The sequence below is a fragment of the Salmo salar genome, chromosome ssa20 (genome assembly GCF_905237065.1).
Source record: "Salmo salar chromosome ssa20, Ssal_v3.1, whole genome shotgun sequence".
NCBI lineage: Eukaryota > Metazoa > Chordata > Actinopteri > Salmoniformes > Salmonidae > Salmo > Salmo salar.
The window spans coordinates 15,591,686-15,880,043 of NC_059461.1; the positions used below are offsets into that span (position 1 = coordinate 15,591,686).

General features: G+C 42.6%; 6 protein-coding genes, 1 long non-coding RNA gene and 1 pseudogene across 14 annotated transcripts; 6 read left to right on the forward strand and 2 right to left on the reverse strand.

Annotated features, from left to right (window-relative positions):
* Positions 1-13,646: 13,646 nt before the first annotated feature.
* On the forward strand, positions 13,647-36,536 carry LOC106580076 (calphotin). Of its 2 annotated transcripts, XM_014160690.2 has the most exons (11): positions 13,647-13,885; positions 16,381-16,851; positions 25,255-25,302; positions 25,400-25,654; positions 25,921-25,962; positions 26,265-26,363; positions 33,520-33,624; positions 33,742-33,846; positions 34,449-34,619; positions 34,747-34,819; positions 34,927-36,536. In XM_014160690.2, the coding sequence occupies exons 1-10, from the start codon at positions 13,841-13,843 to the stop codon at positions 34,807-34,809; spliced, it is 1,404 nt and encodes a 467-aa protein (XP_014016165.1). In that variant the 5' UTR covers positions 13,647-13,840; the 3' UTR covers positions 34,810-34,819; positions 34,927-36,536. The 2 variants fall into 2 exon arrangements, with proteins under 2 accessions (XP_014016165.1, XP_014016166.1); XM_014160691.2 differs by lacking the exon at positions 16,381-16,851 and having other exon boundaries at positions 13,674-13,885.
* A 3,299-nt stretch (positions 36,537-39,835) lies between these two features.
* Positions 39,836-51,302, reverse strand: LOC106580073 (osteoclast-stimulating factor 1). The gene is made up of 10 exons (XM_014160689.2): positions 51,122-51,302; positions 43,534-43,580; positions 43,386-43,436; positions 43,086-43,149; positions 42,778-42,831; positions 42,437-42,544; positions 42,232-42,281; positions 41,826-41,904; positions 41,407-41,505; positions 39,836-40,945 (listed from the first exon to the last, which is right to left on the reverse strand). Exons 1-10 carry the CDS (start codon positions 51,153-51,155, stop codon positions 40,887-40,889), a joined length of 645 nt encoding a protein of 214 aa, XP_014016164.1. The 5' UTR covers positions 51,156-51,302; the 3' UTR covers positions 39,836-40,886.
* On the forward strand, positions 45,192-85,616 carry LOC106580074 (nicotinamide riboside kinase 1). The gene is made up of 11 exons (XR_006760863.1): positions 45,192-45,644; positions 51,647-51,938; positions 79,402-79,492; positions 80,287-80,335; positions 80,559-80,718; positions 80,856-80,927; positions 81,064-81,170; positions 81,342-81,425; positions 81,599-82,051; positions 84,311-84,479; positions 85,210-85,616. It is a non-coding gene; the product is annotated as a nicotinamide riboside kinase 1 (long non-coding RNA).
* On the forward strand, positions 85,218-87,429 carry LOC106580072 (hibernation-specific plasma protein HP-55). Its single transcript, XM_014160688.2, has 4 exons — positions 85,218-85,920; positions 86,218-86,485; positions 86,609-86,756; positions 87,001-87,429. The coding sequence occupies exons 1-4, from the start codon at positions 85,218-85,220 to the stop codon at positions 87,196-87,198; spliced, it is 1,317 nt and encodes a 438-aa protein (XP_014016163.2). The 3' UTR covers positions 87,199-87,429.
* Positions 87,430-91,787: 4,358 nt separating this feature from the next.
* carnmt1 (carnosine N-methyltransferase 1) lies at positions 91,788-104,055 on the forward strand. 2 transcript variants are annotated; one of them, XM_014160687.2, is made up of 8 exons: positions 91,788-92,121; positions 93,732-93,927; positions 94,416-94,582; positions 94,693-94,833; positions 99,393-99,571; positions 99,934-100,047; positions 102,416-102,519; positions 102,816-104,055. In XM_014160687.2, the coding sequence occupies exons 1-8, from the start codon at positions 91,973-91,975 to the stop codon at positions 102,876-102,878; spliced, it is 1,113 nt and encodes a 370-aa protein (XP_014016162.1). In that variant the 5' UTR covers positions 91,788-91,972; the 3' UTR covers positions 102,879-104,055. The 2 variants fall into 2 exon arrangements, with proteins under 2 accessions (XP_014016162.1, XP_014016161.1); XM_014160686.2 differs by having other exon boundaries at positions 91,790-92,121; positions 102,693-104,055.
* Positions 104,056-117,289: 13,234 nt separating this feature from the next.
* LOC106580069 (transient receptor potential cation channel subfamily M member 7) lies at positions 117,290-206,546 on the forward strand. 6 transcript variants are annotated; one of them, XM_045702993.1, is made up of 38 exons: positions 117,290-117,327; positions 151,019-151,098; positions 151,889-152,078; positions 152,256-152,469; positions 152,643-152,767; positions 153,385-153,556; positions 153,829-154,003; positions 157,662-157,785; positions 158,032-158,104; positions 162,505-162,605; positions 162,703-162,837; positions 163,373-163,426; positions 163,568-163,708; positions 165,252-165,386; positions 165,707-165,978; positions 166,164-166,392; positions 166,832-166,990; positions 167,237-167,392; positions 167,651-167,779; positions 178,904-179,155; positions 182,824-182,998; positions 183,157-183,271; positions 183,427-183,623; positions 183,890-184,022; positions 184,123-185,123; positions 185,888-185,988; positions 186,220-186,322; positions 186,737-186,783; positions 188,674-188,729; positions 189,153-189,178; positions 189,384-189,404; positions 203,276-203,341; positions 203,609-203,898; positions 204,247-204,329; positions 204,889-205,094; positions 205,309-205,378; positions 205,503-205,612; positions 206,381-206,546. In XM_045702993.1, the coding sequence occupies exons 1-38, from the start codon at positions 117,307-117,309 to the stop codon at positions 206,461-206,463; spliced, it is 5,820 nt and encodes a 1,939-aa protein (XP_045558949.1). In that variant the 5' UTR covers positions 117,290-117,306; the 3' UTR covers positions 206,464-206,546. The 6 variants fall into 6 exon arrangements, with proteins under 6 accessions (XP_045558949.1, XP_045558952.1, XP_045558950.1 ...); XM_045702996.1 differs by having other exon boundaries at positions 117,307-117,327; positions 205,309-205,360; XM_045702994.1 differs by having other exon boundaries at positions 117,307-117,327; positions 203,612-203,898.
* A 1,160-nt stretch (positions 206,547-207,706) lies between these two features.
* Positions 207,707-221,287, reverse strand: rorb (RAR-related orphan receptor B). Its single transcript, XM_045702999.1, is given in 11 exon segments — positions 207,707-211,248; positions 211,250-211,351; positions 211,797-211,909; positions 212,253-212,363; positions 212,503-212,610; positions 212,763-212,895; positions 213,832-213,953; positions 214,654-215,082; positions 215,596-215,737; positions 215,934-216,019; positions 221,191-221,287. Coding segments are annotated over 11 exon segments (1,449 nt in total). The 5' UTR covers positions 221,231-221,287; the 3' UTR covers positions 207,707-211,185.
* A 59,715-nt stretch (positions 221,288-281,002) lies between these two features.
* Positions 281,003-288,358, forward strand: part of LOC106580230 (uncharacterized) — a 14,838-nt pseudogene continuing 7,482 nt past the window's right edge.

A 288,358-nucleotide genomic window follows, 5' to 3' on the forward strand; every position in this document is an offset into this window, starting at 1 on the left:
ACTAAAAAGAAGGAAACACAGATAATGAAAGACAAACAGAGACAGAACAAGTTGGGGGAAAGAAGGGAGGAAGGGAAGAGAGAGCAAATATACACGTGTGTCTTCATGCTTGCTGTTGACTGATGACTGGACACAGCAGTTGCTGCTCCCTTTAGGGGGGGATTGAGCGATGGGCCAACTGAAGTACTGCTGTATGCTCATCACTCGCTCCGCTCCATAATATGAATTCCTAGAGGAGCCACTCAGATTAATGTCGAACATGCTCAGCCGTGTGAGTCAGGGTGGCACTATCTTTGTCCATGCAGCCCAAGGGAACAGAGGGGCATTATTATCACTGACGTGGTAGGTTTATGGTGGGTGGTCAGTGAGCAGGGGTTGGGGTCAGGGGTCACCATCACTGTGGCGAGAGACTAAGGAGGGGGTTTGACAGAGAATGAGGTGTGGGGTATTTACAGGTGGTAGGGATGGTGAGCTGGGAGCCATGGTTTCGGTGGTTAGGTTTGGTTGACAGATCACATTCTTCAGGTCCCTTGTGCTGCTAAGCAGGGGGTGGTGGGTGGAAGTGGCGCATGTTAGTAGAAATCAGGACAGGAATACAGAGAAGACATGCGAACTATCTACACTCTCACCACACACACACACACACACACACACACACACACACACACACACACACACACACACACACACACACACACACACACACACACACACACACACACACACACACACACGTGCAAAGGCTTTTCTCACTCCTTGTATTTACCAAAAAGCTCTTCTCACACTCCATACCTGCCCCCCCCCCCTCCATTGTCCATCATGTGTCCTACTGAGCAGTCAGCTCTCCACAGTGTTCCTTGATATGGTTACTCCTGTTAATCTATGTTGCATTTCACATTCTAGACTTCCTCCCGTCCATTGCATATGTGGACCTATAGGTAGTATTCATACCCCTTGACTTATTCAACATTTTGTTGTGTTACTTCCTGAATTAAAAATTGATTCAATATATTTTTTTCCTCTCACCCATCTACACACAATATCCCATAATGACAGTCAAAACATGTTTTTAGACATTTTTGCTAATTTATTGAAAATGAAATACAGAAATATATAATTTACATAAGTATAAGTCAATATATGTTAGAATCATCTTTGGCAGCTGTCACGGGTGTCGTAGGGATTGGACCAAAATGCAGTGGGAATGTGTATGCTCATTTTCTCTTTTATTTAAGAAACGAAACAAAAACACACAAACAAAAATAACAACGAAACCAGTCCTGTGAGGCACACAGCTAAACAAGGACCAACTACCCACAAATCCCATAGAAAAAACACCCCTCTTAAATAGGACCTTCAATCAGAAGCAACGAGGAGCAGCTGCTTCCAATTGAAGGTCAACCCAATAAACACCACATAGAAATAGACATACTAGAACTAACATAGAAATAGACTAACAAGAACATAGCCCAAACCCCGAAACACTCTAAACAAACACCCCCTGCCACGCCCTGACCAAACTACAATAACAAACAACCTCTTTTACTGGTCAGGACGTGACAGCAGCGATTACAGCTGTGAGCTTTTCTGGGTAAGTTTCTAAGATCTTTGTACACCTGGATTGTACAATATTTGCTCATTATTATAAAACAATTCTTCAAGTTTTGTCAAGTTGGTTGTTGATCATTGTTAGACAGCCATTTTCAAGTCTTGCCATAGATTTTCAAGCCGATTTAAGTTAAAACTGTAACTAGGCCACTGAGGAACATTAATTGTCTTGGTAAGCAACTCCAGTGTATATTTGGCTTTGTGTTTTAGGTTATTGTCCTGCTGAAAGGTGAATTTACATTTGAGTAATTTAGCAGACGCTCTAATCCAGAGCAAGTTACAGGAGCAATTTGGGTTAAGGGCCTTTCTCAAGGGCACATCGACAGATTTTTCACCGAGTCGGCTCGGGGATTCAATCGAGCGACCTTTCGGTTACTGACCCAACACTCTTAACCGCTAGGCTACCCATCTTCCAGTGTCTGTTGGAAAGCAGACTGAACCAGGTTTTCCTCTAGGATTTTGCCTGTGCTTAACTCTATTCCATTTCTTTTTATCCTAAAAAGCTCCCTAGTCCTTGACGATGACAAGCATTCCCATAACATGATGCAGCCTCCACCATGCTTGAAAATATGAACAGTGGTACTCAGTGATATGTTGTGTTGGATTTTACCCAAATCTAACGCTTTGTGTTCAGGACATACATTAATTTTTTTCAAGATCTTTTTGAGGGGGGTAGATCAGCTTTAATATTGCAGATAGATTGCAGCTTCCATCAATGTAATTGTCTGCATCATTTCCAATCCCCCATATTTTTTGGTAAATATATATTGTAATATTTAACACATTCGAAAGTCTCTCAGCCTATCACACAATGTTATGCAAATGAGTTGCTGTATGTGAGGATGCGAGAGGCATGCTGAGAGAGAGTTTTTAGGAAGGCTTTGTGAGCGGCTGGTCAGTGCTGGGGTGCACTGTCTGTTCATCCAAATAAAATACAACTTGATTACTCCATGGAAAATCCGTGTCCTAGACTGTTTATGCTAGTCAAAAAACAACGTGCAAGTTTCGGTGCCCTTACGGTTTGTTACAATATATATATACTACTTTTCAAAAGTTTGGGGTCACTTTCAAATGTCCTTGTTTCTGAAAGGAAAGGACATTTTTTGTCCATTAAAATAACATCAAATTGATCAGAAATACAGTGTAGACATTGTTAATGTTGTAAATTACTATTGTAGCTGGAAGCGGCAGATTTTTTTATGGAATATCTACATAGGCGTACAGAGGCCCATTATCAGCAACCATCACTCCTGTTTACCAATGGCACGTTGTGTTAGCTAATCCAAGTGTATCATTTTAAAAGGCTAATTGATCATTAGAAAACCCTTTTGCAATTATGTTAGAACAGCTGAAAACTTCTGCTGTTTAAGGAAGCAATAAAACTGGCCTTCTTTAGACTAGTTGAGTAGCTGGAGCATCAGCATTTGTGGGTTCGATTACAGGCTCAAAATGGCCAGATATAAAGAACTTTCTTCTGAAACTTGTCAGTCTATTCTTGTTCTGAGAATTGAATGCTATTCCATGCAAGAAATTGCCAAAAAACTGAAGATCTCATACAACACTGTGTACTACTCCCTTCACAGAACAGCGCAAACTGGCTCTAACCAGAATAGAAAGAGGAGTGGGAGGCCCCCATAAACTTGGATTAGCTAACACCACGTGCCATTGGAACACAGGAGTAATAGTTGCTGATAATGGGCCTCTGTATGCCTATGTAGATATTCCATAAGAAATAGTCATCTACAATAGTCATTTACAACATTACCAATGTCTACACTGTATTTCTGATCAATTCAATGTTATTTTAATGAAAAAAAAGTGCTATTCTTTCAAAAACAAGGACATTTCTAAGTGGCCCCAAACTTTTGAACGGTAGTGTATATACTGTGCCTTCTGAAAATATTCAGACCCGTTGACTTTTTCCACATTTTGTTACTTTACAGCCTTATTCTAAAATGGATCAAATGTATATATGTCCTAATCTACACATAATACCCCATAATGACAGAGCAAAAACAGGTTTTTAGAAATGTTTGCAAATGTACATAAGTATTCAGACCCTTTGCTATGAGACTCGAAATTGAGATCAGGTGCATCCTGTTTCCATTTATCATCCTTGAGCTGTTTCTACAACTTGGAGTACACCTGTGGTAAATTCAATTGATTGGACATGATTTGGAAAGGCACACAACTGTCTATATAAAGTCCCACAGTTGACAGCGCATGTCAGAACTAAAAACCAAGCCATGAGGTCGAAGGAATTGTCTATAGAGCTCGGAGACAGGATTTGGTTGAGACACAAATCTGGGGAAGGTTACCAAAACATTTCTGCAGCATTGAAGGTCCCCAAGAACACAGTGGCCTCCATCATTCTTAAATGGAAGAGGTTTGGAACCACCAAGACTCTTACTAGAGCTGGCCACCTGGCCAAACTGAGCAATCAGGGAAGAAGGGCTTTGGTCAGGGAGGTGAACAAGATCCTGATGGTCACTCTGACAGAGCTCCAGAGTTCCTCTGTGGAGATGGGAAACCTTCCAGAACGACAACCATCTCTGCAGCACTCCACCAATCAGGCCTTTATGGTAGAGTGGCCAGACAGAAGTCACTCCTCAGTAAAAGGCACGGCAGCCTGCTTAGAGTTTGCCAAAAGGCACCTAAAGGACTCTCAGACCATGAGAAACAAGATTCTCTGGTCTGATGAAACCAAGATTGAACTCTTTGGCCTGAATGCCAAGAGTCAACTTCTGTAGGAAACCTGGCACCATCCCTATGGTGAAGCATGGAGGTTGCAGCATCATGCTATGAGGGTGTTTTTCAGCAGCAGGGACTGGGAGACTAGTCAGGATCGAGGGAAGATGAACGGAGCAAAGTACAGAGAGATCCTTGATGAAAATCTTCTCCAGAGCACTCAGGACCTCAGACTGGGGCGAAGGTTCACCTTCCAACAGGACAACAACCCTAAGCACACAGCCAAGACACCACAGGAGTGGCTTCGGGACAAATCTCTGAATGTCCTTGAGTGGCCCAGCCAGAGCCTGGACTTGAACCCGATCTAACATCGCTGGAGAGACAATTGAATCAATTTTAGAATAAGGCTGTAACGTAACAAAATGTGGAAAAAGTCAAGGGGTCTGAATACTTTCCGAATGCACTGTATATGGATTTTGCATATTGCTATTGATATGTTTAAGAATCGTATATTCATATTACATATTATAACTCCCTTATGGACTCAGGAGAGAAGAAGGTCGAGAGACATGCGTCCTTCAAAACATGACTCTGCCAAGCCACACTGCTTCTTGACACAGTGCTCGCTTAACCCGGAAGCCAGCCGCACCAATGTGTCAGAGGAAACACCGTACAACTGGCGGATGTGTCAGCGTGCATGTACCCGGCCCTTCCACAGGAGTCGCTAGAGCGCGAAGGGGACAAGGACCTCCCGGTCGTGGCTGGTTGCAAAACACCTCATTCTTTATATTGTAGAACACTTAGAGCATTGGGGGCTTCTCGGAGGAGGAAGGGGACGACCATCTTCCTCAGTGAATTTCAGAAAAATACTTTTTTAATAAAACTACACTACACCAAATAATTTATTAAAACACACTGTTTTGCAGTGAAGGTCAACAGGAGCCTCAACACCACTCTGTAAGGTAGCACAATGGTGTAGCCGGAGGACAGCTAGATTCCGTCCTCCTCTGGGTATATTTACTTCAATACAAAACCTAGGAGGCTTGTGGTTCTCAACTCCCTTTCATAGACTTGCATAGTAATTATGACAAGTTCCGGAGGACATCCTCCAACCTATCCGAGCTCTTGCAGCATGAACTGACATGTTGTCCACCGAATCAAAGGATTAGCACTGAAAGCATAAGCTACAGCTAGCTAGCACTGCATAAAATGTGGTGAGTAGTTGACTCAGAGAATAGTTGAAAAACAACTACATTTCTTCAAAAGTGAAGGAGAAGCAAGAGAGCTAGCTATATTTCATTGTATTGTTTTTCCACTTTCACTTAGCTAGCGAATGCAGATTGCTAGTTTAGCCTACTCAAACACCCAGCGAAAACAGAGAGGGATACTATGTTAGCTAGCTGGCTATGGCTATCCAACACTGGAACTCTTTTAAGTCAAGGTTTAGCTTTTGGTGTTATTCATTTATTACCACTGGGCCCGCCAGTGTAAGTACTAAACTGCTTGCTGACTGTACACTGTACTCTGTGATTATAGCGGGTTTACTAACGCGTTAGTTCTAGTAGATATGTTGACTATGACGTTATCTAATATGGCGACAATGGTGTGTGCTGTGTGTAGCTGTTTCGATATGAAGATTTGGCTTGGAATTTTTTTTTTCTCGCATTGTCTCAGACAGCTGAGGTGTTGAAGTCCACAAGTGAAGGGAAAAGGTGAGAGGAGAAGAGCGCGTAGAATTATATAACGATTAAAGGGATCATGCTGTTTGTATGTGGTTGCTATGAAAGTGAACTGTGTTTGCGTGTGATCAGGGGTGTATTCATTCCGTCAATTCTGTTGAAAAACGTTTTCTTAAACGAAAGCAAACGGAATGAAACATGGATAAACATACCTGAATTTGTACAATAGAAACTCTCTTTGGAACTGTTGGACTAATGATAACACCCTAGATCAGCTACAGTGGGGGAAACAAGTATTTGATCCCCTGCTGATTTTGTACGTTTGCCCACTTACAAAGAAATGATCAGTCTATAATTTTAGAGTGTGCAAAGCGTTATTGAATATGTCAATGTCTATCTTTCTTGATTACTCAAAGTTCTCTCGAACTGTGCACCTATGTTGTATACTTTAAATTATAGGCTAGGTTGTAACAACCTCATGATGGGTATAGGGAAAATTTGAGTATCATGTAGTAGCCTAAATCTATCGATGTTACATTGAGCTGGGTGAATGAAATATGAATGACATTGTCATGGCCGTTGTAAGGATTGGACCAAAATGCAGCAGGGATGTGAATGCTCATTTTCTTCTTTATTAAATAAATGAACACTGAACAAAAAGAACGATGAAAACAGTCCTGTCAGGCACACAGCTAAACAAGAAACAACTACCCACAAAACCCATAGAAAAACACCCCTACTAAATAGGACCTTCAATTAAAAGTAAAGAGGAACAGCTGCCTCCAATTGAAGGTCAAAACAATAAACTAAAAATAGAAATAGAATAACTAGAAAATAGAACGTAGAAATACAAAACATAGAACACTACCCAAAACTCCCGACAACACAAAACAAACACACCCCTGCCACGTCCTGACCAACCTACAATAACAAATAACCCCTTATACTGGTCAGGACGTGACAGTACCCCCCCCAAAAGGTGCAGACCCCGGATGCACCTAAACATAAAAAACACAAAAATAAACCCAAACTAAAGGGAGGGAAGGGAGGGTGGCCACCATCACCAACGGTTCTTGTGCTACACCCCCCCTCCCCAATCCTCCTACTACGGAGGTGGCTCAGGCTCCGGCCTTAGTCCCCAACCTAACCTGTCCACCCCCGCTGAAGGCTCGGGGCTAAGGCGCGTCGCTGGAGACCTCGGGTTGATGCGCATCCCTGGAGACCTCGGACTGGCGGGCGACTCTGGGAGCTCCGGACTGTAGGCCGTCTCTCTCAGTTCCGGACTGTAGGACGTCGCCGGAAGCACTGGACGGGGAACTGTCGCCGGAAGCTCTGGACGGGGTACTGTCGCCGGAAGCTCTGGACGGGGAACTGTCGCCGGAAGCTCTGGACGGGGAACTGTCGCCGGAAGCTCTGGACGGGGAACTGTCGCCGGAAGCTCTGGACGGGGACTGCGCACTGAAAGCCTGATGCGTGGGGCTGGCTTTGGAGACGCCAGACTATTTACACGCACCACAGGGCTAGTGCGAGGAGCGGGAGCAGGACGTACTGGACTGGGCTGACGCACTGGAGGCCTGGTGCGTGGTGCTGGCTTTGGAGACGCCAGACTAGGGACACGCACCTTGAGGCTAGTACGAGGAGCAGGAACTGGATACACCGGGCCATGAACCAGCACTGGAGGTCTGGAGTGCACAGCTTGCACCACCCGGCCTGGCTGGGTAGTCACAGTAGACCTACACGGGCGGAGTGCTGGCACAGGGCGAACAGGGCTGTGCAGAGGCCTGATGGCTGCCGTGCGTAGAGCAGGCGCAGGGTAGCCTGGGCCCAGGTAACGCACCGGTGGCCAGATGCGTTGCGCAGGCATACTCTTACCAGGCTGCACGCCCACTCTAGCACCGCACTTGCGAGGGGCTGGGATCGCTCGCACCGGACTGTGCGTGCGCATGGGCGAGATTGTGCGCACCTCCGCATAGACCAGCGCTCTCCTGATCCGCTGCTCCCCATAAAGAGCACGGGAAGTTGGCTTAGGGCTCTTGCCTGACCTAGCCACACCCGCGTGTGCCCGCGCAAAAAAATTGTTTGGGGCTGCCTCTCACACTGTCCAATCGGCGCGTATAATGCCTCATAACGGCGCCGCTCCGCCTTGGCTGCCTCCAGCTCCTCCTTAGGGCGACGGTATTCCCCAGCCTGGTGCCATGGTCCAGCCCCGTCCAGAATTTCCTCCCATGTCCACGATTCCAGATAGCTCCTCTCCTGGTGCTGCTCCTTCCTCCGCTGCTTGGTCCGTTGTTGGTGGGTAGTTCTGTCACGGCCGTCGTAAGGATTGGACCAAAATGCAGCGGGGATGTGAATGCTCATTTTCTTCTTTATTAAATAAATGAACACTGAACAAAAAGAACGAAGAAAACAGTCCTGTCAGGCACACAGCTAAACAAGAAACAACTACCCACAAAACCCATAGAAAAACACCCCTACTAAATAGGACCTTCAGTTAGAGGCAACGAGGATAAACTGCCTCTAATTGAAGGTCAAAACAATAAACTAAACATAGAAATGGAATAACTAGAAAATAGAACATAGAAATACAAAACATAGAACACTACCCAAAAACCCCGACAACACAAAACAAACACACCCCTGCCACGTCCTGACCAACCTACAATAACAAATAACCCCTTATACTGGTCAGGACGTGACAGACATTCATCCAATTTGCTGTAATAGAAATATCTTAAATGGCACCGACCGCCTCTGACTTAGAGGGTAGTCACAATTATGAATTCAACCCTTTCCAAATCTGGTTCTGAGTCACGTAGCGCTACTGTAACAGAGTAGGTCCTGTACTTGCCCCAACTAGGGAATGAACCTGCAACCTACTGTACAACATCACCGACTCCTGAGAATATGAATATGATAAATACGTCATAGATTTTAGAACTGTTCAGTGGCAATAGTAGCATGTAAATCTTGGTGTGGCAAAATCACTACACAACACTAAATAATACATGAATTGCACTATAATGATGACAAACTGTGCCCACAAACTCTTAGGGCCTACATAAAGCTGCCCCAACAGCAGAGCTTTCTTTTCAGCACCATGGAGTGAATCCTTACCACTGCTGCACCTGGCTATCAGCGGAGCCTTGTCTGGCAGCGAAACTGTTCATTCAGCCTCATTTACTTCTTTTAAAAAAATATATAGCTGAGATGCTTAACTTGCTTAAACAAATGTGGTTACTACTGTCAATTGAGATGTACAAACTATGGCATAAGGGGACGATGAGCGGATAAAAGTCAAGCCGTAATTTTGATTAAGACATTAATGAGCGAGCTAGGACGGATGTAGTCATAAGTATTTGTTCAGCACTTTTGAAATGAACAGCGACAGAATTAGAAACATGGGCCATTCTTACAGTATTCTCCTCGTACACCAAGTCAGAACCGTAGGATAAATAAAGGGAGCATATAAGCAGACAATGAAAGTTCTTACAATATTTGATGATTACATTTATCTAAAACCGGCCTTAGGCTACATGTGAATCACCAAGTCAGAACAGTAGGCTAAGTTATGAGGGGGAAAGGGACCAAATGATTAGGGTGAGACACATGGGCTACTAACAAACAGCTTACTACACAACATACACTTATTATTACTTTCTTAGCTACAGTATACATATCTCTTTGGCATATTGCATCATTTATGCAGCAGCATAAAATACATTTTTGGACTCACCTTGTTGTGATGTGCTCACTTGAACAGGAAGGTGGCGCGGCGGTCCTTGTCATCAAACTTTATCATCAAATTCTGTCATTCTATGGATTTATGGTGCTTTCAAGATAACTTGGAACTTAGAAAAAAAACAGGGTCAACTCATGATGTCAGTGATCTTCAGGTCGGAGCTCAAGAAAGAGGCCCGAGTTCCCAACTTGGAATTCCGAATTGGATGACCGTTCAAAACACATTTTCCCAGTCGGGGCTAGGTTTTTTCAGAGTTCCCAGTTGTCTTGAACTCACTGAAGTGTGTTCCATGTGACTGTTTATCCTTTTAAGCTTGGAAAAGAGACCCTTAAATCCAGACTTGGACCACACACCCACTCCACTGAATAGTAGGCTAGTGATTGCTTTGCAACGCCTGCAGTTAGCCACTGATTCCTTCCAAACCACTCATTGTTGAATTTGCAATTTTCAACTTGTTGTGTAATGTTTATGTTCAATGGCCGATGAGCACCGACACGTTTTATCTATAATTTCTCTTCATATGACAAGGATTGAAAAGGTTGTGCCAGTAGATTGTCGTCTTGATTCATGATGATGACTGCTAGCTAAGTTTTTGAAAGTATGATGTTGACATGATCAGTCTAACCAAAGCTACAGTAGATATAACGTGATTTGACATCATTTTATCTGGGGCCAATGCCCTTGAGCCTTCTTGGATGGGCACTTCTGATGTAACTCTATGGCAGCACCCAAGGGGCTTGAATTTTCGAGCTCTCCACGTAGATTTTGCGGTGACGTAGTGTCCCCATGAGTAACAGAACACTGAGCCAATCACTGCGCAACTAGAGGACATTACCAACTCCTACGATCAGTATTTTCCCGCTGGCAGCCCCATCCCCTCAGAAAGCACTGAGCTAGGCTGAATCACCTGTATTTTGGAGCTGTCTTACTCTAAAAAGCAAAAAATGTAATCAATAACAAAGTGGTCACCCAGACTCTGTTTCGGTGAAAAGCTGAGGGATGGGCCTGGAGGAATGTAAGCACTTTCAAATTCATTGACAAGGACTGACCATCCATGATATCAAAATGATAGTTTTTTATCATGTTTTGAGGCTATACAGTGTTTGTTTACATGTAGGCTATATTGTTCACAAACATTGGGATAGCCTAAAAAACAACTCATATTTTGGGTTCGAATGGGGTACGACAGTTCAACTAAATCGTGAGGCATTAATAAATTGTAATCTTCAAGAATCAATGGGTACATATCATTTAATTTATAAATAAAAAAATGTATGTAGCAATTAAGGATTCAAGTTTTAATCTCCCCCTTTCTGGGCCATGCCAAAGGGAAACCCACATTTCAGAGGTCCCAGTCTGACCATGTAGTTACATCGAAATTCCAAATTAGGCTATAATTGTGCCATTGGTGCGCAATGTCGTTACATTTTATCATAGTTTTAAGAGCGGCATTGTACTTTGTGTTAATCTGATTTCACTTCGTTCACTCCGTGAGAAACAACCATGGGCAAGTAACTAAGAATTGAACCAGTCTTATGTCAACAAAGAGATAAAGAATGATTGTAAAACTTCTTCTGTTTCTTGTCAAGTAGGGACCTAAATGGGGTCATAGACTAGATGTAACATAGTAAATGAAAGTCCATGACACTCAAATGAGTATGATATGTTACGTTTGGTATTGTTACATAAGACATAAGGTTACTTAAGGCAAAAACGAAAAGAGGATGGTTGGTCGGTGCAGATGAGTGGGCGTATGAAGTGAACGTCTATAAACCCAAAAGGTTGCGTGTTCAAACCTCATCATTGATAACTTAATCAGTTTAGCTAATTAGCAACTACGTACTACTTTTTAGCTACTTTGCAACTACTTAGCATGTAAGCTAACCCTTCCCCAACCTTAACCCCTAACATAGCTAACCTTAGCCGCCTAGGTAACATTAGCGTTAGCCACAACAAATTGGAATTTGTAATATATCATACCTATTGTAAATTTGTAACATATCATACGAAATGGATGATGGACATTAGGGGTGTGCTGACATGGCCATTGACAGTTGATAATCGGATCGGATGATACTCGTGATCAGAAAAACCTGAATTGTTTTAATATACCTAAATAGATGTTCGCAAAATACCTCCCTGCACATTCTCTCTGCAAAAGAAACGGCAGATTCAGAGCAGCAGGATCAACGCACAGCCCGCTTTTCTCTTTACAGTGAGGCAAACTAGCCAGTTGAGTAATTTAGACCATGCAAAACCTTGCACATGACTGGTTGACATGAGAAAGGTGCGTGCTGGCACCGGAAAATATGTTTAAAAAAAAAATTCATAATCGTATCCATAAAATTGCCCATATCCGTTACGATACTAGTTTTGTCTGACTAGTCGGCACACCCCTAATGGACATCCACAAATGAATACATACCGTACCAAACATAACATTAGTCCAGGTTGGATAATGCCCTTTTGGTGTAAGAGCTGTTTGAGAAGACCACCCGAAATGTCAGCCTGTTTTGGTGGGATGGAGTTTTGGCCTGCCAGGTGAAATGAGTTAATAGACCATTGTAACCTTTATTTAACTAGGCAAGTCAGTTAAGAACAAATTCTTATTTACAATGACGGCCTACCTTGGCCAAACCCGGACAATGCTGGTCCAATTGTGCGCTGCCCTATGGGAGTTCCATTTAAGTTCCAAACCTCTCTGCTATTAACAGCTAATTTTCAGTTTTCCCTTCAGTCCTTGCAAAATGTTTGCTTGAGAAATTGCTCACTGCTAAGAATACTTTTTTGTTTGTTTCTGACCATTTTAATTAGGAAAAAAAATCACAGTTAAGGTACTTAATTTTTAATCGGAAATGATTTGATATTGAGATATTGGACCTTTAAAAACATAAGTTGTAGATTCATATTATTACATTGTATTGTGTTACACACAATACAATTATTGCACAGATCCCTTTTTTGTTTTTTATCTGGCCGCGGACCCCCTGCAGTACCTCTTCCACAGACCACACTTTGACAACCCCTGGGCTAGGGCACACAACTAGGCTACTCTATCGTATTAAAGTGGGTCTGCTCAGTGCTCACTAACCCACACAAAGAGCCTGACAGACTGACATGCGACACGCCTCCATGTATCCAACTTGTGTAATGTGCTGTCTGCTGAATACAGTACATTATTGCAAGGCCTGGACGAGATTCCCTAAAAACACGCCACTTCGATACAGCTACGAATTTTTCGTAGCAGGTTAGGGGAATTGGGTTAAGGTTATGAAAATGGTTAGGGTTAGCTTGCGAAAATGCTCTCCTAAACTGCTACGAAAGGTCACTTCTATCGAAGTGATGTGTTTTTAGGGAGACCCTCCTAGGCTATATTTGCTCAGATTATTTAAATCTATTTTCAGCGCATATGAAGATCATAAACTCAACAGACATGAGGAGTAGGCTAGTTTATACATGTTCTAAATGGAGACGCATAAATGGGACAAGCACGAAGTGAGGAGATCAAGGCAGTCAAACCAAGCGTGAGCGACCGCACATTTTCAAACAGAATCGACACATTCGAGCTTGAAAAATGGGTCTGGATAGGCTACGTTTTCGGAAGCCGTCCAAAACGACGGAGGTCAGTCTAGATGGATACAGTTTTAGATTTTGGTGGGTTTATAGCTAACCCTAACTCTTTTCCAAACTTTAACCTTATTATCCTAACTTGCTACATTAATTATCCATACCTGCTGCGTATATTCTCCCAAACTTACTACGAAAAGTACATTTTGACAAAAGCTGTAAGACTTCTAGACAAAACCGTTACATAACATCAGAAAACAACGCCAGTTTGCGGGCAAGGCAAGCCTACTAGATGCTATCAACCAAGGGGCGCACACACCCCTCTATCGTCAACGCCCCCTCCACAATCCTCCTCCCCGATAGGTTCAGGCAGAGATAAAAAAAAACAACAACAACGAGGGCTTTAAAAAGATCCACAATGTTCCGTCCATCAGTAACATCTGGTCATCAGACTGGTGCTACTGTTACAGTCTCCGCTTTTCCGACGCACACTTTCTCCGGGGAGGACAGATATCAAAGTTCTTAATTCTTTCTTGTAGCTTCAACCAAAAACACGAAAATGCCCAGCAAAAGAAAGAAGAACAAGCGCCGCATGAGAAGGGTGGTAAGTGCGCACACCAGGGTTCCTTCAGTTCCTCCATATTATAGCTGATTATGATTTGATGATTATTTTATTTTTTTGTAATCCGTGCTACACGTGTTCCCCTCCACTCCGGTAGTCGAAGTGCATGGAACAGTTCATCCATTGAAATTCACCAAACATTAAACAATATATCACTGGATGAATGATCCTGACTCCTGACCATGATCGAGCAAACCTCTTTTTAAGCAAACGAAATAGTTTTTCACATTCTAAATTACTGATCGTTTTTTTTTTAAGACTAGTTCAAGCATGCGAAGAAACCACTGCCAATATGTCCTAATCATTTCCAACCCATCAGCCTAGTCTCATAGACGAGACGTAACGTAGTAAACGAAAATCAGGGCCAATCAAATTAGTATGATATGTTGTGTTTGGTTAGGTTACATAAGACTGAAGGTTACTTATGGCTGTCTGAGTTGGTTGGTTGTCGGAGTGCATGGGTGGGTGTATAACACGAACATCTAGCAATCCAAAGGTTTCTTAGCATGTTGGCTAACTCTAACTCCTAACCCTAAACATTAGCCGTCTAGTAGTCACCTACCTAAGCCACAACAAATTGCAATTCGTAACATATCATACAAATTGTAATTTGTAACATCATACGAAATGAATGATGGACATCTACAAATTAATACCATACCAAACGTAACAAACAAATTTAAACCCCCTAATTTTTGTTTACTTTGTTACGTCTAACCCTGAGTTCAGGTTGCACAATCCATATATCCCAATCCACCCAGTTACATGATGGGCACCATGCTTTAGATGTAGCTCGTCTGGCTACATGACCAGCACCCTGCTTGTCGAACTGTTTTATTTAGTCTACTCCTGGCTCTGTAACGTTCCAGGCACGGTGCGCCTAGTTGGCAATGTGTGATTAAGGGCCATGCATAATGTTTGATCTCGCTGTGTACTTGGCCAAGTAGGTTATCAACTTTTTTGTACTTTTTACCCCTTTTTCTCCCCAATTTTGTGATATTCAATTGGTAGTTACAGTCTTGTCCCATTGCGGCAACTCCTGTGTGGACTCGGGAGAGGCGAATGTCGAGAGCCATGCGTCCTCCAAAACACAACCCCGCCAAGCCACACTGCTTCTTGACAGGAGTTTCATGTATCCTCCATTTTAGAACGTGCTCCTCCTCATTTACACCATGATAATGTAACGCAGCAACAGGACAGTTCTCTGTAACCCTTCTCACAATGTATTCTTCCTTTCACATCAACTAACTTGAATGTGTATTCTACAACTCACAACATTTAAATTCCCTTTCTGTGACTTTCCATTGTAATGTCATCCAGAGCTCTGTCATAGCTCAGCAATAAGCCAGTAGGCCTAACATTGTACATGCACTACACTAGCGATCCCTTGCAAATACTTCTCAGTATGGTGAGAAACAAGTTCTCCTAAACACTCTTCCCCCTAGTTTTCTGGCAAGACTCCACTCAAACCAAGCCTGTATTTGGTAATGAATCATAGGCATGCCCCTCCACCAGACTGCTTTTTTAGGGCCTGTGCAGTCTTAAGAAACCTTTCGCAGAAGCCCAAATAAAAACATATCCCAAATCTGTTAGCCTTATCACTTCTGCACGCTCTAGATATCTACGGAGGTGCATGGAAGGGAGGTCTCTCTTGGTGATTGACACTCCGAGCACTAACTGGGGCTCATGTTCTGCTTAGTGACTTTCTTAACATGTGCTTTTTTTTGCTCCTCTGTCCTTTCAAAACAGTTTTCTAGTTTATTTCCAAAGGATGATGATGCCTAGTAAATGTCCCTAAGATTAGTCCTGTTGATGACGGGCTCAAAAAACCTCTAAATCGTATCATTACAAAAGGGGCAGTGAGGGGTTGTTCTGACAGACAGACCAAAGGCAGAGCTGTTTTTGTATGCACACTCACTGGGCTTATGCACTTGGTGGGCTGTGTAAACTCTGCTGGCTGGCCGGTCGTCTCTTGCAGCTAACGAGGCGTAGGGTATGATTGTAACCGGATTATAATGCGATTAGTTTACTGTCTGCTATGCGGGGCCCCATCCGGAGCCCTGAGCCCTGCTGACTCGCAGGTTTCGGTCCCGCCTGACTTGACCTGTCAGAATCACTCCGATTCAGCTAATTTACTGCCATTATCTAACTAGTTTGCCCCCCCCCCCCATGCCCCATTGATCGGTGCCATAGCTCAAAGGTTTAGTCCTCTGTCCTCTCTGTGAAAACATGTTGATCCTAATTTGGCATCCCTGGTATTTCATCGAATAGAATACCCCCCCCCCATCAAACCCAAACTAGATGAGGAATTCAATAACTAACAGCCCTCTGGCTGGATTACCTTCAGCAGCCTCTCCCCATGTTTTTTTTCTCTCCATCTTTCAATGTTTAATCAAAGTGGAGTGATTCAAGGTAAAGTTAATCTGACACCCTTCTCTCTCTCTGTCTTTCGCTCGCTCGCTCTGTGTGTTGAGCAGCAGGCCCAGAAGAAAGTCCTTGAGGAGCAGCATGTTGCTGGCACTGGCAAAGGGACCCCAGGAGTGGCTGCTGTGGCGGCCCCCCCTGTTAAATTCAAAGAAGTGGCAAAGTGTCCAAAGCTTGTCCCCATACAGACTCAAGTAGTAAACGTCCCCGTTGTAGCGCCGCTGGCCCCAGTCGAGGTACCGGAGCCTAAACCTATGGTGGCGGCGTTAGAGGCTGAAGTGGTGGCAGCAGAGGTTGAAGTTGAGGCGCCAGTCGAAGCTCCAGTAGAGGCTGAAGAAGCCACATTGGAGGTCGAAGCCCCAATTGAAACCCCAGATGTGGTCGACGGCCCAGTTGAAGCCCCAGAAGAAGTCCCAGTTGTAGAAGTCCCAGCAGAAACTCCAGTGGGGCCACCTACAGAAGAAACTGCAGCAGCGCAGGAGGTTGACGAAAGCTTCATTCCAAAGACGGAGCTAGTAATGGAGGTAAAGGCCCTCTCCCATTTTGAATTTGTTTGCGGACGGAGAGTATATGGGGTCAGGTGCAGTTTCTGGCGTGTTGGGAAGGGACTGAGAGGGGGCAGTAAGAGAACAGTGTGTTCTATTTAAGAGGCTGTACATGTACACAGAGAGTGGGCAGGGCCTCTGTTGCAGTCACTATATATTGCCGGGTACATTAACATGGTCTACAGTGTAAATTATTTGTCTGTTTTAAAACTGATTTCACTTGTGTTTTTCAGAACAGTGTGGTGAGAGTATTTTGATAAAATGAGATTGATTACATTTCTCTAGAGCTGTACAGATGTAGAATCTTAATTTGAGCCAGTTTGCTACAGCAGGAAAATAATCCTGCAACAAGAGGATATTTGAATTATTATGTAGATTATAATTAATGGACATTTTTGTAGGGGTTGATCTATTTTTCATACAGGAAAATTAAGTAGAAATTACAAACGTGTTTAACATTTCCTGTAACAAGGTGATCAAATTAAGATCCTACATCTGTATTAAGGTTTTGTGATGAATCATCTTAGTTAACGAAGGATAAAGCTACTTGCGACCCGCAATAAACACCAAATCATGTGTACTTGCGGGTCGCAAGTAGCTTTATCCTTCGGTGTGGAAGTTTCAATCTTCTGAAAGTTAAATGTTGGTAGTGTGTCATCGTAATAGTTTAGTTTATGCAGCTGTTTGTGTCTTGTTCAGTGTCCTGTGTTGGAAACTTGTACAGTGCTTGTTGGCATTTGTTCAGCTGCTATAGTGCCTCTAAAGTGCCTCCCTCGCTGTAGCTAAGCTATGACCACATATGGCATGTGTGTACTGACATGTGCTCACATGTATGTGAATGTGTGGAGTGTGGGATGAGGGGGTGGTTATACACGATGATTGGCTCTTGGTCAAAATGCCTCTTTTCCCCAGCCCTATGCTGCTGCACATGCCGTGGACATGCCAGATGCTCCTTAGACCTATACTCACAAGCTTTCATTAAAGTACTAGGCGCATCCACATGTATAGTGGATGTGTTATACACACTCAGTATCAGGATAGTTTTATTGAGTTGATGAGATTGCAAATCCTTAGACTCTTAACACAGGAGCGCTGAGATGCGTGTGCGCACACACACAGACACACACACACACACACACAGGTGTTGGTAGACAAAGAGTGGACAGTTGGTGGCTCTGGTCAGTCGGCCGTGGTGTCTTCACCATGGGCCTCATATTCAGCTGGCTGCGGGGGCCAAGAGGCCACCCCACTACTGGACGTCGCCGTAGAGATCTGGGTGAGGCCCCCCGATGGATAGCGTGGTCAGGTTATCCTGCAGTGAGGGGACGGGACATCGGATGCAGAACATTTTGTACCAGGCAGTGTTCTCTCTTTGCTCCTGTAGCTCCCTCCTCCTTTCCCGCTCTTCCCCTCTTGTGTGTTTGTGTTTGCTTATCGTGCCCCTGTGGAGGAGCACTTTCTGCCTGGCACATGTTTTCACTGATGGAGTGGCCAGTGGATGCACATGAGTAGATCATGCCGTGTTGTCACTGGTTGATGCCGTAGGGGTGGGAGGAGACAGAATCTTAGGTGGAACGGGAGTTTTTGGGAGGGGTACTGCCGATGGAGAGGACTTGAGTGTTTAAACACAAGGAGTGTGGGGGCATGGAAGTCTTGGTGCCTTCTTGCTGCCTGGCAGATGGATTGATCACCTGGTGCCTCTGCACGTGAGGCAGACGAATTTGAATTGAAGAAGGCAGTCCATAAGTGCAGACAAAGGATATCAAGAAACTCTGGAGGATTCTGTATGGAGGAATGGTCTAAAATCCCTCTCAATGTGTTCTCCAACTCATAAAACATTGTAGAAAAAGGCTCAGTGCTGTTATCCTCGCAAGGTGAGGTATTCAAAACGTGTCATTTTGGACACCTACCGTTTTGAGAAAAAAATGATATTACTTGTTTAAACAAAATCTCTTTCTCTGAGCAATTGTATTAGTATGAAATAATATACATTTCCATAAAAAAGTGCATACAATATAGCTCAGTATTTTAATTATACTGAACAAAAATATTAACGCAACATGCAACAATTTCAAAGATTTTACTAAGTTACAGCTATTGTTACAATATTGTATGCACTGTTTTTTGTTGTTGTTGTAAACTGTCATGGTCAAAACATATTGATACAACAGTAGCTAAGATGGGGAGAAGTCTGTCCATAATAAAGCGCTGCTCTTCATTCTTAACACTATCAACAAGGCAGGTCCTACAGGCGCTGGTTTTGTCACACCTGGACTACTGTCCAGTAGTGTGGTCATGTACCACAAAGAGGGACTTGGGAAAATTGTAGTTGGCTCAGATCAGGGCAGCACGGCTGGCCCTTAAAAGTACAGAGAGAGCTAACATTAATGACATGCATGTCAATCTCATGGCTCAAAGTGGAAGAGAGATTGATATCATTACTTGTTTTCGTAAGAGGTGTTGACAAGCTGAAGGTACCGAGCTGTCTGTTTAAAATACTAGCAAACAGCTCGGACACCCACGCATACCCCACAAGACATGCCACCAGAGGTCTCTTCACAGTCCCCAAGTCCAGAACAGGCGGACAGTACTACATAGAGACATGACTACATGGAACTCTATTCCACATCAGGTAACTGATGCAAGCAGTAGAATCAGATTTAAAATGCAGGTAAAAATACACCTTATGGAACAGCGGGGACTGTGAAGTAACGCAAACATAGACACATGCATACACACATGATAACATACGCGCTATACACACACGTACACATGGATTTTGTGTTGTAGATATGTGGTAGTGGAGTATGGGCCTGGGGGCACACACTTAGTGTGTTGTGAATTCTGTAATGAATGTCTTATAATGTTGTATAACTGCCTTAATTCTGCCAGACCCCAGGAAGAGTAGCTTCTGCCTTGGTAGCAGCTAAAGGGGATCCTTAATAAATACAAATACAGTTCATATAAGGAAATCAGTCAATAAATGCATTAGGCCCTAATCTATGGATTTCACATGACTTGGCAGGGGTGCAGCCATGGGTGGGCCTTGTAGAGCATAGGCCGACCCACTTGGCAGCCAGGTCTACCCACTGGGGTGCCAGGTCCAGCCAATTAGAATGGGTTTTTCCCCACAAAGGGCTTTATTACAGACAGACCCCCCCCCGGATGTACTGCCAATTTCTCAAAAACAGCGTTGGAGGCAGCTTATGATAAAGAAATGAACATTAAATTCTCTGCCAACAGCTCTGGTGGACATTCCTTCAGTCAGCATGCCAATTACACGCTCCCTTAAAACTAGAGACATCCATGGCATTCTGTGTGATAAAACTGCACATTTTAAATTGTCCCCAGCATCAGGTGCACCTGTGTAATGATCATGCTGTGTAATCAGTTTCTTGATTTGCCACACCTGTCAGGTGGATGGATTATCTTGGAAAATGATTTCAGACCCGCCGTATCTCTCTTCCCATCTCCCACATGTGGAAGCATTTAACATATGGGAAAGCCTCTTCAGAATAGAACCGGCTATCTCTCCCACGTGTGTTGAATCATTTCTCTGTTTAGTTCCTCTCCATTGGTATTGGGTTGTCATTTAGCTCTGTCAGCATTTCTGTAGTGATTTCTAGTTTTTTACCTTGATGTTATATTGTTCCCTAGCAAATTTCTACAGTAAAAACAGGAACTTGGCTTCTAGGAAGGAGGGGGAAGGGAATGTGTATTACAAACATTATGTACATAATATTCTCTGAAAGGGTTAAACTAATCTGTCAGAAAGGGCTGCACTTGGATCAGTTTAGTACATTTTGTTCCTAGAGTATTTATGGGGCCTGCGAGACGAGCTGCGATCCGACCATTTTGGTACACAGCTAGGGTTATGAGGGGGCTGCTGTGGCTGTAGCTGTGTGAATATAGGCTGCTGTTGCGGAGTAAATGGAAGACCTGTAGCCCATAGCCCCTCCCTCCCCCTACACAGCTGTAGCTGAGCTACAGTGCATTCTGAAAGTATTCAGACCCCTTGACTTTTTCCACATTTTGTTACATTACAGCCTTGTTCTAAAATTGATTAAATAAAAACGTTTCCTCATAAATTTACACACAATACCCCATCATGACAAAGCAAAACAGGTTTTCATACATTTTTGCAAATGTATTAAAAATAAAAAAACGATACCTTTTTTTACATGAGTATTCAGAGCTTAGGTGCATCCTGTTTCCACACCCTTGAGATGTTTCTACAACTTGATTTGGAGTTCACCTGTGGTAAACTCAATTGATTGGACATGATTTGGAAAGGCACTCACCTGTCTATATAAGGTCCCACAGTTGACAGTGCATGTCAGAGCAGAAACCAAGCCATGAGGTCGAAGGAAATGTCCGTAGAGCTCCGAGACAGGATTGTGTTGAGGCCCAGATCTGGGGAAGGGTACCCCCAAAAAATTCTGTAGCATTGAAGGTCCCCAAGAACAGAGTGGCCTCCATCATTCTTAAATGGAAGAAGTTTTGAGCCACCAAGACTCTTCCTAGAGCTGGCCACTCGGCCAAACTGAGCAATCAGGAGAGAAGGGCTTTGGTCAGGGAGGTGACCAAGAACCCGATGGTCACTGACAGAGCTCTGACAAGTCTCTGAATGTCCTTGAGTGGCCCAGCCAGAGCCTGGACATGAACCTGATTGAACATCTCTGGAGAGACCTGAAAATCGCTGTGCAGCGATGCTCACCATCCAACCTCATGGAGCGTGAGAGGAATGGGAGAAACTCCCTAAATACAGGTGAGCCAAGCTTGTAGCATCATACCCAAGAAGACTCAAGCTATCCTACCAACTTTTTCTACCTGGAAAGATGGAATTACTAGCTCGCTCTCATTTAGCTCAACCCACTACCGTGCTGCAGCTAGACCGACCGTCCTAGCTTCACAGCTTATCAGTCGAGAGCCACGCTTTTAGTCATCGCAAGAGCTAGCTTCCTTTGGATAACTTTGTGCTAACTAGGTAGGTTGCTAGCCCAAGTGGTGAATGCTAGCTAAATTTCACTTTGTTCTCTGATTATTTTTTTGAGCCATTGTACCTGTTAGCTCAGCCCAAGGGGTACCGAGCAAGGCCCAGGCCCTGGCTCCAGCACCAGTACATCCGTGCTCATGCAGGGCATGTGTCATCTGCCTGGGTCTTGAACACGAGGATGCAGCATTCGAGGATGCCCGGTCATGCATCCATTGTGGGGATTTTGCTGCAAACGCCCTCTGTCGGAGAGTGCGCAGAGCAACCCAATGTGATTCCTCTCCCACAGTGCCTTCGAGCGGGGAGAGTACCATGCAGACCCAGCCCTTATGGGCTGACACCATGGATGGCTATCCAGAGGACCTTCACCTACTTTTCCTCATCATCAACGAATACAATGACATGACGATCTCCTCCAGATGGAGGACGAAGAGGCACACGCTGTTACTTCTAGGCCCTCTTCTGCTCTTAGTGGGGCATCGATGGCGGATGACAGATATTCGCTCATTGATATCTGCAAACGGGCAGCGACCAGACTCGGTATTCAGTGGCCCGAACTCGTGTTGAGTGGCAGCGCAGAGAGTAACTGGTACAATGGGAGGAAGCTCTCCTTTCGCACCATCCCTGGCAAGCAACTCCTCTCAGCCATCCCAGCTTCCGTGGCAGAAGCCAAACACAATTAGAACAGACTCTTGACCGGCAAGATCCAAACCAGACTTTTTGCCAGCATGAATGTTCCGTCAACCCCAGTGCCTCACCACTAACAGACACTTCTCTAATTGGTAAGATGGACCGCTTCTCCGCGTCCATCTACCAAAAGGTATAGTTGTCTGCCACACGTTCTGTACTGGCATTGAACATTACATCCCTACTGCTGGCTTTACAGGCCGATTTGATGTTAGCTTGAAGATTATGCATTTCTATTGGTAAGCCTAACCCAGACCTTTGGGATGAGATCTGTTTCGTCACAGACCTCAACCGCCGAGCCTCCAGGGGCACCATTCAAGGCTGTGGCCACGCCATGAGACTTACAGTGGTAGAAGAGAGAGCTTTGTGGCTCAAATTGTCCAGCCTGTCGGGAAAAACAGAAAGCAGATTATCTTGACGCTCCTGTCAAGCAGAGGGAACTGTTTGGGCCGGCTGTCTCCGCCATGCGGCAGAAGTTGTAACGCCCTGGCCATAGAGAGGGGTTTTTTGTTCTTTATTTTGGTTAGGCCAGGGTGTTACATTGGGTGGGCGTTCTATGTTCTGTTTCTATGTGTTTGTATTTCTTTGTTTTGGGCCGTGTGTGTCTCCCAAATCAGGCACAGCTGATGTTCGTTGCTGTTGATTGGGAGTCACACATAAGTGCATGTTTTTCCATTGGGGTTTTGTGGGTAATGTTCTTGTTACAGTGTTTGCACCTGACAGGACTGTGTTGGCTGTCAGTTTATTGTTTTTTGTAATTGTATAGGGTTCCGTTTCATTAAATATATCATGAACACTAACTCCGCTGCATTTTGGTCCACTCTCTCTAAAGACAGCCGTTACAGAAGTGCAAACTTTGAAAGGAGAAGGGAAAAGCCTTCAACTTTTGCCTGCCCCGTAGACCCGGGAATCGACTAATTGTCAGTCGCCACCAACACTGTCCCTTAGTTCCAGTGTGTCAACACTCCCCTTTTCAATAAAAAAGTATGCTGTATCCAGGCATCATGCCAAGGACACAGAGAAAAAATACAATAAAAAGGAGACTTGCTCCATCACCACCAGAGGGTGCTCCGGCACCACTGGGGAGCGAGAGTCTACTGACCTGTGGGCTACTCGTCACCAGAGCAGGAAACTCAGTGAATGCTCAGTCCAGCCCTGGGTCTAGTCCACGGTTATGAAGGGGTACAGACTGCAGTTCGCTCAGAACTTTTGAATCAGTAGCGACTGGCAACTCGGCACGCATACTTGAGGAAATCTCCTCTATTACGCAAAGGGGCTATCAGGGCCATACTAGCGGCAGAGAGCCACCTCTGCTTCTACTTCTGGTACTTCCTGGTTCCCTGCAACACTGCTGCGTTCTTCACATTCAACAGTTTCCCATGTGTATTAAGAATGGTCCACCACCGAAATGACATCCAGCCAACTTGACACAACTGTGGGAAGCATTGAAGTCAACGAGGGCCAGCATCACTGTGGAACGCTTTTGACACCTAGAGTCCATGCCCTGACAAATTGCGGATGTTCTGAGGGCAAAAGGGGGAGCGGGTTGAAACTCAATATTAGGAAGGTGTCCTTTAATGTTTTGTACACTCAGTGTATGTTCAACGTGCTGTCTCGCTCGATTCGTTGAGGTGACTGGTTCACCTCAGTCGACCTGCAGAATGCTTATTTTCACATAAGCATGCTGCCAGCACACAACGTTTAGGTTTTCTTTTCAAGGCATAGCCTATGAATAGGCTAGATCATTCAGCAAGTGTTTAAGAGCCAGCCCTCACACCCCTGAGAAACCTGCTATGCTCCCCATCCCGGGTGCAGGGGTTCGAGACACGATTTCCCTTGTAACCCGCCTCTCAGAGCTAGGGTTCAAGATCAATCAGAAAAATTGTTGTTTGGCGCCAACACAGAGAATAGAATACATATGCATAATGCTGGATTCTCTCTCTTATCAGGCAAAGAGTCATTCCGACAGTGCCTTTCCCTGTTTGCCTCCGAGTGCTGGGGTTGATGGCCTCCATTTCAGTAGTACATCTTGGTCTACTGAGAATGAAACTTCCAGCGCTGGGGGTTTGTGCAAGTCTGTGTACACGGCATCACTTCAATCGTCAGATAAAGGTGACCTGTGCATGTCTCTCGGCTCTCTGCCACTGAAAGAGCTCCTCGATCTTCATTCTTGGCACTCCCCTAAGGGTAGTTGATCGTAACCGAGTGCTCCCTGTGAGGACCAACTCATCATGCATGGGCTGGGGCGCAGTTCACGAGGGGAATGCAATAAACAGTGTGGACCCCACAACTCCGGATTGCTCACATAAATGACCTTGAATTGCTGACTGAAACTTTGTTCTTGAACTTTGTTCTCTTCTCTCTGCCTGACATGGAGAGAAGAGGGGGGGGGTGGCAGCTTGTCTTGCGTGTTTGCACCTCTAGTGTGTTTTCCAAGGGAAGGTTTATGATCTCTGAAATGTATGTGTTTTTCAAAACCTTGCCCATTTTTAGACATGGGTTGAAAAAACAACAATTGGGCACCACCCACCCACCATTGTTTCTAAAATAAACTGCCATCATGGGGTTGTCAGAACTCAAGTCTGAGTTGCTTAATCCTAGACTCGAAATGAACATTATGTCCCAAACCTAATATATGTTTACTTATAGTAGTCAATGAATATGTATATTAATAACTAATTCTTTCTCTCTACCACTTGCAGGCCGCATCCATCCCTGAGGCTCCCGTGTCAGCTCCTGACGAATTTGAGGTAAACCTAATACTGAGTGTATATCTTCCATAGTTCCGTTGCATGGTATTTTTTTTGTGTGTTTGGCGTCTTTGACCGTGTTCTACTGCATGTTTAGACACATGACGAGCCGCTGGTGAAGGCCGAAGTGGAGGCTGAAATAGTTGCCAAGGTCCAAGCGGAGGTCGAAGCAGTAGTCGAGCCAGAATCCGGGCCCGTGGTCGAGGCCGTAGCTGCCCCAGTAGTGGAAACTGAAGAGGTGGTGATCGACACAGAGGACAGTCCTGACGTTGAAGCTGAGGTCATTCCTATGGTCAACGCAGATGCCATTCTGGAAGAAGTTGAAGTAGAGGAGGCCCCAGTCGTCACAGAGGTGCTACATCATGCTAACGTGCTACATCGCTAACGACCCTTCTCTGCTCTCACGCCTCTGCCTTTCCTGAAAAAGCTCAACTCAAGTCCTTTGTTCTTTTGCGTGATGTTGTCTTGTGTGGTGGTGCATGTAGTGCGTGATCATGTGTGATTTGCTCTGTTCCTTACCCTTCCTCTTTCTCTTAAACAGCGTTCAGAAAAAGCATTTGATATTGTTTTTCTGTTTGATTGGATGAGTCTTTAATGAGTCATTTCTCCTCGTTCCAGGATGAGCCTGTCACGACAGAGGCACCTGAAGGGGTTCCAGTTGTAAGCAGACATTTCTCACTACCTTTATTATTGTGGAACTTCTTAAACATGGGAAATATTGAGATGCTGCTAGATCCATTTCCTAAGCGTTCGTATCAGCTTATTGCAGCCTGGGCTTTTGAGCTAGTGATTGCTCCTATTAGTAAGGCTCTACCTAGTGGACAGCTGGAACACTTCACAAATGTTACACTTCAGTGTTTGCTCAACTTGTCGTGCCTGTATTGACCAATGATCGATTTTTACGTGTCGCCTAATTTTTGCTTTGGAATCAAACTGACTTGTCCCCAACCTTTCTCATCCAGGAAACAGAAATGATCCCAGAAACGCTGTCGGAGCCCGTGGTAGCCCCAGTTGATGAAGCCCCCGTAGCCGACGTCGCTCCCTCAGAGCCCCTTGTAGAGGTAAGGCTGACCAACGCATGACATTAAGCCTGCTCAGTCCTAGGGGTGTGAACGTTAAACAAAATTGGGACGTTAACGTTAAGAAAAAATACCTAACCGAAAAAGGTAGCTTCCACAAAATTGTAATCACAGAGCAGTTATCACTAAATTATCATCATAAAGGGAAAATTGCATAATAAACAAAAACCTAATGCAACAATGATGTAACGTTAGTCGAAGATATGCATATTTTAAATTATTTGCCATGGATATAAAGCACTTTGCTCGTCATCGTTAAGTTTGAAAAATGGCAGAGAAAGGCAAGCAACAGCAACGAACAGCCTGCTCTGCACGCTGTCGTACACATTGATCCAGAGCATTCCAAACATGCTCAATGTGTGACATGTCTGAATCAGTGGAGGCTCCTCAGAGGAGAAAGGGGAGGACCATCCTCATGGTTTTCAGAAAATTAAAAATGCTAAAACATTTTAAGTTATACTTTTTAGATAACTATACTAAACATAATCATGTCACCAAATAATTGATTAAAATATACTATTTTGCAATGAAGGTCTACAGTAGCCTCAACACCGTTCTCTAGTGTAGCACTATGGTGTAGCCGAAGGACAGCTAGCTTTTGTTCTCCTCTGCGTACATTGGCTCCTGGACTCTGTCCACGCATTTCAAGGCTACGTTGAAACAATGACTGGTAAATGATCCAAGACCAGCTCAGTTAATCCCTACCATTGTGACAATGAGTCATCATAATGCTGCATCAAATGTACATGATCTTAGGGGCATTGGCAAACAATGTAAGTAATTTATGTACCCCGAATTGCACTGAATACATCTGTTTATCCTACAGCTATTGTAAGCAGTAATCATGAGCCTATAAACCAGAGTAGCACTGAGGCGGTGTGCAATAGTAGGAAGACCACTTTATGCAGCTCACCCTGCACTATCAGCTCCAATGTAAATAACATGAGTAAGTCTAGCTCTGATAAGCTTCCCAGTAAAGCATTAAAAACAATCAAGCAACCCAGAAAAGTGCTAAAAAATAGCCTATATTAACATATGTAGCCTAAGAAACAAGGTTCATGAAGTCAATAACTTGCTTGTAACAGATTACATTCATATTCTGACTATCTCTGAAACTCACTTAGATACAGTGGTAGCAATACATGGTTATACCATCTACCGAAAAGACAGCTATGCCAACGGAGGCGGTGTTGCGGCCTATATTCAGAACCACATTCCTGTAAACCTTAGACAATCTAATGTTAAATACTGTTGAAGTAATATGGCTACAGGTTCATCTGCCTCACCTAAAGCCCATTCTTGTGGGAAGCTGCTGTAGACCAAGTGCTAACAGTCAGTATCTGGATAATATGTATGAAATGCTTGATAAGGTATGTGATATCAACAGAGAAGTATATTTTCTGGGTGATATAAATATTGACTGGCTATCACTGGCTATTCCTGAGCTGCCCACTCAGGAAAAAACTTCAAACTGTAACCAGTGCCTGCAACCTGGATCAGGTTGTCAGTCAACCTACCAGGGTAGTTACAAACTGCACAGGAATTAAATCATCAACATGTATTGATCACATCTTTACTAATGCTGCAGATATTTGCTTTAAAGCAGTATCCAAAGGATGTAGTGATCACAATATAATAGCCATATCTAGGAAAACCAAAGTTCCAAAGGCTGGGCCTAATATAGTGTTTAAGAGGTCGTACAATAAGTTTTGTAGTGATTCATATTTTGTTGATGTAAAGAATATTTGCTGGTCTGTGGTGTGTAATGAGGAGCAACCAGACGCTGCACTTGACGCATTTGTGAAACTACTTATTCCAGTTACTAATAAGCACGCACCCATTAAGAAAATGACTAAAAACTGTTAAATCCCCTTGGATTGATGATGAATCGAAAAATTGTATGGTTGAGAGGGATGAGGCAAAATGTATGGCAATTAAGTCTGGCAGCCCAACTGATTGGCAAAGTACTGCAAATTAAGAAATCATGTGACTAAACTAAAGAAAATAAACCCACACTATGAAACAAAGAAGTTATACACAGAATGATAATAAAGCTTTGGGGCACCTTAAATTTTGGGTAAAAAAGCCAACTCGGCTCCTTCATTCATTGAATCAGATGGCTCATTCATCACAAAGCCCACTGATATTGCAAACTACTTTAATTACTTTTTCATTGGCAAGATAAGCAAACTTAGGGATGACATGCCAGCAACAAACGCTGACATTACACATCCAAGTATATCGGACCAAATTATGAAAGACAAGAATTGTACTTTTGAATTCTGTAAAGTCAGTGTGGAAGAGGTGAAAAAATGTATTGTTGTCTATCAACAATGACAAGCCACCGGGGTCTGACAATCTGGATGGAAAATTACTGAGGATAATACGATATTGCCAGTCCTATTTGCCACATCTTCAATTTAAGCCTACTAGAGAGCGTGTTCCCTCAGGCCTGGAGGGAAGCTAAAGTCATTCCGCTACCCAAGAAAAGTAAAGCCTCCTTTACTGGCTCAAATAGCTGACCAATCAGCCTGTTATCAACCCTTTGTAAATGTCACGCTTGTCGTTAGAAATGGCGGACCAAAACGCAGCAGGTATGTGTATAATCATCTTCTTTATTTAACGGAAAAGAAGGAAAAAAAACAAACAAACACGTATACAAAAAATAAGCAAAACGATGAACGACAAAATGACAGCCTTGAAGGCAACACAGCAATCCAAAGACAATCTCCCACAATTAGACAAACAAACACACCCAACTAATATAGGACTTCCAATCAAAGGCAACACCACACAGCTGCCTTCAATTGGAAGTCCACCCCAATTAACCAAACATAGACATACAACTAACTAGATAACACATAGAAATACATAAACACAGACCATAAACCAAAACCCCGGAAATACTAAATCAAACACCCTATTTTCCAAAACACCACCCCGAACCACATAAAACAAATACCCTCTGCCACGTCCTGACCAAACTACAATACCAATTAACCTTATACTGGCCAGGACGTGACAGTAAACTTCTGGGAAAAATGGTGTTTGACCAGATACAATGCTATTTCACAGTAAACAAATTGACAACAGAATTTCAGCATGCTTGTAGGAAAGGACACTCAACAAGCACAGCACTTACACAAATGGCTGATGATTGGCTGAGAGAAATTGATGATAAAATGATTGTGGAGGCAGTCTTGTTAGACTTCAGTGCAGTTTGACATTATCGATCATAGTCTGCTGCTGGAAAAACATATGTGTTATGGCTAGACAGCCCCTGCTATAATGTGAATAAAGAGTTACTTATCTAACAGAACACAGAGGGTGTTCTTTAATGGAAGTCTCTCAAATATAATCCAGTTAGAGTCAGGAATTCCCCAGGGTAGCTGTTTAGGCCCTTTGCTTTTTTACATTTTTACTAATGACGTGCCACTGACTTTGAGTAAGGCCAGAGTGTCTAAGTATGCGGATGACTCAACACTATACACGTCAGCTACTACAGCAACTGAAATGACTGCAACACTCAACAAAGAGCTGCAGTTAGTTTCAGAGTGGGTGGCAAGGAATAAGTTAACCCTAAATATTTCTAAAACTTAAAGCATTGTATTTGGAACAAAACACTCGCTAAACCCTAAACCTCAACTAAATCTTATAATAAATCATGTGGAAATTGAGCAAGTTGCGATGACTAAACTGCTTGGAGTAACCCTAGATTGTAAACTGTCATGGTCAAAACACATTTATACAGTAGTAGCTAAGATGGGGAGAAGTCTGTCTATAATAAAGGGACGCTCTGCCTTCTTAACAACACTATCAACAAGGCCGGTCCTACAGGCCCTAGTTTTGTCGCACCTTGACTACTGTTCAGTTGTGTGGTCAGGGGCTACAAAAAAGGACTTAGGAAAATTGCAATTGGCTCAGAACATGGCAGCACGGCTGGCCCTTGATGTACACAGAGAGCTAATATTAATAATATGCATGTCAATCTCTCCTGGCTGAAAGTGGAGGAGAGATTGACTTCCTCACTACCTTTTATTTATGAGAGGTATTGACGTGTTGAATGCACCGAGCTGTCTGTCTAAACTCCTGGCACACAGCTCAGACACCCATGCATACCCCACAAGACATGCCACAAGAGGTCTCTTCAGTCCTCAAGTCCAGAACAGACTATGGGAGGCACACAGTACTACATAGAGCCATGACTACATGGAACTCTATTCCACATCAAGTAACTGACACAAGCAGTAAAATTATATTTAAAAAACTGATTAAAAAACACCTTATGGAACAGCGGGGACTGTGAAGCAACACAAACATAGTCAGACAAACACACACACACGATAACATACGTACTATACATACACATGGATTTAGTACTGTAGATATGTGGTGGAGTAGGGGCCTGAGGGCACACAGTGTGTTGTGAAATCTGTGAATGTATTGTAATGTTTTTAAAATTGTATAAACTGCCTTAATTTTTCTGGACCCCAGGAAGAGTAGCTGCTGCTTTGGCATCCATAATAAATACAAATACAAAACCTAGGAGCCTCATGGTTCTCACCCCCTTCCTTGGACTTACACAGTAATTAGGACAACTTCTGGAGGACGTCCTCCAACCTATCAGAGCTCTTGCAGTATGAACTGACATGTTGTCCACCCAATCAAAGGATCAGAGAATTAATCTAGTACTGAAAGCATAAGATACAGCTAGCTAGCACTGCAGTACATCAAATATGGTGAGTAGTTTACTCAAAGAGAGACAATAGTTGAACAGTTTTGAACAAATACATTCCTTCCAAAATGAAGGCGGGAGAGGGAGAGAGGGTCATTCTTTTTCAGTTTCATTTACTTAGCTAGCAAATGCAGCTATCTCGTTTAGCCTTCTCAAACACCCTGCTCAAACCGTCATAGCCAGCTAGCATAGCACCCCTCTATCTAACACAACACTGGAACTCTTCCAAGTCAAGGTACCTTTTGGTTTTACTAATTTATTGACCTAAACTGGTTACTGACTGTACACTGTAACGTTACTGCTTGATTGTAGCATGTTTACTAACACGTTAGTTCTATTAGCTATGTTGACTATGACAAGACTTTAGCTAATATGGTGACAACGATGTAGGCTGTGTGTAGCAGTTATGATATGGTTTTGCTTGGAAAGGTTTTTTCGCCTGGTCACATACAGCTGATGTATTGTGCATTAACATCCACAAGCGACAAAGGGAAAAGGTGAGAGGAGGAGAATGCATAGATGCAAGAAGGAACACAACGTGGCTGTTATGAAAGTGAACTGTGTTTACGTGTGATCAGGGGTGTATTCATTCCACCAATTCTGTTGAAAAAAGTTTCTTAAAAGGAAAAAAATGGGGATAAACATACCTGAATGTTTACTAGAAACTCTCGTTTGCAACTGTTGGACTAATGATTACACCCTATATCAGCTTGATGCAGGCAAGAATGTGCAAGGCGGTATTGAATGTGTCACTGTCTGTCCATGTGTTACCTCCAAAATGTTCTCTCGACCTGTGTGCACCTACGTTGGAAACTTTCATTCATAGGCTAGGTTGTGGCAACCTCATGATGTGTGAAGGTGAGCATTTTAGTATCATATATTAGCCTAAACCTATCGATGTTACATTTAACTGGATGAATGACATGAATGACAGTCGTCCAATATGCTGTATTAGAATTAATGCCATGCTCATGAAAGAAAAAGAAAAAATCATCCTCCCTCATCTTAAAGGGCACTGACCGCCACTGGTCTGGACATGCAGGCCATGGAAGTTCTGGGACATTTTGAGCTTCCAGGAATTGTGTACAGATCCTTGCGACATGGGGCTGTGCATTATCATGCTGAAACATGAGGTGATGGCGTCGGATTAATGGCATGACAATGGGCCTCAGGATCTTGTCACAGTATCTCTGTGCATTCAAATTGCCATCGATAAAATACAATTGTATTTGTTGTCCATATCTTATGTCTGCCCATACCATAACCTCACCACAACCAATGTTGACATCAGCAAACCGCTCTCCCACACAACGCCATACACACCATCTGCCCGGTACAGTTGAAACCAAGATTAATCTGTGAAGAGCACACTTCTCCAGCGTGCCAGTGGCCATCAAAGGTGAGCATTTGCCCACAGAATTCGGTTACAATGCCGAACTGCACGTAGAGCACGTAGATGAGCTTCCCTGAAATCGTTTGATAATTTGTGCAGAAAGTCTTCGGCTGTGCAAACCCACAGTTTCATCAGCTGTCTGGGAGGCTAGTCTCAGACGATCCCGCAGGTGAAGAAGCCGGATGTGGAGGTCCTGGGCTGGTGTGGTTACATGTTATCTGTGGTTGTGAGGCCGGTTGGGCGTACTGCCAAATTCTCTAAAACAAAGTTGGAGGCGGCTTATGGTAGATAAATTATCATTTTAATTCTCTGACAACAGCTCTGGTGGATATTCCTGCAGTCAGCATACCAATTTCACACTCCCTCAACTTGAGACATCTGTGGCATTGTGTTGTGTGACAAAACTGTGCATTTTAGAGTGACCTTTTATTGTCCCTAGCACAAGGTACACCTGTGCAATGATAATGCTGTTTAATCAGCTTCTTGATATGCCACACCTGTCAGGTGGATGGATTATCTTGGCACAGGAGAAATGCTCACTAACAGGAATGTAAACAAATTTGTGCACGAAATAAGCTTTTTGTGCATATGGAACATTTCTGTGATCTTTTATTTCAGCCGATGAAACATGTATACATGCTCATTTTGGCCAAAACGCTTGCAGACTCGAGTGGTTTACTATCGAACACAACAAATGGCCACTCGACAAAAGGTTTAGGGGCCAGGTGTTCGGATTGAGATTCAGTTTATGACTGCGATAGAACGTCATTGCCCCCTAGCGGTCATACGCAATAGGTCCACCATACGCAATAGGACCATATTCTGCATTGTGAATTCACATGGATTTTATGAAATTTGTACGGAAAGCTGATAAATGGCAGTTTAAACACTAAGATCTTTTCCCCCATTTGTCACATCCCTACTCAGTCCCTTTACTTTTCTCAGTAAGAAAGGAGAAATGGAAGTTAAGTTAGAATTTGAACATTGTGTAACAGTCCTACGCTTTCCAGGCCCCAGTAGACCCTGTCATCGATACAGTGGCCGACAACTTTATCATCACAGAATCTGTCCCCACTGTGGAGGCAGCCATGGCTGAGCCCGCCATTGAGGAGCAGGTGAGACACGGGCTCCAAATCATACCTACTCTTAACACATACACACAAGGATGTCGTTTTGGCACACCTTTAATCACCTGCTGACGTCAAGTCTGACTGCGTGTCATCTCTGTTCAGGTGCCCGCAGTCCCAACAGATGCACTTGAGGCCCTATCGGAGTCGCTGAACAACGTCCCCCAAGTATCTGAGCCCGCCCCTGTCACAGCTGATGAAGTCATCAACGTGAGTCTTCCTACTTTTCTCTATGCAGAGACTGAGGTGCCCAATGCCAGATGTAGTTTTGGTAGAGCAGACATGAGACACACATGCTTACTCCTGTAACCCCGTTGTCTGGTTGGTCTCTGGAGGCAGTGTGGGGAGGAAGAGGTGATAAAGATGGGGGAGAGAGGGACGACACACTTCCACCCGATTACCGGCCCTCTCCGGAGGACCTGCTGGTCAGAGTTAAACTATAATAACCTACAAGCTTTTCATCTACTCAGACTAATTTATAATAATGACTCAAACCAACTCTTTACACAATCACCTTGGTATATTAAGCACTAACATATGATCAAGTACTTTGGTGTAGGCTATCCTCTCATTTGAATGCTCTCGCACATTTTGAAATGTACCCATCCAGGAGTTCTTGCTTCCTCGTGAGTTTCTCTCGCCCATCTTTGGATCAATCCTCCCTCCTTGTGGTCTTCCTTTTTACATTCTGTTCATTTCCTGGGCTGTGGGCTCCTCCAGCTCCTTTTATTGCATCAGGCATGTCATTTAGTGGGTGGGACTACTGATTTTAGTTGTGCGCTCAACATTGACTGGGTGTGTTGCCTTTGCAGGCTAAAGAGGAAATTGAAGCCCAGATGGAAATCGAAGCCAAAAAGGACGCTACTGATGAGAATACTGCCCTGGATGTCCTCTCTGGACATTTCTCAGCCCCCCAGCCTGTCATCTCAGAACTGCAGTGTCACACGCAGCTCGCCTCTGCGCCCGTAGAGCTCGCCCCCGTGGTAAGAGCATATAGTGACACTACTGTATCCAACCTCTCCCAATCAATTACGATCTGTCTTTACACGTATTGTAAACCAACCACCCCCTTTCTTACATTCCCATCTAAACCCCTCCCTTGTTCTTTAGGATATCCCAGCAGAGGCAGCATTGAATGGACATATTGCAACTGAGGTGGCCATTGAGGGATAGATCTCTGCAGGTGAGGACTTGTTGTTTAATCTCCCGAAACGCTTCGTTTGAATGCACGCACTTGCGTCAGATCTAAATTGGCGTTAACATTCTGTTATTGTTTCTGTCTCCCCATAGATTTCCTCAGTCAGTATGGAGGACTGAAGAGAGCCTCACGGGGAGCCGACCAGCAAATTTTACTTTTCAATATTTAGAGCTTAAAGGGACCGCCGGGAAATTAAGCGGACATCCAACACTCAGTGCCTTTCCTGCTTAGGTTCTCACCAAAAGAAAATCAAACAAACACATTTTAATGCGGCATGAAGGCGGGGGAATAAGAGTCTTTGGAACAGAATGTGACTATTTGGAATTAACAAATTATGGCTTCTTTCATAGATTTTCTGTATCCTAATGCGTGTATTGTGGATTTGCATCGATTGTAAATGGCATACATTGTATATGGATACTGTAGAGTTAATGAATGTGGCAATGACTTGTCTTCACATTTGGACCATGTTTGTATGGATGGGAGGGGTATTTCCTTGTACATGTGTTCTATATGCTGACTACACCGGGCACGAGCGTGCATGCTGATTTTGTCAATCCACACCAGATGCGATCAGGACATGCAGGTTGAAATATCAAAATGAACTCGGAACCAACTATATTAATTTGGGGACAGGTTGAAACACATGAAATATTCATGGACATTTAGCTAGCTAGCTCGCTGTTGCAAACTAATTTGTCCTGGGATATAAATATTGGGTTGTTACTTTACCTGAAATGCACAAGGTTCTTTTTTTCCTGGATCTTTGTAGATTTTTGACCCATTTTGAGTCACACAAAATTGTGTATCCTCTACTCTGACAATTAATCCACAGGTAAAAGTGGAAACCTAGTTAGTTTCTAGTAATCTCTCCTTCTTCAGTCTTCTTCTGTGGATTTTATATGGCGGTTGGCAACCAACTTTAAGGTGCATTACCACTATCAACTGGACTAGAGTGTGGACCTCAGTTCAGCTTTCAATCACCCACGTGGGTCTATACTCCTAAAAATCAACGAGGAGTTGGGAGATGCAGGACTTACAGCGTGTCATGCATCAAAAATAAAACCAAGTTCTATTTTAGGGCCTGGCTACGCAGACGCTTGCGAGCAGTTTGGATGATTGAATAACATACCCATCCTCTTCACTGTGTACTGGCGACGTGTCTACAGTCCTGTTGGAGAAAGTCTGCCCTGGGCAATGAGAAAGGGTGTGAAGTTTTCCAGGCCCTCTGGCCAGATTATCTTAAAGACATCCTGTGGCGATTTTCTAACTTTTACTGTTGAAAAGTAGAAATACAGTAAAGTACACACAATAAAGGGTAAAAAAATAGAGGAACAAAAGAGGAAAGCCCCCCCCCCTACTTATGCTACGTTATGACTTACCTGGACCAGCTATTGAGATGTGCCTTTTAAGCCTTTTAAGTAAATCAGGTGTTAAATGAGGTGAAAAGGAGACGGGAGTGCCGCTTTAACGTTCAATTAACTACACTCAAATCTGGCCACTGAAAATGGGGGCTTGTAGATGGTGTTTGTTTTTTTACATTTTATTTTCTAATTCTGTTTTGTGTAGACCATTCGATGTGGTACAACCGCAGTTTGCGTTCACGGTTCCGTGCTCTGGAAGATACCATGAGGAGTTATGTAATGAATGTGCTGGGTTGGATTTCATTCACCTTTTTGAATAAAGATGTTACTCACCGTGATCCAGTTGTTGGCCTGTTTTATTCTACATTAAATTTAGTAATCAGATGTATACTGAACAAAAATATTAACACAACATGCAACAATTTTACTGAGTTAGTCAATTGAAATAAATTAATTAGGCCCTAATCTATTGATTTCCCATGACCTAGGCCCAGCCAATCAGAATGAGCTTTTCCCCACAAAAGTGCTTTGATACAGACAGAAATACTCGTCAGTTTCATCAGCTGTCCGGGTGGCTGGTCTCAGCGGGATGTGGAGGTCCTGGGATTGCGTGGTTAAACGTGGTTGTGAGGCCGGTTGGACGACATTGGAGGTGGCTTACGGTAGAGAAATTAACATTTACATTTTCTGGAAACAGCTCTGGTGGACATTCCTGCAGTCAGCATGACAATTGCACGTTCCCTCAAAACTTGAGACATCTGGCATTGTGTTGTGTGATAAAACTACACATTTTAGAGTGGCCTTATATTGTCCCCAGCACCAGGTGCACCTGTGTAATGATCATACGGTTTAATCAGCTTCTTGATATGCCACACCTGTCAGGTGGACGTATTATCTTGGCAAAGGAGAAACTCTCACTAACAGGAATGTAAGCAAATTTGTACACACAATTTGAGAGAAATAAGCTTTTTGTATGTATGGAAAATATCTGGGATCTTTAATTTGAGCTCATGAAACCAACACTTTACATGTTGGGTTTTATATTTTTGTTCAGTGTAAATGTTCAGCTTGAATTCTACATTGGCATAACGTTTGAAACTTGCACTACCAGACAAGCTTTCAGACAGTTGAAGCAAGCACAATCAATTATTTTAAACTACATTTTGTGGCATGTAATACAGAGTTCTCATTAGCTCATAATCCCTTTTCAATATTTTAATTTAATAATACCACACAAATGTATTGATTTAATAGTTGGAAAGAGTTAACGTTACATGCCAAGGCACAACATAAGGGTAGCAGCAAAGGGACATTATTACAACCAGTTCTGTCGGTGTAACCTACCTATGAAAAACACCATGCTCTAGTTATATGCGTCTAGGATGTTCATTAAGGAGACTTGTAGCATTTGACAAGTTGAGTCATTTCCAAATCTATTTGAAAGATCTCCCCAGATCCAAAGATGTCTGCTACTTTAGCAAGTGTATCATGAGTAAAATAAAACATGTATATATAAATAAAGCTAGAATCCGCACTTGCTACATCTATTTTTTGACTTATAAATGAATTATATATATATACCCATTGATTCTTGAATATCTAAATTACAATACTATAAACCTCTAACTGTGGGGTAGCTCTCAAACTCTACATGGCATTCTGCCTTCTCGCTACAGTTCTCAGCCGTTGGTTTTGCCCACGACTGCCTCATTTGAACTACAATACCAACAGTCTTTTATTGTTTAGAAACATCAATAATCATTGCTTGCGATACGGCTTTCGAAACATATGGTTTTTATCTTTCATCAGCCAGAAATCCTTCAACTGAAAAATATACACTTAACTGTAGCAGTTTTACGCAGATCCATACGGCTATGGGTGCCTCCATCCGACGAAACTAGACTTCCTGAGCTACACTTACACACAGGTGTTTGGAGCATGCTAGCTAGCTAATTAGCACAGGTGGTCGCTTCTTGTCTTCCGTAAACAAGTGCTGTAACATGGAGATATGGCCGTGTGGGAACACTAATCCTGTTTTTAGAAAATTATCTCTCTCTCATATGAAAGATAAGGTCCTTATGCTTCCAAAACCGTACCACAAGCGATGCATGTTAAATGTTCAGACCGAGCGTCGGGAATCTTCACAAAACTCCCCTTTACAGAAGACACCTTTGTCCAATGACTCATGTAATGTAATGGAAATTAGTCATGATCAAGGGCTAACTGTAGGCTTGATTACCAACAACGACGAGACGGCCTACAGGGAGGAGGTGAGGGCCCTCGGAGTGTGGTGTCAGGAAAATAACCTCACACTCAACGTCAATCGAGAGGATTCTGTCGGGCTGTATCACCGCCTGGTATGGCAACTGCTCCGCCCACAACCGTAAGGCTCTCCAGAGGGCAGTGAGGTCTGCACAACACATCACCGGGGGCAAACTACCTGCCCTCCAGGACACCTACAGCACCCGATGACACAGGAAGGCCAAAACGATCATCAAGGACAACAACCACCCGAGCCACTTTCTGTTCACCCCGCTATCATCCAGAAGGCGAGGTCAGTACAGGTGCAGCAAAGATGGGACCGAGACTGAAAAACAGCTTCTATCTCAAGGCCATCAGACTGTTAAACAGCCATCACTAACATTGAGTGGCTGCTGCCAACATACTGACTCAAATCTCTAGCCACTTGGGTAATTAAAAATTGGATGTAATAAATGTATCACTAGTCACTTTAAACAATGCCACTTTATATAATGTTTACATACCCTATATACCTAATCTCATATGTATATACTGTACTCTATACCATCTACTGCATCTTGCCTATGCCGCACGGCCATCGCTCATCCATATATATTTTTATGTACATATTCTTATTCATTCCTTTACGCTTGTGTGTATAAGGTAGTTGTGAAATTGTTAGATATTACTACACTGGTCGGGACTAGAAGCACAAGCATTTCGCTACTCGCATTAGCTAACCATGTGTATGTGACCAATAAAATTGGATTTGACATTTGCAAACAAATTGTTTTACTTTGCCCAGTTGCACACATACTTTTATGGCCACACAAGGTGCCACCGATGGATTCAAAATGAGTAGCCTAACAATCAGACTATTTACATGGCCCCAGTTGCATTTGCAAACAAAAAAACAATAATAGTTGCACACATGTTTGGCCTCAAACTGTAGTTTAAACTATAATTGTGATATCATGGATGGTCAGTCTTTGCATCCATAGCTCTATGAATTTGAGAGTGGTTACATTTCTCCAGGCCCATCCCTCAGCTTTTTACCAAAAGAGGTGGGGTAAATGCTTTATGCTTTCAACTGCAGATTCTAGCTTTAAATAGTCTGCAATTAGTAAATGACGTATAATAAATCGGAATCAGATCTCATGTTTTTGTGACACTTCTAATTTTCCCTCTGTGGGCACGTAAGAGCTTCAGCTTCATGTTTCACTAGTGTGATTGACTTTTAGCCTGTAACCATGTTTAGTATAACAATGACCATAGGATCTGGGACATGGTAATTGAAATGTGCATTCGGTTACCCCCCCCCCCAAAAAAAGAATCAAACGTCACCTTTTTATTTCTCTAAAATAAATATAATAATCATCCATCTTTCATAGGTAGGTCAAATCATTAGATAAAATTATTTTATTGCATAGCTGACAGGAAAGACAAAGCAGATAGAAAAGAACAACAATGAACACATCTTTATGAAAGACATCAGATCAGGTGACTTATTCACATACACACCTGTAGACAAATTATATCTTTACAGCTTCACATAAGGCACTTTTAGTGACATATCTTTTAACAGTGGAGCAGTGGTCAGTGTGAACAACATACAGTACATGAAGAAAATGCACTGTCATTTTCTTTCTACAGTACGGATAGAAGGAAAATGCAGTGGCAATTTACTAATCACCAGTGAAGTGAAGACATTAATATTGGGGAAGAAAATGTTTTGCACAGCACACCTAATATTACAGTATTCCATGAGAGATGACATGATTGGCGACAGTAAAACCCAGCCCGTGGTTATTTGAAAGTTCACATTTGACAATGCAGAAAATGCTTTGACAGACATATGTATGCATTACAATGACTATGAAGTTGCTTTTAGAATGAGGTTAAGTTAAGGCAGGATGAAGTATGATTTCCAGTATCATGCCATCTCTATGCCAGCCAGTGCTTACTAGTGCCAGAGAAAAATAAAACTGACTCAACATGGTCACTTCCTACAACGCAGGTTCAGACCACCTTCAATGGGAGAGATGATTGGTCCAGGAGATACTTGTAGGAAATAATCGCATGTCAATCTCTGTGGTGTCAGCAATCACCGACTCACCCGCCGATAGCACGACAGTGGAACCCATGCTATTGGTTCCCTTAGAACAGCCAATCATCTACCAGAATCTAATAATAAAGACCTCTCCACGGCCCTAAGGTTCTATACATTCCATGTTCCATTCACATTGTTAATTATATGTCTTGTATTACATTTATTACAATTATTTTTCAGAATGTTGAACAAATATTCAGAAAATATTTTTAAAAAATTGGAATGTATCCGAACCCCTTCTCCCTCCCCACCCAGCTAATAATGTCCCACACACTGCAAACTCCCCCCATCCCATGAGAGACAGGCCTGAGATAGCCCACTCCGAAAGGGGGGGGAATCAGTCAGAGTCTTCGTCGTCAAGGTATTCATCGGCGTTGCTGTGTGTACGTGTGATATCTGTAATAGAACAAATCGGAAGGAAGAGCTTAGGCCAGTAACAGTGGTAGGAGATTCAATTACATTTCATGGAATTAAAAAAACATTTCCTCTATTAAGGGACTCATGATTGCAAAAGTACAACTATGTTCCAGTATGGACTGGACAGTTCTTTGTTGGGGGTTCGTTTAGTCATCTTGCATTCTTAGTAGTGTTTTTGAAATGCACATAAATGAACATGGTGAAAAATAAGCACCAAAACATATAAATAAATGTGTCTAAATGAGAAATCAACCTGATTGACTGTGTGACAATAAGGGCCTGTTTCACAGATACAGATTAAGCATGGTCATGGGCCAAGAAACATGTGCAATAGAGATTCCCCACTGAAAGTACTTTTGAGTCCCGGGACTAGGGCTTTCATCAGTTTCCGGGAAACCGAAATAGCGTAAGGCTTCCACCTTCTGGCCTAAATGACTCACTGCCTCCTTGTTTCCTCTTGATGAGAGAGGCACACTGGGCATTTGTGGCCATCTCCAGAGCCAGCTTCTTCTCATTGTTTTTAATATCCGTCCTGGCATCTGAAACACAAATACAGAAAATGATTAACATACAAACAACCAGACATGCTCATACCAGGGTTATGGTCAATTCTAAATGGAAGTCAGTCAATTCAAGAAGTCAAAAATAAATAAAAGGCTTATTTTGAATACATTTTTAATCAGTTAAAACAGGAGAAGTTGTGTCTAATTTTAGATTTCAAATTCATATCACTTTCTGAATCGACTGACTTCGATGTGAACTGAGCCCTAAACACACACAGAGATGGGAAACTAAACAGGAAAAGAGAGCAACAAACTAAAAAAAGATGGAACTTGAAACAAAAAGTAGATGGACTTACTCTTATTCAGTAACATCTCCACTATGTCTGAGTATCCCTTCCAGGCGGCAGCATGCAGAGCAGTGTCTCCCAGTTTATTCTGCAGCGGAACAGAACAGAAAATATGTCAAAGACCTTATCCATCACATTTTAGCATAATTCTCACCATATAGGGCCAGTTTCCCAGACACAGATTAAGCCAAGCACTGGACTAAAATGCATGCTCAATAAAGAATGCCCTTTGAAATACTTAAAAAAAAAAAAAGTTAATCTAGTCCTGGACTTGAGTCTAAATAGAGTCTTTAGATTTTAATACTGTATGCATCAATGGCATACAGCCCAATCAAGCTGTACATTTTATTTTTTTATCAATCATAAGAATTTGCCTGAAACCGCATTTTCCAAATGTGTAAACTGTTCTTCTCACCTGCTGGTTCAACTCAACGCTAGACTGCCCCAACAACATCTCCACCACATCTGTCACAAAAATGACAACACAACATAAAACTGTCACACATCTCACAACAGTGTGTGTGTGTTAGCAGGCTGACATGCATTTGCTCTGTCATTCAAGAAAGAAAAAAAGCTGAGTGTGTGTGTGTTGGCGCGTGCGTCTGTGACAGATCTGTTACCTTTGTGTCCTCCGTGGCATCCCCAGTAGAGGGCAGTATTCCCAGCTTTGTCCAGTCCATTAATTCCCACTTTGTTCTCCAGACACTCACATAGCCAACTCAGATTCCCTGCGTCCCACAGACGCAAGAATGTAAACACACACAAATAAACATTGGTATGCAAATGAAGCAAGCCTCACACCATTCAAATTCATACAGGTTATAGAAGGTGTATAGCAAACAAACAATCAAAACGTAGAGTTTGTTATTGAACTATATACTAGGTTTAGATTATTGGCGGTGCACAATATTTGCTAATTGGGAAGAGTGAGTGACGCAGCGGGCCTCTTTTGGTGCCTCACCTCGTTTAGCTGCCTCGTGCATTGGGTTGTCAATGGACTCTGCCTGCTCGGCCACTGTGGGTTGAGTAAGTCAGAGAGCAAAGTGTGATTTCAACAAAGCAACATGCTCCTTTGAAAACCACAGTTAGTGCACGAATCTATTAAGGGGCGCCTAGAATAATCAAACACTGAGAACCTGTTTTCTCAATCTAAAGACAAGTTAATGGAATAATGCATTTACTGACAAGGATGGGCACCTCTTGTGATACAACTTCAACCTTACCATGACACTTGCCATATGACATACAGTGAATGGTTTGTTTACTCACCATAATTGCTTGGAATGAGGCCAGTTCTTCCCCTGCAGGTTCCCTTCCACCAATTGCTGTCACTCTACGGATGTCAGACAGGCAGTGAGAGCCAATGGCAATACAGAATGCTTGCATCCAGTATCTCAGAGGTGAGAGAAAAGACAGAGAGAAAGAGAAAAAGAGTATGGGATACAGGAAAGACAAGAGAAGTAGGGAAAAAGGAGTGTAAGAGATTGAGGACAATCTAAAAAAAGTGCCACAAAGACAGAATAAATGAGTGAAAGGGAGAAAAGTGGACAGGCGGACATGGTAATTTACCGTATCAGAGATATACAAGATGTCTCCCTCTTCAAAGTAGAGCTCATCTGGCTGAAAAAAAATTAAAAAAATACTACCATCTTTAATTTGGATTGGTGTGAGGTGGAGTGAAGGGACTAGACCAACCATTAGGAAAAGAAACACTAACCGTTCGGGGGTCAAAGGTGAACATGGCTCGGAACACCTTGACCTGGCCTATAAGAGAACAGAGAGGGAAAGGAACATGAGTTTGAACATATACAACTGTGCAGCGGGTCTCTCACACACACACACACACCATAGTTGACAGTATACAGCACAAAAAGATCCAGTCATGCTAAAACACACATTTTTCGACTTTTCAGATTTTGTTCTATCAGATCCATTCACAGTGAACAGACATTGGGTCCTTGTCCACACACTCCAAGGCTACGGGCCTAAGGGCCTCTGAAGCTTGTCTCAATCCCAGGGGTGGAATGTTACCAGATTGGTGTTGAGAGAAAGCTAAACTAGTTCATAGGCACAGAGAAACCAGGGTTGTGTTCATTAGGCACAAAACCGAGTGAAGGGGCTACCTGCAGGCCTTCTTGTCCAAAAATAAACGTCAAATGAACATGACTCAGGCTTAAAGAAACACTGTTTATGCAGAAACTGATCGAAATGGGAATCAATTAGCGACCTGAAAACACTGGAGTATGCAAGACTTTATGCTGCTTTCTGACTAACACCTGTTTTACACTAGTGTATAAACCCTTATGTTAAACTAGGGAAATTGTGTTTCCATAGCTAGGGCTAACAGTGAGGACTTGTGAAGAGCAGAATCAACTACCTCTGCATAATTAAAAGAGTTACTTTGTGAGAAGGCGTTATAGTTTTCAGTTAGTCATTATGTAAATGAAAGCTGAAAAGTACCAGTTGCCTGGCTTTGGCCCCAACTGAGAGCAGGTCCGCCGGAACCAAGGCCCAGGAAGACACGGGTGCCGACCCACGTAGACGGAAACAGAAAAGTCTGAGCCTTTTGGGCAAAACACTGGGGTAAATCTTATATGGAAATGTGTCAGAGATTTTCTCTCTGTATACACCCTGACTGAGCCACACATTTTTCCAGTGAGAAGCTACAGTTGAGTTCATAGACAAACCCTACTTTATTCAGCTCTGTTCCCAGAGTGGTTCTACAGGCCCCATCCTGCCCCTGTGAAAACTCTGGGGCCTGTGCCGACTAGCCCGCCCACAATACTCTCCGCCTCACGGTCTGAGCTTGCTATGCAGCAGTAATTCACAACAGACAGAACCCAGGACATAGCTGGCTTGCTAAAAGGCTACAACTCTTTGAATTATTATTACTTATTTTAAATATGTTTCTAAATAACTTTAGTACTGTGTAGGGCAAGCACCTGGATAATGAAATGCCTGTGTGTGTGTGTGTGTGGGGGGGGGGCTGGCTAAGCAGCTTTGGGCAGGCACAGGCTTGTGGAGCTCTGTATTTCAGGAATGGTTCATTCCTGGTTCAGGAAAAACCCAAAGGTAGGCCTAAATCAGAATGACAGTCTTCATGTTAGTAACAATCTCGAATTAAAAAAAAAGGCTAAAACAAAAAATAGAAAAACAAAAAAGCAAAACATTGGTGAGTGAGTTTATACAATGTCAAGGGGCCAACTGCTTTGTGCATGTTACCACCAGGACGTTTCCAGTGCCCCAGTATCTGTAAAATAGACATGTCGACGATGAGTATGACGTGTCTCCTCTCTAACACCCAGGAAGCTCTGATTCAAACTCCCATTAGACAGCTCAGCAAACGTTAGAAATGTTAAAATACTTTCGTTGCGCGCCGAATATGGAGTGTTGCTGAGCAACTATCTTCAACTATTCCCGTTACGGCTGGTATGTACTTCCAAAAAAAAAAAGTAAATATAAAAGTGTTGAGGCAACCGATAAAAATGCTTATTCGGCACATCAGGTCGGAAGTCTACAACAGCTCAATACATTGGATGTTCCGAAGAGGCATTTTTTTTCAGTTGCTTGTACATTTTTATTTTGACATACCGGCCGTAAATGAAGATAATTGCTCAGCGAAACTCCATATTTGGTGAGGAAGGTAGGGTTTTCACTAACAACGAATTCATGAGAAGTTCCACCCCCATTCATTTTCAACGAGGGCACGCAGAGAAATGAGCGGCGAGAACCCTGCTAGCGGAGCGGTAGAAAGTTGACCTCCGGCTCTACCTTTATGCAAAGCGAAGATTTGGAGCGAAGCACTGTCAATAGGAGGCGCCGCTTCTGGTCAGAACCCATTGTATATTTTGACATAACGCTTTTGCAGAGCTGTGTAATGGGAGTTTGAATTTGAGCGTCCGGGGCCCGGTTTCACGTTAGCAATGTGTTTTAAGTATGCATCTTTCCTCCAATGACCGAAGCATGCGTTTCTCAAAACACAACGCAGAGAGAACGGTCGCTCAGAGTGTGTTGGAGCATGTGTCAATACCGATAGGATCGAATGAAAGGGAGCGCTGCTCTCGGATCAGCTTCTCCATGAAAATGTTGCCTTTCACAATACTGACGACGGATCAGCTCCTAGAGAGAGATTACCACCTATAGCTGCAAATATTGAGGCGGCTTATTCTAATGCTTAGATAAAAATGCACTAAATCGTAGATTTGACAAATCATTGCGCACAATAGGCTACACGTCATGAAATATATTGAGCCAAATTACAGACGGTAGCAAAAATAGAACTCAATTGATTGAACAAATGTATTTCAATATGATTGAAATAGGCCTACAGCCTACTGTTTATATTTGAATAAAGGTTTTCATTTGCCTGGTTAACCAAACTCCTTACTCTGGCCAAACGCTATGCCACGCCCACGGATGTTAGTTTCTTCTCCGCATTGAGGGGATTCGATTAATCTCGCCCGGGCGCCCGTGTAGGCGTGTTTTGCACTGGATGAAAGATTATTGCATTTGTTTTGGAACCGGGCTGCCCCACGGGCGTGAGCCGGGTGCCCCGTTCTATGCCCACGGCAAAGTCGACTCAAAACAAAAGTGACGTAATTAAGCACAAGGAGCAATGAGTAGGATTCAAATGAAATTGTATGTGTCATATGCTCCATAAACATGTGTACAGTGAAACGCTTACTTACAGGCCCTTCCCAACAATGCAGAAAGAGGGGAAAAAAAGAAATATACAAATAAGGAATAAATACACAATGAGTAACGATAACTTTGCTATATACACACGGGGTACCAGTACCAAGTCGATGTGCTGAGGTACGACGTAATTGAGGTAGATATGGACATATACTGTAGGTAGGGATTAGTTATAATAAAAACACAGAAATACGAGCCTTAGGTCATTAATATGGTCAAATCCGGAAAAGCAAAAACAAAACGTTTATTCTTTCAGTGAAATACGGAACCGTTCCATATTTTATCGAACGGGTGGTAACCGTAAGTCTAAATATTGCTGTTACATTGCACAACCTTCAATGTTATGTCATAATTATGTAAAAGTCTGGCAAATGAATTACGGTCTTTGTTAGGAAGAAATGGTCTTCACACATTTCGCAACGAACAGGCGGCCCAAACTGCTGCATATACACTGACTCAGCTTGCACTGAATGCAAGAGAACTGACAATTTCCCTAGTTAATATTGCCTTCTAACATGAACTTCTTTTAACTAAATATGCAGGTTTAAAAAAATATACTTCTGTGTATTGATTTTAAGAAAGGCATTGATGTTTAAGTACATTTGTGCACCGATTGTGCTTTTTTTGCGAATACGCTTGTTAAATCATCACCCGTTTGGCGAAGTTGAAGTAGGCTGTGATTCAATGTTAAATTAACAGGCACTGCATTGATTATATGCAATGCAGGACAAGCTAGTTAACCATCAACCATGTGTCGTTAACTAGTGATATGTGAAGATTGATTCTTTTTTATAAGAAGTTTCATGCTAGCTATCAACTTACCTTGGCTCCTTGCAGCCACAAGGTCCTTTTGATGCTGCACTCGTGTAACAAGTGGTCAGCCTGCCACGCAGTCTCCTCGTAGATTACAATGTAATCGGCGTCCAAAAAGGCTGATTACTGATTATGAAAACTTGAAATCGGCCTTAATTAACCGGCCACGCCGATTAATCGGTCGACCTCTAGAGTGGACCATGATAATTCCTTAGTGATGTGGAGAGAGAGGAAAGTGAAGCTCTCGACCTGCTCCCTGTCGATGTGGATGGGGCGTGCTCAGCCCTCAGTTTCCTGTAGTCCACAATCAGGGTCTTTGTCTTGCTGACGTTGAGGGAGAGGTTGTTGTCCTGACACTACACTGTCAGGTCTCTGACCTACTCCCTGTAGGCTGTCTCATCATCGTCGGTGATCAGGCCTACCACCGCCCGTCGTCTGCAAACTTAGTAATGGTATTGTAGTCGTGCTCGGCCACAGTCTTGGGTGAACAAGGAGTACAGGAGGGAACCAAGCACGCATCCCTAAGGTGCCCCCGTGATGAAGGTGAGCAAGGCGGATGTGTTGTTACCTACCCCCACTACCTGGGGGCGGCCCGTCAGGAAGTCCAGGATTCAGTTGCAGAGGGAAGTGTTTAATTCCAGGGTCCTTAGCCTAGTGTACATGGTACCAGGGCACAAAAGAAATAGGGCCAAACGATCCTTTGTCCCAGCGGCAATAAGGCTCCTGAATGTTTAAAACTACAATTACAATTTAGTCATTTAGCAGACACTCTTATCCAGAGCGACTTACAGTAGTGAATGCATACATTTCATGTATTTATTTTTTATTTTTTGTACTGGCCCCCCGGAATCGAACCCACAACCCTGGCGTTGCACACACCATGCTCTACCAACTGAGCCACAGGGAAGGCCACTACAACTACAGAGTAGGACCAGCAGGCTGGCCTACAGCTAACATTTTGGATGACAGAGTGTTGTGTACAGGTTAACCATTGATGACGAATTGCACTTATTCTACCTGTATATTATGTCCTTTGTGTGTTATGTGTGCACAGAGCCACAACCAAAATTTCCCCATGGGGATATATCTTATCTTAGTGTGTTTTCACATGCAAAAGTGATTGCTTTTGATAAAAACGCTTAATCTACCTTCCCAATGAAAACTATACTGAACAAAAATATAAAATGCAACATGTTGGTCCCATGTTTCATGAGCTGAAATAAGATCCCAGAAACGTTCCATATGCACAAAGCTTATTTCTCAATTTTTGTGCACAAATTTGTTTACAACACTGTTAGTAAGCATTAATCATTTGCCAAGATAATCCATCCACCTGACAGGTGTGGCATATCAAGAAGCTGATTAACATCATGATCATTACACAGGTGCACCTTTGCACGGGGACAAAAGGCCCTAAAAAAACAAAAATGTGCAGATGTCACAACAGAATGCCAGAGATGTCTCAAGTTCAGGGAGCATGTAATTGGCCTGCCTACTGCAGGAATGTCCACCAGAGCTGTTGCCAGAGAATTGAATATTAATTTCTCTCCCATAAGTCACATCCCGTAGTCCTGGTTCACCCACGACTGCGTGGCCACGCACGACTCCAACACCATCATTACATTTGCTGACGACACAATGGCGGTAGGCCTGATCACCGACAACAAAGAAACAGCCTATAGGGAGGAGGTCAGAGACCTGGCAGTGTGGTGCCAGGACAACACTCTCTCCCTCAACGTGAGCAAGACAAAGGAGCTGATCGTGGACTACAGTTAAAGGAGGCTGAACACACCCCCATTCACATCAATGGGGCTGTAGTGGAGCGGGTCGAGAGCTTCAAGTTCCTTGGTGTACACATCGCCAACAGATTATCATGGTCCAAACACACCAAGACAGTTGTAAAGACAGCATGACAACGTCCTCAGGAGTCTGAAAAGATGTGGCATGGGTCCCCAGATCCACCAAAAAGTTCTATAGCTGCACCATCAAGAGCATCCTGACCGGTTGCTTTACCGCCTGGTATGGCAACTGCTCGGCATCCGACTGTAAGGCGCTACAGAGGGTGGTGCGTCCGACTAAGGCGCTACAGAGGGTAGTGCGTAAGCTTCCTACCATCCAGGACCTCCATACTAGGCAGTGTCAGAGGAAGGCCCAACATTTTTTCAAAGACTCCAGTCACCCAAGTCAGACTGTTCTCTCTGCACTGCACGGCGAGTGGTACTGGAGCGACCACGTCGAGGTCAAAAAGGCTACTTAAAAGCTTCTACACCCAAGCCATAAGAGTGCTGAACAATTAATCAAATGGCTAACTGGACTATTTGCTTCTTTTCAGTAAAAAATGTACACACTGTTTTATCTATGCATAGTCACTTTACCTACATGTACATACCCTTACCTACATGTACATATTACCTTAATTACCTCGACTAACCTGTACCCCTGCACATTGACTTGGTATCGGTACCAACTGTATATAGCCTCGTTATTGTTATGTCACTAAATAAACCAAAGTAAAAAAAGTTAATATTTTCTTAACTGCATTGTTGCTTAAGGGCTTGTAAGTAAGTATTTCACGGTAAGGTCTACACCTGTTGTATTCAGCGCATGTGACAAATACAATTGTATTTGATTTGAGACACGCGCTCCTCATTCCCCGCTTTTGCCGGTTCACGTCACTGGCCATAGACCGGTGCCCCGCGACTCAGCATAATCGAACTAGCCCATTGGCAGTTTTGAATTTGTAGTCAACTTTGTTCTGAAGTTATCGGCGGTCACAGAGAGAGTTAAAGCACGTGATTCTATGTTTAGCGTAGATCTTCAGTGTATAAAGTGACGCGGGAGGGCAAAAAAAAATTCTAAAGACGAGCTTTGATGTTCTACGACTGGTCTGAGGCAGACATTAGATTACGAGCGTTTAAGTGCAACTTTAATAACGATGGTTTTTGGAAACAGCTCGGAGATTGCGCCTACACAGGTTCTTAGTTCAAACAATTAACTTAGCCTAAATATATTTTGGGGGATATCGGGCCTTGGACGTTAGATAAAAGACACGTCAATGCACATCGTCGACATCTCTAATGCCGCGTTCACGTACTAGTCGGAACTAGGAATCTCTGACATTTCCGACTTGCTAACTGGTTGTAGTTATACACGTGCCGCGTTCAACCAGTTGCGGCATTTCGCACAGACACTGGGGCAGGTTTCCAGTACTGAACCACAAGCGCAATATGTAACTAACAATATAAAAGGTCTAATATTGGCTTATGCAGCTCCACACAACTTTCTGGAAGTCTTTGGGATGGGACTGCACACATTGCAAGCAACTGTATTTTTGTGTGTGGCTAGCCATCTAGTTAACTTACATTACTGTGAAATGGGGAAGTCACGTTAGCCATGATGACATAGCCTTGGGATCTACATCTAGCTAGCTAGATAATTTTGTATCTAGCTAGTTCGTAAAGTTAGACAATAAGGACGACAGTGAGAAAAGCACAGAGACAACTGAAATCTGACTGAAATGTTCAATTATTCAAGGAGATTACTGGTCAAACATTTGGCTGGCTAGTTCGTAAAGTTAGACAATAAGGACCACGGCGACAAAAGGACAGAGACAACTGAAATCTCACTGAAATGTTCAATTATTCAAGGAGATTACTGGTCAAACATTTGGCTGGCTAGTTCGCTCGCTAGGTGTTACACTTGCTTGATGCCGGGATGGAAGAGGAAGTTTCAAGTAGCTAACGTTAGTTAGCTTAACATTATCTAGCTAATTATCACGCAGTTAATCGAATACTTACCTGGTTTGGCTGGCTTGGGAGGCGGTTTGGACATTTTCAGACTTTAAAGAGTCGCTACGCCGTATATTTTCTGAAAAAGTTGCTTACTGTCTCACTTCCAATAAGGAAGTAGGCTACTGTCTGACAGAACCAGCTAGGCGGAAAACTAGCAGTGCGCATGCCCACTGAGAAATTACAAATATTTTGGTTAGTCTGAGGTAAAATATGTTCTAGTAGCTAGGTAATATAATTGGATAGAGTTGTATTACAGCTTAGATACCAATAAACTTTAGCTTTTCACAGCTAAATGCAAAAATATTATCAGCCCTGAAAAATGGCTTCTAATGTCTTAGCTAGTGTCTTTCTCAACAAGTAGAAATGGACTGATGACAACAGAACTTTGTAACTAAAACAGCACACTTTAAAAAATGGTTAATTGAGTATATTTAGCGTATTTAATGATCCTAAGGAATATGTCGCATATAGCTAGCTAATGTTTTATTTTGAAATGTTAATTCATGTAATATTTCTCTGCACCCACTACAGATTTTGTCCCAGGACAGGGCAGCCAGGGGTCGTGCATCATGGAGTCCTTTAAATGGTGACGTATTAATGCAGGATCGCGAATCCATCGTCCTGCTGTGGAATAGCGGAACCATTATCAGGCAATGGACCTACTTTCATAAAAGTTCTCTAACATTAGACTTGTTTTTATAATTTCTCTAAATTCTGCAAGAGGAGGTTTATGTTACCCGCATTTGTCAGCAATTCAACTGGACCATTTCACAACCTCTCAACTAGCTTCAGCCATGAGGACCCTTGTCGTTGGAATTGGAGGGTAAGTGTTAGTGTACATGCTATTATTTGAATCTGATCTGAAATTGTGTGAGACGAAACCTTGTTATTTCAGAATCATGACTATTCAATCTGACCATTACATCTGAAATGTAGCTGCATTCTTTTGGGCTTTTCTTTTGGCCATTGAGGTAGTTGACGTGACGCCTCCTTTTATTGTCCATAATGGCAAACAATTTTAAATTGGTTAAAATTGTGACATATTACTAAAACTTTTAATTGTGACATATTACTAAAAGCTTTGCGTGTTTATTACACGTCATGCAGTGTCTTATTTGTTTTCTTACTATTTTGAACCAACGCGGTAATTGCAATGGTTTGACTGTCCCATGTAAGGTTATGGAACTTAATGAAAACATTAATACAATTCCCTTCACCTACTCTTGTATTTATGACATCTACTTCAAGAAACAGTAATCCTAGTCCCTAACAGTAGGCATAGTCCATTCATGATATTTCCAAATAGTTCTGATTGATTACATGTTATCGTCAAAATCAATGTCCACATGGTGTGACACAATGTAGTCCTAAAAACCGGACACGAATCCTCTGCTTCGTTCAGCCATTCCTATGGTCAAAATTAATGTTTTTTGGGGGGATAAACGTTGAAAATGCCGCGTTCAGTTCATGTCGGAAACTCGGAAACTTCTGACTTAATAACCTAGGTTGAAGAGTCGGATCCCGAGTTTCCCACTCGGGCGTTATCATAATCAACCAATAGGACGCTCTATCTATGCAAATAACTTATGATCGTTTTAACACGGAGTTTCTGACAAATTGAACGCAGCATAATACAGGTTTGGGGGGATATAGTATACGTTTTGAATTATGTGCTTATTTTGATGACATATTCGCTTCAAAATGCACACAGAGACGTTAGCTCATGAAGGTTATCTCATAGAACAAAATGTATAATATATTCTAAACCTGTGTTAAATGCAGACCTTATTTTCGGGATTTATCCAAAAAACCTACAAAACCCCCATTAATTTCCCCATAGGCTTTGGCCAACGAGCCATAGTGGAGTTAGTCTCCATTAGTGCCTACAAAAAGAAGCCATTACTTTTGGTCTCTATTATGTGATTCTTCTTTCAGCTGTATGAAGAACTACACGCTAAATGTATATTGTCACCACTAACTGGATAGGGGTGAAAAAATGTACAAATTGTAAGTAAATTCCATACAAGGAAGGGGAAATTACCATTAAAGAGCGTCTGCCCCTAAAAACCAAAGTGTAAATAGGATAATTTTGGTCATAGTCAGTTCGTATAAAACGGAGTTTGGAGCCTCAGTGGACCACAATGAGTAAATTAAGGTCGGGTTTGGATTACAATTATGTCAACAAATCATTCCCCCTTTTGCGAAGCTCCACGTGCAAATCGCCCCTCCGCCCACTTCGCTTCCCTTCATTCAATGGGGCACTGTTGTTGTTTCATCGCCCCCAACCAACGTTCAAAGGATCACGGCCTTTGGTTTGAGATGTAAAAGCCCTATACGGATTGACCATGTAATGCATGCTTCCAGCAGGATGCACAGCCAACAACTATTGTTTGCATGCCCTGCCGAAGGACCCCATCATCTGGCGGAATAGGTGGTTGGAGTTCGTTTGTCCCAAGTGCTGGTGAGTATACCGGTAGCTAGACCATAGACTGCTGGTTATGTAACTGAAGTTAGCTAGCAGCAGGCTACCAACTAGTTAGTTAGCTTACCTCGATGCAACTTTGATTTGGCTTGGGAAAACGATGACGTTTCAAATAAGTAATGATTGTGATGTCGCCCGATTGACTTTAGCCAGCTAGCTAAGATTGAGGGGACCACTGTATTTTAGCTAGCTAACATTAGCATTGCTAGTTATTTTTGTCTTTAAGGTAAAATTGACGACTACATAATATGGCAAAGTTGATTCCTACAAATTATATGCCTACTTTAGCAATGTCATCGTATTTCCAATGCACTCTAATGTGTAATTTAGAGGAAACAGTCACAAGCGAGGTGCAACCCATCCCAGGGCCATAGCAAAACGTGTCACAGTTGGTTGCATAGTCTAATGGTGTCACTGGCCTGAATCTAATCTAATCTGGAGCCAGTCAGTCTACATCTGTAAAGTACAACATTATCTTCCAAACAAGATTTAAGTTGTTTCTCAAGCTATGTTTATAATTGAGGGATGATGACAATTGTTGACCCTGTTTTTCTGTTAGACAAAGTGCACAGTTGGGTGCCAGACTGATCCCCTGGTCATTAACAGATGCTGGGACCTACCAGAAGGAACAATGGTGGGTATCGTAACATGTCCAGCAATGTGATTGCAATGGTTTAGCGACCTCAATCATTTCATTCACTGTTCACTTGCTATTTTCACAGCTTGTCAGCAAGATCTTGGAATAAAAGTGTGTCATGCGACACAAGTAGGCTGAATCACATCCGGCTATGATTGGGAGTCCCATAGGGCGGCGACAATTGGCCCAGCGTCGTCTGGGTTTGACCGGGGTAGGCCGTCATTGTAAATAAGAATTTGTTCTTAACTGACTTGCCTAGTTAAAGTATATATTTTTTAAGTACTCTTGTGATCTTTCCTCGGTTGTCAGTCTATCTCGACTCCTATGAAAAGGACAGGAGGCCTCATAGTGACCTGAGTTACTGCCCTGATGCTACTGACGGCTTCATCAACAACGACAAATTATGTGAAAAGTTGTATTCAAATATACCCATCTTGATAAACAGTAGGCTAATTCCCCAGCCAAGCAGATACAACTAGTAGTCATTTTGGTTGTGAAGTGCATTAGAAAAAAAGCTTTGTCCATTCTAAAGAACAAAATTCAATTTGCCACTTGGCTGTCTATTATATCACACCACCTCATAAGATTGCCTGCTGCAGTTGTTCGAGAGATGTCCAGTTTGCGACTGTACATGCAGTATAGAGAACCAGCAAGGAAGCCCTCATCAGCATCATGCAGACATGCCCTCGCTGTGAGCACTCCAATGAAGGGAACAGTCAAGTGTCCACACCAGCAACCTTCACCTCTCAGCGACAACCGCTTTCACAGGCTCTTCATTGGTACAAATACAGAAGGTAACCCACTTCATTACTTTGTTGCATTTGATAGATACTTTATGTAAACTGACATTATTTGTTGCTTATTTACTTACATGCATATAATGTCCAGGGCATAACCTAGCCTGATCGCTGTGTTCACCATTCGATTTCATTTCAGTGTGTGTGTGTGACTGACCAGTATATTTGAGGGGCCAGGAGCTGATCTGCGCTGCTATGCCCATCAATGCGGCTCTGGAAAAGACCTCAACTCCAGCCTCACCTCTTGCCTGCTCACCAATGGTCGTCGATGGGGAGGTCAGAATTAGGTAGGTTTTATCTGACTTGTTCAGACTTCAACATAGTACATGTTTGTGTGTCAGATATTACCTATCCTAACTGCCATTGGTAATAAAAAAAGTAACTGTGTGTATGTGTTCACAGAAACATGTATGGAACCAGTACATGGAGACTTGTAAGGTGATGTGATGAAGTCCAGACCGACAGATGAGCTTGATACTGATCTCTCTGAATGGAGAGAGAGAGAACTGGCACTCGGTATTATAATTTTACAAGACAGCGTTTACTTGTATTGTCTTTTTTGATTATTGAATTGAATGGTAGGAAGAAACCCTTTGTGTTCTTCACCAGGATCAGGGAGCTCCTGTTGTATACAGGACACCACACAGGAAGGTTTGACCACTCTGATATCTTTGCCAAGATGGCCCCATCACCACCAGACAAAATGCCGATAGGCACAGTATCTGTATCGGCTGGGAATGACAATGAAAGATGACTGGTGCACATTTGTTATATTAGCAGAACACTGCTTCTATGGTATTATGCGAAGGGTTGTTTATTCTACATGGACCTATTACTACATTTTGAAAGGTATCAAAACACTTAATTTAGAATATCTACATAAATTCAGCAATTGCATTCTTCTCATATTACTCTGTAGGCTACTGACCTATTCAAAGCTTTATCCGGCATCTCACCATAGATCTCTGCCTGTAGTTATTGAACTCAACCTACAGGAGTTTTTTGTTGTGATAGACGGGATGGGTGTTTAGCAACAAAACCGAGGCGTGCGCAACTGTGGGGCAAACCAGACGGCGTTGGTTTAGATTGTTGACAACATGTAAACAATATTTAGTCTACGATGTTTATTGAAAACATAATACATTGTTAGTTGCTGGTTAGCTAGTGAATTTGCCATATTTGCGTTGACATGAAATCTGTCAAAACACCTCAAAACAAGACATGTTTCAGCGAGTTTTATCTTGTTCTTGATAACGAGTCATTTACGATTCCCCACATGGGAGTTTCTTGTTATTGTTGGTAGCTATCTTGCCATCCATAATCACAACCACTCAGACTTCTGCCCCATTGAAGCGAGTGCATCGTTGTTGTGATGTCAGCTAACCCATCTATTGAGTGGGGGAAAACAGCTTTTTGCAGGCAAGGTGCTGACAGATGGATGTGTCTTGGTGATGGCAATATGAAGGGACATCTTTGTATCAGAGAGACATAAATTAATTTCCTATGTTCTACCTGAAAATACAGTCGTGGCCAAAAGTTTTGAATGACACAAATATTAATGTTCACAAAGTTTGCTGCTTCAGTGTCTTTAGATATTTTTGTCAGATGTTACTACGGAATACTGAAGTATAATTACAAGCATTTCATAAGTGTCAAAGGCTTTTATTGACAATTACATGAAGTTGATGCAAAGAGTCAATATTTGCAGTGTTGACCCTTCTTTTTCAAGACCTCTGCAATCCGCCCTGGCATGCTGTCAATTAACTTCTGGGCCACATCCTGACTGATGGCAGCCCGTTCTTGCATAATCAATGCTTGGAGTTTCAGAATTTGTGGGTTTTTGTTTGTCTACCCGCCTCTTGAGGATTGACCACAAGTTCTCAATGGGATTAAGGTCTGGGGAGTTTCCTGTCCATGGACCCAAAATATCGATGTTTTGTTCCCAGAGCCACTTAGTTATCACTGTTGCCTTATGGCAAGGTGCTCCATCATGCTGGAAAAGGCATTGTTCGTCACCAAACTGTTCCCGGATGGTTGGGAGAAGTTGCTCTCGGAGGATGTGTTGGTACCATTCTTTATTCATGGCTGTGTTCTTAGGCAAAATTGTGAGTGAGCCCACTCCCTTGGCTGAGAAGCAACCCCCCACCTGAATGGTCTCAGGATGCTTTACTGTTGGCATGACACAGGACTGATGGTAGCGCTCACCTTGTCTTCCCCGGACAAGCTTTTTTCCGGATGCCCCAAACAATCGGAAAGGGGATTCATCAGAGAAAATTACTTTACCCCAGTCCTCAGCAGTCCAATCCCTGTACCTTTTGCAGAATATCAGTCTGTCCCTGATGTTTTTCCTGGAGAGAAGTGGCTTCTTTGCTGCCCTTCTTGACACCAGGCCATCCTCCAAAAGTCTTTGCCTCACTGTGCGTGCAGATGCACTCACACCTGCCTGCTGCCATTCCTGAGAAAGCTCTGTACTGGTGGTGCCCCTATCCCGCAGCTGAATCAACTTTAGGAGACGGTCCTGGTGCTTGCTGGACTTTCTTGGGCGAGGAAGAACAATGATTCCAAGCACCACCCTCCTTTTGATGCTTCCAGTCTGTTATTCGAACTCAATCAGCATGACAGAGTGCTCTCCAGCCTTGTCCTCGTCAACACTCACATCTGTGTTAACGAGAGAATCACTGACATGATGTCAGCTGGTCGGTCCTTTTGTGGCAGGGCTGAAATGCAGTGGAAATGTTTTTTGGGGGATTCAGTTCATTTACATGGCAAAGAGGGACTTTAATTAATTGCAATTCATCTGATCACTCTTCATAACATTCTGGAGTATATGCAAATTGCCATCATACAAACTGAGGCAGCAGTCTTTGTGAAAATTAATATTTGTGTAATTCTCAACTTTTGGCCATGACTGTAGACAGGTTTTAATGACTGACTGTGAAGCATTAAACACATTCATTATTTAAACATCAAACCCCACCCCCAAGCCAACTCACATTTGGCTTCTGTGATGGCCGTCAGCATTTCTTGAGGAGCAAGCCAAAAAACGTGGCCAAATCAGCGGGTGCAGTTCCCCTTTAATCCACACAAAGTATTAACCAAAAAATATACATTCCCACTCCTTAAGTCATTAGGAAACTTAAATACCCTGCTCAGGCTCTGGGGTCTGAGAGGGTGTGACCACACGAGACAGGACTCCATGTAGCTCCTCAGATGTAAATCATTTTAATCCCAGAGAGTTCAGCTGCAGAAACAATGTTGATCATTGAGCTTTCTTGACTTCTTTTGTACTTGTGCAGTTCGATTTATCACCATTTCTTTAAATGACGCAGTACTTTCTTCACATGAACAATTTCTGGGTCCTGCCGGTGATACTCAGGCTGCAGTGTAGGCCTACCGGTCTTCACTTCCATCAGACCTTTAGAGATACTCGATCTTTATACCCTTTTGACAGCCTCCGCCTAGGAGACTCTCTCAACGGCCCTGATTTTGTTCACCACTACATTTACAACATTTTGCTCCCTGGCTATTCTCTAACACTAAACATGTGAAATCTCTTTCATAGTGATTTTTTTCCCCACATCTCAGCTTTTCCCGTCTGTAGTCACTTCTTACATGTCCAAACATTTTACAGCAAGAACATTGTAAAGACCGCTTACAAAAGCTCTGACAAGATAGTACACATGTCCCAGCTGCACTCGAGTAGGGAGAGACTTCACATAAAACATACAGAACAGACTTCTTCTTTCTGCCATTAACCATTCTTCAGAAAGGAAACAGCCTGTAAAAATATGTAAACATTTATTAAAGGATGAACAATGCAAGTCTTGGCGATATAGGCTCTGCTCCTTCAGGGTACCTCACTGCCCAATCAAAGCGCCAATATATAAAATTACATACAAACAGTGAGCGCGGTAATCTAGAACAGTCCCCCAACAGGAAAACAACCTAACAGGTGGAGGCTGGGGTGATGGTGGGAGTAAAAGAAGCAAACGCATTCTAGAAGCAGGATGTGTGACCAGAACCGGTCATCTTAAATACACTGCCAAATAAGGCAGGCGGGATTGCTACTAGCGTCTTAATCTTAATTGGCTGATGCGTCAGCTGAGGTGGGCACTCGGTTCCCTTTCCGAACAGGCTTCACTTTATTTCAGAAAGGAAACGCCACATAGAAATATATGTTTTGCCATTTATTAAAGAACGAATAATGTAAGTCTTGGCAAATATATATTTTATTTTTTTAATTATTATTTATATTTATTTATTTATTTATTTGTGTTAATATAGGCTCTGCTCCTTCAGGTTAGCTCACTGCCCAAGAAAGTGTCAATATATAAAATGATCTACAAGCAGTGAGTGCGGTAAACTATACCAATCCCCCAAAACAGCAGAACCATATGCAAATCCTCACATAATACCCCATAATGAAATATTAGCAAATGTATTAAAGATTTTTTAAAACTTGTAAATAACATAAGTATTCAGACCCTTTGCTATGAGACTTGAAATTGAGCTCCGGTGAATTTTGTTTCCATTGATCATCCTTGAGATGTTTCTACAGCTTGATTGGAGTTCACCTGTGGTTAATTAAATTAATTGGACATGATTTGGAAAGGTGCACAACTGTCTATTTAAGGTCCCACATTTGACAGTGCATGTCAGAGAAAAAACCAATCCATGAGGTTGAAGGAATTGTCAGTAGAGCTCCCAGACGGTACCAAAAAAATGTCTGCAGCATTGAGCTCCCCAAGAACACTGTGGCCTCCATCATTCTTAAATGGAAGAAGTTTAGAGCCACCAAGACTCTTCCTAGAGCTGGCTGTCTGGCCAAACTGAGCAATCGGGGTAGAAGGGCCAGGGAGGTGACCAAGAACCCGATGATCACTCTGAGAGAGCTCCAGAGTTCCTCTGTGGAGAGGGGAGAACCTCCCAGAAGGATAACCATCTCTGCAGCACTCCACCATTCAGGCCTTTATAGTAGGGTGGCCAGACGGAAGCCACTCCTCAAGAAAAGACACATGACCGCCCGCTTGGAGTTTTCCAAAAGGCACCTAAAGGACTTTGACCATGAGAAACAAGATTCTCTGGTCTGATGAAACCAAGATTGAACTCTTTGGCCTGAATGCCAAGCGTCACATCTGGAGGAAACCTGGCACCATCCCTACGCGGAAGCATGGTGGTGGCAGCATCATGCTGTGGGGATGTTTTTCAGTGGCAGGAATGGGAGACTAGTCAGTATTGATGAAATGATGAAAGGAGCAAAGTACAGAGAGATCCTTGATGAAAACCTGCTCCAGAGCGCTCAGGACCTCAGACTGGGGCGAAGGTTCACCTTCCAACAGGACAAAGACCCTAAGCACACAGCCAAGACAATGCAGCAGTGGCTTTGGGACATGTCTCTGAATGTCCTTGAGTGGCCCAGCCAGAGCTTGGACTTGAACCCGATCTAACATCTCTGGAGAGACCTGAAAATAGCTATGTGGGAGAAATGGGAGAAACTCCCCAAATACAGGTGTGCCAAGCTTGTAGCGTCATACCCAAGAAGACTCGAGGCTTTTATCGCTGCTAAAGGTGCTTCAACAAAGTACTGATCAAAGGGTCTGAAGACTTATGTAAATGTGATATTTCTTTATTTTTAGTAAACATTTCTAACCTGTTTTTGCTTTGTCATTATTAATTGGAGTGGGTCTAGGTTTTCCAGAATGATGGTGTTGATGTGAGCCATGGCCAACCTTTCAAAGCACTTCATGGCTGCCGACGTGGCATAAAAAGCAGATACTCTTATTTGCTCAGAGCAGAAAAACTAAAAGTGTAGCTATACAAGCAGGAACGTCACATTTACATTACATTTACATTTAAGTCATTTAGCAGACGCTCTTATCCAGAGCGACTTACAAATTGGTGCATTCACCTTATGATATCCTGTGGAACAACCACTTTACAATAGTGCATCTAAATCTTTTAAGGGGGGGGGTTAGAAGGATTACTTTATCCTATCCTAGGTATTCCTTAAAGTGGTGGGGTTTCAGGTGTCTCCGGAAGGTGGTGATTGACTCCGCTGTCCTGGCGTCGTGAGGGAGCTTGTTCCACCATTGGGGTGCCAGAGCAGCGAACAGTTTTGACTGGGCTGAGCGGGAACTGTGCTTCCTAAGAGGTAGGGGGGCCAGCAGGCCAGAGGTGGATGAACGCAGTGCCCTTGTTTGGGTGTAGGGCCTGATCAGAGCCTGAAGGTATGGAGGTGCCGTTCCCTTCACAGCTCCGTAGGCAATCACCATGGTCTTGTAGCGGATGCGAGCTTCAACTGGAAGCCAGTGGAGAGAGCGGAGGAGCGGGGTGACGTGAGAGAACTTGGGAAGGTTAAACACCAGACGGGCTGCGGCGTTCTGGATGAGTTGTAGGGGTTTAATGGCACAGGCAGGGAGCCCAGCCAACAGCGAGTTGCAGTAATCCAGACGGGAGATGACAAGTGCCTGGATTAGGACCTGCGCCGCTTCCTGTGTGAGGCAGGGTCGTACTCTGCGAATGTTGTAGAGCATGAACCTACAGGATCGGGTCACCGCCTTGAGAACGACAGGGTGTTGTCCAGGATCACGCCAAGGTTCTTAGCACTCTGGGAGGAGGACACAAGGGAGTTGTCAACCGTGATGGTCGAGATCATGGAACGGGCAGTCCTTCCCCGGGAGGAAGAGCAGCTCCGTCTTGCCGAGGTTCAGCTTGAGGTGGTGATCCGTCATCCACACTGATATGTCTGACAGACATGCAGAGATGCGATTCGCCGCCTGGTTATCAGAAGGGGGAAAGGAGAAGATTAATTGTGTGTCGTCTGCATAGCAATGATAGGAGAGACCATGTGAGGATATGACAGAGCCAAGTGACTTGGTGTATAGCGAGAATAGGAGAGGGCCTAGAACAGAGCCCTGGGGGACACCAGTGGTGAGAGCGCATGGTGCGGAGACAGATTCTCGCCACGCCACCTGGTAGGAGCGACCTGTCAGGTAGGACGCAATCCAAGCGTGGGCTGCGCCGGGAGATGCCCAACTCGGAGAGGGTGGAGAGGAGGATCTGATGGTTCACAGTATCAAAGGCAGCAGATAGGTCTAGAAGGATGAGAGCAGAGGAGAGAGAGTTAGCTTTAGCAGTGCGGAGAGCCTCCGTGACACAGAGAAGAGCAGTCTCAGTTGAATGCCCAGTCTTGAAACCTGACTGATTAGGATCAAGAAGGTCATTCTGAGAGAGATAGCAGGAGAGCTGGCCAAGGACGGCACGTTCAAGAGTTTTGGAGAGAAAAGAAAGAAGGGATACTGGTCTGTAGTTGTTGACATCGGAGGGATCGAGTGTAGGTTTTTTTCAGAAGGGGTGCAACTCTCGCTCTCTTGAAGACGGAAGGGACGTAGCCAGCGGTCAAGGATGAGTTGATGAGCGAGGTGAGGTAGGGGAGAAGGTCTCCGGAAATGGTCTGGAGAAGAGAGGAGGGGATAGGGTCAAGTGGGCAGGTTGTTGGGCGGCCGGCCGTCACAAGACGCGAGATTTCATCTGGAGAGAGAGGGGAGAAAGAGGTCAAAGCACAGGGTAGGGCAGTGTGAGCAGGACCAGCGGTGTCGTTTGACTTAGCAAACGAGGATCGGATATCGTCAACCTTCTTTTCAAAATGGTTGACGAAGTCATTCGCAGAGAGGGAGGAGGGGGGGAGGAGGATTCAGGAGGGAGGAGAAGGTAGCAAAGAGCTTCCTAGGGTTAGAGGCAGATGCTTGGAATTTAGAGTGGTAGAAAGTGGCTTTAGCAGCAGAGACAGAAGAGGAGAATGTAGAGGGGAGGGAGTGAAAGGATGCCAGGTCCGCAGGGAGGCGAGTTTTCCTCCATTTCCGCTCGGCTGCCCGGAGCCCTGTTCTGTGAGCTCGTAGTGAGTCGTCGAGCCACGGAGCAGGAGGGGAGGACCGAGCCGGCCTGGAGGATAGGGGACAGAGAAAATCAAAGGATGCAGAAAGGGAGGAGAGGAGGATTGAGGAGGCAGAATCAGGAGATAGGTTGGAGAAGGTTTGAGCAGAGGGAAGAGATGATAGGATGGAAGAGGGGAGAGAGAGAGCGACGGTTGGGACGGCGCAATACCATCCGAGTAGGGGCAGAGTGAGAAGTGTTGGATGAGAGCAAGAGGGAAAAGGATACAAGGTAGTGGTCGGAGATTTGGAGGGGAGTTGCAATGAGATTAGTGGAAGAACAGCATCTAGTAAAGATGAGGTCAAGCGTATTGCCTGCCTTGTGAGTAGAGGGGGAAGGTGAGAGGGTGAGGTCAAAAGAGGAGAGGAGTGGAAAGAAGGAGGCAGAGAGGAATGAGTCAAAGGTAGACGTGGGGAGGTTAAAGTCACCCAGAACTGTGAGAGGTGAGCCATCCTCAGGAAAGGAACTTATCAAGGCGTCAAGCTCATTGATGAACTCTCCAAGGGAACCTGGAGGGCGATAAATGATAAGGATGTTAAGCTTGAAAGGGCTGGTAACTGTGACAGCATGGAATTCAAATGAGGAGATAGACAGATGGGTCAGGGGAGAAAGAGAGAATGTCCACTTGGGAGAGATGAGGATTCCAGTGCCACCACCCCGCTGGCTCGACGCTCTAGGGGTATGCGACTATGTCACGACTTTCAGAACATCCGGGGCTCAGCCCTGAAGACATGGTGCTTTCTTTCATGCGCTGTGCTCTCCTGACACCAAATAATAAACACTTCTTAATATTATTTAAATTAATTGGGGTCAGTAACCCAATGGAATATGGTGTTAGGTAATTGAGTAGCTACTGTTAATACAAATCTACTAGCAATACAAATTACAAGTGCATAACTAGATGGTCATTTTCCACGAAGAAACATTTTAGAAAAGTATTTTTATCATTATTTTGTTGCAATGTTTTCATAAACAATGTACAGTATTTGATTGGCAATAAAAAATAAAATAATTAAAAGCCTAATGTTGATGTTAGTCACATTACTGCTAACTCATGTGAGCTTGTCATGCTGTGCACACTGCAGTTCCAACATAATCCAAAGGGTGGCAGCCTAGATCACATGCTTTACAGGAAATAATGTTCTGATTACGTGCAATCAATCTAGCAGGACTGGGTAAACTGCCATCCTTTTGGATTGTTGGAACTGCGTAAACTCACATTAGCAGTAGGCTTGTATTATAATTGTAGAGTGGGGGACAACTTTTGCAGATAATATAATAGACTTAGGTACCAAACACACTTGAAAATCCAAATTGTATTATTTGTGGTAATAAATCACAGATTCCAAGGTCAATTAGCTACAGGACAATATTTCTACCTATTTAATTAGGAACCTGAGAAAAGTTAAGAGTTTTACTGTAGTGACAAGACTTCACAATTGTACACACGTGTATACCAGCATACAATACTCTCTCCAACTACATATTCACAATCTTTGTTAATTATATTACACAGTAATAGGTTGTCAGGCCATCCATTCAGATTAGAAATGAAACAAAATGATACTGTAGGTAAAACATCCAAATTCTCTGTGTGTTGCGTAAAAGAAAGCTACTTTCCTGTTGAGGGTAGCATCAAGCTACAGTTGAAGTCAGAAGTTTACATACACTTAGGTTGGAGTCATAACTCGTTTTTCAACAACTCCACAAATTTCTTTAACTATAGTTTTGGCAAGTCGGTTAGGACATCTACTTTGTGCATGACACAAGTAATTTTTCCAGCCATTGTTTACAGAGATTATTTCACTTATTCACTGTATCACAATTCCAGTGGGTCAGAAGTTTACATACAGTAAGTTGACTGTGCCTTTAAACAGCTTGGAAAATTCCCAAAAATTATGTAATGGCTTTAGAAGCTTCTGATAGGCTAATTGACATCGTTTGAGTCAATTGGAGGTGTACCTGTGGAAGTATTTCAAGGCCTACCTTAAAACTCAGTGCCTCTTGCTTGGCATCATGGGAAAATTAAAAGAAATCAGCCAAGACCTCAGAAAGAAAATTGTAGACCTCCACAAGTTTGGTTCATCCTTGGGAGCAATTTCCAAACGCCTGAAGGTACCACGTCCATCTGTACAAGCAATAGTATGCAAGTATAAACACCATGGGGCCGCGTAGCCGTCATACCGCTCAGGAAGGAGATGCGTTCTGTCTCCTAGAGATGAACGTACTTTGGTGCAAATCAATCCCAGAACAACAGCAAAGGACCATGTGAAGATGCTGGAGGAAACGGGTACAAAGTATCTATATCCACAGTAAAACGAGTCCTATATTGACATAACCTGAAAGGCTGCACAGCAAGGAAGAAGCCACTGCTCCAAAACCGCCATAACAAAGCCAGACTACGGTTTGCAACTACTCATGGGGACATACAGTGGGGCAAAAAAGTATTTAGTCAGCCACCAATTGTGCAAGTTCTCCCACTTAAAAAGATGAGAGAGGCCTGTAATTTTCATCACAGGTACACTTCAACTATGACAGACAAAATGAGAAAAAAATCCAGAAAAATCACATTGTAGGGTTTTTAATGAATTTATTTGCAAATTATGGTGAAAAATAAGTATTTGGTCAATAACAAAAGTTTATCTCAATACTTTGTTATATACCCTTTGTTGGCAATGACACAGGTCAAACGTTTTCTGTAAGTCTTCACAAGGTTTTCACACACTGTTGCTGGTATTTTGGCCCATTCCTCCATGCAGATCTCCTCTAGAGCAGTGATGTTTTGGGGCTGTCGCTGGGCAACACAGACTTTCAACTCCCTCCAAAGATTTTCTATGGGGTTGAGATCTGGAGACTGGCTAGGCCACTCCAGGACCTTGAAATGCTTCTAAAGAAGCCACTCCTTCGTTGCTCGGGCGGTGTGTTTGGGATCATTGTCATGCTGAAAGACCCAGCAACATTTCATCTTCAATGCCCTTGCTGATGGAAGGACGTTTTCACTCAAAATCTCACGATACATGGCCCCATTCATTCTTTCCTTTACACGGATCAGTCGTCCTGGTCCCTTTGCAGAAAAACAGCCCCAAAAGCATGATGTTTCCACCCCCATGCTTCACAGTAGGTATGGTGTTCTTTGGATGCAACTCAGCATTCTTTGTCCTCCAAACACGACGAGTTGAGTTTTTACCAAAAAGTTCTATTTTGGTTTCATCTGACCATATGACATTCTCCCAATCCTCTTCTGGATCATCCAAATGCTCTCTAGCAAACTTCAGACGGACCTGGACATGTACTGGTTTAAGTAGGGGGACACGTCTGGCACTGCAGGATTTGAGTCCCTGGCGGCGTAGTGTGTTACTGATGGTAGGCTTTGTTACTTTGGTCCCAGCTCTCTGCAGGTCATTCACTAGGTCCCCCCGTGTGGTTCTGGGATTTTTGCTCACCGTTCTTGTGATCATTTTGACCCCACGGGGTGAGATCTTGCGTGGAGCCCCAGATCGAGGGAGATTATCAGTGGTCTTGTATGTCTTCCATTTCCTAATAATTGCTCCCACAGTTGATTTCTTCAAACCAAGCTGCTTACCTATTGCAGATTCAGTCTTCCCAGCCTGGAGCAGGTCTACAATTTTGTTTCTGGTGTCCTTTGACAGCTCTTTGGTCTTGGGCATAGTGGAGTTTGGAGTGTGACTGTTTGAGGTTGTGGACAGGTGTCTTTTATACTGATAACAAGTTCAAACAGGTGCCATTAATACAGGTAACGAGTGGAGGACAGAGGAGCCTCCTAAAGAAGAAGTTACAGGTCTGTGAGAGCCAGAAATCGTGCTTGTTTGTAGGTGACCAAATACTTATTTCCCACCATCATTTGCAAATAAATTCATGAATAATCCTACAATGTGATTTTCTGTAATTTTTTTTCTCATTTTGTCTGTCATAGTTGACGTGTACCTATGATGACATTTACAGGTCTCTCTCATCTTTTTAAGTGGGAGAACTTGCACAATTGGTGGCTGACTAAATACTTTTTTGCCCCACTTTTTGGAGAAATGTCCTCTGGTCTGATGAAACAAAAATAGAACTGTTTGGCCATAATGACCATCGTTATGTCAGAAAGTTAAAGCTTGGTCGCAAATGGGTCTTCCAAATGGACAATGACCCCAAGCATACTTCCAAAGTTGTGGCCAAATGGCTTTAGGACAACAAAGTCAAGGTATTTCGAGTGGCCATCACAAAGCCCTGACCTCAATCCTATAGAACATTTGTGGGCAGAACTGAAAGGCGTGTGCGAGCAAGGAGGCCTACAAACCTGACTCAGTTACACCAGCTCTGTCAGGAGGAATGGGCCAAAATTCACCCAATTTATTGTAGGAAGCTTGTGGAAGCCTACCCGAAACATTTGACCCAAGTTAAATAATTTAAAGGCAATGCTACCGAATACCCTTTGAGTGTATGTAAACTTCTGACACACTGGGAATGTGATGAAAGAAAAGCTGAAATAAATAATTCTCTACTATTATTCTGACATGTCACATTCTTAAAATAAAGTTTATGATCCTAACTGACTGAAGACAGGGGATTTTTACTAGGATTAAATGTCAGGAATTGTGAAAAACTGAGTTTAAATGTATTTGGCTAAGGTGTATGTAAACTTCCGACTTCAACTGTATATCGCCTATTTGTCAGCTGTGCAAACCTGTCTATGACTTCACTCTTTCCTAAGCATGTTAGTATATCTTTGTCAATTGTCATGACAGCCAGGTGATGCATTCTATCTTGGGTCATTGTGCTCCTAAGCCAGGTATGTAGACGTTTTAACGCACACAAAAGGTATCTCACAGCTGCAGCTGCTAACTTGGATGGTCAGTGCGACCTGTATGATTGCCGGAATATATCAGGGTCTAACAGTTTACACACAGGACATGTCCTGAGTGGCACCTTTCTTTTTCGAGAGGTAATGTTTAGCAGCAACTACTTCCTCGGGCTAAAGAGGAATATGATACCTGTTTGCAACTTCCTGCAGGTCTTCTTCTGACAATATGTTTTGTGCGGTGAGACTTCAGGCTTGGATTCCTCTGACCAGGTCTGCTCCAACAGATGAAAACCAAAGATCTAGCTCAGCAAGCATTCTGTCCAGGCAAGGGAAATATAGTTTGTGTAGAAAATGTTCTTCACTAGTGCTGTTGTTGACCTCAGAACCTGCACCAGATGCAGACTCGATAACAAAACCACCCATGCATTTTTGTTTCCTTCACCCTCCAGCAGGATTTCATTGGTTTCACAGAAGGACTTTGTTCTATCGTACAAGTCTGGCCATCTCATCTCTGCACTTGCTTTTCAAAGCATCACACACGGCTTTCTTGTAGTCGACAGCATGGGCTAAGTCAACTGTTTCCCTTTGAAGGAATTTGTGGAGTCCCTCAGTGGTGTCCAGAAGACTTTTGAACATCAGAAGATGGACAGTTGAGAACTTAGGCATCTTTGTGCTTGGTTGTCTCCACCAAGTCTGTCCCCAAACAAGTTGATTTACTGGGTGTTATCGTCCACCATCAGCACCGCCCTGTACCCTACCTGCCCTAAGCTCTCTCCTGGCCTCTTAGACTAAGTCTGAATTTGTCCTACGTGCTTAAACCACCTAACCAAGTCCCAAAGCAATGGGACGCCCTAAATCTTTCTCAGATTATTACCAATCCCACAAGGTATGACTCCAAACACCCAGAAAAGGCTACACTCCTTGATGTTATCCTTCCTAATAATCCTGATAGGTATCAGTCTGGGGTTTTCTGTAATGACCTTAGTGATCACTGTTTTACAGCCTGTGTTCACAATGGCTGCTCAGTAAAACGACCTGTCCTGATTTGTCATAGACGCTTGCTAAACAATCTCGGTCATGTTGTCAACAAGGCAGCATGGTGCATCATCCAGAAACATAGTTTTACATAAAACTGTTTGAATTTTCAAACTAGTTTTCAATGGGAAGGCAGAAAGCATTTTTATAAAAAGCAATCACTTTTGCATATGTAAACACAGAATCCTACTTATTACGACACATGTTTAATTACGTCACTTTTGTTTTGCACCGACTTCGCCATCAGACAGGACGGGGCACCTGGCTCACGCCTGGGAGGTAGTCAGGTTCCGAATGCAATCATTTTCAGCCGGTGCAAGACACAATTACATGGGCGCCCAGGCGAGATTAATCGTTACTGAGAAGAGCAAAAATGTATTCTAAAATAATTTGAAATCTATTTGATTATTTATTTCATTTCCATGATCATTGCAGAATAAATTCCTCACCTTTTCTGACTGTGATGGTTTCATACTTGCAAAATAGCCTATAGGCCTACAACAAGTTAGGATTGGCAACAATTCGTGCCATCTTATTTAATTGGACCCACTTTACATTTACATTTACGTCATTTAGCAGACGCTCTTATCCAGAGCGACTTACAAATTGGTGCATTCACCTTAAGATATCCAGTGGAACAACCACTTTACAATAGTACATCTATATCTCTTTTTGGGGGGGGGGGGGTTAGAAGGATTACTATATCCTATCTCAGGTATTCCTTAAAGAGGTGGGGTTTCAGGTGTCTACGGAAGGTAGATAAGCTACAGTAGATAAGCTACCGGTATTTAAAGTATTTTGCTTTATGCGATCCGGTTCACCTTTTCCGTTGACGTTTGTAGGCTATGTCTGAATACTGTAATATAAAATTTCTCGAGTAGCCTAGACAATATTTAATTTAGAAATATAATACATATAACTATTACACCTTTTCTGGCCATGAGCTTATATTCCCGAAGTAGCCATACATCAAATTACCCTGCACATTCGTTAAGTATTCAGACCCCTTCACTTTTTCCACATTTTGTTATGTTACCGCCTTATTCTAAAATGGATTAAATTGTTTTTTTCCCCCTCATCAATCTACACACAATACCCCATAATGACAAGCAAAAACAGGTTTTTAGAAATCTTTGCAAATGTATATTTAAAAAATAAACGATTATATTTACATAAATATTCAGACCCTTTACTCAGTACTTTGTTGAAGCACCTTTTTGCAGCGATTACAGCCTTTAGTCTTCTTGGGTATGATGCTACAAGTTTGGCACACCTGTATTTGGGGAGTTTCTCCCATTCTTCTCTGCAGATCCTCTCAAGCTCTGTCAGGTTGGATGGGGAGCATCGCTGCACAGCTATTTTCAGGTCTGTCCAGAGATGTTTGATTGGGTTCAAGTATGGGTTCTGGCTGGGCACTCAGTTACATTCAGAGACTTGTCCTGAAGCCACTCCTGCATTGTCTTTGCTGTGTGCTAAAGGTCATTTTCCTGTTGGAAGGTGAACCTTCGCCCCAGTCTGAGGTCCTGAGCGCTCTGGAACAGGTTTTCATCAAGGATCTCTCTACTTTTCTCCATTCATCTTTTCCTTGATCCTGTCTATTCTCCCAGTCCCTGCTGCTGACAAACATTCCCACAGCATGATGCTGACACCACCATGCTTCACCCTAGAAATGGTGCCAGGTTTCCTCCAGATGTGACACTTGGCATTCATGACAAAGCGTTCAATCTTGGTTTCATCAGACCAGAGAATCTTGTTTCTCATGGTCAGAGTCCTTTAGGTGCCTTTCGGCAAACTCTAAGCAGGCTGTCATGTGCCTTGACAGTCATGTGTCATGTACTGAGGAGTGGCTTCCGTCAGACTACTCTACCATAAAGGCCTGATTGGTGAAGTGCTGCAGAGATGGGAGAACCTTCCAGAAGGATAACTATCTCCACAGAGGAACTTTGGAGCTCTGTCCAAACCACCATCGGGTTCTTGGTCACGTCACTGACCAAGGCCCTTCTCCCCTGATTGCTCAGTTTGGCTATGTGGCCAGGTCTAGGAAGAGTCTTGCCAGGTCTAGGAAGAGTCTTGGAGGTTCCAAACTGCTTCCATTTAAGAAAGATGTAGGCCACTGTGTTCTTGGGTACCTTGCTTGCTGCAGAAATGTTTTGGTACCCTTCCCCAGATCTGTCTCGGAGCTCTACGGGCGATTCCTTCAACCTCTTGGCTTGGTTTTTTTCTCTGACATGCGCTGTCAAGAGTGGGACCTTATATAGACAGGTGTGTGCCTTTCCAAATCATGTCCAATAAATTGAATTTACTACAGGTGGAATCCAATCAAGTTGTAGAAACATCTCAAGGATGGTCAATGGAAACAGGATGCACCTGAGCTCAATTTCGAGTCTCATAGCAAAGGGTCTGAATACTTGGGTAAAATTAGTTTATTTTTATATATACACTACCGTTCAAAGGTTTGGGGTCACTTAAAAATGTCCTTCTTTTTGAAAGAAAAGCACATTTTTGTCCATTTTAAAATAACATCAAATTGATCAGAAATAGTGTAGACGTTGTAAAATGACTATTGTAGCTGGAAACGGATGATTTTTAATGGAATATCTACATAGGTGAACAGAGGCCCATTATCAGCAACCATCACTCCTGTGTTCCAATGGCACGTTGTGTTAGCTAATCCAAGTTTATCATTTTAAAAGGCTAATTGATCATTAGAAACCCCTTTTGCAATTATGTTAGCACAGCTGAAAACTGTTGTTCTAATTAAAGAAGCAATAAAACTGGCGTTTCGACCAGTTGAGTATCTGGAGCATCAGCATTTGTGGGTTCAATTACAGGCTCAAAATGGCCCGAAACAAATACCTTTCTTCTGAAACTCATCAGTCTATTCTTGTTCTGAGAAATGAAGGCTATTCCATGTGAGAAATTGCCAAGAAACTGAAGATCTCGTACAACGCTGTGTGCTACTCCCTTCCAGGGGCGAAAATCTGATATCAACTTTGGAGGGGACAATTACATTACATTTTCTCAAGAGCAATTCCTGAGGGGGACACCAAAAGTAGAGCTGTAACACATAGCCTACGTTTAATATGGTAAATGTATATTGAGGAACCAAAGAAATAAGGTGTTTGCCGTACTCCTAACTACCGGTACCCAAAACTACACGACTAATCACAACAGCAATACCATTGCCTTTAACAAATCTTAGTTCAGTCACCAGTTTAAGTTGAGAGTGGGGGTATCCATGGCATTTTCCAATTATGTTCCTATTTTACAAGTCAAAAAAAATTGAGAACCTTTCATAATGTTGCCAAACAAAGACTCAACAAACTTACCTGAGACTCCCTGTCTCTGCCAGTCTGTCCCTGCATATCTGTCCCCAACTCTGCTGTCTGTGTGCCATCTGTTGCCTGCTCTGCCTAATGACATCATTGTGAAACATTTCCATTAGAATTTCATTTCTTTCTTATGAACATTTTATCAACTAGTCTTTGAGATATTAGGCTACTAGGGTTCTTACTTTGCGTTTTGGTGTACTGTAAAATACTCTGATGTCTGTCTTTTTTCTGCCATTTTTCTGCCATTTTTCTACCTGGTTGGCTACACACACACAGTATGTAGGTTATTTACAGTAGGAGATGGGCTTCTATCATCTTATCTTCTATCATTCTATATGGGCTTCGATCTAAAAGGTAGCTAGCAAATGTGAAACGGATTGCAGTGACAAGAGTTGACAGCTGTATGAGTTCACCATTTACACAACATATGCTGCAACCTTTTGTAATTTTAATCGTTTGTTTCATATTGGCTGGCTTCTAACAATAGCTGAATTTGCAAAGCTAGCGAGCACCAATTCAGTGGTGTTTGCTATAATCTTTGCTACCCGGGTTAAATAAAGGTGAAATAAAATATATAAATAAAAGTTCCCTTGCGACAATTTAGCTTTTGCAACGAGACCATTAAATATATTTAAAACAATGGTAGAAGAGAGTGTAGTTCTGTTCAGTTTATTGCTAACCTTATCACAGGGACTTTGAAGCACTAACTTACATGCATGCTGATCTTGGAATAAATTGACGATAGCAAAAGATTCCATCTTTGACGACGCCACATAAATGGAATAGGTACTAGCTAGCTTAATAGTTAATATTTGCGCGCTAGCTCTGCATATTCAGCTAGTGTGTGTGCGCGATTGACTGGATTAACCTCACGTCAGTTATGTGCATTGAGTGCGTTTCAGACAGTAGATACGACCGCTACGTTACCTCACAAGCTAAGGAACTGGCAGTGGATCAAACCATTGTGAGGCAAATGGTGGGGGGGTCGCAATCTTTTGAAACTTAAAAACGAGCTATTAAGTGTCTATAATCAGCACAATTGCTTTCATTGTGTATTATTAATATTATTTAAATTACATAGTTATGTTTCAGTGATATATTGGGGGGGACAAATCATATTTTTCCCAGGATGGGGGGGTCGTGTCCCCCCCGTCCCCCCCGGGATTTCCGCCCCTGCTCCCTTCACAGAACAGTGCTAACTGGCTCTAACCAGAATAGAAAGAGGAGTGGGAGGCCCCAGTGCACAACTGAGCAAGAGGACAAGTACATTACCGTGTCTAGTTTGAGAAACAGACGCCTCACAAGTCCTCAAATGGCAGCTTCATTAAATAGTACCCGCAAAACACCAGTCTCAACGTCAATAGTGAAGAGGCGACTCCAGGATGCTGGCTTTCTAGGCAGAGTTGCAAAGAAAAAGCCATATCTCAGACTGGCCAATAAAAAGAAAAGATGAATATGGGCAAAAGAACACACACTGGACGGAGGAAGATTGGAAAAAGTGTTATGGACAGACTAATCTAAGTTTGAGTTGTTCGGATCACAAAGAAGAATTGTGAGATGCAGAAAAAAATGAAAAGATGCTGGAGGCGTGCTTGACGCCCTCTGTCAAGCATGGTGGAGGCAATGTGATGGTCTGGGGGTGCTTTGGTGGTGGTAAAGTGGGAGATTTATACAGGGTAAAAGTGATCTTGAAGAAGGAAGGCTATCACTCAATTTTGCAACGCCATGCCATACCCTGTGGACGGCACTTAATTGGAGCCAATTTCCTCCTACAACAGGATGATGACCCGAAGCACAGCTCCAAACGATGCAAGAACTATTCAGGGAAGAAGCAGTCAGCTGGTATTCTGTCTATAATGGAGTGGCCAGCACAGTCACCGGATCTCAACCCTATGGAGCTGTTGTGGGAGCATATATGTGGGAGCAATATATATATATATATATTTATTTCTAAAAACCTGTTTTCGCTTTGTCATTATGGTGTATTGTGTGTAGAATGATGAGGGGGGGGAAAAAATGATTTAGTCCATTTTAGAATAAGGCAGAAAAAGTCAAGTGGTCTGAATGAATACTTTCCTAATGCACTGTATTTAGGCTATTATAATTTCAGGTTTTTGCTCTATGCAACCAAAAGGGAGCGGAGTTTATATCTTACAGGTGAACAGACAGTTTATCTTTTACATTTAAGTGTGTAGGCTACCACTGTAAGTAGGCCTAGTGTAGTTGTAATTTTTAAAGAGTATTTCGGTTCGGGAGAAAGTAAATGCAAAACGTTATTGAATTCAAACGATCTGTTTAAATGTCCACAACAATTTGTAATTGTTTTTGTGTTTCAGAAATGGTCAAATGTCACTGCAAAAGAAAACATTCTGCCAACACTTCCAAAGACATTTGATCAAGTTCGCCATTGCTATTGCCTTTTAGATATACTGTCTACCATTACTTCCAAAGTAGGCTATACATCAAATAAGGGCGTTATTGTCACTATAAAAGGTGTATGATGGGCGTTTTTATAACGCTTCTTCATGCACGCACAGTTTTATGAGAGGTCTAATTTATAATGGGAAACATGCGTATGTATGGTGTGCGCCAAGTTTATAAATCTATATATTTAGTGGAAAATGTATGCAAAGGTTATAAATTAGGCCCCTGGTCTCTCATCAAAGATGCTTGTCGGGCACGCACGCACGCATACAGGCACACACACACACACACACACACACACACACACACACACACACACACACACACACACGCACGCACAGCACTGATTACATTATGAATGCTGGTTATGATTAGCCTGGTGGAACCAACCAGATCGCTGCGTTCACCTTTCTATTTCACTTCAGATATTATCAAATGTGATGTGAAATAATCAACCTTACAGTGATTATGCTTACTTACAAGCCCTTATCCAACAATGCAGTTTTAAGAAAATACCAACAACAAAAAAAGTAGGAGATAAAAAATAATAATTAAAGAGCAGCAGTAAAATAACAATAGCGAGGCTATATACAGTGGGTACCGGTACATAGAATGGTGAATTAAGTGATCAGACTGGTTCCACCAGGCTAGGTTATACCCTGCACATTATATACATCTAAGAAGTAGAAATAAGCAACAAATAATGTCAGTTTACATACATTTGATAACCCAATTGTGAAACATAATTTATCAAAGTAATGAAGTGGGTTACCTTCTGTATTTGTACAAATGATAAGCCTGTGAAAGCTGTTGCTAGCTGGCTGGATACTTCTCAAATTGTGGCTGACTGTTCCATTCATAGGAATGCTCACAGCGGTGCATGATGCTGATGAGGGTCCCCTATTCTGCTTGTTTGGCTGCAAACTGGACAGCTCTCAAACAACTGCAGCATGAGGGCCTGTGACAGGGTTATATAATAGACAGCCAAGTGGTAAGTTGCATTTTGCTAATGCACTTCACAACTAAAATTACTCTACTAGACATTTAATCCTAGTAAAAATTCCCTGTCTTAGGTCAGTTAGGATCACCACTTTGTTTTAAGAATGTGAAATGTCAGAATAATAGTAGAGAGGATGATTTATTTCAGCTTTATTTCTTTCATCACATTCCCAGTGGGTCAGAAGTTTACATACACTCAATTAGTATTTAGTAGCATTGCCTTTAAATTGTTAAATTTGGCCCTTCCACAAGCTTCCCACAATAAGTTGGGTGAATTTTGGCCCATTCCTCCTGACAGAGCTGGTGCAAGTGAGTCAGGTTTGTAGGCCTCCTTGCTCACACATGCTTTTTCAGTTCTACCCACAAATTTTCTATAGGATTGAGGTCAGGGCTTTGTGTTGGCCACTCCAAATACATTTTTACATTTTAGTCATTTAGCAGACGCTCTTATCCAGAGCGACTTACAGTAGTGAGTGCATACATTTCATTTCATGCATTTTTGTTTTGTACTGGCCCCCCGTGGGAATCGAACCCACAACCCTGGCGTTGCACACACCATGCTGGCGTTGCAAACACCATGCTCTACGAACTGAGCCACATTCCTCCTGACAGAGCTGGTGCAAGTGAGTCAGGTTTGTAGGCCTCCTTGCTCGCACACGCTTTTTCAGTTCTGCCCACAAATGTTCTATAAGATTGAGGTCAGGGCTTTGTGATGGCCACTCCAATACCTTGACTTTGTTGTCCTTAAGCCATTTTGCCACAACTTTGGAAGTATACTTGGGGTCATTGTCCATTTGGAAGACCCATTTGCAACCAATCTTTAACTTCCTTACTGATGTATTGAGATATTGCTTCAATATATCCACATAAATTTCCTTCCTCATGATGCCTTCTATTTGATGCCATCAGTAATAATCTGTCTGTAAACAATTGTTGGAAAAATGACTTGTATCATGCACAAAGTAGATGTCCTAACCAACTTGCAAAAACTACAGTTTGTTAACAAGAAATTTGTGGAGTGGTTGAAAAACAAGTTTGAATGACTCCAACCTAAGTGTATGTAAACTTCCGACTTCAACTGTGTATATATATATTATACCAATAGCTAAAGCGATGTATTGGAAAACCTCCCTGGTCTTTGTGGTGTAATCTGTGTTTGAAATTCACTGCTTGATTGGGGTACCTTAGAGATAATTGTATGTGTAGGGTACAGAGATGAGGTAGTCATTCAAAAACCATGTTACCCTATTATTGCACCCAGAGTGAGTCCATGCAACTTACCATGTGACTTGTTAAGCACATTTTTACTCCTGATCTTATTTAGGCTTGCTATAACAGAGGTTGAACACTTATTGACGCAAGACATTTCAGGTTTTGTAAACATTTCGAAAAACATTATTTGACTTTGACATTATGGGGTATTGTGTGTAGGCCAGTGACAACAAAGCTCAATTTAATCAATTTTCAATTCAGGCTGTAACATAAAATGTGGAAATAGTCAAGGGGTGTGAATACTTTCTGACCAGCTACATAACCAGCAGTCTATGGTCTAGCTACCGGTATACTCACCACCACTTGGGACAAACGAACTCCAACCACCTATTCCGCCAGATGATGGGGTCCTTCGGCAGGGCATGCAAACCATAGTTGTTGGCTGTGCATCCTGCTGAAAGCATGCATTGCAAGATCAATCCGTATAGGGCTTTTCAGTCTCAAATGGCCATAATCCTTTGAAAGTGTTGGTTGGGGGCGATGAAACAATGGATCACCATTAAGTGAAGGGAAGCGAAGCAGTGGAGGGGTGTTTTGCACGTGGAGCTTGGAAAAAGGGGGCATGATTTGTTGACATAATTGTAATCCAAACCCAATCTTAATTTACTCATTGTGATGCACTGAGGTTCCAAACTCATTTTAGTTGAGACTGACTATGACTAAAATGATCATATTCAGACTTTGTAGTCAATTTTGACACTAGAATAAATGTTTGTCTCATATTGATGCCACATAGGCTGTTTTCAAAGGGATTAGTTGTTTTTTAGGGGGAAGACCTTTTTGTTGCAACTTTCATCATTTTATGTGGTTCTGAGTGCAATAGTTACATTTTCATTATCCCACACCCAATTACCCACCAGCATCAGAGACCCATTGTCATTGGCTCCATTGTGGGTTATACTCCAAACACCCTCCCAACAGAACACCTCTTAAGCGGCGTCTCGACTCCCACAGCTTCGGCTGTTAGTAGGTCGGGGCCACCCACTGCATGTGCACGGGTGCGCTTCGGTCTCCTCCATCACTAGATGTGCCCGTGCACCTCGCTGCTTGGCCAGGTAGACCTCAATGTTGTTGGGTTCTACCTGAGTGATTCTGCCAGTCTTGCCTAAAAGATTAAGCCATGCAAGTCTTAATACACACGGCCGGTACAGTGAAATTGCGAAGGGCTCATTAAATGAGTTATGGTTCCTTTTGATTGCTCCAACGTTACTTGGATGACTGCAGCAATTATAGATCTAATACTTGCCAACAAGTGCTGACCACAGATGCGTGCATTTATTCAGACCCAAAACCCATGCAGGGTACTCTCGGACCCCACAGATGCTTTTGGTGACTCTAGTGTATAACCTCGACTGGTGACGCGCTGACATCTAATTTGAATGTCTGCCCTATCAACTTTCAATGGTACTTTCTGTGCATACCATGGTGACCACGTGTAACGGGGAATCAGGGTTCGATTCCAGGGAGAAGAGCCTAAGCTACCACATCCAAGGAAGGCACCAGAAAATGATCCACTCCCGACTCGGGGAGGTAGTGATGAAAAATAACAATGTAGGTCTCTTTCGAGGCCCTTCAATTGGAAAGAGTACACTTTAAAAACCTTTTAATGAGCATCCATTACTGATGTTTAGAAGTTGGAATTTTACAGCGGTCAGAAACTTCTGAAAGTGTCATTAATTATGTTTAAACCATCACCTTTGACTGCCTGTTGTATATTGTCCATCGGTGTGACATAATGTCCTATGGGGTGAGGCCAATAAATAAAAGGGGGAAAAAAGGTGTTGTCTTGAACATAATGTAAAAATAATTGTAAAGCATGAGGCAGGTAACATTATCATAATACACAAATAAACTAATTATCTAGGTTTTTGTCAAATTATTGTGAATCTTACTCAAAATGTAATGGGGAGACAATTTGTTTATCCTCATACAAGGAAGTTGTTTTTTAAATAAAAATTCCAGAATATGATTAGAAGTAACTAATAATGAGTAAAATATTTTTGTCTATTTGAGAATCATTAAACCTTTTATATTAGCATTAATTGTGATGTCACACACCTGAGGACAAATTCAAGGCCCCCCTACATTGGATTGGATTTCTTCACATTTTTTAACTTTAATTTTAGAATAAATACTTTTTTCACTTTTGTTTTGGCCATATGGCAACACCCATAGATAGATAATCAGTCATTGAAGGCAATGGTACAAATGTACAGAAGATAGCCTTTTGACAACAATTTAACTAAACAATTACCATGGCTTATATGCATTGATTTGTTCCAAGGAAACCCTATTAGCATAACGATGGCCAAATCAGGTGGACATTTCAGCAATGCACATTGCACACCAAAGGTTTGTCCTGTGGCGCGACACCTCATCACTCCACTCAAAGTAATTGGAGTATGTCTGACACAGATTAAACCTAGTCCTAGTATACAAATCCAACTGAATGCCAATGGCTTAATCTGTGTCCGAGAAACCTGCGCTTGGTATGTCAGGCTGGAATCTGAAATCTTCACCTGATTTTAAGATTTCAGTCATTGTGAATCTTGCCTTGTCACGTCTCCAGGATGACCAATGGGGGGAAGTCGACCATGTCCAGTAGTCTGCACCTGCGGATCCCCAACAGCTGCATCATAGCACAGGATGCTTTCTTCAAGGTCCTCTCCCTCCTCCTCCTCTCCTCAATTCAACTTCTTCATGGTCCTCTCCCTCCTCCTCCTGTCTCCTTAATTCAACTTCTTCATGGTCCTCTCCCTCCTCCTCCTGTCTCCTCAATTCAACTTCTTCATGGTCCTCTCCCTCCTCCTCCTGTCTCCTTAATTCAACTTCTTCATGGTCCTCTCCCTCCTCCTCCTGTCTCCTCAATTCAACTTCTTCATGGTCCTCTCCCCTCCTCCTGTCTCCTCAATTCAACTTCTTCATGGTCCTCTCCCTCCTCCTCCTGTCTCCTCAATTCAACTTCTTCATGGTCCTCTCCCTCCTCCTCCTGTCTCCTTAATTCAACTTCTTCATGGTCCTCTCCCTCCTCCTCCTGTCTCCTTAATTCAACTTCTTCATGGTCCTCTCCCTCCTCCTCCTGTCTCCTTAATTCAACTTCTTCATGGTCCTCTCCCTCCTCCTCCTGTCTCCTCAATTCAACTTCTTCATGGTCCTCTCCCTCCTCCTGTCTCCTCAATTCAACTTCTTCATGGTCCTCTCCCTCCTCCTCCTGTCTCCTCAATTCAACTTCTTCATGGTCCTCTCCCTCCTCCTGTCTCCTCAATTCAACTTCTTCATGGTCCTCTCCCTCCTCCTGTCTCCTCAATTCAACTTCTTCATGGTCCTCTCCCTCCTCCTGTCTCTTCAATTCAACTTCTTCCTGGTCTTCTCTTGACTGTCAGTTTAAGGATGATAGGGAAGAAGAGGCTCAGTGTCAGTGGTCATGTCTTTTTCTTTCTCTCTCTCCCTTTAGGATGACTCTGTGATAGCTGTGGACAGCAATGGGTTCAAGCAGTATGATGGTAGGGGAAGAGTTTCTATTTTATCAGCAAGAAGATACATTTCAGAAGATCAAAAAAGTTTAACCTCATTGAGTGTAAGTTTACCGAGTTACTACTTATTTGTAAATGTAAACAATGTGACCTATTACCAAAGTTTACATTTACAAATAAGTAATGAGTCAGTAAAAGCTATTGTTCATTTGGAACTCAACACTTTTAACTTGACTGTCTGATACATTTGTAGTGCTTGATGCGCTCCACATGGACAGAATGATGAGCAAGATTGAATCATGGCGGAAGGACCCCGGCTCATTCCTGGCATCTCAAAGTCTGAGAACACAATGCTCTGTAGGAGAGGAGGTGTTTGTGCTCATCGTTGAGGGCTTCTTGATCTTCAACTACGGGTAACTAAGAGAAAATGGATCTTTCCTCCTATGTGTCTCTCTCTCCTTCTCCCTCTCTCGGTATGCCCTTTTGTCTGTTGTCTGCATGATGAGAATAATTATTTGTCTGGCTTTTTGTTTCATGTTTTGATTGGCAGGCCCTTGAACGAATTAATGGACAAGAGATACTTCCTTGAAATTCCTTATGACGTCTGCAAAGAGAGGAGAGGGTGGGGCTAATAGTTTTTTAACTCCGATATAATTGCAATGCTTGGATATATTTATGGTATGTTCAGATAGGCCACTGTATAACCTGTGGCTGATGAAAAGAACAAGCCTTTGGCCCACCTTTCCTGTGATTGACAGCTCGAGGGTGTATACACCCCCTGACATGCCAGGGTACTTTGACGGATATGTGTGGCCAAGGTACCTGAAAAACCGGCAAGAGATGGAAGACATGGTATCGGATATTGGTGAGTTTTTCATTTAGTAGATATAAAGATCATTCTTTGCCAGGTATGTTTCTGATAGTCGTTGTAGTTGTTCCTCCTCACTCCATTGCTGTTAACATGCTATTGCCTTAGTTCATTCTTTATGATGCTACCATAAGGTATGTTTCTTTGTCACTCATGCTTTGTTTCCAGTCTTTTTGGATGGATTGAAGTCAAAGGAGGACTTGCTGGATTATGTGCATGGGGATGTAACCATGGAAATACAGAGTCTCATGGGTAAGTTTGCTCCTACAAAAAATGAAGTTACTTGCCTACTCAAAATGAATCAAAGTCTGATTTGTGATTAGACACCAGAATGATTGGGCCAATGGGAACTGAATGAGAGGGAAGGGCACTCAGTATTCTAATGTTCCAAAATCATACTTTATTTTGTTGTCTTGTTTTCCCAGGGAAAGACTAAGCAGTTTGATTTCTCAAACGGTTGCTGGAATCTGGAAGAGTAAAAGAGACAATGTGTTCAGAAACTGATGTGTTGAAACTTAGACTAATGTTTACAGCCACAAGAGAAAGACAGGACACACACACACACACACACACACACACACACACACACACACACACACACACACAGTGCAGAACAACCTTTCATGTTAAATCCATGTTACTTTTACTCCAGTGAGGTAAATCTTGTTTACATAGTTTTTTAACTTAGAAAGTATTTTTGCAATCTAAAGTACATTTGTTTTGTTCAATCTATAATGGTTATGTACATAGTTAAGGAGTGCAAAGTCTAGAAGCAGTGCAGACTCTTGACTAGTTAATATGTGCGGCAGGTAGCCTAGTGGTTAGAGCGTTAGACTAGTAAACGAGAGGTTGCAAGATCGAATTCCCGAGCTGACAAGGTAAAGATCTGTTGTTTTGCCCCTGATCAAGGCAGTTAACCCACTGTTCCTAGGCCATTGAAAATAAGAATTTGTTCTCAACTGACTTGCCTAGTCAAATAAAGGTAAAATAAAAAAATACGGTATATTTCTCTGTTATACTGCGGTGTTAAAAAAATATTATGGACACTATGATATATGTTCCTGAGTAGTGCCATGGCAGGAAATTAATTGATTAAAAGGTTGCTGAAGTGTGGTTTGGCTCTTAGCATGCCAATGAAGTAGCAGCTCACTATTGCATTGTTAAACAGTATAATGTACCAGACATGGGTATAAATAATAATAATATGCCATTTGGCAAACGCTTTATCCCAAGCAACTTACAGTCATGCATAGATGTTTTTTGTATGGGTGGTCCCAGGAATCAAACCCACTATCCTGGCGTTACAAATGCCATGCTCTACCAATTGAGCCACAGAGGACCACCATATATAAATACAGTGGGGGAAAAAAGTATTTTATCCCCTGCTGATTTTGTACGTTTGCCCACTGATAAAGAAAGGATCAGTCTATAATTTTAATGGTAGGTTTATTTGAACAGTGAGAGACAGAATAACAACAAAAATATCCAGAAAAACGCATGTCAAAAATGTTATACATTGATTTGCATTTTAATGAGGGAAATAAGTATTTGACCCCCTCTCAATCAGAAAGATTTCTGGCTCCCAGGTGTCTTTTATACAGGTAACAAGCTGAGATTAGGAGCACACTCTTAAAGGGAGTGCTCCTAACCGCAGCTTGTTACCTGTAAAAAAGACATCTGTCCACAGAAGCAATCAATCAATCAGATTCCAAACTCTCCACCATGGCCAAGACCAAAGAGCTCTCCAATGATGTCAGGGACAAGATTGTAGACCTACACAAGGCTGGAATGGGCTACAAGACCATCGCCAAGCAGCTTGGTGAGAAGGTGACAACATTTGGTGCGATTATTCGCAAATGGAAGAAACACAAAAGAACTGTCAGTATCCCTTGGCCTGGGGCTCCATGCAAGATCTCAACTCGTGGGGTTGCAATGATCATGAGAACGGTGAGGAATCAGCCCAGAACTACACGGGAGGATCTTGTCAATGATCTCAAGGCAGCTGGGACCATAGTCACCAAGAAAACAATTGGTAACACACTACGCCGTGAAGGACTGAAATCCTGCAGCGCCCGTAAGGTCCCCCTGTTCAAGAATACATATACATGCCCATCTGAAGTTTGCCAATGAACATCTGAATGATTCAGAGGACAACTGGGTGAAAGTGTTGTGGCCAGATGAGACCAAAATGGAGCTCTTTGGCATCAACTTAACTCGCCGTGTTTGGAGGAGGAGGAATGCTGCCTATGACCCCAAGAACACCATCCCCACCCCCAAACATGGAGGTGGAAACATTATGCTTTGGGGGTGTTTTTCTGCTAAGGGGACAGGACAACTTCACCGCATCATTTGACGGGGCCATGTACTGTCAAATCTTGGGTGAGAACCTCCTTCCCTCAGCAAGGGCATTGAAAATGGGTCGTGCATGGGTATTCCAGCATGACAATGACCCAAAACACACGGCCAAGGCAACAAAGGAGTGGCTCAGGAAGAAGCACATTAAGGTCCTGGAGTGGCCTAGCCAGTCTCCAGACCTTAATCCCATAGAAAATCTGTGGAGGGAGCTAAGGTTTGAGTTGCCAAATGTCAGCCTCGAAACCTTAATGACTTGGAGAAGATCTGCAAAGAGGAGTGGGACAAAATCCCTCCTGAGATGTGTGCAAACCTGGTGGCCAACTACAAGAAACATCTGACATCTGTGATTGCCAACAAGGGTTTTGCCACCAAGTACTAAGTCATGTTTTGCAGAGGGGTCAAATATTTATTTCCCTCATTAAAATGCAAATCATTTTATAACATTTTTGACATGTGTTTTTCAGGATTTTTTTTGTTATTCTGTCTCTCACTGTTCATATAAACCTACCATTAAAATTATAGACTGATCATTTCTTTGTAAGTGGGCAAAGAAACAAAATCAGCAGGGGATCAAATACTTTTTTCCCCCACTGTATAAAATAACTAAATGAAACAGAACAACAGAGCCTACAACAGAGCAATATTGCACAATAGCTATCATTTACTGTGTTATCATCCAACTAATTATTGATGATGTCCAATGTCCGTAGTTGCATTTACAATATAAATGTGTTTTAAAGTTGTGTCCTGTGCCAATTCTAAATGAACAATGTTGTGGTCAGCACTCCTCCTATGCAGGCAATCATTACACTGTTCAAATATGGGGGCTTGCCAGTACCAAACAAACATGTCAAAGTTCAACCACTGACAATCCCAAATGAAGGACACCACCCGATCCTGAGTATATAGACAGATTTTGGTACAAAGAGCCCATAGCTGCTGTCTATAGAGGTGAGTACTGTACTGCTATCTATCTCTAGCACTGTGAGACTTTTACTGGTCACTGGCTCTATAGCACTGTAATTGTTATCTCCAAACATGGTTCACTGGATTTGTCTGGTGTGAGGCCCACTAATTGATAAACTAAAGGTATTATTTACCTTGACTAGGAGTAAAAAATTCTGATTTCCAAAATGAATAAAAACGAGACAAATATTTTCCAGGAAACATTAAATTACAAGAGTTTGAAAAGCTAGTCTCTGTTGGACCAGTGCTGGAGACCACAGAATAAAAACATAACAGATGTGGGAAGATAAAAACTGATGTGGGAAGATAAAAACACAGTTTAGTTCAATGGCAGGTTTGAGATGTACAGTGTTCTTTGATTCAATGAAGACTTTGTCTCCACTGGAACGTTCTAGACCCTGCCATGTTTACTAGTCCACCTCAGGGGTACAGAGTGATGTAATAGTGTGACTGTTAATAATGTGTGGTGTCTATGTGAAGCTTATTCTTAAAATAAATATTTTGATGCGGTCTGTGTGGAAGTATAATTTTTCTCTGGTAATTGAACTATCATGTATTTCTAAACAGTAATTTACCACCCACTGGTTATTACACCTTTGTTACACTTTTTTAGTGCATCTGTCATATTGCTGAATCTACCTTTAAATGTGGTGACTATTGTGTAATCGAAACAAAATTGATTGAGTAATGCTACGTTTTTGAACTTTGTGATTAGTTACCAAGATGAGGACAGCCTTGTGTTTGTGGATCGTCATGGCAGTGCTCTGCCCAGGAGAGGTCAAAGGTCATAAAGGTCACGGAGGTGACCACCACCATGGTCAGGGGCTTGACCATGATCACGGGCGCGATAACGACCACGGGCACAGGCGAGACCACGAACACGGGCATCATGACCCTGAGCCCGGTGACAATGGTACCAAACCAGTGGTACAAGGTAATGGGGGGTTTGCCTTCAGCCTGTACAAGCAGCTGGTGGTTCAGCCTGACAACCAGGGCAAAAATGTGTTCTTCTCCCCACTGAGTGTGTCCCTGGCCCTGGCTGCTCTTTCCGTGGGGGCCAGGGGTCAGACCCACCAGCAGCTCTTCACTGGTCTGGGCTTCAACAGCAGCCTACTGACACAAGAACAGGTGGACCAGGCCTTCCAGACCATACTCACACAGCTCAACCAGAAGAACGGAGTGGACCTGTCCATAGGAAGTGCACTTTTCCTGCACAACACCTTCAAACCACATCCTGAGTTCCTCAAGGACATGAAGCGCTTCTACCTCTCAGAGGGTTTCACTGTCGACTTCACCAACACGGCCGTGGCCATTGAAACGATCAATAAATACGTGGGGGAAAAGACTCGAGGCAAGATAGACAAGTTAGTCAAAGATCTGGACCCAACCACTGTCATGTATCTCCTCAGCTACATATACTTCAAAGGTAAGAGGATTTTGCAAACTATAAGACAAAAAAAACAATAAGCAAAAAATGTAATAGAGTTCACGTATTTGATTGATGCAGACCTTGTGGACACGTAATTCCTCCTAACTCTGCCAATATGTATTTTTGTCTCTGGGTGTTGGTATTAATGATGCCACTGTACTTTTTGGCTGTATTTCCTGCTGAGTCTTGCCAGGTCTCCCTCAGATTCTATTTTTTTTGCCTCAGATTTACCGCTTTTAAGTCTGGTAACCTTTAATCATCATCATAATATTTTACGATTTTCTAATTCTCAAGGAAAATGGGAGATTCCATTTGACTCTAAAGACACAAAGGAGGACACATTCCATGTGGATGACAACACCACTGTTCCGGTCCAGATGATGAGCGTGAAGAAGAGATTCTCCGTCTACTACGACCAGGAGATCTCCACCAGTGTCCTGCAGCTCCACTACAACGAGTCAGTGTCAATGATGCTGGCGCTACCAGAGAAGGGACTCACTAGGCTGGAGGAGGTCATAGGTCAGAACCACATCACCAAGTGGCACAGGTGGATGAAGGCCAGGTATGACCGGTCTCAATCAGGACGCATCACTCTCATAGAACTAATGAACGTTGGGTGGGTGAAACAACCACATATCACAAGCATTGCAAGTAAAATCTTCTTCCTGTCCAATTTTGTCTTTAGCGAATACCAGGTGCATGTTCCCAAGATGTCTATCACCACAACATACTCCCTCAAGGATGTCCTGAGTGGAATGGGAATGCTGGACATATTCAGTAATAGAGCTGACTTCAGTGGAATATCAGAGGATCTGAAGGTGGCTGTTTCAGAGGTATGGAACATTTTCACTCTGTGTTTTAACGCCTGTCAATCAATTCTTCCATGAAATATGATACATTTTGGCCTCAATATTGCCGTTATTTTCAATTCATTCGCTTTTTCAGGGAGCCTCTGAAAGCTCTCTGTGGCTCCCCAGGGGTCCCAAGAGAACCACTGCCCTAGAACATATTGTATGTGAACCATGTGAACTAGGCCTATCTACTGTACATCAGACTGCATTGTGTGGTTGTTTTCAGGTGGCGCACCAAGCCTCCTTGGATGTGGATGAGGCTGGAGCGACTGCAGCAGCTGCTACAGGTGTGGTCCTCATGCCCCTCTCCTTCCGACGCACCCCTGTGTTGAAGTTTGACCGTCCGTTCATGGTCATTGTCATGGACCGGGAGACCAAGAGTATTCTCTTCATGGGCAAGATCATCAACCCAGCCAACAAATAAAACTAGTTCTATGTAAAACCAGTGTTTTAGAAAACATGTGCTCTATAAAAGCTGTGGTCTATAATCGCAAATTGAAGCGTAAGCACATGCTTTGCCTGTGCTGCTGTTACAAAACCCATCCAAACTTCTCTGGCTCAATCTAGCCTGGGAAGCTAAAACTAACAAGCGTGTAAATCCTCTGTATTCACTTTGGTGGATATTTTTACAGCTACTAAATGCATATCACCATTTGCTGCCAGTCTTTCCTTTTATCTTTACTGTAATGGGGAAATTTAAGATGACCAAAGTTCATATTTAGTTAAGTGATCAACACAATGTTTAGCATATTTGGAGTTTCTGTAATATACATAATTGCTCTATTTGTGACACTCAAGGTGCAGTTGATGGTCACTAGACTTGATGCTGAATGTTCTGGATTATTCTCATATCTGTTGATAGTGATTGACACCAGACTGGAGGTACTGAGGACACACTGATGTTGTATTGTTTTTGAAGACATTCTGTGAGTACTGTTGGGCCATATTTGCGAACATAAGCAACCATTTAAATGTACACATTTTGAGCTGGAGAAACGGTTTATCAGCCAATTCAAATCGTTAATTTACTTGCACGTGACAGAACACTAAATTGAAGCTGGTTCCATCAGATAAAATGGCAAATGTTAGCCCTATGCTAACCTCAACAGGTGGCAGTGATTATATCCTGGAACAAGTTCTGCATCAGCAAATTTAAATCGTTGACATAGTTGGACGTGTTCCAACACTTGTTCATGGAAGCTTCCTGAGTCCAACAGCACATTCTGATCATCCAGGCAACTTTCATGTGTATTTGACTGACTGTACAAATGGCTCTCTATGTAAAGTGCCTAGTCCATGTAATTGTCACAGATTGTGGCAAGGGTTCGAATCTCACAAGTATTGTGTAGTGTGATGAAAATGGACGTAGCCTACAGCCAACAGCTTGGAAATTAAGAATGAATTTAATAAGGGGTGTCATGTTGGCAGCTCCCTCCACGTGAGGCTGAAGGTCGTCTTCTTGCCCATGTGCATACTGTGCTGTGCTACTTTAACTTGGATGATCAGACCAGGTCCAGGCTTCACCGGTAACTCAATGCATCTGATTGAGCCCGGGAATAAACACCTTTTATCCGGCTCGAAGAACTACAATGTAAGTGAGGACTTGGTGGACTGTATATTCTTTAGGTTAGGTTTTACTTCATGTGTTCGCTCCAGTGTGCTGGTAAGGGCACAGATGACAGATAGGTAGGATTCCAGTCGAGGTGGTTTAATAACGCTGAATATACACAGGCACGGAACAGCACCGCACAGCGTATGTAGTATGGATGGGCTAAGGCACTTAGTGGTCTGGCAACTTGCTTCAACCAAAGTGTGTGTGTGTGTGGTAGATCAACAAGGATACACACTGGCCTTGGCTAACACAATGAAAGCTAACTGGTGAAAACACAAGGATGGGTGGAACTTTCTCTCACTTGACTACTCTGAGCTGATCTTCTTCTCTGAGCTGGAGATCACCCAGCATGCTCTGCTCCACTTCACCGGTGGGCAGAGCCAGGTCTCTGATATGAACTAACATTACTGATATGATTGACTACAAATACTTAACAGCCTTTTGTACACAAACACACTGCTATTGCCTAATAATCATATTGCATAGGCTATATTACATGGACGTTTACACCTACAACGTTTTATATGGATTTTTATAATCATCTGCTTTGTCACGTATGAGTTATTTGGCTCGAGGAGGATGAGAATTACAAAGTGTACAGTAAAATTATAGGTTGCACTCTTGTTATCATCCTACAGATGGCAGTATTGCAGTTTTCTTTTTAAGAAGTTTAGCGTGAGTCCAGAAGACTCGAAGCGACAGTCTTAATGGAGGAAGAGACTTGGCTGTAGAAGTAACAGATGGTTAATTACTTCTATTTGACAAAGTCATCTAACTCTCTGATTACTATAGGAACTCCAATCAACGTACTGCAGCTATAACCTACATTCATTCATATCGGATAATGTCCTGCTTATGTTATAACCTACTAATGCATATGGGACTTTGTATGGTACACCTCAATTCATGATGAACCCCATTAACCACCTTGGTCATATTCCATATGTAGCCTCGGATTTCAGGCCGGTGAGGTGAAAGCCTGGTGGAGTGTTGGAGTGTTCCCCTGGCTATCCATAAATCATTTAAAAAATAAAAACGTGCCATCTGGTCTGCTTAATATAAGGTATTTGAAATGATTTATACTTTTACTTTTGATTCTTAAGTGCATTTTAGCAATTGCATTTACTTTCGATAGTTAAGTATATTTTAAACCAAATACTTTTAGACTTTTACTCAAGTAGTATTTTACTGGGTAACTTTCACTTGTACTTATTAAGGTATCTTTACTTTTACTCAAGTATGACAATTAGGTACTTTTTCCACAACTGGGCTTACCACACTTTATACACTATGCATTATTAGAATAATTTACTTCGTCACATGCCTTTTGAATCGAGCATCAAGGACCGGCAGTGAATAGTTTTTTCCTCAACAAAAGATATTGATGCGAGGGGGATCGAACCCATTGTTAAAGTACACTATACATTTTAAGTCAACCACATTAGCTGTGTGCCACCTAGAAGTGATGATAATAATGATAATGATAATAGTCTATATGACTTGTGTGCGATGTACAATAAACGTACATGTTGATAGGACCTCATCCATATGTTTTCCCATTAAAGCCCATGGATGTGTGTGAAACAGAAACAAAAACGTGGGATTTTGTCATATGCGGGAAATGTTGTGTAACCTTAGTAGTAGCTAGTACCCTATAGTCAAGGATGCATCAACGCAATATTAGCACACAACATTTTGTTACAAGACCAACATAAGAAAGTAATCAAGTCGACTAGCTTGTTTAAGCCTCCGCCATGTATATCTCACTAGGTCAGGGTATTTAAGCCTCCATATATCCACTAATTCCATATTATTAAGTATTAAAATCCCCCACCATAATAATAGTCTAGTGTTGATAAATGATTATATATATTTTCAAAGAAGCTTGGATCATCATTATTCGGACCGTATAGGCTAATAAGCCATATATGTTTAATGTCCAATGACATATTTCAAATAATCCATCTACCTTGATGATCTGTTTGGACAATTTGCACATTTGGATCAAAATTACTGTTAATTAATATCATCACCCCTTTTGAATTTCTTTACTTCGCCCACCCAGTCCTTTTTCCACAAAACTTCATCTAAAATTGTTGAATGAGTTTCCTGTAAACAATAGATATTATATTCCTTCTCTTTTAACCAGGTAAATACTGATCGTCTTTTCTTATTATCTGCTAGGCCATTACAACTGTAACTGGCTATACTTATTTCATCACTTACCATAATGTGACAACTTAAAATTCTATTTATGAAAATATATGTTTGTAAACGTACCATTAAAAAGTAACATGATGATTGAGTGTCTATATAGCTGTTCCATGATATTTGCATTGCTACTATGTAAACCTCCAATTGGTCCCCACTATTCTACCCACTAAAAGCCCTCCTCATCCCGAGTTGGGTTGTCATCCCAATGCCCGGCAGAGGTGTTGTTTCCTACCTTCACAACCTGGGAGCGGCCCGTCAGGAAGTCCAGGTCCCAGTTGCACAGTGCGGGATTCAAACCCAGGGCTCCGACCTTAATGATGAGCTTGGAGGGTACTATGGTGTTGAAGGCTGAGCTATAATCAATGAACAGCATTCTTACATAGGTATTCCTCTTGTCCAGATGGGATAGGGCAGTGCGATGGCGATTGCATCGTCTGCGGATCTATTGGGGCGGTATGTAAATTGAAGTGCGTTTAGGGTGTCAGGTAGGGTCGAGATTATATGATCCTTAACTAGAATCTCAAAGCACTTCATGGTGACAGAAGTGAGTGCTATCCCGATAATCGGTATTCACATGAAGAAGTCTGTAGCATCCAGTAGAGGCTGCTGGGGGGATGACGGCTCATAATAAGGGCTGGAATGGAGTCAATGGAATGGTATCAAACACATCCAAGACGTGGTTTCCATGTGTTTGATACAAATCAATTGACTCTATTCCAGCCATTATTATGAGCCGTCCTCCTCTCAGCCGCCTCCACTGGTAGCATCCGAATGGTTTGGCCTAAAAAACTAAAACAAACAAGTTTTTCTTTACGACCCCCACAAGTGTCAAGGGACTTGTGGCAACAACAATAAGGGGTTAAATGTGTAAAAAAATATATAACTATAACTAAAGGGGTCCTAAAATTCAAAATCAAATAGCTTAATGGTCCATTATATGAACTTCTTAAAACAATTCCATATGTAAGCTTAGAGCCCCCCACCTCAACGGCTTAGACTTTTAAGAATTACATTTAATTTGCTTATTTTCGCAGGTATGGGCCTTACTGGTTCTGTTTTGACTTCCTACAAGCCTTTCAGGTTGGTGTTTACACATTTGGTGATGTCTGATTAGGATATAAAGGGTCTGTCTCCAAGACGCCAGTTATACATTTTCTCAGCTGCTGTGCTGGAGCTGTCTTCCTGTTGCAACTTGTAATAAACCGGACACACATACACAGGTAAAATCATTTTCTGCTCGAACAAAAAAATACAGCAGTAGCTACTAGTTAGCTCACTGCCACAGTTAACTTGCCAACCAGATGAAAGGTCTATTACTTTTCCTGGTTCACTCTATTGTTCGATTGGATGGGTCTGAGTACAACATTCAGACATGGCGGAAGGAACGGTGGACCATGTTACTGATGGAGAGCAAGAAGAAGCATATTTTTACCGAGAAAGGATTAAATGTACACCAGAAGAGGAGACAAGGCTCGAAAGGCAACACTTTTGGAAAGTGATCGATGCGTTTAGATACTACAGGTACGGACTGTTTCAAAACCGCAGTAGTATTTGGTAGCTAGCTTACCCATAAAGTAATTTGACCCAGACGGTCTGGCTATCCTTAGTTCAAGTTTTTATTAGTCGTATGTTACGGGATACAACGTCTAACGGTGCAGGTTCCTTCCCGACAATGCAACAATAATAAGAAATAATAAAACAAGAATAGGAACATGAAGTAACGTTAAATGACTCATGGAAGGGGGATCGGGGGTGTTTAAATTGTGCAGTTGTGATGTGTGTGTTATGTTGATGGAGTAACGTTTTGTCCGAAGATTTTAGAAGAGGGATGACTGATTTTGGAGTCTTGACTAGTTCTTACAGCCCCAAAGTCATGCCTAAACCCCGCCTAGTTCTACAATTTCTCTTCTTAAAGGCCCAGTGCAGTCAATAATACTGTGGTTGGAATAATATTGTGAAAATTATGATAATGACCTTTAGTGTAAGAGCTGTTTGAAAAGTCCTCCTGAAAATTCAGCCTTTTTAGGCAACCTGGTCTCAGCACATTTTGTATTATTCTGTACGTAAACCTGAGACACTCAATTTAGTATAATATGTTACGTTTCGTCTGGTATGTGATAATTGCTGGATGTCCGTCAACCATTTTGTATGATATGTTACGATTTACAATTCATATTATATGTTATGAATTTGCAAAATGTACGATATGTTACGATTTGGAAAACATATGATATGTTACTAATTCTAGCTAGGTGAGTTAGCTAGCTCGCTAATGTTAGCTAGGCTAAGATTAAGGTTAGGGGAAGGGTTAGCTAAAAGGCTTAAGGTTAGCATTAGGGTAAGGGTTAGTTAACATGCTAAGTAGTTGCAAAGTTGCTAAAAATGTAGTAAGTAATTGAAAAGTAGCAAATCAGCTAAAATTGTCCGTGATGTGATTTGAACTCGCTACAACAGCATTGGTGCATTGGACAGCTGCATTGGACCAAATCGGATCTTAAACCTAACCTTAACCTCCCTGCTGACCTTATGGGTAACCCTTAAGTTAAGACCCCATTTTACAATAGTTAATTTTTACTTTGTGGTAACTAGTGACAACCCTAATTATGTTGCATAGCTAGCTAGCTAAAATAGATTGTGTATTTATATCAGGATTTATACTGTTTTGGCTAACTACATTGTCCCATACCATCGCTATTTAGCTAGTAGCTAGCTAACAGCAGTACAGGAAGTGGAGCTAGCTCTAGAAAATAACAAAGATAACTAAAAGAAGATGCAAAAACAGCAAGAGCTATAAAGTCCAGGCTGACAAACATTTACATTTCAATACAGTTAATCTTGTTACTTACAAACAAGAAGGTCATAAATGATTATGCATAGTCTATACAACCACATTCACCATAATGGAAGCTGCTTAGAAAAGGGGAATAAAAGGGTTTTGTGAATCTTTGTGTCAAGTCATTTCAAGGAGTCTGCATATTGGATTAGGCTTTATCATAATTCAAAAAGGCTATAAAATATGAGTTTCTATTTCCCCCATCTGTGTTTCTGGACCTCCATCTTCTCTTCCTCCTTTTCACCATGGCACCACCCTTCCCTTTTGCTTTGTCTAATTCACCTCCCCTTAATCTCAGGATGCATGTTCAAGAGCGGGTGAATCGAGCAGAACGTCAGTTCCAGAGTCTTCCGGAGCATCACCAGCTGCTGCTGCCCGGGGTCTTGCCCAACCTGGCCCGTATCCGTCGCAGTGTGGACCACAACCAGGAGGTGTTGCAGGCCATCGTACTCAACTGTGTCCACATGTTTGAGAACATGGAGTATGGCGAAGAGGTGAGCTAAACGGTCAGAAAAGGTCACACTCATGCTTTCTCGCAGTCACACCAGGCACTACTTGTAGCCCTCAAACTACTGGAAATCAGTTATTATTAATGGAAAGAGGAGACACAAGGAGTAATTTAGAAATTTAACCACTGGCAACTAGAGAACTCGCTACCAAAGTTGAGAATTCCAACTTTATGCAAAATGGTCAGTGATGCGAATGCAGGATAACCAATCGGAGTAGGGAGGGTCTTACTTGCTAGCTTTGACACTGTGCTGGATAGGCTGCATCTAGGTGTTTTTGTACAAGAAAAATACAGTAGTAGTAGGAGGAGCTGCATGTTTTTCTATTCTAGTATACCACACCGGCACACATTTCAGTAGTTCTTGTAGTAGTGTAAATTATATTAGAAGATAGATCTTAGATTAATTTGCTTCCATGATCCTTTCACCATTGGATGAAGTTTGAGGAGTTGAAGTGAATCTGTCTTTCTGTCCAGGATGACCTGAGGAAGGCGGGTACGTCTTCCACGTTCGACATGGACAAGCTCAAGTCCACCATTAAGCAGTTTGTGCGTGACTGGAGCGAGGCCGGCCAGGCTGAGAGAGACTCCTGCTACCTGCCCCTCATCCAAGAGATCCAGAGACTCTTTCCCAGCAACAAGTGGTGAACACACACACACACACATACACACACACAGTCTTGAATTCTAACTCAGTTGTGTGATTTTGAAATAGGTGTGTATTCTGTCAGTGATGGCGTGGTTGTTTCTGTAGTGATGTGTCCAAGGTGAGCGTGCTGGTTCCGGGGGCAGGGCTTGGTCGCCTGGCATGGGAAATCGCTCGTCTGGGTTATGCCTGCCAAGGCAACGAATGGAGCTTCTTCATGCTCTTCTCCTCAAACTTTGTCCTCAACAGGTAACACTCACCCTCAGCCCTAACCAAGGGTGCAAGTAGATTTAATTTCTTCCCTTTACGGGACCTCCTATGTGTGCACCTCAAATGTATGGGTGTAACAGGCCCGGCCCTGGATGTTCTGCCGCCCTAGGGAATACAAAAAATTTTCTCGCCTCTGAAGGTGAAATGTGTACTTACATTCTGAAATCTTGCTCTGATTTATCATCCAAAGGGACCCAGAGATAACATGAAGTGTCGTTTTGTTAGATAAAATCCTTTTTCATATCCTAAAAGGGTCCATATAGCATACATGATCGATTTTGTATTTCCACTCGTTCAATTTGCAAAGAAAGGAATCTGTGAAAATCTCACCCTAAACGTTGTTTCAACCAGTCAAATCACGTTCGTATGAATTCCTCAGAGATCCTAGAACGTAATGAGACTTCACTATATCATTAGGGGTGTAGTATATCCTATAGGACACCATATTTGGTCAGAGAGCGACGCCTTCATGGCACGCCGATGACGTGGGCGGTCTTCACTTGAACGACTCTAACTTTGTCAAATAAGCACCAATTGGGGTCAAACAAAGCTAGCTACATAGCCCATGAGCTGGGCTTTATGGGATTATCAATGTATCTGTCGTAAACTGTAGCTACTAACCTTGTACGACAGCATGCCTTTTCATTTTGGACAAAAAAAATAAGAATATTCAGAGTTATGAAGTTATAAACTGGTTGTTTTGCAAATTAACTATAATATGAACTATAATACAGTGGGGGGAAAAAAGTATTTGATCCCCTGCTGATTTTGTACGTTTGCCCACTTACAAAGAAATGATCAGTCTATAATTTTAATAGTAGGTTTATTTGAACAGTGAGAGACAGAATAACAAAATATCCAGAAAAACGCACGTCAAAAATGTTATAAAATGATTTACATTTTAATGAGGGAAATAAGTATTTGACCCCTCTGCAAAACATGACTTAGTACTTGGTAGCAAAACCCTTGTTGGCAATCACAGAGGTCAGATGTTTCTTGTAGTTGGCCACCAGGTTTGCACACATCTCAGGAGGGATTTTGTCCCACTCCTCTTTGCAGATCTTCTCCAAGTCATTAAGGTTTCGAGGCTGACGTTTGGCAACTCGAACCTTCAGCTCCCTCCACAGATTTTCTATGGGATTAAGGTCTGGAGAATGGCTAGGCCACTCCAGGACCTTAATGGGCTTCTTCTTGAGCCACTCTTTTGTTGCCTTGGCCGTGTGTTTTGGGTCATTGTCATGCTGGAATACCCATCCACGACCCATTTTCAATGCCCTGGCTGAGGGAAGGAGGTTCTCACCCAAGATTTGACGGTACATGGCCCCGTCCATCGTACCTTTGATGCGGTGAAGTTGTCCTGTCCCCTTAGCAGAAAAACACCCCCAAAGCATAATGTTTCCACCTCCATGTTTGACGGTGGAGATGGTGTTCTTGGGGTCATAGGCAGCATTCCTCCTCCAAACACGGCGAGTTGAGTTGATGTCAAAGAGCTCCATTTTGGTCTCATCTGACCACAACACTTTCACCAGTTGTCCTCTGAGTCATTCAGATGTTCATTGGCAAACTTCAGACGGGCATGTATATGTATTCTTGAGCAGGGGGACCTTGCGGGCGCTGCAGGATTTCAGTCCTTCACGGCGTAGTGTGTTACCAATTGTTTTCTTGGTGACTATGGTCCCAGCTGCCTTGAGATCATTGACAAGATCCTCCCGTGTAGTTCTGGGCTGATTCCTCACCGTTCTCATGATCATTGCAACTCCACGAGGTGAGATCTTGCATGGAGCCCCAGGCCGAGGGATATTGACAGTTCTTTTGTGTTTCTTCCATTTGCGAATAATCACACCAAATGTTGTCACCTTCTCACCAAGCTGCTTGGCGATGGTCTTGTAGCCCATTCCAGCCTTGTGTAGGTCTACAATCTTGTCCCTGACATCCTTGGAGAGCTCTTTGGTCTTGGCCATGGTGGAGAGTTTGGAATCTGATTGATTGATTGATTGATTGCTTCTGTGGACAGATGTCTTTTTTACAGGTAACAAGCTGCGGTTAGGAGCACTCCCTTTAAGAGTGTGCTCCTAATCTCAGCTCGTTACCTGTATAAAAACACCTGGGAGCCAGAAATCTTTCTGATTGAGAGGGGTCAAATACTTATTTCCCTCATTAAAATGCAAATCAATTTGTAACATTTTTGACATGCGTTTTTCTGGATATTTTTGTTGTTATTCTGTCTCTCACTGTTCAAATAAACCTACTATTAAAATGATAGACTGATCATTTCTTTGTAAGTGGGCAAACGTACAAAATCAGCAGGGGATCAAATACTTTTTTCCCCCACTGTATGGCTACTAATACTGGAAAAGCTAAATCAAAGTCCAAGTATACAGATTTGATGATATTCTTGCAGAAAAATGTAATATGAATGCAAATGCCTCCTTCACGATTTGGCCAAATGTACCTGGGTGACTTCACACTAAATGTCATGTAGTTCGCTCATACTTCAAGTTACCCGTCTGAAACTTTGCACATACACTGCTGTCATCTTGTGGACACCATCGGAGTTACAACCAGAGTGATGGCTGGAAGTGGGACCTTTCTGTTGCATTTCAAAGATGGTGGTAGAAAAAAACCCGGTATTTTCTTTTCTTTGTATTTTCTTCTACCAGATCTATTGTGTTATATTCTCCTACATCCAATTCACATTTACAAATTTCAAAGTGTTTCATTTAAAATGGTACCAAGAATATGCATATCCTTGCTTCAGGGCCTGAGCTACAGGCAGTTAGATTTGAGTATGTCATTTAGGCGAATTAAAAAAAAAAAAAGGGGTTATCCCTAATATTTTTTAATAAGGCATCACAGAGTTAAGCACTGTTATAGAACACTTTATTATCTGGATACTTTTTATTGATTTATTTCTAAATATAAACCTAACAATAGGTAGAATCTTTGCCCTTTACTTTAACAAAGGGTATGGCATACCCTCACTCATTTTGAGCCCTGGTTTTAACCGAACACACCAAGCCCTTCTCAGACACCAAGGTATTTAAGGAGTGCACGGTGACAGTATTGGAGGCTTTGGCTATACTGGCAAATCTATGGATAGCATAATTGTCTGTCAAACAGGTAGGCATACCTCTTTTTGGGGGGAATTGGAAGAAATAGCCTCCAACAAAGCCCTCTTGTTTTTAGTGAAGTCGAGTTAAAATGAAGACAATTGTTGAAATGAATTACATTTGCTGTCCACCTCTGTTTTGATTATGCCATAGCCACACCAAAGGTGATGTCTGCCCGCTAGCCTTTTTAGTTGACTTTCTCCTGCACTCTCGCTCCTCATTAATAAGTTAATGATTGAAAAGGTGTCTGTCTCATGACATTGTAATACATTTGGTCTCCAGTCCATGGGTTACAGAAAAACCACATAGGCTGCTACTCTTTCTACCCGTAGGCTACATCATTTATGTTAAATTAATTTGATGGAGCGTGGTGGAGCGTAGCGTCTCTCCAACAGCACCCTGGAGAGGTGCACTATGCATGGATAAGCAAAATATTTTACACCCCTGCCTTTGACAATGTGGGCTCTGCTTATCAAGGGGCGGCATTAGCGCTCACCGAAATAGCCCGCATGCCACTGGGTGAGAGAAGTTATTGTTTTTGGGCAGAATAATGTGAGGTGTTGTTGGAGGCGCATCTTGGTCAGTTTAAGTCGGAAAATGTGCCCTCATCAAACTTCCGCTCTAGGCGGCTGCCTAATCATATAATTATATTTAGAATTCCTATTAATTCAATTCCATTTTTTCTGTGGGACTAGTCAGAATTATTTGTAATTTCACTTTTCTTGTGGCATCAACACAACTAGTCGTGATGTTTTCATCTGATTTTCAAACAATCACTTCAAAGGGCTCCCGTGCACGTTCATCCACTCGCAACGTATTTCCAGCCTCCGAACAGTGGTGGATGGAAAGAGACATCCGTTACACAAAACACCCAAAAAGTGTAATGACATTTGGTGGTTGCAGTTAGTCCAAAATTAATTCCTCCACTGCTGTCCGTGCGCGTTTCTCTGCCGTAGCAAAATGTTTGTGTTCTCCTCAAACCACATCGTATTTTGGAGCGTAGCCTATAGGCTTACAACCTGTTTTCAAGTCCATTCGCTCATTTTGCATGCCTCTAACATACGGTAATGATAACTGTAGACTACTACACCTTTATTTTTCTTGAGGTTTTGTTTTCATTATTGTGATAGGCTCATGTTTTACCGATACGGCGTATCCGCACTATTTGTTTTGCCGTGACACCATACCAGACCGTACCGCCTTACTTTCACCCCTGGCCCTAACTCAAGCCTTGCATATGATGCAATAATTCAGCCCTTGCATATGTTGCACCGTGTGTCATTTAATGTTGAAATGTCTGGTGTGTTTAGCTGCCTGAAAACTTGGGCCAAATCAATTGCCTAGCATATCAAATTAGCCCAATGCTATCCTCTTCGGACCACTGTTGTTCAGCTTAACTTACCTTGGCTCTGTTCTGTCCTTCCTGAGGTGTGAAAAGGTCAACTCCATGACCCTGTACCCCTGGATCCACCAGTTCAGCAACAACAAGAGGTCATCTGACCAGACGCGGCCAATCAGCTTCCCAGACGTCAACCCCCAGAGCCTGCCTCTAAACTCGGATTTCTCCATGGTGGCTGGGGACTTCCAGGAGGTCTACACAGAGCCTAGTGAGTGGTGAGCTTCACACAGGCTGTATGAAAGATCAACAAGAGCAATGAGTGATCAGGGCCTGTATTCACAAAGCGTCTCAGAGTATGAGTGCTGATCTAGAATCAGGTCCAACCTTGTCTTATTCATTATGTTCTAAAAGATTAAACTGATCCTAGATCAGCACTCCTGCTCTTAGACACGGTCCTTGTCTCTCTGTTGAGTGACAGGTTGTTATGTGAATTGGCAACGTATTGAGCAGTCAATGGTGAAAGTGAGCACTCTGTCCTAGACACAGATATATATTTTTTATTACCTGTGTTGGTTGGTATTAGCAATAAGGTGAGACAGGTTAAACAAGTATTGTGGTCTTTCCTCTCAGACACCTGGGACTGTGTGGCTACCTGCTTCTTCATCGACACAGCGCACAATGTCATCGACTACGTGGAGACCATCTGGAACATTCTCAAACCTGGAGGCGTGTGGATCAATCTTGGTGAGCGACGATATGTTCAACAGAGCTCCTTACTGACCAGTGATAGAGGTTCTCTATGCATTTTTGGTATAGTTCCTGTTTAAACTTACTGGTAGTGTATGATATACTGTATGTCAGTGGCGGACGGTGCCGTTTAAGGGAGGATGTCTTTTTTTGGTTTGGACCATGGCCTTATTTCTATTGGATGACTGTCATTAATATTACATTCACCCAGCTCAATGTAACATCGGTTTAGGCTAATACATGATACTCCCTATACCCATAAATTGTCCCTATACCCATCATGAGGTTGCTACAACCTAGCCTACGAATGAAAGTTTACAACATAGGTGCACACGTCGACAGAAACATTTTAGTAATCAAGGTGACAGACAGTGACTCATTCAATACCGCCTTGCACACTCTTGACTGCATCTAGCTGATCTAGGGTGTAATCGTTAGTCCAACAGTTGCAAACTAGACTTTCTATTGGACAAATTCAGGTACGTTATCCCTGTTTCATTCCATTTGCTTCCGTTTAAGAAATGTTTTCCAACAGAATTGGCAGAATGAATACACCCCTGATAACACGCAAACAGTTCACTTTCATAGCAGCCACATATACTGAAACAAAAATATAAACGTAACCTCCAATGTTGTTTTAGAGAATTTGGCAGTATGTCCAACAGGCCTCACAACCGCAGACCACGTGTAACCACGCTATTCCAGGACCTCCACATCTGGCTTCTTCACCTGCGGGAGTATTTCTGTCTGTAATAAAGCCCTTTCTTGGGGAAAATCTAATTCTGATTGGCTGGGCCTGGCTCCCCAGTGGGTGGACCTGGCTCCCCAGTGGGTGGACCTGGCTCCCCAGTGGGTGGACCTGGCTCCCCAGTGGGTGGACCTGGCTCCCAAGTGGGTGGGCCTATGCCCACCTATGGCTGCACCCCTGCCCAGTCATGTGAAATCCATAGATTAGGGCCTAATTAATTAATTTAATTGACTGATTTCCTTATTTGAACTGTAACTCAGTAAAATCTTTGAAATTGTTGCGTTTATATTTTTGTTCAGTATACAAACAGCATGTATAATTCCTTCTCGCATCTACGCGCTGGCTGTCCTCCTCTCACCTTTTCCCTTTGTTTGTGGACTTCAGTGCACAATACAACAGCTGTATGTGACCAGGCGAGAAAAACCTTTCCAACCCAAACCTTCATACTATAACCGCTACACAAAGTCTATGTATTTGTCACCATTTTAACTAGCGTCATAGTCAACATAGCTAGCTACTAGAACTAACTTGTTAATAAACACGTGTGGTATCCCGGGAGGTCTACCCCGGTTGGTGATAGAGGGGAGGTACGTGCCCCGATGTTGGCTCCCTCTGCTGGGAGTACAGCGGCGGGGTGCCTAGCCCGTGATGGCTCCAAGTAGAGGTAATTAGGGGAGAGTGCCAACCAGCAGTGCAGGCCACATAAAGGGAGCACCGTGGCACGCCACGAGGGGAGAGAGAGAGACGGACACGGAGCAAAACCTGAGAAGGACAGAGCGAAACCTACGTTATTTAGTTATGTTTATTTTGTTGCCTAGTAAAAGTTGTGTTTTCTGACTAGAACCTCCCTGTCTCAGTGTTAATCTCTGCACGCTCAACCCAACACCCCACGGTTTGTCACACCCGCTCTAATCATGTAGTACAGTGTACAGCAAGCAGTTTAGTAGTTACACCGGGTGTTTGAGTAGGCTAAACTAACTAACTGCATTCGTTAGCTAGGTAAGTTAAAGTGGAAATACAGCAAGCTCTCTCTCTCTTGCGTCTCCTTCATTTTTGAATAAATTAATTTGTTCAAAACTGTTCAACTATTGTCTTTCTCTCTCTTTGAGTCAACTACACACCATATTCTATGCACTGCAGTGCTAGCTAGCTGTAGCTTATTCTTTTAGAACTAGATTAATACTCTGATCCTTTGACTAGGTCGACAACATCAGTTCATACTACAAGAGCTCTGATAGGTTGGAGGACATAATTACTGTGTAAGTCTATGGAAGGGTGTGAGAACCATGAGCCTCCTAGGTTTTGTATTGAAGTCAATGTACCCAGAGGAGGACAGAAGCTAGCTGTCCTCTGGCTACACCATGGTGCTACCCTACAGAGTGCTGTTGATGCTACTGTAGACCTTTATTGCAGAACAGTGTGTTTTAATCAATTATTTGGCAAAATTTGAATATATTTAGAATAGCTTTATCTAAATAGTATAACTTTTTTTTTATTGTTTCACTATTTTTATTTTTATGAAATTCACTGAGGATGGTCCACCCCTTCCTCTGAGGAGGAGCCTCCACTACTGTATGAATACTTTTACTAAAGCTGCGATTCCTCCCTTGTCTATAGGCCCACTGCTGTACCACTTTGAGAACATGGCCAACGAGCTCTCCATCGAGCTCAGCTACGAGGATGTCAGGGCAGCAATTTTAAAATATGGATTCCATTTGGAGGTAAAGCAGTTTTTTTTGTAATTTAAATAAAATATATAAAATAGGTGTACAGATTGGAGGAATAAGATGAACTACTATTACAGTTTACTGTAAAGAAAAGTATAAAACATTGTTTTCAGTTTCAGTTGTTTTGACTATCCTCCTTGGGCCTAAAACACCATCTTTTACTGCAGGTGGAGAGAGAGTCTGTCCCCACCACCTATACAGAGAACGATCAGTCCATGCTGAAGTACCTGTACGACTGTGTTTTCTTTGTGGCAAGGAAACCTGACCATCTGTATGCCAACGGTTTCCAGGTGGTCCATAAGAACAGACCGGAAGCGTCGCAACGGCGAGAGAGCTGCAACAGTCTGACGTGACATCGTCTGTCGCGTCATCGCAGAGCAACAACCGGAAAAAACGCAATTGGCCACCACCAAGGGCATAAAAAAAATTGTAAGATGACAGAAACACAAGTCAATGGACAGGTTTGCTTTCATGTTTCTTCTTCTTTATATTGTCTCATCGCCAGAGCTGCCAAATCACCTTACTTCATCCCCTGAGCCTTTGAGATTGAGACAGATGCCTATTATGAACTCAAGTGACTAAATCTTTCAGCACAGGACTGTTTGTCTTCAGTTAAAGAGACAAAGTGACGCCTCTATCTCCATGGTGACCTGATGTAGTTGCATGCGTGTCAGAGACCCGCCTCTACGTCTTCCCATTGTATTTATTTTGTAAAATACAGTTACCAACTCTGGCTATTTATAGTATTTTTTTGAATCACTTAAAATCAGATGCTGAAGTGGCTGGAGTTGGATATTTTAACCTATATTGTATGATTGGACACAGATTGAGTTTCAGCATTACACCCTGGATCTAGTTACTCACTTAATAAAGAAAAACACAATTCTTTAAAAGAAAGAAAACGTTTCATTGACTGAGAGGGACTGTCTAATTTTCATGACTCAATAGTGTCTTTAGGGTCATTCCATGAAAAGTGCCTTTGACATTAAGTATTAATTGTGCACCAATATTGCATTTTAAAAGCCTGATATTTAAATGACGTGCCCTTTAATATAGACCACATGGAGAATTCAATAAATTCGTTTTTTTTTTTTTATATGAATAAAGACTTACTCAAGCGCCAAAAATCCCTCTGTGACTTCTAGAATGATTTTAACCCACTTAACCCCAACATTTCTCCAAGCTTTCACAAACATTGTAAAGACCTAGTTATTTTGTTGCTTTGACAGTCATTTCTGAAGATTATAATTTATTTAGTGTGATTAGTGATTCATTTACATCTGTCCCTCATTTTAAGGTCACGTAAACTGAACTCTCATTTTCTGGTGTTTTGTGGAGAAAAACTGAGCGGATCGAGCATAACACGTCAACCCTGTTACCCATAGATCGACATTCTAGAAATAATTTAACAATAAATACATTTTTGTGAAGCTTGCATTCAATTGCCACTTCCAGTTGCACACAAGCTTCCATTCCCCCTGTCAAAAGGGGATTCATTGCTGATTAAAGATGAAGTCATTGTTTACTTTATTTGACACTTACTGGTATTTTTTATTTATTTGACCTTCAGATGGGAAAACGAGTTTTTTATTAAGTTGGAATTTGTGCCCTTTATGGCAGAATGTTAAAGTTAGGTGAAAGCAATGTTTTTTAATTTATTATATACACCTCTATATACACCTCATCAGCCCAGCCAGGCAATTTATAAACTTGATCTCCACTATAAAAAGCATCTAGACATTATCTCACATTTCTTTTAGACTAATATTTCGTTTTCAACATCGGGGATTTGTATATACCTTGCTGACATTTGCAACATTGTTTCAATATTTAAATTCGATCTCCTGTGCTGTCCCATAGTAATGAACTTGACGAGACAGACAGGCAGGCAGCGTTTTTCAGCCAGTCGAAATCACGAATCAGCTGGCATCATTTTTATGGATCTATACAAAAAAAGGTCAGTTGAAAAAAGGTCAAACGAAACGCAGCTAATTTGCAATCTTTCCAGCTTCAGTTTGAAGTGACTGTGTTACTGTAGCTGTGTTGTTGGCTAGATCCTCTGAACAACTGTGTCCTGACGAGTGAGCACATTTTCAGGCAGGTGAAATTGCGCCTCATTGGCTCATTGTTATGGATGTATCCAAATAAATGTCACTAGAAAACAGCTTACTTTGCTGTTATTCTGGCTTTTTGACGTGACTGTAAATTAGTTGGCAAGCTAGGGAAAAGAATGCTGCCAGCAAGTATGGCAATGGAACATTCTGTATCTATGGGGTCACACCCATAGATACAGAACAAAAAGACTGAATGACTGGGTCACTTCTCCAGCAACCCTAGATTTGTGTCGGGACTATATCTAGTATGAATAAATTAATCAAAATTATGTTTTTTTAGGAAAATATGTCAATCAGTATTTGAATATGTTGGTTACCTGTTGTATAAAAGTGATAATGCCCTCGAAGGCGCCTCGGGCCTAACAAAACCTAACAACACTTAAATAAGAATCTCATATTCCCTCTGTTTGCAGTTATACACTACAATAAGTTGGAGCATTATGCCTAATTATGATCAATGTTATAAAGTATGCAACAACTCCCCTTTTGTCAATTACTGCCTTCATACAGCCAGGTACATCTGAGAGTCACAGTTGGTTACAGAGGATACAGACATCAGTGGTGAATCCTTATATCAATACCAGTTAACACACAACATATGAAAGGGAGATCCAGTGCACACATTAAATGATTTACTGACAATGATTGCCCTACCCGATTTGGAATGAATGCCCTATCTGGCTATCTCAATTACTCTTTCTCAAGCAACCGACATGTGGCGCTGTTGGTGGAGAAGATTCTTGATAGTGGTGGGCGGGAATAGAGGACAGATACATCCTCTCATTGGGCAGACCGGGTGTGTGTACAATTTACAGTAACTTGTGCGCTTCAGTCAAAACATTGATACCTGTTAATTATTGGAAGTCTCTACATGGTCTTTAGCTGGCAGTCTGAGGAGGAGAACACCAGTATACGAGAAGTATACAAACAGACAATGACAACATACAGTGCAATCGGAAAGTATTCAGACACTGACTTTTTCCACATTTTGTCACATTACAGCCTTATTCTAAAGTGGATTAAATAGATTTTTGTTCCTCATCAATCTAAACACAATACCCCATAATGACAAAGCAAAAACAGGTTTGTATTCAGACCCTTTTCTATAAGACTTGAAATGGAGCTTGCGTGTATTCTGTTTCCATTATTCATCCTTGAGATGTTTTTACAACTTGATTGGAGTCCACCTGTGGTAAATTCAATTGATTGGAAATGATTTGGAAAGGCACATAACTGTCTTAATAAATAAGGTGCCACAGTTGACGTCAGAGCAAAAACCAAGCCATGAGGTTGAAGGAATTGTCCGTAGAGCTCCTAGACAGGATTGTGTCGAGGCACAGATCTGGGGAAGGGTACAAAAAAAACTCTGCAGCGTTGAAGGTCCCATGAACACAGTGGTTTCCATGATTCTTAAATGGAAGGAGTTTGGAACCACAAAGACTCTTCCTAAAGCTGTCCGCCCGGCCAAACTGAGCAATCAGGGGAGAAGGGCCTTGGTCAGGGAGTTGACCCAGGAACCCGTTAGTCACTCTGACAGAGCTCCAGAGGTCCTATGTGGAGATGGTTATCCTTATGGAAGGTTCTCCCATCTCTGCAGCGCTCCACCAATCAGGCCTTTATGGTACAGTGGCCAGACGGAAGCCACTCAGTAAAAGGCACATAATAGCCTGCTTGGAGTTTGCCAAAAGGCACCCAAAGGACTCTCAGACCATGAGAAACAAGATTCTCTGGTCTGATGAAACCAAGATTGAACACTGGCCTGAATGCCAAGAGTCACATCTGGAGGAAGCCTGGCAACATCCCTATGGTGAAGCATGGTGGTGGCAGCATCATGCTGTGGAGAGTGTTTTTCAGTGGAAGGGACTGGGAGACTAGTCAGGATTGAGGAAAAGATGAACGGAGCAAAGTAAAGAGATCCTTGATGAAAACCTGCTCCAGAGCTTCCAACAGGACAATGATCCTAAGCACACAGCCAAGACAATGCAAGAGTAGCTTCGGGACAAGTCTCTGAATGTCCTTGAGTGGCCCAACCAGAGCCCGGACTTGAACTTGATCGAACATCTCAGGAGAGACCTGAAAATAGCTGTGCCGCGACGCTCTCCATCCAACCTGACAAACCTTGAGAGGTTCTGCAGAGAAGAAAACTTTAAGCTCGTCTCTCAATTGAAAACAACGTGTCAGTACTTTGCCCCTTGGTAACCATTGCACTTCTGTATGTTGTAAAAGCGTTACATGGTCGCTGCTCATATCATTGCATAGTACAGAAAATAAACGAGAGTTCAGGGGCAAGTGGCTCTCGATGGAGGGTGCAGTGTACCCAAGTGGCATCTGCTTGCACACGCGTTACCACTCCACTATGTCTCCCTGTCATGGCTTTTGCGCCATCAGTACAGATGCCAACATGAGCAGCAGCTGCGTTTGGCTACATACGGATTGTTAGTGGAATTCCCGTGAGAGAGTAACGGTTAATGTTATTGGATGTTAATTATTTGACTAGGCTACCAGTATTTGACATTGTGTTATTATTTTGCTGAACACTAGATGGTTTCATTTTATTTTTGTCAGTGAAACGAGGCTACTCAGGCGAGAGAAAAAACTCACCCAAATGTATAGCCCCGTTTGAAAATGTAAAAAAAAAAAGGAAAAAAGAATTGCCACTTCTAATATAACTCTATGGCAGAGCCCAAGGGGCAAACATTTTCGAGCTCTAACCTTAGAATTGGGGATGACGTACTGTCACATGAGTGACAGAAAACTGAACCAATCATGACAGAAAACTGAGCCAATCAGGCGCAACGCTCTGTATTTTCTGCTGGCTAGCCCCACCACCACAGAAAGCACTGAGCTAGGTTGAAACACCTGCATTTTGGAGCTGCCTTACTCAAGAAAGCAAAAAAGAGACCATGGCTGCATTTCAAAACACTGGATCACTGCTACTCTAACTTCGGCGATGAAAACAAGGCCTTCCCCCGCCTTCCTCTCGGAAAATCTAACCACGACTCCATTTTGCTCCTCCCTTCCTATAGGCAGAAACTCAAACAGGAAGTACCTGTGGTAAGGACCATAAAACGCTGGTCTGACCAATCGGAATCCATGATTGTTTTGATAATACGGACTGGGACATATTCCGGGTAGCCTCAGAGAATAATATCGATTTATACGCTGATTCGGTGAGTGAGTTTATAAGGAAGTGCATAGGAGATGTTGTACCCACTGTGACTATTAAAACCTACCCTAACCAGAAACCATGGATAGATGGCAGCATTCGCACAAAACTGAAAGCGCAAACCACCGCATTTAACCATGGAAAGGTGACTGGGAATATGGCTGAATACAAACAGTGTAGTTATTCCTCCACAAGGCAAGCAAACATGTCAGTATAGAGACAAAGTGGAGTCGCAATTCAACGGCTCAGACACGAGACGTATGTGGCAGGGTCTACAGACAATTACGGACTACAAAAGGAAAACCAGCCACGTCACGGACACCGACGTCTTGCTTCCAGACAAACTAAACACCTTCTTTGCCCGCTTTGAGGATAATACAGTGCCACCGACGCGGCCCGCTACCAAGGACTGTGGACTCTCCTTCTCCGTGGCTGACTTAGGTAAGACATTTAAAAATAGTAACCCTCGCAAGGCTGCTGGCCCAGACGGCATCCCTAGCCGCATCCTCAGAGCATGCGCAGACCAGCTGGCTGGTGTGTTTACGGACATATTCAATCTCTCCCTATTCCAGTCCGCTGTCCCCACATGCTTGAAGATGGCCACCATTGTTCCTGTACCCAAGAATGCAAAGGTAACTGAACTAAATGACTACCGCCCCGTAGCACTGACTTCTATCATCATCAAGTGCTTTGAGAGACTAGTCAAGGATCATATCACCTCCACCTTACCTGTCACCCTAGACCCACTTCAATTTGCTTACTGCCCCAATGCAATTGCCATCACACTGTGCATTGCTCTATCCCATCTGGACAAGAGGAATACCTACGTACGAATGCTGCTCATTGACTACATCTCAGCATTCAACACCATAGTACCCTCCAAACTCATCATTAAGCTTGAGGCTCTTGGTCTCAACCCCGCCCTGTGCAATAGGGTGCTGGACTTCCTGACGGGCCGCCGCCAGGTGGTGAAAGTTGGAAACAACATCTCCACCCCGCTGATCCTCAACACTGGGGCCCCACAGGGTGCATGCTCAGCCCCCTCCTGTACTCCCTGTTCACCCATGATTACATGGCCATGCATGCCTCCAACTCAATCATCAAGTTTGCAGACGACACAACCGTAGTAGGCTTGATTACCAACAACGACGACACAGCCTACAGTGGGAAGGTGAGGGCACTCGGAGTGTGGTACCAGGAAAATAACCTCTCACTCAATGTAAACAAAACAAAGGAGATGATCGTAGACAGCAGAGGGAACACCAACCTATCCACATTGACTGGACAGCAGTGGAGAAGGTGGAAAGTTCATCGGCGCACACATCACGGACATACTGAAATGGTCCACCCATAAAGACAGTGTGGTGAAGTAGGCGCAACAGCAAGAAATGTGGCTTGTCACCTAAAACCCTCACAAACTTTAACAGATGCACAATTGAGAGTATCCTGCTGGGCTATATCACCGCCTGGTACGGCAACTGCACCGCCCACAACCGCAGGGCTCTCCAGAGGGTGGTGCGGTCTGCACAATGCATCACCGGGGGCAAACTAACTGCTCTCCAGGACACCTACAGGACCCGATGTCACAGGAAGGCCAAAAAGATCATCAAGGTCAACAACCACCTGAGCCACTGCCTCACCGCTACCATCCAGAAGGCGAGGTCAGTACAGGTGCATCAAAGCTGGGAACCGAGAGACTGAAAAATAGCTTCTATCTCAAGGCCATCAGACTGTTAAACAGCACTAACACAGAGAGGCTGCTGCCTACATACAGACTTGAAACCGTTGGCCACTTTAATAAGTGGATCACTCGTCACCTTAATAATGCCACTTTAATAATGTTTACATATCTTGCATTACTCATCTCATATGTATATACAGTATTTTATACCATCTATTGCATCTTGCCTATGCCGCTCGGTCATTGCTCATCCATATATTTATATGTACAGTTGAAGTCGGAAGTTTACATACACCTTAGGCAACTACATTTAAACTCAGTTTTTCACAATTCCTGACATTTAATCCTTGTAACAATTCCCTGTCTTAGGTCAGTTAGGATCACCACTTTATTTTAAGAATCTGAAATGTCAGAATAATAGTAGAGATAATGATTTATTTCAGCTTTTCTTTCTTTCATCACATTCCCAGTGGCTCAGAAGTTTATATACACTCAATTAGTATTTGGTAGCATTGCCTTTAAATTGTTTAACTTGGGTCAAACGTTTCGGGTAGTCTTCCACAAGCTTCCCACAATAAGTTGGGTGAATTTTGGCCCATTCCATCTGACAGAGCTGGTGCAACTGAGTCAGGTTTGTAGGCCTCCTTGCTCGCACACGCTTTTTCAGTTCTGCCCACAAATGTTCTATAGGGTTGAGGTCAGGGCTTTGTGATGGCCACTCCAATACCTTGACTTTGTTGTCCTTAAGCCATTTGGCCACAACTTTGGAAGTATGCTTTGGGTCATTGTCCATTTGGAAGACCCATTTGCGACCAAGCTTTAACTTCTTGACTGATGTCTTGAGATGTTGCTTCAATATATCCACATAATTTTCCTACCTCATGAGGCCATCTATTTTGTCAAGTGCACCTGCAGCAAAGCACCCTCACAACATGATGCTGCCACCCCCGTGCTTCACGGTTGGGATGGTGTGCTTCGGCTTGCAAGCGTCCCCCTTTTCCCTCCAAACATAACAATGGTCATTATGGCCACACAGTTCTATTTTTGTTTCATCAGACCAGAGGACATTTCTCCAAAAAGTATGATCTTTGTCCCCATGTGCAGTTGCAAACTGTAGTCTGGCTTTTTTATGGCGGTTTTGGAGCAGTGGCTTCTTCCTTGCTGTGCGGCCTTTCAGGTTATGTCGATATAGGACTCGTTTTACTGTGGATATAGATACTTTTGTACCTGTTTCCTCCAGCATCTTCACAAGGTCCTTTGCTGTTGTTCTGGGATTGATTTGCACTTTTCGCACCAAAGCACGTTCATCTGTAGGACACAGAACACATCTCCTTCCTGAGCAGTATGACGGCTGTGTGGTCCCATGGTGTTTATACTCGCGTACTATTGTTTGTACAGATGAACGTGGTACCCTCAGGCGTTTGGAAATGGCTCCCAAGGATGAACCAGACTTGTGGAGGTCTACAATTCTTTTCTGAGGTCTTGGCTGATTTATTTTGATTTTCCCATGATGTCAAGCAAAGAGGCACTGAGCTGGAAGGTAGGCCTTGAAATACATCCACAGGTACACTTCCAATTGAATCAAATTATGTCAATTAGCCTATCGGATGCTTCTAAAGCCATGACATAATTTTCTGGAATTTTCCAAGCTGTTTAACGGCACAGTCAAGTTAGTGTATGTAAACCTCTGACCCACTGGAATTGCGATACAGTGAATTATAAGTTAAATAATCTGTCTGTAAACTATTTTTGTAAAAATGACTTGTGTCATGCACAAAGTAGATGTCTTAACCGACTTGCCAAAATTATAGTTTGTTAACAAGAAATTTGTGGAGTAGTTGAAAAACGAGTTTTAATGACTCCAACCTAAGTGTATGTAAACTTCCGAAATCAACTGTATATATTCTTATTCCATTCCATTACTTAGATTTGTGTGTATTAGGTAGTTGTTGTGAATTTGTTAGATTACTTGTTAGATATTTCTGCACTGTCGGAACTAGAAGCACAAGCATTTTTCTACACTCGCAATTTTATCTGCTAACCATGTGTATGTGACCAATAAGATTTTATTTTATTTGATGGAACCGGTCAGGATGCTCTCGATTGTGCAGCTGTATAACTTTTTCAGGATATGAGGACCCATGCCAAATCTTTTCAGTCTCCTGAGGGGGAAAGGTGTTGTCGTGCCCTCTTAACGACTGTCTTGGTGTGTTTGGACCATAATAGTTTGGTGGTGAGGGGCCTGTTCTGCTCACCTTTTCCTGGAGTCCATGATAAGCTCATTTGTCTTGCTTACATTGAGGGAGAGGTTGTTGTCCTGGCACCACACTGCCACGTCTCTGACCTCCTCCCTATAGGCTGTCTCATCATTGTCGGTGATCAGGCCTACCACTGTTGTGTCGTCAGGAGACTTAATGATGGTGTTGGAGTCGTGTTTGGCCATGCAGTCGTGGGTGAACAGGGAGTACAGGAGGGGACTAAGTACACAGCCCTGAAGGGGCCCAGTGTTGAGGAACAGCGTGGCAGACGTGTTCTTGCCTACCCTTACCACCTGGGGGGCGGCCCGTCAGGAAGTCCAGTATCCAGTTGCAGAGGGAGGTGTTTAGTCTCAGGGTCCTTAGCTTAGTGATGAGCTTTGTGGGCACTATGGTGTTGAACTCTGAGCTCTAGTCAATGAACAGCATTCTCACATTGGTGTTCCTTTTGTCCAGGTGGGAAAGGGCAGTGTGGTCTATGTTATCCGTGAGGATGCTGTTGATGTGAGCCATGACCAGCCTTTCAAAGCACTTCATGGCTGCTGACGTGAGTGCTACAGGGCGGTAATCATTTAGGCAGGTTACCTTCACTTCCTTGGGCACAGGGACTATGGTGGTCTGCTTGAAACATGTAGGCATTACAGACTCGGTCAGGGAGAGGTTGAAAATGTCAGTGCATGCTTTGAGTACACATCCTGATAAACCGTCTGGCCCCGCGGCTTTGTGACCTGTTTAAAGGTATTGCTCACATTGGCTACTGAGAGCTTTATCACACAGTCGTCCAGAACAGCTGGTGCTCTCATGCATGCTTCAGTGTTGCTTGCCTCGAAGTTAGCATAAAAGGCATTTACAGTGGTTGCTCCACTAAAGGTTTTGCGATTATGCTGCGGGACTTAGAGGTCAATTGTGGTTTAGTACGGTACCCTGCGTCACTACTTCCTTGCTCCAGACCAGCGCAAGGGGGAGTTAGAGCACTGATTATGCTTTTGGGTCCCAAGGTGCTACTGTGTCTCTGACAATGAATGGGCGACCTAAACCTAAATAGAATCTGATAATTGTGCACGACTTCAGAATTACTTACTAAAACTGTTGTTACACAAGGTTTTTATTTTAAGAGAAACTTAGACTACAATTAGGGTGTGGAAATGTTAGGATTATTTTGCTCTTACTGTAATACTGTAGCCTACTCCCAACCGGTCACGTTGTACAGCGCCTGAGTGGCGCAATGGTCTAAGACACTGCTTCGCAGTGCAAGCTGTGTTGCTACAGATGCTGGTTCAATACCTGTGCCGGCCTCGACTGGGAGACCCATGAGATGATTGTAGGTTTTTGGTTTCTCTCCCTCTAAAAACAGAAATAAATCATTCTAAATAACCAACTGGCTTTATTTACAAATTAGTAACAATGTCTCACCCCATGTTTGAAAAAGCATTAAAGACAGAGTTAATGAGTACTTGAGGTCACCGAGAAAGTCTGGACATGGCCTGCCCTCATTTATGTAAGGAATTAGGCACTTTCCCATGTTTACTACAGTATGTACTGTAGGCTATGTTTACTTGTCAGACTGCACAGTAGCCTAATGAACAAATGCAGGTGGCTTATCTTCAAAATGCTTTAAATGCTTTATTATCCAAATGTAAAAGCATATACTGTACAGTACTGTATTTCTTCATCAGCATCTCTATGCTTTCGTTAATAAAATTATGATAAAAATACTCTTTCAAAATGCAGGTGTTTATTTAGTTATGGCTTCATAATGAATTACTATTGGAATAAATATTACTGAATTACAAAAATATTGGAACAAAGTTGTCTAATGAAGGTAAACAAATTGTTGCTTACTGGAAAATACTCTTTCAAACACACACGGTCACATTGCACAGTGCCGTTATGGCTATTAGCAGGTAGCTGGACAGTGGACTTGCCTAGAAGGAGGGTAGGGGGAGAATTCTATTGTCAAATGTATTTCTTAGTTAGGTTGGCTGTATCACAACCGGCCGTGATTGGTTGCAATTTCAGTTTAATCCACCAGAAAAAAACAAACCAAATAATACAACAAAAAGTATTATTATTATTATGTGTCACATCCGACCGTGATTGGGAGTCCCATAGGGCGGCTCACAATTGGCGCAGCGTTTCTCTCCCTCTAAAAACAGAAATAAATGTTTTGGCCTTTATTCAGATTTCAATCGCTCACTCTCGTTTTTTTGAAAACAAAATAACCTCCAAAATATTGTTAGCTGATGGCACAGTTATATAGCCCGGCACTTACATAAAGCTGAGTGACTCACTCATTCATGGCTTTGGATCAAAATAAATAAGTACCAACATTCTTTCTGATAGTCTTTAATAAAGAAATGTTTTGGTTATCCTGACCTGGACACCATGTACAGTATTATAATAGCCCTCCCGATTGGCGCAGCGGTCTAAGACACTGCATCGCAGTGCAAAATGTGTTGCTACAGATGCAGGTTTGATACGCATGCCGGCCACCACCGGTAGACCAATATGTAATTATTTGCGATTTATATACTTTAGGCCTACCGTAGTCGACATGAGTCTCACTAGTTTTGAGTAATGTGCTGTTAAAAGTGGTGTAGGTCTTATTTATTTAAAGAGCATATTGAAGTTAGAAGCAATAGGATTTGAAGCAATAGCCTACTCGTTGTGGTTACTATTTTAGCACTGTTTCGCGCTGCTCTTAGACAAGCATTGGGACCGGTCTTGGTAAATTAATTTGATTTTTATTTTCACTGAATCTCCATTTGGGTATTGGTTAGACTACAATTATACAATTAGGGTGTGGAAATGTTATGTTACTACTCCCGACCGTCACATGTTACAATGCCATATTTTCCGTTCCATCCTAACGGAAACCCTGAGGGTTTTTCATTTTTCTTGGAATAGAAACACCATAATATTAATGAAATTAATTAAGCAACATTTCTTAAAATCAGTCCCATATACTATGTTCTTACAAAAAAAGGTTTTAAATTCTCTAGTACAGCCACTATTGAAGGCTATCAAATGCTTCTCAAAGATGCCCTCTGGTGGTCAAACTATCCGGCATCCGGATTTGTGTCCTGCTCCTTGAAAGCAGCAGCTCTAGCCTTTAGCCCGATGTGGTTGTTGCCTGTAATCCATGGCTTATGTTTGGGATATGTACATACGGTAACTGTGGGGACGACGTCGTCGATGCACTTATTGATGAAGCCGATGACTGAGGTAGTATACTCCTCAATGCCATTGGATGAATCCCGGAACATATTCCAGTCTGTGCTAGCAAAACAGTCACGTAGCATAGCATCCTTGTCATCTGACCACTTTCATATTGAGCGAGTCACTGTTATTGACAAATAGACACACACCCCCACCCCTCATCTTACCAGACATAGCTTCTCTGTTTTGCCGGTGCATGGGACATCCCACCAGCTCTAAATTATCCGTGTCGTCGTTCAGCCACGACTCAGTGAAACATAAGATATTACAGTTTTTAATGTCCCGTTGGTAGGATAATCTTGATCATATGTCATCAATTTTATTTTCTAATGATTGCATTTTGGCAATTAGAACGGATGGCAGTGGGGGTTTACTCGCTCATCTATGTATTCTCAGAAGGCAGCCTGACCGCCGCCCCCTTTTTCTCCGTCTTTTCTTCATGCAAATGATGGGGATTTGGGCCTGTTCCCGAGAAATCAGAATATCATTTTTGTCAAACTCGTTAAAGGAAAAAGCTTCTTCCAGTTCGAGGTGAGTAATCTTAGTTCGAGGTGAGTTATTTTCGGTCATAAGAGACGGTAGCAGCAACATTATGTACAAAATAAGTAACAAAATTTCATAGCTGGTTAGGAGCACGTAAAAAGTCAGCCATCCTCTCCGGTGCCATTCTCTGATACACAATAAGTAACGATAACTTGGCTATATGCACGGGGTACCAGTACCAAGTTGATGTGCAGGGGTACAAGGTAATTGAGGTAGATATGTACATATACTGTAGGTCGGGATAAAGTGACAAGGCAACGGGATAGATAATAAACAATAACATTAGCGTATGTGATGAGTCAAGAGGTGCAAAAAGGGTCAATGCCAATATTCCGGCTAGCTATTCCGGCTAGCTATTTAATTATTCTAATAATTGTCGCTGAGGCCATTTTTCCCCCCATCATTAACATTTTATATTCATCCAATGTCTATCATGTTTTTGGATGAAGTGATGACGTCGCCACTGCTCCCTGTGCGCAATGAGTGTTAGTGCGCATGTCATGCAACTCGGATATAGACGGTCCATGAATCGGCGAATGCGAACCTAAGTAGATAATTTTGAAAACAATGATCAGACATCTTGGACGCAGTCTCGAGTTCTTATTATACCTCAGTGGTTGAAGCGAGAGGCTAAACTTCTCTGGTGTTTTGGTCCAGTACCTACTACGCTCTAACAGCGTGAAGCAAACCTATGCACATGTGTAGATACTCTGCGACTGTGTGAGAGTGAAGTCATCTCGCTCGGAAGGTCACACACAAAGATGAAGTTGATGATGGCAAAGACCTATGCACTTTCAACTCATTCCAGTACTGGAGGGTCCCTTTGCCAGAGCTGGACCTTTTACTTCTGCAGAGTGGGAACCTCTTTGGACCAAATGGAGAACCGACCCCCTGCCAAAGACTTCTCCTCTGATGCCATGGAGTATCTACCCACCATGGAACTCTTATGCAAGAGGTGGCAACAGACACTGCCCATCAGAGCAATCGATATAAATCTATACAATGTAGACATATGGGTGGTTCTGCTCCCCACCAATGCACACGTAAGCCATGGTGACACACTATAGAACAGCTAGGCCTGCTAAACTCAAACTTTCACAATGCCCACCATACACTGGGACTTCCGAGTGGCGCAGAGTTCTAAGGCACTGCATCTCAGGGCTAGAGGCGTCACTACAGACCCTGGTTCGATTCCAGGCTGTATCACAACCGTCCGTGATTGGGAGTCCCATAGGGCGGCGCACAATTGGCCCAGCATCGTCCGGGTTAGGGTTTGACCGGGGTAGGGCGTCATTGTAAACAAGAATTTGTTCTTATCTGACTTGCCTGGTTAAATAAAATTAAATCGCTTCAGCTTATTTATTTATAGCCACTATGCTGCATCAGTTAAAGTATTTTAATATGAGGCACTAAACCCGCTCACAGGGTTGGTTAACTCTTGAGGTCCCTTGTGTCTCTACCAACGTAGGTAAATGAGCCTTCAGTTTTAACCCCCCACCCCCAAAGAATTGAACCAATATGTTATTGGGCTCATTTCTGGAGGTGGAAATTATATTTTAGATGGTGTCAGGATCATTTTATTTTCATTCATTTTGGAGTAGAATGTTCTTTTAAAAAGTCACTCCGCTACCTTTTCCCCACACTGCCACAAAACTATCCAGAGGAAACACTGACTTTTGCCCATTTCTGTCATGGGCCATAGACCGGTGCCCAGCGGCAAATTATAATCGAATCCGCCCACTTTGTAGGTTACTTATGTCAGGTAAAGGTGTGGACCTACGTCAGGTCCATTTGTGTGCCAATATGAATGCAGCTCCTACAATGGTAAGTTAAAAAAGAAGTTGTATTTTTATCTTCCCATAAGCAAGGCAGTTCATTAACAAGTTTCAATGATAGCCCAGTTGTCAAATTATGGAGGCTACAATGCGAAGAGATAATTGAAAAGAAGGTGATGATAGCCAGAAATGTTGAATTAGTATGTAATTAGAGTATCAGTGGTATGAAATGGCAAAATTGTAGCCTGACTGAAATTAGCACTATTTTCCTTTTTAAATTAATTTGGAAAGTCCTCAAATGATTCTGAATTAGTCTTTACTATCAGATAATAATACAAGTATTATATAAGTGCACGGAAGTCAAAAAGGTGTGAAAAGTATAATCGTTAAGTAACTCTAAACCTGAAGTCAAAGTTTATATATGCGATTTAAAAGGAAAAAAAATGTAACCCAAACGTGGGGTGTGCAAAACAAAAGCTTGAAGTTTGTGTGCTGCATAAATGATGAGCGACATGGGAGTTGTTGAGATGCCCATAATGAAGGTAAATCTCTTTGGCTGTGTCCGAATGCACATAATACGTCCTAAATAGTAGCCTGTTTGAGTATGCGATGAAATTAAGTTTTATAATATATGAATTTTCCAAAATCGAATGTTTTAAATGCCAGGATGTTATACTCATTTTGGCTTTTCATTTAGTAGGATTCGCTGCATACTTTTAGGGAATTTCACAGCCACAATGCATTGGAAAAATGGGGCTGCAAGTTTTAATAGCTAGATCTCTTCAAGTAAACAACAAAACAACTTGGAAGATTGCGAATACCGAAGCTTCTGCGGTGGTGTTCAAATGTAAGTAGTTTTTGTTATTAAAAATGATCATGACTATTTCATTGTAGCTACATCTTTGAAAGCAGATTTGCAGCCTGCAGTGCCTTTCGCTAGTAGGATTAGAAGTTAGCTTTAGAACAGTAATGTTAGCTACAGGGTTACTTGCTGTTGAGCAACAACTTCATATTTAACATTAGCCTAGTTAGCTAGCTAGCTAGTTTCATTGCACATAACCTGTTATGGTGAAAGTAATGGTAAGCTGCTCTCGTGGCCCTCTTAGGGGGAAAAAAGAGTTCCAAAACGGTTATTCGGCTGTCCCCATAGGAGAGCCCCTTTTAGTTCCAGGTAGAACCATTTTTTGTTCCAGGTATATAGAATCCAAAAAGGTTCTACCTGGAACCACAGCCTGGTCTCATAGTAAATGTAAATCCAGGATCAAATTAGTATGATAAATTACGTACCATATGGTTACATAAGACAGATGGTTACTTAAGGCAAAATGAAAGAAGGATGGTTGGTCAGGGTGGATGGGTGAACATATAACGCAAATGTCTAGCAACCCAAAGGTTTGCGAGTTCGAATACCATCAATGTGAACTTTAGCATTTTAGCTAATTAGCAACTTTTCAACTACTTACTCGGATTTACGTACAGAATAATGCGAAATACTGTGAGACCAGGTTGGGAACCAAAAGGGTTCTACCTGGAGCCAAAAAGGGCTCTTCAAAGGTTTCTCCTATGGGGACAGCCAAATAACCTTTTTATGTTCTAGATGGCACCTTTTTTCCCTAAGAGTGTACTGTTTCACCTTGGCACTGCAATTTGATAAAGTATGTTACAGTCTAGCTACAGAAAGTTCACAGAACTCTACTTTGCTCATGTTTTGGTTAATGTTGTACTTGATCTTATGTCTTTTCAGGATCTATGTGAAGGAGGAGGAGGGGCAGCTATCACCTGCATGGGTGAAAAAGAAGTGGGAGGACCTTAAGCAAAAATACTTACACTTCTTGCTGTGCTTGGCTAATAAAGTTCCCCTTTTCTCTGAAGCAACAACACTTTCCCATCTATTTCCTATGCTTCACTGGCACATTAATGTAAGTGTGAAGATATGCATGCCAGAAATGTGCAAGTATTCCAGAGAAATGTACTGCAATTGGCATAATACCTTTTACAGGAATTTACATGTAGTATGTTTGATGCTGAAAGCTATCCTTACCATATTTTTCAGGTGTTGAAAGCTCCCCCCACCGGAGTCAGAACAGAGGTAGGGGAGGCCACAGCAACATTCTGGAAGTGGTATGCGGGGATGGGTGTGTCGCTGCAGGGGCTGCCACTCTATCACCCCACCGGTCATCATCTCATCATATTCCCAAGGTGTAATTTATAAATGTTATTCTGTTTTTGGTGAAGTCCTTTTTTTTTAACTCAAAGTGGATTTCTGTTTTCTCATTGAAAAGTGTTTGTAATTAAAACAAAAATTATATCAGTACATGTACAGTTGGTGTGTTTTACTTCCAACATAAAAAAATGCACTTGCACATCAGAGCTATCTTGTGTAAGGTGCATGGTAACAATTAAGTTGAAAGAAAAAAGTAACCCGCACACTGCTCTTGCATGTATCACTTTTTTAATGAAGATTACGCTCTACTAAACTAAGTAAAGCAATAATAATAACAAGATTACATTTCTGTAGTGCTTTTCATAACTATCGCAAAGCAAAAAACGAACTAGTAATGTATCATCATGAGTAGCCTAGCTATAGTTGGCTAGGTCAACCAATAAATGCCAAGTCTGAGTGCATGCAGCATCCTCCAAAGAGGATGCAATCTAAGCAGTTGAACTTAAGTGCCTCTCTGTAACAATTTCCTCACAATATTGGGTAACACTTTATTTGAAGGGGTCCTTATTACAGTGTAATTGCATATGTAATTACACTAACAAGTATTGTCATTAATTGTAATAATTAATAGCTACTCTACTAACAACATGTAACAGGTGGTAATTGCAGTCTGTAATTACAGAGGTGTAGCATCGAATGCTTGTTATCATGCTTATTACAAATGTTCAAGTTTCTGATAGCAACCGAACTCACCATTCTTCAGTACAAACCATGTTATAAGTGTTAGCCAATTGAAAACCAAATACCTCTGACACAACTCTGCTATAAAGGACTCTGGAGTCTGATTCCCAGGCCCAGGTCCAGCTTTTGTTTTAAATGCATGGAAGCTTATGAGTGATAGGGCAAAAATGGGGAGTTTACATAAGTTTTGTTTGTTTTAATTGTTGAATTATTTAACGGTGCATTTGACCTGGAAAGCAACAGTAGCTAAGGAGGTCAGGGTTTGAAAATTGGTTATTTTTTTACATTATTTTTATTATTAACTCCAGCCCCCCCCCAAAGCCATATATATATACATTTTACATATACATTTTGCATATACATTTTACATACATGGTACTTTTATTTAAAGCAGTCACATAACAATAATACACTACCAAACATAAGCTCTGCAATGCCAAACCTTAGCCACTCTCAGCCCATCCCAACTATCACCATAGACCACCCTCGTTTGGTTTCCATGTGCCATATATTTTTCAATTGTGCTGTGATGTTTAACATCATTTTTAAACTTTTCTAATCATATAGTATCCACAGATTGTGAGCTAAAGATGAAAACCTTTATTGACTGACAATGGCTTTCCAAATCGCCCAACACTGCTATTTGTAAGGTTATATTTAAGTGTATGTTGTGATTTTTTTTTTAACCATTCCTGAACCTGTGACCAGAAACAAGCTACATAGGGGCAATACCAGAGTAAATGATATATTGATTCTGTCTCTTCGCAAGAAAATCTACAGAGCTGAGATTGTTGTATGCCCCATATATATAGCATTCTGTTGTTGGCAAGAATTTTATATAATAATTTAAATTGAAAAACTCAAAGTGTTGAATCAAGTGTAGTTTTTTGTACCAGTTCATAAACCATATGCCATGGAATTGGTACATCGAAATCTCTTCCCATTTATTTTGCAACCTGTATGGCGCAGCTGTCAAAAAAATGTGTCCTCAAATTAAACTGGTATATTTTTCTATTTATGCCAGTTCCTTTCAGCCAATTTGTGTCTTTAACATATGGCAGGCAAACAAGTTCCCTACCTTCTCCTTTTTCCACTTCTCCATGTCTCCTCCATTTTTGTGGTAATGCTTTTGGTTGTAAATTTGGATTGAGCAGATATTCCCATCTGGTTTCGATAGCGGCATATGTGACGTAACTCCTCCGTTTCTATTCATAATATCATTCATAAATATAATTTAAAAATTAAGAAATTCCATAAAGAATGTTTTTAAATTAATCAGTATATTTGAGTTCAATCATAACATTTGTTGTAATATTTGTTCTATCTTTTCTGGAGGATAAAACGGAAATTGTAACCAGCTTTGTGTGGCTTGTTTAAGAAAGGGTGATACTTTAAACAAAATTTAATTTTCAATTAGTTGGAAATGAGAAGTTGTAACCTGTATAAAGGCAAAAAGGCCATTTTTGAGCAAAGGATGAGCCTTTCTTATTAATAATCTACTGGAGAACCATTTGGGGTTTAAGTATAACTTATGTATGAGTGAAGCTTTAGTGAGAGGTTTAAAGCTTTAATATTTAATCATTTTAGCCCCATAAACTCATATTCATTATATAAATTGGCATGTTTAATTTTGTCTGGCTAAGCATTCCAAATAAAGTTAAATATTTTTTGCTTATATGATTTCAAAAACGAGTCGTCTGGAATAGGCAGTGCCATTAGTAAGTAAGTAAACTGTGATAGGACCAAAGAGTTAATCAATGTGATTTTTCCATAAATAGACAAGTATTTACCTCTCCATGGTTGCAGAATCTTATCTATTTTTGCTAACTTTCTATTGAAATTGATTGTGGTAAGTTCATATTTTTTTAGATGTGAATACCAAGTATATCTAATTCACCATCCACCCATTTTATTGGTAAACTACAAGGTAGTGTAAACACAATTTTTTAACGATCCAATACGTAATATGGTACACTTGTCATAATTAGGTTTTAATTCTGAGAGGCTAGAAAAGGGATCAAGATCTTCAATGAGACTGTACAGGGATCCAGATTGCGGACTTAAGAAAAAACTAGAGTCATTGGCATACATTGACACTTGTGTTTTTATCCCCTGGATTTCTAACCCCTTGATGTTCTTGTTGGATCTAATTTTAATAGCTAGCATTTCAATTACCATAATAATTAGATATGGAGACAACGGACAGCCTTGTTTTACTCCTCTTTAAAGCTAAATACTTTTGGAGAAGTAAACATTATTTACTATTTTACATCTGGGGTTGGTGTACATAACTTTAACAGATTGTGTAAGAGATTCAACAAAATTAAAGTAATCCAGGCATTTATATATAAATTCTAGTCGTACTTTATCAAACGCCTTTTCAAAATCTGCTATGAAGACCAGGCCTGGTATCTTCAATGTTTCATAATGTTCAATTGTTTCAAGTAATTGTTGTATATTATCTCCAATTTATCGTCCATATAAAAAACATGTCTGATCAGGATGAACAATATCTGGTAAAACTTTTTTTATTCTATGTGCTCTGCATTTCGCCAGGATTTTCGAATCACAACATTGAAGTGTTAGAGCCCTCCAGTTTTTTAAATGGACTGGTATCTTTATACTTACCACCTGGGTCCTGTTTTAGTAGTAATGAAATCAGACCTACTTGTTAAGTACTTGAAAGTCTACCATTTGTATTAGAGTAATTAAAACATGCTAATAATGGATCTTTGAGTACATCAAAAAAAGGTCTGATATACCTCTACTGGTATACCGTCAAGTTCTGTTTTTTTTCCAGACTGAAAACATTTTATTGCCTCAAAAAGTTATTCTTCTGTAAATTGGCCTTCACACAGTTCTTTCTGTAAATTTGTTAATTTTACATTATTATTATTATTATTATTATTAGGAAATAATTCCTTACAGTTAACATCATTCAGTGGAAATGGAGGAGACTGAAAAGAAAACATATGCTTCAAATATTTAGCTTCCTCTTTCAAAATATAATTTGGTGAATCATGGATGAAGCAATATAAGGTATTTTTACATGTTGAAATAAAGTTGTCTAAAGTACAAGCTCATCTTTTGTTTGTTTTCACTTGGTAATGAGTATTAAGTAAGTATATGGTAATTGCTCATAGGTAACTATATATATGTAGATAACGTACTATGCATTTCATTTTAACTAGCTAAATCCTGTGTAATACCTAGTAATTACATTGTACATAGGCATATATTACATGTACTCTGTGATGTACTATTGTGTTTATCTTCCCACTTGGATGGCTCTTGCCTTAAAATGAAGGACAGGTTGTTAGGATGGGTAATGTACTATATAAGTACACATTTATTACAAATAAGTACCCCTCAAGATGCACTTCATTTTAACTAGCTAAATCTTATGCAGATGGTACATGTACTATGTGGTGTACAAGTGGGTTTATCCTCCCATTTGAATGGCAAGGAGGTTCAGGTTGTGGGCAACATACACATTAATTCTAAGTCATTTTTAAAATTATAATCTGGGATGACACCCGTATGGTAGACCCCAGTCAGTGAGGTTGACCTATACCTGATCTATTTTTGTAAACTCAACCAAATTAACCCAGATGATACACTTTTGGAGGGCAACTGCTAGCAACAGCATTGAGTGGTTATTTTGAAGAGTGTGTATTCAAGGCTTGGCAATAAGACTGTATTGAGCCCCCAACCTTTTTAACGTTGGACATCAAGCGCATCTGTTCATGAGAGAGATTACAACCTTGTGACAGTTGTTACTGAATCGGATGCAGCTGAGAATAAACAAAACACAAAATTGGTGAATTTAGTGAAACTTGCCCAGTTGTAACAAGCATGGTAACAAGCATTTGTTGTTACATCTCTGTAATTACACACTGCAATTACCACCAGCTACCTGTTATTACAGTTTAACTATGAGTTATTACAATTAACTACAATACTTATTACAGTGTAATTGCACATGTAATTACATTGTAATAAGGACCCCTTAAAATAAAGTATTGCCCCCTCTGGAACAAAGTGGACCTTTCTCAATTACCCAGCATTTCACGGTTGAGGCTGAGCCATGTATGGCATTCACATAGTGCCGCGTGATCGCATAGTCCATCTTTTTGGTGCGTATAGCTGCTTTTATGTTCAGCTATTCTTAATTTGAGCGTGTATTTCATCTGACCAATGTAAACTAGCCCACATGGGCATTTGAGCATGTAAACAAAATGTGTTGTACTACAATTTATGAAGTAATTTATCTTGTATTCTTTACCTGAGCGTGGGTGATAGAATACCTTTGTGTCACTTGAGTTGGAACAATGTGTACAATGACCGCAGCGGTAGAACTCATTAGGGGCATCTGGGAGCCAGGTAGAGGGTGCAGGTGCAGGATTTGAGAGCACTGTGCACCACACGGTCTCTGATAAAGCATATCAGGGGAGGGTTGGACGCAAAGTCTTTGAGCAAGGGGTCACTGGAGAATGTGCCAGTGTTTGAGGATCATGTTTTTTATCTACCCTGCAGACAGGTCGTATTCAGTGGAAAAACAAACCCTAGCCGATTTCTCACATTTCTCTTTTTTGGTGAGGAGGGCGGCTTTATACGTCTCTTGAGCTCGCTTATGAGCCATGTTGAGGAGACTCACTGTAGCCGTGTTCAAGGAACCTCTTTTTCATTACTTCAGCTTTAGTCTCAAAATCATTTGATTTGCTGCAGTTTCGCCTTAGTCTAAGGAATTGACCAGTAGGAATGTTGCGTTTTTTGAGATTTAGGATGATTACTATAATACCTTAGGAGCCTGTTCCAACTGAGAGGTTTGCGAAAAATAGTAGTTTCAAGTGTATCACTGTCGCCTTTAAAAATAGTGAGGTCGAGGAAATTGACAGAAGAAGTGCAATGCTTTTCTGTAAAGGATAAATGTGGATTGGTAGAGTTGGCATACAACACAAATCTACTCAAGTCCGCCCAAGAATGCTGGGAGGGAAGGAACCAACTTTGAATGAAAAAAATCGACAAATTGGTATATCGGTTCCGTGAGGCTCTCATTACCAGAGACTATAGGCTTCAGAGGAGGGTCAGGTAGTTTCTTATGAATCCTAGGTATGCCATAGTAAGCTGCACATACTGGGTGAGGGGTGATGAGGAAATCCCTCTCCTTTTCAGTAAATCAAGCTTGGTCTAAAGCACTATTAATATATGCATCATTTCACTCTTACTACTATCCGTAAGGTTTATTGTTCCTACTGTACCACAACAGCGCCCACCGCCTTATCAGCAGGGCGAATTAAACGATTACAGTTGTTTTGTAGACCTTTGAGTGCTACAACATCTTCTGCACTGAGATTACCTTTAGAGAAGTTGCAAGTAAGCATAAATACTCTATGTTCATTTTCAATCAGGCGGCTAGCTGTATGGGGTAATAGAATAGAAGGGCTCAGATTAGAGAATGGTGAAATGGTAGACTTCATTTTGAAAGGGGTAGGAATTCTCACTCCCTGTTTGGTTTCAATACCATTATTCACCTGATTTCTAAGAACAGTGTCACTGTGACTCAAGACTGTCTGAGGTGAAGAAATGCTTCAAATGCTGTTATCTAAAGAATTTGAAGCTGTCTACTCTTAGCTTAAAAGGATCAACTGCATTAATAGGCGTGAAACCAGGCCTTTACTGAGCACAGACACAGACTAATGGTTGTATCAGCAGATGCAGAAGAACTAGACGAATCCAATGCAACAACCCAGCAGTCTTTAGCTCAAACACACAATGTTTAAAAGGGGTTAGATGTCCAAATTGTGTCGGAGTGACCGTGGGACTCGAGGTTTAAATAGCTAGCCTATTAATTCATATATTAATGATATTTGTACTTTAGATTTAAGATTATGAGATAGCCATATTGTTTATTGAATTATTAATAACCTGCTGTTACTGTAAATTATAATGGATATAATTGCGCCGGATGGGAGGTCTGCCGTTTTACGGGCTCCTAACCAACTGTGCTATTTTGTTAGTTTTTTTCGCATTGGTTGTAACTTATGATGTACATAAAGTTGCTGCTACCGTCTCTTATGGACATCAGAACAGCGATAACTCACCTCGAACTGGACAAAGATGTTTTCTTTAATGAGTCTGACGCGAAGGATATACTGCTTTCCGGGGAGAACAAGTCCAGATCCCCATCATTCGTGTGAAGAAAAGGCGGAGAAACCGAGGGAGAAGGTTGGGATGCTTTGTTAGGATTCGTAGGCGAGTGAGTAAATCGCCATAACCATCGGTTCTGTTGGCCAGCATGCAATCACTGGAAAACAAACTCGATGATCTACGGTCGAGACTATCCTACCAGCGGGACATTAAAAACTGTAATATCTTATGTTTCACCGAGTCGTGGCTGAACAACGACACGGATAATATAGAGATGGCAGATTTTTCTGTGTATCGCCAGGACAGAGTAGTTACGTCTGGTAAGACGAGGGGTGGTGGTGTCTGTCTGTTTGTCAATAACTGCTGGTGCACGATATCTAATGTTAAAGAAGTCTTGAGGTATTGCTCGCATGGGGTAGAGTACCTCATTATAAGCTGTAGACCACGCTATCTACCAAGAGAATTTTCATCTATAATATTCGTAGCCGTCTATATACCACCACAAACCGATGCTGGCACTTAGACCGCACTCAATGAGCTGTATAAGGCCATAAGCAAACAAGAAAATACTCATTCAGAAGTGGCGCTCCTCACCGGCTTCATCAATAAGTGCGTTGAGGACGTCGTCCTCACAGTGACCGTACGTACATATCCCAACCAGAAGTCATGGATTACAGGCAACATACGCACTGAGCTAAAGGCTAGAGCTGCCGCTTCCAAGGAGCCGGACACTAATCCGGACACTTATAAGAAATCCCGCTTTGCCCTCAGACGAACCATCAAACAGGCAAAGCATCAATACAGGACTAAGATCCTACTACACCTGCTCTGACATTCATCAGATGTGGCAGGGCATGCAAACTATTACGGACAACAAAAACAAAGGGAAACCCAGCCGCGAGCATCCCAGTGATGCGAGCCTACCAGACGAGCTAAATGCTTTTTATGCTTGCTTCGAGGCAAGCAACACTGAAGCATGCATGAGAGCACCAGCTGTTCCGGATGACTGTGTGATCACTCTCTCCATAGCCGATGTGAGCAACACCTTTAAACAAGTCAACATTCACAAGGCCGTGGGGCCAGACGAATTACCAGGATGTGTACTCAGAGCACACACGGACCAACGGTCGGTAGCCATGAAGTGCTTTGAAAGGCTGGTCATGGCTGACATCAACACCATCATCCCGGAAACCCTAGACCCACTCCAATTCGCATACCGCCCCAACAGATCCACAGATGACACAATCTCAATCGCACTCCATAGTGCCATTTCCCACCTGGACAAAAGGAACACCTATGTGAGAATGCTGTTCATTGACTACAGCTCGGCGTTCAACACCATAGTGCCCACAAAGCTCATCACTAAGCTAAGGACCCTGGGACTAAACACCTCCTTCTGCAACTGGATCCTGGACTTCCTGACACGCTGATCCTCAACACCGGTTCCCGTCAGGGGTACATGCTTAGTCCCCTCCTGTACTCCCTGTTCACCCACAACTGCATGGCCGAACACGACTCCAACAACATTAAGTTTGTTGATGACACAACAGTGGTAGGCCTGATCACCGATAAAGATGAGACAGCCTATTGGGAGGAGGTCAAAGACCTGTCAGTGTGGTGCCAGGCCAACAACCTTTCCCTCATTGTGAGCAAGACAAAGGAGATAATCGTGGACTATAGGAAAAGGAGGGCCTGAACAGGCTCCTATTTACATCGACAGGGCTGGAGCGGGTCGAGAGTTGAAAGTTCCTTGGTGTCCACATCACCAACAAACTATCATTGTCCAGACACACAAAGACAGTCGTGAAGAGGGCACGACAACACCTTTTCCCCCTCAGGAAACTTAAACGATTTGGCATGGGTCCCCAGATCCTCAAAACGTTCTACAGCTGCACCCTCGAGAGCATCCTCACCGGTTGCATCACTGCCTGGTATGGCAACTGCTCGGTATCTGACCCTAAGGCGCTACAGAGGGTAGTGCGTACCGCCCAATACATCACTGGGGTCAAGCTTCCTGCCGTCCAGGACCTATATTTCCCTGGCAATGTCAGAGGAAGGCCCAAAAAATTGTCAAAGACTCCAGTCATAGACTGCTCTCACTGCTACCGCACGGCAAGCGGTACCGGAGCACCACGTCTAGGTCCAAAAGGCTCCTTAACAGCTTCTACCCCCAAGCTATAAGACTACTGAACAATTAATCAGATGGCCACCCGGACAATTTACATTGAGCCTAGCTCAGTGCTTTCTGTGGTGGTGGTAATGCCAGAGGAAAATACGGAACGTAGGGGTTGGTAATGTTCTCTAGTTGCACCGTGATTGGCTCATTGTTCTGTCACTCATGGGGACACTACGTCACCTCCAAATCTAAGGGTAGAGCTCGAAAATTCAAGCCCCTTGGGTGCTGCCATAGAGTTACATTAGAAGTGCCCATCCAAGAAGGCTCAAGGTCATTGGCCACAAATAAAATGATGTAAAATCACATTATATCTACAGCAGCTTTGATTGGCCTGTCAACATCATTCAGCAAGTTGGAAATTGCAAATTCAACAATGAGTGGTTTGGAAGGAATCAGTAGCTAACTGCAAGCATTGCAAAGCAATCACTAGCCTGCTATTCAGTGGAGTGGGTATGTGGTCCGCAGCCTGGATTTAAGGGACTCTTTTCCAAGCTTAAAAGGATAAACATTCAACATTGGCCATGGTGTCAATCCAGCATGACTTCTGCCACGCTCAAAACAACTGGAAACTCAGAACTGGGAAATCTGATTTCAGTGAGTTCAAGACAACTGGGACCTTGGAAAAAAAACTAGCTCTGACTGGGAAAATACTTAATTTTTTAAATTAATTATTATTAACAACAAATCATTACAAAAAGTACATGGGGGAAGACAAGTACACTACCGGTCAAAAGTTTTAGAACACCTAATTCAAGAGTTTTTCTTTATTTTTACTATTTTCTACATTGTTGAATAATAGTGAAGACATCAACACTATGAAATAACACATTTGGAATCATGTAATAACCAAAAAAGTGTTAAACAAATCTAAATATATTTTATATTTCAGATTCTTCAAATAGCCACCCTTTGCCTTGATGACAGCTTTGAACACGCTTGGCATTCTCTCAACCAGCTTCACCTGGAATGCTTTTCCTACAGTCTTGAAGGAGTTCCCACATATGCTAAGCACTTGTTGGCTGCTTTTCCTTCACTCACGTTTTTTTTGCCCCACCAAGATATACATTCTAAAATCGTCACTGGATATATCCTAGCTACCTAGTTAATCATTGGTAATCTTATAGACTAGAGATCTGCCCCTAGCTATAGTTAGTCAATGGTTGCACATCTAACTAGCTGGACGAAGCAAATGTGTGAATAGTAGACATGTAAATATCCTTTTACTGTTTATAGCCTGTCTCCAACTATTCACAACCATACTCTGAGGAAGAACCAGAACTGCCTGGCTAGGATGATCAGCCTGATAGGGTACCGTGGGTGTGTCCAGCAATGGAATGAAACATCCAACCAATGCCTCAGCTGACATGCTGAAGGTCCACCACAAACCCACAGGGTTGTGGGGTCCTGTCCAGAAACAACCCTTAGCACATACAACCTAGGCACTTGTAAAGATCTGAGAGGATTGGACAGGTGTAAGCAATATGGCAAAAATATCACCAAGTTTGTCAGAGGGCAAGGTGGAGGAGCTATCTCCATGTCACCACATCAATCCCTCTCAGATCTCCACAAGTGTCTAGAGCGTAGGGTCTATGGTAGGGGTTGTGTCTGGGCAGGGCCTGGGTATCACGGCCACACACACACACACACACACACACACACACACACACACACACACACACACACACACACACACACACAGAGAGAGAGAGAGAGAGCACTTGTTCATCATGTGAGCTTTTCACTATTCTTATGTAATATGCAAAGTTCAAGTTCCATACAAAGTCAGTAATGTTGAGCTCCCAAATCCAACATAAATAATCATGCATTGGCTCATTGGTTGTGTGACTATAAAGAAGGGGACTGACCATCGTAGACTATATCAATCCTGAAGAGGTGTCGTTTCAGAATGAGGGGTACTGTAGCTCTGCTGGTGTTTCCATTCTGTCTCTCAAGAGCATGGGTTTAGGAAAGGAGGAGAGTGGAGGGTTCAGAGAATGACAACACTCAACAGATTGACAGTGAAGAGATAGAGAGCCGGGTGAGCGATTTAGATTAAGACCCAAAGGCCTGAGGCTATACAGACCACCCACAAATGACCAGCCAGGCTAACACACAAACCTGCAGTACACTCCTCTCCCTGCCACCAACCCTTCCTGTCACTTACTCACTCACACACCTAACTTTTAGAGAAGATTAAGGCCTGTATTCACAAAGTGTCTCAAAGTTGCATTGCTGATCTAGGATTACTGATCAGATCCCCCTTGTCCATGTGGTCAGCAGACACAACTGCTTTTTCAGCAATAAGGACCAGACCCCTGATTGAGTTATTATGATAGGAAAGGCCCGTTTAATACATTATTGTGGAGATTATTTCCTCTTTATATTGAATTGTTGTGTCCATTTCTGACATTTTATCTTTTATCATGGAACGTAACCTAGTTATCATGTTGTACAAGATGTGCAACCGCAGGGTTTTCACGAGACAAGTTGTACAGGTCTCTCCGCTCTATCCTATCAAGGGACACAGACGCTGTCATCCTAATACAGGCTCCTCACACCTGTTTCTTGTGCCACAGTGCAGAAAATTATTCTGGAAATGTCCAATCTTTTTAATGCTCTCACTTATGCAGATGTAAAACGCATCAGTATTGACAATCAAATATGCGCTTTGATGGATAGAAACAATGGTGTTTGGGGTTCTTATCAACATTTCAGAAAAAGGCCTATTTAATGAAGTTGAATTGTATGTAGTAATCTCTTGAATTCCACTAGATGAATGTAATGAGAAACAATTAACCCTCGATTCTATTTGAGCCCTGTTGGTATATTGTGTCAATCAAATCAATCAAATGCATTTTATAAAGCCTTTTCTGATACAAGTATGTGTGTGAGTGCGCATCAGTAGATTGAAAATTGTAAATTCAATACAAATTTTGAACTTTGAAATTACAGATGACAAGTAGGAGTGATAGACACACACACACAAACAAACTTTTGCATCACTATGCTTTCTTTATGTTATATTGCATTTTACCCACCCACCCACTAGCCGTCAAATCCTTGCTTCCTCTGTCCTTGTTTCCTCCATTCCACACCTCTTTCAAAGTGCATCAGAGGAGGAGGCCCAAGGGGAGGAACCTCCAATTCTCTCCCCCAATGTGGTTTCAGAGGAGTTGAGTAGTGATTAAAAACAACGACAGAAGAAGCAAGGATTTGACAGCCGGTAACATTTTTAGACAGTGCCTGAGTGAGACATTTACATGTCTACTATTCACACACTTGCTTTGTTCCAGCTAGTTAGATGTGCAACCACTGACTAATCTGTAGCTAGAGGCATATCTTTAGTCTAGCAATAGATACTGCTGTTTTGGCTGTATGCCAATCATTGAAAAAGATGATCAATGGTTAACCAGTTAGCTGAGATATATCAGTTAGCTAACCACTTACAGTAGAAGCAGTTCATCAGTAAGTCAATAAACACTTATTTTTGTGGCTAGCTTATAATCTTGAATCTAAAGTAGAAATTGAGAAATATCACGTTATCTTAACATGAATATAAGGTAATATAATGGAGTTAGAAGGGTGAGCCTCTATTTTGAACGGACAGGATGTGTTGGTTGTGCATTTGGCCAATGACATGCATTCCACATTTAACCCCAAGCACATGTGAAAATCGAAATATCAAGTTGTTTTTTGGTTTATTTGCAAAAACGAGATTCTCGTTCGCGATGGCTCTGTTTTAACGGAGAAAATGAATTATCCACACGGACCCATCCTAGAGTTTTGACTTCTCCGATCTTAAATTCATCAGCATCACGATTTTTCAAACTTGGTGCAAAACCACGCCCAAAAGTAACCTAGCAACATTCAAAGCTGCGCTGATTGGTCAGAGTTTGGACATTCCCTGTGACGAAGTGAGACAGAATGAACGATGAACGCTAGAGGGGAATCACCGCAAACAGGGAGTTTTGAATTTGCTCGTGCGTGCCATCCCACGAACCGTGGGAGATGTGAAGTTTCGCGGCCTTGTTTTGAAACGCGCTAAACGAAAGGCAAGCAACAAGTGACTCTGTAGATAGCTAACATTACATGGTTGTCAGCAATAGTGAATCAATGGAGCTAGCTATGCAGCATATATTTTGCCAACTAGCACAAATGTCATGTAGCAAAGTATCTCAATAGTCATTTCGTAAACACTTAGCCACACTAAGCTAATGCTAGAAGACGCATACTACTAGACAGCTTTAGCCCAATCGGCATTGTAACATAGCGATAACAGTTGTTATAATTCACAGTTTACAAAACAACTCGTCTGGTGCTGGTTTTCATTCCGAATTCCCAGTTGTCTTGAACGCACTAAAAGTAATACGTTTCGGCATACTTTTTACTAAACAGTAAGTGTTAAATCGTTTTGTTGATTTCTGGTAGCCTATATCATTAAAATAAGAGACCCACCTGTTTTGAGCCCCACATTTTTAGCAACAAATATATACAGTTGAAGTCGGAAGTTTACATACACCTTAGCCAAATACATTTAAACTCAGTTTTTCACAATTCCTGACATTTAAAAAAATCCCTGTCTTAGGTCAGTTAGGATCACCACTTCGGTTTAAGAATGTGAAATGTCAGAATAATAGTAGAGAGAATTATTTATTTCAGCTTTTCTTTCGTCACATTCCCAGTGGGTCAGAAGTTTACATACACTCAATTAGTATTTGGTAGCATTGCCTTTAAATTGTTTAACTTGGGTCAAAAGTTTTGGGTAGCCTTCGACAAGCTTCCCACAATAAGTTGGGTGAATTTTGGCCCATTCCTCCTCACAGAGCTGGTGTAACTGAGTCAGGTTTGTAGGCCTCCTTGCTCGCACATGCTTTTTCAGTTCTGCCCACTGTCACGTTTGTGTGTAGAGAAGGACCAAGGTGCAGCGTGAGTATCGTTCCACATCTTTATTAATATGTGAAACTATGCAAGCAAGACATACTATAAGCAAGACATACTATAAACAAAACAACAATCCGTGACGACAGAAGTGCAACATGCACTAACTCAAAATAAGATCCCACAAACAACAGGTGGGAAAAGGCTGCCTAAATATGATCCCCAATCAGAGACAACGATAGACAGCTGCCTCTGATTGGGAACCATATCAGGCCAACATAGAAATAAGTAACATAGATTTCCCACCCTAGTCACACCCTGACCTTTTATTTATTTTTTTATTTTACCGTTATTTTACCAGGTAAGTTGACTGAGAGCACATTCTCATTTACAGCAACGACCTGGGGAATAGTTTCAGGGGAGAGGAGGGGGATGAATGAGCCAATTGTAAGCTGGGGTGATTAGGTGACCTAACCTAACCAAATGGAGAATAAAAGGGATCTCTAAGGTCAGGGCGTGACACCCACAAATGTTCTATAGGATTGAGGTCAGGGCTTTGTGATGGCCACTCCAATACCTTGACTTTGTTGTCCTTAAGCCATTTTGCCACAACTTTGGAAGTATGCTTTGGGTCATTGTCCATTTGGAAGACCCATTTGCGACCAAGCTTTATCTTCCTGACTGATGTCTTGAGATGTTGCTTCTATATATCCACATAATTTTCCTACCTCATGAGGCCATCTATTTTGTCAAGTGCACCAGTCCTTCCTGCAGCAAAGCACCCTCACAACATGATGCTGCCACCCCTGTGCTTCACGGTTGGGATGGTGTTCTTCGGCTTGCAAGCCTCCCCCTTTTTACTCCAAACAGAACGATGGTCGTTATGGCCAAACAGTTCCATTTTTGTTTCATCAGACCAGAGGACATTTCTCCAAAATATACGATCTTTGTCCCCATGTGCAGTTGCAAACCGTAGTCTGGCTTTTTTATGGCGGTTTTGGAGCAGTGGCTTCTTCCTTGCTGAGCAGCCTTTCAGGTAATGTGATATCTGACTTGTTTTACTGCGGATATAGATACTTTTGTACCTGTTTCCTCCAGTATCTTCACAAGGTCTTTTGCTGTTGCTCTGGGATTGATTTGCACTTTTTGCACCAAAGTATGTTCATCTCTAGGAGACAGAAAGCGTCTCCTTCCTGAGCGGTATGACGGCTGCATGGTCCCATGGTGTTTATACTTGCATACTATTGCTTGTACAGATGAACGTGGTACCTTCAGACGTTTGGAAATTGCTCCCAAAGATGAACCAGACTTGTGGAGGTCTCCATTTTTTTCTGAGGTCTTGGCTGATTTCTTTTGATTTTCCCATGATGTCAAGCAAAGAGGTACTGAGTTTGAAGGTAGGCCTTGAAATACATCCACAGGTACACCTCCAATTGACGCAAATGATGTCAATTTGCCTATCAGAAGCTTCTAAAGCCATGACATAATTTTCTGGAATTTTCCAAGCTGCTTAAAGGCACTGTCAACTTAGTTTATGTAAACTTCTGACCCACTGGTATTGTGATACAGTGAATTATAAGTGAAATAATCTGTCTGTAAACAATTTTTGGAAACATTTCCTGTGTCATGCACAAAGTAGATGTCCTATCCGACTTGCCAAAGCAATAGTTTGTTAACAAGAAGTTTGTGGAGTGGTTGAAAATGAGTTTTAATGACTCCAACCTAAGTTTATGTAAACTTCAACTGTATGTATATTTTTGGGGCATTAATTAGAGTCACATACCAGTTTGCAAACAATGTAAAAAAATATATATCATTGAGTTAATAAAGCCGCATACAAATATAGTCTCTTTTTTGTTTTCTTGAGTAAGGCAGCTCCAAAATGCAGGTGTTTCAGCCAAACTCAGTGCTTTCTGTGGTCGTGGGGCACGCCAGCAGAAAATAGGAGCTTTGCACTGTGATTGGCTCAGTGTTCTGTCACTCATGGGGACACTACATCACCGCCAAGTTTAAGTCCTTAGTAAGGATAGTTATCGAAAATTCAAGCCCTTTGGGCCCTGCCTTAGAGTTACATTAGTAGTGCCCTTCCATGAAGGCTCAAGGTCATTGGCCACAGATAAAATGACGTCAAATCACGTTATATGTATAGTAGCTTTGATTGGACTGATCATGTCAACATCTCACTTTCAAAATCTTAGCTAGCAGTCATCATCATGAATCAAGTCAGCAATCTACTGGCAAATCATTTTCAATCCTTGTCATATGAAGAGAAATAATGAAGAGAAATTATAGATAAAACGTATCAGTGCTCATCGGCCATTGGACATAAACATTACACAACAAGTTGGAAATTGCAAATTCAACAATGAGTGGTTTGGAAGGAATCGGTGACAGTGGCTAACTGCAAGCATTGCAGTTATAGCCCCTTATAAACTGCACAGGGGGAGAAGATAGCTAGCTACATTTTGAAGTATTGCATTTGGATTCAAGTGGGTCGCCAACACCATATGTGTAATGCAACACCTTTTTTTGTTAAGGGACAGGTCCGTTCAAAATGCATGCAATTGTTACCTGGAGGAAAATGGGGAAAGGTCATGCTTTTTCAATTTCAGTCGGGGAGGGTTTAGTATATTTTTCTTTAATCCAGGGGACGGTCATGTCATTTGTAATCGATTAAATGTCAGCATTTTAGCATTTACGTATTGGATTCTACAATGTGTAACTTTGGTGTACAACCCTGCTCTCTCTCTCTCTCTCTCTCTCTCTCTCTCTCTCTCTCTCTCTCTCTCTCTCTCTCTCTCTCTCTCTCTCTCTCTCTCTCTCTCTCTCTCTCTCTCTCATTCTCCTCTCTGAGCCTGTCTGGGTGGGCATTTTGATTTTGGCTATCCATTGGCTGTTCGATCAGTCCCTCTTTATGCTTGGCGTATCCAGAAAGTGGGCGTGTAAAGTTTCTGGCTAATTAAATTGTGCTTGTAGTGATGATGTAGGGAGCTAGCGCGCAACAGAAATGCTGCGTTCAAAACAACTGGGAACTCTGAAATCTCCAACTTCAGTGCATTCAAGATAACTAAGCACTCGGGAAACAAACAAACTCTGACTGGGAAAATAGTTTTGAACGGTAATCCAACTCTGTATTCAAAGTCAGAAACTTTGGCATCTTTCTAAAGCTCAGACTTTCTGTCATTATTTGAGCTTTTTTTTTCTTCTCTCGAGTTCCCAGTTGTCTTGAAAGCACCAAAAAACCCTTGCGCAATTATGCAAGACCACAGCTTGTGAAAAGTTATCTAATTTAAGGGTTTCTTGCAGTCTTTGTCTGTTGAAGTTAAGTACAATGGAAGTCAAAAGGAGATGGTTCCTCAATGAGGAAAAAGTGATTGGGTTAAAGCAGGTGTTTGAGGAGTTGTTACCAAATGGAGAGGACAACAGTCCATGTGGAAGGCAGGACTATCTGTATGCCTATGAGTTGTTCTCCTCCTTTTTCGAGCAATACGTTTATCCTAGGCTGCCTGCCTGTCATTTCATATAAATCTAATTTGTAAAACAATGTTTTGAAATTCACTGTAAATTCATTGGGTAGGCCTATAGGGTAAAACAGTAGTTCCGTACCTTTTTCGGTGACTGTACCACCAACAGAATTTGGCTCTGCCTGGAGTACCCCTGAAGTACCCCCTCATGTGCATTTTACTAGTAGACCTACGGTCTCATGAGTCTTCTCAAGTACCCCTAGTGGATGGGCCAAGTAACCGGAGTGGTCCTAGTACCCCTGGTTGGGAACCACTGGGCCAAAAGCTAGACTTGGCCTACATTAGCTTGTTGTATACTTATTTTGAAAAATGTATTTACTTCTACAGCTTGCTCTTGCTTGCTGAATTTAAAATGAAGAAACCAAAAGAACTGGGGCGTTTTCATTACGCCGATTCTGTTGAAAAATGTTTTGCAAACAGACCGAAATGTGGAGGGACCTACCTGAATTTGTCCAATAGAAACTCTTATTTTGCTCCGTTTGCTTCTGTTTGGTTATAAACGGTTTCCATAATGAATACACCCATGGCTAGGAGCAAGAAGAAAGAGAGAGAGCACGTGCGATGTTGTGATCAAATACACCATATGAGTAGCCTGCTAATGTACCTTTCTGGACCTTGTAAACTGTACTCCCTGTATATAGATCAATTCTTGCATTTTATTTTATTCCTCATGTTACTATTTCATTTGTATTATTATTTTAAAACTCTGCGTTGTTGGGAATGGCTCGTAAGCAATGTTCCCTCAATTATTTTCCGGCAATGAGCAAATTTCAGGTCTGCTGAGCTCACACTTGAATGCTGTGAAAATCCTTTGCAACTTCTGGCATATGTTCACAGTAGGCTACTGTGTCTTTTTGATCAGTGTGGCCTACCATAAAAACTATGAAGAAATTGCATCCCATAACATTTTAACATGGAAATAGCTGTTCAGTCATTCAGCCTACAGTAGCAGACAATGTGCGGTGTTCAATGTAGGCCTACATTCAACGAAACATTTGAAAAAAACATGTAGGGATTGACATGAACCTGTTTATCCACTTGTCCTTCAGAAAAGGTGACTGAAAATGTGTTGTTTGATGCAAGAAACCACTTTACAAAATAAAATGCATTATTATTCCCATACCATTATTACAGAGAATCAGACAAATTATGCTACCCTCTGCCTATTGGCCACTTAGCTTATTCAAGCCTGTCTCAAAATACAACACTGCCCCTTTAAGACAGAAAAAAAGCTCTTTACCTGACTTGCTTTTCAAAGATGGCTAGAAAGGCACACGTTTTGTGGTCTTGTAGGAAGCAACCACTTCTATTGCTGAAATTAGCTATAACTGGGCTACTAACTGACTTACTAGCAAAGAATATGAACAAATGTGATCTCAATACAAGCGCATCTACTAGCAACCACTCATGCTGTAAACACAGTCCAGTTCAAAGTGAATGGCACAGATCCATATATGGCAATGGTCTATTTGCATATACTGTAGAGATACTGCAGCTCTGATTGGATATGGTGCACCGGTCTGTGTAGAGTATGGGCCTGAGTTGTGCCTGTCGATGCAATAGAATCCTACTCCAATGCACTCTGCATTCAAGATAATATCTGTTATAGTTTGTTTTGTTTTATTATGTTGCACTGAAAGTGACTAATATTGCATTGATTTGATCACAATTCCCACAGTAAAGGGAAACGTTGATAGTGTTAACTAAAGGGGATAACTAGAAAGTTGAGTAAAGTTCAATCTCGTTGCTTCTCTGCATGGGCTGATATTTCTTCTGCGAGACAGTCCTGGGAGAGCTTTGCGCCTGTTTGCAGCTTAGAGGGAACATTGCTCGTAAGCAAGCATGTCACGGTAAAGTCTACAACAGTTGTATTCGGCACATGTGGCAAATAAAAATTAGATTTGATTTTATGCAGTTATTTTGGTATGAAGCATTCAAAAAAGGACGTTTGAGTGGTTATTGTCTTGCTCTTCACTGTAATCAGAGGGCTAATATCAATACTATGCATGCCACTCTCTCTTGGCTAAAAGTAAACGAGAGACTGACTGCATCACTTTTTGCTTTAATATAAGAAGCATTAATAATGTTAAATTGCAAATTGTTTCCATAGTCAACTTACACACAGCACTGACACACACACTTACCTCACCAGCTATGTGTGACATATTAAATGTATGTACACTACCGTTCAAAAGTTTGGGATCACTTAGAAATGTCCTTGTTTTTGGGTTACTTAGAAATGTCCTTGTTTTTGAAAGAAAAGCAAAAAATTTGGTCCATTAATATAACATCAAATTGATCAGAAATACAGTGTAGACATTGTTAGTGTTGTAAATGACTTTTCTTTACGAAATATCTACATAGGCAAACAGAGGCCCATTATCAGCAACCATCACTCCTGTGTTCCAATGGCACGTTGTGGTGGCTAATCTAAGATTATCATATTAAAACGCTAATTGATCATTAGAAAACCCTTTTACAATCATGTTAGCACAGCTGAAAACTGTTGTTCTGATTAAAGAAACAATAAAACTGGCCTTCTTTAGACTAGTTGAGTATCTGGAGCATCAACATTTGTGGGTTCGATTACAGGCTCAAAATGGCCAGAAACTTTCTTCTGAAACTCATCAGTCTATTCTTGTTCTCAGAAATGACGTCAAATTCCATGCGAGAAATTGCCAAGAAACTGAAGATCTCGTACAACGCTGTGTACTACTCCCGTCACAGAACAGCACAAACTGGCTCTAACCAGAATAGAAAGAGGAGTTAGAGGCCCCGGTGCACAACTGATCAAGAGGACAAGTACATTAGAGTGAAAGAGTTAGAGTCTAGTTTGAGAAACAGACACCTCACAAGTCCTCAACTGGCAGCTTCATTAAATAGAACCCACAAAACACCAGCGGCGACTCCGGGATGCTATCCTTCTAGGCAGAGTTGCAAAGAAAAAGCCATAAGATGGGCAAAAGAACACAGACACTGGACAGAGGAAGATTGGAAAAAGTATTATGGACAGACTCATCTAAGTTTGAGGTGTTCGGATCACAAGGAAGAACATTCGTGAGACGCAGAAAAAATTAAAAGATGCTGAAGAAGTGCTTGATGCCATCTGTCAAGCATGGTGGAGGCAATGTGATGGTCTGGGGGTGCTTTGGTGGTGGTAAAGTGGGAGATTTGTACAGGGTAAAAGGGATCTTGAAGAAGGAAGGCTATCACTCAATTTTGCAACGCCATACCATACCCTGTGGACATTTACATTTACGTCATTTAGCAGACGCTCTTATCCAGAGCGACTTACAAATTGGTGCATTCACCTTATGATATCCAGTGGAACAACCACTTTACAATAGTACATCTATATCTTTTTTTGGGGGGGGTTAGAAGGATTACTTTATCCTATCCCAGGTATTCCTTAAAGAGGTGGAGTTTCAGGTGTCTACGGAAGGTGGTGATTGACTCCGCTGTCTTGGTGTCGTGAGGGAGCTTGTTCCACCATTGGGGTGCCAGAGCAGCGAACAGTTTTGACTGGGCTGAGCGGGAACTGTGCTTCCGCAGAGGTAGGGGGGCCAGCAGGCCAGAGGTGGATGAACACAGTGCCCTTGTTTGGGTGTAGGCCTGATCAGAGCCTGAAGGTACGGAGGTGCCTTTCCCCTCACAGCTCCTTAGGCAAGCACCATGGTCTTGTAGCAGATGCGAGCTTCAACTGGAAGCCAGTGGAGTGTGCGGAGGAGCGGGGTGACGTGAGAGAACTTGGGAAGGTTGAACACCAGACGGGCTGCGGCGTTCTGGATGAGTTGTAGGGGTTCAATGGCACAGGCAGGGAGCCCCGCCAACAGGGAGTTGCAGTAATCCAGACGGGAGATGACAAGTACCTGGATTAGGACCTGCGCCGCTTCCTGTGTAAGGCAGGGTCGTACTCTGCGAATGTTGTATAGCATGAACCTACAGGATCGGGTCACCGCCTTGATGTTAGCGGAGAACGACAGGGTGTTGTCCAGGGTCACGCCGAGGCTCTTAGCACTCTGGGAGGAAGACACAATGGAGTTGTCCACCGTGATGGCGAGATCATGGAAAGGGCAGTCCTTCCCCGGGAGGAAGAGCAGCTCCGTCTTGCCGAGGTTCAGCTTGAGGTGGTGAACCGTCATCCACACTGATATGTCTGCCAGACATGCAGAGATGCGATTCACCACCTGGTTATCAGAAGGGGGAAAGGAGAAGATGAATTGTGTGTCGTCTGCGTAGCAATGATAGGAGAGACCATGTGAGGATATGACAGAGCCAAGTGACTTGGTGTATAGCGAGAATAGGAGAGGGCCTAGAACTGAGCCCTGGGGGACACCAGTGGTGAGAGCACGTGGTGCGGAGACGGATTCTCGCCATGCCACCTGGTAGGAGCGACCTGTCAGGTAGGACGCAATCCAAGAGTGAGCCGTGCCAGAGATACCAAACTCGGAGAGGGTGGAGAGGAGGATCTGATGGTTCACAGTATCAAAGGCAGCAGATAGGTCTAGAAGGATGAGAGCAGAGGAGAGAGAGTTAGCTTTAGCAGTGCGGAGAGCCTCCGTGACACAGAGAAGAGCAGTCTTAGTTGAATGACCAGCCTTGAAAACTGACTGATTTGGATCAAGAAAGTCATTCTGAGAGACATAGCAGGAGAGCTGGCCAAGGACGGCATGTTCAAGAGTTTTGGAGAGAAAAGAAAGAAGGGATACTGGTCTGTAGTTGTTAACATCGGAGAGATCGAGTGTAGGTTTTTTGAGAATGGGTGCAACTCTCGCTCTCTTGAAGACGGAAGGGACGTAGCCAGCGGTCAAGGATGAGTTGATGAGCGAGGTGAGGTAAGGGAGAAGGTCTCCGGAAATGGTCTGAAGAAGAGAGGAGGGGATAGGGTCAAGCGGGCAGGTTGTTGGGCGGCCGGCCGTCACAAGACGCAAGATTTAATCTGGAGAGAGAGGGGAGAAAGAGGTCAAAGCATAGGGTAGAGCAATGTGAGCAGGACCAGCGGTGTCGTTTGACTTAACAAAAGAGGATCGGATGTCGTCGACCTTCTTTTCAAAATGGTTGCCGAAGTCATCCGCAGAGAGGGGGGAGGGGGAGGAGGATTCAGGAGGGAGGAGAATGTGGCAAAGAGCTTCCTAGGGTTAGAGGCAGATGTTTGGAAGTTAGAGTGGTAGAAAGTGGCTTTAGCAGCAGAAACAGAGGAGGAAAATGTAGAGAGGAGGGAGTGAAAAGATGCCAGGTCCGCAGGGAGGCTAGTTTTCCTCCATTTCCACTCGGCTGCCCGGAGCCCTGTTCTGTGAGCTCGCAATGAGTCGTCAAGCCACGGAGCAGGAGGGGAGGACCGAGCCGGTCGGGAGGATAGGGGACATAGAGAGTCAAAGAATGCAGAAAGGGAGGAGAGGAGGGTTGAGGAGGCAGAATCAGGAGATTGGTTGGAGAAGGATTGAGCAGAGAGAAGAGATGATAGGATGGAAGAGGAGAGAGTAGCAGGAGAGAGAGAGCGAAAGTTGCGACGGCGCAATACCATCTGAGTAGGGGCAGAGTGAGTAGTGTTGGAGGAGAGCGAGAGGGAAAAGGATACAAGGTAGTGATCGGAGACTTGGAGGGGAGTTGCAGTGAGATTAGTAGAAGAACAGCATCTAGTGAAGATGAGGTCAAGTGTATTGCCTGCCTTGTGAGTAGGGGGGGACGGTGAGAGGGTGAGGTCAAAAGAGGAGAGGAGTGGAAAGAAGGAGACAGAGAGAAATGAGTCAAAGGCGCTTAATTGGAGCCAATTTACTCCTTCAACAGGACAATGACCCAAATCACAGCTCCAAACTATGCAATAACTATTTAGGGAAGAAGCAGTCAGCTGGTATTCTGTCTATAATGGAGTGGCCAGCACAGTCACCGGATCTCAACTCTATTGAGCTGTTGTGGGAGCAGTTTGAACGTAAGAAGTGCCCTTCAAGCCAATCCAATTTGTGGTAGGTGATTCATGAAGCATGGGGTGAAATCTCTTTAGATTACCTCAACAAATTGACAACTAGAATGCCAAAGGACTGCAAGGCTGTAATTTCTGCAAATGGAGGATTCTTTGACAAAAGGACACAATTATTATTTAAATTACAAATCATTATTTATAACCTTGTCAACGTCTATATTTCCTAATCATTTTGCAACTTATTTCATGTATGTTTTCATGGAAAACAAGAACATTTCTAAATGACCCCAAACTTTTCAATGGTAGTGTAGTTCTGTCCTTAAGCTGTTCTTGTCTATTATTGTTCTGTATTTATGTCATGTTTCATTTTTTGTGTGGACCCCAGGAAGAGTAGCTGTTGCAGTCACCACAGCTAATGAGGATCCTAATCACATATATATATATTTTTATACCAAAATTCTAATTAGCCTACATAACTGCAGTTTACAGCCCTAGCCAATAATTGCATACTCACTTGATGACAATAATACTTTCCTCATTGCACTGTGTTGTTGTAGCCTAGGTAAGATAATGTTATTGTCTAAAAACGTATGCCTATTCAATAGTGGAGCTTTGCGTGCCCGACTGCTGCAGAGCGCAGCCTGGAGGAACACACAGATCTGCCATTTGATAATCAAACTTTTTTTTCTTGCATTTTGACAGATATGTATTTATACCCTGTAATATTTAGCTAATAAGTGGCCTAATATCTAGCTAATATTTAGCTTCTTCAGCTACACAATAGCCTCTCTCTTCCAGCTATTCCCTTGCGCAATAGGCTATACACTCTTAGAAAAAAGGGTTCCAAAAGGGTTCTTTGGCTGTCCCGATAGGGGAACCCTTTTTGGTTCCAGGTAGAACCCTCTGTGGAAATGGTTGTACATGTAACCTAAAAGAGTTCTACATGGAACCAAAAAGGGTTCTTCAAAGGGTTCTCCTAAGGGGACAGCAGGGGAACCCTTTTAAGTTCTAGATGGCACCTTTTTTTCTAAGAGTGTAGGCTACTGACACAAGATTCTCGGCTATTCCTCTTCTCATGAAATCCCAGGAAAAGCTATAGGCTACAAAATCTATAGGAGGTACATTTTTTATACTAGGCGTAATAGGCTTTTTGTGGAGAGAAGCAGGCTTGCTCTTGCTAATTGCTTAATGTAAAATAGGCCTAGGCCAAATGAACTGTCAGGGAAAGATGCAGCGAGAGAGTGCATCACTGGCCAGTCCAGTGATGATAACATTGTTGCACTGATGTAGTAAGTGGTTGCACAGGACAGACAGTGACGAGCATATGGAAAAAGAAGATCCAAACGAATTGACATCATTAGAAAAATGGAAATCCCTTGCAAACCACTTGAGCAAGGAGGCAAGCAATGACATGATGCATAGCTGCATGAAGTAGTTTTTTATTTTTTATTATTAATATTTTTTGGTGGATTTTATTTTATTCTCACAAAAGTAGTGCACTGGGCCTTTACTAATCCTGTATTAGCGGACCTATACAGCCTTCTGTAGAGCGGGCAAAAATGTTTTGGGGTATGAATACAGCAGTGATTCTCAACCACGGATTGATTTGTTTGAAATCACGACTGCAACGTTGATAGCCTAATAAAAAGTGATTTAATATTCCCTGCTATTTGATTTTCAATTATCATTTTTCAAACTCTTGGGGAGGGCCAGGTAAAAAAAATATTTTCCTCAGGAGGAGGGCCACCCATTTTCATTTCAAAGAGGTCCGAAACCTCCAGGTATCCCTCAATATAAATAACATTCATGCCCTAATCACTTCCATCGATATCACGCTGGAATCAATAGAACAGGGGGGCAAACGTTTGGGGTGTCGCACTGCTTAAAGATGCACCATGCAGAAATCGCTCATCCATTTCCTGTTTGCTATAATTCAAATAGTTCACCTAATTTCAGTTTATCACACTCTCTCAACCAGCTTCACCTGGAATACTTTTCCAACAGTCTTGAAGGAATTCTCCCATATGCTGAGCACTTGTTGGCTGCTTTTCCTTCACTCTGCAGTCCAACTCATCCCAAACTATCTCAATTGGGTTGAGGACGGGTGATTGTGGAGGCCAGATCATCTGATGCATCACTCCATCGCTCTCCTTCTTGGTCAAATAGCCCTTACACAGCCTGGATGTGTGTTGGGTCATTGTCCTGTTGAACAACAAATGATAGTCCCACTAAGCGCAAACCAGATGGGATGGCGTATCGCAGCAGAATGCTGTGGTAGCCATGCTGGTTAAGTGTGCCTTGAATTCTAAATAAATCACAGACAGTGTCACTAGCAAAGCACCCCCACACCTCCTCCTCCATGCATCATGGTGAGAACCACATATGCAGAGATCATCCGTTCACCTACTCTGCGTCTCACAAAGACACGGTGGTTGGAACCAAAAATCTCAAACTTGGACTCATCAGACCAAAGGACAGATTTCCACCGGTCTAATGTCCATAGCGCATGTTTCTTGGCCCAAGCAAGTCTCTTCTTATTGGTGTCCTTTAGTAGTGATTTCTTTGCAGCAATTCAACCATGAAGGCCTGATTCACGCAGTCTCCTTTGAAAAGTTGATGTTGAGATGTGTTTGTTACTTTAACTTTGTGAAGCATTACTTTGGGCTGCAATCTGAGGTGCAGTTAACTCTAATGAACGTATCCTCTGCAGCAGAGGTAACTCCGTGTCTTCCTTTCCTGTGGTGATCCTCATGAGAGCCAGTTTCATCATAGCGCTTGATGGTTTTTGCTTACTCCATGATTCCATATGTGTTATTTCATAGTTTCGATGTCTTGACTATTATTCTACAATGTAGAAAATAGTAAAAATAAAGAAAAACCCTTGAATGAGTAGGTGTCCTAACTTTTGACTGGTACTGTATGTGTAGGCATAGGCAATCGTGCAATTTGGATGATGCAATGTATGTATATTCTAAAAGGATGTTATACAATAGGCTACATGTCGGTACAGACTTTCATTCTGAAATGATGACGTAATAATAAAACATTGTGCTACAGTAGGCTACATAGAAAAATAGCTATACACCACTGGTTATAATACATGTAAAGCAATTACCATGTGTGGTCAACTGATAATTCCAGCACCATTTTGATTGGGACAGTGTCATTGCGCTGCTTTGAGACAAGCATCGGAACTCATCTTGATAAACCAATCAATATCAGACTTTTATTTTCACTGAGTCTCCTTTGGATATTTGGTTACAATTAGGCCTAATGATGTGCCTACCTAATAATGTGCCTACCTAATGTTTTCCTGAACTTTCCAAAACAGATTTTTACACTTTTCCCATAGGTTATTCAAGTCATCTTTTCTTATTGGTTAAGAAGGTCATAAGGCCTACATCGTTTCAATAACAATATAGCTGAAACCACTATTGGCTTCATTGGGCTGCAGATAAATTGAAATCAATTTGCCAAATTCTATAATTACTCCTGTGTCTACAGAAATAAAATCATTAAATCCTGCACCAGAGATAATAATTTAGCCACATAATTATTTTTTCTGCAGATTTGTGTTTTATCACATTACGAGCGCATTGGCCTACAGTTGGGAATCCCGCAATTGAGCAGTCTGAGCGGCAAATATCTAACAGCTGATTGTTGAGTAATGGCTGTCAATGAACAGCAGCCAGCAGCTAAACGGAAAAAACTGGAAAAAACAGTTTGGATAAGTGAGTGCCACTGGAAAGTTGGTGGACTCTAATTTCCTCCTCACATTGTAGACCTAAGATCTGTGCATCCACGCTTCATTGGCCTATGCTATTGGTTGCATTTAAAACTTGGGTCGTTTGTGTAACGGCCGTCGAAGGGGGTAGACCAAGGCGCAGCAGGTTGAGTGCTCATAATTAACTTTATTTAGAACACTAAACAAAACACAAACGACTGCCAAACAGTTCTGTCAGGTAACACGAAATACTAAACAGAAAATAACCACCCACAAACACAATGAGGAAAAAAACCCTACTTAAATATAGTCTCTAATCAGAGGCAACGAGATACAGCTGCCTCCAATTAGAGACCAATCCCAAACACTTCCACATAGACATAGACAACCTAGAATAAAGATAGTCTATTTCTAACATAGAACATAACCCAAAAACCCCGAAACACACAAACCAAACACCCCCTGCCACGCTCTGACCAAACTACAATGACAAATAACCCCTTTTACTGGTCAGGGCGTGACAGTTTCTTTTATTGATCTCAGTATGCCAATGTCAGAGGAGCTTGTCATTTTGTGTGGTATACTTTTTTTATATTGTAATGTCTCCAGTCCTTCCTAGAATTGTAGGAAATCATTTTTTCTCTGACCCGCAAACCCCTCAGCCTCTGGTCTACAGGACTGAGCCCCGAATGTTATGGAAATCTGGTGAGGGCCCTGGTATGTGGCCATCGACTTTTATAGAGAGAACACCCTGAGTTTTCTGTGCCATTTCATTTACTCCGCGTCCCAAGTCCTGCGCACCCCAGCGCTAGAGGTAATATTCAGCATTGAGTTACATGGTTACATGCATGCTATGGTTACATGCACACTGATTATTGTGCATAGTCAGACGAATATAATAGTTTGATTAAAACATTTACATGCTAAGCAAGAAAATAACCCTTTTATCTTTGGAGAGTTCTTCCTAGAACCTTCTATGAACGGGTAGAACCCACTGTAGTATTATTGGTGACCAATAGCTGTCTAATATTAGTTACTATGCTGTTACTAATCATTCATATATTAAGGCAGTGTTACATTATGACACCTACTAGGAAGTGTACTTCACAATAAAATCTACTAACCATGTGTATGTGACCAATAACATTTGATTTGGATTTGACATGCACTATTGGCCCGGCACAAGATGTTCTTACTAAACAACACTAAACTGTACTCCCGTCTCGTGCCTGGTAAAAAAAAAAATTCTCCCGTCTCGTGCCTTTTAAATTGAATTATTAATGACATTACATATGACATAAGGCCTTTCTTTGAGGCCCTAGTTATACCCTAATACAGTAGTGTTAGGAATCTTCTGGTTTACAGGTCGCATCAGGCCTGCAAGTCACACTATGCTGGCTTGCAAGGTGATGTGAAGTTCATATTGGAATCCAGCCAGAGTTAGGATATCCAACACGTGGAATTGTCAAATCACTCGAAACCTGCATTCAGAATGAGTGCCAGGGTAGGGAAAATTGAATACTGAGACTATGTCAATCATCTAAACTGAAACAATAATCTCAGTAACATGTGCAATAAATCCAATTACTAACAGATTGGATTAGTTTAGAAAAATGTATGTTCTTTATCATTGTGTAGCATAAAATTTATCAACCATTCAATGTACATGCAAAATCACAGATATTACAGTAAAACAAATCAAATGTATTTATAAAGTTATTTTTATATCCTCAGATGTCATAAAGTGCTTATACAGAAACCCAGCTTAAAACCACAAACAACAAGCAATGCAGATGTAGAAGCACGATGGCTAGGAAAAACTCCCTAGAAAGGCAGGAACCTAGGAATAAACCAAGAGAGGACCCAGGCTCTGAGGGGTGGCCAGTCCTCTTCTGGCTGTGCCAGGTGGAGATAAGAGTACATGGCCATTTAGGCCAGAACGTTCATAGATGACCAGCAGGGTCAAATAATAATCACAGTGGTTGTAGAAGGTGCATCAGTTCAGCACCTCAGGAGTAAATGTCAGGTAGCTTTTCATAGCCAAGCATTCAGAGGTCGAGACAGCAGGTGCGGGAGAGAGAGAGCGGGTCGAAAACAGCAGGTCTGGGACAAGGTAGCACCTCTGGTGAACGGGTCATAGTTACATTGCCGCAGGCAGAACAGTTGAAACTGGAGCAGCAGCACGTCTGGTGAACAGGTCAGGGTTCCAAGCCTCAGGCAAAACTGCCAGGAGTCATCAGGCCAGTTAGTCATGAAGCATGGTCCGAGAGAGAGATTAATTAGAGGGAGCATACTTAAATTTAGACTGACCCTATCCCCGGCACATAGACTATTGTAGCATAGACAATGGAAGCTGAGACAGGGGGGGACACTGTGACCCTGTCCGACGATAGCCCTGGACAGGGCCAACCAGACAGGATATATCCCCACCCACTTTGCCAAAGCACAGCCCCCACACCACTAGAGGGATATCAACAGACCCCCAACTTACTACCCTGAGACAAGCCCACAAAGTTCTCCTCCACTGCACGAGCCCGAGGGGGAGAAAAACCGGACAGGAAGATCATGTCAGTGACTCAACCCACTTAAGTCAAGTATAACGAAAAAAGCCTGCCACGATGTGACACACCCCTCCTAGGTATGGCATGAAAAAGCACTAGTAAACCAGTAACTCAGACCCGTAATAGGGTCAGGGACAGAGAATCCCAGTGGAGAGGGGGAGCCGGCCGGGCAGAGACAGCATGGACAGTTCGTCACTCCCGTGCCTTGCCGTTCACATTCGCACCCCTGGGCCAGGCTACACTCAATCATAGGACCTACTGAAGAGACAAGTCTTCAGTAAAGACTTAAAAGGTTGAGACCGAGTCTGCGTCTCTCACATTGGTAGGCAGACCATTCCATAAAAATGGAGCGCTATAGGAGAAAGCCCTACCTCTAGCTGTTTGCTTAGAAATTCTAGGGACAATAAGGAGGCCTGCGTCTTGTGACCGTAGCGTACGTGTAGGTATGTACGGCAGGACCAAATCAGTAAAACCTTGAAATCAGCCCTAGCCTTAACAGGAAGCCAGTGTCGAGAGGCTAGCACTGGAGTAATACATTACAATTTTGGGGTTCTATTCAAGATTCTAGTAGACGTGTTTAGCACAAACTGAAGTTTATTTAGTGCTTTATCCGGGTAGCCGGAGAATAGAGCATTGCAATAGTCTAATCCAGAAAGTACTACTTAAGTAGTTGTTTGGGGTGTCTGTACTTTACCATTTATATTTTTGACTACTTTTACTTCACTATATTCCTAAAGAAAAGCGTACTTACTGACCATAACTAATAACCACAAATACAGACCACAACCACAGACCACACAACTAATAACCACAAATACTGACCACAACCACACAACTACTGACCACAACCACTGACCACAATTACGGACCACAACCACAACCATACAACTACTGACCACAACAACTGGCCACAACCACAGAACTACTGACCACACAACTACTGGCCACAACAACACAACTACAGACCATAACTACTGACCTCAACTCCTGTCTGCAACTACTGACCACAACCACACAACTACTGACCATAAATACTGACCAAAAATATGTGAGCAGCATTAGGTGAAGATGGATGAGAAATACTCCTACAAGACAGATGGAAAAATATACTTTCTGGAAAATGTACCTGTTAGTGTATCAATAGCAACAGTCTGGCCATTCTCTAATCAACCCGAGAGACGTTTCAAAAGAAACGTTCCGGAATTCAGTTTTTTTATGATGTGAAAAAATCAAGAGCAGCGGTGTAGTAGATGGTAAATGCAAACCCAGTTTACCCAACTTTTGCGGAAAAAATTCATTAAAACTATATGTATATGTACTGTAGACAAACAGTGGTTATGTATAGGATGATCCGGCAGAATCAATTCTTCCTTAGCAGTTGACTGTACAGTATGTCATTATTCTACACAAGGTTAAAACAATCATGAATGAGCATCATTAGGTTAATATGAATGAGAAAACAAATTGGAAAAATGCAAGATGTTTTCAGGCAAAGTAGATTTTTCAAACAAGTCAAACGGTGTAACAATTGACAGTTTTCATGTTTTTCTCGTGTATCACTTTAATCAGAGTATAGACAAAATGTTGGTCTTTCTCATTTTCATCCACTACCACAAAAATAACTTTTAAAGAGCTTTAGCAAGCCTCGCAATTTGACTTGTAAAGTTACCATCTAGTTATACCTCATTGATTGAATCACAGCCCTGCCAGACTGATATCCGTGCAGCGTTTAATGTAAGCTCGCGGGATCAGGCGGCTTTGTGAGGCTACAGGGGTCCTGAAATTCAAAATCAAATATCTAAATGGTCCTTGGTATGACCATCTTAAAACAATTCCATATGTTAGCTAAGTAGAAAGTCAGCCCCAGGCCCTTTGACCTTAATGTTGTGTGTTGTGTTCCAGTCACAGAGGTGTTGGATTGACGACACCTTCTGCAAGAGGGAGTGCATTAAATTCATCCCAGCATGCCGAGACCTACACAGGTGAGCTGGAATTGGTATTTACTGAACAATGTCAAAATGTCATATGATAGTAGTGCTGGAATAATAATTGTAATAACTTTTACCATGTCTGGTTTTTGAAAAAGCAAACTTTTGGCAACCATACTAACTGTCCCAGGGAAACTCTAGCTATGTGGTTATGTTGCTCATGTATAATTTCCTGTTTATTGCAGATGTTCAGTCCCTCCAGGATTCCTCGATTCTGTGATAGCAGATTTTTTTGCAAAATCAACAATTCCCCCTCATGTTATGCGAGGACTTGTATGTTTGACCGCATAAAACAGTCAAATCATTCCAATATTATTGCATAAAATGGACCCATTGCCGCAGTACAACAAGAGGGCTCGTAATTTCAACCAATCACCTCCCATTTACAGCATACAGCATGGTTCAATCAAGCCACATGCCAACAAAAGTTTTCCCTCATCATTGCATTTTTTTGGACAAATTTGACAAAATCTTCACATATTGCCATGTAAAATGTCATAATTGCAGCAGCAGAATTTTAGCCCGCAGATATCATAACAAATCTCTGCGGAATCCTGAAGGGACTGTGTGTCAAGTATGCCAAAACCTAATAAGGTATGACTTTACTGTGTGTGTGTGAGTGCGTGCATGTTTTGAGAGTGAGATTTCCCATTTTAGTGTAAAAGTAAACTAACACAGTAATTCCATGTATACTATCTTGACATTTATAGGGACAGCAATGCATTTTTGTGCCAATGTTTAACAACTAGAAAGGTTTGAGTTTTTCCTCTCTCCCTACCCCCAGATGCTGCTGCGGACATCTGGTAGGGGAGCACACCTGGCTGGAGACTGGCCCCATCCTGTCCCGCTGGCCTGGGCCCCAGGCAGTGCAAGAAGAGAGGTGGTCAGTGGAGTGTCACACACAAGCCAGTGCCACCGATGCCTACGGAACCATTGACTTCCAGGACAGCACTGAACATAACTGCCATGCCAAGGTCTGTAGCTATTGCTGCATTCATGTGCTAGTCGAAACTAGGAAACTCAGAAATATCCAACTGGGTGTGCAACGATGCTACCCGAGTTTCCCACTTGTATTTACCACTTGGAAGCTTGTTAGGAATTGTTATCTCATATTCATGTGGTTGACCATGCTTTATGTGATGACTGTGCAGTACGTTCGTGTTGCGGTCGATGCAAAGGCTGAGGCTCTGCTGCAGCTGATGCTGAGGGAGTGGCAGATGGAACGGCCTAAACTACTGCTGACGGTCCACGGGGGGGCAGAGAACTTCCCTCTCCCCCTCAAGGTTAGACAGGCCTTCAGCAAAGGCCTGATCACCGCAGCCCAGAGCACTGGAGCCTGGATAATCACAGACGGCATCAACACAGGTGTGTGAAATAATGCAGATTCATTTTGCACTGGGGCTATAATTAAGACACTAAGCATGGGTGGATGTGAGCATCTGTGTGTGTGATTTTGGCTGAATTTACATGTATTATATTGTGTGTGTGGGATTACGTTTATATGTGTGTAAGTGGACTGAGTATCCGACCCTTCCTAGGTGTGTCCCTGTATGTAGGGGAGGCTGTGAAAGCATACGGCACCAATGGCCGCAGGAAGAGGAACGCTGTAGGGGTCACGCCCTGGGGTGTAATTGACAACCACAGTGACCTTATAGGGAGAGATGTGAGTGTTGTTCTTTATAAAGATATCAGTGCTTTTAAGGAACGCTTCGAATTAACCTTTCACTGCAGCAGGCTAAATCAGGGTCACACAGAATGTTTCTTGGTAGTCTTAAACAAATTTACTTTGAAACAAAAGTATACACCTCACACACATGGTTATGGGCTTAAAAAAAGAAGACACCTGTATCATGTCAGATATAGAGTTGAAATGATTTACATTTTGAGTTTGCATCCCAATATTACACTCTATATGCATCACAGAAGACTGAAATATAACAAAACCATTTGACATAGAAACACTGGATTTTCAGTGGCTTTTTTAAAAATAATGTTTATTTCTTTATGAAATTTGAAAAATATGAATAACACCACCATGAGGCTACTGGGTAATTTGACTGCAGGAAAGAGTTACACCATTCTGCCACCTTATAAGAAGGTTTGCTGTATTTCTTTTGCACAGATCTGTACTAATTTCAGCCACAGAAATGTCACCTTTATCTCTTTTGAGCTGCCATGTGCTCTCACTTTTCCGCTTGGACTATCCCAAATCCTCCTCTATTTTCTCTCAACCTGCTTTCTGACCTGTTTTTCTGACCTGTTTTCTGATATCTAACCCAGGTGCTCAGGCCTTACCAGCCCCTGAGAAACCCCTTGAGTAAAACGGTGTGTTTGAACAGCCTGCACTCCCACTTCCTGTTAGTGGACGATGGAACTCTGGGAAAACATGGCTGCCAGCTGGGACTCAGGAGGAAGCTGGAGAGACACATTCAACTGCAGAAGATCCATCCTAGTGAGTATGTGTGTGGCTTTGTGCATGTGTTTGTCTGTGTGTGTGAATGAGAGTGTGTATGTGAATATGTTGATGTGTGTGTGTGTGTAAGAAAAGGAGAGATTGCAATGTGTGTGTGTGTGTGTGTGTGTGAGTATTGTAATACACATGTGTTTAACAGTCTGTGTGTGTGTGTGTGTGTGTGTGTGTGTGTGTGTGTGTGTGTGTGTGTGTGTGTGTGTGTGTGTGTGTGTGTGTGTGTGTGTGTGTGTGTGTGTATCTCTCTCTGGCAGGGGTTAACCAGGGTGTGCCAGTGGTGTGTGTGGTGGTGGAGGGCGGCCCTGACATTGTGTCCATGGTGCTGGACTATGTGAGCAGTGTGCCCCCCGTGCCTGTTTTCGTCTTCGAGGGATCAGGCCGAGCGGCTGACTTGCTGGCATTCTTACACAAACAGACCGCTATGGATAGGTGTGTGGTGCCACTGTGGTCATCTATATGTTTTTTCAGGTTTTCACTCTCAAAATCCCACTTAAAAAAAAGAAAAACAACATAATTGGATGTTCTAAGTACACAGCAATGATAAAACCAAATTAGGAGACTACTTCTGAGAAAGTTTAAAAATGCATCTAGCACTGTTGTTTGGTTAGCAGCGTTTCTGTGGAGCACATATGTGATGGAGTTTGCAAAACAAATGCCCACTGGATTGATGCAAATAATCATGATATCATTCTGCCAGGTAGGCATAGGCTTCATTCCATAGTTCACATTTAATTGTGAAGGTTTTTGGGAAAGCCTTTCCGTCTATTAGAAGGCTTTCATTAACACCACCACAATTTTTCCTGTTCAATATGTTTTGGGTGTGGCGGCAACAATTTAGCAGCGGCGGTACGTCACTGCTAAATTAATACAGGGGAAACATTGCTTACATGTTGAAGACTTTGGTGCTTGTCCATGTAGAGGAACTACAGAGCTACAGAGACACATGATTGAATAGAGCCCTGAGGTTTCCCTGACCACCGTGTGACCTGTCCAAGAAAAATGCTGAGCCCTAAAGGACAGATTGAAATTCACTAGGGGGGAGGGGCTGGTCCAACTTAAGGTGTAATAAAAAAAGGCACACCACCCCTCCACCTCCTAAAAGTAAAACATATTTTCCCATGACCCTCACCTTCTACTGTAAAATGAGTTGAACACCCTCCCTCCTCAATAGAATTAACTCCAAATAATGTTTACGACCACAAATAACTGTGTTTATAAACGTGGATATTGACTTTGCCACTTCTGTGGCACTGTCGATGCCACGCACGGCTACGGGCCAGAAGTTTGAGAGTTAACCGACCCCCACAGACGAGCTCACTCTCCCTGCCTGTTTCATTACACTGCGATCAGAGCCGGCTGCAGACAATGATCAGATTTTCAACATTTTGATGCAGTATTTATAATTATGTAAAATATATGCAACTAATTTTCCACCAACAGATTTCTGCGCCAATGTACCACACAACCAATAAACAAAGCATGCCGAATTCGTGCACTTCAATATCATGGTTTGCGTTTTCAACACCGCAATAGATAGGCTTTGACAATCCTGACAAACAGAAAATAAATCCCTCCCTATCTTGTGGGCTTACCTAGTATCGAAGGCTTGGCTTGACAATGTCTGAATGTCATTAAACTTTTTGGTGTGTCGTAACAGATGTCTCTTTCTTTTCATCAATTGGCCGCTGCACAGTTTGGATTAATTGATTGATTTTAATTGTCGGTTAAAATAAAATCCATAGACGGTGTATTCAGACCCCTTCACTTTTTTCACATTTTGTTACGTTACAGCCTTATTCTAAAATTGATTAAATATATTTTTTACTCATCAATCTACACACAATATCCCATAATGACAAAGCGAGAACAGGTTTCTAGACATTTTTGCACATTTATTCAAAATAAAAACAGAACTACTTAATTTACGAAAGTATTGAGACCCTTTGCCATGAGTCTCGAAATTGAGCTCAGGTGCATCCTGTTCCATTGATCATCCTTGAGATGTTTCTACAACTTGACTGGAGTCCACCTGTGGTAAATTCAATTGGTTGGACATGATTTGGAAAGGCACACACCTGTCTATATAAGGTTCCACAGTTGACAGCGCATGTCAGAGAAAAAAACCAAGCCATGAGGTTGAAGGAATCAGGCCTTTATGGAAGAGTGGCCAGACGGAGGCCACTCCTCAGTTAAAGGCACATGACAGCCCGCTTGGAGTTTGCCAAAAGGCACCTAAAGGACTCTCAGACCATGAGAAACAAGATGCTCTGGTCTGACGAAACCATGATTGAACTCTTTGGCCTGAATGCCAAGCGTCACGCCTGGAGGAAGCCAGGCACCGCTCATCACCTGGCCATACCATCCCTACGGTGAAGCATGGTGGTTGCAGCATCATGCTGTGAGGATGTTTTCAGCGGCAGGGACTGGGAGGCTAGTTAGGATCGAGGGAAAGATGAACAGAGCAAAGTACAGAGAGATCCTTTATGAAAACCTGGTTCAGAGCGCTCAGGACCTCAGACTGGGGAAAAGGTTCACCAACAGGACAATGACCCTAAGCACACAGCCAAGACAAAGCAGGAGTGGCTTTGCGACATGTCTCTGAATGTCCTTGAGTGGCCCAGCCAGATCCCGGACTTGAACCCAATCGAACATCTCTGGAGAGACCTGAAAATATCTGTGCAGCGACGCTCCCCATCCAACCTGACAGAGTTTGAGAGAATCTGCAGACAAGAATGGGAGAAACTCCCCAAATACAAGTGTGCCAAGCTTGTAGCATCATACCTAAGACTCAAGGCTGTAACCGCTGCCAAAAGTGCTTCAACAAAGTACTGAGTAAATGTAAATGTAAATTTGATATTTCAGTTTTTTATTTTTGCTTTGTTATTATGGGGTATTGGTTGTAGATTGATGAGGGGAAAAAACTATTCAATCCATTATAGAATAAGGCTGTAACTTAACTAAATGTGGAAAAAGTGAAGGGGTCTGAATAGTTTCCGAATGCAATGTATACACAAATATTTTAAGTGCCTGAGATTGCACAATGAAGTTGGGAACTTATTTCCATTGTGGTCCTTATTTTTTTAAACATAAATACATGTACAATTACGTAGATACAGACACATTACAGAGACAGAGACAACAAATGCTCAACCTCCAGATGAGTGTGAGGGGGGAGTTTAAACACAATTCTTACAAGCTTGTTTGGCTGGTAGCTTATTCATTAGATGTTTGGGGCTGCTGGTGAACCATGATGTGCAGGCATAATCACAGTGACACTGGACTAACGCACTTGCCAGAGTCTTTAGGATGTCTATAGCTAGGCTTCCATCCCATTGGAGACAGATTTTCATGTGAATATTCTAAAATCTTCATTTCAGAGTTTCCTTTAGGAAAATTGTATTTTACCGGATATTTTTGAAATTTTACGAACATCCATATGCAGTCAGATACTGTTGGATTATAGGAGTAAATCTGGTAGGCCTGAAACAGTCTTCCTCACCTCAAGTTCAACTGTCGGACTCAGTTGGAGCGTCAGGGCGCACTGCCTTCATATCATAGGCATACAGTAGCTAAAGCTTAATAATAGCCATACCAAACCTTCACAAATGTTTTTAAACTTAATTAGGGCAATATCAAAAGTAAGTCAAGCCATTGTTTATACAAGCAGAAGACAAAATCTCCCCTGTGCCCCCCAAAAAACAACCTTGCCCAAAGCAACAAAAACAAAAACTATTGGACAACCCTCCCTTATTTGGATCACTCCACCCAACAGTACATTTTGATCAATCCCTAACTCAGTGGAAGGCCCAGAGTTTTTCCTGGTCAGGTTACGGGCTCAGGAAACTCTCAGGGCTCCACTCATGTGTATCCGTAGCTCTGTAGTCAGTGTGTATGCGGTACACCTTATGTAGGTTCAGTATACAGACTGTACCTACACAAACATTACAAAAATTTGAACTGAGTGGAAGAGGAAGCTAGCCAACCAGACCTCATAACTTAGCATATGGTCAGGCCAAATGGACCCATGTTGTTGGCCTGTGTCTTACTGTACCTCACTGGTGTATCAGTCTATACTTACTGTGTACAGGCAGCTGGACACAGACATCAAGGAGGACTTCCTTCTGAGGATAGGGGGCATGTTTGGTCTGGAGAGAGCAGACGTAAACCAGCTCTACAAACTTCTGATGGAGTGTATGGACTACAGACAGTCTGTGAGTAAAGTGACTGTGGGCCGGTTGCCTACTCATGGATTAAAATGTACTTTCAATTGAGATTCTCCTTTAAAGAATGATTTAGACTTAACCTGGGTCTATGAAACCATCCCATCCATGTTCAGTTCATGATTATTTTCTACCTTTCAATAGGCTCCCAGGCTAAGTATAATGTTTACATAAAGGGTGGACATCCAATGACTGTCGTTCACTACATAGAGCTATTTCTATATTTATAAAACACAGATCACAATCTTCGACTCGGAATCCGAAGATCAACAGGAGGCAGACTGCGCCATTTTGATGGCAACACTGAAAGGTACCCCTCCTCCTGCCCTTTATGCTTGCGTCTTTCACTGGAATGTGTGATGTCATTCAGTAGATACTCAGATGAGACTTGACCCAGTCATGTCGTGCCTAGGTCTGTGGTGGTCATGACATTTTGTCATCTGGTGATTGTCAAGCAAACAACTGCCGGTTCGCTAATTGACCGTTAATTAACATAAACACATTTAGCGTCTCCTTGCTTCCATGCTTGGCCTACAAGCCACCGATGCAGACCTTTGGAACATCTACATTTCAAAACGTCAAATAAATCAATTTAATATAGCCTACACCATCACAATAAATCCAGTATGTTTTTTAGACAGGTCTAAAGAAACATGATATGATGATAATTTAGTCTATTTCAGAAGAACAGAATAGCATACTCTGAGTTGTCCTTATGTTAGGCCCTGATCTGGCTATGCCATATGGCTGTGGGCTACACTAGTTCATTTAGCAGACAAGATATGCTTAGAATTCCATGGCATTATTTTATATTATTATATAGTATGAAGAATACAATTGAACATAGCTGAATAAAATAGAAAGGATATTTTCTCCGATTTGAGGGAGTGCGCAACTATGTTATCAGAGATAACAGGCCGACAGAGATGGCCACCTCGCTTCGCGTTCTCAGGAAACTATGCAGTATTTAGTTTTTTATGTATTATTTCTTACATTGTTACCCCAGGAAATCTTAAGTTTTATTACATACAGCAGGGAGGAACTATTGGATATAAGAGCAACGTCAATTTACCAACATTACGACCAGGAATACAACTTTCCCGAAGCGGATCCTCTGTTTGGACCACCACCCAGGACAATGGATCGGATCCCAGCCGGCGACCCAAAACAACGGCGCCGCAGGAGGGCCAGAAGAAGCGGTCTTCTGGTCAGGCTCCGTAGACGGGCACATCGCACACCGCTCCCGAGTTTACTACTCGCCAACGTCCAGTCTCTTGACAACAAGATAGACGAAATCCGAGCAAGAGTTGCCTTCCAGAGAGACAGAGATTGTAATGTGCTTTGTTTCACGGAAACGTGGCTCACTCAAGACACGCTATCGGAGTCGGTACAGCCACCTGGTTTCTTCACGCATCGCGCCGACAGAAACAAACATCTCTCTGGGAAGAAGAAGGGGGGGTATGCCTTATGATTAACGAGACGTGGTGTGATCATAACAACATACAGGAACTCGAGTCCTTTTGCTCACCAGACCTAGAATTCCTTACAATCAAATGTCGACCGCATTATCTACCAAGAGAATTCTCTTTGATTATAATCACAGCCGTGTATATACCCCCCAAGCAGACACATCGATGGTCCTGAATGAACTTCATTGGACTCTTGTCCTCTCACTTTGTCGCTATACTGACATTTGACTTGTTTGATTGCCTTGCGGAGGGAATGACAACTCTGTTTGTATTCTGCCATATTCCTATTCGCCTTGCCATGGTTAAATGCGGTGGTAGGCGCCTTCAGTTTTGAGCGAATGCTGCCATCTATCCACGGTTTCTGGTTAGGGTAGGTTGTAATAGTCACAGTGGGTACAACATCTCCTATACACTTCCTTATAAACTCACTCACCGAATCAACGTATACATCGATATGATTTTCTGAGGCTACCCGGAACATATCCCAGTCCGTATTATCAAAACAATCTCGAAGTGTGGATTCCGATTGGTCGGCAGCGTTGAATAGTCCTCAGCACAGATTTTTCCTGTTTGAGTTTCTGCCTATAGGAAGGGAGGCGCAAAATGGAGTCGTGGTCACATTTGCCGAAAGGAGGGCGAAGGAGGGCCTTGTATGCATCGCGGAAGTTAGAGTAACAATGGTCCAGTGTTTTTCCAGCGCGAGTGCTACAGTCAATATGCTGAAAGAATTTAGGTAGCCTTTTTCTCAAATTTGCTTTGTTAAAATCCCCAGCTACAGTAAATGCAGCCTTAGGATAAGGTTTCCAGTTTGCATAAAGTCCAGTGAAGTTCCCTGAGGGCCGTCGTGGTATCGGCTTGAGGGGGGATATACACAGGACCGCCGAGTGCTGAATCGTGTAAAAATCGTCTGTTCTCGTTTGCAACACTCACTACCGAGTTCCAAACTGCCTCTGGAAGCAACGTCAGCACAATAACTGTTTGTCAGGAGCTTCATGAAATGTGTTTCCACAAGTCTACGATCACCATGTGCAATGCCAAGAGTTGGCTGGAGTGGTGTAAAGCTCGCCGCCATTTGACTCTGGAGCAGTGGAGTGACGAATCATGCTTCACCATCTGGCAGTCCAATGTACTAATCTGGGTTTGGCGTAGACCAGGATAACGCTACCTGCCCCAATGCATAGTGCCAACTGTAAATTTTGGTGGAGGAGGAATAATGCTCTGGGGCTGTTTTTCATGGTTCGGGCTAGGCCCCTTAGTTCCAGTAAAGGGAAATCTTAACGATATGGCATACAATGACATTCTAGATGATTCTATTCTTCCAACTTTGTGGCAACGGTTTGGGGAAGGCCCTTTCCTGTTTCAGCATGACAATGCCCCTGTGCACAAAGTGAGGTTCATACAGAAATGGTTTGTCAAGAATGGTGTAGAAGAACTTGGCTGGCCTGCACAGAGCCCTGACCTCAACCCCATCGAACACCTTTCGGATGATTTGGAATGCCGACTGCTAGCCAGGCCTAATCGCCCAACATCAGTGCCCAACCTCACTAATGCTCTTGTGGCTGAATGGAAGCAAGTCCCTGTAGCAATGTTCCAACATCTAGTGGAAAGCCTTTGCAGAAGAGTGGAGGCTGTTACAGCAGCAAAGGGGGGACCAAAATTATATTAATGCCCATGATGTTGGAATGAGATCTTCAATGAGCAAGTGTCCACATACTTTTGGTCATGTAGTGTATATCATTCACACGTGATAAGCTAATATTGTAACCCATTAGACTATTCTTGATTTAATCTGGTCTTTACATAAACTCAGCAAAAAAAGGAAAAAACCCTTTTTCAGGACCCTGTCTTTCAAAGAAAATGTGTATCTTCATTGTAAAGGGTTTACACACTGTTTCCCATGCTTGTCCAATAAACAATTAATGAACATGCACCTGTGGAACGGTTGTTAAGACACTAACAGCTTACAGACGGTAGGCAATTAAGGTCACAGTTATGAAAACTTAGGACACTAAAGAGGCCTTTCTACTGACTCTGATAAACACCAAAGGGTCCCTGCTCATCTGCATGAATGTGCCTTAGGCATGCTACAAGGAGGCATGAGGACTGCAGATGTGGCCAGGGCAATACATTGCAATGTCCGTACTGTGAGACGCCTAAGACAGAGCTACAGGGAGACAGGACGGACAGCTGATCGTCCTCGCAGTGGCAGACCACGTGTAACAACTGCACAGGATCTGTACATCCGAACATCACACCTGCGGGACAGGTACAGGATGGCAACAACAACTGCCCGAGTTACACCAGGAAAGCACAGTCCCTCCATCAGTGCTCAGACTGTCCGCAGTAGGCTGAGAGAGGCTGGACTGAGGGCTTGTAGGCTTGTTGTAAGGCAGGTCCTCACCAGACATCACCGGCAACAACGTCGCCTATGGGCACAAACCCACCATCGCTGGACCAGACAGGACTGGCAAAAAGTGCTCGTCACTGACGAGTCACGGTTTTGTCTCACCAGGTGTCACGAACCAGCTTGAAGTTCATAACAAAAAGGGAGACAAAGTGGAGTTAAGGAATAACAAAATCTATTTATTTGTTTTGATTTCAAATTGACCATTATCATGCACCTGTTTCGAAACAGGGGCAGGGGAAAAAATACATATCATTCATGCTCTTAAATAGGGAATGGAGGACACTTTTCCCGTGGTTCGTTTTCATGCCAGCCAGGTAGGCTGTAAACCTGTTGTAAAGAGAAGCAATGTGCTTAATATTAGGAAAGTTGAGAAATAAATATAGTTGACCTAGCCTATAGAAAGCTGAGGGGACCCTCCTCATTTTAATAGAGGCCATCAAAACTTTGTTTAATCACGGAATCGCATTAACTATTGGAAAGGTCAGAGTGATTAGAGGGACAATAGAGTGCTGAGTACCAGGCAGTTAGCAAGTTTGGTATGTTTCTAATGACCATCAACAGCATCAGAGCTTGGAGGAGACTGTGACTTAACAGTCACATGGAATTTGACTGCGGTCATGGCTCGTGACTGCCGGTGAGTGGTAATACGGTCACCATAACAGCCCTAGTCGTGGCTGTTCTATGTGTTCTCTGGGCTGAATCCTAACTTGAAATATGAGTTCACACAAATGTCCAATAAATCTATACATGATCTTTAAAATTCTGAGTTAGGTAGGGCAGATGTTGCGTTAGGATCGGCCCACAGTCATTAACAGATTTTGTGACAATTGACAGGTACCAAGGCATCTCCAGCGGAGCAGCTCAGTACGGCTCTGGCTTGGGACAGAGCAGACGTGGCTAACAAACACATCCAAGTGTATGGCCAGTACTGGCAGGTAACACAGACAAAGAGGCAGCCAGGGCAAGGCTGCCCAGTGTCATTGATTTTATGTTGAACAGTCATGTTTGATGGTGGTGGTTGTTGTCTGTCAGGTTGGCTCGTTGGAGCAGGCCATGCTGGATGCTCTCATCATGGACCGGGTTGGCTTTGTCAAACTGTTGATCGACAACGGTATGACCATGAACCGTTTCCTGACCGTTTCACGTCTGGAGGAGCTCTATAACACGGTAATGACTTAATCACTTTCTCTCTCGTCATCTTTTCAGCTCTGTATTTATGAGTTACAATATATTGTATGCTGTACATAAAGAAGCAATTCTGTGTTTTCATATTGACAGTACATTGGCTATTAGCTTACTCATATACCATAATTGCCATAGCAGTGGTTTTATTTGCAATCACAATAATACAGTGTAAGTATCTCTTTGGTTGTTTGGTTTTCCCACTGTTTGAAGATGTTTTGTAGATCACATAGCTCTTTGTCATGAGTCCAGCTGTGGATGGTCTTTACAGTTATAAACAATATTCAATAATTCATAACTTTTTAACATATATGATCATATAAAAATTGTGGAAGTTTATTTTCTGAATGTAAAAATGATGGTCATTTTTTATCTGGTCTACCACTTCATTCCTTAGGAACAACTGTATTATAATCCAGATAACTAGCCATTTAAGTATTATTCTGGTTGGCATTTGGCATTTGTTGTTTCTGAGTTGATTGTGGATAATGAAGACATGACATGTCATTCTTTTTTATAGCAACAGGGACCAACAGACAATTTCCTCCATCACCTTGTGGAAGATGTGAAACAGGTGAATACTGTTGAACATGCAACATTGGTGAAAATGTAAGGTTTTCCTATGTGTGTTTCTACAGTATTTGTGTGGAAATATTTGTGTGTGTGTGTGTGTGTGTGTGTGTGTGTGTGTGTTTTTGTGCGTGTTTGTGTGTAGAACCATATACCCAAAGGATACAGAGTCTCCCTCATAGACGTTGGGCAGGTGATTGAATATTTGATAGGAGGAGCCTATCGGAGCACATACACACGGAAACACTTCCGGGCCTACTATAACCGCCTACATACCCACCGCACGGTAAGTGACCATGGTCGCATTTCAGGCCGACTATTTTGCAGTTGCCTGCCAGATGTCACAGCGTCTGGATAGGTGTTTAACCTAGTCCTATCAACTGACTGCGTCATACGATAGGTTGTGTTCCTCTGCTGAGACGTTGCATGCTTCAACCAATGGTTGCGTGTCAAGTCATCGACTGTGCCGTCGGGCACCATATTGCTATAACGTACACTGAGTATTCAAAACATTAGGAACCTTCCTAATATTGAGTTGCACCCCTCCCCTTTGCCCTCAGAACAGCCTCAATTCGTCTGGGCATATCGAAAGTGTTCCCCAGGGATTCTGGCCCATGTTGACTCCAATGCTTCCCACAGTTGTGTGAAGTTGGCTGGATGTTTTTTGGGTGGTGGACCATTCTTGATACACACAGGAAACTGTTGAGTGTGACAAACCCAGCAGCGTTGCAGTTCATGACACAAACCGGTGCGCCTGGGCCTGGCACCTATTACCATAACCCGTTCAAAGGTACTTTTGTCTTGCCCATTCACCCTCTGAATGGCACAGATACAGAATCCATGTCTCAATTGTCTCAAGGCTTAAAAATCCTTCTTTATCCTGTCTCCTCCCCTTCATCTACACTGATTGAAGTGGAGTTTAACAAGTGACATCAATAACGAATCATCGCTTTCACCTGGATTCACCTGGTCAGTCTATGTCATGGAAAGAACAGGTGTTCTAAATGTTTTGTATACTCAGTGTGTGATGTGGTTAGCTGATTGGCCTTGTTGGGTTCTAAATGAGTAAAAACTCACGGACGATTGTTAAAGCTCAAACCAAGTTTATTCCCCCAAAGGGTCAGACAGCTGAACAGACCAAGACATGTTCACACAAGCACGGGTATTTAACCCTTCCCCCTCTGCTGAGTCTCCTCCTACACATCTGAACAGCCAATACACCTTTGTGCTAGACAGAACTTTAGTGATATCTGTTCTTCCTCACTTCCTCTGACCTGACCTCTGTCCAAATTCCTCACTTCTCCCCAGCTCACAGCTGTCATGACTTGTACCAGACTGTGGCCATTCTCCTTCCATGGGATCCCTGATGTCTAGCAATAGAATATTCCGACAGAATGTAAACATTCTACATTACCCTCTCTCCCTCAGTGACATGAATAAGGGTATTTCATATTTCAAGTTTAGAAGTCAGAACCCATCAGCCTACATAAAATACCTATCCAGGTGTTGTAAGATCTGGCATGCGTCAGCAGTGTCTTGGCAGAGGATCACAACCATAGTAATGTGGAGCCCCACTACTCAGTCGATGGCATGGCACACAGCCATTGGATGTTGCATGCAGTGTGACTGCAATGTAGTTGGTCTACAACACAGCCCATGTTAAATGCCATAATACAGTACACGCAGGGCAAGATATCATCCTTAGCCGTCAAGCAGTTGTAAAAATGGACACCAATAATATAGCCGTATTCTTTTTTTGTTTGTTATGGTTTTATTTGGAAATGTAACCTTGTGTACTTTGCACTGATTTGAGTGGACATCATTTCCAGGACACTGGACTGGACAGGATAGTTCAGGACCCCGGACCAAACAGGGAAGCCTGCACCCTTCACCCACCCCAAAGCCCTAACAACAGTCCGTCATGCCCGCCTGTCTTCCACACTGCTCAGCCCTACAAACGCAAGGTCTGTGAAAGATCTGGGACAAGCACAAACCGATCTGGGACTAGGCTAACCTTTCACAAACAAATGCAGTCTTTTAAAGACTCTTGTCTCCACGCACACACACACACACACACACACACACACGCACACGCACACGCACACACACACACACACACACACACACACACACACACACACACACACACACACACACACACACACACACACACACACACACACACAGGCTGTTGATTGCTAGTATATTCTGTGGCTAGAAATACCCCATGTGCATTAGTGTTCTCATTGGCTGGCCGCCTCTCCCCTCCCTCCTTTCTCTCCAGGAGAGATCCATGGTCCCCAGGGACCTGAAGGAAGCCCAGCAGCAGAGCTCCAAGCTGGGCGACTCTTCTCTGGTTGTGTTCAACTTCAACGACCTGTTTGTGTGGGCTGTGCTGCAGAGGCGCCAGCAGATGGCGCTGTTTCTGTGGCAGCACGGGGAGGAGGCCATGGTCCGGGCTACGGTGGCTTGTAAGCTGTACCGCGCCATGGCCCACGAGGCTCAGCAAAGCAACATGGATGACACCACAGCGGAGCAACTCAAAACCTACTCGCTGTCAGTCTTTCCTTGTACACATCTTGAAATGTTTGTTTAGTAGTAGTGTGTCTCTGGGGTTTTGTGTATGTTGTTTCAGCAGAGTGGACTTTTGTGGTTATGTGTGTATATTACTATGTTTATGAGTGTGTGTTTTCCGGTCTGTGTTTATCAATGTTCGTGTGTTGTGGCATGGATGGCCGCAGGGACTTTGGTCAACTGGCTGTAGACGTGCTGGACAATGCCTTCAGGCAGAACGAGCGCATGGCCATGAAGTTGCTGACCTCGGAGATGGAGGCCTGGAGCCACTTCACCTGCCTGCAGATGGCCGTGTCCTCCCGGCTCCGCCCCTTCGTCTCGCACTCCTGCACCCAGATGCTGCTCACCGACCTGTGGACCGGCCGCCTCAACATGAGGAAGAACTCCTGGTTCAAAGTGAGGGTCTCAAACTCATTTTGTCTTCAACAAGGTCTGGAGGGCCACCCGGTATTGCCTTGCCCTCAAAAGCCACGGGCCGTACTTACTAAGACAACCGCTGATCGCATTAAATCAGTTCAGGATAGTTCAGGACCCCGGACCAAGGGCCAACAGTTTGAGTGTTCTAGGCACCTTGTCTCCATTTAAGATTCTGGAAAGTAATGTAAAACCAGTGCACCTCAATGTTCTTTCCATGATAAGATTGAATGACAACAAAAATAAGCATTAGTTCAAGTATATTCTTATGTCAATTAGTATATTCATATGATAAGTCTATTAATAGTCTATTAGTCTATTAATATTATTAGTGTAGTAATATCGGTCGATGTTTAACTGTTCTAACAGTTACCCCTCAGATTAGATTTTTGTTTATGTGTCTCAATCTTATGTATGTCAGATCATCCTGAGCATCCTCATGCCCCCTGCCATCCTGCTACTAGACTTTAAGAGCCAGGCGGATATGTCCCATGTGCCCCAGTCCCAGGAGGCTTTGCAGTTTATTTGGGACATGGGAGGACCAGAGGCAGCCCAGGAGGAGGGGCATGCAGTAACTCAGGTGCCAAAATGTACAACGTACACCAGTCTCTCTGAATTTCAGTCCTTCAAATTCCTGTCATCTAGGTTGGTATTCTAATGTGAGACTGATGCTAATGTTGATACCGGGGTCGTTTTTATTAGACATCAAATGGTAGGAAATGGACTGAAACAGGGAGGGGACTTTTCTCATTATTGATTTCTGTTGCAAAACGTTTTCTGATGTGTGCCCTAATGAACGTGGCCATGATCTCGTGGTGCTCTGAAGGAGGGCCAGGATGTGGAGAAGGGGTCAGCATGCTGGGAGAGGATCTCAGACCCCGAAGCTGACACAGTCATACCCGTTACCACGCCGTGTCTCTTCTGGACCAGGAGGCTGTACGAGTTCTACAACGCTCCTGTCGTCAAGTTCATGTTCCACACGGTGAGCTAGCAGCATGCACCCACCCCACTTCTGTTAATCACTGTCATTTCTCCCATACAGTTTGCAATATGTCGAGGGGGAAAAAAAGGAATCATTATACTCTTCTATGCCTCAGGACATGCGAATTATACAAAGACCTTTTGTTGAAAATATTCCTGTCTGATACGAACGACAGTGATTAGACTTACTAGATCCCTGTGTCTTGGTGATGTTCTCACTCTGGTCTGTGAGCTGATGCTTTTTCACTGTGTGGTCTAGATGTTCTACCTGGCCTTTCTCATGCTGTTCTCCTACACTGTTCTGGTGAAGATGGAGGATCGTCCCAGCACTCAGGAGTGGCTGGTCATTGCCTATATTGTATCCACCGCGGTGGAGAAAATAAGAGAGGTGAGTGTGTAATAAATTGAAGACTAAACCTGCTCTGAGAAAAGCTGTCTTATCTCTGGCATGTTAGACTCAAAAGGTCTGACACAGTTTCTGTTATACCTGATAGGGAATTTCACATCTCTATCCTTCTTTTCCTCTCTATGTCTCTTCCTCTCACTCTGTCTCGTTCTCTTTTCACATGTTCTCCCTCTCTATTATCACTGTTCAACCTCATACCCAGTCTGAATACAACTTCACACGTTTCCTTTATTTTGCACGCACTCATCTTTAACTTAGTAGGACATTGTAATTGCTAACCTTTTAAAAATGCACTTGTTTGTAATTCAAACTTGATGATTGAAGAGTACCAGCAGCGTATATGATGATTGTATGTGTGTGGATGTGTGTAGAGTCAGTGTAAATGTGTGCGTGTGAGCAAATGATAGAGTGAGTGTTTGTATGTGTGTTGGAGTGTCAGTGTGAGTAAGTGTGTATGGCCCTGTGAGTGTGCATAGAGACAGTGCATATTGTTTGCGATTTAGCAGTCATGTTGGCATGGGGATAGAAGCTATTCAGGAGCCTATTGGTGTCAGACAATGCACTGGTAACGCTTGCCATGTGGAAGCAGAGAGAACAGTCTATGGCTTGGGTGGTTGGAGTCTTTAATGATTTAATGATGAAGTACAGGAGGGGACAACGCACACATGTTGAGGGTCAGCGTGGCGGATGTGATGTTGCCTACCCTCACTACCTGGGTTCGGCTCATCAGGATGTCCAGGATCCAGTTGCAGAGGGAGGAGTTCAGTCCCAGAGTCCTAAGCTTGGTGACGAGCTTGGAGTGAACCATAGTGTGTGGACAAACGCTGAACTGTAGTCAATGAACAGCATTCTCACATAGTTATTCTTCTTATCTAGGTGGGTGAGGGCAGTGTGGAGTGCAATTGCGATTGCGGTATGCAAATTGGAGTGGGTCTAGGGTGTCTGGGATGATGGAGTTGCTGTGTGCCATAATCAGCCTCTCAAAGCACTTCATGATTACAGACGTGACTGTTACAGGGCGGTAGTCATTGTGACATGAAGCCTTAGAGTTCTTGGGAACAGGAATGATGGTGGTCTTCTTAAAACATGTGGGGATTACAGACTGGGACAAGGAGAGGTTGAAAATGACTTAATATCCCTGCCAGTCTTTCTGTACATGCTCTGAGAACACGCCCTGGTAGCTGCCCTGTAGCCTAACCTACTACGTTTATGTTATTTATTTTCTGAACCACTCCAAAAAGAATTTCCCTTGCAGGGAAAATAAAGTTCTTCTTCTTTTTAGTATTCAACTTACCATCAAGCATATGAGAATCACAATGATAACCAATCACACTGCGTGTCATTAGTTATACAGTATGTTTTATGACGTCACCATTGTGAGGCAAGAGGTTGCCACGGGAGCCAACAAATCACTAGCCACATTGTGCTTCTCAAATCACATCCTACATAGAGTTGGCAATCTCTGGAATAGGCTACTACTTTTGAGGAGAGTGTAATGCATAAATGAACAAAGGGAAATAGAGATTAGTCTAGAGGATACCTACTAATGGGGAGAGGAGCATTGCTAAATGGACCTTGTGTCAGGGGCAATGAGTGCCACCAGTTTTTTCAATCTATATTTAACTATATTTCAGTTATCATTCATTTCATCAAGACCAATACATCTATTGACATCATGTTTGTATGACTTAAAGACATGCTCCGGAACTTTGGTGACTAACAAGTATTTTATAAACCTCCTGCTTTGGGCTGGATATGTTAATGTGTAGTTCATACATGCATAATCTATGAGCAGAATTAGTCTTACCTCAATTAGCCACAAAATCCCTAGTTTGAAAGTGACGGTTTACTGGTAGCTGTGCAGTGCCATTATCCCTACATTTTCCCCACACGTGGGTAAGCCCCCTAGCAATTAGAGTTCTAGCTAATGAGCTTCAGCCCCTTGCCATTTGAGTGACAGCTAGCAAGTGGCGAGAGAGAGAGAGAGCAATGACGTTGTGTACATACGTGATGTAGTATGCAATTTTCTGGGACCACTTTTGGCTCGAGCATTACTTTCAGAACTGCTGGCTAAAAAGTATACAAAACTACCGGAGAATCTCTTTAAACCCCACAATAATAGACTGTTCCTACTCTGCATGAGACTTTACATAGTGATTCTTCCTACCAGCTCTCACAGTTTCACATCAGAATTAGACGCTCATCCATGTTTCTCAAATGTCACATTTGAAGTTGTTCCAAACATCACATTTCAAAGTGTTTAACCTTTCAGACAATTTAAAAAAAAGTGCTGCATCAGAAGAGTCTGTACCTTTTCAGAAAGTAGATTACTCTGGCATAGAATGTTCAGTATTGTTTCCCTGACAACAACAAACGTTGCTGATTGATGTGCTGTTGGGTTGTTTTTCAGCAGTTTTTTTATGGTAGCCTTTTCTACTAACTGTATTGGTAAGTCATTGTAATTAACAAACTTCAAAGTACACTCAAAAAGATGAGGGGTTCAACAACGGTTCTTCTAAGATCCCCAAAGTTCGAAGAACCTTAAGGTTCTTGGCACAAAAAATTGCCCCCAAAAGGTCCTTCCAAGAACCCCATAGGCGGTGGGGTTTATCAAGGAACCTCCTTAGTTGGTGGGGGTTCTTGCAGGAACCTAACTGCCCAACTGAAACATTTGGATTTGAATTTTAAAAGGACAGCAGGTGCAGGCACTTAACTGAAAAATGTAAAGATCTCTTCAATTTAAGGTAAGGTTTGTCCCTTAAATGATCTAAATTGATATTGTTTTATGACAATACCATCTATCTTTTCATATTTGTGCAAATCTTTCTAAAACAGAAAAAGGACACAATTCAATGGATATCAATAAACAAAGAGGTAAGAATATGTAGGCTATGAGAATATGTTGAAGGCTAGCTGTATTGGGTGCAGATGCCTGAACTGCTCACTTTTGTGTCTGTAGGTATACAGACAAGGAGGCAAACAAAGGTATGTCAATTGGTATTGGTTTGTTATTATGCAGATCACATTTACCCTCCTCCTCCCTTGCATCTTCAGTGAATATCCCATAAGCCTCTACATTATGGACAAGGTATGTGTATTAAAACCATTATCAAAACAGTTTTTTTCATTCACATTCACCACAAAAACCAAGGTATGAATACTGTCGTGTGCATGTTTTGTTAATCATCTGTATAATAAAACAATTTTGGATTCACAGACTTCACCCTCCCTACACCTCTGATGAATATAACAGGAAACCTGTTAGATCACCATTCACTACAAAATCATTCTGGCTATAGATACAGAGAACATCAATACATTATCATCAAATACCAATTTGACTTGGGGTTCTGCTGGGAGTTTACCTCATATTTGGATTTTTTTTATTCTGCTTTGCCACTAAAATCATGATAAACGCTGAGAACTAAAATATTGGTTTTATTGTTATGCATATTATTAATAATATGATAATAATAAGAAGGGGGTAGTTAAAAAAAATTAACCCCAAAAGGTTCTTCGAAGATCCAGTAAAAGTTTTTTTTTGAATAACTTATAGGGGTTCCCCCACAGTTTAAATTTGAAGAACCCCTAAAGGATACTCCAGGAACCTTTTCTTAGAGTGTAGGGGAGACTGAGGATGGTTGAACATGTCCAACATTCTCTCTCACACACACCGGGCCACAAACAAAAATGAAATTGTTTAGTTCAGATGTTGTTTAGTTGAGAAGAGTGTAAAAAGAATACACATTTTATGATTTGTATTATGACTTTATTTCTGCCACACACAATGTTAAACATGGCAATGTTGTTTTTATGATCTCAATAAAGGCTTTCAGTATCTTGTTGCATGTCATGATATAAGCATTCTGTCAAACTGTTACATTTCACCCCAAGCCCTGGTACAACTGATCCGGGAGGTGGGGTAAACTGTTACATTTCACTCCAAGCCCTGGTACAACTGATCCGGGAGATGGGGTAAACTGTTACATTTCACTCCAAGCCCTGGTACAACTGACCCGGGAGGTGGGGTAAACTGTTACATTTCACCCCAAGCCCTGGTACAACTTATCCGGGAGGTGGGGTAAACTGTTACATTTCACCCCAAGCCCTGGTACAACTGACCCGGGAGGTGGGGTAAACTGTTACATTTCACCCCAAGCCCTGGTACAACTGACCCGGGAGGTGGGGTAAACTGTTACATTTCACCCCAAGCCCTGGTACAACTGACCCGGGAGGTGGGGTAAACTGTTACATTTCACCCCAAGCCCTGGTACAACTGACCCGGGAGGTGGGGTAAACTGTTACATTTCACCCCAAGCCCTGGTACAACTGACCCGGGAGGTGGGGTAAACTGTTACATTTCACCCCAAGCCCTGGTACAACTGATTGTAACATTTCAATCCTTGTATTTGAGACAGTCACACCTTGTCTGTTTGATTTAGAGAGATAATACACTCCTGGAGTATCCTTTAGGGGTTCTTCAAATTGAAACTGTGGGGAAACCCCTATAAGTTCTTTGAAGAAACTAGTTCTTTTAACTAACCCCCCTCCCCTATTATTATTAATAATAAGCATAACAATAACCCAATATTTTAGTTCTCAGTGTTTATTATGATTTTAGTGGCACAACAGAATATATATTTTTTAAATATGAGGTAAACTCCCAGCAGAACCCCAAGTCCAATGGGTATATCCTCTGGCGTGTTAATGGGGGATGTTCTCCGTATCCATAGCCAGAATGATTTTGCAGTGCATGGTGATCTAACAGGTTGTAGGGAACACATTTTCTTTTGTAATTATACAGATGTTTAACAAAACAGCATACCTTGGTTTTCGTGGTGAATGTGAATGAAAAAAACTGTTTTGATAATGGTTTTAATACACATACCTTGTCCATAATGTAGAGGCCTATGGGATATTCATTGAAGAGGTAAGGGAGGAGGATGGTAAATGTGATCTACATAACATACCAATAGACATACCTCTGTATGCCTCCTCGTCTATATACCTGCAGCCACAGACACAAAAGTGAGCAGTTCAGGCATCTGCACGCAATACAGCTAGCCTTCAACATATTCTCATAGCCTACATATTCTTACCTCTTTGTTGATTGATATCCATTGAATTGTGTCCATTTTCTGTTTTAGAAAGACGGGCACAAATATGAAAAGATAGATGGTGTCATCATGAAACAATATCAATTTAGATCATATAGGGACAAACCTTAACTGAAATGTAACGACCTCCTCAATTTAGGATAAGTGCCTAGACCTGCTGTTCTTTCAAATCCAAATGTTTCAGTTGGGCAGTTAGGCTCCTGCAAGATCCCCCACCAACTAAGGAGCCTTCTCGATGAACCCTACCTCCAATGGGGTTCTTGGAAGAACATTTTGGGGCCATGTTCAGTGCCAAGAATCCAAAGGTTCTCCAAAGAAGAACCACCCTTGTTGAACCCCTATTTTTTTGAGTGTACTTATACCAATTTGTAGCAGACAGGTGGAAGTTGTTCCTATCACATTTTGAATGTAGTAGCAAATTCTTATTTACAATGACGGCCTAGGGTTAACTGCCTTGTTCAGAACAACAGATTTTTACCTTGTCAGCTCGGGGATTCGATCTAGCAACCTTTCGATTAGTGGCCCAACGCTCTAACCACCAGGCTACCTGTTGCCTCAGAATTCAACAATCAGTGGTGTAAAGCACTTAAGTAAAAATACTTTAAAGTACTACTTACTGTAAGTAGTTTTTTGGGGTATCTGTACATTACTATTTATATTTTTTTACATTTACATTCCTAAAGAAAAGGATGTACTTTTTACTCCATATATTTCCCCGACTCCCAAAATTACACATTACATGTTGAATGCTTAGCAGGACAGGGAAATGGTCCAATTCACGCACTTATGAAGAGAACACGTGGTCATCCCTACTACCATCTTTCAGACTCACTAAACACAAATGCATCGCTTGTAAATGATGTGTTGGAGTGTACCCCTGGCTATCTGTAAAAAATGTAATCAAGAAAATGGTGCTGTCTGCTTTGCTTACAGTTTGGAAATCAACTTGAGGTTTGTCAGACTCTTAAAATAGCATGAAGCTTCTTGCTTGTCCAGTGTTTGCTGCACAGAGATAATAAAGTATTGCATCTACAAAAGTTCACCTCAGCTCCACCACAGACTGGTTTTCCCTGGTTGCCTGACCCTGATGAGACCCCTGTCACCATCTGATCCTGCTCAGATGAGACATAACAAAGAATGACCTTGGTGTACGTTTATACATTATATTATCCAAGAATAGAATCAATGGTTCAATAATTGAAATGACCATTATTCCCAGATCCCAGACTGTCTGACCCTGCAGGGACACCTGTTACCATCTCATCCTGCTAAGACATGATGAGCATAGTGTTGCGTACTGACTGTGCACCAAGACAGTGACGCCTGTAGAGCTGTTTATACTGTGTCAATATGAAAAGTAGGAAATTAGCTGTGAGGAAACTGCCAGATCAATAACGTTACATTGCTATACTGACTGATTGGGGCAAACATTATATATTTGAAATCACTTTGGCTAGCTCCAATAGTACACCAACTGACGAAAACGAGACAAGTTAATTTACTTCTGTTGAAACGGGACAAAACATTTCTACAGACACACACACAACTACCTGACAGATAGCCAGTTCAGCTCTAGCCTCTAGCAGCTACTAGCTAGCTAGCTCATTCACTTCAGACTGAACCTAGCTCGAGAAAAAGTGCAAGTGTCCTCTGTTATTGCTGCTGATTCAAGTTCAGGAGCCATACGTGAGAGATCAGGGGCCCTGTAATTAAGTAGATAATGTAGGCTACAGCTGAGGAAGCCATGCCAAACTAGTAAAAAAAAAATCTATATTACAACATACACATACGTTTTTTGCTCTATTACCCATTCCTTAATAATATGCCACCTTGATATAGGTCTACAATAAGACCTTGACAACAAAAAGAAAACAGTCAGTGGCAGAATAAATTCAACTACACATACATTTGTTTAATGCCAAAACCAGAGACCAACATCTGTTTCATGAAGTCCACAAAGCAAATAATACATGTAACAAACAGTAATTTGACCTGCAGCATGGTCAAGCAAGTTAATGTTTTCTAGAGTTTACTTAACTGGCTACTGATTTAGAACCAGGAGCACTGCCTCTGTTATTCCAGCACCGTTTCAACTTAAACATTTAAACATCAAATCAACATGTTCAGTTTAACCTGTTTGGGATAGGGGGCAGTATTTTCACGGCCGGATAAAAAACGTACCCGATTTAATCTGGTTACTACTCCTGCCCAGAAACTAGAATATGCATATAATTAGTAGATTTGGATAGAAAACACTCTAAAGTTTCTAAAACTGTTTGAATGGTGTCTGTGAGTATAACAGAACTCATATGGCAGGACAAAACCTGAGAAGATTCTATACAGGAAGTGCCCTATCTGACAATTTGTTCTCCTTCTAGGGCATCGCTATCAAAAATACAGCATATCTGCTGTAACGTGACATTTTCTAAGGCTTCCATTGGCTCTAGGAAGGCGCCAGAAAGGGGAATGAGAGCTCTCCAGTCTCTGGGCGAAAAACAGCAGGGGTTTTTGTGAGTGGTCCTTCTGAGAACAATGACACTGAGGCGCGCATGCACGAGACGACTCCATTTTTTTCTTTCAGTGTTTGAATGAACACAACGTCGCCCGGTTGGAATATTATCGCTATTTTACGAGAAAAATAGCATAACAATTTATTTTAAACAGCGTTTGACATGCTTCGAAGTACGGTAATGGAATATTTTGACATTTTTTGTCACGAAATGCGCCGGCGCGTCACCCTTCGGATAGTGACTTGAACGCACAAACAAAACGGAGCTATTTGGATATAACTATGGAATATTTCGAACCAAAACAACATTTGTTGTTGAAGTAGAACTCCTGGGATTGCATTCTGATGAAGAACAGCAAAGGTAATCAAATTTTTCTTATAGTAAATCTGAGTTTGGTGAGGGCCAAACTTGGTGGGTGTCAAATTAGCTAGCCGTGATGGCCGGGCTATCTACTCAGAATATTGCAAAATGTGCTTTCACTGAAAAGCTATTTTAAAATCTGACACCGCGATAGCATAAAGGAGTTCTGTATCTATAATTCTTAAAATAATTATGTTTTTTGTGAACGTTTATCGTGAGTAATTTAGTAAATTCACCACAAGTTTGTGGTGGGTATGCTAGTTCTGAACATCACATGCTAATGTAAAAAGCTGGTTTTTGATATAAATATGAACTTGATTGAACAAAACATGCATGTATTGTATAACATAATGTCCTAGGAGTGTCATCTGATGAAGATCATTAAAGGTTAGTGCTGCATTTAGCTGTGGTTTTGGTTTTTGTGACATATATGCTTGCTTGGAAAATGGCTGTGTGATTATTTTTGGGAGGGTACTCTCCTGACATAATCTAATGTTTTGCTTTCGTTGTAAAGCCTTTTTGAAATCGGACAATGTATTTAGATAAAGGAGAGTCTTGTCTTTAAAATGGTGTAAAATAGTCATATGTTTGAAAAATTGCTAGCGGAACGTCTGTCCCTAACAAGTTTTAATACACTGAAAACAAACTTAAAGATACCAAAAAACGATTTAGTCAAGTCAATGTTGCTAAATATAATGTGGCTGTCCATGGTACAGGTTTCTCTGTGTGTGTGTGTGTGTGTGTGTGTGTGTGTGTGTGTGTGTGTGTGTGTGTGTGTGTGTGTGTACAATACAAAAAAAAGGTTTCTCTTAACCTACTTGTACTAGTTGAATGTCAATTCCATCCTCCTCTCTTTCATGTTGGCAAAACCTCTATGGCTCTGTTATACACTTTTTGTTGTCATAGGCTACCTAGCTAAAATGCTTGCTAGCCTAACTTCCTCGCATGTGCAACAATCAACCAGCTAAGTAGCTAGCTAGTTAACATCTAGGCCACATATTGAACTTCAAGCCTCTCAGGCCAGTGGCATAATATGTTAATTTATGGTTAGATCAGAATCGCCATCATAAAAATTGGCCCGTACAGAGAATTAAGTCAAAACCACAAGTCTAAATCCCCATCCATGTCTTAGGAAAGGGTTGATTTAGCAAGTTAGGTACTGCAGGACATCAACACAAGCAGACCAGAAACAGACATGTTTTTCTGACAACGTTTTGCTTAGGATGTGATTTGATTGGTGTGAAGCCAAATCCAAACTGGTCTGCCTCCCTTGGTGGGAGTTTTGCTGCGCCAGGACAACCCACAGTTGAGCTCAGCTCAATGCAATTGGCTGTCCTTTATTTTTTTTTTATGATCAAGGTAGGCCAAATGCTTGCTGGCATCAATCAATCAAATGCTACCAGCTATACTATTTTGTTCCAGACAGCATCGTGGGCTACACATACTGAGAAAGGGGCTCTGCCTCTCTCGCTCAGATGATTTCTCCAGTGAGATTCAGCCACTTCTGAATTGATGGGAAATTATGAAAACAGAGATGAGAGAAATGTTGTAATTTTTATTGGTCAAATATTTTGGGAAGCATGGCATAGGATCTCACACAAGTGTGTTAAAATCAATTTAATCCGTTTTATTTTGAAATTCTTCAGTAAGTAATACTAATTATTTAAATAAAATATGGGGGGGTTGACCCCAACACACTCATCCAACATATTACTACTTTACTGAAATTATCTACATTTTCCTTAAGGCTTTTCTACTTGTATATTAAATAAAAAAAATAAAAAAATTATAGATCTAACGTCATTGGAATATATATCTACAACTTTTTCAAAAAATGAGATCAATTTACCACAAAATCGTTTTGATGAAATATCCCCAAATGTTGTGATAGGGAATTTTTTGTTGAGCAAGATCAGTGGCAGCCAGTGAATGTGTTTGGAAAATAATTGGGTGACATCTTGTGGCCTTTATGTCAGTTACACTCATATTTGTCTCCGTTAAAAATCATCGCACTCCTAAAAGGTAGGCTATAAAACGTAGCTCAAGAGAAATTTAAAGTCTCTCCAACTTTGCTCTTTTCAAACTACGACTGTAATACCGCCTAGTATAGCCTAATATAATGGTTCATGTGAGAAGCTCTGCTAATTTACCCGGTTTCTTAGGTTATTTCTGCACATTTTGATATTGCCTATAGGGACCATGGCTGGCAAGTGATCTGCGTTACATGACTCAAATCACATTGCGGGACTGCGGTTGTGTTCGGGACCAGTTCTTGCGGTAGCGGGTGGGAGTCGGACAGAGACAGCCAGTTGGTGCGGTATGAAAAGCTGCGGGTGCGGACGGGAGCGGGGTGAATTCATCCGTCCCGCGCAGACCTCTACTCTGCACTGTACCCACTCAGTGTACTTCTACTACTAGCCTGTGAATGTTCATTTACTGCAGAAGCGTTTCTGTTTAAACTGTCTCACCACAGCTGTTCCCCAATTTCAGACTACCACACTGATAGCTACAGTATCCCACTCCTACTACTTCACTGTCTCAATTTACCAGTACAACTTAATATGTAGCTGCATCACAAACAAAGCTGGCAAAAAAATGCAGCCAAATGTTATCTGATTTTACCATTACATACAACTAGCTACACCATGAAGAGTTACATCCATGAATGGACTACATGGAATGTGAATTAATTAGGAAAAGTGGCTAGCACTGACATCCATTAATCCGCTTTTATTTTCAGTGTGAGCGGTCTTCTGATTCTGGTCAGAGAATACATGCATACACAATGTCTTGTATTACTTCACCATTGTAATTCAAGGAATTGCTGTGGGAGACAAAAGAAGTATGATTTAAATTCCATGGCTGGATCAAGCTACAGTTCTACATGTTGTATTGTTGAGTCAAATTTAATTCAAATGTAGAATTTTAGGGCTAATCAGATAATCAACAGCAGCCCCATAAACAAATTGCTTTACTTTACTCCTATGCAGCCCATTGGCCTTAAGGAGGGAATATGGGTCATTTGGGACACAAGCTAATGTGTGTACTGCCTTTTTATGATAGAAAAACGTCAAATAAATCAGTAAATGTGACACGTGTGGGTTGTGTCTACCTGTTAGGTGTTCATGTCGGAGCCGAGGAAGCCCAGTCAGAAGCTGAAGGTGTGGTTCGGAGAGTACTGGAATGTGTCTGACTTCCTGGCCATCCTCCTCTTCCTGGTGGGGCTGGTACTGCGCTGGCACAGCGGGTCCTACCAGACGGCAGGGCGGATCACCTACTGCCTGGACATCATCTTCTGGTATGTCCGGATGCTGGACCTGCTAGCGGTCAACCAGCACGCTGGACACTACCTCACCATGATCACCAAGATGGTGAGTACAACCTTTCCTTCCTTGGGCTAACATCTAGGGTACGTACAAAACTACACTGCTCAAAAAAATAAAGTGAACACTTAAACAACACAATGTAACTCCAAGTCAATCACACTTCTGTGAAATCAAACTGTCCACTTAGGAAGCAACACTGATTGACAATACATTTCACATGCTGTTGTGCAAATGGAATAGACAACAGGTGGAAATAATAGGCAATTAGCAAGACACCCCCAATAAAGGAGTGGTTCTGCAGGTGGGGACCACAGACCACTTCTCAGTTCCTATGCTTCCTGGCTGATGTTTTGGTCACTTTTGAATGCTGGCGGTGCTTTCACTCTAGTGGTAGCATGAGACGGAGTCTACAACCCACACAAGTGGCTCAGGTAGTGCAGCTCATCCAGGATGGCACATCAATGCGAGCTGTGGCAAGAAGGTTTGCTGTGTCTGTCAGCGTAGTGTCCAGAGCATGGAGGCGCTACCAGGAGACAGGCCAGTACATCAGGAGACGTGGAGGAGGCCGTAGGAGGGCAACAACCGAGCAGCAGGACCGTTACCTCCGCCTTTGTGCAAGGAGGAGCAGGAGGAACACTGCCAGAGCCCTGCAAGATGACCTCCAGCAGGCCACAAATGTGCATGTGTCTGCTCAAACGGTCAGAAACAGACTCCATGAGGGTGGTATGAGGGCCCGACGTCCACAGGTGGGGGTTGTGCTTACAGCCCAACACCGTGCAGGACGTTTGGCATTTGCCAGAGAACACCAAGATTGGCAAATTCGCCACTGGCGCCCTGTGCTCTTCACAGATGTAAGCAGGTTCACACTGAGCACACGTGACAGACGTGACAGAGTCTGGAGACGCCGTGGAGAACGTTCTGCTGCCTGCAACATCCTCCAGCATGACCGGTTTGGCGGTGGGTCAGTCATGGTGTGGGGTGGCATTTCTTTGGGGGGCCGCACAGCCCTCCATGTGCTCGCCAGAGGTAGCCTGACTGCCATTAGGTACCGAGATGAGATCCTCAGACCCCTTGTGAGACCATATGCTGGTGCGGTTGGCCCTGGGTTCCTCCTAATGCAAGACAATGCTAGACCTCATGTGGCTGGAGTGTGTCAGCAGTTCCTGCAAGAGGAAGGCATTGATGCTATGGACTGGCCCACCCGTTCCCCAGACTTGAATCCAATTGAGCACATCTGGGACATCATGTCTCGCTACATCCACCAACACCACGTTGCACCACAGACTGTCCAGGAGTTGGCGGATGCTTTAGTCCAGGTCTGGGAGGAGATCCCTCAGGAGACCATCCGCCACCTCATCAGGAGCATGCCCAGGCGTTGTAGGGAGGTCATACAGGCACGTGGAGGCCACACACACTACTGAGCCTCATTTTGACTTGTTTTAAGGACATTACGTCAAAGTTGGATCAGCCTGTAGTGTGGTTTTCCACTTTAATTTTGAGTGTGACTCCAAATCCAGACCTCCATGGGTTGATACATTGGATTTCCATTGATTATTTTTGTGTGATTTTGTTGTCAGCACATTAAACTATGTAAAGAAAAAAGTATTTAATAAGATTATTTCATTCATTCAGATCTAGGATGTGTTATTTTAGTGTTCCCTTTTTTTTTTTTGAGCAGTGTATATTCCCTATATAGTGCACTACTTTTGTAAGCCATTTCAGGCACACCCTACTGGGTTAGTGTAATAGAGATCCTGAGTGACGCAGCGGTCTAAGGCACTGCATCGCAGTGCTAGAGGCGTCACTACAGACCAGTGTTCAATCCCGGGCTGTATCACAATAGGCGGCGCACAATTGGCCCAGCATCGTCCGGGTTAGGAGTGGGTTTTGGCCGGGGTAGGCCGTCATTGTAAATAAGAATTTGTTCTTAACTGACTTGCCTAGTTAAATAAAGGTTAAATAAAATACATAGCTCCACCTAATCACAGCCCAGTGTTTTTCAAATCTTGGCCTATAGCCCTCAAACTCAACTCTGGAACTCAAAGCCAGTTCCACTGCATTTTTCCATTGTTCCCCTCTAATCAGGGACTGATTTATACCTGGGATACCAGGTGTGTGCAATTAATTATCAGGTAGAACAGAAAACCAGCAGGCTCCGGACCTCGTAGGGTAAGAGCTCAATACCCCTGGTATGTAGGAACCCAAAGGGATACAAGTCTAGTCTAGCAATAAAATACCTGATAAAGCAAATCAAGGGCTTGTTGATGAGAATCAGGGATTTTATTTTGTTGCTTGGACAACTAAAATGTGCACCCTTGTTTGCCCCCCTAGCACCAGGATGAAAAACACTGACTTATGCCACGTAGGGATGTGACGGTCATGGAATTTTGGATAACATTTATTGGTCAGCCAAATGACCGTGGTCACCATTATAGAATTAGTAGAACCGGTGTCCCCATTCAAAGAAATTATGGCATAATGGGTGTACTGGTGGCCATTGTGAGTGTACACATAGGATCAAAGCAGGAACTAAAAGCAGGAAGTGTACCCTTCAATATGTCCTATGATTTGTGATGTGATTACCATGGAAATTACCAGCCAGCCATTGCGAGGGTATCCATGAGTTTACTAGCCAAATTTCCAGGCTTAGATGTTCCAAGCCCGTTCTATTCATTATATTTCTAGGTGTGTTGCTGCTGCAGGGAGCGGGGCGTTGCCTAGGCACCCGAAGGCTTGTTTCAGCAAGGAGCAACAAAGTTTCATTATATTCTAAAGAGTCCATGTTACCGCAGAAACGGGCTCAACCGCACAAATGCCTGGCCATCTCTTCTTCACTCAGCTGTTCGTTCCACAAAAAAGAAAACAGTTATGATGGTTATTTGATTTTCATGGTGGTCTTCATACATAACCGTTGATTACACAGTTATACGGTAATTGTGCCAGCCCTAATGCCACAGCATAGGGAAGTATTCAGTCCCCTTTACTTGATGGAGGCCCCTGTGTTCTTGGGGACCTTCAACGCTGCAGACATTTTTTGGTAACCTTTCCCAGATCTGTGCCTCGACACAATCCTGTCTCGGAACTGTACGGACAATTCCTTCGACCTCATGGCTTGGTTTTTGCTCTGACATGCGCTGTCAACTGTGGGACCTTATATAGACAGGTGTGGGCATTTCCAAATCATGTCCAATCAATTGAATTTACCACAGGTGTAAAAACAAGGATGATCAATGGAAACCGGATGCACCTGATCTCAAGTTCGAGTCTCATAGCGAAGGTCTGAATACTTATGTAAATAAGGTATTTCAGTTTTACATTTTTTATACATTTGCAAACATTTCTAAAAACCTGTTTTCACTTTGTCATTATGGGGTATTGTGTGTAGGTTGATGAGGATTTATTTTTATTTTATCAATTTTAGAATAAGTCTGTAACAGAACAAAATGTGGAAAAAGTCAAGGGGTCTGAATACTTTCCGGAAGCACTGTAGTTCTAAAAAGGGCATAAAATTTAACATTTTATCATGATAAGAAAACTAAAAACAATGTGTGATACAAATGTAAAAAGTATGTAAAACATCCTTCCTTTCAATGAAGTTTCCATGTGAGAATTGCCAGAACACTCTGAGATACCAAAAATATTTACCACTCCCGCTTGCGTGGAATCGCCCATTTTAAAATATTTTCCTCTATGTTCTCGACCCATCTGCTCAGACCAGTAACATGTTTTACATTGTGGTCATGATGGCCATCGTGCTGCTGAGTTTCGGGGTGTCCAGGAAGGCCATCTTGTCTCCAGACGAAGCTCCGTCATGGAGCCTGCTAAGAGATGTGGTCAACCAGCCGTACTGGATGATGTTTGGAGAAGGGTACCCTGATGAAATAGACGGTGAGTAATTACTAACCAGTGACCCGTTACAGTAGTGGTTCCGTTTGGTTGGAGTTGCTTACAACACCGGAGTTGTGGGGGTGACTCCTGCATGGGCCACAGTCAATGGGAATATGGTGCCATTTGAGACCCCCTGTCCCTTTTTGTGTTTATGGCAGCCTGTGCAGAAGGCAAGCCGTGTGCCCCCGGGGCTTTCCTCCACCCTTTCCTCCAGGCCGTCTACCTCTTCTTCCAGTACCTCATCATGGTCAACGTCCTCCTTGCCCTTCTCAAGTAGGGACTCTAAACCCTCCATCAAAAATATCAATTGTCTTTTGAATCTGTCTTTCTCTGCCTGATTGTGTCTTTATGTTTATGCTTTATGTACAAATTGGGTGTTGCAGCATCTCTCAGTGCTTTATGGTTTGTTATGGATATTTTTTTGACAGCAATGTCTACTTTAAAATGAAGTACGCGTCCAAAAAACTGTGGATGTACAACCGTTACCGTTACATCATGACCTATCAGGAGAAGCTGTGGCTGCCCCCGCCCCTCATCAGCCTGATTCACATGACCCTGTGTGTGACCGCCATTTACCGGAAACACAGGGGCTTGTCTGAGAAGGAGAGGGACTCCTGTCGGCTTAGTGAGTGTGTATGTGTGTGTATGTGTGTGTGTGTGTGTGTGTGTGTGTGTGTGTGTGTGTGTGTGTGTGTGTGTGTGTGTGTGTGTGTGTGTGGATGTGTGTGTGTGTGTGTGTGTGTGTGTGTTTTTGGATGAGTACAACTGATTTAGCCTTAGTCTACTACGCTGTTGTTCTATGACAGTATTGAAAATGCTACAGTACTTCTAAGTGAGTGTATGTGTGTTTGAAATATGGACTTGTTTGTAATCTTTCTCTCCCTCTGTCAGAGCTTTACCTGGGCCGAGAGGAGCTGAAGAGGCTTCATGAGTTTGAGGATAGGTGTGTGATAGCGTATTTCCACAAGAAAAAACAAGATGTTCTCTGCAGCCAGATCCACAGGATCCGAGCCACTGCAGAAAGGTGAGTCTGAGATTTTGAAAGAGTCCAACTACCTCTCAATAGCCATAGAGATACCCTTTTTGTGACTCCCCTGAATGTCTCTGTGTCCTTGACCTGACAGGGCTGAGGAGATGGATTTAGTTATTGGTGAGGTGTCTGAAAGGGTCCATTTCATCCAGGACAGGCTGCAGGTGCTGGACAGCCAGCTGGGCCAGCTGCAGGTCCTGTCCGCCCTGGCCGTGGACACCCTCACCCTACTGTCGGCCTCTGACAGCCTGCAGCAGAAGGAAGCCCACCTGGGACACTGCCGGCCAATTGCCCACTCCCATCACCTCTCACCCAACAGCTGTACCCTTCCCCACATTGACATCACGCCCTGCCACACACCCAAGGCCTACCTCAGCACCCCACCCTCCCTGCTGTGGGGCCACACCTCCCGCAGCCACCGTCTGCCACTGGAGTGGCACCCGGGAACATGGGGGGATGGTGGCCATGTGGGGTGGGGGGCTGGCGAGACAAAAGAGGAAGAGAAGGTACAGAGTATCATAGTGCATCACAGTAGCGAGGAATGGCCGGTTGGTTATGGCTTTGCCCCCCATGACTCTCTCCCTCACCTGGGCGGTGCAGGGCTCAGGGACAGGACCCCCTGTGAGTCGTTCGGGCCATCCCACTGTGGTTCTCTGGAACCCCCCCACTGCAAACCCTGGGCCTACTGCGACCCTGAGATGTCCATGGAGGAGAACGAAGAGGGGGAGGTTGGGCAGCCCTTTGATGTGGATGTGTTGAGGGCCTCTAGCCATGACTTTCTGTTGTTGGACCCCCAGGACGAGAGAGGCTGTGGGGCCATGGGTTTGGTGAACCCTTCCTTCTGTAAGGATGACGACCCTGGGGCAGCTAGCTCCAGACTGGGCCAGTGGGGCAGGAAGTGTCCTCGTCGGTGGACATGTCTGTCCAGGGACCAGCCGCACAGACACAGCCACTCTCCTTCCTCTAGCATGGAGAACATGGCTCTATCTAATCCCTCCCTGAGGCCACTACAAGCCTCTTTCCCCGCCCTCAACTGCCTATCAGGGGAGCGGAGCTTCACAGCTGACATACCCCTTGGCTGCAGTAAAAGCAGAGGTACTGTACCACCCTCTTATGCTTGGTGAGCATTAGTAACAACATGCAAAGAAGGCTCAGTAACCCAATATTTTATTTTGTCATCACATTTGTATTATGTACCACATTTCAAATCAAATCAAATGTTATTTAAAGTGACTAGGCAACAGGATAGGTAATAAACAGTAACAGCAGCGTGCAGTATTTGATGAGGCAAAATAGTTTGTGCAAAAAGGGTCAATGTAGCTATTGGTTAACTATTTAACTAACTATTTAGCTGTAGGCCATCATTGTAAATAAGAATGTGTTATTAACTGAATTGCCTAGTTAAATAAAGGTTAAATAAAACAATTCTAAAATTAAAAGCAGTTTTATAGCTTAGGTATAGGAGCTGTTCAGTGGTACCGCTTACCGTGTGGTAGCAGAGAGAAAAGTCTATGACTTGGGTGGCTGGAGCCTTTGACAATTTTTAGGGCCTTAGGGCCTTCCTCTGACACCGCCTGGTATAGAGGTCCTGGATGGCAGGGAGCTCGGCCCCAGTGATGTACTGGGCCGTCCGCACTACCCTCTGTAGCGCCTTGCGGTCGGATGCCAAGCAGTTGCCATACGAAGCGGTGATATAGCCAGTCAACGGGGACGATAGTTATTTAGACAGGTTACCCTGACGTTACCTTGGCCACATACCCATGTACGAGTGCAATACCCATAAGGTAAAAGATTCCATGACACTAATCCATTTCTCAATGTATCTCTAGTGATTCTACCTGTCCTGGTTTGTTTTGCAGAGTGGTCCAAGTCGTCTGACCTGGCGATGACCTCAGGGAGCAGAGAGAGGTGTCAGGCCAGGAAGACAGTCAAGATTTTGGAGGGGAGTTCTTCAGATGCTGTAAGACAGACAGACAGACAGACAGACAGACAGACAGATAGACAGACAGACGTCTGAACACTGAATCTGTTCAATCATATACTCAAACTGCATCAGCCATTTACTACTAGGTCCTGCACAGTGCCAGTCTAACGGAGCCATAGCTATTTATATCAGTACATGTAAAGCTGTGTATAGCCCATGTATATCGATTGATTTGAGATGACCCTTCATTGACCTCTTTGCTCTCAGGTGAAACAGGTGGACTTTTACCTCTCTGACGTGTGCAGGAAGAGGAGGCGCAGGGGAGGAGAGCCTGTGTGCTGGTCTGCATCTGCTAGCCTCAACAAGTTCAGTATGTGTCAATGTGCAGTTCCCATAGAGACAGAAACAGGGCACACATCCTTTCTTTGCCATAGATCACTTCTGTGACAGCATGCTAAAGCTGCTCTCCATCTCTATGACAGTGCTCTACCCAAAATGTCTGAATGTACCCTAACCTAAAGCAATGGATATATCCTACACTCTTATAAAAAAGGGTTACAAAAGGATTCTTCGGCTGTCCCCATAGGAGAACCCTTTTTGGTTGCAGGTAGAAGGCTTTTCTGTTTCCATGTAGAACCCTCTGTGCAAAGAACCCTTTTAGGTTCTAGATAGCACCTTTTTTCTGAGAGTGTTGATGAACTGCACCTAATTGACTTCATATCAGCTTTTGACGATTCACCATTGTCGTTTCACCAAACACCCTCTCATGTCAATATTGTTACAGATTTTGAACCCCTGGATTCTTTGCAGAAAGAACATTTTTCACGTCAGGTAAGATTTTATGTTGTGTATAAGCAGTTCTATTTCCTGTATTATAAACATGTTTAAGGTCCAATGCAGTCGTTTTTATCTCAATATCAATACATTTCTGGGTAACAATTAAGTACCTTAACTGTGATTGTTTTCAGTTAAAATGGTAAAAAAATAAAATAAATAAGTTTCTTATCAAAGGGCAATTTCTCAAGCAAGAATTTTTCTAGATCAGAAAATTTGCTGTTATTGGCAGAGCAGTTTGGAATTCTTTCGTATTTGTCTATTAACTAATTTACAATGTAGTGATGTCATCTTGGAAGGCCAAAACTCCATCCCACCTAAACAGGCTGAAATGTCAGTCTTTTCAAACAGCTCTTACACTAAAAGGTCATTATCATCATTTTCACAATTTCATAGTATTATTCCAACCTCGTAGTGTGAAAATATGTACAAAAAACAGGGAAATCACGTTTTTGACTGCACTGGGCCCTTAAGTAATAAAAAGGTGGAGATGTATACTGTATAGCGATATCTCTATATAGTTTGAAGACTGTTTAAACATTTTCAGCTAAGACTATGGCTGCGTTCCAAGCTGACTACATTGCAGTTGCCTGCTAGATCTCACAGCGTCTGGATAGTTGTTTAATTATCAGCTAACCATATCATATGACATACAGTGCCTAGTGAACATCTACTTACCCTTGCAATTTATATTGTTTTGCCTTCAATTTCTATTTTCCCCACCACTGATCTACAGTTTACTCCACATTTAAGTGAAAGAAAAATTATGTCATCAGAAATGAATACAACATTTTTAACAAAGACTTCTTGATTGCAAAGGTATTCACACCCCTTGCTGTGACACATCTAAATACATTCAGGAGCAAATATTTTCATAAAGAATCACAATTTCTTGATTGGGGTCCATCTGTTTGCAAAAGTAGTGGCTCTCTTAATTTGAGTGCAACTTCCTCTGCCTATCAAGTATCAAGGTAAGACCCAAGTGCAGACGGTGTGAAGTAACAATGTTTATTGTAACAACAAGTGCAGGAAAACGACAGGTCATGGCGGTAGGGGTCGATAATCCAGAATAGGAGCAAAGGTACAGGACGGCAGGCAGGCTCAGGGACAGGCAGAGTGGTCAGGTGGGCGGGTACAGGGTCAGGGCAGGCAAGGGTCAAAAACCAGGAGGATGAGAAAAGAGAGGCTGGGAAAGACAGGAGCTGACAGGACAAATGCTGGTAAGCTTGACAAACAAGACGAACTGGCCCAGACTGACAGAAAACACAGGTATAAATACCCAGGGGATAAGTGGGGGAAGATGGGTGACACCTGGAGGGGGTTGGAGACAAGCACAAGGACAGGTGAAACAGATCAGGGCGTGACACTGCCTCTATAACGTCAGAGGATAGTGTATAGAGAATATTGCTATACATCAATCATTTCCAACCAAACTGACTGAGCTTGAGCAATTTTGACAAGAACAATGGATATTATGTTGGCCTAAAAGTTGTACAAAATTGGTGGAATATTATTCAAAATGATTCACAGCTGCAATTGCTGCCAACGGTGCTTCCAGCAAGTATTAACTCTGGGGTGTGAAGACCTTTGCAATCAAGATATCAGTTAGTTATTATTGTTAGTCATTTTTGAAATGTTTTATACATTTTTTTTCACTTTGAAAATGTGGAGTAAGTTATGTAGATCGGAAGGAAAAAAAATCTAATTGAATTCGTTTTTAAATAAAAATTTAAGGCAGCAGTATGTGCGAACTGTGCAAGGGGTGTGTAGACTTTCACTAGGCACTGTAGCAATCTGATGCCCGACTGTGCAGTTGATGACATAGCAATCAACTATTGGTTGATGCAATGCAACAACTGTTATGGATGTTCTGCTCTTGTCCTGTAGGACTCCAGTCAGGCCGTGTGGACCAGCTGGGCCCGCTCTGTCAGCCGCAGGTCCTCGTAAGTCTGCATGGGGCGGGACGAGCTTATGAGATCACATGTACTGTACATGTACCCTTTTTACACTATCTCTGTTCGGCTTAGTAGTGTAAAAAGCCCAAATGGAGTCGAACCTGGGTTCAAAAATATTATTGAACTTTCAAATACTTTGAGCGTTTGATTGAGCCTACCTGGAGTGACAGATGGGCGGGGTTTACTGTTTTTGTACTATCCCATTGGTTCCATTGCGCCAGGCAAGATCAATCAACCACAGCTAGTGATTGGCTAGCAGTTAGCGAGCAGCTAGTATTTGAAAGAAAACACATTTGATCTCAGATCTGCATGGAGTAGTGATGGAATTGTGGAGAAAGTAGTCATTGTGGAAGTACTGAAGTTGTGTATAGTAGGATAGTTTTATCAGTTCTGTATGTTCTTCTGTTTTAGAGTGCAGGGTGAGATCGCACCTGAAGGTAGGCAACCTGACTCATGTCTAGATAAATTGCTTGTATGTAAAAAATGTATATATTAGTTTTCCCTCATTCTTTTTCTCGTCTTTCCCCTCTGCTAGAATATTCACCTTCCAAATCAAAGTCGTAATTGTTAACTGTAATTGTTCACTTTGTTCTGTTCTTTGTTGTTTACTCTGTTTGTCTGTTACATTTCAATCAATGGAAGACCTGGACCCACACTACTCAGGTACTCCCCAACAATCACATAAATCATATTTAAAAATATAGCTGCAAGCAGCAATGAACGGTGTTCACAGGTTGACAGATAGGACACAAGATCAGTTGGATAACAAAGTAAGCACTTTATCATGTATGAACTATCTTCCTTTATGTGCAAACAGTGAAAGCATTACCATGTTTATCTCTCAATACCACAAGGATGACACTAGCAGGACCAGATTACAGAACGGGCACGAAGGGCACGTGCCCTGTGGTCCCCGATCTCCGGGGGCCCCCAACCAAATGTATTTATTCATTTTTTTGGGTTGTGGGCCCCCTGGAGGTCGGGCCCCCCCAGATAGCGTATGATAGCAAAATGTGTTGAATTGCAGGAAATTAGTTTTACAACTGCAAAATTCCCTCTCAGCCTCATGGCAAAATGTGTAGAATAGCAGGAAATTAGCTTTAAAAATGCAAAATGTTAAAGGGTCATTTCACTGCTGCTCTGTTCCACTATATATGTCCATTAATATGTTATTAACATATCATGGGTCATAAAAATAGATCATTTCTTCACTACACGCAAATACCAGCGTTACTGCATCTCATTTCCTTGTTGTAAGCAAAACACAATATCTAGAATTCATAGAGCAATTTCAGGACATGTACCGCCTCGTTGAAGGTGGATCCAGTTGATGTGGAGAAATAGCAAAATGTCTGTTTGTAACCAGCACTTTCGGCCAGAGGATTTCTAAACTGATGGGGTTGCCAGGTCGTCAACTGTTGAAAAGTGAAGCTATTCCATCGATTTTCCCCATCAAAAAAGAAGGCATCCGATCAGCCAGCATCAGCGCAGCAGAAAAGAAGTCAAGCTGAGGTAACGTAGCTAACATTACCTAGCTAATTAGCTAGCAACTACATTTGTTTATCTAAACCAAAATCTAGCTAGCTAGCTAGATTTAATAATATGCTGGCTAGACATTCCAAAGCAAATCAATATAATTAGCCAGCTGCTATCTGGCGACATGATTTGTAGCTTTGCAAGCTAACGTTAGCTTCGTTAGGTTACGTTAGTTACAGCCTACCGGACCGTATCTAACCGTTTGCTAGCTAGCTAACTAACTTCCGGAGAGGCTAACATGACCACGTGTTCTATTTAGAGTCCGATCCCATCAACATCAAGCTCAGCACTATGGCTCCATGATGAGCAGATACAGTGCATTCAGAAAGAGATGACTTTTCCCACATTTTGTTACTGTATAGCCTTATTCTAAAATTGATTAAATTAATTGTTTTCCTAATCAATCTACACACAATACCCCATAATGACAAAGCAAAAACAGTTTTTTTGAAAACGTTGCAAATGTATTAAAACAAAAAACAGAAATACCTTATTTACATAAGTATTCAGACCCTTTGTTATGAGACTTGAAATTGAGCTCAGGTGCATCCTGTTTCCATTGATCATCCTTGAGATGTTTCTACAACTTGATTGCAGTCCACCTGTGGTAAATGCAGAGTTGGTCCTACAAAGCCAGAGCCCCCTGATGGGAGAGCATAATATACAAAGAAAATCTCAAAGCTGCTAATGAGAACCTTGACGACATTGTACCTAGCCGGTGGGGATTCCGGTGGGGTACCCCCCCCCACCCAGGTAGTGGTAGTGCTGACAACACTGGCTGCAGTAACCTATGGGGAGGGGGTCACACTTGGACAATCAGAGAGAGGTTATATTATTGTGACCCTGGTGGCACAAAATAATCAAAGGTCTGACTGCACAGAGGTGCTTGGGAAAATGGTCACAACGGGGGACCAATGTGTGTGTTTCAGGGGAAGGGGGTGTATCTGATCTCCATTACCTAGGACTTGACATTGGTTAATCAAATCTCCCCATTTTTGCAAATTTTCTCAATCTTGCATGCTTTCTCAAACAGCTGTAACTGTATATGCATTCATAAATCAAGTCCTTTCTTGAGTTGAGCTCTGGGATGTAACAACTGTTGAGCATATGCGCTTATGGTTGATTGTGGAGGAAAGTGGTTGAGTATGTAAGTGTGTGTGTGTGTGTGTGTGTATCCCACATCTGTTGCTAGGGGGTAAGAATGTTAGGGACAATATCTGGCCAAAATCTAAACTGCACCTGGGCTGGAATAATACATTATGGCCTTTGTCTTGCATTTGAAAGAAAAATTTTTTTTTTCTTTGTATTATCTTTTACCAGATCTAATGTGTTATATTCTCCTACATTCCTTTAACATGTCCACAAACTTCAAAGTGTTTCCTTGGAGTTTGTGGTACCAAGAATATGCATATCCTTGCTTCAGGGCCTGAGCTACAGGCAGTTAGATTTGGGTATGTCATTTTAGGTGAAAATTGAAAAAAAAGGGGCCAATCCTTAAGAGGTTTTAAGTCTGGGAAAACTCCAGGGCTGGATGGCATACCAGTTGAGGGATACCAAACTTTTTTTGATATACTCAGAAGACTGTTATTAGCATGTTTTAACCACTCTTATGTAAATGGTGGATTATCGGACACTCAACAAGAAGGTCTGAATTCATTATTACTGAAACAGGATACAAGTGATAAATATGAAGATCCAGTCCATTTAAAAAAATTGGAGGCCCCTTACAATGTGTGATGCAAAAATTCTAGCAAAATGTATAGTACATAACATCTGGTGCCGACAGAGATGACCGCCTCGCTTCGCGTTCTCAGGAAACTATGCAGTATTTAGTTTTTTTATGTATTATTTCTTACATTGTTACCCCAGGAAATCTTAAGTTTTATTACATACAGCTGGGAGGAACTATTGGATATAAGAGCAACGTCAACTCACCAACATTACGACCAGGAATATGACTTTCCCGAAGAGGATTTTCTGTTTGCTCCACCACCCAGGACAATGGATCGGATCCCAGCCGGCGACCCAAAACAATGGCGCCGCAGGAGGGGCAGAAGAAGCGGTCTTCTGGTCAGGCTCCATAGACGAGCACATCAAGCACCGCTCCAAAGTTTCGTCTACCTTGACAACAAGGTAGACGAAATCGGAGCAAGGGTTGCCTTCCAGAGAGACATCTGAGATTGTAACTTTCTTTGTTTCACGGAAACATGGCTTACTTGAGACACGCTATCGGAGTCGGTACAGCCACCTGGTTTCTTCACGCATCGCGCCGACAGAAACAAACATCTCTCTGGTAAGAAGAAGGGCGGGGGGGTATGCCTTATGATTAAGGAGACGTGGTGTGATCATAACAACATACAGGAACTCAAGTCCTTTTGCTCACCTGACCTAGAATTCCTTACAATCAAATGTCGACCGCATTATCTACCAAGAGAATTCTCTTCGATTATAATCACAGCCGTATATATCCGCCCCCAAGCAGACACATCGATGGCCCTGAATGAACTTCATTGGACTCTATGTAAACTGGAAACCACATATCCTGAGGCTGCATTTATTGTAGCTGGGGATTTTAACAAGGCTCATCTGAAAAAATTTAGGGAGTCTTGTTATCAGCATATCGAATGCGCTACCCGGGCGGAAAAAATCTTGGACCATTGTTACTCTAACTTCCGCGACGCATACAAATCCCTGCCCCGCCCTCCTTTCGGAAAATCTGACCACGACTCCATTTTGTTGCTCCCAGCCTATAGACAGAAACTATAACAGGAAACGCCCGTGCTCAGGTCTGTTCAACGCTGGTCCGACCAATCTGATTCCACGCTTCAAGATTGCTTCGATCACGTGGACTGGGATATGTTCCGCATAGCGTCGCACAATAACATTGATGAATACGCTGATTCGGTGAGCGAGTTTATTAGCAAGTGCATCGGTGATGTTGTACCCACAGCAACTATTAAAACCTAACCCAACCAGAAACCGTGGATTGATGGCAGCATTCGTGCAAAACTGAAAGCGCGAACCACTGCTTTTAATCAGGGCAAGGCGACCGGAAACATGACCGAATACAAACAGTGTAGCTATTCCCGCCGCAAGGCAATCAAATAAGCTAAGCGTCAGTATAGAGACAAAGTAGAGTCGCAATTCAACGGCTCAGACACGAGAGGTATGTGGCAGGGTCTACAGCCAATCATGGACTACAAAAAGAAAACCATCCTCGTCGTGGACCACGATGTCCTGGTCCCAGACAAACTGCTCGCTTTGAGGACAATACAGTGCCAACGACACGGCCGCTACCAAAACCTGCGGGCTCTCCTTCACCACAGCCAACGTGAGTAAAGCATTTAAACGTGTTAACCCTTGCAAGGCTGCCGGCCCAGACGGCATCCCTAGCCGCGTCCTCAGAGCAAGCGCAGACCAGCTGGCTGGTGTGTTTACGGACATATTCAATCAATCCTTATCCCAGTCAAACAGCTTCTATCTCAAGGCCATCAGACTGTTAAACAGCCATCACTAACATTGAGTGGCTTCTGCCAACATACTGACTCAGTCTCTAGCCACTTTAATAATTAAAAATTGGATGTAATAAATGTATCACTAGTCACTTTAAACTATGCAACTTTATATAATGTTTACATACCCTACACTACTCATCTCATTTGTACATACTGTACTCAATACCATCTACTGCATCTTGCCTATGCCGTTCGGCCATCGCTCATCCATATATATTTTTATGTACATATTCATATTCCTTCCTTTACACTTGTGTGTATACGGTAGTTGTTGTGAAATTGTTAGATTACTTGTTAGATATTACTGCATGGTCGGAACTAGAAGCACAAGCATTTCACTACACTCGCATTAACATCTGCTAACCATGTGTATGTGACAAATAAAATTTGATTTGATTTACATAGAATTAAAAAGGTATTGTCGGATATTATTAATTCTAATTAGACAGGTTTTTTTATATTGACGATACATTGGAGATAATATAAGACAAGTACTGGAAACTGTAGAACACTATGAAAGATCTGGGAAACCAGGCCTGCTATTCATAGCTGACTTTGAAAAGGCTTTTGATAAAGTACGACTGGAGTTTATATATAAATGCCTGGAACATTTACATTTTGGAGTCTCTTATAAAATGGGTTAAAATCATGTATAGTATCCCTAGGTGTAAAGTAGTAAATAATGGCTACTTCTCAGAAAGTTTTAAACTGTCAAGAGGAGTAAAACAAGGTTGTCTATTATTGGCATATCTATGCTGGTTGAGAGAATTCCAAAAGTGTGCAAAGCTGTCATCAAGGCAAAGGGTGGCTACTTTGAAGAATCTCAAATATAAAACACTTTTTTGGTTACTACATGATTCCATATGTGTTATTTCATAGTTTTGATGTCTTCACTATTATTCTACAATGTAGAAAATAGTAAAAATAAAGAAAAGCCCTTGAATGAGTAGGTGTTCTAAAGCTTTTGACCCGTAGTGTATATAGGTTCAGCACTTTTGTGAAAGAAATAGATGGTTGAGGTTAGAGAACGGACAGGAGTAAAAACAAACAGTAGGGTTAGAAAGTAATAAAGGAAAATATGATGTGTATATGTCTGTACTGTATGTATGTATACTGTATGTGTATATATACAGTCGTGGCCAAAAGTTTTGAGAATGACACAAATATTAACTTTCACAAAGTTTGCTGCTTCAGTGTCTTTAGATATTTTTTGTCAGATGTTACTATGAAATACTGAAGTATAATTACAAGCATTTCATAAGTGTCAAAGGCTTTTATTGACAATTACATGAAGTTGATGCAAAGAGTCAATATTTGCACTGTTGACCCTTCTTTTTCAAGACCTCTGCAATCCGCCCTGGCATGCTGTCAATTAACTTCTATGGCACATCCTGACTGATGGCAGCCCATTCTTGCATAATCAATGCTGGGAGTTTGTCAGAATTTGTGGGTTTTTGTTTGTCTACCCGCCTCTTGAGGATTGACCACAAGTTCTCAATGGGATTAAGGTCTGGGGAGTTTCCTGGCCATGGACCCAAAATATCGATGTTTTGTTCCCCGAGCCACTTAGTTATCACTTTTGCCGTATGGCAAGGTCCTCCATCATGCTGGAAAAGGCATCGTTCATCACCAAACTGTTCCTGGATGGTTGGGAGAAGTTGCTCTCGGAGGATGTGTTGGTACCATTCTTTATTCATGGCTGTGTTCTTAGGCAAAATTGTGAGTGAGCCCACTCCCTTGGCTGAGAAGCAACCCCACACATGAATGGTCTCAGGATGCTTTACTGTTGGCATGACACAGGACTGATGGTAGCGCTCACCATGTCTTCTCCGGACAAGCTTTTTTCCGGATGCACCAAACAATTGGAAAGGGGATTCATCCGAGAAAATGACTTTACCCCAGTCCTCAGCAGTCCAATCCATGTACCTTTTGCAGAATATCAGTCTGTCCCTGATGTTTTTCCTGGAGAGAAGTGGCTTCTTTGCTGCCCTTCTTGACAACAGGCCATCCTCCAAAAGTCTTTGCCTCACTGTGCGTGCAGATGCACTCACACCTGCCTGCGGCCATTCCTGAGCAAGCTCTGTACTGGTGGTGCCCCGATCCCGCAGCTGAATCAACTTTAGGAGACGGTCCTGGCGCTTGCTGGACTTTCTTGGGCACCCTGAAGCCTTCTTCACAACAATTGAACCGCTCTCCTTGAAGTTCTTGATGATCCAATAAATGGTTGATTTAGGTGCAATCTTACTGGCAGCAATATCCTTGCCTGTGAAGCCCTTTTTGTGCAAAGCAATGATGACGGCACGTGTTTCCTTGCAGGTAACCATGGTTCACAGAGGATGAACAATGATTCCAAGCACCACCCTGAAGCTTCCAGTCTGTTATTCGAATTCAATCAGCATGACAGAGTGATCTCCAGCCTTGTCCTCGTCAACACTCACACCTGTGTTAACGAGAGAATCACTGACATGATGTCAGCTGGTCCTTTTGTGGCAGGGCTGAAATGCAGTGGAAATGTTTTGGGGGGGATTCAGTTCATTTACATGGCAAAGAGGGACTTTGCAATTAATTGCAAGTCATCTGATCATTCTTCATAACATTCTGGAGTATATGCAAATTGCCATCATACAAACTGAGGCAGCAGACTTTGTGAAAATTAATATTTGTGTCATTCTCAAAACTTTTGGCCACGACTGTACACTACGATTCAAAAGTGTGGGGCACTTAGAAATGTCCTTGTTTTTTAAATAAAAGCACTTTTTTTGTCCATTAAGATAATATACATTTGATCAGAAATACAGTGTAGACATTGTTAATGTTGGAAATGACTATTGTAGCTGGAAATGGCTGATTTTTTTATGGAATATCTACATAGAGGCCCATTATCAGCAACCATCACTCCTGTGTTCCAATGGCATGTTGTGTTAGATAATCCAAGTTTATCATTTTAAAAGGCTAATTGATAATTAAAAAACCCTTTTGCAATTTTGTTAGCACAGCTGAAAACTGTTGTTCTAATTAAAGAAGCAATAAAACTGGCCTTCTTTGGACTAGTTGAGAATCTGGAGCATCAGCATTTGTGGGTTCGATAACAGGCTTAAAATGGCCAGAAACAAAGAACTTTCTTCTGAAACTTGTCAGTCTATTCTTGTTCTGAGAAATTAAGACTATACCATGCGAGAAATTGCCAAGAGACTGAAGATCTCGTACAACGCTGTGTACTACTCCCTTCGCAGAACAGCGCAAACTGGCTCTAACCAGAATAGAAAGAGGAGTGGGAGGCCCCGGTGCACAACTGAGCAAGAGGACAAGTACATTAGTGTTAGTTTGAGAAACAGACGCCTCACAAGTCCTCAACTGGCAGCTTCATTAAATAGTACCTGCAAAACACCAGTCTCAACGTCAACAGTGAAGAGGCGACTCCGGGATGCTGGCCTTCTGGGCAGAGTTCCTCTGTTCAGTGTCTGTGTTCTTTTGCCCATCTTAATCTTTTATTTTTATTGACCAGTCGGAGATATGGATTTTTCTTTGCGACAAAATATTAAAGAAAAAATTGAAGAGTGGGAGAAACTCCCCAGATACAGGTGTGCCAAACTTGTAGCGTCATACCGAAAAAGACTCAAGGCTGTAATCGCTACCAAAGGTGCTTCAAAAAAGTACTGAGTAAAGGGTCTGAATACTTATGTAAATGTTATATTACATTTTTTTCCCAAACATTTATAAAAACCTGTTTTTGCTTTCTCATTATGGGGCATTGTGTGTGGATTGATGAGGGGAAAAAACAATTTAATTAATTTAGAATAAGGCTGTAACGTAACTAAATGTGAAAAAAGTCAATGAGTCTGAATACTACCCGAACACACTGTAAATATACTGAGGCATAAACATGGTCCATGTTTTGTTGTCATAGTTGATGTATTTACAAGTAAACTACAACTTCTACTGTAGTTTTCTCTGTATTTGGGAGACTAAGTTGATTGTTCATGCAAGACTTGAAGTCTAATTTGCAGAAAATAAGGTCTCGGTGACTGACTGGTTTCTGTTGGAGGTGGGTATTGTGTGGAGGGGATGGTGTGGGGAGACTGACTGGTTTCTGTTGGAGGTGGGTATTGTGTGGAGGGGATGGTGTGGGGAGACTGACTGGTTTCTGTTGGAGGTGGGTATTGTGTGGAGGGGATGGTGTGGGGTGACTGACTGGTTTCTGTTGGAGGTGGGTATTGTGTGGAGGGGATGGTGTGGGGTGACTGACTGGTTTCTGTTGGAGGTGGGTATTGTGTGGAGGGGATGGTGTGGGGAGACTGACTGGTTTCTGTTGGAGGTGGGTATTGTGTGGAGGGGATGGTGTGGGGAGACTGACTGGTTTCTGTTGGAGGTGGGTATTGTGTGGAGGGGATGGTGTGGGGAGACTGACTGGTTTCTGTTGGAGGTGGGTATTGTGTGGAGGGGATGGTGTGGGGAGACTGACTGGTTTCTGTTGGGGGTGGGTATTGTGTGGAGGGGATGGTGTGGGGTGACTGACTGGTTTCTGTTGGAGGTGGGTATTGTGTGGAGGGGATGGTGTGGGGTAGCTGACTGGTTTCTGTTGGGGGTGGTATTGTGTGTAAAGGCTAGCATGCATGACCTATTGACACGAGGGGGGTGGGTGGATATAGTACCTTGTTTGAGTGTGTATTGATGGGGACAAAGTAGTAAAATGTTGGCTAATCATTGACTACTGTGTGTCCTACAGACTAATCCTGCTACTGATGACTATGACCTTGACACCAGCTTTAGTAGAACACAGCCTGTAGACCCATTGGACAAAGCTTTCAGCCGGGAACAAGCTCGAGCTCCACGTCATCTTATTCTGAACGCACAATACCCTCTTGAGAAAACAAAACTTTTCCACACCATTGCAGTCAGTTCTTTGGCATGGGGAGAGGGGCTGTTAGTATATTCTTCTAGCCTATTCACGCTAGGTGTAGATGCTGTAGGTGCTCATACACAAAAATACATGACTAGACTGTCTACAAGTCAAGCCCCCCTGAAACTTTCACATCTTTGTTAACAGCCCATCTCACTGCCCCGTTATTGACTCTGAGTGTAACAAAACACATACCAGTCTGCTGTACCTTTTTTTATTTACAGATTAACATGGTTTCTTGTAAAGTTACACATCCTCATGATCAGTCTTCATGTCTTTCCAGGACACTTGCAGTACAAACAAATCTTCTGCAAGTGGTTGAAGCAGTGGGGGCTGAACAAAGTGTACAAGCCCAGAACCAACCACTTCAGGGAGAGGCTTTTCCACCTTGTTGTGGAGTGCAGAAAGGACCAGATAGATGTCTACAAGGAGTCACAGCTCCCCAAAGCCAACATCCCTACCAACATTGCCACAGCGCCAAAACCTGCTAAACCATTACCCAACACAAGAGTCACACCAGTTGAAGAACATTCTGGAACCTGCTGCAATATTCAACCAACACAATATCCATATTCAGTCACTTTGCTACAAGGGGAGATAGTTGTTATGTGACCTTTCACATATCCTCTTGAGAGTCATCAACTTCTTTGTATCCAAGTGGTATTGTCTGTGAGAGAGAAGACAAAAACGCCATTAGACATTTATGGGCAATCGTTGTGTACTGTCTGTATTTCCACTGTAGCAGCATGATGTATAATATGAGTCATCTCACAGACAGTGCCTCTGACATCAATGGAAAATCAAAAGAAATCAGCCAAGGCCTCAGAAAAAAAATTGTAGACCTCCACAAGTCTGGTTCATCCTTGGGAGCAATTTCCAAACGCCCAAAGGTACCACGTTCATCTGTACAAACAATAGTACGCAAGTATAAACACCATGGGACGACGTAGCCGTCATACCGCTCAGGAAGGAGACGTGTTCTGTCTCCTAGAGATGAACATACTTTGGTGTGAAAGGTGCAAATCAATCCCAGAACAACAGCAAAGGACCTTGTGAAGATGCTGAAGGAAACAGGTACAAAAGTATCTATATCCACAGTAATACAAGTCCTATATCGACATAACCTGAAAGGCCGCTCAGCAAGGAAGAAGCCACTGCTCAAAACCGCCCTAAAAAAGCAAGACTACGGTTTGCAACTGCACATGTGGACAAAGATCATATTTTTTGGAGAAATGTCCTCTGGTCTGATGAAAACAAATATATAACTGTTTGGCTATAATGACCATCGTTATGTTTGGAGTAAAAAGGGGGAGGCTTGCAAGCCGAAGAACACCATCCCAACAGTGAAGCAAGGGGGTGGCAGCATCATGTTGTGTGGGTGCTTTGCTGCAGGAGGGACTGGTGCACTTCACAAAATAGATGGCCTCATGAGGAGGGAAAATTATGTGGATATATTGAAGCAACATCTCAAGACATCAGTCAGGAAGTTAAAGCTTGGTCGCAAATGGGTCTTCCAAATGGACAATGACCCAAGCATACTTCCAAAGTTGTGTCAAAATGGCTTAAGGACAACAAAGTCAAGGTATTGGAGTGGCCATCACAAAGCCCTGACCTTAATCCTATAGATAATGTGTGGGCAGAACTGAAAAAGCGTGTGCGAGCAAGGAGGCTTACAAACCTGACTCCGTTACACAAGCTCTGTCAGGAGGAATGGGCCAAAATTAACCCAACTTATTTTGGGAAGCTTGTGGAAGGCTACCCGAAACGTTTGACCCAAGTTAAACAATTTAAAGGCAATGCTACCAAATACTAATTGAGTGTATGTAAACTTCTGACCCACTGGGAATGTGATGAAGTAAATAAAAGCTGAAATAAATCATTCTCTCTACTATTATTCTGACATTTCACATTCTCAAAATAAAGTGGGGATCCTATCTGACGTAAGACAGGGAATTTTTACTATAATTAAATGTCAGGAATTGTGAAAAACTGAGTTTAAATGTATTTGGCTAAGGTGTATGCAAACTTCCGACTTTAACTGTACATACGTTTCCAGCTGCAGACTGATAACGCGACGTCTAGGATTTGCTTCTTCTGTAGTGATCAATAGTTTCAGAGTTTATAACCGTTTTGCAACATTTGGCTCGTGCCTCAGTCTGCTTGGTCTATAGAGCGGTATATTTCTGAACCATTTCTAACGTATTCAGCTGGCGCTGCACGTAACTGGTCTCATATGTTAATTCTTGCGTCCTTTTAAACACTTGGGGAAAAACAGTGTTCCATTACGTTTTGCATAATCTCTGTGCTCATGTGGGCGTGGTTACTGACTTGGTAAACTTTATATAAAAAAAACATTTTCTCATTTAGAAGACTAAAATCACATTTCTATCTTTTTAGAAGTTTTCTGATACTTAATCATTCATTATATACAACATTCAGATGCAATCCTCATAATTGAGAAGTGTAGACAAACAGAGGTACAGTTATGTGGTTCTACCGTCTTTCATGATGTCACAACGAGGGTTCTTTCAGTCTCCACTGAACATTTACACATTCTCAAAAATATAAATATTGTTTAATTCTCCAATTTTGGGGCGGTAGGAGTTTTGGCGGGAGAAGGTCCTTTGTTCTGCTAAAGGTCTCTCCCTCCATGCTGCTTGACAAGGGAAGGTATTTACGACCATCATAAAACTGGCCAACAGCCCCAGGGGTGGGAGGGGTTGCCTAGCCAGCACCCCCGATCTCCATCTCAGGACTGGCAAGTCATAACACTAGATATCCTGCAATGTCCTGGCATACAGGAACATCGTTGAGACAAGTCCAATGGCTCTATTGAACAAGGACAACCATATCTACTCACTGCTAGCCTGATCATGCAATCGGTGAAACACAAAGGCCACAATAATTGCTACAAAACATGGCTCAATCAAACAATGACGTCATTGGTTGAACTCTCCCGGCGCAAAAATTCTAAAACACTGCTATAGTGCATAATTATGTCTGGAACACCTCTCAACACAATTATGTAAGAAGACTGGAAAAACACCCCAAATAGACTAGTCCGGCCCTTGACGCAAGTTAAGTTTAATCTGGTGCTATAGGTTGATTGTCTTTAAATGCAGCACAGAATTATTCTTAAAGTCATTACTTAATGTATTGAGTTTATATACCAATTCTGGGGTTAATTTGACTAATGTTAATGTTGTTTTCACGATATTTCACGTTGTTCGTCTGCATAATTTAAATCTAACAATAATTTGCACAAGACGAAGTCCACTTGATCAATAGTTATTGCTCTTGTATCCTATAGTGTCACTGGTGCCAATGACATCTATAGTGCCACCAACTGGTCTGGTGCAGCCATCTAAGGTTGCAGTGACTTTATATTCACACAGCTTCTAAGGACATATACATAAAGTTTATATATCAAATTTACATTACCAAATTTCATGCCCCAACGTCCATCGGCTCAGTGGTGTAGCGTGTCTGACTTTGAATACAGCAGCTAATCATTCTCAAATTCATTAGAGGCTAATTCATTGAGTCTACAGTGTATACCAAATCTGGAGTCAATCTGACTTTATGGTTCATGAGAAGAAGTTTTTTTTAGCATTAGCATATGTACTAACGTGCATCTATAGGTACAGTGCCGCCATATTTGAATGCAGCAATGAATCATTCTCCAAACCATTAAAGACTGATGTAGTAAGTTTAAATCCAACATCTGGAGTGAATCTGATGTGGTTCATGAGGAGAAGATGATTGCAGATGATTATTGTCAATAACTCAGCCATCTTTTGACAAATCTCTTAGATTTTCTCAACTAAGTTAAGACATGTACCATGGGCCTATGGTTCATGAGAAGAAGATTTTTGAAGATTTTTTTGCATATTTTAACATATTAGCGTATGTGCTAATATGCATCTACTGGTATAATGTGGCCATATTTTAATGCATTTACGTAATTTTTTTCAAACTCTTTAGGGGCTTGTGATGAGTCTAAAGAACACATTTGGAGTGAATTTGACTTTTAGTTCATGACAGGTAGATTTTCTATGATCATTTTAAGCATGAGCGTTACATTGTAAAAAATGTGAATTCTTAATAGTTTAGTTATTTTTTAAGATATCAATGCCAAACTGAATATGGCTCATCGTGGTAATGGCTTTAATGAACCTAAAATGTTTCAAGTAGATAGGCCATTGTGGAGTTGATTTATGAAGGATTTAAATGGACACATAAAATCTGATTTCCTGATTTTATCTATAATTCAGCCATCTCTTAACCAACCCCTTAGCTTTTCTCAAACTAAGTTAAGAGATGTACCATGGGCTTACCTACTACATTCGGTGTTATTTAGAAAATAATTGTAAAAAGTTACCAATCTGTGAATCTGTGTTACCATGTCAAGAAAATACAAAAATAACACACAGAAACAATAGGTTTCACAGCTTTTTTGTGAACCCCAAAAATATATCTAATACTATATTACCTCATTCCATGTGTGGTTTTATCTGGTTATGTTGTGTTATATTGTGTTGTGTTATGATGTGTTATATTGTGTTGTGTTGTTGCCATGTTAGCCATGGAAAAGAACAACCTGATGAGGCTTGCTCACACCATACCTTTCACACCTGTCTCCATAATTGGTAAGTCATCAGCCAGTTACGTTAAAGGGATAGTTCACTGTTTTTGAATTTTAGATGATTTTTTACCTGTAGGGTGTGGTTGTTTCCTCTAAAATGTTCTTAAATTTGTTAGCTGGTTATGTAGCAATTTCTACAATAATCTGGCTAGCATTTTATGAGAACATAGCAATGCTACTAGAATTGGCTGTTTCTGTTAGGGATTGATTAAAACGCATGCCATTGCCTCCCTAATACCCATCTCCCCCATTGTTGCATGGTCCCTGGCAGCAGGAGAGGAGGTGAGTGTCTACTCCCTGGAGGAGGTGGAAGCTGCAGGTGCGGAGTCCTCCGTAATCTCCTGGTCGCCCCGGGGGCTGTCTGCAGTGCTGCAGCCGCTGTCCAGCGAGGGCTGTCTAGATGGGGCGCTGCGCAGGGCCATGCGCGTGTTGTGTACCTGGGCCGAGGGGGACGTCCTGAGTGTGGGCTGTGTGTACGTGGTCAAAGCCTTCCAGCCCAAGGTGATCCGCACCTGGCAGAGGGTCTTCCACAGCGACACCCCCCTCCAACTCTGTCTGCGGGTATACAATTAATATATAACTTCATCATATACATTGTATACTGTAACATCATATATTGTTGTTAGGGCCAGGAGTGTTTTCTGACTGAGACCTGTTAAACTCTGGGCCCTGGTTATTGTTAGCCTATAGTATCCTAAAGTTATAACTGGCACTTGTTCAGGTCACATAGTCAGGGAAAACTCCTGGTGTAACTCCTACTTATGTATATCCACTTTCCACAGACAGCTGTTCACATCACCTTGTTTTTGTTGTGTCTATTCGGTGTCTTCTTATTTTTACCCTAATGTTTTACTTGGCATGTATTACATCCACTAATAGCATCATTCTGGCCATATCTTGTTCTTACAGGAGATACAGCAACAGAGAGCTGCTCAGAAACTCATGCATGTGTTCAACCAAGTCAAACCAGAAAACGTGCCCCTTTCTCCCAGGTTTGTACTCAACATCTAGGACTTGTCTACATTACACGTGTGTGTGTGTGCTTGTGTGAGCTGATTGAATCTGTCTGTGTAACGTTGAGTAAGGATGGGAGACAGGTGCAGGAATACGTAATCGTGTAAAAAAAATGATCGACCCAAAACAAAAGAGCGAGGTGTAAACCTCTAAAATAATTCATGGGACGAGACCTGTAATAACAAAAATACATGTAGCACCAAAAACCAAATGAAACAGAGCACAGGTTCTCACGAGACCAACGGACATAGGACAATGATCGACAAGGACAATGGGGAACAGAGGGCACATATATACACATACTAATCAGGGGGAATGGGAACCATGTGTCCGTAATGAGACAAGACAGTCCTGGGTTGGTGGTGGTGATCCAGTTCAGTGACACCTAGAAGGCTGGTGAACGGAATGAGCAGCAGTACCAGGGGAATCCATGACAGTTTGAATGTGTGCACACGTGTGTACGTGTGTTCATATGTGCATCAACTAATATGTGTGGGAGATATGTGTTACATATTTGAATGTGTTTCTCCTTCCTAGGTTCCTGGATGTGTCTCTTCTTCACTGTCACTCAGACGGACAGTGGTTGACCATAGAGAGGAACATGTTGGGTGACTTCAGGAAGTACAACAATAACAGCGGAGAGGAGATCGCCCCCTGCTGTGGAATGGAGGAAACGCTCCTGGCCTTCTCCCACTGGACCTACCAATACTCCTGTAGAGAACTACTGGTGCTAGACATACAGGGTCTGTCTCTCTGTCCTGTTCTGTCTGTCTGTCCGTCCGTCACATTCTGTTGCGCTGTCTGTATGTCTGACTATGGATAGATCAGAGTTTTGTTAACATCATGCTTTGCTCTTTATTATTTATACTGTTTTGCACCCACGTCACCTAACAGGGTTGTCCTATAAACTACTACATTGAATTGAAGTCTCTTCTGTCTCTCCTTAATCTTTCACAGGAGTGGGGTCGGAGCTTACAGACCCATCAGTCATCCGAGCGGACGACAAAAGGTATCCGCCTCACACGGTGTAGGTTCAGTGTGTGACACCGACACTTATCATCTTCTTGACATACATTCTTTTGAGGTTTAAAGATATATCTGACAAACATCGATTTTTGGAGTACCCTCTTCTGCCCCTGGTCTACCTGTAGCTTGACTGGTGACATGGTGTTTGGTCCTGCTAACCTGGGAGACACTGCCATCCAGAGCTTTGTCCTCAAACACACCTGCAACTCCTGCTGCAAGAACCTCGGACTCTCAGGTAAGAGAAAGGAACTATTCAGACCACCACTGTCATAAGGGGGTTATGGAGGAGATAGATTGTGTGTGTGTATGCGTGCTTGTAATGTGTGAGAATGTGTCGTCTGTTTGGTATTTGAAAATCAGAGTGGACCAGCAGGGCTCGTGTGTGTGTGTGTGTGTGTGTGTGTGTGTGTGTGTGTGTGTGTGTGTGTGTGTGTGTGTGTGTGTGTGTGTGTCACATTCATGTCTTCACCTGGGAGTCTCGTTGGCTTGGAGATGAATGCCTGAACTTCAAATGAAGATAGAACCAGCTAATTAAGCCAAGGGAAGAATTTATTTTGATGACAACAAAGCATTGGAGGCAGGGGGAGGGACTTGCATTGTGCGGTGTGCTGGGCTCTCTTTGATTACATATTAAACACGGCTTTGTGCTGGCAGGGTGCTATGGAGACATTAGCTTTGATTAGATATTAATTGCAGTCTCTGGGTAGACCCGAGATACACGATACTAGCATCTAGAGGGAGCCTCGCCTCGGAAATTCACTCCAAAACAAACAAGTGAGCAAACAGACAAACACACGCAAACATTCAGCCATACTGGTTTTGATATTTTCAAAGGTGCTTTTTTTTCCCTTTTTTTCTTGTGTCCTCTCCAAGATTCCCATAAAATCAAAACAAATTATTAATGAAAAATCCATGGACTTCCTCTCCGGTCTGATCCAATTATCTTTTAAGTGGCAATGACTATGTCGACTGCCATGTAGCTGATTGATGTTTGTGTTGTCAGATTTGAAGAGGAGCACAGACAGCGGGAAAACAGAACACAGATCTTCTGAAGAGGAAAGTGGAGTGATCGTGACCAGATTGTAACCTCTGACTTGAAAGCAGAAGTACGCCATCCTAACCTCTGGTTGAGGTGGGATGAAGTTGCCATTAAAGCATAAAGACACTGATCAGTTTAGTTTTTTTTCTCCCTAAATGGTTAAGGATAGGATTTGGGAAGGCTTACTTGATCCAGAAGTGTGCTTAAGGGAAACTTCTACCACGAATAAAAGCACTCACTTGGGGCTTTGAATGGATAGTGTACATTGTATAACTTCGTATGGACTACCTCTTGTGTTAGATGGCTGGTAGGGCTTTGGTTTTAAAAATCAACAGCAAACCTGATGCCGTAGTCTTGCATTCGTTCCACCTATGGAGTGTATAGTGGAGGGAGGCCAAGGCGAATACATTTTATGTACATACACTCCCCAACCGTATTTATTTGGACAGTGATGTGAAATTTGGCCCTATACTCCAGCATTTTGGATTTGAGATCAAATGTTTCATACGAGGCGACAGTACAGAATGTCACCTTTTATTTGAGGGTATTTTCATACATATTTGTTTTACCGTTTAGAAATTAAAGCACTTTATGTATCTAGTCTCCCATTTGAAGTTGTCATAAGTATTTGGACTAATTCACTTAAAGTGTATTAATGTAGTCTAAAGTTAGTATTTGGTCCAATAATCTTAGTACGCAACGATTATATCAAGGTTGTGACTCAACAGGAAACCGTCTTTAGAGACACTGACCAAATTGCTCTGGCTGGACTCAAGCATGTTATTCTTTATGAAATGAAAACAAAACTTGATTTAAAAAAAATACTATTTATTTATCAGACATTGCACATTAAAGCTTCAATATGGGATTTGTTTTTCAGCAAAACATCAAATGTTTTTTTTTTCTGTTTTCAAACACTCATATTTTCATTTTTTAGCAATGCTGAGTGCTACAATGTGTTCTTATGCTGCTCATGTTCAAACTGGTTACATGAAGAAAAAAAACGATTATTCTCATCGAGCAGTGACATAGCTGGGCTGAGGCATGGCTTATGGCTTCCATTCAGAATTAAAATACTAATACAAGAATAACTCAATCTGATCTCTTGGTGGTTGGAATTTGCACGGCTCAGACTCAAACTATTACAATTATTATGATGGATAGCACAGATTTTTAGATACTGCTATTGTCCCTTCACGGTTCTCATTGAAGATGTCAGCATTGTTACTCTTAAAATGCTAGTTTGTGTTTGTGTGTTTGTGTGTGAATGGAAAAAGAACAAGACAGAAATGCATCCATAACATTTCTTTTATTTTTCTTCCCACAAAGAAATGTCTACAAAAGCGATAAAATATAGAATTTAACAAAAATCACTTCAGACCTTGACTTCATTATTTACATCTCGAAGGAGGAGACACTGAGATGGCTCAGGAAAACTCACAACTTCAACACAACTGGATCACCAAAGCTCTTAATTTATGTCGCTATCTCTCTCTCTCTCACACACACACACACACACACAGCTGGGTCAAAGCTGGGTCAAAGTTCTAAGGTCTGAGCTGACTCAACAAGTGAAAAAAGCAAACATATAAACAAACAATTCAATGTAATGAAATACACACTTGCCTCAAAATTCCTCTTTTTGATTGGTTCTCAAGTAAACTCACACAGTAAAGCAACTAGTTCCCATTTCGCCAATCGAGCTTGTCCTCTCTAACTATGGCACTTGAAAAAACGTGTTCCTTTTATTTTTGTTTTGTTAGTTTCTGTACCCCATACCTTTTTAAGGGTTTTGGTCACAGATGCTACATTTACTTTACTTTCTCACCTTGGGAAGCAAAGACATTCTAATCAATAAATTAACAATTTCAACACTACTCCAATAGCACACACGTTTAATGCATTAAGAAAGTATACAACGCATCAATAGAACAAAGAACCTCAATTTCTCCCTCTCTCTCTCGTTCATTCACTCTCTTTCAGCCTCAGTCTCTCTCTCTCTCACACAAGCCCGCACACACACACACACACACACATACACAGGTTCTCTAAAGAGGCAGAAGTTGGGGGTGTAGTGTATTTGACTAAGCATGTGAAATGTTTTCGATTAAGTATATAAAATGGCGGCGCACTTTGTCCAGTGGTCTCGTTGGGATAACAACCACATTTTGTCTGCGCTCCATGGTGTCTGTTGATGGAGTAAAAGGCGCATAAAGCGTTCAGTCCCTCACACTGAAAACGCTACTCCATAACATTCAGAATAAAATAATCCCACCCCTGCCAAACCCACCCATCACTCCCACCCCTGCCAAACCCACAGCATCGCTTGAGAAAACACAAAAGCCCCAATGTTTCATTGCCATGAAACGGCATGCAAAGATAACAGAACGACAATAGGCTAATAGTAATATAAGATTAATAGTAATAATAATAACAATAATAATAATAATAATAGTAGTAGTAATAAAATTCAAATAATCTTACAATACAGTAGTAAATGCTTTCCAGATATTATTGCTACAGTACCTTACAGTGTTGATTTGTCACTCAGATGACCAACCCCGTCCCCCAAACACAACCCCAACCCCCCGATTCACAGTCTAGAAAGGGAAAATAAAAACAAAGTGGGTTTGAATTCACTGTCCTATAGGCGTGGAATGGTTGGACGCCAGCTTAGTTATGGTCTTCCTTCATTGTAACACAAGCAGCATATCTAGAACGGGTGGTTTTATGAATGCACCTGAAAATGTTATTTTCAGGACATTATTAAAGGAATTTCTGGGACTATTGTAGATAATGGCTCTCCCCATTATATGGACCCGGACAGTGAATCTTTCCCACACACAGATAGACACACACACACACACAGACACACACACGCCTTGTCTGGGTAGGTTCCTTCGCTGGGAGCCACCAGCATATTTATCTCTCCCAAAAATGCTTACATTTTTCAAAAATGTTCTTTTCATGCAAAGACAGAAAAATTGTTGCTCCCTGAGAGAGATGCTGTGTAGTGCATCGAAATGCAAGTGATTGTCTTTAACGAGCCACTGACCTCTGACCTATGAGGGGAGAGGGATGGGAACTACTTTTGGGCCGTGGGGGGGGGGGGGGGGTATGGAATGGGGGGTTGGGGGTGGGGAGCTATGACTAGAAGCTCATCCTGTGTATACAGAGGATGACAGGACAACATAGTGTTCACTGCATATGGGAAAGGGTGGGGGGTAATGGAAATGGGAAGTGGAGGAAAATGTCTCAGGTCATACTGTTCTGTACACGCACTGGCTAGCATCTATTCTCCACTAAAAGCTCAGAGGGATTTGGCAACTGTGCGAAACACGTAAACGTGTCTATTATAACATCTAAGGAAATCCTCGAAGATCTTCAGCATTAACATTTAAAAAGCATTTGAAAAACATTCTAAACTGTTCATAAATTAAACAAAACAGGAAGTGATTGTCTATCATAGCTTACTATAAAGATTATACAATGTATTGCAACTTTAAGTGGCAAACGTTTCAGGGAAGAATATCTATTACCCCTAGAATAAGCAGTGCAAGAGTCCCAGAGAGCACTCTCTGTAATGTGGAATGTGTTTCAAGTTTCCATTTTAATATGAAAGATTGAATGTCCGATTGTCAGTCAAATTGAAAGAAATGATCAGTGGACATCCTGGTGTATCCACTCTAGCTAATCATGACTACCCTGTGATTGAATGTTCTAGAAGGATGAGGCTGAACAGAGAAATGCAAGGATAAGGATAAAGCAGTGTGAAAGTTCTATCTCCTCAGAGAGAAAGAGAGAGAGAAAGTATTCTTCATTTAAGATGCCCAGTGATTAGCATGGGCATAGATTGTGCAAAATGAGGGGGGGGATGTAGAGAGGAAGAGGTTTATGCAGGGACTGGGGTTCTTATATTCACTGACTAAGTAAGCCATCATGAAAAGACACCAAGATCAACACAGTCGTTTTGGCTAGGTGGGGTGGAGAGAGGTGGTGGTAGGTTTAGGGGGGCTGGCAGGATGGCAATCTGCCAGAAACTTTTTTTTCACACAAAATAGAATATTTATGTACATATCTTCACCTTGAAGAGTAGCCATAATTGTTTTACTCCTTCTTTTACAGTTTAATAGTTCTCAACTGAAAGATGCAATACCCTCTTCACATATCAACAGAGCCCAGACAAGGTTTCTCGACGTACCGAAAGCACCCCCCAGGTTTAACCCAATATTCTTTAACAAGTCTCATTTAAACTTGACAAATTCTGTACACATGAATCTATCAAATAAAAAAACACATAGACAAGGTATCAGCCACATAGGGCAGCTACAGTTTTAAATTAGGACTAAAATATGAACAGAAAAATAAGTAATACTGGAATCCGCTCTGTACTAAAGAATATCTACAATAGTTTTTCTGAATCCACACGAATCCCTCCCCCACCTTCAATATCACAATATCATGTAAAAAAAAAAAAAATGTATCAAAGATAAACAAATTGACTTACCCAGTTAAAAGACAGCTTAAAATGTGCTAGTTAAAGTCTGTACATTTCTGATCAGTTCTGAAGAGCCCCTTGGTCATGGGTGCATTATATACATTCTTTAGACTGTATCGGTGAATAGGGTTGGATAAGTGCTGGACATTCCTAGTGTTTGCGGCTGTAAGTGTCTGGAGGGTCCGGGCCTGGGGTCCGGGCTTTGCGGTTGCGGTAATGATGCGTCCGCGGTCACGTTGTGGTCCACTCTCTGAGATTGGACCGTAGGCAGTCACTTGGGTATGGTGATGGCTGCATTGGGGTCGGGATTGAAGAGCTCCTTGTAGAGTGGGGGGGAAAAGCACATTGACCGTCTCGGGATGAAGCTGCTGGAAGGCCTGTAGCTCCTCGGTGTGGAGAGTACACAGGGCCGACAGCGTGGGGATCCGACCAATCAGCTACAGAGGACAGAGAGGAGTCAACGGTCAGGGGTGATGGGTCAAGAAGTCTCAGGCTGTACAAACCGCAGCTAAAGCAAAAAAGGCTGTCTAAAATACACTACCATCCAGGGGTGCAACTTTCACTGGAGAGAGGGGGGAATGTCCCCCCCCCCACATTCTGAAATTGCATTTTTGTCCCCCCCCAGTTTTATCATTGGAATGTGATACAAAACAAGGCAACGGTGTGCTTTAGGACCACGCGGACACCTCCGAGCGGTCAGGTAAGCTGTTTGGAGTGCTTATCCGATTGGATAAAAATATATAATTGTCCCCCCCACTTTTAAAACCAAAGTTGCGCCGCTGCTGCCATCTAACAGTGCCTAGGTGTGACGCTCTTCGATGTGAAGCCTCACAACAGATGTACTGTATGAGGCTTAGTGATCTGGGTGGTGATGCGCCCTACCTTAGCCAGCGTGTCCTCATCCATGTGGTTCTTCTGCATGATGTGCTGCAGCGCAAAGTAGATCTTCTCCTGGAGCTTCTGCACCTTCCTGGGCTCCATCAGCCACGGCCGGTCTGACAAAGGAACACACAACCACATCACATGTCAATCAATCAATCAAATGTATTCATAAAGACCTTTTTACATCAGCAGATGTCACAAAGTGCTTATACAGAAACCCAAGCTAAAACCCCAAAGAGGAAGCAATGCAGATGTAGAAGCACGGTGGCTACGTAAAACTCCCTGTAAAGGCAGGAATCTAGGAATAAATTGTGTCTGTCTTACTACTAATAAAGACAGATTCAGTAATGTCAGTCACTGTGACCGCAGCATTCTCCAGCCAGGCACTGCCTCAGTAAGGTGCGCCTGTAGGTGGCGGCAGAAGGCTAGCTGTGGCTGTGTGTAGTCAGTACTGACCTGCGGAGATGAGCACTGCTGCGGAGAACAGAGCGATTTCCTCCTCAGTGAGCTGCAGAGAGCACAGACTCTTGGCAAAGTCAAATACCGCGCTGACCAGGTTGTCACAGCCTGAGAGAGACAATAGAGAGGCGGTCAATTCATTGTCATAGTTATATCTTGTCCAGAGCATTATGGGTACTGTAGTACATCATACTACTTAGATGACAGTCGATGAGGTGGTACAGTAGCGCTAGCAGCAGTGCCTTACCTAGAGCTTTGAACATCTGCATGCCCCCGTACTTCCCCTCAAACAGCACTGTGTTGTTGAGCGGGTTAAACGCCCGACACATTCTAACCAGGACCACCTCCAGACAACCTAGAGAGAGAGAGAGAGAGAGAGAGAGAGACGTTGATGACCTTTTTGCTAATCCAATATGTTTTTCATGTTGGTGCTACATCGTTGATACGATGTGGAAACGTGGTTGTTTCAAGCAGCTTGTTTCCAGTGGGTCAGCAGTGCCAGCTCACCTGACTTGAGCAGAAGGATCTGGTCATTCTGGCACAGCTCCATGAAGCCTGAGATGCGCTTGGCAAACTCCACCACATACTGGATGGCATGGGTGATCTGGATGGCACACTGCTGCCACAGCATGTCTCGCGTCTGCAGACAAATACACACGTTGGCAAGTTCGGGACGCGTTATGACAGCTCGTATACACACTTTTCAAACACTGCTATAGCACTTCCCCAAGTGCAAACAAATACAAACCGTATTTAACACACATGTTTATGCCACAGGACTATGCACACAACAAGACACGTAGAGTTGTATTTGGGTAAGTCCTCCCTTTTTACAGTTCAATGAAGTACAATACAGGAATTGGGAAAATGCATACTTAGAAAATAGTCAGCTCTCTCGCTACTCAGAATATCCAAAGTACAATATCAGCAAATTGCTTTTGTGTGTTCTATAGTGTCTGTCTGTAAAATGAATCTCTATGGAGAATATTTCAAAGGGTTCTTCTGTAATGACCCATAATCCATTAGACACAGAGGAATGAGAGAAGTCACGGTGATATAAAGGAACTAGTGCTGTTTCACACACACACACACACACACACACACACAGGCAGGCGGAGAAAAGGAGCGAGAGAGAGATAGAAACAGAAGAAGGAGAAACGAGCAGAGAAAGAGAGAACTTGAGAAGAAAAAAAAGAGACAGAAAGAGAGAGGGGGTGAGATTCTATAGACATCCAGAGTTTGGGAGAGAATGAGGGCAGTTGGTATAGGGAACAAAAGAGACATTGGATGACAATAGAGTTGGGAGGTGCTCAGAGGTTGTACTGTAGGTTAGTGAGCAGCGTAAACTCGACTGGTCACAAGGAACACACACACCACAGGAGGCTGCTGATGGGAGGACGGCTCATAATAATGGTAGGAACGGTGCAAATGGAATGGCATCAAACACCTGGAAACCATGTGTTTCATGTATTTGATTCCATTCTCCTGATTCTGCTCCAGTAATTGCCACGAGCCCGTCCTCCCCAATTAAAGTGCCACCAACCTCCTGTGAGGTACACACACTAGTCACACTCACTTTGCTCTGGTACATCTTGATGTCATCGTAGGAGTGTGTTTGCCAGGCCAGCTGCTGCAGCTCATCTGCTGTGTATTGACAGGTCTCCAGGTGAGACTTTATAATGTTCTGGGCGATACGATCTATGGAGGGAGATGGGGTGCAGATACAGATCACAATTCCAGCAAAACGGTAGCTTACCATTCATTGTCTATGGAGCATGAAACCGATGAACCGTACACACGCTTAATGAAAACTTCCGAAGGTTTCAGTCCTCATGCAACTTTCTATGTAGTCTCGTCCACCAGCCTGGGGACAAAGTTTATTTTTATGTATCTGAATCTGAATTGTAGAAAAGAATTGTTGGGCTAATTGAAACGTGGCGTAGAAAACAGCAGAACGGATCTTTAAAAGAATCAGCTAATGTATTGTATACCCCCATCCAAGTATGTGACAACTCCAATAGAGAATGCACTGTGCACTGAGTAAAACTGTGTTCAGCTGAGTTGACATCGCAACCTTAGTAAGGCAGGCAACACTCAAGATTCACTCTGCAATCTGACAGGGTGTTTCTTGCATTGATGGGCTGAGCTTCAATATGATACAGGGTCAGCTCACACACTCGCACCCCCCAAGAAAGTCTGATCTCAGGTCCCTCACACTGCTTATCACACTTAACCTCGCCATGACACCTTCATGTTCAAATCATCAACTAAGGCCTGGTGTCTTCCTGCCCCGTACAACACTCGGGCCTCATTATGTCATGCACCTAATGTTTTTGAAGGCGGCACTGATGGTCCAATTGAACACCTGTGAATAAACTTAACCCTAACCCTTAGTTACCTAGCTCTCCCATGCTGACATTGCTTGGCGCCAGCTGACTGTCCTGGTAGGAGCTGTAGTTGAACAGGTTGGTCACAGGGGTCAGGTCGTACACAGGCTCCTGTTTTATGTGCTTCATGCCCGCCATGTCCAGGCCTGACTGATCCGGGGAGGGCTGGGTGGAGTCCATACCGTGGTAGTAGCCGCCGGGGGCACCACCGTTCACCTGGCCCTTGGGAAGCTCGATGACGTGGCCGTTGGCGTAGGTGCCTCCGATCTCGTGGTTGAGGGTGTTGAGGCCGTTGGTCAGGCTGGAGGAGTAGACGCGCGCCAGGGCCTCGGCCTCACCAGTCTGCTGCTGCCGCTCATTCAGGATCCGCTGCTGGTGCTTCTGCACCTCGGCGTACAGGCTGTCTCGCTGCTTCTTTGACATGCGGCCAAACTTCACCGCTATGCACAGAGGGAGGGTTCTTTATTAGTCACATTGTGTTTGGTTTCTCCCTCAGCTTCACCTGTGCTTTTACATTCCAGAGATTACAATAGTATTTGACAATCTTAAAGGGATAGTTCGGGATTTTGTCAATGACGACCTTTTATCTACTTCCCTAGGGTCAGATAAACTCGTGGATACCATTTTTGTTTCTGCGCCCAGTATGAGATAGTTTCGCAAGGCAATGCTAACTAGCATTAGCGCTATCTTGGCGCTAGCATGCAAGCTGTAACCGAAGACTTTCAGTTTTTGCGCTAAGCTAGTTAGCATTGGCTCGCGAAACTACCTCTAACTTCCTTTATATTGGACGCAGAGACAAAAATGATATCCATGAGTTCATCTGACTCTAGGGAAATAGATGAAGGGCTTCATTGTCAAAATCACAAACTATCCCTTTAAGTAAGCAAGTGTCTACACTTGTGTTTGTGTATGTATTTGTGTGTACGTTCATGTGTGTGTCGAAGCGGTCTCACCATCTCTGGACATTCCAAGTGCGAGACACTTCTGTAAGCGGCAGTGTTGGCAGCGGTTTCGGTTGGTCCTGTCGATCAGACAGTTCCTCTGGCGAGGGCAGGAGTATGCAGCGTTGTTCTGCTGACTACGTCTGAAGAACCCCTACAGGACAAACACGAGCGGTCAGTCAATGTTTTGGAAATAAAGGAAAAGATGTGAAAATAATACAAAATAATAAAATAGAAAAGATCTCACGGAGAGTAGGAAAGAGACGGCGGAATAAGAAAGAAGATATAAAACAAAATGACAGAGGAGAAGGATGGACAGAGGGAACAACAGAGCTGTGTTGACAACTCACTTTGCAGCCCTCACATGTGATGACTCCATAGTGGATTCCTGATGACTTGTCTCCGCAAATTTTGCATGGTATAACTTCGATTTGGGCTGTGGACAGAGAGAGGGGGAGGGGAAAACACACATACCTGAGTTACATAACCGTTTTATTGTATCACACACACTGTGATACACAGTGTTAATGGCCGCTCAACTTTCCCTAATTAGTGTGTGTGTGTGTGTGTGTGTGTGTGTGTGTGTGTGTGTGTGTGTGTGTGTGTGTGTGTGTGTGTGTGTGTGTGTGTGTGTGTGTGTGTGTGTGTGTGTGTGTGTGTGTGTGTGTGTTTCTGTCACATATGACCCAGTGAGCGGGCACAGCACTCCCAATCAGAAGGAACCTCTCCAGTCAGCAGGTCACTGTGACATTGGGACATCCTGTTAATTTTAGCAGTGTTTTTTTTTGTAGCGGTAATGACAGGAACACTAGTGACAGACTTTATGTCATGAGGACGAGCAGGGGTCCTTAGATGTGCTCCCAGGATTGTAGTGGGGTTACATCACCAAAGTATCTTCCTTTATTCACTCACTCGCATTGTAAACGTAGTGTACTGTTGGACTGAACCGTGTACTGTAGGTCTGAAATCGCCTCACACACAGAAACCATTAGGCGTGTCCAGTGACCACAGTAACCAGTGTAGCCACGTAGTTCAAGACGGAGAAGGAAAGCGACAGATAGATCGAGCGATAGGTGGCACATATCTTCTGAGACTGCACACTCACTATAAAGAGATTAGACACTCTAATCCTAAATGACTTCCTTCCTCCCAAGCTGTTTCCTTGCGATGCACACTGGCTTATCCAAAGCACCAATTCCCTAATATTCTTTCTGTACCTGAACCTGGTAGAATCAGGTAAGATGGTTATAAACAGACATTTCAGGTGATTATAAAACATGTTTTGTTTAGTTACTTTTTTCTTGAAATGTTTCTCTAACTTTACTGCAAGTCAAGCTAGCTTGCACTGCAGAGCAGCAAACGTTAGCTAGTTAAAAGATAGGCTTGGTTGAATATAAAATTATGGCTAGAAACCTCAACCTAACAATTACCATCACAATACACTTAAATGGGAGGCAACAGATATATATATATATATACACATACATACACATACACAAACGACCATTCAAAAGTTAGGGGTCACTTAGAAATGTCCTTGTTTTTGAAAGAACATTTAAAAAAAAATCCATTAAAATAACATCAAATTGATCAGAAATACAGTGTAGACATTGTTAATGCTGTAAATGACTATTGTAGCTGGAAATGGCTGATTTTTCTATGAAATATCTACATAGGCGTACCGAGGCCCATTATCAGCAACTATCACTCCTGTGTTCCAATGGCATGTTGTGTTAGCTAATCCAAGTTTATCATTTTAAAAGGCTAATTGATCATTAGAAAACCCTTTGCAATTTTGTTAGCACAGCTGAAAACTGTGGTCCTGATTAAAGAAGCAATAAAACTGGACTTCTTTAGACTAGTTGAGTATCTGGAGCATTAGCATTTGTGGGTTCGATTACAGGCTCAAAATGGCCAGAAACAAAGAACTTTCTTCAGAAACTCGTCAGTCTATCCTTGTTCTGAGAAATGAAGGCTATTCCATGTGAGAAATTGCCAAGAGACTGAAGATCTTGTACAACGCTGTGTGCTACTCCCTTCACAGAACAGCGCAAACTGGCTCTAGCCAGAATAGAAAGAGGAGTGGGAGGCCCCGGTGCACAATTGAGCAAGAGGACAAGTACATTAAAGTGTCTAGTTTGAGAAACAGACTCATCACAAGTCCTCAACTGGCAGCTTCATTAAATAGTAAACACAAAACACCAGTCTCAACGTCAACAGTGAAGAGGCGACTCCGGGATCCTGGCCTTCTAGGCAGTTGACAGTGCATGCCATAGCAAACACCAAGCCGTGAGGTCGAAGCTCCGAGACAGGATTGTGTCGAGGCACAGATATAGGGAAGGGTACCAAAATATTTCTGCAGCATTGAAGGTCCCCAAGACAGAGCTCCAAAGTTCCTCTGTGGAGATGGGAGAACCTTACAGAAGAACAACCATCTCTGCAGCACTTATGGTAGTGGCCAGACGGAAGCCACTACCATAAGCCGGTAAAAGGCACATTGCAGCCCGCGTGGAGTTTGCCAAAAGGCACCTAAAGGACTCTCAGACCATGAGAAAAAAGATTCTCTGGTCTGATGACACCAATATTGATATTTTTGGCCTGAATTTCAAGCGCCACATCTGGAGGAAACCTGGCACCATCCCTGCGGTGAAGCATGGTGGTGGCAGCATCATGCTGTGGGGATGTTTTTCAGTGGCAGGGACTGGGAGACTAGTCAGGATCGAGGGAAAGATGAAAGGAGCAAAGTACAGCGAGATCCTTGATGAAAACCTGCTCCAGAGTGCTCAGGACCTCAGACTGGGGCGAAGGTTCACCTTCCAACAGGACAACGACCCTAAGCACACTGCCAAGACAACGCAGGAGTGGCTTCGGGACAAGTCTCTGAATGTCCTTGAGTGGCCCAGCCAGAGCCCGGACTTTAACCCGATCGAACATCAATGCAGAGACCTTAAAATAGCAGTGCAGTAACGCTCCCCCATCCAACCTGACACGAGATTGAGAGGATCTGCAGAGAAGAATGGGAGAAACTCCCCAAATACAGGTGTGTCAAGCTTGTAGTGCCATCCCCAAGAAGACTCGAGGCTGTAATCACTGCCAAAGGTTCTTCAACAAATTACTGAGTAAAGTGTCTGAATACTTATGTAAATGTGATATTTCTGTTTTTTAAAAACCTGTTTTTGCTTTGTCATTATGGCTTATTGTGTGTATATTTTTATTTCATCCATTTTAGAATAAGGCTGTAACGTAACAAAATGTGGTAAAATTCTAGGTGTTTGAATACTTTCTGAATGCACTGTATATATACAGTACCAGTCAAAAGCTTTGACACACCTACTCATTCCAGGGTTTTTCTTAATTTTTACTATTTTCTACATTTTAGAATAATAGTGAAGACATTAAAACTTTGAAATAACACATATTGAATCGTGTAGTAACCAAAAAGTGTTAAACAAATGAAAATATATTTTATATTTCAGTTTATTCAAAGTAGCCACCCTTTGCCTTGATGAGAGAATGCCAAGAGTGTGCAAAGCTGTCATCAAGGCAAAGGGTGGCTACTTTGAAAAAACTGAAATATAAAATATATTTTCATTTGTTTAACACTTTTTTGGTTACTACATGATTCCATATGTGTTATTTCAAAGTTTTAATGTCTTCACTATTATTCTACAATATAGAAATTAGTCAAATAAAGAAAAACCCTTGGATGAGTAGGTGTTTCCCAACTTGACTGGTACTGTACACATATATATATTTTAAATTATTATTATTATTTGTATTACTATTTTCCCCTAACCCTACTACCCCTCCCCTAATTGGAGTAAACTAATGGACAACAACACCTAGGCTTCTACTTCCAGCTTATACATACTATATACATTTTACAGACACAATGCATTTTACAGTAGTTATCTTTTGTTTTTAATCCAATCCTTGAGCTTCCCTCAATCCCTCCCATCTATCTCTCAAGACCATCCAGTTTTGATTTCTATTTGCCATATATTTTTCAACTGTGCTGTGATGTTTCACAAAAGTTCTGAACCTTTCTATTCTAATCGATTTTACAGATTATTTCATTTACAAACGTTTTTGCCAAAAGTATTATTATATTATTGATTTTTCAAATCACTTAGATTTTTCAAATCACCCAGCAGTGCTATTTGCAGAGTTAGCTCCAGGTAAATGTTGCAGTCCTTCAGCCATTCCTGAACCTGCTACCAAAAACAAGCTACATATGGACAGTACCAAAACAAATGATCTAATGATTCTGTCTCTTCGCAGCGAATGCTGCAGAGCTGGGATGGTTGTATTCCCCTTATATATATATAACATTCTATTGGTTGCAAGAATTTTGTATGATAATTTAAATTGAAAAATGATACGTTTTGAATCCGGTGTCGTTTTATGTATCAGTTCATAAAGCATGTGCCATGGAATCGGTACATCAAAAATCTCTTCTCAACTGTTTTGCAATCTATATGGCACAGCTGTCAATTTTTTGGTCCTTAAATGAAACTGGTATACTTTTTTATTTATCACAATTTTCTTTAACAAATGTTGGTCTATAATGCAGAGCCGAAAGACAAGTTCCTTACATTTCCCCCTTCCACTTGCCTCTTCCATTTTTATGGTAATGCTGCAATTAGTTGGTTGTAAATCTGTGTGACATAACTCCACCAGTCCTATTTATGATATCATTTACAAAGATGATACGTTTTTAAACATGTTTATTATTTAACATTACTATTAAAACAGTTCTCACTTATAGTAATGGTTAATTGTTTACAAGTTGCTAGCTATACCATAAAGCCATCACCAAAAATGACATATTTTCATCTTCTTCTCTGTTTTGGTAACTTCCTGTTCTTCCACGGACTCTGGCTGGACTAAAGACGACACAAAGATTGAACATTTTCAAAGTATGTGGTGTCCGTCTTCCATTGACATCCGGCACAACGTAATGGAGTGTTTATGGGTATTATGAACAAGGCTTTAGGGCTCTATTCAATCTGTATCGCTGAAGCGTTACAGATTGCACGCTAGAAATGTTGAGGTCATTTCCAATTGAGGCGACATATGCAGCATTTACCATGAATGCAGTCTCTGCTAACACGGGAACATTGCCTTTAAATTTCAATCACGCTGTAACGCTGAACGTCTGATACGGATTGAATACAGCCCTATTTTCAGTTTCTGAAATAGTAATATTCCACAAATCTACGAGAATGAATAGCCTTCAGATTTTGTCTGAAACAGATAAAAACACATAGCACTTTGATGACCCTGAGAATAGCACAAAACGACACAAAAAAAGGGACCCCCAACTGGGTTGGGTTCATTTGGAACCAAACGGAAGAAAAATGGACAGAAACAGGAAGGGACTACCTGGATTTGTCCAATAAGAAACACTAGTTTTCCTTTTACGTTGCAAACATTATTTTTACGTGTGCCCTAATGAACACAACCAATGATTCATTATGATCTGTGGTAGAGTAATAGCAGAAAAACTGTACACTGTACAAAGTACACAGAGAAATGACATCTAACATTTTAGCCTATGAATGTAGTAATTTGTGGTCAAAGGCAATGTCCAAAAGTATGTCTTACCTATGGCATCCGTTTTCATTTTCCGCGGAGACACATGCATAAACACATGTAGCCTACACACACCGCTCTGTGTTGCAGCTACAACAGGATAACAGGTGTTTTAATGTGTGTGTGGTAATGATTGTGTGCATATGCATGTTGTGTGGGTGTCTGATTGGTTTACATCACTGCATCAGCAGTGTTTATGGAGTGTGTGTATGTGGTTTGTATGTCATCTGTGTGTGTATAGTGTCATAATGGGATTAGCTCAGGGAAATAATGACTACTCAGTTGTCTGCTGCCTAAGCTGGAGCTGTCTTGTACCTCTTTACCCAGGGAGGGATGTCCCACTCCCCCCACAAAGCCTGAGTAAGAGAGGGTTCGACTGCGGGTTTAATGACCCTGACCTCTGTGACCCCGGAGTCTAAGACCATGTGGTGTCACAAGGTTAGTTAGATCCTGACCCCACACGACCAGGACACTATTATGTTAGATAGACAGACAGACAGACAGACAGACAGACAGACAGACAGACAGACAGACAGACAGACAGACAGACAGACAGACAGACAGACAGACAGACAGACAGACAGACAGACAGACAGACAGACAGACAGACAGACAGACAGACAGACAGACAGACAGACAGACAGACTGAAAGAAACTGAAAGAAACTGAAAGAAACTGAAAGATTGAAACTAACAATGTCCGAATTCATGTATGGGTTATGGAGACTCCATATACTGTAACAGTCTTTGTAACATTCTTTCTGGTGTGGTCAGCCACACACTTAGCCACTCATGTGGGAGTGGAGAGAAGGTACAGTAGGGGTTAAAACTGATGAGGGGTAAAACAAGGCCCTCTTGAGAGCTGAAAACCCTCAGCAGACAGGACAGTTTGTACTTACCCCCATTTCTATAATCTTCCACCTATTCCTTTCCCTTATCGATCTACAAGCCCTACATACCCATTGTGAACGCGAGTCATTAACAGTGTGTATGTGTGAGTGTGTGTGTGTGGACTGGGACTGTGAGTGTCATGAAGGAAGGACTCTCTGGGTTTGTTCTAGAGGTGACCCATTTCCACCAGTTCCTGGCCAGTGACAAACTGGGTCAGCGCAGCGGGCTGGACTGGGCCGGACTGGGAAGGAACACACACACAGTGTGATGCAGTGAAGATGTCTATTTATAGTGTGAAAAACAGGTCAGTTGTGCCTCAGGAAATGGCAGTAATAAACAGAGAACAACACTCTGTGTTTGTGTGTGTTCAGCCGCTCTCATTTACAACCACCTTCTGCTGTAATTTCCCAGAATGTCTCTTTGTAGCTCCTTTAGGAACAACTCCTAATTGAACTTCAAGTATGGACATCTTCAAAACGCATTTATCAACTGACCACTCTACAGTTTATAATAACGTTTTGAGCGGTGTGTGAACCGACGAAGATTATAATCCGGCTGTCAGTGTTTCTGTGTTCATGTGGGTGAGTGTGTATGAGTGTGTAAGCTTTTGGGTGATTTTGTGTATGTGAATTTGTGTGTAGGCGTCTGTATTCTTATGTGTGTGTCTGTGTGTGTTAGAGATTGTGTGTTTCAGAATATGTGTGTGTGTGTGTGTGTGTAAGAGAGTGTGTGCATAGCCACCGGGCCTGTCAGGTGGAATAAGGATCCAGTCGTGACAGCTTGGCTGTTGCTAAGACGACCACCCACTCGCTTCTGTCGTCTGGCTGTCAGAGCAATGATTTGCTGAGCTGTCACACACACGCCTACAGGAAGTGATGTCACCAAACTCTGGAGTATTTCTTGCTTACTATCACCATCACTACCCTTCTTACTGCCTCCTCTCACCTGGTGCACCAACACTATAGTCGCATTTTTAACCAAGTCAAATCAAGTGGCTCTAAAACTGTGTATTTACGTAGTAGTAATGCAGACAGGTACATTGAGTGCAGTTACTACTGTATATATGGAACACGTGCTTCAGGATCCTATTCCACATGACTTTAGAACAGATAGATAGCATATAGATAGCATATAAATAGCTGCATGAATGATTCCTAGGCCCTCTGACTGGCTGGCTGTGTGGGCGTGGCTGCCCTCTGACCCTCTGACTGGCTGGCTGTTTGTTATCCAAAGGTTATGTAAGAGTGCAGTGCTGGCGATTCCATGGCTAAGAGGAGCTCAGCCCCACAATCTCCTCAGAGAGAGAGAGTAAGAGAGAGACACAGACACCAACAGACAGACAGACAGACAGAGACAGACAGGTGGGTTACAGTAAAGTAAGGGAGACAGTTTTGACGGGTAGTCTGGTTGGTGCAGTGAGTGATGTGTAGTGAACTGGCACGTGGAGTGTGTTAATTGATTTTTAATGAAGTGAGGAACTCCACTCAGTCTCCTGGGTTCCCAACTCTCTAAATAGAGCCTTAATTAGCTTCATTAGAGGAGATGGGAGCATCCGTACATGAGCACTGGCTTACCATAACTCAATTTATAAAGAACACACACACACACACACACACACACAGAGGATATGAGCACAAAGCAAGACAACATCAAAACTTGAAATTGCCATGTGGTCTCCTGATTAAATGGGCAGAAGTTGAAGTTGATGTGCTTAATGTACATGTCCCAGAAAAGTTAAAAATAGATAGGATGTTGAAACCGTGGAGAGGGAAATACCTGTCCATCTACGGGAAAATGACCCAGATGAATGTTCTATTGATATCTAGTTTACATATTTATTCATGGCTCTACTGCCTCCAGGAGAGTCCTTTTTCAAGCCATGCAAGACATGTTTTATTTCTTTTTTATTTGGAATGGCAAACCATTAAACAACCACCTTTTATATTATGAACATGAGTTAGAAGGGTTAAAACTAGGAAATATGAAGGCATTAAACCTCTCTCAAAATGATATTTAAATCCAAACTGGTTTTGCAGCAGGCTACTAAGAGAGGCACATCCAAGGTTCAAAGTGGTCTTTCTGCCGTTATACAGATTAAAACCAACCATTTCCGGTGGATTGATTAAAGTATGATTAAAGTATGATCCTTTTTAAATGAAGCAATACAGAGTTGGTTACGATTCCAATTTCATCCTCCAGAAGAGGCAGAACAAATATTACAGCAAATAATATGGTTAAAACTCCAATGTACTAATAGAGGAAAGATCCATTTTCTTGGGAGAAATGCATAAAATATCATGTTTCTGAATGACATTGTAAATAAGGATGGTAAAATTGTCACACAAGCTATTAACAAAGGTGTATGGAGATGTATGTTCAATCCCAAATTATAACACACTCATTGAAGCTCTGCCAAAAAAATTGAAGAGGCAATTACTCAAAAGAGAAAGGAATGAAATGATTTGTCTGCCTCCAATGAAAAACAATGCATGGCCTAAAATGATTAGTATAAATTGTAAAATGTATCAGTTTCACTTAAAGTCGAGCGGTTTGATAACTATGCCGCTTCAAATTCAAGATGGTTGGGAACAGGTTTTTCATGTGCCAAAACCATGGCATCGGGTTTCCGAACTGATATACAAAACAACAACTGAGGCATCAATCCGTTCTTTTCAGTTGAAACTATTATATAAATCTGCACCACTAATGATGGCACAACATGCAGAGGGATGTCTCCGGTCACCATTCCTTTTCCTGGTAGCCATCGACTGGATCATGAGGAAGACAACAGGGAACAGGCGAAATGGCATACAGTGGTTTCTATGGACACAGTTTGACGACCTCAACTTTGCGGGCGATCTAGCACTCCTGTCACACATTCAATAACAAATTCAAGATAAAATACCAGACCTGGACACCACATCATCCCAACTAGGACTCCATATCCACAGAAACAAAACCAAGATAATAAGGCTCAACAACTGTTCAGCCCCTGGTTCGACTATGATCTTGCAGAGTTACTCCACCTCCAAGAATTGCATTTGGCGAAAGGCTCGGCACACGCATCCTCAGGCTGACTGGCTATCGTTTAGGCAAATGAGAAATAAGTGCACTCAGGCTATCCGGAAGGCCAAAGGTAGTTACTTTAAGGAGCAGTTCTCTCTCTGTGAGTCTAAGCCCAAGAAGTTCTGGGAAACGGTTAAAGACCTGGAGAATTAACCCTCCTCCTCACAGCTGCCCATGTCCCTTAATGTTGATGATGTGGTTGTTACTGACAAGAAGCACATGGCTGAGCTCTTTAATCAACACTTCATTAAGTCAGGATTCCTATTTGACTCAGCCTTGCCTGTTCAACATTTCCTCATCTCCCACCCCTTCTAATGCGACTATCCCTGATGCTTCTCCCTCTTTTCCCCCTGCCCCACTACAAAGTTTCTCCCTGCAGGCAGTCACTGAGTCCAAGGTGCTAAAGGATCTCCTTAAACTTGACCCCAAAGATCCATCTGGGTCAGGTGGTTTAGACCCTTTCTTCTTTAAGGTTGTTGCCCCTATCATCGCCAAGCCTCTCTCCTTTTTGGGGAGGTTCACATTGCTTGGAAGGCAGCCACGGTTCATCCTTTATTTAAAGGGGGAGATCAAGCTGATCCTAACTGTTATAGGCCTATTTCTATTTTGCCCTGTTTATCAAAAGTGTTGGAAAAACTTGTCAATAATCAACTGACTGGTTTTCTGGATGTCTATAGTATTATCTTGGGTATGCAATCTGGTTTCCGCTCAGGTTATGGATGTGTTACTGCAACCTTAACTGTCCTCAATGATGTCACCATTGCCCTTGATTCTAAGCAATATTCTGCTGCTATTTTGATTGACTTGGCCAAAGCTTTTGATACGGTAGACCATTCCATTCTTCTGGGCCGAGTAAGGAGTATTGGTGTCTCTGAGGGGTCTTTGGCCTGGTTTGCTAACTATCTCTCTCAAAGAGTGCAGTTTATAAAGTCAGAAAATCTGCTGTCTCAGCCACTGCCTGTCACCAAGGGAGTACCCCATGGCTTGATCCTAGGCCCCACGCTCTTCTCAATTTACATCGACAACATAGCTCAGGCAGTAGGAAGCTCTCTCATCCATTTATATGTAGGTAATAGTCTTATACTCAGCTGGCCCCTCCCCGGATTTTGTGTTAAATGCTCTACAACAAAGCTTTCTTAGTGTCCAACAAGCTTTCTCTACCCTTAACCTTGTTCTGAACACCTCCAAAACAAAGGTCATGTGGTTTGGTTTCCTTTATCGTAATTGCTCCTCTTTCACCCCAGCTGCCAAACTAACCCTGATTCAGATGACCATCCTACCCATGCTAGATTACGGAGACATAATTTATAGATCGGCAGGTAAGGGTGCTCTAGAGCGGCTAGATGTTCTTTACCATTCGGCCATCAGATTTGCCACCAATGCTCCTTATATGACACATCACTGCACTCTATAGTCCTCTGTAAACTGGTCATCTCTGTATACCCATCGCAAGACCCACTGGTTGATGCTTATTTATAAAACCCTCTTAGGCCTCACTCCCCCCATCTGAGATATCTACTGCAGCCGTCATCCTCCACATACAACACCCATTCTGACAGTCACATTCTGTTAAAGGTCCCCAAAGCACACAGTTGCTAGCTGCTTCAGTTTGAAGCAGCTAGTGACTGAAACGAGCTGCAACAAACACTCAAACTGTCACGTCCTGACCATAGAGAGTCCTTATTTTCTATGGTAGAGTAGGTCAGGGCGTGACTGGGGGGTTAGTCTAGCTTATTATTTCTATGTGGGGTTCTAGGTTTATTTTTCTATGTTGGTGATTGTGTATGATTCCCAAATAGAGGCAGCTGGCATTTGTTGTCTCTAATTGGGGATCATATTTAAGTAGCTGTTTTTCCCACTTGTGTTTTATGGGATATTGTTTTGAGTTAGTGCATGTAGCATCTCTGTAGTCATTGTTCGTTTATTCATTTATTGTTTGTTTTGTATTTTGCTAAGTTTCACTTTATAATAAAGATGTGGAACGCTACTCACGCGGCGCCTTGGTCCATCTATACACATGAACGTGACAAACTGGACAGTTTTATCTCAATCTCTTCATTCAAAGACTCAATCATGTACACTCTTACAGACAGTTGTGGCTGCTTTGTGTGATGTATTGTTGTCTCTACCTTCTTGCCCTTTGTGCTGTTGTCTGTGCCCAATAATGTTTGTACCATGTTTTGTGCTGCTACCATGTTGTGTTGCTACCATGTTCTGTTGTCATGTGTTGCTGCCTTGCTATGTTGTTGTCTTAGGTCTCTTTATGTAGTGTTGTGTTGTCTCTTTTGTTGTGATGTGTGTTTCGTCCTATATTTATATTGTATTTATTTGTTTATTTTAATCCCAGGCCCCCGTCCCTGCAGGAGGCCTTTTGCCTTTTGGTAGGTCTTCAATGTAAATAATAATTTGTTCTTAACTGACCTGTCTAGTTAAATAAAGGTTAAATAAAACAACAAATCCAAATGTCCAATCACCCTCAAAGAACCACTGGAGGATGTCAGCTCCTTCACCTACCTGGGCAGCATTATCATCAAACAAGGCATGGCAGGTAGCATAGCGTTTATGAGCGTTGGGCCAGCAACCGAAAGGTCGCTGGTTTGAATCCCTGAAACGGCAAGGTGGAAGAATCTGCTGTTCTGCCCTTGAGCAAGGCAGTTAACCTCCAACAACCACTGCTCCCCGGGTGCCGATGACGTCGATTAAGGCGGCCCCATGCACATCTCTGATACAGAGGTGTTTGATTTAAATGCAGAAGACACATTTCAGTTGAATGCATTCACTTGTGCAACTGACCAGGTATCCCTAACTGAGGAGGACGTAAAGGCCAGATTACAAAAAGCAAGAATAACCTTCGTCTCCCTAAGAATCATCTGGAGCTCCAAGAATATAAAAAAACGAATCTGTCTTTTCAACAGCAATGTTAAGTCAGTGCTGCTTTATGGCTCGGAAACATGGAGGACAACTGTTGTTATTGTGACTTTAATCTTCATAAACAAGTGCCTGCCACGTATCCTTAACAACAGATGGATGGACAGAGTCAGTAACATTGACCTGTGGGAGCCCACCAATCATGTATCGGTGGAAGAGGAGATCCAGAGGAGAAGATGGGGATGATTCGGCCATACCCTTTGAAAGCCTCCCTCCAACATCACCAGGCAAACTCTATCCTGGAACCCACATGGGAAAAGAAAAAGAGGGCTCCTGAGAAACACTTGGAGGCAGGAGCTTGAGGCAGATGCAAGGAGAACCAGCATGGGGTGGAACGAGCCTGAGAACACTGCCTAGAACAGTGTGATGGAGAGGAGTCGTCAATGCAGTGGTGGAAAATGTACCCAATTGTCATACTTGAGTAAAAGTAAAGATACCTTAATAGAAAATTACTCAAGTAAAAGTGAGAGTCACTCATGAAAATATTTCTTGATTATGTGGTTTTAAATTTACTTAAGTATCAAAAGTAAATGTAATCTATATATGTTGTATCAAAATAAATCATTTCAAATTCCTTATATTAAGCAAAACAGACGGCACGATTTTCTTCTTGTTTCTTTTATTTACGTATAGACGGGCACATTCCAACACCAAGACATAATTTACAAACAAAGCGTTTGTGTTTAGTGAGTCCGCCAGATCAGAGGCAGTTGGGATGACCAGGGTTGTTCTCTTGATAAGTGCATGCATTGGACCATTTTCCTGTCCTGCTAAGCATTTAAAATGTAACGAGTACTTTTGGGTGTCAAGGAAAATGTATGGAGTAAAAAGTACATTATATTCTTTAGGAATGTAGTGGAGTAAAAGTAAAAGTTGTCAAAAATAGAAATAGTCAAGTACAAAAAACGACTCCAAGTAAAAATACTTTAAAGTACTACTTAACTACTTTACACCACTGCGTCGATGCCCTATGTTCCCAAAGGAGCGATGGGCCTAAGTAAGTAATTCTCGCCACAAAGAGCATGCTCAATATATATGGCAATGAACAGTCAGCCCTGTTCAGACTCGAGGAAACGTAATAAATAGATCATCTCTTTTGGTTCTGTCCTTCGGTGACTCACTTTTGGAGTCAGGTCCAGGAGTGTTTGTTAAGTCATAATGTCTGTGTTCAGATGGACCTACAAACAGTACTGTTAGGAGATCTGAAAAACCACTATCAATCAATGGAAAATATGATTATACTCTTAGGTAAACAATAACTTTTTTAGGGCAATCACGGTAGAAATGGTACAAATAGAGAGGTTCAGAACCCTGTAAGACATCACAGTAAATTAGAAGGATGTTTGCAAAAGGAAATAGTAAAATGGTAGTTGACTCGGAAAGATGGGTTAGCCTGTGGAAATCTGAGTGTTGGAATTAAGATTAGAGTGATTGGTTGATAAACTTGGAATCCAGTATGATTAGGAAATAAACATTATATAATGAATTGTAATGTTTTCCACCAAGTCCTTCAACTAGGAAAGAGGGGAGTAGGGGCATAATAAATCATATATAAAAAGGGGATTAGAAATGATGCAAGTAATGGTATTTGATAGACTCCAATTCTATCTGCTCATTTCATAGCAGATCTACACCCCCCCACCCCCCAAAAAACAGAAATACCAAGCGCAATACCAGCCCTTATTAGAACAACAATAAACTCTGGGGTGATCTTTCTACCACTAGGTGTTGCTGTATTTCAACAGGCGTAGGGGCTATTTGTGTGAACAGGAGGGGCAGATTGGACATGCATGTTTCATCTATTAACTAGAGGGGACGAGCTACAAAGAAACACACCCGGGGCTGTACTATGTTCAGCATGCTGTTGCATGGGATGGGACCGTGGAGTAGCAACAATAGGGGTTATGTTGCTGCTCACACACACACACACACACACACACACACACACACACACACACACACACACACACACACACACACACACACACACACACACACACACACACACACACACACACACACACACACACACACACACACACACACACACCTGTGTTTTCACTAGGGTCAGCAACGGCTACATTGACCCACTTGGATGGCTCTGGCATCATGGCAGCAGCCGGGTATTGTAGGTAATTACTCAGACCTGTCTGTATGGTTGGCACTATCTCCATGGGCTCCGTACAGTCTGCTGGAGTGAAGAATAACGCAGGGCAGGCAAGCAGGGACCTATCCCCCGTCCCCCTTCCCCCCCCTGATGCTTGCCTGTGTTGTGGGGCAAACGTATTTGTCCAGTTGACAGTAGCCATGATGCATCAAGGATGTTAGTTACTCCCCCCTTGCCCTCCTCCACTCCCTTATGTGTAAGAGGGCACAGGCTCGTCCAGTTTGCCGCAAGGCTGCAATGCTCTGTGGGTAATTGCTCATGGGGCAGGTCTGGGATCAGCTGCGCTGGGCTCATGGAATCCAGCTCTGTGTTCCGATTGTACACCCCAGAGAGGGAACAGAAGGGGGCCACTGGCTGACATTCAACGCATCGATTCACACATGCACAAAAGTGTACATATGTATACACACGTACAAATGCACTCACACGTATGCACATGACAGTGTTTGTATAGTGTTTATGCAGTGTTGATACATCCTATGTTTTAACTACAACTGCGTGCACGAGTGTACAGTTTTTTTCTCCACCCTGCGGAGTATTTCCCACGTCTCCCTTGCATGCCCCCATCCCCCCCCCTGAGATGGGGAGGCATGCAAAGGAGGCGTGGGAAATACTCCACAGGGTAGACCCAATCCCATCGCCCATAACCCGTCCCTCCCACCCCCTGCCTCCTCAGGTCTACCTCTCAAGTACACTGTGCCATCTCCTTCCTAACACCATCCTCTGTGACTTGTCAAGGCCTCTCCGGGCTTGACCTCTGACCTTTTTTTCAGGCCTGAGAGAGGGGGGGGGGTGCATCGGACTGGAAGAAACAAGTCCAAGGATGATTTGTGTGACCACAGCACCTGGTCTCTCCCCCTCTACTCTGAGAGCAGGGGTAGCCTACACACTGTGTACAGAGATAATGATAAGAATGATCCAAATCATGTATTTGCTGGAGTGTACAAAAATAAGTAAACGCCCGGAGCACATGGAGGCATGGACACACACACGGTCATCCTAGCATCCCGCCTATTCTGCCTGCTCCTTAACCCTCCCTTAACCTCACACTGTTCTTCCTATGGTCTTAATCCTAATTGTAGATGACATTGTGTGTGTGTGTGTGTGTGTGTTGTGTGTTCGTGTGTGTGTGAGAGAGGGGGAGGGTAGAGGGTAGGAGTAATAGGGAGAAAGAGAGCGAAAACAAGAGAGCTATAGCATTAAAAACCTGCAGATTCTACCACATCTTGGTTGGAGGACACTAGCGAATCACAGACCCAAAGGAATGGAGGCTAAACATATCAATTATAATAAAATAAGTGTTACCGTAATCCACAGACAAATTAGTGGGCATACACAAATATTTGGACCAAACTACAAGGGGAACCAAACTACAACACTTGCACTTGTGTGTGTGTGTGTGTGTGTGTGTGTGTGTGTGTGTGTGTGTGTGTGTGTGTGTGTGTGTGTGTGTGTGTGTGTGTGTGACACAGAGAGAGAGAGAGGGGGAGAGAGAGAAAGAGAGAGAGAATGTGTGTGTGAGAGAGAGAATGTGTGTGTGTGTGAGAGAGAGAGAGGGTGTGTGTGTGTGTGTGTGTGTGTGTGTGTGTGTGTGTGTGTGTGTGTGTGTGTGTGTGTGTGTGTGTGTGTGTGTGTGTGTGTGTGTGTGTGTGTGTGTGTGTGTGTCTCTCAGGGATGGACGCTAATAGCTCGCCTCAGGCCACAATTTAACTCAGTCTAACAAGGTTTTCCCCAAAGTGGCCCCAGGGGCATCTTTCGCAAAGAGCCAAATTGATCACAAAGACAATCAAAGTGTTCGCTTCACCTGCACTCTCTTTCCCTCTCTCTCTCTCTCTCTCACAGACATACAATATCAGTATTTTATGAAAATGAATATGAAGGCACTGCTTAAAACAAAGAGGCTATAATGAAATATGACTTTTTTTTATAAGGACACTTTTCAGAGCACTGTTAGAGAAGACCTGGGTTAAAATACTATTTTGAAATCTTTCAAATGCTTTGAGCGTTTACTTTAGCCTGTCTGGAGTACCAGATGGGCAGGGTTTATAATTTTGGTACCAGCAGATCTGGTACTGAGGTTCAAGATGAAGTGCAGCTCACAAGAGAGAAATAGAACTGATGATACCCTGGAGAATCTCCTCCATGAGATTAGCTACTGACGCTAACACAGGCTAATCTTTGCCACTCACAAAACGCTAACCCCTATTAGAAGCTCATCCGTATAGTTGACACAGTAAGTGCTATAAGTATGCTAGCACAAACTTCCTTCTATGGAATACGATGGTGGGCAATACATTTTTATAGCATCTATTTGAGTTGTAGAATACATGCTAAATGCATAATATCAAATAGTCTTCAGAAAAGAGCTTTAGGTAACCAAAAATGAGTTGCATCCATGGTAGCTATGGTCACCTTCTATAGGACGCTATTAAGTGCACAGAACTTACACCTAGATTCCTCCCAGGACATAGTAAAGTCTGGAATGTAACAGGGACATAACGCAACACTACGGTGCGTTAAGAAAGTCTTCACATCCCTTGACTTTTTCCGCATTTTGTTGTGTTACAGCCTGAATTTAAAAATGTATTCAATTGCGATTTTGTGTCACAATACACTATAATGTCAAATTGGAATTATGTTTTTATAAATGTTAACAAATGAATTACAAATGGAAAGCTGAAATGTATTGAGTCAATAAGTATTCAACCCTGTTGTTATGTCAAGCCTAAATAAGTTCAGGAGTAAAAATGTGCTTAACAAGTCACATAATAAATTGCATGGACGCACTCTGTGTGCAATAATAGTGTTTAACATGATTTTTAAATGACTACTGCGTCTCTGTACCCCACAAATACAATTATCTGTAAAATACTGAATAGAAAGTCTTATGTTTGGGGCAAACACATCACTGAGTACGACTCTTCATATTTTCAAGCATGGTGGTGGCAGCAACATGTTATGGGTATGCTTGTCATCAGCAACGACTAGGGAGTTTTTTAGGATAAAAAGAAATGTAATAGAGCTAAGCACAGACAAGATCCTAGAGGAAAACCTTGTTCAGTCTGCTTTCCAACAGTCACTGGGAGACAAATTCACCTTTCAGCAGGACAATTACCTAAAACACAAGGCCAATTATACAGTGGTAAGATGACATTGAATGTTACTGAGTGGCCTAGTTACAGTTTTGACTTAAATCGTCTTGAGAATCTATGGCAAGACATGAAAATGGCTGTCTAGCAATGATCAACAACCATCTTGATAGACCTAAAGAATAATGGGCAAATATTGTACAATCCAAGTGTGCAAAGCTCTTAGAGACTTACCCAGAAATAATCACAGCTGTAATCACTGCCAAAGGTGATTCTAACATGTACTGACTCAGGGGGTTGGATACTTATCTAATCAAGATATATTTGTGTTTTATTTTCCATTAACAATAAAAAATATGAGAATGGTGGAGGCTACTGTAATGCCTCTAGAAAGTACAGCTAAGGGTTCTGCCTGACTTCACACTGTGTCCAAGAAATTGTATTAACTGCTTATTAGCTGTTTATTAGCTGTCATTGATGAATTGTTAAGTAAGACACCGCATAGACGCACACACACACAGATGGTGAATTGCACACATCCAGAGACAACTGAATTAACCGCTCACACGATCTGATTGTACCATTACATAACTCTTCTCAAGTCTCTCTCTCCCTCTTTCATTATCTTTCCTCTATCTCTCTCCCTTCATCTCTCTCTCCCTCTCCCATCTCTCTCTCCCTCTCCCGTCTCTCTCTCCCTCTCCCGTCTCTCTCTCCCTCTCTCTCTCTCTCCCTCTCCCGTCTCTCTCTCTCTCCCTCTCCCATCTCTCTCTCCCTCTCCCATCTCTCTCTCCCTCTCCCATCTCTCTTTCTTCCTTGCCTGTTCTTGTATCCACGTGATTCACATCATGATGACTACCACCCACAATAGACATGTCTAGTCACTACTGAACAAAAGTGAGCTGATGAGGTCAAAGTTCAAACCCATAGTGCCCCACATCACACTCCACCATACTAACAGGTTGCCTCTGCTACCACCACAAGCCAGCGTATGGATACACTGCATAATTGAGAGATACTTCCAGTGTGTTTAACAAGGACATACTAAAGAGAGAAAGGCTGCTTCTTCAACTCAGGGTCAGGCAGCACTGGGGTGATAGCAAGATATCCCTCACAGCCAATATAAACTAAATGCAATGTACTGCTAGCTCCAGCTCACAATGTACTGCTATTCACGCACACGCACACTCTTTCTCACACACACACCCCACTGACTGAACATATTCCATCCCTCTCGGCGGGATATGGCATACAATCCCTCAGACACTGAGGAATAAAATCAACACGGAGCAGTCGCTAAGTAAGCGCGCTTGGATGCCACCCTCACGCTCAGAACCACTGGGACCACACACTGATAGAGAAGCACGGTCTACAGGCTGCCGTTAACCACATTATCTCAAACACACTGAGAACTCAAACATGCAACAGCAGGCAGACACACACACACACAAACACACACATTAGCTACTCTTAATTTGAGTTGAGAGCACAAGTGATGGAAGAGCAGAGTGAGGAGAGACAGGGACACAGGGTTAGAGCAAAAGCAGTGGTGTAAAGTAACTAAGTAAAATGTCTTTGAAGTACTACTTAAGTCATTTTTGGACTATCTATACTTTACTATTTCTATTTTTGACAGCTTTTGCTCCACTACATTCCAAAAGAAAATATGTACTTTTTACTCTCATACATTTTCCCTGACACCCAAAAGCACTTGTTACATTTTGATTGCTCAGACAGGACAGCATTATGGTCCAATTCATGCACCATCAATATAACATGTTGTCATCCATACTGCCTCTGATTGGTGGACTCACTAAACACAAATACTGTGTTTGTAAAATATGTCTGAGTGTTGGAGTGTGCCCCTGACTGTCCATAAGGGAAAATTGGTCCGTCTGCTTTGCTTAATATAAGGAATTTGATGAATAGCTATTACTTTGTACTTTTACTCAAGTATGACACTTGAGAACTTTTTTCCACCACTGTACTTAAGTATATTTCAAACCAGAAACTTTGAGAATTTTACTCAAGTAGTATTTTACTGGGTTACTTTCTCTTTTACTTGAGTCATTTTCTATTAAGGTATCTTTACTTTACTTTTACTCAAGTATGTCAGTTGAATACTTTTCCACCACTGACCAAGACACAGAGGGGATAGAGGAACACAGTTACAGATAGAGAGAGAGGCTATACATACTGTAGTCATACGTGGATGAATTGCGTGCAGTGTGTGTGTGTGTGTGTGTGTGTGTGTGTGTGTGTGTGTGTGTGTGTGTGTGTGTGTGTGTGTGTGTGTGTGTGTGTGTGTGTGTGTGTGTGTAATGGTGCAACGCCTCAGTGTGGAGGATTAGCTCTCCTGGCCCAGGCTTTGAGTAATCTTTCCCCCAGTTACATAACACTGGGCCATTAGTCAGTCACACACACACACACACACACACACACACACACACACACACACACACACACACACACACACACACACACACACACACACACACACACACACACACACACACACACACACACACACACACACACACACACACACACTAAGTAAGGTGTTGCTAAGGTGTTGCTTGCTCCTTCCCCACAATGAATGCTACCCAGTGAAATAAAGTTGTATGTTCCTAATTATGACGGTATAGAGAATACTGTTCAAGCTGTGGGTAATGTTGATGAGGAGATAGATCGTGTAATGTGATATAAATGATGTGGAGTAGATTATGTAAATTAAACTACGCACCACAGTATAGATTATGCTGTGGATTGCTTCCGTGGACCTTCAGGAAGCATCGATCCCCTGATAACGGCGGGATTGGCTGATCAATGCAGATGCAGGATGCCTGAAATTCTATTGGCATTGGGACCTCATGCATGGCATTGTGGCTATTTGTGTTTTACAGGCCAGAGTTGAGAACAGAGTGGGTGTATGTGTTTGTGTGTATTTGTGTGTGTGTGTGTGCACACACGAAAGAGAGAGAGTGAGATAGAGAGAAGAGGAAGATGTAGAGAGAGAGAGACCGAGTGAGAGAGTGAGAGAAAGAGAGAGGGAGAGAGAGAAGAGAAAGATGTAGAGAGAGAGAGACCGAGTGAGAGAGTGAGAGAAAGAGAGAGGGAGAGAGAGAAGAGGAAGATGTAGAGAGAGAGAGACAGAGAGATGATGGCGTGTGGGGCCTTCTGTGGTGCCGTCTGTAGATTATGGAGTGTGTTGCCGTCTCACATCTACCCACCACACCCCCTTTGTCACCCCACTTTCTCTCTCTCTGTGTGGGAGATTGTGATTGACACCTTTCACTCACAGAGAGGATCACATAGACCATACCCAACCCCTAACCCATCCCCCTCCTGCTCTGGGTTGAACTCAGTGACCTATACCGTCTATGGGAGGGTTAGCCTGTGTGAAAATGGCATTGCATTGCAGTAGTGCGTCATTGTGTGTCTGTGTGTGTGTCTGTTGGTATGCATTTGTGCATGTACACACATACATACATACATACATATACATATTATTACATTGTGTGTTTGGTCACCTGTGTTAGGCTTATGCATGTATGCATATCTGTGAGCATGTGTGTGATCATGTGTGTTTGCATGTGATGTGCGTATGTGTGGTGGCATCATAGTATTATACTGCAGGTGTATTTTGTGGGTCACTGTGGATGAGGGTGGGAGTGTACAGTAAGTGTAGGTGGAAAGGTACACGTGGTTCCAGAAGCCCCCTGGCCAAACATAATCAAACCGAAAGAAATGAACCCATCTGCAAGTCTGATTTTCTGTAGGTTTGAAACCTTAGGAAAAGATGCAAAAAGAAACCCAAAATGAAAAATGATTCAATTCGAAAGGACAATTTTCGAAATAAAAAAGTAGGGTGTTCATGATTAGAATGATTACAGAAGTTGAATAAACCAACTATTAACGATAGATAGGCTTATAGCCCTCTCAACAAAATGGCTTTAAGTGATTTAATTCGCAATGAAAATGTATGGGGAGGTTGAACTTGGGAAACAAAATGCTCGGACCTCAACTATTAAATCCTAAATAGGAGGTAATGGAATCGAATCAGCCAAATTAAAATAGCAACAATTAATCAAGAGCACGTAAAAAACATTTGACCCTGAGCGCGTTCTTTTGGTATGTGTTTCGTTGCCTCAGGTTATAACTATTTTCAGAACGTTTCCTTCCTGTCATTGGATAACTGCTTGTCATTAAATAACGGAAATGGAACAGCATAAGACGAACACACACATGAGAATAATCTGGTAATAAACTTTTCTCTTTTTCACCACAGCATTTTCTCACTCCCTTGGTTGGTTTTGATTATCATTCTAGTATAGGCTACATCACCGTCGGTCGGGCAGCCAGGACAGGAGGTTTAACAATTGCTAAATGATAATTAAACAAGGCATATGAGGGGGGCTCTATTTTTCATAACCTTGTGGACGTGATTGCATTTCTCTGTGAGCAGTGCAGACTCCACAGGCTGCGAAGGTTGGGAGAGGGGCCGCGTGGCGCACACTGATTTAATTCTATCTGACAAACCCTTTGGGGCGTTCAGCAGGATAGACGGAGAGAGAAAGACAGGGGGACAGAGAGAGACGCTTCGGGCCCTCTTCTACCCACCACAGCTATAAAGCCGGAGATTTCGGCATCCCCCCAAGAAGCCCATGCACGAGAGTGGTCGCAAGGCCCAATAACGTGTGAGTGTAGGCTACAGTTATTGCAAGGTGGGCGGGGAGAGACGAGTTAAGTCATTTGGAGAGAGAGAGAGAGAGAGAGAGAGAGAGAGAGAGAGAGAGAGATTTGTCCTCCTAAAAGTTTTCGTCCTCTTTTTTCTCCAGGGTTATAAGAGAAGGTCTGCTAAATTGCTCTAGTTGCTCATCGCAGAGGCCAACAAAGGTGTATTTTAATCCATCTAATGTTGAATGACGCGCTTGATTTTCAAAGTCAAATAGCAATAGAATTGGACACGATAATATTCATGTAAAAATAGGAAAATACTATTCATTAATATCACAGAAAAATTGTTGCACTTTGAAAAAAGATTAATTAATTAGTCTAAATATTGTCTAACTTCAACAATGGGCTTAGAATCATAATAATTATTATTTGAATGTTATTTATTTTAAAGAGTCATTTCTGTACGGGGCATGTTGTATGTTTAATGATGACAAACTCAAATTAAGCTCGCCATTGATAATCTATGTTTAATTTTAAATTGCCCATAATTCAGTACAGTTTAGTCTAGCTACACTTTATTAATATCAACACAATGGCGTTGTTGTATCATTTGTCATAGGTCTATAGACCTACAACGAAGGAATGACAATGCAGCCGGAACAACAGACCCTATACACTACCTCTAAGTGAGGCTATCACCTGTCTTTCATTGAACAAACTGGTTACTTTATTTATACTTTTACACTATCATAATATTTCCTGTAGGCTTATTTTCATCACGGGTTTCCGTTATAGTCATTTTACAAGTCACAAGGTAGCCTATAGGCTAGTGATCATGCAAATGAATAACACTAGACCTACGCAATTTGACAACAATTGGTCATCACGGAAATTTTCATTTTCAATGATTGGACAGAACAGCATTGTCACTATGTTTTGTTAGTCTGACATAATTTGTAGGAGTAAATTGTAAAACAGGCCTACTATTCTGCATTAAAGGCCTTGGATCCAATGCACATGATTGTAAGGGGAGAAAGAGGGGAAAAGAGTGAGAGAGCTGTGGATTGAACTTCCATCTCGAAGACATGGGGACATTTCCCCCTCTCTCTCTCTCTCTCTCTCTCCCTCTTTCGTGTGTGTGTGTGTGTGGGACGTGGGGGGAACTCATGTTGCATTTCGATGCTTACGGAGCGGTGCCACGCTTGACTGACGGATATGGGTTAGTAGAGCGCACTCCAACACAGAGCCTCCTTGCTTGGCCCTATATCACCACCGAGGTCTGTCGGACACAGCCTATACATGGAAAACAAGCTTATATTTGGGGTTCTGATGGGGTACGACAGTTGAACTAAGCTCATGAGGCATGTCTAACTCATATTCTTCAAGAATCAATGGGTACATATCATTTCTAAGTCCAAAAATGGATTTCCCTTTAAATAAAAAAAAATCTTTACTTTTTTTTTTTTCAGAGAGCAAACATGTATAGGCTGTGTGTCCTGCAGCCCATGGTGCTATAGGGCCAAGCTAGGAGTTTCTGTGTTCCAACATGTCATGCGCTCTACTAAACCATGTACATTTCTACAGCGCCATCTCTCAGCTTTTTACCGAAACGGGGGTGGGAAAGGCTTTGTTATTGTTTCAACTGCGGATTGCCGCTTACAATCGTCAGTAGCAATAGTTTACGGAAATAGTTTACGGCAATAGCAAATGATGTCCTTCGTGAAGATGATCTCTATTCAGACACTCTATTCAGCCAGAGCATCTGAAGTCTTGACGCTCCTCCAAACTAGATAGTGTTGAGTTAACTCCAACACTGGAACGTTAACTCACTTATACAAGGTGTTTAATGGGCCATACCTGGAGAACAACACACACGCGCGCACACACACGCACACACACACACATACTAAATAGTGAGACTAAATGGCAATTGTATCCTCAAGCTGGGGCTAATAGTGATTGAGGTATGAGCAAGTTGGGAGAAAAAAAAACTTCCCTAGTAAAGTTCACACAGCGCACACACAACAGAACTACAGTACGGAATGGATGTGGGGAATACCAGTGATGTGAGTGGGTAGATGCGCCCGCTATTTAAATGAGCTGTCAAAAGCAGTCGGATCCTTACCTCGCATGGTGGTGTTTGTGCGACTCGCTTCCGAATGCAGCAGTCATGAAGAAACAAACATAAATACTTTTAAAAAAGCAAAATCCTCGGGCAAAAAAAACAAAACAAACAATGTTAATGTTTGCCGTCGTCCACGTTCATTCGGGGAGTGTTGTTTCTGCGCAAAAGCATTCCAGACCAGAACAGGCTCGTGCTTGTTGACGCGCTGGGCAGAGCGGAGCAGAGAGCTGGCCGTGGGGTGTGGAGAGGTGGTCAGACGGTTTGAGTCGTCCGCTCAGCGAGCATGCGGCTTTTCACATGACATCTGCGCCTGAACATCTAGCGGAGGTTTTCACTGTTTCCCCCGGCGGAGGGGAGAGCGCTGGAGAGGTTTAGAGGAGCAGGGATTGGACTAGCACTTTCTGCTCCTCCCATTCTCGACGTCCCCAATAATGAGCCAGTGCAGTAGCCCATAGCGTACTGTAGGCCCTAATCCAGCACGTACCTTCATAACAGTGAGGATACTTTCGTTATATCGTCCTCCCTCATATGGTGTTTACAAACAGTTAGTTAGCCTACAATAACACATCATCCAACTATCTAACAACCACATTTATACAACATTTTATAGACTAAAGAGGAGCGTTTGGGTTCAGGCAGTGTAAGCTTACATCATCAATAATCTTTAGAGTTGACTGGAAAAGGGTCAAAATCACACTTCCTTTAATTTCACAGACAGTTTACAGTCAAAGGAATGATTTTGTAATGTATAGGCAGGCCTTAACCTCTCACACTTAGTTAGATTAGGCTACATCAGTTAGACTAGCACATTTTGAAATCCTTCAGAATTGGGATTTGAAAACGGTTGAATCTAAATAGTTTATTGGTTACACAGTTCAACACTCTCGCTGGTAAATATTTAATATATTGGATGTTAAACACTGTAATGGCTGTGGAATGAACAGTAAAAGAGAACCACAGAAACAAATATTGAATACCTGCAATATATATATTGAAATACTAAATGTTTATCAGTCAAATTTAGCTGTTTAAATGCTTATGTGTCACTGAGAGGATACAGGCTGAAATGATATTACACATGTCTATAACAAGAGGGAAACTGCTGATGCCCAACCACATTTTGAAATTGCACTTTGTGTAGTTTACTGATCTAATGCTCAACAGTAAGTTGAGACCCGACTGAGTTCTTAAAAAACTAAACAAAAAACCTTGGGGCCGGGGCCCTGGGCAACCGCCTATGCCACTTACGCACATGGCCCTCCCTGATTCTTCTTCTACCTACAATGACTACTAGCCTACTACTACTACTACGAGGCCTGCCACCACTATATGTTTCAACCTAAATAAAGGCACAGTATTTACCCCAATGTCTTGAGGCTCCCCCGCCCGCCCGCCCCCCCCCCCACACACACACACAGACTGATTTCATTCAAATTAAGCCCCGTTTCTATGTGTGCCCCTGTATAATGAAGAGTGATTAAAGGTCATGTGAGGTGATGATCATGGAGTTGTCCCATAGACCTTATTATGCCACTCTTACCCCAGCCTGACCAGCTCTAACCCCTGACCCCAGACTGACCCCACATGACTTCCTATTATGTCTGGCGGCTCTGGCCTCACTGTACCTACGTACAGTAGCAGTTTCAGCATGCATTACAGAGACTGTAACTGGACACTTATGGGACCATTAGTGTCCTTACTGATATTTTACAGTTTTTCTCCATTGGTTTGGCTCATTTCTTGAAACAGAAATTACATTCTCAAAACTCTAAGATCATTTGGCAAAACAGTCTTACAGTTCAGCACAACACTATAGCTCACTTGCAAAAGCTCATATCTCTCCTAAAACTGTTCACTAATGCTTCAAAACTAAATTCCTTTCCCATATAAAGAGTCAGTGCCACGAAAATGGCAAAGATCCTTCTCAATTGCTTTGGCTCATTTCTTGAAACAGACCGGACGTTCTCAACACTCTTGGTGCTTTAACCAAAACTACATTTCCTTCTCATTTAAACAGTCAGTGCCCCCAAAATGCTTCATCCCTTTGGCATTGTGTAAGCACTGCAAGTCAAAATGTTTAGATGTTTTGTCACTATGGCAGAGGACCATTGAAATATCCCTCATGTCCACCTTTCAGTCTTAGCCCAGTCCTTCATTGACAATGGTTACTGTACTGTTTTTTGTCCAGCTAACAGAATACAATTGTGTATAAAACTGAACAAAAAGAAATAGGATTTTAGGGTAAGAGTAGCCTCCAAGGTTTGACATCACACATTGCACTCATACTGCCAAGGAAATTGTAACCATTATCATTCACACACATAAAGTAACTTCCATACATCAGAGTAAAAAGAAAATGTATACAGCATAATATAGTGTAATATAAACACACAAACAAAAAACAATTAAAATGATATGCAGCCTACAGTGCTGTAAATAAAGCTGGAGTTTCACAACTAACAGTTCTTCACTGGTCGCTGTCCTCACCCTCCCTCTCCTGGCCACCATCCTCACCCTCCTGGCCATCCACACGCTGCTGTCTGTCTGGCCACAGATTCTCGTCCACATCACAGCGTATATTCTCCCTTGCGATGCAACGAGGGAAGAAACGGCGTGCATGTCGCAACCATCCCCTACACTGATCTCCTGTAATATCCTCACACGCAGCGTCCATTGCATGGAGCAGGGACCTCTGATCTTCAGCCCGATGCTCATACACTCTCCACCTCCAAGCGGAGAAATACTCCTCAATAGGATTGAGGAAAGGAGAGTAAGGTGGTAGGAACACCATGACCATCCTTGGATGAGTAGTGACCCAGGCCCTGATGAGCGGGCCACGGTGGAAATTCACATTGTCCCACACAATTACATATTGTGGTAGGTGAGGCCCTATGAGACCTCTCTCATTTTCAGGGATCAAATCAAAATGAAGGCGGTCCAAGAAGATGAGGAGCTTCTGTGTATTGTATGGGCCAAGACTGGGGATGTGAGTGGCCACACCATTCTCAGATATGGCAGCACATAGTTATATTGCCCCCTCGCTGGCCTGGGACATCCGCCGTGGCCCGGTGGCCAACAATATTACGGCCACGTCTTTGGCCCTTGGCCAGGTTGAAGCCAACTTCATCCACAAACACGAGGATGTGATGGGTCTCGTTTCCTTCCAATGCCATTATTCTCTACAATAGCGTAAAAAAAGAAAACATCAAATCAGTCATACAGAAGAGTCATACACTACAGTTACAGACAATTACACAGGAATGTTCTATGTTCTCCACAAGTTCAATATACTACTGGCCACTACTCCAGTGGTTCCAAACCTGGGGTACATGTATCCCTATGCAGAGGTACTACAGGGGGTATTTGACAGAAAGGGGAGGGGGGAAATCATCAATGACTAGACTTACTGAAATGTTACAGTAAAACCCACAGTATTAGATAGATTTACATGGGAGGCACTAATTGCAGCTCTTTGACCCCTTTTCTTATTGTATGTTATATTCTTCAATATAAGGATTATAATGATAATTGCATCATACAGTAAACTGCAGTTTTTAGGCGAAATGTTGAAGTCAGATAAATCAAATACTTCCATACCTGGATACACAAATCAGGTAAAGTGGGTACTGAAGCCAAAAAAGTTTGGGAACCACTGCTTAATTGTAAAAAGGTTATAATGATGGACAACCAGTAACTGACTTACATGTACATACTGGTACCGCAGCTCTTTCACTCTATCAGAGTTCCTCTCAAATGGTACCCTGTAAATTTGCTTCATTGTCATCTGATGCTTCTTCAATATCCGGTCTATTGTGGAGTTGCTTATAGAGTTGACATTTTGGAATATGGCATTGTCTTGTAGGATTGCAGCGCGGATCTGTCTCAATGTGATGGCATTATTTCCCATCACCATGTTACAGATCTCTTGTTGTTCATTGAGAAGTTTTCCTCTGCCACCCGTGCAAGGTTGTCGTCCAATCCTAGATATAGAAGTCAAAGGACAACACTCCATTCGTAATGTATACCTTATGTATTCCTTACAGAATGAGTTACCTATGTAATTGTATGGTTGTTTTACTTACAGTAACTTTACCACAATTCTAATGCATCACTGCACAGTGACTGGAATACTACTGTAAACTGTATCATCAATACTGTAGAAAATAAACTATTCCATAGTTTATTTTCTCCAATGTTTTTCTTGTCATTTTTAGTATCATAACATCCCATTAAGGTAAGATATTACTGTAGGCCTATCACACACACACACACACACACACACACACACACACACACACACACACACACACACACACACACACACACACACACACACACACACACACACACACACACACACACACACACACACACACACACACATACACACACACACTAAATGAATAGGTAAATGTGTAAATAAATATATTTCTTGCAGTGTCCTGTCCTATACAACATATAATTCCATCATTGACTGACTACATACCTGTTTTCCCTGCGAAAGGTTTGGATGATGGAGGAGACTGTTGAGCGAGGCACATTAGGCTGCACTCGGCGACCTGCCTCCGCCATTGTGAGGCCATGGTTGATGACATGGTCTATAATTGTGGCACGAATTTCATCCGGGACAGCATGGTGTCTTCGTGCTCCTCGGCCTCTTCCCCCTATTCCACCACCACACACCCTTACTCCTCCTCCTCCTCTTCTTCTTCCTCTTCCTCTTCCTCAAGCAGGCAGTTGCCCTTGTTCATTTACTTGGCCAGGTGCCTCCATGTTCAGAAATTGTACTGGTCCTGCATGGTCAAGCTCTTTACATACATGTTTGGCAGCATTCACAGTCATGGACAGCACCTGTCAGGTAACTAAACATACTGTTTGATTGGTCATCTGATATGTGTGAAACTCCTCCTTCGTTAGTCTAGTTTCACCTGACTGTCAATTGCTGTAATAAATGTATCAAATGTTCCAAGGGATTCATATATGGTATTCATGGTATTATGTTCTTGACTAATTTTGACAATTGAACAGACTATTGTGCATGTGATGACTTATACAATGAAATGACGCTGACACGTTTTGGAGCGAACAACCATTAGACTGAGAATCAACAATCAGTTTAGATCGATAAGATCTATTCACTTGGAAATTGTGCTAAATGTAGGCTACATGTACTTAATCATTTGCAAAGATGTACTGAGACATTGAGACATGTACTTAGACATTTGCAATTTGATGAAATGAATGAGAAATTCAATTCTGTTGTGAACAATTGCCAAGTGGTTTGGAGGTTTGTCCATGTAGTTTTGAGAATGTAATTTCTGTTTCAAGAAATGAGCCAAACCAATGGAGAAAAACTGTAACACCACGCCTTGTTTTCATTGAGTAACCCAACTACAGTAGTTCATCTTGTATTTCATGGAGAATATTAGGCTCTTGATGGACATACTTTGAGCACAGATGTGAGCACCTTTACATGCAAGGGTATATGTTGGTTTTTAAATGCAGGCTATAGCCTAAGAGGTCCCACTAAGCCCCTGTATTCGTGGCGTCAGAGTGTTGGACCTGGCGAGGAGAAGAGAGAGAGAGAGAGAGAGAGAGAGAGAGAGAGAGAGAGAGAGAGAGAGAGAGAGATGGAAGGCGGGAGGGAGAGAGACAGAACGCCCCGAGCACATCTCCACTGACCTACATTTCATCCCTTGCTTTTTTCATCCTTCCTTTTCTTCATCTCTCATTTCTCTTGTACCAACAGCTCCATAATTGTGATGTAATGACCAAAGCAAGCGTGACAAAAGCCTAGACGGGTCAAAGTGAGATGGTCCTGAAGAGTGAGTGAGTGACAGACAGACAGACAGACAGACAGACAGACAGACAGACAGACAGACAGACAGACAGACAGACAGACAGACAGACAGACAGACAGACCGACAGAGACAAGGGAAGAAAGAAAAGAGTGAGCTGTGTCAAAATACAAAAGCTTTTCCTTTTTATTCAGGCAATAAAACCTGTCCTCATATGATCTTTGTGTGCAGTGATCTTAATGGCATACAGCAGCGCAAGCATGAGCCACTGAGCACTAAGGATCCATTAAGCAGGATTACCTCTCAAAACCTATTGATGACATGGAACTGAAATGATTGTTCCTTGAGAAGGGAAAAAATGAAGTTAAGTTAAAAAAAAGAGAGGATACTTTCTTCTGTTGGTGGAGGTTCCTCTAGATATGTAATGGAAGATAGACCTCCATAGAAAAAAATATCAAATAATATTAATAGGCTTATCAAAAATCCTCCTTGTAAATACTACTGCCGGTATACTAAATGTGTAATTCTGAATTGAAGAAGTCTGATGCCATGTGGTGTCTAAGCCAACAAGCTCTCTAAAAATGATTTAGACATTCACCCAAATTTCAAAGTTGTTCCAAACGTCAAATTTCAAAGTGTTTAAGGTTAAGTTTAGGCAGTAACTCAGAAATCTTAAGGTTAGGCTTAAAACAAAAATCTCAAAAAACAACTTTCTATGTCTGGATTTGAACATGTAACCTTTGGCATCAGAAACAGATGTTTACACCCAACTATTGACCCCATCGCCCCAGTAAAACTCAAACTTGAAGGTAACAGTGCTCACGGTTGCTCCTAGTGGCAGGTTTCAGACATGGATGGACGTCCAATACTGACTTGTATCACAAGTGACCTGGCTGGTCTAAGCAGAGTGAGAAAGGAACAGACCTGGCCATGCCCAAGGGCTTAGCATGGAGAAAGCACTGAAAAGCACTCAGACCAGCGAGAGAATCCAAGGTCCCTCTCTCTCTCTGTCCGTCTGTCTGTCTCTCTGCTTGATTCAGTACTACTGCTTTGCTTTACCTTCTTGGGATTATTATCCTCCTTATTCTATATGTGCGTGTGTGCGTGTGTGCGTGCGTGCGTGCGTGTGTGTGTGTGTGTGTATTTCTATCCCAACCCATCACATCCTCCAATTCTGGCATCCTGAGGAGGAAGTCAGTGAACCTGGACTTTTTTTCCCTATCCGTCAGGAAATTTGTGCCACATACAGTTCTTATTACAACACACAAGCAACCACCCACCTAAACACACACACACACGCACCAAACAATTAAAGAGGATTTTGGGAGGGCTATTGTGTGTGAGCAGGAACAGGAGAGAATAAGCAATTGGATTGTGTTCTGGAGAGAAAGAACAAGATGTGATAGTCTTTTCTTTGGGGTAAAACTCATTCATACAACTCTGTCCTGCCCTTGAGTCGACCATCAGGAAGTTAACTTACATATAATTAGATAAGTTTCCTCCTGAAAATAAGAAATTAGGCCAGTGGTCTCTGAGGATTCCCCCTCTCGTCTCAAACGACATTTACAACGTTGCCTTTTATTTTCTCCCGAAACAAGCAGGTGATTTTCACTCTATGGACGTGTGTGTGTGTGTGTGTGTGTGTGTGTGTGTGTGTGTGCGTGTGTGTGAGTGCGTGCGCGTGTGTAAATCTGTGTGAGGGAACATTTGTGTCTGTGTGCATAAATGGGTGTCTGTGTGATATTATCCACCTTGAACTTTCTGAGTTGAAATGAAGGGGTTACCCCCGTGCTTCACAATCATCTACCGAACTGTGATATGACATTGACAAAGGTGTCAAAGTAGAGAGAGAGAGAGAGAGAGAGATAGAGAGAGGGGTAGGGAGAGAGAGAGAGAGATTGAAAATACACTTGAGAAATTTGCAGAGATATACCACAAGTGACATAGGCAATTTCTGGAGAAAAATTACTTCATCATAATTTAAATCCCAAAAAGAATCGAAAGGAAAGCCCTAAAGGAGGAAGGCCGTGTCACCTTGAGAAGCATTTTATGAAAAGTCAGCTCACACACACACACGCACGCACGCGCACACGCACGCACACACAAACAAATTCACACAATCAAAATAAGCACATGTTGCATGCACAAGCAGTATGCTGTTCATCATGTATGCTCTTCATTATATTTGTAATATGTGGAAAATCATATTAATATTATTGAATAATGAAAATGACTGTAGAATCTGATTCAAGGCACAGGCCTAATCCTATTCTAGTTAAACACTGTTGCACTCCAGTTACAGTAAAAGACTGTGGTAACCAGCATCATATCATCAAAGCTTTATATAGAGTCAGTCAATCTGACAAAACAGGCCTATTTCCAACACTGTACCTCACAGTACCAATCATCTGATTTAATTGGATTTCTGTATTATCCCTGTTTTTTTCCACCCAAAACCATTAAGATATTCAATCTTGTTTTACTTTGAGTCAGTCGTTTTTTTTCTTCCTGTCCTTATTTTTACTACACTTCGGAATATGACTGTATGGCCTGAGGCGTACTTTGAAAATAATTTAGTCGTTGATTTCGTTCGGAGAGCTTAATAAACGTTGACGTTGAAATGGTGAGGAATAGCACTCAGAGGCTCAGAAGTTTTCATTTTCAGGGAATGTTGTCTGATATGTTCTGGATGGCTCTGGCAAGGGAGACAATACATACTGTTCTTAGATCAGTTTCTAAATGTTGAACACTTCATCATAAATCATTAATAATGGTTGTCCCATCAGCCCTTATTGGAAAATATCCTTTATAGCAGCTATGAGTAACAAAAAGGACCAAGAACACTGGCTACAGTATAGAACCCCACAGTGGAGGTGTCATAATACCCATAAAACCTAGAGGTCAAACAGGGAAATGGTCCCAATCATTTTTCCACCAGTAATGTTTTGGTGTGACATTTTGATAACTATGTAAATGTCTCTCGGACAACGTGACTTTTATCAATATATGTGGCTCTATTTACTCTCAGATTAAAAAATGCTAATTTTGCTAAACTACAAATCCCTGCAAGCTCCTGTACAACTGACTAGGTATTCCCCTTTCCCTTTCCTTTCCCTTTCCTGCACATCATCTCTAGCTGACACCTTTGCGAACAGGTATTGTGTCAAATTAAGACTTGTACAAGACAGTTCACAGAATTGTCAATTTAAAGAAATGTTGCCAATTTATTCATTACTACATTTAGCTAACATTAGACAGTTCATCCAGAGACGTCACCCCAGGGTAAGCCTACACGAAACACAGCCCTTATTTTAAGTGTTTCTATAAAAATGAATGCTGGAAAAACAATTGGAACCATTTTTCTGTATGACTGCTAGGTTTTATGGGTATTATGACTCATACTGTGGTACTCTATTACCGTTTCTGATGATTCAGTCTCCAATAGTAATGTTTGCCACATTAGCAGGTAATTAGCGTTTCATTTTTGAGGGGTAAATATATGCAAATATATTGATAAAAGTAATCTTGTCCTAGAGAGATTTACATGGTTAGCAAAACGTCACCCCAGGGTAAGCCTACACGAAACACAGCCCTTATTTTAAGTGTTTCTATAAAAATGAATGCTGGAAAAACAATTGGAACCATTTTTCTGTATGACCGCTAGGTTTTATGGGTATTATGACTCATACTGTGGTACTCTATTACCGTTTCCGATGATTCAGTCTCCAATAGTAATGTTTGCTATGACTGCGTGAATGTCATTAAAAGGTTAACTTTTTCATCGTTTTTCTTTCAGTAATAGCAGGAATTTCCACCATGTATTTATCTTATTTTCTTAAGGCATTTATGGCCTGTCACTGTGTTACGTCTATACCTGGAATTACAAAATCCTTATTGTCGGATTGATAACACACCACACAGGCCCCTATCGCTCACCACTTTATCAAATCCTGTCCACCGCTAACCGTTACCCTTAGACTTCTGCCCTATCAGAGGGATGCTTGGCCAGAAGCTTTTACAGGGGACCAATAGATCCTCTTACTGTCTGTTCCACAGGGGCAGCACTAAGCACTTTAATCTGGAGATAGTGACTGTATGGATGTGGGGGAGTGGGTATGGGTAGAAGAGCAGAGGCTCATGTTTTTAACCCCTCACTCGCCCCCTCCTCTTTAATCCCAAGTCTAGCATGGGGATTAGAAGGCAGTGTCCCTCACCACTGTTTGACAGAAAGCAGCGTTTCTTATAGCACATCTATAAGATTACGCCTATAAGCCGTTTACCCTCCCCACATGTGAGAATATTACAGTCAGCACGAGGCCAATGACTTTATATGCAATCAGAGCATCCTTCCATCCACCCACCATGTATGATCAGGGCCTGGTATGTCTACATCAGGTGTGTGTGTGTGTGTGTGTGTGTGTGTGTGTGTGTGTGTGTGTGTGTGTGTGTGTATACTGTATATATGTGTGTTTGTATGCAGGTGTGTCCATCAATGTGTCCCTATCACTCACTCACTAGACTATAGAAACACACACACACCCCACCATGCTAATACGATCATAACCTTTAACTGTCGGCGAATATTTGACATCTCTCTTTGTTTGGGGTGAGGTATGTGTGTGTTTCTGTTTGTTTAATAACATTACCGGATTTTAGTGGAAAGAAAAAAAACCATGTCATGATACAGTAGACTTACGTAATATACAGTATAGTAAGAATAATTAAAAAAAATATGCTAAATATAGTATATTCCCAAATCAGTCCAAAGTCATCAGCTCTCACTCTAAGCATGAGATCTGATTTGGAGTTTTGACCTCACATAACTCTTGATGTTGGTTCATTTACAGTATGTTGATTCATCTGACCACACTGAGGATAAGTTCCTAAGTAAACACACAGTAATAATGTTTTTTGGGGGGGATTTGATTGCTAATGTGACAATGTTGTAAAATGAGGAGGGGACGCATCGGGGATTACATGATATTTCTCTGGTATTACGTACGCTTCGATAAACATATACTTAAGTTCTGCCTTATGTGCTGCTGTCTGGAACACACACACAAAAAGCACCCTGTTTCATTCATACACACAAAGACCATTAGTACAGTCCAGCTGATCCTCTCAATACGAAGAAGAAAGGAGAGAAAAACATGTAAAGTCTTTGTCTTCCTCTGTCTGGCTCATTCTTTCTCTCGCTCATAGTTGGAGGGATGGGAAAGAAAAAGTGGACAGATTTGTTCGTTTTAGTTTCTGGTTGAAGTGATAAACACTTTACTTTACATCGGCTATACTGTGCCGTTTCATAAAGAAACACAATGGAACCACTACTCCACCAGAAGTACGCTAGACGTACACATTTTACATCTAAACTTTAGTTGTTTTCATTCGAGTTTTGTCGCGGTGAAACACAATTACAATTTTATCAAATGCAGTTGCTCATCATGTAAGTAACATGTCAACTACATTATAGACTTTGTTCAGAGTATTTGAATAGTAGGATTATTATGGTTTTTTAGATATCATTACAAAATCATTGTTTCAACTTTCTCTAGGAATAGTGCAGTAACACTTTACATGAAGTGTAATGTAATTGGAGGACTGGCTCTAAACTGCTTATAAACATTAGTTGAAAAGTTGTTTCTCTCCATGCAGCTCGGCGCGAGCACCACGTGGCAGCAGCAAGTACAACGGCACGTTTGATTGGCTTCTAATTTGAAGACATTCGAGTGAGCGTTAATATCAACGTCACAAGATGTGCACAGTTTCAGTAGTACCTTGAGTGTTCATTTACATTTGCATCAGAATTTAACAAACTATAAGTATGTCATGGTACATTACTTCGCTTTTGAGGGCAGTCTGAGATTCTGTGGATGTTTCAGATAAGTTGCTCCCTTCGAGAGGCGATTTGCGTTGGCCGATATTTTTTGGACACTGTGCTTCTGGAAATCACAAAACCCATGCCACGAATGCTCAACGCAATGCTTGTTCATAGAAATTGCAAGGGAAATTGCAAGGGAAATTACAAGGGAAATTGCAAGGGAAATTGATAATACTAGCCAAGGCAATAATGTTTATTGGGTTAAGGTAATTTTAATCGAACAAAACAGCAGAATCGATTTTAATACATTGCTGGTGTGAATCTAAACATTTATTGAAGCAACTATTTTATTTACATAGTCCACATGTGTACATGATTTATGATTTATGAATATATTAAATCAAATCAAATTGTATTAGTCACATGCGCCCAATACAGACAATGTAGACCTTACAGTGAAACGCTTACTTTCGAGCCCCTAACCACAATGCAGTTTCAAATAAATACGTATAAGAATAAAAGATAAAAGTAACAATTATTTATTAATATGAATGAATGCATGAGGAAATGATATATAATGATTTACTAACAGTTTGGTAATGTTAACAAGCTATTTAATAGTGGCATATTCTACAGGAAGACAAACAAAGTATTTCCAAAGATGCAAATTGCAAGGGTTTGACATAAAGTACCGTATATGGACCATTTAGCTCTTGCCTTTACAAATGACACATTTATGAAACTGGAGGTCGATGGTATCTGCTAGCATTGCTCTAGCGCTAGTTCAAATATTTTATTAAAACCTTTGTTTTTGGCATATTTTATTATGGCATTCAGTGACATTATGGTATACAGTGCCCCTTGACTTTTTCCACATTTTGTTACATTACAGCCTTATTCTAAAATTGAATTAATAGTTTTTTCCCCCCTATTAATCTACACACAATACCCAACTGGTTTTGAGACATTTTTGCTAATTTACATTTTTTATTTTTTTTAATATTACATTTACATAAGTATTCAAACCCTTTACTTAGCACTTTGTTGAAGCACCTTTGGCAGCAATTACAGCCTTGAGTCTTCTTGGGTATGACGCTACAAGCTTGGCACACCTGTATTTGGGAAGTTTCTCCCATTCTTCTTTGTCACTCAAGGACATTCAATGACTTGTCCTGAAGCCACTCCTGCATTGCCTTGGCTGTGTGCTTAGGGTCGTTGTCCTGTTGGAAGGTGAACCTTCGCCCCAGTCTGAGGTCCTGAGCGCTCTGGAGCAGGTTTTCATCAAGGATCTCTCTGTACTTTGCTCCGTTCGTCTTTGTCTCGATCCTGACTAGTCTCCCAGTCCATGCCACTGAAAAACATCCCCACAGACGCACAGACGCACATTCAGAATGTCAGAGTGACCATCGGGTTCTTGGTCACCTCCCTGACCAAGGCCCTTCTCCCCCGATTTCTCAGTTTGGCCGGGCAGCCAGCTCTAGGAAGAGTCTTGGTGGTTCCAAACTTCTTCCATTTAAGAATGATGGAGGCCACTGTGTTCTTGGGAACCTTCAATGCAATTCCTTCGACTTCATGGATTGGTTTTTGCTCTGACAGGCACTTTCAACCTTGAACTTTATTGAAGTGGACTCCAATACAGTTGTAGAAACATCTCAAGGATGATCAATGGAAACAGGATGCGCCTGAGCTCAATTTCGAATCTCATAGCAAAGGGTCTTATGTAAATAAGGTATTTCTGTTTTAGTTTTTTTTATACATTTGCAGACATTGTGTGTAGATTGCTGACGAAATTGTTTTATTAAACCCATATTAGAATAAGACTAATGTAACAAAATGTGGAAAAAGTATTTCCTGAGGCACTGAATACTTTCCGAAGGCACTGTAGATACTCCAAGCTGTCTTCTCCTGGGATGTTTTTATTTTCTTTACTTATTTTCTTTTTTTTGGGGGGGGGGTGGGTTGTTCCACATGGATTCCCATGGATTTATGGGACAGTGGAAGATAAAGGAGAAAAAAAAGTATTGCAGAGACATCATTCAGAATGGGATTCTGACGTAATATTTCTTGGTTGGAGTGTTTTGAAGTGCTTTCTAACATGCTTCAGACATATTTTCATAATTAATTGTGGTCAAAGGCAAGTGATGACTCAACAAAATGTGACAACCAATTTTCTCTGTAACGAAACAAAATATTTAAAAAAGTTGTTTGGGGGGGATCAACTACAAGCACAGAAAGAGTGAAAATAAGGCCATGTAAAAATGGGTTAACTTCGCTTTTAACCATTTTTCTCTCATTTTGCTTCAGTGACTTCCATCTCTCCTCATACCCTGCTATCCCTTCCCCCTTTGGACCTCGTTCTGAATTATCCATACCAATATCTCTTCTTTCCTTCATCCCCCTCTTTCCTGTCCTCATGTCTGCATGTCTACAGTACATCTCTCTCCCTCTCAGCCCGTCATCCCCATCTCACTTTACTCTCTCATCCTCTCTCTGCTCTCTCTTCAGTTAGTCTCTATTTCTAAATCTCTATCACAGCCCTTCCTATGTCTCCCTATCTGTCGCTCTCTCTCTCTGTGTCTTTCTCCACTCTATTTCTGCTCTCTATTTCTAAATCTCTATCACAGGCCGTTCTCCCTCCCTCCCTCCCTCCCTCCCTCCCTCCCTCCCTCCCTCCCTCCCTCCCTCCCTCCCTCCCTCCCTCCCTTTTTTTCTCTCTCTCTCTCTGACTCCCTGTCTCTGTGCGGGTGTGCAGTGTTACTGTAGGATATAGGTCAGCGGGGCGGCTCGGCTGGCTCGTGTCTAGACTCAGCCTCAGTCTTGGGGGCATGCAGTCCCACAGTGAAGCACATTGACCAGCACAATCAGTAAAGCACAGAGGCACTCCAATGCACACTCCACTGTGTGTGTGTGTGTGTGTGTGTGTGTGTGTGTGACAGACATGAAACCTCACTTCCGAAACAGAAACAGGAGGGAGCACTAGGCACTCACGAAACAACCAAAACATTTGCACAAACACAAACAAACACATACACACTCACATACATAAGAATGCATGTATGTATGCATGCAAACATGCACAGATGCACACACGCATGCACACACGCACACAGGGCAAGAGTGCTTGTTAGGAGGCCTCACAGCACAATGAGCATTACCAAAAATATTCACACCGTCTGCGATGAAAAAATGTACCCGGCGAAATGTCAGTAAAATGCCATTAGTTGATATTTACATAGGAGCCAACATAACTACAGGCAGTCTTTACATTTATATGAAATTCAAAGGATGCATCCATGCAAATATAGGTATTCATGAATATAAATTGTACATGTAGGCATGCAGGATTTTCCATTTTCTTTGAATGGCAATAGAAATAAAACTCAGCTATTTAAAATAATGAATTGAAATCAGCATGTCAACAGAACACATGTGCATAGTATACTGACAGATAGTAGTATTGTAGGTGTGTGCGTGTGTGTCTGTGTGTGGGGGGGAGGCAGCTGTATGGCAGTGGGTGCTGCAGGGTGTAGGATGCTGTAGGGAAGGGTAAAGGGGGGCGATGGGGAAGGGGCAGAGGGGGGAGCATGTGTGCGGGGCAATGATTCATTAAAGGGAATCTAGCCATGTAACCCCCCCATCACCCCCCTTTTCTCCCCTACTCCCTCCAAGTCTGTAGTCCAGATGTGATCCCCCATGTTTCCCTTGATAAGAGCAGATCACAGCTCCATCCACTACAACCATGAGTCACCAGCTGTCAGCTCACATTCTGATCTCTTCATTATTAGTGTGTGTGTGCATGTTTTCCTGTCTTATCAGGACCAGAATGTCCAGACAAGTCACTAGAATGTCCTGACAAGTCACCAGAATGTCCTGAAAAGTCACCAAAATGTCCTGAAAAGTCACCAAAATGTCCTGAAAAGTCACCAGAATGTCCTGACAAGGTAGGAAAAGAAGACCATTTTTGAAAAGTCATGATTTTATGCTATTTTGGGCTTAAGGGTTAGGTTAAGGGTTTGGGATTAAGGTTAGGGGTTAGGGTTAAGGTTAGGGTTAGGTTTAGGGTTAATGTAAGAAGCTAGGGTAGGGGTTTGGAGTTAAGGTTAGGTTTATGGTTAAGGTTAGGGGTTAGGGAAAATTTGATTTTGAATGGGAATACATTTTTACTCCTCAAAAAGTCTTGAAAAAATGGTGTGTGTGTGTCTGTGTGTGTGTGTGTGTGTGTGTGTGTGTGTGTGTGTGTGTGTGTGTGTGTGTGTGTGTGTGTGTGTGTATGTTTTTGTATAACCGGTGGTTCCAATGAATATGAGAGGATGAACAGGAAATCTGAGAAGTAGGCAGATATTGCTTCCTCCTCACGAACAAAAGAAGCATCAGCAAAGAGAAAAAATGCTTTCTTATTTACCCCAAAGAATACAGTCTGTAACATGGAATCCTGTGTGCATGGCTTCCATCCATTGTTTTTCTTCATAAATGTTGAGAATATCTCATCCAGTAATCAAACCCGAGACACCTGGCTTATTGTAATGTTGGAGCTGATGGTAGGGTGCAGCCCAAACATCCCAACTCTACATTAGACTGGTGTCCTCAACCCACTAGTCTCTCAGACCTGTTCTAAACACCACAGGTCAAATAAATATTTTCTAAAGAGTGGAGACCGGACGAGAGCACCCTGCAGCTATTTTGCACCACGTCTCTTTCCAAAGGACATTTCATGATCTCAACGAGACTATAACCAGAATAAATTAAGGTTAAATAAAATAGAAATCAAACAGACAATGGTGGCATAGAAGGCTTGGTGGAAGGATAAAGAGAGCCGAGAAAGAGCAGAGAGTGTGAAGGAGAGTTGGGCATGGCTGGCCTCAGAACCTCAGAACTGTTTTATTAGGCACACTGCGTGGTGACTGGGGATGGCAGTGAGCACAGCTGTAAAGCAGCTAGACACATTAAGGACATGTCTCAAGTCCTCAGGCAGTAAAACCCAGTCGTGGAGATGAGCAACCACAGAGAACGAGGAAGGGAAATCTGAGGGAGGGAGAGAGAGAGAGATGGAGATAGAGAGAGAAAGAAAGAAAGACAGGAAAATCCCAGTAAGACTAAAATTATTGTGTTACAAAAAAGGTCCAGTTGCCAGGACTACAAATACAAATTCCATCTAGACATCTTTCCCTAGAGTACACATTTTGCCCTAGAGTACACAAAAAAACGATAAATACAGTACCAGTCAAAAGTTTGGACACACCATTTTCTACATTGTAGAATAATAGTGAAGACAACAAAACTATGAAACAACACATATGGAATCATGTAGTAACCAAAAAAGTGCTAAACAAATCAAAATATATTTGAGATTTGAGATTTTTCAAAGTAGCCACCCTTTGCTTTGATGACAGCTTTGCACACTCTTGGCATTCTCTCAACCAGCTTCATGAGGTAATCACCTGGAATGCATTTCATTTAACAGGTGTGCCTTGTTAAAAGTTAATTTGTTGAATTTTACTTTCTTCTTGATGTTTTTGAGCCAATCAGTTGTGTTGTGACAAGGTAGGGGTGGTATTCCAAGATGGCGTAGCAGTCAGACGTCTTTGTCCTTCGTCCTGTCGTGTCCCATGTATATATATTTTTATATATTTTTCTAAGCATATCTTTTTATATTTTTCTAACCCCTTACTTCAAAATACTCTCCTGCCACCCGCCTCACCCAATGTGGTGTGGACCTGCTTTTTCTCTAAAGTATTTTTCTCTACCTCTATTACTGGAATCTCCAACATAAGCTAGCCAGCTAACGATCATCAGCTAACCGTTAGCTCGGAAAGCTCTCGCCAGTTTGCACAACGCGATTCAACCAGAGCATACCGGACCTGTTTTTCTCTCCATATCCCCAGATTCCTACCGCAAGCTCTGAACCTTCTCATCTTCCGACCTTCACAGCTAACGTCCCCTGAATGCTAGCTATCTAGAGCACAACGGACTGTTAGCTTACGAGGCCCATCGAATACATTCCGAAGCTACTAGCTAGCAGTCAGCTATCCTTTGCTAACGGTCATCAGCTACCTTCATCCCGGACAACTCTCGCCAGTCTGTACAGCGCGACTCAAACCAGAGCTAGTCGGACTTATTCTTCTCCATATCTCTGGATTCCTACCGCAAGCTCTGAACCTTCTCACCTTCCGACCTTTGCAGCTAACGTCCCCTGAATGCTAGCTGTCTAGAGCAGAACGGACTGTTAGCTTACGAGGCCCATCGAATACATTCCGAAGCTACTAGCTAGCGGTCAGCTATCCTTTGCTAGCGGTCATCAGCTACCTTCATCCCGGACAACTCTTGCCAGTCTCTACAGCGTGACTCAAACCAGAGCTAGTCGGACTTATTCTTCTCCATATCTCCGGATTCCTACCACAAGCTCTGAACCTATTTTTATATATATATATATTTTTTTCACCTAGAATTATAGCAGCTAACGTCCCCTGAAAGCACAGCCGCTAATCCTCGGCCTGCTAGCTATCTAAAGCACATTGGACTGCTGGCTTAAGAGGCCCTTCAGACATATTTCTTTGGCAACTATACATATTTTGCCAATTGGCCTGGTTTACTAGACGGAGCCCTGCTGATCCGTCCGCTGATGTAACTGCACGAGGAGGCCAGCACAGACTTTCCTCCGTCGCGTCGCCCCTCTAAGGCCTTTCTGTTAGCCTGCTAGCCCGCTGCTAGCTGCCTGAAGCCACGCACTGGACTCTTATGATCACCCGTCTATGCATGCCTCTCCCTAACGTCACCATGCCTTGTCCATTGCTGTTTTGGTTTGTAACTATTGTTTTATTTCACTGTAGAGCCTCTAGCACCGCTCAAAACACCTCGGCTAACAATTCAGTTCCACCTTCCACACACGCAGTGACATCACCTGGTTTAAATGCTATTTCTAGAGACAATATCTCTTTCATTATCACTATATGCACAGGTTTACCCCCACTGTATTCACATCCTACTATACATTTGTCTATACATTATGCCTTGAATATATTCTACCGTGCCCAGAAATCTGCTCCTTTTACTCTCTGTTCTGAACGTGCTAGATGTCCAGTTCTGTTAGCCTTTAGCCGTACCCTTATCCTACTCCTCCTCTGTTCCTCTGGTGATGTAGAGGTTAATCCAGGCCCTGCAGTGTCTAGCTCCACTCCCATCCCCAGGCTCTCTCATTTGTTGACTTCTGCAACGGTAAAAGCTTTGGTTTCATGCATGTTAACATTAGAAGCCTCCTCCCTAAGTTTGTTTTATTCACTGCCCTAGCACACTCCACCAATCCGAATGTCCTAGCCGTGTCTGAATCCTGGCTTAGGAAGACCACCAAAAACCTTGAAATTTCCATCCCTAACTATAACATTTTCCGACAAGATAGAACTGCCAAAGGGGGCGGTGTTGCAATCTACTGCAAAGATAACCTGCAGAGTTCTATCTTACTATCCAGGTCTGTACCCAAACAAATCGAGCTCCTACTTCTAAAAATGAACCTTTCCAGAAACAATTCTAAATACAACCCATATTTATGCATATTTATTTTTCGTTACAACACTGTATATAGCCATAATATGAAATGTCTCTACACACACCAATGTTCCAAAGGAATAATGTTTACTATACATTTTTTATTGTATATTTCACTTTTGTTTATTATCTATTTCACTTGCTTTAGCAATGTAAACATACAGTATGTTTCCCATGCCAATAAAGCTTTTGAATTGAGAGATAGATAGAGAGAGAAATAGTGCCATCTTGGGTGGGGTAACAGCTACATATAGATAGAAAGGAAAACTGGAAATTCTGTTTGGGATGGAGCATTTTTGTGGTGTTGTTTGTCGCTATCGTTGATCCTGATCATTAATAATTTTAAATCAACCATGTATTTCAGTAGCTTTCCCCCCTAATTAATACCGGCATCGCTTATCCTACACTATATATATAGGATGCCACCTTTCCAACAAATCAGTTCGTGAAATTTCTGCCCTGCTAGAGCTGCCCCGGTCAACTGTAAGTGTTGTTATTGTGAAGTGGAAACGTCTAGGAGCGACAACGACTCAGCTGCTAAGTGGTAGGCCACACAAGCTCACAGAACGGGGCCACCGAATGGTGATGCGCGTAGCTCGTAAAAATCGCCTGTCCTCGGTTGCAACACTCACTACCGAGTTCCAAACTGCATCTGGAAGCAACGTCAGCACAAGAACTGTTCGTTGGGAGCTTCATGAAATGGGTTTCCAAGGCCGAGCAGCCGCACACAACCCTAAAATCACCATGCGCAATGCCAAGCGCAGTCTGGAGTGGTGTGAAACTTGCCACTATTCTACTACGGAGCAGGGAAATGCGTTCTCTGGAGTGATGAATCACACTTCACCATCTGACAGTCCGATGGACGAATCTGGGTTCGGTGGATGCCAGGAGAACGCTATCTGCCCCAATTCATAGTGCCAACTGTAAAGTTTGGTGGAGGAGGAATAATGGTCTGGGGCTGTTTTTCATGGTTCGGGCTAGGCCCCTTAGTTCCAGGGAAGATAAATCTTTACGCTACAGCATACAATGACATTCTAGACGATTCTGTGCTTCCAACTTTGTGGCAACAGTTTGGGGAAGGCCCTTTCTTGTTGAAGCATGACAATGCTCCCGTGCAGAAAGCAAGGTCTATACAGAAAAGTTCTGTCGAGATCGGTTTGGAAGAACTTGACTGGCCTGCACAGAGCCCTGCCATCAACCCCATCGGACACTTTTGGGATAAATTGGAACGCCGACTGCGAGCCAGGCCTAATCGCCCAACATCAGTGCCCAGCCTCACTAATGTGTTTGTGGCTGATTGGAAGCAAGTCCCCAAGGAAATTTTCCAACATCTAATGGAAAGCCTTCCCAGAGGAGTGGAGGCTGTTATAGGAGCAAAGGGGGGACCAACTCCATATTAATGCCCATGATTTTGCAATGAGATGTTCGACAAGCATGTGTCCACATACTTTTGGTCAAGTAGTGTATCTAGAGCACCTGATTCTAAATGATATGCTTTTAATGCCTTTCCGCATCTCTCATCATGACTTCATAACCATTTAAGTGCACATTATTACCAAGCATTTACATTACTGTTAATATTATTTCATCAAACAGTGAAAGTAAAATGTCAATATGACTTTCGTGAATTTTACTTGAATAGTCATTTTTATAAGGCCTCTTTAGGGAGGTTGACCGTGAGAGACAGTGGAGGAGAGATGGACTGAGCAAGTGAGACAGACTGAGAGAAGGAAGAGAAAGGTTTTTAAGAGCATCAGAATGAGCTTTACATGTAGTCATGTCTAGACACTCGGGGCACCGTTATGCACGAATGGAACACTTTATGAATAGAAGACCCATCCAGAAGCACTATCCTGCCTTATCTGCTCACCCTCTCAGAATACAGACGTACACACACACACACACACACACACACACACACACACACACACACACACACACACACACACACACACACACACACACACAGCTCAAGGCTTCCACATGATACGTCTGTTAGATTCACTCCGCAGGCGATGGGGGATGGGAGGAAGAGGAGAATAACCGACCTTGTATACAACATTTCCTCACTAATACTGTACCCAACAACGTTTTCCAAAACAAGAAGCAGTTGTTTGCCATTATTCGACTACAACAAATATTCCCTATCTAGCACTAAATGTACAGTATGCTAGCATTAGACTTAGTGTCCTTCAATGTCAAGAAGGGCTCATTTGTGATGTTAGCTCTTTAGCCTAATTTCTTCCACGGTAGTGTAGTGACACTTGTTCAGTGAGGTTGGGGTGCCTAGCCTACTCAATGGGGGTCAAAGAGCAAATGACACTGTGTGTCAGTATTGTGATTGGTTTATATTTGCCGTTTACAATTTGATGTCGCTAAGGCCTAGATTCAATCAGATCAAACGTTAACCGGCAATAGCCACCACCCGCATAGCTGATGTTTTGACGGTGTCGGAGGTGTATCTGCTTGCGTTGGAGCAGTTCCACCTCGGGTGAGCAGCTGCTCTTGATCATTGTCACAAAGCCACACCCGTCCCACTCGCGTTAGAAGTTCAGAAGGAGAAAGTGCAGGCTACATAGAAATAATGAACACTCAAATTGAAAATCATTTAACAACATAATGAGGATTTCTATCAGCCTAATTGAGGTTTAGATTACATCTCACATTCCAGTGTTCGAACTTGTAAACAAGGCTGCATGGGATTTTTATTAATGCAACTCCATGCAGCCAATAGTAATGTCGCTTTAGGTATAACGCCAGGACCCGCTTGTGAATTTGACAGCTCTGTCGCAGTTCCACCTCCGACATGCCAATGGCTAAAGTGGATCTGATTGAACAGAGCCATTAACTTGAAAAAGCACAGAGGCTTTGATGGAATGTTGTAATTTGTAGCATAAACTCTTATCTGCAAAAAAACATACATTTTCTATCTATACTTTGTGTACTAAGTGTTGTTTGTTTAATACTTGATGCTGTCAGAAAGTGGTGTGTGTGTGTGTGTGTGTGTGTGTGTGTGTGTGTGTGTGTGTGTGTGTGTGTGTGTGTGTGTGTGTGTGTGTGTGTGTGTGTGTGTGTGTGTGTGTGTGCGTTCATGGGTGCACAGGACCATGCAACCGTGTGTGTACATGTGCATTTGTGTGCGTGCATGCATGCTTGCGTTTATGTGACTGTGTGTGAGTATGTATGTGTCTGTCTGTCTGTGTGTGTGCATCTGTGTGGCTGTGTGTGTGTCCCCAGCACTATGATTGGAGGCATCCATTATTGATGATGTCCTGATGAGATCAATCAAGCCAGAGTTTTTTACATTTTCTGTGTTGAATCCGATAATAGCATTATGACATAGTAATCGTCCTGTCATGAATATTTAAATCACACTGAAATCGCCGTTCCATATTCATGACCTCTCTGTTTTTGTTTTGCTTTCCTCTCTGAAGTTCTATCCCTTATTCACTCATTTATTTTCTCTTCCGTCCATTTGAGCATACTGCATTATTTGCTTCATGAAAACAAGTCATGTCAACATCCAATATAATAGTAGATGTTCCTATTTCAAGATGAAAGAACAAATGGCCCATTGACGTAGAAAAGTATAATTCAAACAAATGAGTTTATCTACCTCCCTGGTACATTCAAGAGGGAGAAGCTTGTTGTTGTTTTATTAACCAATCATCCAATCATCGTCTATGTATTGAACGTAGAGGCCTGTGCAGGCTTCTGTGTTGTTTAAAAATGTGAAAAGTGGCTGGCATCGTGTGTACCAATTGAATTCGGCTAATAGTCACTGCCATGATTTTCACTGTGATTACGTCATTCCCTCTGCGCAACCCTCCACACCATGGATGCCACGAAAGCATAAATGGAGAGCTATTAGAGCTGACTACTTTGGATGTCTTGGTCACTGGTTGTACAGCGGGATTCTCCTCACAGGGGGCACCGTTTATGTAGTGGAACCTTCCTATTAGAGGTCTTCAAGTGTCCAAAAAGTTGGACCTGCTCTGAAATGGACCTGGGGCTTTCCAACCCGAACCCGATCTGCATAAATAAATAAAAAAGTATATAGAGACCCGTTCTGTATAGACCTAGTTGGATCCAGACCCGGTCCGATCCGAGTGAGGGAAGCAGCAGAAAAGTATTTTTTTTAAAGCTACTTTATTAACCAGAGCTGATAAAGCGCGAGAGGAGGGAGAGCGGTGCCGCTCCAGCATGCACCCCAAGAACACCATCCCCACTGTCAAACATGGAGGTGGAAACATTATGCTTTGGGGGTGTTTTTCTGCTAAGGGGACAAGACAACTTCAACATCAACATCAAAGGGACGATGGACGGGGCCATGTACCGTCAAATCTTGGGTGAGAACCTCCTTCCCTCAGCCAGGGCATTGAAAATGGGTCGTGGATGGGTATTCCAGCATGACAATGACCCAAAACACACGGCCAAGGCAACAAAGGAGTTGCTCAAGAAGAAGCACATTAAGGTCCTGGAGTGGCCTAGCCAGTCTCCAGACCTTAATCCCATAGAAAATCTGTGGAGGGAGCTGAAGGTTCGAGTTGCCAAATGTCAGCCTCGAAACCTTAATGACTTGGAGAAGATCTGCAAAGAGGAGTGGGACAAAATCCCTCCTGAGATGTGTGCAAACCTGGTGGCCAACTACAAAAAACGTCTGACCTCTGTGATTGCCAACAAGGGTTTTGCCACCAAGTACTAAGTCATGTTTTGCAGAGGGGTCAAATAAATACTTATTTCCCTCATTAAAATGCAAATCAATTTATAACATTTTTGACATGCGTTTTTCTGGATTTTTTTGTTGTTATTCTGTCTCTCACTGTTCAAATAAACCTACCATTAAAATTATAGACTGATCATTTCTTTGTCAGTGGGCAAACGTACAAAATCAGCAGGGGATCAAATACTTTTTTTCTTCACTGTACATTCGGCTGCCCTCTCGTTTACAAACTGCCATGACTGCTACGACGTATAGCTTGGAGAAACACTTGATGTAATCCTCCTGCAGCGTAAAGCTAGGACCAGGTTGGATAACACACTGTGAAAGCTGGAGGCTAGGAGAGCTTGGTTTTTTTAATGCTAGTATGACATCCATTAAAGCTGAATCACTGAACCTTTTCAATATCTGTAATGAAGTTTTATCAATTAACAGACACCATCATACCATATTTATGAGGCAGATGGGAGGGAGGGAGCTGCTTTTAGAGAGGTCGGAGTGTGTTGGTGCTGCTCTCTGACTTACTGAGAGTCCCTCTCCACATGAATGTTTCAGGGGCTAAATGGAGGCAGGCTCGATCCCCTGTTCCCTCCCTCCCTCTACCCCCCACCAACGCTACAGGAAAACACTGTATGGGAATGTTCACAGTGTATTAAAGAGTAATGGATTTAAATGCAATGTGTGTGTGTGTGTGTGTGTGTGTGTGTGTGTGCCTGTGGAGGGAAGGGATTGTGTGTATGTGTGCGTGTGTGTTTGTGTGCGTGCATGTGGAGGGAAGGGATTGTGTGTATGTGTGCGTGTGTGTTTGTGTGCGTGCATGTGGAGGGAAGGGATTGTGTGTATGTGTGCGTGTGTGTTTGTGTGCGTGCATGTGCATGTGCGGGATATGTCAGGTTGACGTTGAGTATCACTACCGTAACGTTACATCAATGTCTGATACAGATGATTTTGAACAACGATGTGTCGGTGGACATGCTACCCGAAGCGCGTGTGTGTGTGTGTGTGTGTGTGTGCGTGTGCGTGTGTGTGTGTGTGTGTGTGTGTGTGTGTGTGTGTGTGTGAGATCCTTTCTTATTTTTCTTGTCTTGTTTTTTTTCTAGATGGTCCAATGTGCTATGACTTTGTGTGTGTGTGTGTGTACTGTATGTTTGTGTCTAAATGTGTTTGTGCTGTACTGTAGGTGAGGGACACTCTGTCTAGGAGCTGTCTAGACCTCTTGGGAAACCGGCAAACATGAAAAGTGGCTTTTATTCACTAACCCCCCCCAACCTTAATACCCATGCTATGTTTTTGTAAGTTGTATATAGCCACCCCCAGGCCCTGTGCAGTAATATACAGACACAGTGCTCAGTTGGATAGAGCCAGTAAATGGATATATGGGAAGCATTGTAGTCCATGCTGACTGACCACGGTGTGTTACAGATTAACCCCCAGGCCCTTTCCTCCTCTCTCTTTCTCTTTCTCTCTCTCATTTTGTCTATGTCGCCTACCTCTCCTACCTCCTCTTTTTGCCTCCTTCTCTGTCTCTATCTCTCTTTTTTTCCTCTCCCATCTGTCATTATAGGCTTACATTTATCTAGTGTACATGCCTCTATCTCTCTCTCTCTCTCTTTCTTTCTCTCTGTGTGTGTGTGGAGGTTCTTGTAGATTACAACAGCTCTGTCAGTAAAGATACATCACAGCGCCCTATCACCCCACCCCACCCCAACCCTATCACCCCAATCCCCCCCCCCTAGGCCAGGGGGGATTCCATTAGCACTACCACCTGCTGTGATGCCTCCCCCCCAAGTGTACACACACACAAACACAATGCAAAATAGACACATACACAAGGATGCTGCTCTGCAAGAAGGAACAAGAAATGTGAGACTGGGAACCTCAACACCCCTTCTCAACTCAACCTCCCCCCTCCTTCCTCCCTCCCCTTCCCTCTCTCCCGCTCTCCCTCCCTCCCCCTCCCTTCCTCCCTCTTTCCCTTCCATCTCACTCTCTTTCCTCGACTCACGACTCTGTAGTGAAGACAAGGCGATGCGCTGCAATTACACTAATTGGTTGCGACTTCTTCATTTACATGACAAGTGCGTGCTGGGCCTGGGAACCAACGGCCTGCTCCTCCTGGTCAGCCGGGGCCTGTGCCTGAGACTGGGGGTCTGGGGCTTCCATGGGGCTCTGGGGGGTTCCAGGGGGTCTGGGAGAGAGAGAGGGGATGCCTGCATGGGCTTTGCCTGGTGGGAAGGGGGGTCGGGGGTGTAAAGGGGCAGGAAACAGGGGGTGGGCACTCGGGTGGATGCTGTCGAACAATATCGTCTGCTTCTCGGGGCATTCCTCCTGCTCATCGTCACGGCGAAGCGGTCGTGGTCTTCAACACTAACGGGAACAACATTCTTAAGCAGTGAAACCATTCATTAGTGTGTGTTGGCGCTGTTGCTGCCAGCCTTGCCCGCCCTGCCCGCCCTGCCCACTCTGCCCACTCTGCCCGCCCTACCCGACCATACTGTAATGTTAGTTTAGCATTACAGGCGCACTCAGCTGAGCCATTCTTATGGTAATTTTTTAGTAGTTATTCATTTTCCCCCCGCTCTAATGTTTGCTTAGAAGATAAAGAGGAGTTTTTTATTACCCGCTGAAGTTCACATGTCAGGATGAATCGGATTTACATGGTCATTCTGCAGGGGCACACAAGGGAAAAGGCCAAAGCTTTATACTCATAAAGTATTCAGTAGTATATTCAGTAATACACAACTATTCTTCATTCATTTAGCAGTAATCGAAAAGGTTTCTCTTGTCAAGAAAACAAATGTATTTTCATGTCTTTTCGATGATGTCCAGAGGCCCATCCACAACAATATGTTGAAATCCTCCTTTAGGATAGACACAGCAGGAGACGTAGGATGCCTTGACCCTGATGACCTGTGGGATGACCTCTAGCCCCTGCCTGGGTTCTAACAATGGATACTGACATGTTCTGCCTCCGAGGTCAAAAGGGAGAGCTCAGGGCATGTCCACAGTGACATGGTGACATCGGTGACTGGCTGTTTGATCTGAGGAATACAAGACAACATTCTATGTTATGTTATCAAGTTATATATATAATATCCTGAAGGCATATGGTTTAGCCCCATTTAAACTTTTTGTAGCTATATTCTGTAGCTTTCTATAACTGTTTAGAATCACCTGCGGGACGCCTTGTTTCAGACCTACATGGTAAAGTAATTAAAGATGACGAGTCTTCATTTGGTCAGCATGATACATTGCCATGCATGTGTGTGTGTGCGTGAATGTGCGTTGGATCGTGCGCGAGTGTGTGTGTGTGTGTGTTTTACTGTATTCAGCCACCATTGTCACCTCATAAGATGAATATATAATTAATTTTTTTCTGAGATCCAATTAGACTATGATTGAATGCAACATTCTTTTCTCCCAAGGTGGCAACTGATTTAAAGTAGTAATTTCAGTAGCTATCAACATGGCGCTATAATCAAAATAGATATCATGAATTAGATCATCTGTATCTGTTTGGGACTTTGCCCTTGTGAAGGATCAATTGGAGCAGAGTTGCTTGACAGTTGTATTATATGACCATGGTTAACTAGCTTCCACGAACATTAGTGTCATTGACATTAGCTATACCGTTTTGTACATATCAAAGGGCAGAGAGATCAGTGTAAGAAGGATGTGAATAACATAAAACAAGAAATGCATTTACTTAGATTGCTAGTTTCACTTGTGTGTGCACCCACAATGCTAACATAGCTCAAAATGGAGAAGGAAGGTGGAGATGAGTTTGTAGCGTGTTGGTATGTTTGCTTTAGGAGAGCACAAGGCATGTCCAGAGTGCTGCCCGCAGCAAGTGACGGACTGTGTGTAACTTGCTTCCAACTAACATTAGCGTCATTGACATTAGGTCTACTGTCTTGTACATATAACAGGACAAAGAGATCAGTGTGTGTGTGTCTGTGTGTCTGCGTCTGTGTGAGTGCATGTGTCTGTGTGTGTGTGTGTGTGCGTGTCTGTGTGTGGGTGGGTGGGTGCGTGTGTGCATGCCTGTGTCTGTGGGTTTGTCTCTCGATGTCTGTGTGGGGGTGTGTGTTTCAAAACTATTGCTTGAGGTACAACATCAGCAGATTAACTGGAATTAAATGAAATAAAGTCTTCTTCATTTTCTCTTCTCTCCCAGGGAGTCACTTTCTGCTGTGCCAGATTTACACGCTGGCATACGGTGCCTTCAGAAAGTATTCATACCGCTTGACGTTTTGTTGTGTTAAATCCTGAATGAATTAAATAAATAACAAATCTCACCCATCTACACACAATACCCCATAATGACCAAGTGCCAACATGTTTTTCGAAATGTTTGCAAATGTATTGAAAATGAAATATAGAGATATCTAATTTACATAAGCATTCACTACTTTGAGTCAATACTTTGAAGACGCACCTTTGGCAGCGATTACGGCTTTGAGTCGTCTTGGGTATGTCTGTATCAGCTTTGCACATCTGGATTTGGGGATTTTCTCCCGTTCTTCCTTGCATATTTTCTCAATCTTTTTTAAGTTAGATGGGGAGCAGTGGCGAACAGCAATCTCCAAGTCTTTCTACAGATTTTCAATGGGATTCAATTCTGGGCTTTGGCTGGGCAACTCAAAGACTTTTATATTACTGTTCTGAAGCCATTCCAGTGTTGCTTTGACTGTATGCTTGAGGTCATTGTCCTGTTGGAAAGTAAATCTTCATCCCCAGTCTAAGGTCATTTGAACTCTGAAGTAGGTTCTCATCAAGGATTTGCCTGTATTTGGCTTCATTCATTGTTCCCTCTAACCTTACCAGTCCCCCAGTCCCTGCCTCTGAAAAACATCCCCATAGCATGATGCTGCCAGCACCATGCTTCACGGTAGGGATGGTGTTAGACGGGTGATGAGCTGAGTTCAATTTCTGTCTCATCAGACCACAGAATTATGCTTTCAGAGTCTTTCACGTGCCTTTTTGCAAAATCCAGGCGTGCTGTCATGTGCCTTTTTCTCAGCAATAGCTACCGTCTGGCCACTCTCCCTTAAAGCCCAGATTGATGAAGTGCTGTAGAGACTGTTGTGCTTCTGGCAGGTTCTCCCATCTCAGCCAAGGAACTCTGTAGTTCTGTCAGAGTGATCATTGGGTTCTTTCTTGGTCACCTCCCTGACCAATGTCCTTCTTGCCTGGTTGCTCAGTAAGGTCGGACAGCCGGCTCTAGGCAGAGTCTGGGTAGTTCCATATTTTTTACATTTCCCAATGACGAAGACCACTGTGCTCTTTGAAACTTTCAACACTCTAAAACTATTTTTTACCTTTCACCAGATATATGTCTCATCACAATTTTCTCTCGGAGATCTACAGACAGTTCCTTGGTTTCTGCTCTGACGTACTGTCAACTGTGGGAGCTTGTATAGACACGTGTATTTCTTTCTAAATCATGTCCAAACAACTGAATTAGCCACAGGTTGACTCCAATCAAGTTGTAGTGACATCTCATATTTCTAAAAACATGTTTTCACTTTGTCATCATAGAGTACTGTGTGTAGAGGGGTGAGAAAATTACATCTATTTAATCCATTTTGAATTCAAATGTGGAATAAGTCAAGGACTAGAATACTTTCTGAAGGCACGGTATCACTTCACTTCCCTGAAAGCAGCATGTTTTAAGAAAGAGGTGTGTGTTTTCACACAGAGAGATGCCTTTGTGGAGTATGTGAAAGAGACACTTTTAAAGTAGTCTTTTGAAGCTGGAGATCCTGAGAAGGATATGAGGTATGATACAACACACAAACACACAGACACACACACACACCACACACCACACACACACACACACACACACACACACACACACACACACACACACACACACACACACACACACACACAACCACACACACCCTCCCACACAAATACACACACCCTCCCACACAAATACACACACCGACACACACAGAACCGCACACTCACACACGCACAGGCACACAACCACACACAACCACACACACACACAGAACAAGCTGCCAAATTCCCTCCAAACAAGCCAAGGATGAAACCCAAAGCTAACGTGTGTGTTCACGATTTGAACCCCGCAGCTCCGCTCTCACGCTCTCTGAGGTGTGTCTCTAACACACGGACACACACACACACACACACACACACACAGACACATGCATGCACACTAGTACACACACACACACACAAATACACACACACACACACACACACACACACACACACACACACACACACACACACACACACACACACACACACACACACACACACACACACACACACACACACACACACACACACACACACACACACACACATGCAGACAAACACACGCATGCACCCAGAAACCCAGAAACAGATAAGTACAGAGTTAGAAGTTGGACAAATAGATGGACAAATAGATACACACAACACATATATCCCCTGTTCTACTGAGGAGTGGTCTTGTCCTGCCAGTGCCTCTGACTCTCTCTCTCTCTCTCTCTCTCTCATCAGCACCTCTACCCCAAGCAAGGTCATTACACACTGCTGGGACAGCAAGAGAACACTAGGAGAGATACAGAGAAAGAGAGGAGAGAGAGAGACAAAGAGAGGGGTATAAGAAGAGAGAGAGATAGAGACAGAGAGAGAGCTGAAGAGAGAGAGAGAGAGAGAGAGAGAGAGAGAGAGACAGAGAGAGAGAGAGACAGAGAGAGAGAGAGACAGAGGTGAAGATAAAGTGAGAGGTCAAGAGAAAGGGAGAGGAAGCGAGAGAGATGAAGAGAGAGCAATAAAGAGAGAGAGAAAGACAAAGAGAGAGCAAGAGAGATGAAGTGAGGGAGAGCGAGGTGGGAGTATTGTTAACATATTACCAGGCCGACGTCTTTGGAGATTGCCCATGTGATTGGCTCCCGAGGCCTCTGTGGCACACAGCAATTAGGAGCCCAACGACCCCGGATCTCCACAGAAATCCCACCGGAGACTCCCGCTCGTGTTCTGCCATGCTATCGGAGTGCCGGCTCGCTCCCAGACAGGGTGAACATCCCGATATTCAGAGTATGGAAAGCGGAGAGAGAGGCTGCCGGAGTTCTGGCAGAGGTTAATGGTTTTTCCCAGTCAGGGAGCATACAGTGTGTATCAGGTAATTATGGGTAATTGGTAAATGTTACCATAATGAAAGAATTACCAGCCATTCTAATTAGACCTAGAGATAGAGAGAGAGAGCAAGAGAGAGCGAGAGAGAGGGAGAGAAAACAGTGTCAGCATGTGAGTGAAAGAAACAGCGACCAGAGTCGACTTTGGGGTCAAAGAGAGACAAAGTGAGATAAAGATTGAGGGAGAGAGAGTCATAACAACGAAAGAGAGGGGAAGAGCAATGGGACCCAGTATAGACGTAGATAAGCATGAATCGTTTCATTTTAATAGAATAGCCTCCAGCTGTGAGTTAGAAGAGTCCCATTATAGCCCTCATTAAACCGCTGTCTGTGGCATGCATGTGTCATTGTGTTGTTAACTCTCTTAAGCGCATGGTGATCAGTGCACAATTGTTGCAGGATGAATATAAATACAAATGTACAGTGCACTGGACGAAAGTGGCCAATGGCAGTGTTTTGACTGGTTTGAGCCTTTTCACTAGGAACACTTTGCTTTATTGCCTCAAGTGAACCAGTGACTGTGTAAGGTAGATAGAGGTGTTCAAATAAAGACAGTTACAGTTTTTTTGATGTCATTTTTCAAAACTCACAACCGATGATCAAAATACACATTTTTCAAAACTCTAACACTTTTTCCAATTGCTTGGATACAATACACATAAAGCTCAGATCATATGTTCATTGAACTAAAATCACCTGTTCAAAATGACACAACTTAACATCAAAGTATTACCATTTCAAAATGCAATTCACACATTACATCTGAGATGACTGTCTATTCATTTCATTACAGTGATCTAAATATTAATTGACACACCTGCTCAAAATGATAAGTAACTGTTGCATTACTCTTAATGCATAGTTTTATGGAAACTGACGAACAATATTCCATGTTTAGATCAGGAAAGTTTCAGGATAACGAGATCCATTGACACCAATTACCATGGAACATGAACCAATTGGACTACATTATCTATGGATGTAATATTTCATCATCATTCTTTATCAGACACTGTTTCTATGGTCTCATGTACCACTTTTCCAGACCATATTTTCAGATTTGACATTATTGTACACATTACTGTGCACTCAGCCACCTTATTAGGTACACCTATCTAGTACTGGGTAGGACCCCCTTTTGCCTCCACAACAGCCTGAATTATTCATGGTGTTGTATGTTAAGAGATGCCCTTCTGCACACCACTGTTTTAAACAGCTGTTATTTGAGCATTTGTGGCCTTTCTGTTAGCTTGAATGAGTCTGGACATTCTCCTCTGACCTCTCTCATTAACAAGGTGTTTTTGCCCACAGACCTGCCGCTCACTGAACGTGTTTGTTTATCGCACCATTCTCTGTAAACTCTAGAGACTGTAGTGCGTAAAAATCCCAGGAGGGCAGCTGTTTCTGAGATGCTGGAACCACCATGTGGGATGGCACCAACAGTCATACCATGGTCAAAGTTGCTTAGATTACGCATCTGCCCGTTCTAATGTTTGGTCGAACAACAACTAAAGCTCTCTACTCTATATACTCTATATATCGAGTTGCAGGCAGCCACAAAATTGGCCGTTCGAAGGAGCAGGCTATTTGCGTTAACACGCAGGTGTACCTAATAAAGTGACCGGTGAGGGTATGCAGGCCCTTGTAATTGCTTTTCCATTACTGATGATTGATTTCACATTGTGGTATGAGTACTGTATATAGTGAAATGTGTGGTATCCACCTACAACAACATAGCGATAACATGGAGCCGGCAGGTGATCCAGGTCACAATAGAGGTCAAGCAGTGGGAGGAGGAAGACGAGGAAGACGTGGTGGTCAAAGGAATGGCAGGGGACAAGCACCCCTTCTGAGAGGTGGCCGTGGGCCTCGTTCGAGGGGGGGAGAACGTGGTAGAGGACAAGACCACGGACCAAGACAGCGGCAGCAACAGCAAAGAGCGTCCAATGAAATCCGAGCAATAGTTGTAGACCATGTCGTAAATCACGGCATGACAATGACTGAGGCAGCTACAATGATTCAACCAAACCTCAGAAGATCAACCGTGGCCTCAATCATCAGAACTTTCCTCAATGAGAACCGGTAAGTCTTCAGCATGCACTAAACATTAGGCTACTCTCAACATTGTAGAGGGGGACGGAGCTGGATGCCAATGAAAACCATCACAAATTCCTTTTTTTGGATGAGGCAAGCTTCAACCTGGCCAAGACAAGGAGGAGAGGTCGGAATTTCATTGGCCAGCGGGCAACCATCCAAGCACCTGGACAATGTGGTGCAAACATCACCATGTGTGCGGCTTTATCGAAAGATGGTGTGGTGGGACGCATATCTCATATTGGATCATATACTGCAGCTCTCCTTGTAACCTTCCTTGATGAACTGTAGAACTGATGGCGTGACCTATGTCATTGTGTTGGATAATGTCAGGTTCCACCATGCTCAAATGGTGCAAGCAGGTTTCAGGCCCATCCACAATTTACCACCCTGTACTTACCCCCATACTCTCCTTTCCTTAACCCGATTGATGAATGTTTCTCCACATGGAGGTGGAAGGTATATGATAGGCCCCCAACAAGAATGAATGTGTGTGTGTGTGTGTGTGTATCTGTGAGTTTATTTCTGTTATGTTTGTCATGTTGGTGTTTGAACAAGGTGTAGAAAACATGACTGTCCATCATTGATAGAAGGAGATAAGAGAGAAAGTCAGAAAAAGAAAGGCAAGGAGGCTATGTTCATTAGGACACAATGTAGCAAAACAATGTTCAAGAGACAGACACATCCTGCATATCCTGCAGGCACTGTGTTCCACTACCAATTCGTTTAGTTAATGTTACCATTAAGTTTCGTTAATGTTGCGTTCACTCTCTCTGGGCTTATTGTCTTCCTCCGACTCTTTCAACTATCATAGAGGGAAAACACAAACCATTAAACATTTAGCATCACTCTCCAATTATTCATTCTGACTGGCATATGTTAAATATCTTGTTGAAATTTGATTTGTTTTGTTTACAAATCATCCGAGGGCACCCGCCTCGAGGGGAATTCTAGGATAGTAAGGTAGTGCAGTGTTGGCTCTATTCTATTACGTATCTGTGTGGATAGTGTGGACAGTATGATGGCCAATTCCCACTGTTTCTAGTGCCATTGTTAATAATGAGAAGATAACAACCAATTTCCATGGCGAGGGAGATTTTTTAGGGAGGGATGGAAGGGCTTCATGGAGTAAACATACATACACAGGTACTTTCTGTCTGTCTGCCTGCCTGTCTGTCTGTTTGTCTGCCTGTCTGTGGCTGCTCTTGCTCATTTCCAGTCAGAGCAGCCCTAAGGCAGTGCTGTGTGGGAACGATAGAGTCCTGTTCTCTCTTTACTCTCCGCACTAACCTATTCCGACATATCCACAGCACTGCTTCTATGTGTACATAAGTGGCTGTGTTCTTAACCCTTGTGTAGTCTTAACATTCTGTATACTCCCCTTGTCCTAAGGGTCAAAAATGGCACGCCTTCACTAAACGCCAAATCTATTTTGCATGAAGAAACAACCTGTCATTCATCCCAAACTTTGTGAATATCTGGGGTTTCCCTCTTCACAATGCAGAAAGTCTGCATTTAATCAGTGGACAGCACTCATTTTTATTACAACACACCTGTCATAATTGTTTTCTTTACTAAAGTAGAGGTTTATTATTATAATTATTATTATTGCTAAAGGTACTGCATAGGTGTAAACATACATTTTTTAGCAAGAGATAGCACTTGTATAGCCTAACAAAGTAGCAGACATGTGCAGAAAGTAGTTTTTAATGCATTTTATTGAAGGGAATCAATAACAGTCTTGAACTTTTTTGGCAACATAGTGATATATTCTTATATAGTGTACAATGAGAAATTCAACTACAAAATAATAGTCTTCTCCCAGTTTTTTAACCATTGCCTTCACCCACAAGGTGTATAAACAACAACAATAAATTAGAATAAAATAAGATAATAGATACAAAACAAAAACATTAAGAACATAAATCAATCAACTTTAATTAGCACATGTAGGACAGTATGTAAGTGTGTGTGCATGGACTTTGCAGATGTATTTCTCACATGTGCAGCACATAGTATTTGTTTTACAGTCCTTCTTTGGGGGGGCAGAATTGGCATCTCCTCCTCTTGCCTGCCCCAGCTGCAGCCTCAGGTGGATCAGGACAAGATTCAGCCCCCTGAATAGCTTTCACAAGCGCTGCAGAGGCTGTTGTGCAGGGGAGGTGCTCCCTTCTTTGAATGTGTGGGCAGTCATCCTCCTGCAGCTGTAAGTTCCAATCACCTTGTCCAGGTTGTCCACGCCTCCTTTGTTGTGTTTGTAGTCTAGGATGATGGCTGTCATCACGATCACTGATCTTAGCTGTTTTGTGCAGTGTGCTCAGGAGGACCACATTCTTGTTCCTCTTTGGGAGGTAAGAAACTAGAGTGGTGGTGGGGGTGAAGGCAAACTTTGATGAGAAGGCCTCTCTCCCCTTTGTTTCGAGGAGTGCAGGGTAGGAGCTCAGGATTGTTCTTTCTAACTGTGCCAACTATGGTGATCTTCCTCTTCAGGAGCTGCTGGCTGAGTGACATTGGGCCCCTTCAGTCCATCTGTCATATCAAGCACAACCCACATCCACTGGTTCTTCTCCGGGCTGGTCAGCTTCCCTGTGTAGACTTGCATCTTCCAAGCATAGCTGGATTGTGCATCACAGGCCACCCATATCTTGATGCCATACTTCGTTGGCTTGCTGGGCATATACTGCCGAAAAGGACAGCAACCTTTTGACAAAAGAGATTACTATCAGTAATTAGTATCAGTGTCACAAAAAGCAATCACATAAATCAATGATATTACAGCGATACATAATCAAATTAACAGTGAAATCACTTTACATTACACATATGAAAAACAAATGTACCTCTGAATGGAACCAGTTGCTCATCCACTGTTACTTCAGGCCCAGGGTTGTGAAGGTATGGCAGACGCTCCACCCACTTTTCCCAGACCTCTCTAATGGCCACCAGTTTCTTTCGCATGTCTTGCAGGTCTTGACTCACGGTTATCAAATTGTAGCATTCTTGAGAAAATTAGAAAGACTTTTTCGCCTCACCCGCTAAGATTAGCAGCCCTATGTATGCTGCACATGCACAAGAAAGTTTTAGTTTTGTCTGAGTTCAATCAGAAGCACACAATCTCAATTTCTCATTGTGCGTGTGTGTGTGTGTGTGTGTGTGTGTGTGTGTGTGTGTGTGTGTGTGTGTGTGTGTGTGTGTGTGTGTGTGTGTGTGTGTGTGTGTGTGCTCGCTAAACCCAAATCTTAACATTGTGCAAATGCGCGTGAATGTGTCTGTGTTAACTGCAGTGGATGAATGACCTTGATTTCCAGTGTGTCACTGAGACAAGGTGGTGTTCACACATGCACACTAAGACATTATACTCTACTCCACATTTTACAAATATTCTGGGTCCTTCTTCTGTCACTTGGCAGGTTGAAAGTCACAATCCTGAATTTGTGTTTCAGCCCCTGTTGGGCAGGTGCATCACTCTGTTTGGTTAGAAGCTGAGGGATGGGGCTGGAGAAATGTTTGGCAGGGATTCAATCCAAGGAACATTATAGAGAAGCACATTGCATTTGACTGTAAATTGTATTTTTGGCTTTAGCCAACACACAAAGAATATTCTGTGAATGCGATCTATGCGAACGTCTAGGAAATTGCCTTTAAAAGGCCAATTGTCAGCTGTCCAGTACTGGTTTATATATCACACATTTCCATGCAGAATCAAACCAAATCACACATTTTCACTTCTGGTTCAAGGTTGATGGATTTGCAATGGATTTTGATGTACTCACAATTTGCAATGAAATCTCTGTGTTAGAAGCTTTTGAGGCCTATATTGCGACAAGCAAACTTTTTCACTGAAAACCTTGCCTCTAAAAGCAAAGGACAAAGGCCGAGAGAAAGGCTGAGTAAAATGTAATAGTTTGGAAACTGATCAACAGCAAACTGCTTAAGTGGAAAAATGATGAGCAAACTTAGCAAACTGTGTTAATTTGAATACAGCCCTTTAACCCTCTCTCTCCAGATGCTAAAAGTTTCACGGGAAGTTTGCGGAACTCCTGTGGCTTGGGTGGCTTTTTAAGTGTTCTTTATTCATGTGTTATTTGTTTATGCGGATTAATTATTAAAAGTTTGCTGCATTTTACAAAGGTTCTAGTTTGTGGGTAATGATTCCCTCCTTTCTCTCCCAATGGGTTGTATTTGTAATTTTCTTGAATATAAAAGTTGCATTATTCATGTGTATCGGCGGGCCGCATCTATTAATGATGACATTCTTTGTAGGTGCTCACGTCTTTAGCACGTCTTTCTCGCTCTTGCTCCCTGACTCAAAGCAACAAAAAGGGGGTACATAGAACCTCATCTTTCTATGCCTTTCTCCCTCTTTCTTTCTCTGTTCATTTTCTTTTCTCATACTTAGCGGATTGTGTTATCTCATTAGGCTCAGATGGACATTGTCTTTTTTTCCCACATAACCGACCAGAATAAAAAAGGAGGGAGAAGAGAGAAAAGTTTGCTGTGGCGCTGTGATGTAAATGTCCTTATTTAGTCATTTATAGATGTGGGAATTGAGTGCAACTCTGTAGAGAGTCATCAACTATTGATGTGTCTAATCTTTCGGATCCTGCCAACATGATAATCATGATCTGTTTTCGAATGAGGAGGCACCAGCTCTCTCCTCCTTCCTCCTCACTGAGGCTCCACATAGGCTTATTGTTTATATCAAATCTGTGATTCCACATTTGCAAGGCGCCATTAGTCTGCTCCAGCTAAAGCTAATAAATGTTTTTATACAGTGCTAACAAGCCACTCTAACACCCAGCACACAACCACACTATTCAGTTAACCATCAAATAGAGGAAGAAAAATATAATGTGTAAATGCGAACGGATCTATATTACAATTGTACCTTTGGAAACTCTTTGAGAAGAGAAAGGAACACGGCTGCCATCTCGCTCTACAACCAAGGTGCTTGAATTGAGATACAAACTTAAGATAATACTTTGTTTCGATTTTCTGTGTACTTACAGTCCTTCAGGATACAAGTACAGGTAGGTGGGAGAACTGCTATCACTTTTTTTGACCATTTTCCTCACCTATATCTCCCTACAAGCACACCCATCCCTGCTTACCTTACCCTACCGATTTGACACATATGAGCCATGTTCCCTTCCATGCATGTGCTCATAAACAACACCTTTAGTGGAACACATATACTGTACTGCATAGTGTAATAAGCCTATAAAACTTGTGAACACAAAAAACACACACACACACACACACACACACAGAGATACATAATAGAATAGAGCCAACACTGCACTACCTCACTATCCTAGAATTCCCCTCGAGGCGTGTGCCCGCGGATGATATGTATACAAAACAAATCAAATGTACGCTTTCAACAAGATATTTAACATATGCCACTCAGAATTAATAATTGAAAAGTGATGCTTAATGTTGAATGGTTTGTGTTTTCCATCTATAAGAGTTGCGGGGTTTGGAGGGAGACAATAGGCCCAGAGAGAGTGAACACAACAATAACGAAATGTAATGGTGGTCGAACACAGCGCATGCAGTCTGCATGCAGGATATGCAGGATGTGTCTGTCTCATTCTCTCCTCCACATGAGCTTTGTCCACTAGGCAGGAAATGGAAGAAAGCGATCCAAAGCAGTACGATCTGAACTTGTCCAATAACAACCATTCATTTTGATTTTCCATTGAACACTGTTTTGCTACGGTGTGTCCTAATGAACATGGCCTTACATTTATTTTTCTGACGTTCTCTCTTATCTCCCTCTGTCAATGATGGACAGCCATGCTTCCTATACCTTGGTCATACACCAACATGAAAAACATACAGAAATAAACCTGAAGGTGCACACACACACACACACACACACACACACACACACACACACACACACACACACACACACACACACACACACACACACACACACACACACACACACATTTATGTCAGAATTAGACGTTCATCCATGTTTCTCGAATGTCAAATTTAGACGTTTTTTTCGAAGGGTTTAAGGTTAAGTTTAGGCACTAACTAAATTTTTTTAAAAGGTTAGTCATTAACTCCGAATGGTTAAGGTAGGGGTTAAGGTTTGGGATAGGCTTAAAAGAAAAAATATAAAAAACAACTTTCTATCGCTGGATTCGAACATGCAACCTTTGACACCAGAGACAGATGCTCACAGCCATCCACCACGCCCTGTCAAAACCAAAACCTACTTGAAGGTAGCGCTCACTGTTACCCCTAGTGGTCAATTTCCCCGTCATCCTCAGACATCGATGGACGTCGAATCCTGACTTGTATTTGGCTGGAAATGCAGTGACACAAATGTACACACACACACACACACACAAAGGTTCACACAAAGGTAGAGGGGTTCTCTCTCTACACAGCATCTCTTACTCCTCTTGCTCTTCTCTTCCTCCTTTTCACTTATCCTCTCCCTCATCCATCTCTCTATCTCTCTCCCACATGCTCTTTCTCAATCAGCCTCTCTCTTTCTGTCTTTCCCATTCTTTCCTTCCCTCTCTCTCAGTAGGAAAATAGGAAGTGCTATTCACGCTGGTAATTACATGTCTCTCTTTTGTTATGGTGGCATATTATTTTCCCTTAATGGATGGACAAATTATATAACTACCTCTTTATGGAAATAATAATGGTAGAGCACAGCAGAGATAGCTGGCAGTGGAGCATATCAGTGTCTGTCTCTCTCTCACGCACATACACAAGCACACACAAACACATACACACACAAACAGAGACACAACACCGGCCCAGTGACACCGAAAACACACATACTCACTCTCTCTCTCTCTCTCTCTCTCTCTCTCTCTCTCTCTCTCTCTCTCTCTCTCTCTCTCTCTCTCTCTCTCTCTCTCTCTCTCTCTCTCTCTCTCTCTCTCTCTCACACTCACACACGTAAACCTCACCATTCAAAAAAATTGAAAATAGGCCATGGTGATATTCTGATGCAGGGGTTATGCCCATTTTTACAGCATATTTTATTCATCTGTTGTTTGCAAAATGCTGTATAAAATATAGATGGTCTACACTACTCTGACTGCCAGGGCAAGGAGACAGGAGACAGGAGACAGGAGAGAGCACAGGAGGACGGGTTCCCAGCTACACACAGGATCACATAGTGTATATGGTTGAATGGATGGATGGAAGTATGGATAAAGGGATGAATGGAAGGGCGCATGGGCAGACAGACGGATGCATGGCTGCATGGATAGATGGATAGCAAATTTACCATAATTGATTGGAAACAGCTGGGGTTTTCCCATGGGAGTGAGAAGTAAATGTATCAATTTGCTTTTTTGCTTTGCAGTGCTCTTATCATATTGACTATAAGGGGGTTAACATGTAAATGGCTGTACATTGTTGTTTTCACACAAACTAGCCCTCAGTGCAGAAAGATGAATGGGGGAAAGAGATAGAGACAGTGTTACATATCTGGGCATGAAAACGTTTTCAAGTTGCCAAGTTCATTAGCAATCATCTAACAATAACCCATGTAATGAATTTCCTGAATTATGCTCCTGATGGTGCAGTTACATCCACTTTTTAGAAAATGTTTTGTTTTTGTCAGAACTATATGCCTGTTTTCATCTGTAGAAAATAGTAAAGACAAACATGTACAGTAGGGATAGAGTAAAGAGAAGAGTAAAGGCTGAAGCGTACAAACAGAGATGGCTTCCTCAGCAACACAGCGCTCCCACTATTGGAGCACGGCATGATGGAAAGTGACAGCAGCGCCCGGGGCGGCCACGGAGAGGGCGGAGTGTAAGGAAAGAGCCAGGAGGGGTGAGCTGTGCTGCTTCATCAGTGTGTGGATGCGCACTCACACACTGTACACAAACACCCAAACACACACACTGTACACACATATCCAAACATACACTCACACACACTGTACACACACACTGTACACACACACACCCAAACACACACTGTGCACACACACCCAAACACACACACACACCCAAACGCGCTGTACACACACACACCCAAACACACAGTACATACACACACACTGTGCACACACACTGTGCACACACACTGTACACACCCACCCAAACACACTGTACACACACACCCAAACACACCCAAACACACACTGTACACACACTGTGCACACACACCCAAACACACACACACCCTAACACACAGTACACACACACACACCCAAACACACACACCCAAACACACAGTACACACACACACACACACACACACACAAACACACTGTACACACACACACCCAAACACACAGTACACACACACACCCAAACACACTGTACACACACACACCCAAACACACTGTACACACACACCCAAACACACTGTACACACACACACACCCAAACACACAGTACACAACACACACACACACACACACACACACACACACACACACACACACACACACACACACACACACACACACACACACACACACACACAAACCTGTCCACATGCACATATTTCCTCATCCAACCAGAGAGTAGAGTAGGAGGTGCTCTGACAGTAAGCCACAGGGACGGGCCAGAGAAACATCTCTGACACAGTGGCAGACAGGGCGACACCCCGGCCAAGGTGAGGTCATCCCAAAGACCACTGGGGGATCGAAGGTCACAGGATACAGGGAAGAATCAGCCTCAGGGCACATGGGGGCATCACCAGGATTCTACAGACACCTCAGGCTCATAGGGGCTAGAGAGTCTAAGCAGACTGCACTCTCATGGAGGGAACAGAGTACTCCTTTCTGTATTTATACACATCACAGGGATTTTATGTTATGTTTATGTTGCACCAGTTGTTGATTTGATCAAATAAATGACCCGGAGGCATGCTACAGGGCAGTTCCGCCACTTTTCAACCTCATATTATCTCCAGCACCATACCAGTGTCTACATATGTGAAAACAGTGTGTTTCTATGATCTGTGGTTAAAAAAATCGGAATGAATTATTCTCTGCGACATCATAGGGTAGAATTCAAAGTAAAGGGTAGGATTTAACACCTACAGCAGGTTTTTAGCCAGAGGGAGGGAGGGTCACCAAGAATCTCATGGTGTTTGAAAGTCACTGTTTTTAAAATCTTTTAACTTTTGATGATGTCATAGCCCGCTGGAAAAAACGGCATAGACCAGCATACATTTCTAGCTGGTCTATGCTGGTCCATGCTAGTCTATGCTGGTCAGTGTGGTTGGATGCTGGTCAAGCTGGTCTGACCAGCATGGCCTAGCTGGTCTGATCAGCATGGTCTAACTGGTTCTGCTGAGTGACCAGCCTTAGTTGGGTTTTCTCAGGTGACCAGCCATTGTTGTGTTTTCTCTGGTAACTAGCCTTCACTGTGTTTTTGCTGGTGAGTTTTGTTTTCGTTTTGTTCCTGCGTTCCCCAACAGGCCATGGATGGTTTTATTTGCCCCCCCCCAAGTTTTACCCCCCAATTGGTAGTTACAGTCTTGTCCCATCGCTGCAACTCCTGTACGGACTCGGGAGAGGCATGTATCCTCCGAAACACAACCCGCCGAGCCGCACTGCTCGCTTAACAATGTGTTGGAGGAAGCACTGTACAGCTGGCGACCTGAAGTCATCGTGCATGCGCCCAGCCACCACAAGAAGACACTAGAGTGCAATGCGACAAGGACATCCCAGCCGGCCAAACCCTCCCCTGACCTGGACGACGCTGAGCCAATTGTGCACCATCTCATGGGTCTTCTGGTCGCAGCCAGCTGCAACACAGCCCGGGATCGAACTAGCATCTGTAGTGATGCCTCTAGCACTGCAATGCTATGCCTTAGACCGCTGCACCACTCGGGAGGCCTTCTGTTCGGGCATCTTGCGGTCAATTTGCAGTCTCCCAATCATTTGTAATTATGTTCCGGCCCCCCGACCATCCGCTCAAGAAAGAATAGCCCCGCGGCTGAATCTGGTTGATGATCTCTGCTGTAGGAGATCCCTTTCGGGTTTTTCGTAGAACCCTGTCATTTGTCCCTATGGGGGAACCCTTTTGGGTGACACGTAGAACCCTTTAATTAGTCCCTGTAATGGAACATTATTTTGTTCCATTTAGAACTGTCTCATGAAGAACACTCTGGTTCCAGGTAGAACCAATGACAGGTTTTACAGTTATACAGGATACTTCAGATATGCTTATTTTGTTAAAATTATTTGTAATTTGGTAAGTAAGTTACCAGCTACTGAGTTGCAGTAAACAATACAGTATTATTGCAGTTGAATTAACGTCTTAATGTTGAAAAATGACTTGTTGTTGTTTACCTTACTTTCACTGCACTTTGAAATGTAGATGGGGCAATGTGCTGGGGGGGATCATTAGCATATTTGGGGACATGGTCTAAAATATGTTGTATTTGTGCAAACCGTTAGTGGAAGTGTTGTACCAGTTAAAGTGTTTTTATCATTGAGTACCTAATTTGTCAAACTCCCTGTTCTACAATATTTGTAAGAGCTTGTGCCAATCAAGAGCTGCACTGGTGACTGCGCAAGTAACTTAATGGCAGTTGGTCACTGGTAAGTTTATGTTTAATTTTCAGTAACACTGTCAGCTTGCTGCAAATAGTTATTGTAGTATTCATAGGAACTTACTGTGGCTCACTGACTTGATTGTGTGGCAGGAAGGTCAGCTTGCTGCCAACCAAGAGGTTGAGGCCAGTGCTCACCATAAAGAATGCTTAGTAGTTGTCAACTAATGTTATAAGCTGTTTTATATTTAGAAAAGTTCAGTGACTGTACAGTAAGCTTCTGGCAGCTAGTTGCAAGTAAGTTACTGTGCATTTTACAATAACCTACTGACATCTGGTTGCCAGTTATGTTTTAAGCGGGCAGTAAGTTACTGGCAGCTAGCTGCTTTCATCTCCACTGCTTTCATCAAAACTCTGTGGTGCAGTGGTGATGTTACGTTTGACACCGGAGATCTGAGGCATGCGTCGAAATCGCTAAGCAGCTAACTTCAAAGCAGTGTGCCAATGTGTGTATCACTTGATCAGAAGTACGTCATCAATGATGTCCGAAGCTTCGTTTTATCATGCACTTTTTCAAACCGTGTGTTGTAAAATGTGAGATCCTACTGATTTTGCTGTGGTTCCTGTGCTTTCTTCAATTCCAAGCTGCTTTCAAACAACAATCTCTACTGGACACCGTATTTACAAATATAGTTAGGATTTTGGACAAAAAAGTTTAAATTGACCAGTAGATTATCAGGTAGAGTAGAGCACTATGGAACATTCAAGGACGTGAGAGTATGAGGTCAAATCCCGTTGAAGGCACACTACTTTCAAAATTGTTTTATGTGAAACCACACTTTCTGCACTGTTGTTCAAATAGTTTTTTTGTATTTAGTATAGTATTAGCTTCTGTCTTAAGCATCCTAAATAATGCCATAGATTCAGAGTTTTTGAAAAATAGTAAACTTGAAGGCAAAAAAGGGAAGCATGATGCAAACTGATGATATGCTACTAAAGCCAATGGCTTACCACTGCACCACAGAGTTTTGATGAAAGCAGTGGAGAAAAATAAATGTCTCTGATAATCACACGCTGCTATTTATTGCTGACCAGCATATTTCCCTAATGTGCATTGTGAACAGATGAAGCTCAGAGTAATTAACCATTTTGGTTAATTTGGTAAAAGCGCTGAACGCTTCAGAAAGCCCCATCACTAGTTACTAACAGTTACTGTCTTTTAAGTTACTGTGAATTGTACAATAACTTACTGGTTGCCAATTAGGTAACACAAAATTCACAGCAACTTCCGGGCAATTAACTTCCATTAAGTCACTGTAACAGCGCAGCTCATTAATGTCACATGCGCTTACAAAGATTGCAGAACTAACTGTGTTAAAAGAGGTGCTCAACCTTGATGGACAGCATAACCATCAACCACTTAAACTGGTACAACACTTCCACTGACAGTTGTCACAAATACACATATATTGTATCATGCCCCCAAATGCGCTTACGAGCCCCACCGGTACATTGCCTCCACCTACATTTTAAAGTGTACTAATTATTGAACATTATATTCAAAATGTTAATATCAGAATAATAGTAGAGAGAATGATTTATTTCAGCTTTTATTTCTTTCATCACATTCCCAGTGGGTCAGAAGTTTACATACACTTAATTAGTATTTGGTAGCATTGCCTTTAAATTGATTAACTCGGGTCAAACGTTTCAGGTAGCCTTCCACAAGCTTCCCACAATACGTTGGGTGAATTTTGGCCCATTCCTCCTGACAGAGCTGGTGTAACTGAGTCAGGTTTGTAGGCCTTCTTGCTCACACATGCTTTTTCAGTTCTGCCCACAAATGTTCTATAGGGTTGAGGTCAGGGCTTTGTGATGTCCACTCCAATGCCTTGACTTTGTTATCCTTAAGCCATTTTGCCACAACTTTGGAAGTATGCTTGAGGTCATTGTCCATTTGGAAGACCCATTTGCGACCAAGCTTTAACTTCCTGACTGATGTCTTGAGATGTTGCTTCAATATATCCACATAATTTTCCTCCATCATGATGCCATCTATTTTGTGAAGTGCACCAGTCCCTCCTGCAGCAAAGTACCCCCACAACATGATGCTGCCAACGCCGCGCTTCACGGTTGGGATGGTGTTCTTTGGCTTGCCTCCCCCTTTTCCCTCCAAACATAACGATGGTCATTATGGCCACATAGTTCCATTTTTGGTTCATCAGACCAGAGGACATTACTCCAAAAAGAATGATCTTTGTCCCAATGTGCAGTTGCAAACCATAGTCTGGCTTTTTATGGCGGTTTTGGAGCAGTGGCTTCTTCCTTGCTGAGCGGCCTTTCAGGTTATGTCGATATAGGACTCATTTTACTATGGATATAGATACTTTTGTACCTGTTTCCTCCAGCATCTTCACAAGGTCCTTTGCTGTTGTTCTGGGATTGATTTGCACTTTTCACACCAAAGTACGTTCATCTCTAGGAGACAGAATCTGTCTCCTTCCTGAGCGGTATGATGGCTGCGTGGTCCCATGGTGTTTATACTTGCGTACTATTGTTTGTACAGATGAACGTGGTACCTTCAGGCATTTAGAAATGGCTCCCAAGGATGAACCAGACTTGTGGAGGTCTACAATTTTTTTTCTGAGGTCTTGGCTGATTTCTTTTGATTTTCCCATGATGTCAAGCAAAGAGGCACTGAGTTTGAAGGTAGGCCTTGGAATACATCCACAGGTACACCTCCAATTGACTCGAATGATGTCAATTAGCCTTTCAGAAGCTTCTAAAGCCATGACATAATTTCCTGAAATTTTCCAAGCTGTTTAAAGGCACAGTCAACTTAGTGTATGTAAACTTCTTACCCACTGGAATTGTGATACAGTGAATTATAAATGAAATAATCTGTCTGTAAACAATTGTTGGAAAAATTACTTGTGTCATGCACAAAGCAGATGTCCTAACCGACTTGCCAAAACGATAGTTTGTTAACAAGAAATTTGTGGAGTGGTTGAAAAACGAGTTTTAATGACTCCAACCTAAGTGTATGTACACTTCCGACTGTAAATAGCATACATTTTTCTAAACTAATCCAATGGAGGCTGGTCACAACGAAGGCAGGTCACCAGTGAAAACACAACGAAGGATAGTCACCAGCCTATGCTGGTCTATGCTGTTAAAAAAAAATCTGAGTCGTGTTGAACTTTTTAACAAAATATTATTTTCTACAAAAAGTAGAAATGCACCATTTCCCATATGGAGACACCGGTATTGTGCTGGAGATAATGAAAATGGTGTTGAAAAGTGGTGGACTTGCCCTTTATTTAAGAAAAAGTCTAACCACTACCTATTATGTAGAAGCTACAAGAAAGTGAGAAAGATATGTTAAGAATAATCTCATCTTTAACCTACAGCTTTTCTCAAAGTATCTAAGAGTTAATAAAAAAATTGACCAAGAAGAGATTGCAGAGACACAAAAGCCATATATTGTAAAAAGATCAAGAGGAGATGAACACAGCTACAACTCAGTTAGCAGACACAGCAGTGGAAGAACTCCATGTCTTCATTCCATTGGACATGCAATCCCACCAACGCCTCATCCAATTGGATAGAGGAGCATTCTGATTATCAATCATCAATTTGTTAATCACCTACACTGGATGAGATAATTACAAACTACATAACGACCAACACATCATTCCAGCAGACCCGTGTCTACTTCACAAGAAAAAAGGAGGCTGGTCTCTGTTCAATTTGGACTATTGGTAGTTTGGATCATCGGCACCTGGGGTTGGTTGAGTAATATATGCGTACTCTATGACAAGACAATCCACTACCGGTTGTCCATTCACAGCAGTTCCTGCCCTCACAGCAACATAACTGCCGTTTGCTGGGATGTACGCAATCTCAAACTCAGCCTTTCCATTGTTTCATCAAACTACCAGGCTCTCTGTCTCGAGATCAGGAGTGGATCTGTGAGGCAGTCTGGAGCGCTCTCTTGATTTTCCACCCCCGAGACCATTCGCATATGAGGCTGTCTGCCCACGATTCTGCCTGGAATCTTCAAAGGGCTGTCCCATGTACAGAGACTATCTTTTCTGTGTGTCACAGTGTTACAATTCCCCACTTCTATCTACCACATTCAGTGACCTGATTCATCTTGAGGAATTGTCCATTGAGAACTACAGGCTTCTGTGACGGCACTGGATGCATTTGGAGGGATCCCTCTTCTGAAGAAACTCACAGTCAACACCTGTACACAGGAGCGCTCTGATTTGCTATGTACCATAGTCAACATGTCAAAGTCATTGACGACCCTGGACTTTAATTCAGATAGGACAGTCATTTTGAGACAACAAAACTGTTCTGACACAAACAGAGCTGTTCTTGAGCATCCTTATTTCTATCGTCTTCAAGATTTCTTTACTTCCCTAAAGTACACTGTTTAGAAAAAGGAGCTTTCAAATGCTTTGAAAACACATAATGTCTTTCTTTGCCTGACGATGATGAGCTACAGACACAACTTCTGCAGTCTGGTATCAGCAGACTGCGTCATTTTGTGTTCAGAAATATATATATTTTGAATCTGTTTACGAGACCGTATTCAAAC

Bases quoted from the DNA above. Each gene is read 5' to 3' on its own strand.
- LOC106580076 (XM_014160690.2), top strand. From the start codon at position 13,841: ATGCCCAGCAAAAGAAAGAAGAACAAGCGCCGCATGAGAAGGGTG. The intron at 33,847-34,448 runs GTGAGTCTTCCT...TTGCCTTTGCAG, and splicing joins CAGCTGATGAAGTCATCAAC to GCTAAAGAGGAAATTGAAGC. The intron at 34,620-34,746 runs GTAAGAGCATAT...CTTGTTCTTTAG, and splicing joins CCGTAGAGCTCGCCCCCGTG to GATATCCCAGCAGAGGCAGC.
- LOC106580073 (XM_014160689.2), bottom strand. From the start codon at position 51,155: ATGTCCAAACCGCCTCCCAAGCCAGCCAAACCAG. The intron at 43,437-43,533 runs GTTAGTGTTTCT...ATTTTTTTTCAG, and splicing joins TCACCTTTGACCCCCGAACG to CCAGATGAGCTCTACTTTGA. The intron at 42,832-43,085 runs GTGAGTAAACAA...CTCAACCCACAG, and splicing joins CCTCATTCCAAGCAATTATG to TGGCCGAGCAGGCAGAGTCC.
- LOC106580072 (XM_014160688.2), top strand. From the start codon at position 85,218: ATGAGGACAGCCTTGTGTTTGTGGATCGTCATGGCAGTGCTCTGCCCA. The intron at 86,486-86,608 runs GTATGACCGGTC...TTTTGTCTTTAG, and splicing joins CACAGGTGGATGAAGGCCAG to CGAATACCAGGTGCATGTTC. The intron at 86,757-87,000 runs GTATGGAACATT...GGTTGTTTTCAG, and splicing joins TGAAGGTGGCTGTTTCAGAG to GTGGCGCACCAAGCCTCCTT.
- carnmt1 (XM_014160686.2), top strand. From the start codon at position 91,973: ATGGCGGAAGGAACGGTGGACCATGTTACTGATGGAGAGCAAGAAGAA. The intron at 92,122-93,731 runs GTACGGACTGTT...CCTTAATCTCAG, and splicing joins GATGCGTTTAGATACTACAG to GATGCATGTTCAAGAGCGGG. The intron at 100,048-102,415 runs GTGAGCGACGAT...CCTTGTCTATAG, and splicing joins AGGCGTGTGGATCAATCTTG to GCCCACTGCTGTACCACTTT.
- LOC106580069 (XM_045702993.1), top strand. From the start codon at position 117,307: ATGAATGCAGCTCCTACAATG. The intron at 151,099-151,888 runs GTGAGCTGGAAT...CCCTACCCCCAG, and splicing joins GCATGCCGAGACCTACACAG to ATGCTGCTGCGGACATCTGG. The intron at 162,606-162,702 runs GTAACACAGACA...GTTGTCTGTCAG, and splicing joins TGTATGGCCAGTACTGGCAG to GTTGGCTCGTTGGAGCAGGC.